We start from the raw sequence: 223,083 nt of genomic DNA, 5'->3' as shown, positions 1-223,083 counted from the left end.
TGGAAATAAAAACAAAAATAAACAAATGGGACCTAATGAAACTTCAAAGCTTTTGCACAGCAAAGGAAACCATAAACAAGATGAAAAGACAACCCTCAGAATGGGAGAAAATATTTGCAAGTGAAGCAACTGACAAATGATTAATCTCCAAAATTTACAAGCAGCTCATGCAGCTCAATAACAAAAAAACAAACAACCTAACCCAAAAATGGGCAGACCTGAATGGACATTTCTCCAAAGAAGATATACAAACTGCCAGCAAACACATGAAAGGATGCTCAACATCATTAATCATTAGAGAAATGCAAATCAAAACTACAATGAGATATCATCTCACATCAGTCAGAATGGCCATCATAAAAAAATGTAGAAACAATAAATGGTGGAGAGGGTGTGAAGAAAAGGGAACACTCTTGCGCTGCTGGTGGGAATGTGAATTGGTACAGCCACTGTGGAGAACAGTATGGAGGTTCCTTAATAAACTACAAATAGAACTACCATATGACCCAGCAATCCCACTACTGGGCATATACCCTGAGAAAACCATAATTAAAAAAAGAGTCATGTACCAATATGTTCATTGCAGCTCTATTTACAATAGCCAGGTGATGGAAACAACCTAAGTGTCCATCATCGGATGAATGGATAAAGAAGATGTGGCACATATATACAATGGAATATTACTCAGCCATAAAAAGAAATGAAATTGAGCTATTTGTAACGATATGGATGGACCTAGAGTCTCTCATACAGAATGAAGTAAGTCAGAAAGAGAAAGACAAGTACCGTATGCTAACACATATATATGGAACTTAAGGAAAAAAAAATGTCATGAAGAGCCTAGGGGTAAGACAGGAATAAAGACACAGACCTACTAGAGAATGGACTTGAGGATATGGGGAGGGGGAAGGGTAAGCTGTGACAAAGCGAGAGAGTGGCATGGACATATATACATATATACATATACACTACCAAACGTAAAATAGATAGCTATTGAGAAGCAGCCGCATAGCACAGGGAGATCAGCTGGGTGCTTTGTGACCACCTAGAGGGGTGGGATAGGGAGGGTGGGAGGGAGGGAGACACAAGAGGGAAGAGATATGGGAACATATGTATATGTATAACTGATGTATAACTGATTCACTTTGTTATAAAGCAGAAACCAACACACCATTGTAAAGCAATTATACTCCAATAAAGATGTAAAAAAAAAAAATGTACACCAGGGCATAAGTTCAGGAAAGACATTATATTGATCGTTCACCATCATATTATGTGTGTTCCCCTACTGAGACTATTTACGAGGCTTCTCAGTTCATCAGAACTGCAGTACTAATCAAAAGAAATAGGGCTTCCCTGGTGCTGCAGTGGTTGGGGGTCTGCCTGCCGATGCAGGGGACGCGGGTTCATGCCCCGGTCCGGGAGGATCCCACATGCCGTGGAGCGGCTGGGTCCATGGGCCATGGCCGCTGAGCCTGCGCATCCAGAGCCTGTGCTCCACAACGGGAGAGGCCTCAACAGTGAGAGGCCCGTGTACCGCAAAAAAAAAAAAAGAAATAGATACATGGGATTAAATCAACTACAAATGTTTCTTGGTGTTTCTGATTTACTTTACTAAATTGGAAGCCTCAGAAAGATAGTACAGTCTCTGGACCAAGCTAACCTGCCAATTATAGTATGAATCATATTCCTAAAGAAGAAGCTTTATCATTGTATTCCCCTTTTCAGATGCCGTAAAAAGCTCTCCGAATACAGTTCACGTCAATTAAAATACCTAATAAAAGCCTTATAGGCCCTCTAGAATTGAATCCCACACATCTTACTTTCTTCTGTATTCTAGCCTATGTTTTGCACTCCAGTCCCAGATATGTTTGCTTATCAACTCTTCAGGCTGTTCCCACCACTGAAAGTTCTCCCCTAACCTCGCCCCCTTATATAACCATGTACCCAGTCATTTCAAAAACATCACTCTTGAATCTTCTTCTCTGTGGTGCACCAAAGACTAATATTCCTGTGCAGGCTGAAATGAGGCTATGGAGTTTGAAGTTGTTTTTATAATCAGAGAGAAAAATAGTAGAGGTAATTAAGCAAGGGAGTAACATAATATGCTTATAAATTTCCTGTCTTTACTGTAGTGGCATGACAAGTAAAAGACATTTTTGAGAAAAGTGATTTAAATTCTGAGCTAAAGTAAATAAATAAGAATTTGGTCTAAGACCATAAGAAAAGATCGTTTAAGCAATCTTACTGGGAATGTAAGGCAAACTCTGTATTTAACTATATTACCAATTTTCTTATTATGGCTGGTTATTTCTTAATATAATATTTACTAACATTCTAGCAGTATTTATCAAAGTAAAGTTTTGACTGAATCACAATGAAAGTATTGAAAGAGGAGTCAGTGGAATAGTATTGGCATGAGAATTTAATCTCAGTAAGTTCCCTGGATGAGTAATATATATCAAGGTTAGGTGTAGGTCTTTGGAAGGTTTATATTCTAAAAAATGTAGTATTTGCCTTTTCTTGTCCCTATTCTACTTGGCAGGTGTCATGCTGGTCCTGATCCAGCCTCTTTTGAGGAAGTATTCTTCAACAAAAAAGACATTACTCCATCGTTAAGGTCAGTACTTGCCTCCTCTTGAGGAATCAGGAAGCAGGACATAAACCTTCTTTTTATTTCCTAGGGAGTACAGCAGATGGTGAAGAAAAAAGAGGAGAGAGGAAAGAGAGAGATGCAGGGAGGGAGAAATTTTGGTCTGTTGACAGAATTTGAGGGTGAGACATTAATTTTGGGTGCAGCACGGACTGAGATGTCTCCCTAAATATCTTCTAGACAAGTGTTTCAGGGAACTCGTGCCAGGTTCTTAGGTGTAATGATAAAAGTCCTGTAAGAGACCTGTAAATTAGGGGCAATTATAGCTCTAACCTTTCACCTGAGCTCCAGACTCCCATATACAGTTGTCTCCTTGACAACTTGACATAGGGTGTTTAATGGTCATTTCTAAACTTAATGTGTCCAAAACGAAACTCTTGATTTCCACTCTCCTCAATGCCCTCCAGCACTTCCCCCTCCCCCTCACTTCCCTTGCTTTAATACATATCAAATTTTACTCTTTTGAGTTGCACTGTCTAAAAAAGCTGTGTGTCTTCCTTGGTTCCATTCTTCCTCTCACATCATACAACCAATTCATCAGCAAATCCTATCATTGATTTCTTGTTTCATACTATTGTGATTGGAAGAGATACTTGGTATAAATTCACTCTGCTTAAATTTGTTAAGACTTGTTTTGTGATCAGTTATATGATCTGTCCTGGAGAATGTTGCATGTATACTTGAGAAGAATGTGCATCTGCTCCTGTTGGATGGAATGTTCTATTTTGTCTGTCAGGACCATTTGGTCTTACATACGGTTCAATTTCACCATTTCATTGTTGATTTTCTGTCTGGATGAGCTATCCATTGTTTAAAGTGGCGTATTAAAGTCCCTTATAATTAGTGTATTGTTGTCTATTTCTCCCTTCAAATATGTTAGTATCTGCTTAATATATTTAAGTATTCCTATGTTGGGTGCATATATGTTTACAATTGTTTTATCTTCTTGATAAATTGACCCTGTTATCATTATGTAATGACCTTCTTTGTCTCTAGTTACTGTTTTTGGCTTAAAGTCTATTTTGTCTGATAAAATTATAGCTTCCCCTGCTTTCTTTTGGTTTTATTTCCATAGAATACCTTATTCTATCCCTTCACTTTTAACCTATGTGTGTCCTTAAAGCTGAAGTGAGTCTCTTGTAGGCAGCATATAGTTTGGTCTTGGTTTTTTTAATCCATCCATCCACTCTATGCCTTCTGATTGGAGAATTCAATCCACTTACATTTAGAGTAATTATTGGTAGGTAGAACTTCTTAATGCCATCTTATTAATTATTTTTTGGCTGTTTTCAAGTTTCCTTATTCCTTTTTTTCCTCTCTTGCTGCCTTTGTGAATTGATGATTGTCAAAGCTTACATAAAACATCTTATATATATAACAGCTTATTTTACACTGATAACAACTTAATTTCAACCACATACAAAAGCTGTACCTTTTTACCTCCTCCTTTTCTGTTTTTGATGTCACAATTAACCACATTTTATATTGTATATTGATTAACAAATTGTGTAGCTATAGTTATTTTTAATCCTCTTGTCTTTAACCTTACACTAGAGTTAACACACCACCATATTACAACATTAGATTATTCTGAATTTGACTATATACTTACCTTTATGAGTGTGTTGCATACTTTCAAATGTTTTATGTTACTAATAAGCAACCTTTCATTTCAGCTTGAAAAACTCCTTTCACCATTTTTTACCTCTTCCTTCTCAGTTGCCAGCTTTCTTCTTCTTTTTTTTTTAATTTTAATAATTGAAGTATAGTTGATTCACAATATTTTATTAGTTTCAGGTGTACAGCATAGTGAGTCAATATTTTTATAGATTATGCTCCATTTAAAGTTATTGTATAATATTGGCTATATTCCCTGTGCTGTATATTATATCCTTGTAGTTTATTTATTTTATACATAGTACTTTGTGCCTGTTAACCCCTCACCCTTCTCTTGTCCCTCCTCCCTACCCTCTCCCTACTGGTATCCACTAGTTTGTTCTCTATATCTGTCAGTCTATTTCTGTTTTGATATATCCATTCATCTGTTTGTATTTTAGATTCCCCACATAAGTGATAACAGTATTTGTCTTTTTCTGTCTGACTTATTTCACTTAGCATTATACCCTCCAGGTCCATCCATGTTGTTGCAAATGGCAAAAATTTATTCCTTTTACAGCTGAGTAATATTCCATTATATATATATATATATATATATAATGGAATGTATATATGTATATACACACACCGTATCTTGGCAATTGTAAATAATGCTTCTATGAACATTGAGGCGCATGTATGTATTTGGGTGAATGTGTAAGGTACTGGCACAAAAACATACACATACATCAATGGATCAGAATAGAGAGGCCAGAAATAAATCTATACACTTATGGTAAAGTAATCTATGACAAAGGAAGCAAGAATATACAATGGGGAAAAGACAGTCTCTTCAACAGTGGTGCTGAGAAAACTGGACTGCTATATGTAAAGAATGAAAATAGAACATTTTCTAACACCATATACAAAAATGAACTAAAAATGGATTCAGGACCTAAATGGAAGACCAGAAAACCATAAAACTCTTAGAAGAAAACATACACAGAACAATCTTTGACATAAATCATAGGAATATTTTTTGGATCTGTTTCCTAAGGCAAAGGAAACAAAAGAAAAAATAAACAAATGGGGCCTAATTAAACTTTAAAACTTTTGTACAGCAAAGGAAACCATCAATAAAACACAAAGACAACCTAATGAATGGGACAAAATATTTGCAAACAATATGACTGATAAGGGGTTAATATTCAAAATATATAAACAGCTCATAAAACACAATACCAAAAAAAAAAACAACCCACTAAACAATCCTATTAAAAATGGGCACAAGGCCCGAACAGATATTTTTCTGAAGAAGATATATAGATGGCCAACAATCACATGGAAAATGCTCAACATCAGTAACCATCTGCAAACCAAAAACACAATGAGATATCACCTCACACCTGTCAGAATGGCTGTCATCAAAAAGACCACAAATAACAACTGTTGGCAAGGATATGGAGAAAAGGGAACCCTAGCACACTGTTGGTTGGAAAGTGAATTGGTGCAGCCAGTTTTGGAAAGAGTGTGGAGGTTCCTTAACAAACTAAAAATACTGCTATATCCAGCAATTGCACTCCTGGGTATATATCTGAAGAAAATAAAAACACTAAAATTCGAAAAGATACAGGCACCCCAATATTCATAACAGCATTATTTACAATATCCAAGATATGGAAGTAATCTAAGTGTCTATCAAGAGATGAATGGATAAAGAAGATGTGACATATATATATATATATATATATATATACATACACACACACACACACACACACACACACACACACACACACACACACTGGAATATTACTCTGCCATAAAAAAGAATGAAATTTTGCCAATTGCAACAATATGGATGGGCCTAGAGGGTATTATGCTTACTGGAATTTGTCAGACAGAAAAAGACAAATGCTGCATGTTATCACTTATGCGTGGGATCTAAATAATAAACAGATGAGTGGATATAACAAAAACAGAAAGACACTGACAGATATAGAGAACAAATTAGTGGATACCAGTGGGGACAGGGTAGCGGTAGGGGCAGAATAGGGATGAGGGGTTAAAAAGCACAAACTACTATGTATAAAATAAATAAGCAACAGGATATACTGTACAGCACAGGGAATATAGTCAATATTTTATAATAGCTTTAAATGGAGTATAATCTATTGAAATATTGAACCACTATGCTCTACATCTGAAACTAATATAATATTGTAAATCAACTATACTTCAATTTTTAACAATTAAAAAATAAATAAGCTTTCTGCCCCCTTTTTCTCTTCTCCCTCTGGAAGTCCAATGATTTGAAAATTGGCCATTTTGATGGTATACTATAGATTACACAGACTTTCATTATTTTATTTTCCCTCTTACTAAACAATTTAAAAAGTCTTATCTTCAACTTCAACGATTCTTTCTTCTGCATGATCAAGTCTGTTCTTCATGCTGTCTATTGCATTTTTTATTTCATTCATTGAATTTTTCAGCTCCAGAATTTCTGTTTTGTTCTCTTTTTATGACTTACATCTCTTTGTTAAATTTCTTATTTTATTGATGTACTGTTTTCGTGATTTTGTTGAATTGTCTTTCTGTGTTTTCTTGTAGCTCATTGAGTTTCCCTCAGACTATTTTGAATTTTTTATTGGGTAAATCATAGATCTATGTGTCTTTGGGTTCAGTTACTGGAAGACTACTGTGATCCTTTTGTGGTTATGTTTTCTTGATTTTTCATGTTCCTTAGAATTTTGTGTTGCTGTCTTTGCATACAAATAGCAGTCACCTCTTCCAGTCTTTACTAACTGCTTTTGGGTGAGAATTACCTTCCATCAGCCCTGCTAGAAATTTTGAGGCTTTCTCAGACCTTCTATGGTTACACCTGCTCCCTCTTGTGGCAGAATTCTTAACCTGTATGCCTTCTCTCAATCCTGCAGTGCACCAGGTGGAGTGCCTGACAGCCTCTCTTTGTTTCTCCAAAGCTGGTGTTACAGCTTAAGTTTGTGGTCTCTTCCTGACCCAAAGATTCAGGCCTGCTTTCTGTGCATGCTCACTAGCCATCCTCTAAAGCTTGTTTTTGCTCACCACCTTTGGGATCACGTACAGTGTGCTGGCTGCAGAGTGGAGAGGGTGTGTGGGAAAAGCACAGGATGTGTTGGGGTTGCCCGTGGTCCAGTCAGGGGTATCCACAAGTGGGGCTTCCTCAGTGTTTTGTGGGCAGGCTTCTTGATGGAGTCTACATTTAGTTAATAGGATCAGTGTCAGTTTAATGCCCTACAAACATTCTATGTGTGACTTTCCCAGATTCTTCCTGTCCCCTAGTCATGGAACTCTTCATTTAGTTTTGTAGATGGGGTGAGGGAGAAATGAGCCTCTTTGGAAGAATCCACACAGCTGGGGAAGCTGGGTTCTCACTCACATGCTCTCCTTTTCCCCCATGGGAGAAACCACGGGCCAAGGAAGAGTTCTCTTAACCCTAAATTGTGCCTCCCTTGGGGGAGGAGTGACTTGGGTAAAATCAAACTGTTCCTCTTACCCACACCAATGCATCCAAACTCAAAACTCGTATTTTTTTCTCCAGTGGCATGTTGGATCTTCTCCTCTGGAAACCTGGACTTCAGCAAAGTCTCTCTCATCCATGGGTGATTGCCTGAGTCAATGTTCCCCTGGGCCTTCCAGACTGGTTGAGAGGGGCTAGAGCTAGTATGTGGGTCACATCAGTGTTCACAGCTGGAACCAAGGTCCCTCTGCCTATATTACCTGATGCATGGGTGGGTGAGATTCCTCCTGCGTGTGCTGGCCCAGGACTGTGGTGCTGGACCCCCAGCTCCCACAAAGTCACTTTTATTCAACAAATTCAAATGAATATTTGTTGGTGGTGGTGGTGGTGGGGAAACAGCATGTTGAACTCTCAGCCAACTGCTCTATAACTTATGCCTGAATGAAGCTTATATAATACACATTTTCTCCATAAAGCCCATCACACCTTTCTTGCACTTAGGAACACTTTTATGCCCCTGAGATCCCCACCCCCCCCACCCCCACCCCCACCCCCCGCCTGCCTACTTTTTAACAGCATTCTTGGGTGGGGAGGGGAAGCAGGCTCTCAGGAGATTTTCCTATCCTGATTGAATCACCTACCCCCAGGGTCATGACTCAGCTTATCCTGACTCAGACACTATCACCAGTACTGAAGTCTGAAATAATAACAACTTCAATTTTTTTACCAATTCCATTCTGCAATCCAACACTCTTCCCATGAAGGGACTGGAGGGTGGAATATTAGGAAACCTCATTAAGAGAGATGGTTACAGAAGAAAATGATTTTAAATGGTACCAATATTTTTTAAGCTCAAATCATACCACTGCCCCTAAACTGAGACAAATTAAATAACCCAAACAAGTGGTCATGGTGCAGGTCAAAGAGAACTGATGCTGTCCCCTTTGTTGTGTGTGTGTGTTGGGGGTGGGGGACAGAAATGACCACAGTGGTCTTATGCTGTCATGATGCTGACATAACTCTACCTTGGCTTTAAATAAAAATAAAAGGAACATTTTTCCTTTTCACCAAGAACTTTATGGAACAACCTATTCACACTTTTGTTCCACTACCTTTTGCCATTTTTCAGGCAACTTCATAATTTCATCTTCCCAAAACTTTTTATCTTTTTGAGAAAAGAACTCTTCCAGGTGCCTTTTACAGTCTTCCAGGTAACTGAAATTTTTTTGCATTAAGAGAATTTTGTAAAGATCTAAATAAATGGAAATCTGAAGGTGCAAAGTCTGGTGAATACGGCAGATGAATCAGAACCTCCCAGCCAAACTGTAATAGTTTTTGCCTGGTCAACAAAGAAACATGTGGTCTTGCGGTATCCTGATGGAAAATTATGTGCTTTCTGTTGACTAATTCCGGATGCTTTTCATCGAGTGCGGCTTTCAGTTGGTCTAATTGGAAGCAATACTTGTTAGAATTAATCGTTTGGTTTTCCTAAAGGAGCTCATCATAGAGGACTCCCTTCCAATCCCACCATATACATAACATCACCTTCTTTGGATGAAGACCAGATTGTGGTGTCGTTGGTGGTGGTTCATTTCACTTGCCCCACAATCTCTTCCATTCCACATTATTGTACAGTATCCACTTTTCATGGCCCATCACAATTTGGTTTTGAAACGGAACATTTTCATTACATTTAAGTAGAGAATCGCATGTGGAAATATGGTCAAGAAGGGTTTTTTTGCTTCTTACGTGGAACCCAAACATCAAAGTGATTCACATAACCAAGCTGGTGCAAATGATTTTCAGCGCTTGATTTGGATATTTTGAGTATGTCAGCTATCTCCCACACGGTATAACGTAGATTTTCTCAGTTAATGTCTTAATTCGATCACTATCAACTTCAACTGGTCTACCCAGTTGAGCATCGTCCAGAGAGAGATCTCCAGCACGAAACTTCACAAACCACTTTTGACATGTTCGATTAGTCACAGCACCTTCTCCATACACTGCACAAGTCTTTTTTTAAATCTCAGTTGCATTTTTACATTTTTTGAAATAATAAAGCAGAATATGCTGAAAATGTTGCTTTTTTTCTTCCATCTTCAATATTAAAATGGCTACACAAAAATTCACCAGTTTTGATGTCTTTTTTTAAATGCATGCTGATATGACAGCTGTCACATACAATCTAACAAAATTATTTTGAATGAAGTTAAAGACAACTAAGTGCTACTAGAGGAAAAAAACGAACGAAGCTTTTGGCCAACCTGATAGTTTTTTAATCCTGTTACTCTTACATTCAAATGTCTCACATGCATTCTTTCTTTTCTCTTCCACTGCTGCTACACCACTCAATGATTTCATGTCATTCTTCTATTACAGCAGCTACCTTACAAGTCTGTTTGCTGACAGTCTATTGATCATCCAATATATCTAACACACTGCTATCAAAGTTAGCTTACTAATAAAATGTGGATTATATCACTCCTTTCTTTAAATAACTTCAGTGTTTATTGCATAGTGAACGAAGTCCACATTTCTTAAAAGCCATGTAAGGTTTCTCCAAATGAGCATATGATCTTAGTCTGAAACTACAATTCATTCACTTATGAATAAGCACCTACTTTTTTTTCAGACATCACTCTGGATACAGTAGATATAGTTATGACAAAGTAGCTTATATTCCAGTGGGAAGGTTGCAACTCTTACAACTCCTTCCATAGCATCTGATTTTGATCTAAGGACAGTCATACAAGCCCCTGCTCCGAGTTTCCTGTTCTTAGTTTTCAATGATTTTCCCCACTTAAGAACAAAATCCAATGCTAAATTCTCTATGCGGTTGATCATTTAACAACACTTTTCTTATGTTTCCTCAGTGATTTATTTACATTATAGTACAAAGTTAATGAGTCTTGCTTTACATAATTGCTTACTTGCTTAAGCAATTGCTTAATGTGTCTTTCTTGCCTTAAACAAAAACTTCTTGAGGGCAGGGCACAGATTTTATTCACCTTTGTAAGCCCATCATGCTTTGCATATAGTAAGGACTCATTAAATTTGTTGGAATCATATTTGTTGAATGATTGTTATTGAAACATAAATGCAAGAAAACATAGAATGTTATTGGGTCATTGTGCCTATTATACAACAAGTTTATCCTAGGTGCTTTTCATAGGTGATTTAATTTAATCCATATAACTTCACACTTTAGGAAACTAAGGCAAAGGGGAATAAAGTAATTTATGTGAAGATCTCAGATAGCGGCCGTACCAAAAGATGTACTCAGATTTTTCTGACTACAAAGCTCAAACTCTTTCTACTTTACTACATACCACTCTGGTTTGTCGCTATCAATAATATGAATATATTTTTAATTTAGTGGGCCAGACTCACCTTGGTCACAGATGGGCTTCAGTTGTAAAAGCTGAGATTTCATGAAAGTTCATGCCCCATTTGTTTGGTGATTTCATAAAGAAGAAAAAGTTTTGTAAATTTGAGTGTTATTTTTTGATCAAGTTACTCTCTAAAAATGCATATTGCCGAACTGAAAGAGCAGAAATTTAGTCATAGTTTTGACAAAACACACTGGTAAAATCCGAATATCCCAAACATATACTTTTCTGAGTGTATTACATATTAAGAAAGGAAAAAAAGTTGTTGGTTTTGTTCTCCCCTCCAGGTTTTCCTTAATGTTTTCAGTTTGTATTCTATTCCCTATCCAAGAGATAAGCTACAACTCCACTCTGGTACAAGTTCATTTTTGTTGACTCTGAGCAGGTTACTTAACCACAGTCAACTATTTTAGTCACCTCATCTGTAAGGGAATACCCAAAAAGGTGAATATCAAACTTCAGATAATAAATTTATGAACCAAGGGATTAGGATTATGCTCAACTGGAAAACTTTGCACTGTACTAGAATGATTTGAACAATTATCATATTTGTAATTTATTAACTATAAAATAACTTCCTCACTTTGGAAGTACTATTCTGCCCTTTGATACTTAATGTGGTATCATTAGGTTCAGGACATATAATACTGTATAATAATGAAATATTAGACTGTGTGGATTACTAGTTATCATTCAAAATAATCATAATTTTATGATGGTTAAATAAATTCTCATTTGCACTTACTTGATGTAAAATACAATATAAAGACAAAATGACCTGTTCATATTTTCCAACGATTATCAATTTCAGTTTACCTGTCCTGGTGATTGTAAAGGAAAAACAAGTGTTTTTGACATACATTGTTTTTGAGGGTGTTTACTTTTTAAAAGGACTTGGAAATCTAGTTGATAGTATATGTAAAAACTACAAAATAAATAGGAATAACAATTTACTAATTTTCCCCCCTTTCTCACTCCTTTCTGAAAAGGTGACTCTAGGAAGAATACAGGGCTGAGACCCTTTGTTCCTAAGGCTCAGTTTTCTCATCTGCAAAATGTGGATAATAAAACCTAATCTTAATGAGACTGAGATTACACTTGTTTCACACATTAATGGTATATAACAGTGCTCTGTCACTTACAATTTGAGTGAACTTGGACTAGTTACTTCACTTCTTTGAACTTTTTTCTCATTTGTAAATTGTGGCTAATATAATCTGTCTTGCTCATGCAGGTTTGTTGTGGGATCAGATAAACAACGGCATGTGAAAGTGTTTTTATAAAGTACTAGAAAATGTAAGGATAATTCTTTCCAAAGCAACTACCACTGGTCCAATTTTTCCTGCTACATAGTGCTGTATATTCTTAGATACAATATTATACAGAAGGGAACTCAAAGTCTTTTCTCCGTTATCACTTCCTTTTTTCTGCATCTGCTTTCCTAGGGAAACAAGATTTAGTTCTACCTTTGTGCTTGTCCAGGTTAGAAAAGGCATTAGTGGCAAAGGATAGCAGTTGCCCCATTCTAGCTCCAGTTATTCAAGAATAACTGTACAGTTAATGACATTTCTGCCCTTTCTAGGTGTAAATAAACAATTCTTGAAATATAGTCTTTTAGATGCTATATAAACAATGGATTCCTAAAGAGAACTCTTCTCTAATAATGAAAAAGCAACTTGTATATAATTACAACTAGATGATTGTGAATGTTTACTAATTGAAAATGATTCATGAAACTATACTCTTGAAGTATAGTCTTCCTAGAATCAGAGCAGCAGTGTAAGTTAATATAAAAAAAACAGAAATAGGGACTTCCCTGGTGGCGCAGTGGTTGAGAGTCCGGCTGCTGATGCAGGGGACGTGGGTTCGTGCCCCGGTCCGGGAGGATCCTGCGTGCCGCGGAGCGGCTGGGCCCATGGGCCATGGCCGCTGGGCCTGCGCGTCTGGAGCCTGTCCTCCGCAACGGGAGAGGCCGCAGCAGTGAGAGGCTAGTGTATCGCAAAAAAAACCCCCACAAAAAACCAGAAATAATAATATACAGAATAAAAACCAAAATATTTCCAATTGTTGATGATCTTTTCCTAACAATTAATTTAATTTCTTAAACAATGAATGATAAAGTTAAATTGAGAGAGAAATTTGTAAAGCTGAATTTTTTATTAACTTTCTAGGATGTAGTTATAATGTATCTTAACTCTGTAATCCCTGTCAACTGTCTCTTCTGCAAATTAATCATTTACAAAACAGATGGCTACCCTCTTGTTAGAGACCTAGAATTCAAAATTATGTTAAGGATAGGGACAAATTATGCATATAACCACTCTTTTATTATTAAAGCTGGTCTCTAAAAAGGAATACATTTCAAAACTTACCCCAATGAGGGCAGTATGAGTCTCCCAGGATTCTAGAAAGATTCCATCCAGAATAAAGTATATCAAAAAGATTTTTTTTTATTTCATATATGGCTTAATGCTATTTATTGAACTTCCTATGTATGTAGGACAAAATATCACATCCACAACACAAAACTAAATGTCATTGGAAGGATGTGACATTGTTGGAACATTGTTGCATGCTGACACAATACCTCACAGCTAGTTCAAATCCTTCCTTCTCTACAATTTTTATATTACTTGGATTTAATGGAAACCCAGAAAACAATAATGAATTTCCCCAAGAAATAAACTCATTATGCATCCATCTTTTCAAGTCAAGGTAACTTTAAATGGAGAGAAAGCAATTTACCATAACGTTTACATAACATTATGGACAAAAAGTCAGACTTTAGAGCCCAACTACCTAGGTTCAAATCCTGCTTCAAAGAGGTAATAGCTGTGTAATCTAGGGTAAATTGCTTAACTTCTCTGTGCCTCAGTTTGTTCATAAGTGAAATAATGAGAGTAAAACTCCATATCTCATAGGGTTCTTGAGGATCAAATGAGTTGCTACCTGCATGGTAGTACTTGGAATACAGTATACATGACATAAACCTTTGTTAAATTAATTTAACAGAAATAGTAATAAGAAACAGCAGGAAGAACTTATTGAGAAACTTCTACAGTTACCAATCTGTTTTTGTCAGTAATGAAAGCTATTTCAAAAAAAATTCTGAGAGATTTCCTCTGCTTACTTTCAAGTCATCAACTATCCATTAAATACCTACTGTGCCTGGTGTCCTGGGGACACAAAATAAATTTAGTAGTCTCTGCCCCTAGGGAAGTTACAGTTTTTCTACACTAAATTTAGAATAAATGCTCACGACGCAAAATTCAAAGAAACATGCAACAAAAAATACTGGAGTGCCGCAAAAAATTAACCTGGTAAGTAAAACTATTCACAAATTCAAGATGTATGTTAAGAAAAACGCAGTTACCAATTAGGAATGCATTTATTTTGACATCTACACAGAGAGCTGCTAAATACAATGATTCACATCAACAGACATTCTGTAGAAATAGTAATACTTTCCTTTCTCTCTGGGGTATTTGACAAAACCTGAGAGCGATCCCGCAAAACCAGAGAACGAAAGCTGCACTGGGAACATCAAAGGTCTTGTGACTGGTGCCTAAGAACCAGGAGGACAACGTGGTGGGCTCGGTGAACACCTGGGTCTGTGTGGCAAAGACAGGCTCGGAACCACGATCAGGATTAGGGACGAACTTGTTCCCTCGGCTGATACTGACCAGTCCGCAAAGCCCAGTGGCGCGAACCAGGGGGCTCCCCTCGCGTGCGACCTCCAGGGCGTGGGGGAGGCCAGGCTGAGAGACGACAGGTTATTCAAAGCTAACGGTCCCCACACCGCCTCCCAGATCTTGAGGATGGGCATCCGAGACCAAGTCCGGGCCACCACGTCCCGGCTCGGTGGGCCGCTGAGGTGCCAGCCCAGGTTACCCGAGCCCGCTGCCCCCGGCTCGGCCCCCCTCAGCCCGCCGCCCTTGTAGCCGGCCGACACGTCACTTCCGGCGCGCGCGCCCGCTGGTGAAGAGGGACAGGGTCGGGGCCCCGGCGCGCTGCTGCCGGGGGGCGCGCAGGGGGGGCGGGGCGGGGGAAGGGGGAGTGTCTGCCAGCCACAGCCGCCGCCGCCGCCGCCGCCGCCACCGTTGCTGCCGTTGATATCGCTGTTGCCGCCGGGGCTGAAGAGTTTGCTGAAGCCTTGGCCTCAGAACCGGCCCAGTCTTCCCGCCCGCACTCCGGCCGCCAGCGCCGAGAGCACTGACCGCGCTGACGGGTGCAGAAGCTGGAGTTGCCTCAGCCTGTGGAGCGGCGGGGACGGCCCCAGCTCCCCTTTCCCTCCCTGACCCCTTCTTTTCATCGTCTCAGTCATGGGGAACACGGCGACCGCCAAGAAAGGCAGCGAGGTGGAGAGCGGTGAGTCAAGGGCTGGGTCTGGGGGCCCGCCGGGCGGGCCGGAACGGGGCACCGAGCGCCCCTCCCGGTCGGAGCCCGGAGGCCGCTGACACGGTCCAGGCCTCGCAGCGGCCGCCGGGAGCCACTCGAGGGGACCCTGGGGACCCGCTCCCTTCCTCTTCCACCCCCTCCCCCCAGCTCCGGCGCGAGGGCTGAGCGCCGAGGGCCGGATGGAGAGGGCGAGGGAGGAGAGCGGTCCCTGCAATTCCGTCTTTCACTAGAGCGCGCGCCGGGTGTGGGGTGGGGGGGTCTCCCATACTTAGATGCTTCCCCAAATATGGTCCGGATAAAGAAGTCTCTTGGACCATCCCAGCCCTCGCTCCCCCCCCCCAAAACGCGGGCCCCCTCTTTGGGAGCCACAGGTAGTGTTGTGAGCAGAGTTGGCTCTTTTCCCTCCATCACTTGGGCCCATCCCAACCTTATCATCAGGTGAGGGGCTGCGGGTCTGGTCCTCCGCAGGTGAGGTTAATCCTAAGTGGGCAACTACGTTTTAGAGATCCTCCGTCTTTTCAGATTAGGAGTGGAAAATATAATAAGAGTAAACAAAAACTTTTACCATTAGAGAAAAAAGCAAGGCAGGTTTGCCTTTTCTTGAGACATGCAAGAATTTGCTACAATGTCTATAAAACTTAAAGGTCACTCTGAATTGAAGTGCTTCCAGAATACGGTGGATTTCTTCTGAGAGCTGAAAGTGCAGGCACTCTACACTTTACACCAAACAGTAAAAAGTCGTGAATTTCTGTATGGCTGTATGGTTTTATTTATTTATTTATCAATCAATCCGTCAGTCAGTCTGGATGGTTTTTGCCTTTGCCAGGTTCAACTCAGATTTGATAATTCAGGATAAACAGAAAACAAATAGTATTCGTTGTGTGACCGGGAGTAAATGACATCTCAGCACTTGAGGGAATGCCTGATGAATTTATTCCAGTTTGTGTAAATAGTATCTTTTAATGCTTCTATGTTTTTACTATGTTTTAGGTTAATTTCATAATTTAGCATGAAGGAAATAGCTTTTTTCGGTATCAGTAAAGCAGAATCGATTGGGAAATATCTAGTCATTCATTTTGTTTAATGTGAATAGTTAGATCAGATTATGTGGTTTGTGTTTCACCAATAAAGTTTTGGTGTTAATTTTCAGGAGCTCCAGAAAAGTTTAATGTCTTTAATATGTGATATGGAGATTTTAAAAAGCCAATATAGAGGTAGAATTTTAGTGTTTTTTTCTTTAATTGCGCAAATGTAGTAACTAACTGTACAAAAAGTATTAATGCGGAAAGTAAAGAATTACTTGTGCCTTTCATTATTTTCCTTTTCAATTTAAAGCTAAAGATAAAACATGTGCTAATTGTATTACAAAGAGTGTGCTTGGTAATGGAATCATATCAGTGATTTTTATTAACAAGTGCTGGCCTGTACAGTGTTTATATTTTTAACAGTAATAGTAGACTCTTTTGTGATTTATATGTTTCCATTATTAAGTTACCAAACTAATTCTCCCCTAGACAGTATTAATTTGAAGCTCGTAGCTATGGGATAATCTTGGAATATTTACAGGAAACAGAAAGGAAACTTTAGATGTTTATCAAAAAATCTTGAAATTATTCCTATGAATAAATTCTTTCTTAAGCTTTAACTGTTAGTGATAGCCTAGTTCTTAAGTATGTTAGCCAGCTTTTTATATAAGTTTATTTATGGAAACTGAAGGTCATTATAGTAGTTTGAATAAATGTTGTGAAGTGATAAAATAGCAAGCTATGTCTCATTGGGACAATCATTGCAAGTGTCACATGTTGATCAGTTTGTAATTTCATTTGGAGCAATGTTATCAGGTGCATGTTGCTGCTGTTCTACTGTGGTGAACAAAGAAATTTTATCAATATATCTTAAAACTTAATGAAAGAACAACTTTTACCATCATATACCTAACTGTTCTGTATAGTTTTTAAAAATTACTTTTGAAAATATATGCCTTTCAAAATTTGAATGTAGTTATTTAAACTTCAGCTGATACATAAAAGCATAAACTTTTAGAAATATAAGTAATTCTAGAGATCAGCCTGTGTAATCATTCCATTTCAAAGCCAAAGTGCCTGACCTCTGAATAAGCTGGAGCTGAGATCATGCTATTCGTGATATCAGAGTAAGGAATAGAATCTGATGCCCTGACTCCATACTGTATCACTAAATAATCAATTAATACGAATATTTTCAAAATATCTACAAAGTGTATTAGTTTCATATGGAGACACTGTAAGTAAAAGCTCAAGAAATTTTACTATCTAGTGTGAGAGAGAAAATGTACATATAAAAGTTAAGTGAAAAGCAAAATAAGACAAGTGCTAACATTATGGAAAATGAACTTAAAACTCTGAAAACTACCAATAGGAAAATGTTTGATTTGAAATGATGATATAAAAATATCAGGCCAGTTAGGATTTGAGGTTTGGCCCATGCCTCATACAGGTGACTCTGGAGCTTAGTTCTAAAAATATTCCAGAAGAATGAAGCTGGGCATAAAAATATTTGAGAATGGTCTTAGTTAGCTTTGACCATCTGGTGCTTATGTTGTACTCTATTGAAATCTATCCCTCTACACTTAGAATAAAACATTTTCTGGGGTAATACTTGAAAGCTGGGGAGATTTCATTTTCATCTCCACAGTTTCTGGAGATCACATTAAGTTGGGTACCTATTATTCTACTGTAGTGAACTAGGAAATTGTATTGATATGTCTTAAAACTTAATGAAAGAGCAACTGTTACTTTTATATACCTGTTCTGTGTATTTTTTAAAAATTACTCTAGTAAAAAATATGTGTCTCAAAATCTGACTGTAGTTATTTAAACTTCAGCTAATATGCAGAAGTATAAATTTTAGAAAAATAAGTGAGCATACAATTCTCTGAGAAATTTTAAACTTGTCATTCAAAATTGTTTTACTTATCCTGTCTCCCACTTTTTACTTTACTCACAGCCCCCAACATAAAAACAGATGCCACCTGTTTTAGCCTAGGAGGGGCTTTTTGTTTGTTTATTTCATTAAAAAAGAAACAAACATTAGATGTCCTCTACCCCCCACCACATGTTGCTTGGGGCTTTATGTTACACTCTTAGCGCCAAGGTGTTGAGACCTATGGGTAAAGTGTTGGTAGAGGTTTGAATGCAGATTCTCCCATGACTGCAAGTGGTAGAGCCACCTGTAAGCCAGTGTTCATATAATGAGTTTTGAATGTTTTCCAGAGTCCCTCTGTCTTAAGAACTTTTGAAGATGAATGGAAGTTAAAGAAAGTCACCAGTAGACTAGTTTCAACCAAAATGCAAGTTTCATAAAAACTAGCATTTTTTTAAAGGCTTACTATGTGCCAGGTTCTCTAGTACTTTGCATGCATAATTTCACTTAATCTTTTCAACTGTATGATATAGTTTAGTTATTTCTCCATTTTATAGATGAGAAAAAGGAGGCTCAGAGAGCTTAAATGACTTGTCTAAGGTTGCACAGCTAGTAAGTCAGGGAGTAACGTTTGAACTTAGGCAGGTTAACCCCAGAACCTGAAATCCTAACCACTGTGCAAACAGCCTCTGTACCCAATGGAAAATCTGATTCTAAGATACACAGAATAGCTTATACTTCATTTTAATCTGTTTATTATTATAGAAAATTTTGGTGGTTTCCAATAGTATCTTTATTTGGATATAGTAGATATCTTAAATGAAAGAGTTAATTTTTCCTTGTACTGTCTTCTAGATTCAATTTCTGTAAATTGAGGATGAAGGATTAAATTACCTTGAAAGTCTTTTCAGATTCAATGTGGTATAATTTCAAATTAAGCCATAGAAAATTAATTTTATATACTTAAAGCATTCATTAATATTTGTGTTTAATCCTTTTTTTCTCATTTGTAAATGTATACTTTCCCTTTCTGTGAAATAGCCAATTGAAAAATTACTTTTGAACTTATATTGCCATTTTAAAAGTACTTGGAAATTTGCATTTTACCATGGTTTACAATAGCACTATCCAATCAAACTTGCTGCTGTGATGGAAATGTTTATATTGTCTCATGTGGTAGCCACTAGCTACATGCAGCTATTGAGCACTTGAAATGTAACCTGGGCAACTGATAAACTGAATTTCTAGCCTACATGTGGCAGTTAGTGTTTGGTATATTGGGCACCACACGTTTAGAGCATAGCTGTCTTTACATGTAATAAAAACGCCAACCCATCTTTCCATCATCTTGGTAATTTGTGGATCCTCACGAGTTTGTACAGATGAACAAAATGCTGTATTTGTCTTTTTTCATAGTAGAAATTAACTTATTTCTTCAGTATTTCCTCTGAATAAGCATTTATACATCTAGTGAGCAGATTATTATAGTTTAGTAATTTGTGTATAATCTGTAAAGTTAGGTACAAAGTTAATTTCCTTATTGGACTCTACTACAATTAGAATTTATTAGTTTTTAATACTGAATCCCAGTGAATACATTTTTATTGAAAATTTTTATAGATTTAAATGTTGATTAGGAACAAGTTCAGTGATCTCATATCTTATGTCTTTAAACTTTTCAATTATCATATTTTTTAAAAGAAAATCAGCAACAGATATTTATTCCATTTTAATAGATTGCCAGAAGAATTTTGGAGTAGTCTTCCTTAGGTTAAAAAATAAAGAAAAAAAAGTGAAAATAAACAGCCACACTATTTGGATGATAAATACATATTATCTCATACAGTTCCATGATTCTCTGATTCATTTTGTGCAGATCGTCTACTGTGTAAAATTACCCTCCTGCTCAGGAACCATTTTTCCCATTCTCCTGGCCAGTGTCCTCTACTTAGGATATAAACAGATTGTTGCTTTTCATTGCCAGCAGCAGGATAATTAGAGGCATGAAAGCCAGTTTAGAGAAGTAAGCCATGGCTAAGTGGCAGAAGCAGCAGATGAAAAGATACTAGGTAAGCCAACATAGCTATTAAGATTCTTTCAGATAGTAAGGAGTTGACCATAAGTCATTTTGATATTCCATTAAATTAATAAAATAATTAGTATAATTTACAAAATTGTCTATATAGCTATGTGATAATAAATGTTAGTACACATATGTGTCCACATTTCCTCAAGGGAATAAATCTTAGGTTTTTAATGGAAAAAAACTATGTTAAATAGGAAAATGTGGAACTTATAGGAGGTAAATATACCTAGGTCAGTACCATATTATTGGGAGTATTTTATCTTAATTTAAAAAATATTCCTCAAGAGTCCCTGTATTGTTCTTTTCTTTGTTCATTTGTTCATTCATTCTACATATTGAGTTCCTAATATGTGACAGACTTTATGCAAGTCTATGGGAATAAAGGTTGAATAGGATACAGTATCTGCTCCAAAGTACCTGTGTTTCAGAAGGGGGAGACAGACATGTCAACAACTTAATGAAAAACAACAAAACAAAACAAAACAAAAAAAAACCTGTTACAAATGCTTTTGTAAAAGTTCACTGGGGGAACCAATAGAAAGTATGGTCATTTCCACAGAGGTGGGGGGAAGTGAAGTTCAAAAAGGACTGCAAAGATGAGGTGAGCCTAGAGTTGAACATTGAAAATCGTAAATGTTCAACAGCAGGATCACAGGAGGAAGTATGTTCTGAGTAGAGAGAGCACACAGAGTGAGCAAAGATACAGAGGGGTGAAACAGCATGACATATTCAGGGACGAAAGTAAGTTGTCCATTATGACTAAATGATAGAGGATGGGGTTCGTGGTAGGGAAGAGGGGAGATTGTACAATGAAAGATGAGACTGAAGAAATGGACAGAGACCATGAAAAGAGTTTGAATTTTATCCCATGGACATTAGGGAGCTACTGTGAAATAAGAGAAAGATATGATAAAATTTGGGTTTTAGAGAGATTACTTTGGTGGTAATGTGAAGATGTCACCATGGAACAAGTGAAGTGTTTGGAGGCAGGAAGGTCAATTAGAAGGCTCCCTCTCTCAAGTGAGGGACTTTGAGGGTCTGAATCAAGGTGGTAGAGGTAGGGATACAGGAAGGATCTGAAATGTGAGAAATTTGGAAACTAAAAATAAGCAGACTGTACTGTACTGATTGCATGTTGGGAATGAGGAAAAGGAGGAATTGGGAATAACTCCCAAGTTTTTAGCTTCTGTGTCTTGGTGGCTGGGTTGTAATGCCAGTAATGGAGTTAGGAAATGGATATAAGGGGAGGAACAGATTTGGGGGGGCATATTGAACTCAGGGTGCCTATGGCATTTCTGAAAAATGATTTCTGATTGGTTGTTTTATGTGTGGATTGTCTATAATTCTCCCAGCTGTGAGGGAAAGAATGACCTTGGATGGTCAAAGGATCTTTTCCAAATTTCATCCTCATTTTGCTCCCCTTTTAAGGCCAGCTGTTTAGAAGCTATAAAACTATATATGACATCTGACATGACTTCTATAAATTAAGAACTGTAGCCACTAAAAGTTTAGCTTCTTTGTTTTGAAAAAAGTAAAAGCCAAAGCACTGATGAGAACAGCGTAACTTTTAAAGAAACAAAATAATTTAAAGTCAGATAAAATGTTACTTTTATAATTAAAGTAAGCATCCTATATGCTGTTGAGTTTTGTAGAGTCATGTGGAATAGTGGAAAAAACATGTAAAATATAGTACCAACATATATTGTACTAAGTAAATATCAATATTCTTCCCTTAGCGTTCTTTAAAATTGATATTAAAAAGTTAAAATGTGACTTAATAGTAGGAATATGAACTTAGAATAAGAAAAATCTAAATTCTCTTTTCTAATTCTTTCCATTAGTTTGCTTTAGACAAGTGTTTTAATACCTCCAAGCTGTACTATAAAATTGAGAAGGATGAATTTGATAAAGAGGATGTGGCCTTTTCCAGCTTTATAATTCAGTTATTCCCATATATTTATTAAAAGAAAGAAGGTATATTTTAAAAGTAGCAAGACAGGAATAAATTATAGAGGAGTCTTACAGAATTATGTGGGTAGAGAAATGGCAAATGATCCTCAGTGTGAGCAAATACAAGGTAATTTATTTAGGGGAAATTTTTGATCTGTACTTAAAGAACGATAGCTTCTGAGTTTTGGCCTAAGAAACAAATTTTGGAATCACTGTATTGATCTTTGAAGATATTTTCATGTTCTGCTGTAGGTAAAGGGACCACTTAAATGTTGGTCATCAAGGGAGTGTATTAGAAACAAAACATAAAACAGTCTACTCTTAGTGTAAAATCCTTAACGTATTATGTGTAGTTATGATGTTTTGTTTATAGCAGAACTGGAGAAAGTTAAGATCAGGGCAGCTAATGGGAGTAAGTGAATTGGTCTATTGTATGAGGATAAACTTAAAACCAAAAAACAAACAAAAAAAAACCCCCAGAACTCTTCATTCTAGAAAGATTAGGGCTACACGATTGAAGTGTATAAACCAAATAGTATAGACAGAGAAAATCTGGCATTATTCACCTAAATTTAAAACACTAGAACTCATGGGCTATTCCTCAAAACTTATAAAAGCTAGTTGTAGAGCAAATAAAAGGAAGTACAGTGAAACCTTCATAAACTTGGATTAGAGAATAAATATATTTAACTGATTATTTATGTTTAAAGGTAAAAACATTTGTGCTTACAAATTCAGCTAGTATTTTTATCAACTTAAAAATTGCTGGATGTGCTTTTATTCTTTTTATAGGTCTTGTAACCCTTTCAGCCCCTTACAGCTTCAAAAAGACTCATCAGTATTAGTAGACCTCTTTCTTGCTAATATTGAGGTTTACTACCATAATGCAAAAAATAAATTATTTCCCCTGATATGGAGGTATAGCTTAAAAGTTGCTTAAATATAGAGGTATAACTTAACTTGCTTAATTAGAGATGGAGGTATAGCTTAAATTTTTATATTTCAATCCATTATAATTCATTTTTTTTAATTTCTGGGGGGGGCGTGTAGGAGATACAGAGTTGTCTTCATGTAGCTCATAGTCTAGTGGAAGCTTTAGACAAGTAAATGCATAATCATGAGAATTTTGTAGGAAGTATATTATAGAGTATTTCCTGCAGTAACAATTTGGTTTTTTACTTTTTGGTTATAATATAAGTTAGATTCAGTAATGTTCTGTATCTGTGTGGAAAATTTTCTGAATCAAATTTGGGACTACTTGGGACTTCCCCGGTGGTCCAGTGGTTAAGACTCTGCACTTCCACTGCAGGGAGCACGGGTTTGATCCCTGGTCAGGGAACTAAGATCCCACATACTGCGTGGCGTGGCCAGAAAAGAAAAAAGGGGACTCCTTTAAAGAGAGAAATGAACTAATTGACAGTTCACAATGAAGGATAATTCAGTAGCACATTTGACATTAGGGCTGCCTTATAAAATCCAATGTAAATGCCATATCTTTAGCTGATTTGCTGTTACAGGTGTAAAGTCCCAGGCTTTATGGCTATGGTTTAAGGTTGTATTCCCTGTTGCCTACTATTCATTTAATGTTAACTTTTCAATGACTTCTGAAATTTTTGTTTTCTAGTAAAACAACTGTTGAATCTAAACCTATGAGTCCTTGGCAAGTCTGTATTCTCCATCTGGACTTTGACTCAGAAAATCAAAGATACTGTCTTAAGATCTCATTATTTTAAGGTTCTACTTAATGGGTATTCAATTTCCACTTATTCAAGTAGAAGACCATATAGCATCAGCAGACCGTTGTGGTATGTGAGCCACAAAATTGAAAGAAAGTGTTTATACAGATATTACTTAGCTTCTTTTCTAAGAGCCAATTCTGCTAATTTAGCTCCTCCAATCCTAGCTCAGCTAGGATCCTGTCCTAGCTCAGCTCCCTAGATGTATAGAAGCCATGAAAGGTTAAACTGGGGAAGAATATGAATCTCTCTTTAGGCTGTAGTCTTGAGGTTACTAAATAAGCTATAATTCAACTGATAGAATGATGCAGAGACAGAATAGTCATTTGTTTGTCATTCATTCAATCCTTAAGTTATTCTCAATCAGTACTTAGTAAGTGCCTACCTTGTACCAGGCATTGTGGTAGTCCATAAATGCAAATATGAGAATAAATGTAAGACTTAGTTCCTATCCTTAAGCTGGGAGACAGATACATTCAGATATTTATGATAAAAATGTACAATGATACACAGGTGCCTGAGATTGATACTAGGGTGAAAATACAACATAGGAGTTTATATGGGAATAAGTATAGAATTTCTGAGATCATCTTGGGAAATAGACTGTAACTGACTTAAATAGAAATTGGTTTTGAGTCCATTTTGGAGATGTTTACATCTGTAACTCTAGCACTTATACTAACATTGATTTCTCAGCTGTTTCTCCTACTACACATTGTGATATGTAAGGGCAGAGACAATATCTACCTTGTTTAGGTAGATATCCCCCAAACACAGTTCCCAGCTCATAGTGGAAGCTAAAACTATGGATAATTAAATGGATAAAAAAACTCAAGCTTCTTTTAGAAATGTTTACCCTCCCCGCTCCCCAGTTAGCAGGTACTTTCTCTGTAATATATTGACTATTTGGGCCTAGTAGTTGATTTATTTGATAAGAGGGTACCTCTTTCCCTCTCTTCTTAGCACATAGTAGTTTATTCGACATTTATATGTCAAAATTATATCACTTTTAATTGGTAGGGAGAGATTGGTCTCAGGCTTCAGCTAGGAAGACATTAGATTAGGAAAAACTGTTATGCTCCCAACCTCTTAAAAAAACCCTCCTCATTTGAGGCCTGAATGTTTGTGTATCCCCCAGATTCATATGTTGAATCCTGACTCCCAAGTTGATGATATTTGAAGGTGGGATCTTTGGGAGGTGGTTATGTCATGAGGGCAGAGCCTCATGAATGGGATTATAAAAAAGGCTGAGAGAGCTCCCTTGCCCCTTCAGCTGTGAGGTTAACAGTGAGAATATGGCTGTCAATGAGGAAGTGGGCTGGTACCAGACACCAAATCTGCCGGCACCAGATCTTGAATTTCCAGCTTTCAGAACTGTGAGAAATAAATTTATTTTATTTATAAGCCACCCAGGCTATGGTATTTTGTTATAGCAGCCCAAACAGACCAAGACAAGACCTATACCATTCAGCTGTATCACCATGTTCCTCGTCTATGTTGCTGTCATTTACCAATCTCTGGCTCACTTACTTTCATTCATCAAAAACTTTGGGTCACAAAGTTTCTCTATATTGTAAGCCCTGTATTCATCCTTGATGGCTTTAACTTCTGCGTGATGACTCATCCATTATCATTGCATCTCAATTCCTTGACCATATTATCCTTATCCCCTTCTCTTCACTTCAGTTCAGATAGCCAGTCTCACCAGCAACCTTGTCATACTCATTAACTGCGCAAGAATCACTATTGTAGGCATGTCATTCTCTGATTACAATGTCCTCTCCTTATTGTTTGCTTTTTAAATATTCCCATTATGATCATTCTTCATTAGAACCTCTCGCTTCATTTTTTCTTAACCAGTTTAGATTACATGGTCCCTGAAATCCTTTGCACTTTTCTCTTTTTATCACATCCTTCCTTACAGAAGTCCAGTTGATAAACTTAACTTGCGCTTTCTTAGTGCTTTCAGCCAGGAGCTAAGCACTGCTGGAGAAAGCCACATGGAAGGGGCACTATAAATTCAACCTCAAATGGGCTGTCAACATGACTTGACAGTTGAACAACATTTCTCTGATTAACTCTGTTTCCCATTCATTACAATTTCTATTTCATTCTCTTCTTTACACTTCTGAAATCCCCATTATGTCTCTCATTCTAAGCAATGATCTTGCCTCGTATTTCGCAAAGAAAATAAAAGGTATCAGACAAGAACCCCTTCAACTTCTTATATCAAACATCCAGATATCCTATATTTTAACTTTATCTTGTTATTCTGTTATAATAGAGGAGTTGTCTATTCCATTTATCTATTGTTAAATCACATCTCTCGTTTAGTGGCTTAAAGCAATGACAACATTTATTTTGCTTAGGAAAGGGCACTTTGGTCAGAGTTCTACAAGGACATCTCATCTCTGTTTGACAACAACTAGCTCAGCTCAAAGGTTGGGGCCTAGAATCGCTTAAAGACTTGCTCATTCACATGTCTCCTTGTTGTGCTGGCTGTAGGTGGTTGGAACCTTAGCTGGGATTTTCAGCTGGAATATCTACAGGTGGCCTTTACACGTGGCTTGGGCTTTCTTATAACATGGTGGTTGAGTTCCAAGGGAGAGGGAGAAGAGCCAGGTGGAAGCTGTATCCCCTTTTATGACCTAGCCTTAGAAGTCAAGCAATGTCACTTCTTCTGCATTCTGTTCGTTAGAAGTGAGTCACTGAGATGAGTCCATATTTGAAGAAGGTGTATTAGATTCCACCCTTTGATGGAAGGAGTTCAAAGAATTTTTGACATATTTTAAAAACCCACCACATCACACATCTTTCTCTGCAAGGCCAACCCCTCTACCATTACTTTGGATCCCATCCTCTCTTGCTTTCCCAGGAACCTTATGCAATTGTGTATTTTTCTTTTTTTATATTCAACCTGTCTTCTCATTTGTTATAACAATGTGCACCCCTTTTTCTTTAACTTTCTGTTTTGCTTTTTGACTACATTTTCTTCCCTTTTTCATCTCTCACCTAAAGTAAACTGGCCTATGACTTACTGTACACGTGGCCATTTCAGTTGCCTTTGGTGGCTAGGCAGGTAATTAAAATCTGTGTTGGATAAAACGTGAAGCCAGGATTAAAAAAAAAAGAGAAAGTGTTCTTTTTTTCCTCTTCTTGCTGTATTATAGTTACTTATAGTCACGATGCAGAGAGTGTAACCTACACTTAATGCAGTTCAGCTTTTAGAATACAACACGTTTGAAAACTTGGTCTGCCTGTAAGTAAATCAGTATATAACAACATAAAAAAGTCTTAAAATGAGAGAGGGGCAAGTGACTAAAAGTGTGTGCAAGGAGGTGATCATAATGCTTGGCCTTGGGATTTATGCTTTTAAGGAGGAAAAAGGATATAAGGATATGAAGTAGAGTGAAAAGAATTGGAGACCTTGATAAGGTCTGAAGATTGTTGGAGCTGAGATATTAAAGTGAGTGAGCTAAAAAGATAGATAGATGGTTGTCAGAGAGAGGATAGAATGAAATGGGTCTAGGGTATAATCTTTCAAGTAAGTGTCTAAGATAGGGTAGTGTGTAATTGTATATATTAAGTGAATATAGATACTAAACTAGAAAGGTTGGAGTATATGCATACTAAATAAACATGTATATTAAATGAACTACAATAGCCTAGTTTTATTTGTAGTGTTAAATATAAGAAATATAGGGCTTCCCTGGTGGCACAGTGGTTGAGAGTCCGCCTGCCGATGCAGGGTACGCGGGTTCGTGCCCCGGTCCGGGAAGATCCCACATTCCGCGGAGCGGCTGGACCCGTGAGCCATGGCCACTGAACCTGCGCGTCCGGAGCCTGTGCTCCGCAATGGGAGAGGCCACAACAGTGAGAGGCCCACGTACCGCAAAAAAAAAAAAAAAAATTTAGAATTTAACAATATAATTTTCAGATAAAAAGGCAATATATTAAATGTATTTTAGTGGCATGAGTTTTCAATTAATAGTGATAGCCAAAGACCAAGTGGGATCATGTTGGTTTATATATTCTGTAGATTAAAATATACTTCAGTTTAAATATGTATCTCTTCTTGAATTTAAAAATATTCATACTTGCATAGTTAAATGGGAATGTATTCTTATTCTCTGTGGAACTATAGCTTTTATTAACAGCTGATTTAAATTTATCTAATTGAGAAAGGAATTGAATTATTCCCCTCCCCCTTTTAAAAAATCAATTACCTGAAAAGCCTTTGAGAATTTAGAAGCTAGCTACTTAGGTGATCAGAGGTTACTTGCCTGGACACTTAATATTATTAACCTGGTGTCTGGATCACACTGAGATCTAGAAAGTAATAAAAGGGTTCTCAAAGAAATAATAATAGATGTTACAGCATATTTATATCAGTTCACACAGGTACTTTCCAAAATCTTTCCTAATCTGCAAAATGGAGATAGTGCTGAGTTGTGAGATTTAGGAATCGTATATGATGTGTTTCTCATGGCACCTAGAAGATGGTCAATAAATAGCAGCTATAGTTTTTAAGGGAAATCCTTAATCACTTTGTGTATAGATTGGGCACATTTTTTAACAAGTTGTCTGAATTGCAAGTTAATGGACAACTAGAAACAGCAAATTAATCTACTGGAGTAATGTTATATTAGAGTATAAGGAGCTGACATATTCATAACCTCAGGATCATCAAGAATAAAAAGATATAAAAATTCAGTGGGAAATTTTAGCGTTATCCACCAAAACTTTAAAAATTGCATAAAGCAGCTTACATCATTTATTTCTCACCATAACCTTATTAGTAAATACTATTATTATCATCACTTTTTTTTTAGTAAGAAAATTAAGGCTTAGAGAAGTTTAACAAGGTCACACAGTTAAATGGCAGAGCCGTGTGCAATGCAAACTTAGTCAATTTGTTCTAGGCCTTCTACTCATAATCACTAGTTATTCTGCTCTCCTAACATGGTAATGATAATTTTCTTTTACAAATTGTACATTTGAAACTGTCCTAGAATCCAAAGAGCCCTTAGAAGATCTGTCTACCTACCATATCACTTTTTAGACTATTACTTAGCTTTTCCTAGGTGCCAGGTACTGTTGTTGGTGCTATATGTATAATAACCCACTTAATCTTCACAACCCTTTGACATAGGAACTATGATTGCTCTTATTTTATACAAGAGGAAATTTAGGCACAAAGAGGCTAAGTAATTTGTCCAAAGCCACATGGTTAGTAAGTAGTCAGGCTGGGATTTGAACCCAGGCAGTGTGACTCTAGAGTCTGTGTTCTTAACCACTATGCCATATTGGCTGCTTTTCTAAAAAATCTGTAAATGTTTTACTTTATTTACTTATATCTTGCATAATAATCTTACCAGTGGTAGAAAACTCAGTACTCTATCAGCCAGGGTTACACCAGACAAACAGAATCAATAGGCTATATATTAAGAGATATATTGCAAAGAATTGACTTATTGATTATGGGGGCTGGCTAGGCAAGTCCAAAATCCATGGGGCAGGCCGTCAGGAAGGGCAGGCTGGAACTCTCAGGCACAGGCTGAAGCTGAAGTCCACAGGCTGACTTCAGGGAAGCTTCAGTTCTGCTCTTCAAGGCCTTTCAGTTGATCGAATCAGACCCACCCAGATTATCTAGGATAATCTTCTTTACTTGAAGTGACCTGATTGTGGACTTTTCATCACATCTACCAAATACCTTCACAGCAACACCTAGATTAGTGTTTGATTGAATAACTGGAGACTATACCCTAGCCAAGTTTACACATAAAACTGATCATCACAGACATTGTTTTTTTTCTTTTTTAACCCTGGGGTGGAGGGTGGGGGGAGCTTTTCATTTTCCTAAGCAAGAAATGGAACTTTCTATTCAACCTTCATTTATTTATTAATCACTCTGGTACCTCCTCAACACCATCCACCCCCCACCGCCATTACCGCAGCCAAAAAAGATTTCAAGTGTTTTGTGATAGAAGGCATATACATAAATCATATTGTCTTTAAAGTAAAATTTTAAAAATAAACAGCACCCTCAAAATAAAGTAGATTAAGATTGAACCAGAAAACTGATGGTGAGGCTCGTTATTATATTTGAGCATAAAATTTAGCACTTTTTACATGGCAAGGGAGTATATAGTATAGAACCTCTTCCGAATTCACTGAAATTCTAACAGAAATTTAGCATTGAATTCTAACAGGAATTTAATCTATATAAATATAAGGAGCATTGGCCTACATAATTCACAAGAGAACTATTGTTTGATAAAAGAGATAACTCTCTTTAGATTACTAGGTGCAAGAAGGAGGGTTTCAGAAAGCTGCCTGCAGTTATTATTATTATTTTGGGGCAATTTTTATTTGTATCTTGACCATTTTATCCTCTTTTGATAAATACAATTTAAAATGCCATAAGATCCTTTACTAAGAAGAGGATTTAAAGTGCTACATCATAGACCTTCAACTAGACTAAAAAGGCTTATAAGAATCTTAAGTGTGTGTCTTACAGACCCTGTCAATTAGACAGTTGGGGTTTCTAGAAATGAGGACTTTGTCCTGTAACACAGCAGTCCCCAACCTTTTTTGGCACCAGGGACCGGTTTCATGGAAGACAGTTTTTCCACAGATGGAGCAGTGGGGGGAGGTTGGGGGGGGGATGGTTCAGGTGGTAACGCGAGTGATGGGGAGCAGGAGATGAAGCTTCGCTCGCTCGCCCGCTGCTCACCTCCTGCTGTGCGTCCACGTTCCTAACAGGCCTTGGATTGGTACTGGTCCTCAGCCTGGGGGTTGGGAACCCCTGCTATAGCAGCCTTACATGAGGCCCAAGGTAGAGAATGGCCTTTCAGAGAGAAATGTGAACATGGCTTTTGTCTATTGGAGTTGATTATAATATGATAACATGAAATCTAGGGTTTTAAAAGGAACTGTATCACTTAGATTGAAAGGGGCAGAGAGAAGTCATAATGAAAAGAAGCCTCTGCGCCCTCAACCTCCTGTGGAAAGGAAGCAGGCTGAGAAGCTACTCAGCTCTAAACATAGGCCATTTGTTATGGAAAATGAAGGATGACTCAGGATGCAGCCAAGAAGCCAGAGAGTAGAGCTAAGAGATATGGAGAACCACTTCCAGGACTAGTCAAGGAACTGGTGACTTGTGCCCAACTGGATTTCAGACTTGCTATTGACTAATGACTGTTACGTACCTCTTGTTTTCTCCCTTTTTGAATGGTAGTGTCCCTTGCAATTTTCCTGTTCCTTGCCTCACCATTGTATTTTGGGTTTGTATTGGGCAGATAGCTTGCATCTTCACAGGTCGTCAAATTAGAGGAATCATACCTGAGGAGCTGCAGACAAGAAACTGGATTTGAGGAGCCTTCTCTCCATCTGCACCTGATTTAGACTAGGTCCTGGACTCTGAGCTGATGTTGTAATGGGACTTTGGGGGGGCCTTGGGAGGGGTTAAGTGTATTTTGAAAATGGAGAAGTGTAAATAATATGTGGCCAGAGGATACTGTGACAGAGTAACGATGGCTGCAAATTTTTAACCACACTTTCCATCCAGAGGCATAGTTGATTTCTTCACTCCCTTTAATCTGGGCTAGACATATGATTGTTTAAGCAATAAATATGGTGGATGTGATGCTGGGTCAATTCCAGGCTTATGCTTTTAAGAGGTCTAATAGCCTGTGCTCTTATAGAAACCAGCTGCTATGTAAGAAGTCTGACTATTTTGAGACCAGCATGCCCAACTAGCCACTTGGAAAGAGAAAGAGAGAAAAGTGACAGTGAGAGAGAGAAAGAGGCTGGGGGGGGGGAGACAGAGACAGAGGGACAGAGGGAGTTAGAGATAGGCCATATGGAGTAGCACCTAGGCACTAGACAAGTGAGTGACACTTTCTTAGCCCTTTCAGTCAGCCCAGCCTTCAACTGAAGCCAGATGAGTGAGTGACTCAGCCAGCAGTGAGAAGTGAGATGCCAGATGTATGACTTCAGCTGGGCTGTTCCAGCTATCCTCCAGCTGTTTGAGTCACCCAGCTCAGACCCCAGACCTTGTGGAACAGAGATAAGCAGTTCCTACTGTACCTTGACCAAATTCTTGAACCACAGAATTGTGAGCAAAATATGCTCACAATTAACACTAAGTTTTGGTGTTTGTTACATAGTGATAGACAACTGAAACACATGCGAAGGAACTGAAATACAGAAAAGTTCTATCACCTGCCCAAGTTCAATCACATTTTAAACTGCCTATGTCCCTGTTCTTTCCAGAGGACCCCCTGGAACCTCTTTTCCATTATTAGCAAACCTGTCCGCACCTACAGGTTTTCCATGTAATGTACATTTTTTCCCTACTACCTCACATTGATAGTTGGACAGTTATGGTTAGCATACCTCCTTGATTTAATTCTAGAGTAATGATAGAATCTGAGATACAGCTGGGTACTATTCCTTAGTTTAAAATATCTCAAGTGGGATCTTCTCCTCTGAGTGTTTCATAAAAGAAATCCCTCACGCAAAAGCATTTAGTTATTAGCAAAGTACAACTGACTGAAAATTTCTTAAAGGAAATTCAGGATCATTTATATAATATACCAAAAGGTAAACAATTTAGTACTCATGAGACATTAAAGTTTTTCTCAAATGTCCTTCTGATTGTACTCTTGATTAGAGGTCTTCTTTCTTGACCATTCACTAGAACAGAATGCTACCCTGGTCACTTCTCCCTTCTGGATATTTTTCTCTGGAACATCTAATTCCTTCCCACCACCTCATTATTCAGAGAAACTTCTTGCTTTCACAGAAAACCCAGGCACTGACACTTGCTTTTTTTTTTTTTTAACCTGGAGTGAGTGTATTCAACCATTTCTTTCAACAAATGAATTTTCCTAATAACAATTACGGGAAATTTTCTACTCACCATTACTTATATATAATAAAAAGAAAAGAAAAATCTCAACCAGAATCCCACCATTCACAGATAACCAGTTAACATTTTTTTCTTCAATATATCCTTTTTAAAAATATATGGGTTAGTTTTAACAAAAATGGGATTATAATAATATTGGGTTGGCCAAAACTTTTGTTTGGTTTGTCCATAAGATGGCTCTAGTAGCGTTTATTTGTCTTTAACTTCATTCAAAACAATTTTGTTAGACTGTATTGTGACAGCTGTCATATCAGTGTGTGTTTATAGAAAAACCATCAAAATTGGTGAATTTTTGTGTAGCCATTTTAATACTGAAGATGGAAGAAAGAAGCAACATTTTCGGCATATTATGCTTTATTTTTCAAGAAAGGTAAAAACGCAACTGAAATGCAAAAAAAGATTTGTGCCGCATATGGAGAAGTTGCTGTGACTAATCAAACGTCTCAAAAGTAGTTTGCGTGCTGGAGATTTATCGCTGGACGATGCTCCACGGTTGGGTAGACCAGTTGAAGTTGATAGTGATCAAATCGAGACATTAATTGAGAACAATCAATGTCATACCACGCGGGAGATAGCCGACATACTCAAAATATCCAAATCAAGCGCTGAAAATCATTTGCACCAGCTTGGTTATGTTAATCGCTTTGATGTTTGGGTTCCACATAAGTTAAGTGAAAAAAACCTTCTTGACCGTATTTCCGCATGCGATTCTCTACTTAAACATAATGGAAGTGTTCTGTTTTAAAAACAAATTGTGATGGGCCATGAAAAGTGGGTACTGTACAATAATGTGGAATGGAAGAGATCGTGGGGCAAGCGAAATGAACCACCACCAACCACACCAAAGGCTGGTCTTCACCCAAAGAAGGTGATGTTATGTATATGATGAGATTGGAAGGGAGTCCCCTATGATGAGCTCCTTCCGGAAAACCAAACAATTAATTCCAACAGGTACTGTTCCCAGTTAGACCAATTGAAAGCAGCACTCGATGAAAAGCGTCTGGAATTAGTTAACAGAGAACGCATAATCTTCCATCTGGATACTGCAAGGCCACATGTTTCTTTGATGACTAGACAAAAACTATTACAGCTTGGCTGGGAAGCTCTGATTCATCCGCTATATTCACCAGACATTGCACCTTCGGATTTCCATTTATTTTGGTCTTTACAAAATTCTCTTAATGGAGAAAATTTCAATTCCCTGCAAGACTGTAAAAGGCACCTGGAACAGTTCTTTGGTCAAAAAGATTAAAAGTTTTGGGAAGATGGAATTATGAAGTTGCCTGAAAAATGGCAGAAGGTAGTGGAACAAAAGGGTGAATACGTTGTTCAATAAAGTTCTTGGTAAAAATGAAGAATGTGTCTCTTATTTTTACTTAAAGCTGAAGGAAGTTTTTGGCCAACTCAATAATAGTATGGTACTTACCACGTGCCAGTCACTATTATAAGTGCTTTAACCTGGTTTATTTTATTTGATCCACCTCACAACCCAGTGTGGTCTGTACTTTTGTTAACACCATTTACAGGTGAAGAAACTGAAGCAGTTAAGTAATTTGCCCAACAGCACATAACTGGGATTCAAATTTAGGTAGGCTTGATTTTAGAGCCTGCAATTTTAACCATTACCCTAATCTGCCATCTAAGTATACATTCTTATACTTTGTTTTGTATTTTTTCATTTTTACAGCACGAATTTTTCCATGCAGTCAGATGTTATTCTGTAGGGAATATTTTTTTAACATTCAGTTTGTTAAGTTTATTGAAATAATAACATGTATAGAACTAATTTTTTTAACTCTCCACTTCAATAGTAACCATTCTTCCTACTTCCAATAGCGTTAATTAGTTTTGCTTGTTTTATAAATGTTGTCATACAGTAGGTACTCTTTTGTGTCTGATTCATCCCTATGGTTGAGTATAGTTAGAAATTGTTCTCTTGGCTGTATTGTATTCCATTGTTTGAGTATATCATAATTTATCCATTCTGTTGTTGGTATATGTTAAGTTTCCATTTGGGGGCTATTATAAATGGTGCTGCTATAAACATTCTGGTACATGTATTCTGGTGAAAATATGTATGAATTTCTATTGAGTATATATCTAGTTGTGGACATTCAGCTTTAATAGATACAGTCGATAGTTTCCTGAAGTTGTACCAATTTGCGTTACTGTCAGCATCATATGAGAGTTCTCATTGTTCCACAATCCCAACAACTTTTGGTTTTTCCTTCCTTGTTTGCTTTAGCAAAATACTAGTGTTCCATTGTATGATTATGTACTGTCTTTAAAAAGGCAGCTCCTGTTGTTGGGCATTTAGGTTGTTTTCATTCTTTTTTTGAAAAGTGTTGAGACTGGTATTCTTGTAGATTTATTTTTTTAGACTTCTGGTACATGTTTTCCATGCACATAATAGTACAAATAACATGAGTGTTTGTTTCACTGAAACATTATAAGAATGAGTTATTGTAAGTTTCACAGCTTTAGTTAATCAGCATGAAATAGCATCTCATATTTTTAATTAATTTTATTTCTAGCAAAAGTTGAACATTATGTTTATTGGCAATTTTTATATTTTTAATAAGTAACCTGTTCTCATCCTGTGCTCATATTTCACCTGAAATATTTGTGAGTGTCTTTATTATCATTATTGACCCTTCTCTGGCTATATGTTATAAACTTTTACTAGTTATCTTTCAATTTTGCAAAAATTTAAGTTTTTATGTAATCAAATGTATATTTTACAGTTTTTGTCTTTGATAGCATGCTTTATAAGATTACTCATATTTTCAACTATTCCATTCCATTCTCTTCTTCCCCTTTGTGTATATATATGAGTATGTGTACATATATGCATATATTTGTACTGTATACATACATATATATATTCCAAGTTTTACCATTTGAAAAATAATATGAAAATATAAACTTTCTCCCTCTATGTCATGTCATCTTCTTTTTCTCAAATCTCTTTTAAAACTAAACTTCTTAATTAATAGGCTAATTTCACAGCTTCTACTTTCTTTCTGTTTATACCTCAAATCCTAAGGTTGATTTCTGTTCCTACCTGCTTTGGTAAGCGTCATCAATAATCCTGTTTGTGACCTTTTTTCTTTAGTTTCTCTCCTCCGTAATGTTTCCCCAAGTGAGTCATCCACTCAGTTACTTCAGATACTGCCACTTCCTATTACTTCTTTGTGACCAACACATATCTCTCTTCAGTTCTCCAGGAATATTTCATTTTTACTGGGTGTGTTACCTGGAAAGTCAAATTGAGGAAATTGTCTTTTCCCTAAGTCTGTATCCCCTATTTAGGTGAAAATGGGGAACTTTCTTAGTCGTGTAAGCCAGAAATCTGGGAGTCTTTCTAGATTCTTTCATTTTCCTTATCCCCTACCTCTCATTGGTGACTGCATCTTATCAGTGATTTGTCCCTTCATTTCTACTTCTACTGCTTCTGTCTTAGTCAGTTCTTTATCATCCCTTTCCAGGATATCTAAAATATGTGCTTAACCAATCTCCTTACCTGTGTTTTTTTAGCTGTCTCCCAAAACTGATCTGGTTGCTCCCTGCTTAAAATCATTTTTTTGTCCTCCATTGAATGCTGTATAGAATCTGTTCTTAGCATGGCATATAAGGCCTGTCATGATTTGGCCCCTGTAACTTATTTGATTTCCTTCCTGTCACTCCTTATAGTGCGTTTTAAGACACAATAAGACACTGTTATTAACCATGATTGCTTTGGCATTTGTTAATGACTTTAACACCCAAAGCTGTAGTACTCAGAAGTATGCCCCAAACACAAAATGAATCTTTCTGTATTGCTAGCTAATGTTTATTAAGATATTACAAATAAATATTTTAATTAGTTTGAGCAAAACAAATCAATCTACTGTGGGAAAAATGTATTGGATTAATTCAAAACTAAATCAAAATAATTTTGTCTGCTGTTTCTTGCTTGAGATTATCTATATTAATATTTCCCATTAGTATGGATTATTGAAGATTTACTGTACCTGATCTCTTCTTCCATTATTGATTTTATATAAACTTCTCAAAGGAATTAACCAAGGATATAAATAGTACCCGTACATAATTACCAAGTTCTTGATAATTAAAAAAAATTGGTAAGTATACCTTTTTTTAAGCTATAATTTCTGAAATTCACCCTGCTACTTTTCTTTTGTAAGGCCTTTACCCATACTCTTTCCTGTCTGGAAATCTTTTTATCTCTTTTCGTTTCACCTAATTAGCCCTTTATCACATCCCTCATATTTCATTTCAATTATGCTTTTAGGAAGGTGTTCTCTGATCTTCCCACATTAGATTAAGGTCTCCTGTTATATATTTTCATAGAATCATGCCATTTTTTTATAGTACAGTCTTTCTCACTGAATTATAATATCTGTTTTTGCTATTAACTGAAGTCTAGCACACAGTACTGTGCTTGGCACATAGTAGGGACTCAGGAAATACTTGGTGAATAGATAAATACAGTTTCTTGATAGGCAAAGAGGATAGATTGGAAATATTTTTTCTGAGAGATGCTTGTTTTAAATATAGCCATAACAACCTTGATATATCTAAAATACTATAAAAAGAAAAAATCTAATCCTATAGAATGATGTGCCAACTGGTGCTTTTAATTTTTATTTTGTATTTATTCCTAGTATAAGATTGGGAAGATAGCCATCAAAATACTTCTGCTAGGTAGCAAAGAAGACTAATTATGTTCCTGGAAATAACTACAACTATATACTTTCAACTTCAGGCCTGGTTTACATGTTATATTAGAAGTAATGTCTTAACAAGAAACTAATATTGCAAGCGGTCTTGTGAACTTGACTCAAAAACAGAAGATCAAATGGAGATTTATTTTGGAGAATTGAGAATATAGTGGTGTATCAATGAATATCCATTGGTGGCATTGCCATGAAGGTGAGTGTCCATTTCACAACAGACAGTGTCTTAAGTGCATTGCTTCTCAACTGTGGCTTACCTCCTTTGGTTCCTCCCTTAACCTGGTTTTCAAGTCTTCCTAACCATTCTATATTATACCCATTTCATGAATTCCTTTTCTTCTTAAAATAACTAATATCCGTTTTGTTGTTGTGGTTTTTTTTTTTTTTAACAACAACCTGACCAGTACATGTCCTAAAGGGGAATCTAATTCACATGTCCTCCCAGGAAAGGCAGCTACAGGTCTTATTTGTATGCATATTTCATAGGGCTCCCAGGGGAACAATGAAAAGTACTCTTAGGATGGATAGTTAAGCTCTTAAGCACAGGAATCAAGGATCATAGAACTGTAATTGATAGTTGGGAGTAATGTTTTTGCATAGAAGAATTCTGAAAGATGGTGCTCCAAAATTTCTTAAAAGATTGACAGTAAATATTTTCAGTGCAGAAAACTGACAGGATTAATATCCAGAAGAAAAAACACTTTAAAAGTCAACAAAAAGACAAAAAATGAGAATGGAGAGAAAAATACAGTAAAGGATGTGAATAGGTAAATTACTGAAGATGAGATTCAGATGATCAGTTGACATATGAAGAGATATTTGATTTCATTAGTAATCAGTGAAATTTAAAATAAGATGTCTTTTTTCATTTACCAGATTAGCAGAGATGGACAAACCACACATGTGTGTATTATGTATTGCAAGCATGTTGAGTGTAAATTGGGATAGCTCCTCCTGAGATGATTTGGCTGTATCTATTAAAACTGAAAATGGGTATAAACGGTAACTCAGGAATTCCTCATTTTGGTATCTTCTGAATAGAAACACACATGTGCAAAAACAAGTATGTATTTTTTTCAAAAACGACAACTATTGTTAAGGGTGTGAAAAAATTGGACCCTCATACACTGCTGGTAGAAATGTAAAATGGTGCAGACACTTTGGAAGCTGTCAGTTTCTCAAAACGTTAAGCACCAAATTACCATAACCAGCAGTTTTTACTCTTAGAAATCTGTCCAATAGACTTAACAACATATGTCTACACCACTTGTACACAAATACTCATAGCAGCATTGTTTATAATAGCCATAAGGTGGAAACAACTGGTGAAACAGAATGTGGTGTATCTGTACAATGGAATATTATTCAGCAATAAAAATTAGCAAAGTATTGATACATGCTACAACATAGATAAACTACAAAAACATTATGCCAAGTGGAAGAAGTGAGACAGGAACGATTGCATATTGTATAATTTCATTTATGTGAAAATGACAAAATCTGTAGAAACAGAAAGTAGAATAGTGGTTGCTCAGGGCACATAGTGGGAATGGAGAATGACTGCAAATGGGCATGAGGTTCCTTTTGGGGTGATGGATACTCTAAAATTAAGTAGTGGAGATGATTGTGCAACTATAACTTCACTTTAAAAATGCCACCGAGGGCAGAGTCAAGATGGCAGACTAAGAGTAGCGGAATTCGTGTCTCTGCACAACTAGGGCCCCTACCAGGCACTGGTGGGGGACCACGGAAACCTAAGGGGATAGAGAAACCCCCAGCGACCGGCTTGCGGAATCTTCGTTTCCAGATCAGAGATCAGGCCCGAGCTTCTGTGGTGGGAGCTCCGAGTCCAAACTACTGGACTAACAGAGAACCTCAGACCCCAGGGAATATTAATCAGAGTGAGGCCTCCTGGAGATCCTAATCTCAGCATCAGGACATGGCTCTCTCCAACTGCCTGCAAACTCTAGTGCTTGACATCTCAGGCCAAACAATGAGTAAGAGGGGAATACAGGCCCACCCGTCAAAAAAAAAAAAAAGAAAGACAAAAAAATACGTTACAGACGAACAAGCAAGGTAAAAACCTACAAGACCAAATAAATGAAGATGAAATAGGCAACCTACCTGAAAAAGAATTCAGAGTAATGATAGTAAAGATGATCCAAAATCTCAGAAACAGAATGGAGAAAATACAACAAACATTTAACAAGGATCTAGAAGAACTGAAGAGCAAACAAATAGTGATGAACACAAAAACTGAAATTAAAAATACTCTAGAAGGAATCAATAGCAGAATAACTGAGACAGAAGAATGGATAAGTGAGCTCGGAGATAAAATGGCAGAAATAACTACCAGGGAGCAGAATAAGGAAAAAAGAATGAAAAGAATTGAGGACAATCTCAGAGACCTCTGGGACAACATTAAACACATTAACATTCGAATTATAGGGGTCCCACAAGAAAAAGAAAGGGTCTGAGAAAATATTTGAAGAGATTATAGTCGAAAACTTCCCTAACATGGGAAAGGAAATAGTCAATCAAGTCCAGGAAGCACAGAGAGTCCCATACAAGGTAAACCCAAAGAGAAACATGCCAAGACACATATTAATCAAACTATCAAAAATTAAATACAAAGAAAAAATACTAAAAGCAGCAAGGGAAAAACAACAAATGACATACAAGGGAATCCCCATAAGGTTAACAGCTGATCTTTCAGCAGAAACTCTGCAAGCCAGAAGGGAGTGGCAGGACATATTTAAAGTGATGAAAGGGAAGAACCTACAACCAAGATTACTCTACCCAGCAAGGATCACATTCAGATTAGACGGAGAAATTAAAAGCTTTACAGACAAGCGAAAGTTAAGAGAATTCAGCACCACCAAAACAGCTCTACAACAAATGCTAAAGGAACTTCTTTAGGCAGGAAACACAGAGAAGGAAAAGACCTATAAAAACAAACCCAAAAGAAATAAGAAAATGGTAATAGGAACATATATATCGAGAATTACCTTAAATGTAAATGGATTCAATGCTCCTACAAAAAGACATAGACTGGCGGAATGGATACAAAAACAAGACCTGTACATATCCTGTCTATAAGAGACCCACTTCAGACCTAGGGACACATACAGACTGAAAGTGAGGGGATGGAAAAAGATATTCCATGCAAATGGAAATCAGAAGAAAGCTGGAGTAGCAATTCTCATATCAGACAAAATAGACTTTAAAATAAAGACTATTACAAGAGACAAAGGACACTACATAATGATCAAGGGATTGATCCAAAAAGAAGATATAACAATTGTAAATATTTATGCACCCAACGTAGGAGTACCTGAATACATAAGACGAATGCTAACAGCCATAAAAGGGGAAAATGACAGTAACACAATAATAGTAGGGGACTTTAACAGCCCACTTTCACCAATGGACAGATCATCCAAAATGAAAATAAAAATGGAAACACAAGCTTTAAATGACACATTAAACAAGATGGACTTAATTGATATTTATTGGACATTCCATCCAAAAACAACAGAATACACTTTCAAGTGCTCATGGAACATTCTCCAGGATAGATCATATCTTGGGTCCCAAATGAAGCCTTGGTAACTAAGAAAATTGAAATCGTATCAAGTATCTTTTCCGACCACAGTGCTATGAGACTAAGTATCAATTATAGGAAAAACATTGTAAAAAATGCAAACACATGGAGGCTAAACAATATCTTACTAAATAATCAAGAGATCACTGAAGAAATCAAAGAGAAAATCAGAAAATACCTAGAAACAAATGACAATGAAAACTCAACGACCCAAAACCTATGGGTTGCAGCAAAAGCAGTTCAAGAGGGAAGTTTATAGCAATACAGTCCTACTTTGAGAAACAAGAAACATCTCAAATAAACAACCTAACCCTACACCTAAAGCAATTAGAGAAAAAAGAACAAAAAACCCCCAAAGTTAGCAAAAGGAAAGAAATCGTAAAGATCAGATCAGAAATAATTGAAAAAGAAATGAAGGAAACAATAGCAAAAATCAATAAAACTAAAATCTGGTTCTTTGAGAAGATAAACAAAATTGATAAACTATTAGCCAGACTCATCAAGAAAAAAAGCGAGAAGATTCAAATCAACAGAATTAGAAATGAAAATGGAGAAGTAACGACTAACACTACAGAAGTACAAAAGATCATGAGAGGTTAATACAAGCAACTCTATGCCAATAAAATGGACAACCTGGAAGAAATGGACAAATTCTTACAAAAGCACAACCTTCCAAGACTGAACCAGGAAGAAATAGAAAATATGAACAGACCAATCACAAGCACTGAAATTGAAACTGTGATTAAAAATCTTCCAACAAACAAAGGCCCAGGACCAGATGGCTTCACAGGCGAATTCTATGAAACATTTAGAGAAGAGCTAACACCTATCCTTCTCAAACTCTTCCAAAATATAGCAGAGGGAGGAACACTTCCAAACTCATTCTACAAGGCCACCATCACCCTGGCTACCAAACAGACAAAAATGTCACAAAGAAATAAAACTACAGGCCTATATCACTGATGAACACAGACGCAAAAATCCTCAACAAAATACTAGCAAACAGAATCCAACAGCACATTAAAAGGATCATACACCACGATCAAGTGGGGTTTATCCCAGGATTGCAAGGATTCTTCAATATACACAAATCAATCAACGTGATACACCATATTAACAAATTGAAGGAGAAAAACCATATGATCATCTCAACAGATGCAGAGAAAGCTTTCGACAAAATTCAACACCCATTTATGATTAAAAACCCTCCGGAAAGTAGGCATAGAGGGAACTTAGCTCAACATAATAAAGGCCATATATGACAAAAACACAGCTATCATTGTCCTCAATGGTGAAAAACTGAAACCATTTCCACTAAGATCAGGAACAAGACAAAGGTTGCGCACTCTCACCACTATTATTCAACATTGTTTTGGAAGTTTTAGCCACAGGAATCAGAGAAGAAAAAGAGATATAAGGAATCCAAATCAGCAAAGAAGAAGTAAAACTCTCACTTTTGCAGATGACCTGATACTATACATAGAGAATCCTAAAGATGCTACCAGAAAACTACTAGAGCTAATCAATGAATTTGGTAAAGTAACAGGATACAAAATTAATGTACAGAAATCTCTTTCATTCCTATACACTAATGATGAAAAATCTGAAAGAGAAATTAAGGAAACACTCCTGTTTACCATTGCAACAAAAAGAATAAATTACCTAGGAATTTATTACCTAAGGAGAGAAAAGACCTGTATACAGAAAGCTATAAGACACTGATGAAAGAAATTAAATATGATACAAACAGATGGAGAGATATAACATGTTCTTGGCTTGGAAGAATCGATATTGTGAAAATGACTATAATACCCAAAGCAATCTACAGATTCAATGCAATTCCTATTAAACTACCAATGGCATCTATGACAGATCTAGAACAAAAAATTTCACAATTTGCATGGAAACACAAAAGAACCTGAATAGCCAAAGCAATCTTGAGAAAGAAAAGCAGAGCAGGAGGAATCAGGCTTCCAGACTTCAGGCTATGCTACAAAGCTACAGTAATCAAGACAGTATGGTACTGGCAGAAAAACAGAAATATAGATCAATGGAACAGGATCGAAATCCCAGAGATAAACCCACGCACATATGGTCACCTTATCTTTGATAAAGGATGCAAAAAATATAATGGAGAAAAGACAGCCTCTTCAATAAGTGGTGCTGGGAAAACTGGACAGCTACATGTAAAAAATGAAATTAGAACACTTCCTAACACCATGCACAAAAATAAACTCAAAATGGATTAAAGACCTAAATGTAAGGCTAGACACTGTAAAACTCTTAGAGGAAAACATAGGCAGAACACTCTATGACATAAATCACAGCAAGATCCTTTTTGACCAACCTCCTAGAGATATGGAAATAAAAACAAAAATAAAGAAATGGGACCGAATGAAACTTAAACGCTTTTGCACAGCAAAGGAAACCGTAAACAAGACGAAAAGACAGCTCTCAGAATGGGAGAAAATATTTGCAAACCAAGCAACTGACAAAGGATTTATCTCCAAAGTATACAAGCAGCTCACGCAGCTCAATATCAAAAAAACAAACAACCCAATCCAAAAATGGGCAGAAGACCTAAACAGACATTTCTGCAAAGAAGATATACAGATTGCCAAGAAACACATGAAAGGATTCTCAACATCCCTAATCATTAGAGAAATGCAAATCAAAACTACAATGAGATATCACCTCACACCAGTCAGAATGGCTATTATAAAAAAATCTACAAACAATGAATGCTGGAGAGGGGTGGAGAAAAGGGAACCCTCTTGCACTGTTGGTGGGAATGTAAATTGATACAGCCTCTATGGAGAACAGTATGGGGGTTCCTTAAAAAACTAAAAATAGAACTACCATATGACCCAGCATTCTCACTCATCATATACCCTGAGAAAACCATAATTCAAAAGAGTCATGTACCACAATATATTCACTGCAGCACTACTTACAGTAACCAAGACATGGAAGCAACGTTAAGTGTCCATCGACAAATGAATGGATAAAGAAGATGTGGCACATATATACAATGGAATATTACTCAGCTGTAAGAAGAAACGAAATTGGGTTATTTGTAGTGAGGGGGATGGACCTAGAGTCTGTCATACAGAGTGAAGTAAGTCTTAAATTGAAAAAAATACCATATGCTAACACATATATACGGAATCAAAAAGAAAAATGGTTCTGATGAACCTAGGCGCAAGACAGGAATAAAGATTCAGACGTAGAGAATGGAGTTGAAGCCATGGGGTGGGGGAAGGGTAATCTGGGACGAAGTGAGAGAGTAGCACTGACATATACACACTACTAAATGTAAAATGGATGGCTAGTGGGAAGCTGCTGCATAGCACAGGGAGATCAGTTCGATGCTTTGTGATGCCCTGGAGTGGTGGGATAGGGAGTGTGGCAGGGAAGTGCAAGAGGGAGGGGATATGGGGACATATGTATGCATATAGCCGATTCACTTTGTTATACAGCAGAAACTAACACATTGTAAAGCAATTATACTCCAATAAAGATGTTAAAAAATGCCACTGAATTGCACACTTAAAAGTGGTTAATTTATGGTAAGTTATATCTTAGTAAAACTGTTAAACATGATTAATAGCTGGGTACTTTATAAACATTGTAACCTAAGATGGTGGTCCAACACTTGCATGAAGGATCGCTGGAGGAAATTAAGACCAGAGGTGTTTTATTAGGAGAATTAAAGAAAATGGAAAACAGAGGGGGTGAGGTTGGAGGAGAGAGAGGAAGAGAGAGAGAGGAGGGGAGAGGGGAGAGGGAGGAAGATCACGATGTTCATTATCACATTCTTTGTAATAATGGAAACTGAAATAGCATAAGGGCCCATCAGTAGAGAAATAGCTAAGTAAAATATGGTACATATGAAATAAGTAACTTGCAAACAGGTATTCAGAGCATGATACCATTCAGGTATATTAAAAATTTAGTATATATGATATCTGTGGAAATATATGTAAAAGTATGAAAAAAAAGAAAATTTAAGGCTACAAGTAAATTTGGAATAGTGGTTGCTTCTAGGGAGCAGAGCAGGGGAATCAGGATGAGGGTAGAAATCAGGAGGGCCTTCAGTATTGTATATAATCTAATTTCTAAATAGATACTACATTCAAAATTATATAATGTTTGAAAGTATAAACAGGGGGCTTCCCTGGTGGTGCAGTGGTTAAGAATCCACCTGCCAATACAGGGGACACGGGTTCCAGCCCTGGTCCAGGAAGATCCCACATGCCGCGGAGCAACTAAGCCCGTGCACCGCAACTACCGAGCCTGTGCTCTATATTCCCTGATCCACAACTGCTGAGCCTGTGTGCCACAACTACTGAAGCCCGTGCGTCTAGAGCCTGTGCTTTGCAACAGGACAAGCCACTGCAATGAGAAGACCGCGCACCGTGCTGAAGAGTGGTGCCCCCTCGCTGCAACTAGGAAAGCCTGCACACAGCAACGAAGACCCAAGGCAGCCAAAAAATAAATAAATAAATTTATTTGAAAAAATGTATAAACAGAAAAATGGACTTGAAGCAGGTATTCCAAAATATAAATAGTGGTATTTCTGGATGGTGGGAGTAAGGATGAGGAAAAAAAAACAAATTTAAGAAACAAATATAAAAAAGTATCCTTTTCTTTGATTACCTAATGTAAAGCTGTAAAAAAAAAAAAAAAAAAAAGAAAGAAAATATAAAAGTGAAAAAAAAGCCTGAAAAGTGGCAGTGATAACCCTGCAAGCCCAAAGCAGACCTGAGGAGCAGCAAGAGCAGAACAACAGCTCACCATCAAGGTCACTGACCTTTGGAATAGAGCATCAGTGACCACAGTAGGAAAACCTAGGATTCTGCCTAGAAACAGAGGGAACTTAGGGATCATGGTATTTTATTGATGGGGGCCATAATAATCCAGATTATAATACTTTAAACATCTTATATTCACATGTGACACACTTGCCATCCTTTTTTGGTTCTTATTCAACAATAATCTTGCTTATAAAATTTGACAGTGTTTTTCAAACCACTTACAATGTTATTCACTTTTTCAGTTGAGGAAGTTGGGAATTCACTTCTTCTTATCTACCTGCTCTTAAAGGGTCCTGTTTCTATCTTCCAAATATCATAGAAGGACATCTAATGGGGAGAACTTTATTTGCATCCCCAACTTTAAGAATAGGAATTCCAGGAAGTATTTTATAGCTTTCTAGCTTCTACTATTATAGTTGGAAAAGATGGAAAAAAGCAAATACGTTTTAAAGTTTTTAGCCTTGCCTGTTATTATAGAATGGAAAGGATGTTGCATGAACCAATTAGCAACATCCAATACAGTCTACTCCTTTGACTGTTCATCACGTACATATACCCTTCTACTGACATTTCCATACATAACGGTAATCACAGTTTGCTACATCTAGATTTAATGCTACTATCCTTCATATAAATGAAAACACACTCAACTTCTACCTGGAAGGAGAGACTCAAAATTCCGTCAGTCCCTGTATCAATCTCTGGATTATACTCGTTTAGTCATAATATCAGTGTAATTTTCTGCTACCCTGTGCTAAATTATAAAGTCCACAACCACTAACATACCTTATATAAAATTACTGAGGAACGGGGAGAAGGATATTGATGTGTTAGATATATACATACATACATATGTGTACACATACCAGAACAAGGTGATATTTATGAGTAGCTGCAATAGTCCTTGTCGTTCTGTCTAGAAGTTGCGATGGGGGTGAGTATGTGTGTGTATGCGTATGTAACATCTCCACAGCTCCTTCATTGTTGTTCCCTCTGTCGGTATATAAACTAGAAGGGGTTCTCTTCCAGGATAGTTGTTCAGAATTGTAGTTCAGACCATCATTCTTGAATTATTGAGACGTTGATAGTGTTTTCTATGTTGGATTGCTGAAGTAACCTATCCTTTTCACCACTCAATGGAAATTATAAGAATATATCACCACAAAATTTCCTGGGTTCCAGTCCTGTTCTTCTCTGCACACATTTTATAGCAAGAACCTATGTTTCACTGATAACCAAGATTAAATACCCAAACAAAAATAATAACTCCTCTATTTTGCCTTTTCTCTTAAAGAAAAATAAAAATTGTAACAAAGCATTATCTTGTAGTTTAATTGCTGCACTTCCTTTTTTCTTTCTTAGTGGTATATAAATGATGATGATTCTTACAATTGGTAGTCTTAGATTCAATGAAATAGAGTAGTGAGGTCTACCACTCTCAGCTCTATTCCAGTGGTTCCCACATCTGTGTCTTCTGTGGTTGAAGAAACACCACCATAAACTGGTGGCTGACAGATTTCTTTCGTATATGAACTGTAAGGTTTCAGGACATTTCTGGTTTTCTTGGCAATAATTAATCTTAATTTTCAAACTAACAATGTTCATTAATCATTTTTTCTTCAGTGTCCTCATTGTACTGGCTATTATGAATTTTAGGTATCTCTATCAATGTTAGAATTCTGTGTCAAATCAGCAAGAAAGAAAAATATTTTATTCTCTTCATTAATTTGATTATGAAACAAAGTACCTATTCATTATTTTTATTTAGATTTTTTTTTCTTTTTAATAATTTAGTGCTTTGTGGGGGTGGTGGTGGTGGGATGAACTGGGAGATTGGGATTGACATATATACACTAATGTATAAAATAGATAAGTAATAAGAACCTGCTGTATAAAAAAATAAAACAAACAAAAATAATTTAGTGCTTTTGTTTGATCCAGAAAAATTTTTGTTGTGATTCATCTTTCTAAATAAGAATAATTTTGTTGATTTCATGGCTCTATTTCATCTTTGTTTTTATATTCCATTATGTTTTTATCTAAGTTTTATCTTATTTTTTTAAATACATAAATTTAAAGATGAAAAACGAGGTATTCTTCAAATATTCAAATCACGAGTCCGTAATTTCTTTTTTATTGAAAAATTCTAAAACTTCTTCCCAACTGCAGCTAGAATGGCATATTCCTATCTCAATTTCCCCTTAGCAAAGTCTCTAAAATGCTTGCAGCCATTCTTTTAGCACCTGACAAAATAGGATGTGTGAAGGAGGGGAAGTTGGAATGAAAAGAACAGTTTTAATGGATTGTAGTTAAAGTATCTTTTGCAAATCTTACAAAAGCATATAGCCTGTGAACACAATGCTAAGAGTCTCTCCCAGGGTGTTAGAATCCCTCTCCCCTACCCCGATTCGTTTTCTGAATTTTAAGCTTCTTTAGCTTCACAGTAAATCTGCAGTGGATCTTGGGTTTTCATTCTCTTTATGAGGGAAGGCGTCTCCTCTTGCTGGCCACTTATGACTCCTTTGCTCATGTTCCTTTTTCTGAGATCCAAAGGACAGAGATGCATTTCCCTTGCCATTGCAAATGGAGCTCTAACAAGTCTTTACTCTGCCATTGGGCCTAGGTGGCTTCATCCACCATTAGGTATCTACATTTGGTACATTTAGTGAGTCCCCCATAGCAGCCCCTAACTATTGTGGACTCTAGAGAATGTCAAATCTCTGAGTGGTTCCCTAGAAGCACCTCATTTGATTTGAGGTGAGGGTGAAACACCTCTTCTCCTAAATGGTGTTGCCTGTCTCACAGCTTGATTCACTACAGTTCTCTCCAGGACTCTTCAGCCTCTACTTCTGATGTAAATTGGCTAATGTTGGCATATCTGGTTTGATGATCTGTTAGTTTGTCTCTGTAGGTAGCCTGGTCCTTAACTGAGGGCAATTAGCACCTATTGTTTTGTGTTCAGTTTGAAGGGACTGGTCACCTGATGGAAAAATAAAGAGAACCATTTTAGTACAGATTGATGTCTTAGGTATCTGCTTAATTGCTTTTATCCCTCTGTTTTCTCCTTGAAATCCTGCTTATGTGTTCTAGGTCCTATGATAGGTACCAGGAATGCAAAAGTAAACAGATCTATTGTAAACAGTCAAATGCAATACAAAGAATAATGTGGTTTACCTTCCATATATTAAACCATAGTGCTTAAACCCCATTTAAAAAACCCAGTATAAAAACTGTTTTCTTTAAAGTTATATGAGATTTTGTAAAAGATTTCACTTTGCCACTGTGTAGTAACTACGATTGAACTTATGAAATTAAATATATTACATGATAAAACATTTAGTAGTAATTCTTCATTAAAGAATTCAGATGTGATATTGGAATAATATGGGGGACTTTGGAGGACTACATTTTTCATAGCGTTGTGGAAATAGGGAAGATTTATCAAAAGGGAGAATGGGGATTCGTTTCTACTATGGTAATCTATGTGGGAAATTTATAGTTTGATTTGTATACATGAAATAATGCTCTTGCCTATCTCTAGTACATAAAATTCTTACTTGTACAAGGATCTAAAATTGTGATTTTTGTGTACTGCTAAAACCTAAGGTAATGATAACAAAAAGATTTTTCTGGATTTGTATGTGAAGCCTAAGTGGCCTCATTCTGCCACCTTCTGGCTGACTCCATATCTTATAGTGCTATGAATTGTGTCATCTAACTGTTCCTGCTATTGTTGGCACCAGATCATTTATTTTGGGGCCTGGGAGATTACAACTGGAGTCAAGTTAAGCTATAATGTAGTTCTAGTGCCTTAGGCTCACGATTATTTCTTAATTCTAAATGTGTCAGGGTTTATTGGAATAGCTTACCCCATGATGATGTGTCAGGTTGTTTCCTCTAACAGTATGTACTTACAACTACTACTGCTTTTCCACTGATGTTAAAACTATATCAAGTTTGTTAGCTATTTATCATAGTCACAATAAGAAAATTATATGGAGAATGATAGAGAAATCAAAGTTTTTGAAATCGCTGCTAAGTTCTTATAGAGAAAGTAATGTTGGGTTCAGTAATCACTTATCAAAGCTCTAAAATAAAAGCAGAAACCATGTGACTGCTAATGAAATCTTAGTATTTTATACCCTTGGTTTTATGACTCTGCAGTCTATTTTCATTTATTCAAAAAAGATTTTGGTAAAGCCTTAAAACTTTTGAAAATGTAATTCATTTTTAAAAAGTATGATATACTTCTTGGAAGGTAGGGCGAAAGAATTAATATGGAATATTGCAATTTTGTCACCTTTTATAACATACTTTACCTCTCTGTACCTCTGGAAAATTCGATAATAATACTCATCTTAAACGTGGGTTGTTGTGAGGAATAAATGTTATTTCATATAAAATGCTTAGAGCAATACCTAAGAAGTTAGCATTATCATCAGTCTTACAAAATTCAGAATATATTACATATTTTTATATAATTTATAAGTAAGTAGATTCCAAAATATCCTAGACAATGTTTTATATTTTCTTACAGTTTTATATCCAGTATTTTAAAAAATAGAAAAATTGAAGATAGTGGAAATATTCTTCTAAAGTAGTGTAGAAGTATGTGTGATATACCGGCGCCGAATAAAGGCCCTCTGGTTCCGTGTGAGACTCATCTTTGACTTGAGAAACCTAAAATTATCTCAAAAAAGAGCTATGGTGCTCTAAAAATTTAATCAGTTCTAAAACATTTATTGAATGTTTACTATGTGATTACCATTGTGTTAGATTCTAGAGGTAGAAAATTATGGGAGAAGCTCAAAGAAGAGTTAGAAGTATAAGCATATAGTTATTGTACAGTGTGGTCAGTACAATAATGTGGGTATTAATATATTTTAAGAGCTAGAATAGAGGAAATAATATTAGACTTTAAGTAACAAGTAGGAATTTGCCAGGAGAAAGTCATCTTACATAAATGGAACTTTTATGTTGATTTTTTTGGACTACTGGTTTATCTGTGCATTCTAACATTTCATATTAGTACTGCTATACTGCCTTTCATATCCAGAATGCTTTGTCACACATTCCCTGAAGAATGAGATTTTCAAGCATTGTATTTTAGTAGGGAAGACCAGGTTTCCATCATGGTAATTCTAGGTAAAGGTAAACTGTATTTTTCTGGGTGGATATTTGCAGTGCTGCTCTCTGAGCCTATAGCTCACTACATTCACCTCCCTATTCTGTGGAGCCAGATCTACCCTGGTGGCAGTCAGATACCTGGGGCCTGGAGCTTGCCCTTGTCTACACTGATGAGGACTCTAATTTGAGTGAAAAGAGTGACTCCATTTGTATAGTGGTAGTGGGAGTTGAGGCGATAATTTTCATCTTCTTTATTTCTGTTCCAGGTATTTAGAAAGTCCTTACATGGACATTTAGATACTGGGCTGCCTGGATATAATCTTGGCTAATGAGTCAGTAGTGAGTCAATGGGAAGGTTCTAATCACCATAAAGAACTAAAGGGCTAGAGGGAGAGAGTGCCTGCATCAACCATGATTAGAAGTTTTATATTTTCATACTTCATATATTTTAGTACTCTGGAAATAGAATCCCACTTTTCCCACCCCTGTCACCTAATTACATTTAAGTTTGGTATTAGTTTACTATTGCTGCTATAACAAATAACCATAAGTTTAGCAGTTAAAAATAATACCCATTTATTATCTCACAATTCTGTAAGTCAGCATTCTTACAGGCTCTTATCTGCAGTTTCTAGGGAAGAATCTACTTCCAAGCTCATTCATATTTTGGCAGAATAGTTTCTTTTGACTATAGGATTGAGTCCTCTGTTTCCTTGCCATCTGTCATTTTGGGGCTGCCCTTATCTCCTAGAGGCCTCTCTCTAGTCCTTGCATATGGACCCTGATATTTCAGAGCCAGCAGTGGTGCAATGAATCATTTTCATGCTTGCAACCTGACAGTTTTTTTGCCTTGGCTCTCTTCTGCTTCAAGCTGGAGAAAGTTCTCTGCTTTTAAGAGCTAATGTGATTAGATTGGGCCCACCTAGATAACCCACCAGAATCTATTTTCAGGTCATTAATTAGTAACCTTAATTATATCTGTAAAATTCCTTTAGCCATGTATTGTAACATATTTACAGGTTCCAAGGAATAGATGGAACAAATTGGGGGAGGGAAGGAGGATTCTGCCTATCACAAATCTTAGCTTTCAAGTATGGTTTTTGAACCAAAGTGGGAGATTGTGTATGCCAAGGCATAAAGTTAGGAAAGGGCATTTTGTTCTCAAGAAATGGCAGTTAATTTAGTAGTATTATTGTCGAGATATAAATTGGTGAAATGGAGACCTGTTGAAAATTGTCAAAGGTCCTTGATTACTATGCTAGGGGTTTGGATTCTGTGGGCCATGGGAAATCACTTGAGTTTGTTTTTCTTGGGAATGACCTGGAATCGCGTTTTAGTAGTATGACAAATATGATGAGAGTCAGAATGAAAATGTCGGGAGTTTGGAGAGAAGAGGAAGTACAGAGAGACTGACCTTTGGAATGCATATCAGACTCTCAGTCACCATTGAGAGGAGGATTTATTTAATAGTTAAATGAAGCCATTCTTTCTTTCCCTGGAAAACCAGAAATGTAAAACAGTTGATAACAGATATGCCTATAATTAAATTAAAATGTAGAACACAGTAATGTGTTCTAGACTCATATCCAGATCTTTTTGGAATCTCCAATTTGATGTCTAATAAATGTCTAAGAAAATCTTTCATTATTAGAACATCCTTCCAACCTCTTCCTTCTTCACCCTTCTTCCTCTTAGTAATTGGTATCACTATTTACCCAGATGCTTAAGCCAAAAACATAGGTAATTTTTTTTTTTTTGCGGTCCGCGGGCTTCTCACTGCTGTGGCCTCTCCCGTTGTGGAGCACAGGCTCTGGACGCGCAGGCTCAGAGGCCATGGCTCACGGGCCCAGCCGCTCCGCAGCATGTGCGGTCTTCCCGGACCGGGGCAGGAACCCGTGTCCCCTGCATCGGCAAGTGGACTCTCAACCACTGCGCCACCAGGGAAGCCTGGTAATGTTTTTTGATAACTTCCTTTTATTCATTCTCTAGATTCAAACTACCAGCAAATCTCCCTATTTCTCCAAAATATATATAAAATTTGTCCATTTCTCTCTCTCCCACCACTATCTCAGTTCAAGTGGCTATCATATCTTGCCTGGACTGTTAACAGTAGTCTCAATGGTTTTCTCTGCTTCTACTCTTACCCTAAACTTAGACCATTTCCCAATCCATTCTCTGCCCAGTAGTTATACTGTTTCTGCCTCTTTTTTCTTTCAGAGTCTTTAATTCATTGTTCCTTCTGCCTGGTGTACTCTTCACCCATCTTCCCTCAACTTGCTCCTTTTATTAATACTTCAGGTCATACAACTCAAAAAAACGTCATGTTCCTCAGACATTTTTGACCTCTATACAAAGTAGACCTCTCCCTGCAATTAATTTCTATCATGTCTTCTCTTATATTCTTTATGTTTCTTAACGTGAAAAGGAGAGTAAATGGGAGGAATAGAGCATGTCATATTTATTCTTACCTTTAAGCCTTTATTCATATAGTTTTATCTTCTTGAATTAGCCTTATTACTTTTTCTGGCCTATCTAAATTCTACCTGTCCTCCAAGACTCTTTTCAAATTTCACATATTCCATTCCATTTTCCTCAATACCTAGTATACACTGAACTCACCTTCCTACTCTTTATGGTGCTTTAAAGTTTCCTTAGTCCTTTAAATTCCCTTAAGCTGAACATACTAGTAGTCAGGGATGTTAGGGTTCTAAAATGGTCAAACTTTATATTTGCTGTGGTGTCTTCCATATAGGTCAAATGGCTGGAGTTCCTTGGTATGTGAGAAGTATTTCACAAATGCGTTTGAGTTAGTGTATCAGTAGGGTTACTTTGTTAAAAATTCTTCGAGAACAGTCGTTTGCCATAAATATTTAATTATTCCTAGTATATTACTGAACTAGTTTACTGTGTCTGACTATGATATAAATGAAAATTTTCTGGTTTTTTTCTTTTGCTTTTTTCTTATATTTGATAGCTGTACACAGCAAATTTAGTTCTTATTCCCCGTTGGACTCTGACTTTTGAAAAGTTATTTTAACAACACATTGAATTGTCTGTATTGACTCTTTTCCTATCTGGAGATTTATTAGTTTGTTTTAAAAGTACTTTCAGTGAAAACATTTCATGTTTTGAATAAAATTTAACATTTCCTAGTTTTAATACCATAAAATTATATTAAAGATACATATATGTTCAATGGGAGTTTTTTATTTAAAGAAAACCGATTTGCAAAATTTTTCATTATGCAAACAAAAGTCTTTGCCCAGGACTGTCATTAAAATTATTTTCATAAAATAGATACCTTACCATCTAAAAAGCATAATTTTAAAAAGAATGTCTTGTATACAAGATATATTAGGCAGTACGGGACACAATAAACTGACACCTTTCATATTTTAAGAGCAATATTGCCTTGATGTCACTGGAATGTCCAGTCACATCTACAGTGTTCTGTCCAAACTGCATAAATTGACTGTTATGGCACACCCACTGCTTTCTCATAGAGACACTGCAATATTATAACACAATAGTTTCAAAAAATCTTATTTGTATATTTTGGTGTTTGAATGCTTCCAGTGTTTAGACATTAAAAAATGATGCTGAAATATACCTTGACCTTCCTTAATCTAAGTAAATAATAGCAGTGTGTTATTAATCAAATGTGTTAATGTAATACCACTCTGTATTTTTATAATATTTACAATCTACAAAGCCATTTCACTTACATCATCTTATTTGAGTCACACATAAAACTAGTGATATAGTCAGGGAAAGTATTAATAATCTTGTTTTGCAGAAGAGAAAACCAAGGATTATTGAGATAACTGACTAGTTTAAAAGTGTCATAAACCCATCTATCAGCAAGTATAACAGATCGTGGTTTCTTTAAAATACTCGGCATGAAGGAAGACAGTTAATTCATAGAAATAACTAACTTGAATTGCAGTCTCCACAATTCTTCCCATCTACAGTATTCTCTTCAAATCTTCTATTCAAAACTGTTTTAAGAAAAGTATCTATCAGCAGTTTTGTTTAATATTATCAATATACCTATCATTATTCAGTAGTTAAGTGGATAATCAGCTAAGATAATAGAACTCTTACCATCTTTTTTCCTATATCTTTTGATCCTGGGTATTTAATCAAACAACTTTTGTCATTACTTTTTCTTTCTTTTTCTTGTTCAGATGGTCCCCGACTTACGATGATTTGACTTACAATTTTTCAACTTTACGATGGTGCAAAAGCAATATGCATTCAATAGAAACTGTACTTCAAGTTTTGAATTTCCATTTTTTTCCAGCCTAGCAGTATGCAGGTACAGTATTCTGTTGTAATGCTGGGCAGCGGCAGCAAGCCGCAGCTCACAGTTGGCCACACCATCATGAGGGAAAACAACTGATACACTTATATCCATTCTGTGCCTATACAACCATTCTGTTTTTCACTTTCAATATGTATTCAAGAAATTACATGAAATGTTCAATACTTTATTATACAGTAGGCTTTTTGTTAGATGATTTTGCCCAACTGTAGACTAATATAAATGTTCTGAGCACGTTTAAGGTAGGCTCTGATGTTTGGTAGGTTAAGTGTATTAAATGCATTTTCAACTTACAATATTTTCAACTTACAATGGGTTTATTGGAGTGTAACCCCATAGTTAGTTGAGGAAGATCTGTTATTTTAAAATTTAAGTCATTTTGTATCTCCTCAGTAAGCCTTGAATCAAATCAAATATATGGCTTGATGAAATCATGGTTCAAATAAATAATAACTTACGTAACTCCTAAAAATACTTCCAACTGGGAAACTTAAGAAGTTCATATTTAAAAAAATAATAATGTAAAATTCTTTTCACCATAAGCATAAACTAATAAGGGCTAACACAGTTCTGGCCTATAGATATCTCAGGAACTGTGCTTGCATAAAATTTTGGATGTTCCTGTTGCCCAGTTCTGTCTAATAGAACTTTCTGTGATGATGGAAATGTTCTATATCTACACTATTTAAAAGGTAACCACTAGCCACATGTGGCTATTGAGCACTTGATATATAACTAGTGTGATTGAAAAATGGAGTTCAATTTTGTTGAATTTTAATGAATTTTAATTTAAACAGCCGTGTGTTGCTAGTGACTACCATATTGGACAGTGTATTCCAGACTCAAATATCTGAATAAAGCAGTTTAAAATCTTGAAAAAGAAATTACAGAATGTTTCTCTTTCAATGTAGAACGTTTTGAGCAATTATATATTCTTACATTAATATTTCGAGACTCAAATAAGCTTCAACTTCTCTTTTGATGTGGATTAGTAAAATAAATACTATCTTTGTATCTTGTATTAATTTATCTTATTACTTACTATTTAGCAAGATTATAAACTTTTTAAGATTGTTATACATTGAGATTTATGTGTTATATTAGGTGTTATGGATAGCCTAAGAATGAAAAATATGGAGTAGGATCATGTAATTTCGTTTATATATTTGAAAATATATCAGTTTGCCAAGTGTGTAAGTTAATTCCATATTAATGATGGTACCATCTTTGTTATTAGTAGTAATTATTAAATTTTATATAAAAATCATATTTTTCAAAGAAATATGTGCATTTAACTTTTTTGTCACATGAAGTACAGTAACAAAATACTACAGCATTACTGTGGGTTTATTTAGAGGACATGTTTGTTAATTTTACACTGAGATCAAGGTGGAGCATATTGAAAATCTAGCTGTATCCTTTAAATTTTTTGTTTATAAATTGATTATTAAATTGTTAAAATGAAAAGTGGTGAAATTGGTTTCTAGTTCCAATTAAGATGGAATAAGCACACATCACCCTATCTGTCCTACTGATTACACGTAAAATCGTTGAACAGAACACATGATGTAGTTATGGGAAGACTTTGAAAAGTAAATAATAGCAAGCAGACTGGGGATGGAAATCCAAACTAGGAAAAAAGATACAGTAGTGAATTTCCTTGTTTTTCTGTTTCCTCCCACATCTCCCAGTTTAGATTCAAGGCAGTCTGAATCCAAGAACTGAAGTTTCTTCAGGAAGGAACACATGAGGGAAATTCTGTTTGTTTTTTTGTTTTTCCTGGTCCTGTCTCTGAGTAAGACACACTCCTAAAACTGCACTCCTATGGCAGTTGTGGGAGCAACAGTGACTGTACAGCTGCCTAAAGCTCTGAGAGAGAATAAGATGACAGAGGGAAGAGTGAATTAGTATAGAAGATCAGAAGAAATTTTCTAAGTAAAAAACAGAAAACAATAATTTTAAAAGAACAGAGCTTTAGGGACCTGTGGAACAATATAAAAACTTCTAATATACACATCATTTGTTGACTGAAAAAAACTCACAACCTGAAAGTTGAGAATTAAGTTTTATTTGGCACACAAAATAGGACTTAAGCCTGGGTCACAGCCTCTCAGACCTCTTTGAAGAGGTGAAGGAGGAGCCAGGATATATAGGAATTTTTGCAACAAAGACCAGGCAGTAGGAACTTCAAAAGTTCACTGTTAATTAAAGAAAACTAGACATCTCAAGTTAATGAATTTAGCATTTTTCTATATATGGGGATATGCAAAAGTCAGGGCTCATTGAAATCATTCCTTTGATATGTACCTCAGCTACCTGGGGCTAGTATCCTGTGCTGTCTCATCCTGAGTCTTCTCAGGGTGCACCACTGGGAGGTGGCTGCAGTGGCTGATGGCTTGATGGGAGGCATCCTGAGCTCCCTCAGGGTTCACTGTCAGGGCAGCTGTAATGTGATGGCTCGATGACTGCAACATCCTTTGTTTAGTGATATGGCAGGCAACATTTTTTCATTGACACATTAAAATTTTAGTAGGAGAGGAAAGAGATTAATGCAGAAGAAAATGAAGACATATGGCTGAAAACCTCCCAAGTTTGGCGAAGCACATACATTTACAAATTCGAGAAGCTCAGTAAGCACCAAGAAAACCACACCCAAATACGTCGTAATTAAATTACTAAAACCAAAGATAATTCTTCACCAGAAGTCCTGTTCTAAAGAAAGAGTAAAGGAAGTTATTCAGGAAGAAGAGAAATGATACCAGAGAGAAACTTGGAACTTCATGAAAGGAAGAAGAGCAACAGAAATGGTAAATATCTGTATAGATATAACAGTTTTTCTCTCGGGTTCATTAAAATATGATGGTTGAAATAAAAAATTGTAATATCTTTTCGGGTTTCCAATGTATGTTGATGTATATACATGACAACTACAATATAAAGGAAGAGTTTAAAGGGAACCAAATGTCTATAAGCTTTATAAATTTCACTTGAAGTAAAATTTTAATTCTAAGTAGACTATGAAAAGTGAAGTATGTATTGTAATCTGTAGAAGAACACCAAAAAACCCCACAGCTATTCAAATATGAAATATTCAAGTAATCCAAAAGAATGCAGGAATAAGGAAACAGGAATAAAAGAGGAAGGTAAGAGACTTCTAGTTTCAGCTCTGACATATAACAAAGCTAGAAGTCATCACTCCTGTTTCTTTTTTTAAAATTTTTTTAAGAGCTTTAATTAATTTATTTATTTGGCTGTGCCATGCAGAATGCAGGATCTTAGTTCCCTGACTAGGGATTGAACCCGTGCCCCACTGCAGTGGAAGCACAGAGTCTTAACCACTGGACTACCAGAGAAGTCCCATCACTCTTGTTCTTATAGGAGCAACCACCAACCTGAAATCTGGAGTGAGGCAAATCTAGAGTTGCAGCAGAGATCAGCTTACCAAGAGAGCAGGAGCCACTGGAGCCATAAATTGTTAGGACCATTTAAATGATAATTTTGATAAGTTGCTGGAGGCTGAGTATGGACTTGCATGAGGGTGTGAAACTCATGGGAGCAACAGTCTTAGGGAGGCCCTCATACTCCCATGGGTTTTACCTCCAAGAACACCATCAGGTTCTCAAGATGAAGATCCTGGAAAAGGTCCCCTTGTGGCTTTTGAAGGAGGGAAGGGTAATCATTGTGAAATATGCCCAGAGCATATCTGGGGGAAAAGATATTACCAGAGCCATATCCCAGTTTGAGGTGGACATCCCTCCTACTCCAGCCCCCTCAGCCTTCCTAATTCATCTTAAGGGGGCTATACTGCTGGAGAAACACCTATGAAGTTCACATCCCAGAGAAATAAGCCAAGTAAGTTATTGAGATTTAATCCTAAAATTGTAGAATGCTTTTCCTCCCCCACACTTTACCCTCATACCAACACCAAAAAAGATAAAAACAAAATATGCAGATGTATAACAGGGCTCCAGTATAAGAACAATGGGTTACAACTGAATAGCTACAAGGCATGGACTGTCTCTGAGTAGTACTGAGGGAAGCCCAGAGTCAAAACAAGGATACTAAGGGAATTTGAAGCTTCTGACACCTATAGCAAACATTAAACACAGTTCACCTCCTTGGACAAATTAACAGATCCACCCAGTAAATGCTTGTTTACCTCTGTTCTTATTACCCAATGCTGTGGGTATTTACCCATGGTAAAGTTTACCTATGGTAAACTTTCAACAAAAAATTAGAAGACATGCCTAAATGCAAGAAAAAATAGTCTGAAGAGGCAAAGCAAGCATCAGAACCAGACTCAAATATTGTAGATGTTGGAATTATCAGATAGGGAATTTAAAATGACTATGATTAATATGTTGAGTCTAATAGAAAAAGTAGGCGATATGCAAGAACACGTGAGTAATGTGAGCAGAGAGAAGAAACTCTAAGAAAGAAACAAAGGGAAATGCTAAAAGTAAAAAAACACTGTAATAGAAATAAATGTTTTGATGGGCTCATCAACAGATTGGACACAATGGAGGAAAGTATCAGTGAGGTTGAAGATAGATCAATAGGGACTGGCTAAACTGAAATGCAATGAGAAAAAAGAATGGAAAAAAGTAACCCAGAACAGAACATCTAAGAATTATGGGACAATTTTGAAAAGTGTAACATATGCATAATTGGAATACCAGAAGGAGAAGGAAAAGGAGCAAAAGAAGTATTTGAAGTAATAATGGCAGAGAAAGTATTATAAAATTAATGACAGACATCAAAATACAGGCGTGGGAAGCTTAGTTTAAAAGTACCAAGCAAAATAAATAACTGCACCTGGGCACATGATATTTATACTGCAGCAAACCAAAGACTAAGAAAATCTTGAAAGAAGTCAAAGGGGGGATGGAAGAAAACCTTACTTGAAGAAGAACAGAATAAGAATTATGGCAGACTTCTCATCACCATGCAGGCAAGAAGAAAGTGGAGTAAAATATTTAAGAGTTGAAAGAAAAAACCCACTAACCTATAATTAATTCTGTATCCAGGAAATTATCCTTCAAAAGTAAAGGACAAAGACTTTCTCAGACAAACAAAAATGGAGGCTAGGGACTTCCTTGGTGGCACAATGGTTAAGAATCTGCCTGCCAATGCAGGGGACACAGGTTTGAGCCCTGGTCTGGGAAGATCCCACATGTCGCAGAGCAACTAAGCCTGTGCACCACAGCTGCTGATCCTGTGCTCTAAAGGCTGTGAGTCACAACTACTGAGCCCACACACCACAACTACTGAAGCCCGCATGCCTAGAGCCTGTGTTCTGCAACAAGAGAAGCCACCACAATGAGAAGCCTGCACACCACAATGAAGAGTAGCCCCTGCTCACTGCAACTAGAGAAATCCTGCTCATAGCAATGAAGACCCAACACAGTGAAAAATAAATAAAATTTAAAAAAATATATAAACAAAAACGAATGTTATTCATTGCCAGCAGATCTGTCCTGCAAAAATCATAAAAGAAGTTCTTCAGTGAGAACGAAAATTACATAGGTTAGAAATTTAGATGTACATAAAGAAAGGAAAAGCATCAGATAAGAAAAAATGAAGGTAAAATAAAATCTTTTTATTCATCATTGATCTAAAAGATCACTGTTTAATAATAGTAACAATATACAGGGTGATTATATAATATGGGTAAGTGAGATGAATGACAGCAGTGTCATAAGGGATAGGAGAAAGGATTTAGAAATCTATTATAAGGTAGCTACACTACAAGGGAAGCATTGTAGTGTTATTTAAAGATGGACTTAATTCAGTTAAAAAATGTATATTGCAGACACTAGGACAACCACTAAAAAACTCTAAAAAGAAGTATAATATCTTAAGAGAGGAGATGAAATAGAATCATATAAAATGTCAATTAAAATCAGAAGAGGCAGAAAAATAGGGGAAAAAAGAAAATAAGTGCTGCAACAAGTACGAAACAGTTACAAACAATAGTGGATATTAATCTAACTATGTTAATAGTCACTTTAAGTATGAATCTTATAAATACATCAATTAAAAGAGATTGTCAGAGTGGATTAAAAAACAAGATCCTTATATACAAAAAAAGACCCAGCTATGGGTTGTCTGTTAGAAGCTCACTTTAAATATAAAGAACCAGGTAAAAAGGAAATGAATGGAGAAAGATATACCATGCTATCATTAACCAAAAGGAAGCTGGAGTACCTATATTCATATTCAAAGAGATTTTAGAACAGTGAAAATTATGAGGGATGCAAAGGGATATAATGTAATGATTTGGTGGTCAGTTCTCCAAGATTTAACAATTCTTTTTTTTTTTTTTTTTTTTTTTGTGGTATGTGGGCCTCTCACTGTTGTGGCCTCTCCCATTGCGGAGCACAGGCTCTGGACGTGCAGGCTCAGCGGCCATGGCTCATAGGCCTAGCCGCTCCACAGCATGTGGCATCTTCCCAGACTGGGGCACAAACCCGCGTCCCCTGCATCGGCAGGCGGACTCTCAACCACTGCGCCACCAGGGAAGCCCTAAGATTTAACAATTCTAAACATTAGCTTTTAACAACAGAGTGTCGAAACACATGAGGCAAAAGCTGATAGAATTGGAAGGAGATATAGACAAATCCACTACAACAGTTGGAGACTTCAACATCCCTGTTTTGATAATTGATAGATCAAGCAGGCAGAAAATCAGTAAGTATGTAGAAGACCTGAACAACAGTATCAATCAGTCAACTTGATCTAATTAACAGACTATGCCATTTAACAACAGAATCTACATTCTTCTCCAGCTTGCCTGGAACATTCACCAAGATAGAGCACATTCTGGGCCATATACCACACCTTAACAAATTTAAAACATAGTATTCATACAAAGTATATTTGCAGACCACAATGGAATTAAATTAGAAATTGAAAACAGGGACTTCCCTGGTGGTGCAGTGGTCAAGAATCCGCCTGCCAATGCAGGGGACATGGGTTTGAGCCCTGGTCTGGGAGGATCCCACATGCCACAGAGCAACTAGGCCCGTGTGCCACAACTACTGAGCCTGCACTCTAGGGCCCACAAGCCACAACTACTGAGCCTGCATGGCACAACTACTGAAGCCCGTGTGCCTAGAGCCTGTGCTCCACAACAAGAGAGGCCACCACAATGAGAAGCCCATGCACCGCAGTGAAGAGTAGCACCCGCTCACCACAACTAGAGAAAGCCCACGCGCAGCAACGAAGACCCAACGCAGCCAAAAGAAGAGGTCTCAAGAAATTTTAAAATATTTTGAACCAATTTTTTATTATCAAAATACAGCTTCTCAAGATTTAGGGGATTTAGGAAAAGCAGTGCTTAGAGGGAAATTTATAACCTTAAATGCATGTACTGGAAAAGAAGAAATATCTACATTCACTAAAGATACTGATGGCAAATAAGCATATGAAAAGATGCTTAACATTATTAGTCACTAAGGAATATTAAAACGACAATGAGATACCACTATACATCTTTTAGAATGATTAAACACACACACACAAAACTGACTGACAATTGCTTACAAGGATACAGAGCGATAGGAACTCTTTATTGCTGGTAGTAATGAAAAATGGTACAGCCATTTTAGCAATTTCTTGCAAAGCTAAGCATAGTCTTACCATACAATCCAGCAGTCACACTCCTAGGAATTTATTATACTGATTTAAAAACTATGTCCACACAAAAACCTGCACGTGAAAGATTATAGCAGCTTTACTCATGATTGCCAAAAACTAGAAGCAACCAAAACATCCTTCAGTAGGTGAATGGTTAAGATGTGGTACATCCATACAATGGAAAATTATTCAGTGATTATTAAAAAATGGACTGTGAAGCCACAAAAAGATATGCATGAATTTAAATGCATAATGTTAAGTGATAGCAGTCTGAAAAGGCTGCATGGAATATGATTTGAGTTAAATGACATTCTGGAAAAGGCAAAACTCTGGCAATGGTAAAAAGGTCAGTGGGTGCCAAGGATCAGGGAAGCACAGGGGATTTACTAACGTGGTAGACCTATTCTGTGTGATACATAATTGTGGATACATGACAGTAGGTATTTGTCTAAACCCATATCACTTAAAGTACAAAGAGTAAACTTTAGTGTATGCAAAATTAAAAAAAAATCATTTAGAAGTTTGGGGAATCCAAGAATGAATGCAGAGTGTGACAAAACAATCTAACTGTATTACAAATGTATGAAACAGCTTCACTGAAGATGGCACAATAGGTGCTAACCTAAGTAAATTTGGAAATAAATGAAGACTCTAATAGTAGAGGCAAAAGAAACTACATAGTAGTGTACTCTAGTTGATAAAGTTATTTCCCACGAGAATAAAGTTTTTAACTGTATCAAGTTCACAATGCTGGTATTGCCATCCTTGTATACCAAAATTAAACAAGTAAGTAAATAGATGGTGGATGGTGGAAGCTAGGTTTCTCACTGTTGGAGTGTGAGTTTTCAGATAATAAAGGGGAGGAAGCTAAAATGAATTGTACAGTAATGAATTAGAGTTGGCAATACCAGAAAGAACTTATGTTTACCTTACTATAGACATAGGTGGTTACATGTAGAAATACTTATAGATTTGGGTACACATACATGTTAGTATTCACATATATTTCTCTGTTCTGATAGCTGAGGGCCTAGAAGCAACACCCCAGTAGCAGCAAGCATACCTAGTTCCAAAGTATTGGTTTCTAATACCATTCTCCAGTAAAAGGAACTAGGGCTCCTTGCAGAAATGGCTGATTCTGGGACTGGGGCAGGAAGTATAGAAAATGAGCATGGGCCATTTTATAGCGGTAGAAAGTAAGTGCTCAAACACACATGCATGCACGTGCGCATGCATGCACACACAGTTATATGTCAGAGGGACATAGAGACAACTGAAAGAGTTTCCAGTGACCAAAGCTTGAATAATTTGAGCAAAAAAAATAATGTAGTATTGGATTAGAGCTCAAAGTATAAAGTAAATATCCATGAGTCCGTATTGCTGTTAATGATGAATAAATAAATAAATGGGGGAAAAGAGACACATTGCCCAGGCACAGGAATTCCACTCTTTCTTCAAGGAGGTAGAGTAAAACTCCCTATTCTTTAAGTGTGCACTGGGTATAGTGACTTTATTCCAAAGAGTACAGTGTGGAAAGGGAGGAAAATGTGTAATTATACAGTGAAGACACCTGACAAACACTACCTCAACCAGGTGATGAAGGTCAGCATCCACAGTGATAAGCCATGTTGATAGTGTGTAACTTTGATACAATATGATATAAATGGCACTTGACTTCTGTTGTCGTCTTCTCAATAACCCATAACCCCAGCTAATCATGAAAAGAACACCACAGAAATACCAACAGAGGGATACTCTACAACATACCTGAGCAGTACTCCTCAAAATTGTCAAGGTCATCAAAACAAGGAAAGTTTGAGGAAACCATCACAGCCAAGAAGAGGCTAAGGAGACATGAATACTAAATGTAATGTGGTATCCTGAATGAGATCCTGGAATAGAAAAAGGACATTAGGTAAAAACTAAGGAAATCTGAATAAACTTTGGACTTTAGTTAACAATAAGGTAACAATGTTGGTTTATTAATTGTAGAAATATACCACATTAATATACGATGTTAATAATGATGGAAACTGGATGTTGGGTATATGACACCTCTCTATACTACTATCTTTGCAATTTTCTGTAAATCTAAAACTTTTCAAAAGTTCATTTTGGGCTTCCCTGGTGGCACAGTGGTTGAGAGTCCGCCTGCTGATGCAGGGACACGGGTTCGTGCCCCGGTCCAGGAAGATCCCACATGCCACGGAGTGGCTGGGCCCGTGAGCCATGGCCGCTGAGCCTGCGCGTCCGGAGCCTGTGCTCCGCAACGGGAGAGGCCACGACAGTGAGAGGTCCGCGTACCGCAAAAAAAAAAAAAAAAAAGTTCATTTTAACAAAAAGTTCCATTTTATATAAAAGTCTTGAAAAATGTAAATTATAAAAAATATCCATTGCCTGGGGGTTTGGAATGTCAGGAGGGAGAGATCATGAAGAGTTCTGAGAAAAGTTTTGGAGGTGATGGATATATTCATTTTCTTGATTGTGGTGATACTTTCACCATTGTATTTATACAGCAAAACATCAAATTCTACACTTCGAATATTTGCAGTTTATTGTATGTCATTTATATTTATTAAAGCTTTTTCTTTTTAAGAATAGGGACAAACAGAAAATAACAGAACAATAGACCTAAATCCAATTATACCAACTATTACATTAAATGTAAATGGTCAAGACCCAGCTATGTGCTGCGTAGAAGAAGTCTACTTTAAATATACTGATAATTGGGGGTGGGGGGAGAGATATGCTATCCAAACACTATCAAATGAAAGCTTGTGGTGCCAAGATTATCCAGGATTAAAGATGGACATTTATAATGCTAAAAATGTCAATTCAATAAAAAGAACAATCCTAAATGTAAATTAATCTAATAACAGAGCTTCAATATATGTGAAACAAAAACTAATATAGCTGAAAAGAGAGAAGTATCAAAATCTACAAAGTTGAAGACTTCTATAATCATCTCTCAGTAATCTATAGACCAATTAAACAAAATCCAGAAGGATATAGAAGACCTGAACAATACCATCAGCCCAATTGACTTAACTGACATTTGTAGTGTATTCTACTTAATAACAATAGAAGACACTCTTCAAATGTACATGGAACATTCACCATCAGAGACCATATCTAGGGTCATAAGAGAAACCTTAACAGTTAAAAAAAAATTAAAAATCATGCAGAATATGTTCTCTGACCATAATAGGACTAACTAGAAATCAATAACAGAAAGATATGAAGAAAATTCTCATATATTTGTTAATTTAAACAGCACACTTCTAAATAATCCAAAGATAAAGATAAAGTCTTAAGGGAAACTAGAAAATATTTTTGTACTGAATGAAAATGAAAATGCAGGAGATTGATTGAAGATGGCGGGAGATTGGATCAAAATGGCAGAGTAGAGAGACGTGCTCTCACTCTTTTGAAAACACCGGAATCACAACTAAATGCTGAACAATCATCAACAAGAAGACACTGGAATTCACCAAAAAAGATACCCCACATGCAAAGACAAAGGAGAAGCCTCAATGAGACAGTAGGAGGGGCGCTATCACAATAAAATCAAATCCCATAACTGCTGGGTGGGTGACTCACAAACTGGAAAACACTAATACCACAGAAGTCCACCCACTGGAGTGAAGGTTCTGAGCCACACTTCAGGCTTCCCAACCTGGGGGTCTGACAATGGGAGGAGGAATTCCTAGAGAATCAGACTTTGAAGGCTAGTGGGATTTGATTGCAGGACTTCGGCAGGACGGGGGACAACAGAGACTCCACTCTTGGAGGGCACACACAAAGTAGTGTGCACATCGGGACCCAGGGGAAGCAGCAGGACCACGTAGGAGACTGAACCAGGCCTACCTGCTAGTGTTAGAGGGTCTCCTGCAGAGGCGGGGGCAGCTGTGGTTCAACAAGGGACAAGGACACTGGCAGCAGAAGTTCTGCAAAGTACTCCTTGGTATGAGCCCTCCCAGAATCCGCCATTAGCCCAACTAAACAGCCCTGGGTAGGCTCCAGTGTTGGGTCGCCTCAGGCCAAACAACCAACAGGGAGGGAACCCAGCCCCACCCATCAGCAGACAAGCGGATTAAAGTTTTACTGAGCTCTGCCCATCAGAGCAACAGCCAGCTCTACCCTCCACCAGTCCCTCCCATCAGGAAACTTGCACAAGCCTCTTAGATAGCCTCATCCACCAGAGGGCAGACAGCAGAAGCAAGAAGAACTACAATCCTGCAGCGTGAGGAACTGCACACACATTTACAGAAAGATAGACAAGATGAAAAGGCAGAGGGCAATGTACCCGATGAAGGAACAAGATAAAACCCCAGAAAAACAACTGAATGAAATGGAGATAGGCAATCTTCCAAAAAAAGAATTCAGAATAATGATAGTGAAGATGATCCAGCACCTCGGAAAAAGAATGGAGGCAAAGATGGAGAAGATGCAAGAAATGTTTAACAAAGATCTAGAAGAATTAAAGAACAAACAAACAGAGATGAACAATACAATAACTGATATGAAATATACACTAGAAGGAATCAATAGAATAACTGAGGCAGAAGAACGGATAAGTGACCTGGAAGACAGAATGGTGGAATTCACTGCTGCGGAACAGAATAAAGAAAAAAGAATAAAAAGAAATGAAGACAGCCTAGGAGACCTCTGGGACAACATTAAACGCAACAACATTTGCATTATAGGGGTCCCAGAAGGAGAAGAGAGAGAAAGGACCCAAGAAAATATTTGAAGAGATTATAGTCAAAAACTTCCCTAACATGGGAAAGGAAATAGCTACCCAAGTCCAGGAAGTGCAGAGAGTCCCAGGGAGGATAAAACCAAGGAGAAACATGCCGAAATACATAATAATCAAAATTAAAGACAAAGAAAAATTATTGAAAGCAGCAAGGGAAAATCATCAAATAACATACAAGGGAATCCCCATAATGTTAACAGCTGATCTTTCAGCAGAAACTCTACAAGCCAGAAAGGAGTGGCATGATATACTTAATGTGGTGAAAGGGAAGAAACTACAACCAAGATTACTCTACCCGGCAAGGATCTCATTCAGATTCGATGGAGAAATCAAACGATTTACAGACAAGCAAAAGCTAAGAGAATTCAGCACTACCAAACCAGCTCTACAACAAATGTTAAAGGAACTTCTCTAAGTGAGAAACACAAGAGAAGAAAAGGACCTACAAAAACAAACCCAAAGCAATTAAGAAAATGGTCATAGGAACATACATATCTATAATTACCATAAACATGAGTGGATTAAATGCTCCAACCAAAAGACACAAGCTCGCGGAATGGATACAAAAACAAGACCCATGTATATGCTGTCTACAAGAGCCCCACTTCAGACCTAGGGACACATACAGACTGAAAGTGAGGGAATAGAAAAAGATATTCCATGCAAATGGAAATCAAAAGAAAGCTGGAGTAGCGATACTCATATCCGATAAAATAGACTTTAAAGAAAAGAATGTTACAAGAGACAAGGACACTAGATAATGATCAAGGGATCAATCCTAGAAGAAGATATAACAATTATAAATATGTATGCACCCAACATAGGAGCACCTCAATACATAAGGCAACTGCTAACAGCTATAAGAGAGGAAATAGCAGTAACACAATAATAGTGGGGGACTTTAACACCTCACTTAAACCAAAGGACAGATCAACCAAAAAAATTAATAAGGAAACACCAGCTTTAAATGACACAATAGACCAGATAGATTTAATTGATATTTATAGGATATTCCATCCAAAAAGAGAGGATTACTTTCTTCTCAAGTGTGCATGGAACATTCTCCAAGATAGATCACATCTTGGGTCACAAATCAAGCCTTGGTAATTTTAAGAAAATTGAAATCATATCAAGCATCTTTTCTGACCACAACGCTATGAGATTAGAAATCAATTACAGGGAAAAAACCGTAAAAAACACAAACACATGGAGGCTAAACAATACGTTACTAAATAACCAAGAGATCACTGAAGAAATCAAAGAAGAAATCAAAAAATACCTAGAGAACAATGACAATGAAAACACGACGACTCAAAACCTATGGGATGCAGCAAAAAACAGTTCTAAGAGGGAAGTTTATAGCTATACAAGCCTACCTCAAGAAACAATCTCAAATAAACAATCTAACGTTACACCTTAAGGAACTAGAGAAAGAAGAACAAACAAAACCCAAAGTCAGTACAAGGAAAGAAATCATAAAGATCAGAGCAGAAATAAATGAAATAGAAACAAAGAGAACAATAGCAAAGATCAATAAAACTAAAAGCTGGTTCTTTGAGAAGATAAACAAAATTGGTAAACCATTAGCCAGACTCATTAAGAAAAAGAGGGAGAGGACTCAAATCAATAAAATTGGAAATGAAAAAGGAGACGTTACAACAGATGTGGCAGAAATACAAAGCATCCTAAGGGACTACTACAAGCAACTCTATGCCAATAAAATGGACAACCTGGAAGAAATGGACAAATTCTTAAGAAGGTATAACCTTCCAAGACTGAACCAGGAAGAAACAGAAAATATGACCAGCCGAATCACAAGTAATGAAATTGAAACTGTGATTAAAAATCTTCCAGCAAATAAAAGTACAGGACTAGATGGCTTCACAGGTGAATTCTATCAAACATTTCGAGAAGAGCTAACTCCCATCCTTCTCAAACTCTTCAGAAAATTTCAGAGGAAGGAAAACTTCCAAACTAATTCTACGAGGCCACCATCACCCTGATACCAAAACCAGACAAAGATACTACAAAAAAGAAAATTACCAATATCACTGATGAATATAGATGCAAAAATCCTCAACAAAATACTAGCAAACAGAATCCAACAACACATTAAAAGGATCATACACCATGGTCAAGTGGGATTTATCCCAGATATGCAAGGATTCTTCAATATATGCAAATCAATCAATTTGATACACCATATTAACAAATTGAAGAAGAAAAATCATACGATCATCTCAATAGATGCAGAAAAAGCTTTTGACAAAATTCAACACCCATTTACGATAAAAACTCTCCAGAAAGTGGGCATAGAGGGAACCTACTTCAACATAAAAGGCCATATATGACAAACCTACAGCAAACATCATTCTCAAGTGAAAAACTGAAAGCATTTCTTCTAAGATCAGGAACAGAGCAGGATGTTCACTCTCACCCCTGTTATTCAACATAGTTTTGGAAGTCATAGACACAGCAATCAGAGGGTTTTGGAAGTCGTAGACACAGCAATCAGAGGAGAAAAATAAAAGGAATGCAAATTGGAAAATAAGAAGTAAAACTGTCACTGATTGCAGATGACATGATATTATACATAGAGAATCCTAAAGATGCCACCAGAAAACTACTAGAGCTAATCAATGAATTTGGTAAAGTTGCAGGATACAAAATTAATGCACAGAAATCTCTTGCATTCCTATACACTAATGATGAAAAATCTGAAAGTGAACTTAAGGAAACACTCCCATTTACCATTGCAACAAAAAGAATAAAATACCTAGGAATAAACCTACCTAGGGAGACAAAAGACTTGTATGCAGAAAACTTCGGATACTGATGAAAAAAATGAAAGATGATACCAACAGATGGAGAGATATACCATGTTCTTGGATTAGAAGAATCAATATTTTGAAAATGACTATACTACCCAAAGCAATCTACAGATTCAATGCAATCCCTATCAAGTTAACAATGGCATTTTTTATAGAACTAGAACAAAAAATTTTAAAATTTGTATGGAGACACAAAAGACCCCGAATAGCCAAAGCAGTCTTGAGGGAAAAAAACGGAGCTGGAGGAATCAAATTCCCTGTCTTCAGACTACAGTACAAAGCTACAGTAATCAAGACAATATGGTATTGGTACAAAAACAGAAATAGATCAATGGAACAGGATAGAAAGCCTAGAGATAAAACCATGCACCTATGGTCAACTAATCTATGACAAAGGAGGCAAGTATATACAATGGAGAAAAGACAGTCTCTTGTAAGTGGTGCTGGGAAAATTGGACAGCTCCATATAAAAGAATGAAATTAGAACACTCCCTAGCACCATACACAAAAATAAACTCAAAATAGATTGGAGACCTAAATTTAAGACTGGGCACTATAAAACTCTTGGAGGAAAACATAGGAAGAGCACTCTTTGACATAAATCACAGCAAGATATGTTTTGATCCACCTCCTAGAGTAATGGAAATAAAACCAAAAATAAACAAATGAGACCTAGTGAAACTTAAAAGCTTTTGCACAGCAAAGGAAACCATAAACAAGACGAAAATACAACCCTCAGAATGGGAGAAAGTATTTGCAAATGAATCATCGGACAAAGGATCAATCTCCAAAATATATAAACAGCTCATGCAGTTCAATATTAAAAAAAAACAACAACCCAGGCTTCACTGGTGGCGCAGTGGCTGAGAGTCCGCCTGCCGAAGCAGGGGGCACGGGTTCGTGCCCCGGTCTGGGAAGATCCTACATGCCGCGGAGTGGCTAGGCCCATGAGCCGTGGCCGCTGAGCCTGCGTGTCTGGAGACTGTGCTCTGCAAAGGGAGAGGCCACAACAGTGAGAGGCCCGCGTACCGCAAAAAAACAAACAACAAAAAACAACAACAAGAAAACCAAACAACCCAATCCAACAATGGGCAGAAGACCTAAATATATATTTTTCCAAAGAAGACATACCAATGACCAAGAAGCACATGAAAAGCTGCTCAACATCACTAATTATTAGAGAAATTCAAAGCAAAACTACAGTGAGGTATCGCCTCACACCAGGTAGATTGGGCATCATCAGAAAATCTACAAGCAACAAATGCTGGAGAGGGTGTGGAGAAAAGGGAACCCTCTTGCACTGTTGTTGGGAATGTAAATTGATACAGCCACTATGGAGAAAGTATGGAGGTTCCTTAACTAAAAATAGAATTACCATATGACCTAGGAATCCCACTACTGGGCATACACACAGAGAAAACCATAATTCAAGAAGACAGATGCACCACAATGTTCGTTGCAACACCGTTTACAATAGCCAGGTCTTGGTAACAACCTAAATGCCCATTGACTGATGAATGGATAAAGAAGATGTGGTATATATATACAATGGAATATTACTCAGCCATAAAAGGAGTGAAATTGGATCATTTGTAGAGACGTGGATGCATCTAGAGACTGTCATACAGATTGAACTAAGTCAGAAAGGGAAAAACAAATATCGTATATTAACGCATATATGTGGAATCTAGAAAACAGTACAGATGAACCAGTTTGCAGGGCAGAAATTGAGACACAGAAATAGAGGAAAAACGTATGGACACCAAGGGGGGAAAGGGGTAGGGGGTGGGGGTTGTGGTGTGATGAGGTTGGAGATTGGGATTGACATTTTATACACTGATGTGTATAAAATGGATGACTAATAAGAAAATAAAGATTTAAAAAAATTCAGTGCTTCAGAATTTTTTAGATGTACTATATCATTGTTCAGAGGGAAATAATCTGAATTTCCACATTATGAAACTAGAAAAAGCAAAATAAAGCCAAAGAAAGTAGAGGGAAGGGGAAAAGATAAGAACAGGATTATGGAACTGAAAATGGCAAAAATGATAGAGAAAATCAATGAAAACAAAAGGTGGTTCTTTCAAAAAGATAAAAAATTAGAATCCTTTCACCAGACTGACCAAAAAAGAGAAGGCAAATTACCAATATCAGGAATGAAGGAGGGGATATAACTACAGATGCCACAGACATTTAAAGGCTAATAAGGGGATTTTAGAAACAACTTTATGCACGTGAATTTGACAACTTAGTTGAAATAGATCATTTCTTGAAAGACAAAAACTACCAATATTCATTGAAGATGATATAGATAACTGAATAGTATATCTATTGAAGAAATTGAATTAGTATTTGTGGCCTTCCAAAAACGAACCACTGGTCCAAATAGTTTTCCTGACAAATACTATCAAAAATTTCAGGAAGAGGTGATACCAGTTCCCTACAGTCTCTTCCAGAAAATAAAAGACAGAATACTTCCCAGCTTATTTTATGCAGCCATTTTTAACCTGATATCAAAATCGTGCAAAGACAGTACATAAAAATAAGTTCACAACAGTATATCTTGTAAACTTATATAAATCTTCAATAAAATATTCGTAAAGTGAATCCAGCCACATATAAAAAGATTAGTACACCAAGAGCAAGAGGTGTTTATCCTGGGAATTCAAGGCTGGTTTAATGTTTGAGAATTAATTGGTAAGTGTAATACACCATATTAGCAGACTAAAGAAGTAAAACCATATGATCATATCAACAGATACTGAAAAAGTATTCGATCAAATTCAACATCCGTGTAATATATAAAAACACTGAACTAACTAGGAATACAAGGAAACTTCTTTATCTCAATAAGGGGCATCTACAAAAAATTTCTACAGCTGACAATGATGAGAAAGTGAACCATTTCTTCCTAAGATTGGGAATAAGGCAAGGATCTTCACTTTCACCACTTGTTTAATGTACTACTGGAAGTCCTAGCCAAACTATCTGTTTGAAGATGACATGATTTTCTGCATAGAAAATCCCAAGAAATCTACAAAAAGAAAAAGATTCCTAAATATAATAAGTGAGTTTAGCAAGGTTGCAGTATACAAGGTTAGCATATAAAAATAAGTCATATTTCTATATACTGGCAATGAACAATTGTAAATATCTTTTAAAGCACCATTTACAATAGCTCCAATTTAAAAATAATAAATGCTTAAGTATAAGTCTAACAAAATATGTATAACATCTGTATGCTGAAAACTAAAACACTGATGAAAGAAATCAAAGATGATTGAAAATGAATCAAAAAATGAAATATATAATATGATCATGGATTGAAAGACTCAGTATAGTTATGATTTCTCTCAGTAAATCCTAGCAAGATTAGTTTTGTAGAAATAGACTTTTAAAATTTATATGGAAAAGCTAAGAAACTTATAATAGCCAAAACAATTTAGAAAAAAATAGTTGAAAGATTTATACAGTCAGATTTAAGACTTACTAAAAAGCCACAGTAACCAACACAGTACGCTATTGATGAAAAAGAATTGACACATAGGTAGATCAGTTTTCAACATTGAAAATTTTCAATTTTCAACATTTCAAAATTCCAAAATTTTCAACATTGAAAATCCAGAGTAGACCCACATAGATATGGTTAACTGATTTTTGACAATGGAATACTATTGAATAGTACAATGGAATGCTATTCAATAAAAAATTAGTAAGCTCTTAAAACACACAACATGGATGAAGCTCAGTTATGCTGTGCTAAATGAAAGAGGCCAGTCTTAAGTAGGTGAATCCATTTATAAAATGTATGGATCCATTTTGGGAAAGGCAAAACTATTACTGTAAATGCTTTATTTGAATAGCAGGGATCATGGTCATATCATTTGCCCTCCACATGGAACAAATACATTATTTACATATAAAATATGCTTCCATGTTTTTCTTTAACCTTCAAACTCTAAAGTACATAGTTCTACTTGGCCCCAAGATGATTGTAAACATAAATGTGGACAATGAAATTGCATGGCTATAAGGTGACCATCTGAATGAAAACATTCTCATAGCAGAATCTCAGACTCTGGACAGTGTGTCCAAGAACCATTCCCACCTCCTACCATCATTTTATCCCTACGTCCCCACCGTTGTTTGAAAAAGTCTTTACTTTTGGTAATCATTATTGTCAGTACAAAGGAGCCTTGATTTAGGAGACAGAAGACATAGGTTATTTTGCACAAGTCACTTAATATTTATGTTTGTTTTCTCATCTTAAAATAAGGATAATAATACCTGTCCTGCTTACTTCATTTGTAAAGATCTGATGAATCAATGGAAACCATTTTATGTGTTGTAAAATGCTTTGTAAATGTAAGGTATCATTACTATTATTAAACATAAGAAATAAACCAATATTTTGTGATACCTTATGGCAATCAAAGGAGTTTCAACTCTGAAAATGATTATAATTTCTAAAAATGCAGAATGAAAAATAAGGACTTGATAACTTCAAAGTTGATTACTCTCTAGTTTTATTACCATACACTATTTAAACTACTAATAGGATATAAGATATGTTATTACAGGAAATTTTTGGGTATATGGCTAGATATCAGTACAAATTCAAGTTCTGAAAATACCATCAGGAAGGATAGCAAGCAATAACAATTTGAATTATGAAAGAATTCAGTTTTAGTTAAAGCTGTAGTTGTTTCTTTCTAGCAGTAGATGCCAGTAGAGTTCTTTTTAATAAAAATCAAATTGCCTGAGTACTTTGATAGCAACAGTTTCCTGGTCACAATACCATATATAGAAATATTGCTCTAAGGACTAAAGAGTCTACTTTCTTTAAGGACTTTGTAACAGATAAACAGTTTTATTGAAGAAAAATGAATAAGTTTTAAATGTAGTATTTTCTGGCTCTTCATCTAGTGAAGATTACTTTCTTCTTCTTGATATAGTAATTTTGTTATAAAGCTTATACATTGCTTTAAATAAATTAATCTTCGTTTCTAATTAGAAATCTGGAATATCTGTATGAAACTTAAGCAACATTGGATATAAGTCTGGCTAGACGTGTTAAAAACGAATATCGTGGGGCTGAAATGTTAGAATTAGCTTGCACTTTTGGCAAGAGAATGCCATGAGTGTAGTATTTTGGGGAGGTTAATATGTCAGAGATGAGTGATTGAAAGGAGTGACTGGAAGCAGAGAAAACAAGTTATTTTAGAAATCCACATTTTCACTAATAAAAATGAAACTCAAAGAATGAATAAATTTAGTAACTGACTGAACGTAGAGAAAAAGAAGTTAAGTGACATTACTTTTATTGCTGTTGTCTTTATATATGAACAACTAGGTCGTCGTTGGATAATTTACAAATAAGATCCTATCATAAATATAATTATTTTCAAGTGTTTGATTCTACTTAGACCTTTAATTTATTAAAACTGAATACTTCAACATATATTTATTGAGTATGTAACTAGCACATGCATTGCATTTATGAATTCAAGTAATTCACAATTTGAGACATAAATTTATAAATAGCAAATTTTAACAAAATTATAAGATCATTGGAAACAGTGGAGAGAGCAGTTTATTTTTCTAGGAAGTATGTGGGAAACTTCAGTGAAAATGTGACATTTTTGGTGAGCCTTGAGGATGAATAGAATTTATCCCAAGAGAGCAAGTCAAAGAATTCAGGAATTTTATGCACTTATGCCCATTCAGAGACAGTTCATCCTCTGTAGATGTTTATTGAAGACTGCAGACACCTGTTCAGGGTCTGTTTTGTATTAAGTCGGATGTTAATAAAGAAATTATTATTATATACACACATATTTATCAGAAAGCTACAATTTAAGACGTTTGGTGTTGTAGATACTGTTACCTGTTTGTTTAGATTGATCTAATTTTATTATACAAAATAAAATGTACACAAATGAGCTGTTATTTGGCAAAATTCATTAGTCAATGTTTCCTCTGTGTGTGTGTGTTGTGTCCTAATTTGATTACATTATTATTCCTATTTATTCTATTTGTCATTATTGTCTCTATTTATTCTGTTTGTTAAACAGTAGGCACAAAATCTTGATTAAGACTTTTTTTAGATAGATTTTAAAAAATATCCTTCCTTCCTTTTTTCCCTCCTTCCTTCTTCCCTCCCTCCCTCCCTTCCTTTTTTTCTTCCTTCTTTCTTTCCTTTATTTAAAGCTTCCAAAGAGAAAACCACACAAATTTCTCATCCTTTAATAAGTATCAGAAGGCAAGTACTCAGAATCATTGTTAAATGTCACAGGTTACTTTTTTCATGCAAATGGACAGTTTACTTTTAACCAAAGGAGCTGTTTCTAAGTGAGACCCCTAAATCAGGGATCAGGTAAGCAGTAGTCCACAGTGTTAAGTTTAAAAATTAACATGTCTCAGTCAACTAGAAGGATTCTTTTTCCTCTCAATTGAAATTTCTTGCTATGGCTGATTTTATATAATTTTAAATCTTATATAATTTTTTCAAATTTTAGAATGTTTGAAAATGTACTGCTGATACGCACTTGTCAGCAGGTTATGTTTGGTAAGCAATACTGACACACTAAATATAGTTTTATATTAGACTTTAGTCAGTGAGTTGGCAACATTGAGTTTTTTTAAGTGCTAGTTCAGATTTTTTTCGTTAAAATTTATGTGTTAAAATTTGTTTTGCAGGTGTTTTGTGATATCCCATACCAGCTTTCAGTGAAAAGTTAACTATTTATAAGGATTCATAAAATCTATACTAATCTGTATTAGCTTATTTCCTGGATAACACAACCTTTTCAACATATCATATTTGGAGAGTGGTTTGGCCTTCAGTTTGTATAGGGTTGTACTACACGTTTAACTACTTTTCCTTTTTAAAAAATTTTTTTCAGCCTACTATCCATATGTAAAGCTTTATATTTAATGTTCTCATTAACGTGTATATTAATATTAAAACACTCTTAAACATAGCCTTTTAGGATGATATTGCAAGTCTTTAAAATCTTCATCTCTAGTTGAGATGAACAGTTTTGCTAAGAAAGGCTCAGTAATGTGCTGTTTTATATTAACAGGAAACAGAACAGCAGTAGTGGTTTGAATACACTGCAAACAGGAAGTTTGATACATGCATAGCTCTTGGCTTCTGTGTAAGAAGTTGTTGAGCTCCTTCTGGAAATATTTTCAGTTACTTTAAATTAAGTGTAAATACACATGAATGGCAGCTTATAGAGAACTACCCTGTAATCAGTATACAGGTACAACTGCTCTTCAGAAATTGGAAGGTTTTGCTAGCCGATTATTTCATAGACACTCCAAAGGTACTGCACATGATCAGAAAACAACTCTGGAAAATGACAGCCTTCATTTCTCTGAACATACTGCCTTATGGGACAGATCAAGTAAGTTTTTTTTTTTTTTTATGATACACTGTAACTAGAAACTAAAATGCTAATTGGAATTTTAGAATCAAGCACAGAACTGTGTGTGTGGGGGGGTGTCTTTTTATGATTTGCCCAAGGATATTTTGCAAGGTAAAGTTGAAAAAAAATTACAAAAACTTGATTATAAGTTGAGCTGGATCACATAGCTCATCGTTTTGTTTTAAATGCGATTAGTTAAGTTGAATATAAGTGGGAAAATTTTCTACAAAATTCTTACATCATTTCTAGTGTATGTTTTTTTTAATTAAAAAAAATTTTTTTGTTCTTAAGTGAAAGGCCTACATTTAAGAAAAATAATCATTTTATTTTAAAAAATATCTTGGATTTATAAGCCTTAATATTCAAAAGGGGCAAAAGGACTCTTGAATTTATAATTAAATTTTTGTTATGTTTGCCATATTTTATTTTTAAATGCATGTGTGAAAGTTACTTGAATTTAACAAGCAGGATTTATAATATGAAAGCATAGTATGATTATTCTATGTGAAATCTTATATTTATAACATTATAAATATCAGAATCTTTCATATGGGGGGGGAAAACTTGTTTATGCATGCATCACATTCTTTCCAGGCATGGTAAAATGTTTGGACTTAACTGCTTTGCTGAAATGATGATACGTAATGATTTTTTGTGACATGCACTTTTTAAAGGCTACATTTCACATATAAACAATACCAGTGCCCTCATTCCACATCTCACCTTGGACCCTCCCCAAGGTATTTTTGTTATTCTGATTAAAGGAACAATATAATTACTCTTGGTACTTTTTAGTGTGTTTGATCACCAAATAGCACTGTTTTGCCTCTTTCTGTTTACATACTCCATAGCAGTTAAGGAAGAAAACTCAGCTAAAAGAAAAGCAACAAAAAACCAAGAATGGCTTACAAAATTGACTATTTTGTTTAGATAGTACCTTCATAGTTCCGCAGAAGTTTATTTGAATTTTTTTTTTTTGCATTAGAATTTTTTACCTTCCTCAAGCTATTTTAGGGAGAAAGTAAAGAACATATATTTGTACAATTTTTTTTTTTACTTTATAGGTTTTGATTATTTATAATTAATCCTTACTATATAGCAAGTTGATGCATGAGGAATCTCAAATATCTTCAAGGTAATGAACTGTTGAGTATTGAAATAATAGTATATTATTAAAATTTACCATGCAACAAAAGTTTTTTATTCATTTTACTTGCCCTATTCTGTTAAATTGCAGTCTCCTAAGCCCTTTTGGAAATCATTTTTATGCATTTCAAGGACTTTTAATTAAACATTCAGTGAGGAATGAGGACAGTAGTGAATTAGTACACTAATCCCTGTTTCTACAAATAGTGGATGTTTAGTGAATGTATCTCAAATGGATGAATATCATGGGCTTTTAATATTTAAAAGTTATGTTTGAATTATACTCTCACCAGTTTTAAATGTGTGGGGCTTGTAACATTTTCTGAGACACATTTTAAAATCTAGCAATTGAAGATAATATCATGAGCTGTGATTTCTTTTGGAAAAAACAGACTGATAAAATGCTGTTAACATTTTTCTTTATGGTGATGCCACAAAATAAAATAAATAGAATCATAGTGCACAGTGAAATTAGGTGCAAACCTTGTAGCCGTTCAAATGATAGGTATGATATAAGAAATGCTTAAAGAGTAACTGAATGTTAATGAATCAAGCATTCTTTCACTTTCTCTTTCATATCCTCAAATATAGAAATAGACACAATAATTTTTTATATGTAGTGATGAGAATGGTAAGCATGGTGTTCTAGTTTCTTATTATGGAATGTGTTGATATAGAGGAGAAAATATGGATACAACAGAAACAGAGGAATCCTTTTGTATCAAAATTCCAAGGTTTATTTTCATGATGAAAACACAGATTTTTATTCATTTATAGTGTGAGTTATGGAAAGAGTTTTGACAGTATGAAGTTTTCATACAAACCACATTCTTCAAAGCTACTTAAAGCAGTTTACTTGCATGACTTGTTTGACAAGGAAAAGGAATGTAATATCTCCTGATGATAAGCTCTCTGAGTATGCTTGTTCCAAAAGTGTGATTTAAGAAATCAGCTAAGCACAGAAACTACATGTAATTTTATAAAAAGTAGGTTTGTGAACTACTGAGTAAAGATTAATTACCAATCTAGGCATGTATGAAATGTAAGAATTTTAATCCAAGTTTCTTTATTCTCCAGTGACATTAAATATAGGAAGAAATACAAAATAAAGGCCACACAGTGCTTTCCAGGTGCCTTAAATGTTTTATCTTTTACTACTAAATTAAGTAATAGGAATTCCTGTTTGATAACATAAATATTTAACAGCTGATTCCATGCACATATAAGTACTTGAAGCTCACAACAAAAACATGAAGGAATTCTTTTTATTCTGACTCAGAATGAATGGGAGTATTGACATTCATTGAGTTCTCTTTCTAGCCAATTTATTTTGGTTCGCTTTTAAATCTTTCTTTGATCATAAATGGTGTGTTGAGTTATATAGTGCTGAACTTAATGGAAGTTTTGCATATTTTAAATCTTGGACTTTATAAATTCAATGTCTAATTACAATATTTTAAGGACTGAATAGACAAATACCATCAAATGCTTTACCTATTCTCCTTTCCCATGAATTGACAGGCTATTTCTGTGGCAGATACAAATCCATATTAGTGAAGCTTAGATTGAAATACTATATTGAACAAATGAACAATTTTGAATATGGATTTTTTTAGGTAGAATCAGAGCTGAAGTGGTTGTAATAAACCACTTTATCTAGTTAGTTTTACCTTTCCAAAACTCGTACAGTCTTTAAGGCAGTACACTCCCATGCTTATTTCTTAGTCCACTAAATCTGTATCATTGTAAATTCTAAGCTAAAAGACCGCCTACATTATCTTTTCTTTTCTTTTTTTTTTTTTTCGGTACGCGGGCCTCTCACTGTTGTGCCCTCTCCTGTTGCGGAGCACAGGCTCCGGACGTGCAGGCTCAGCGGCCATGGCTCACGGGCCCAGCTGCTCTGCGGCATGTGGTATCTTCCCGGACCGGGGCATGAACTCGTGTCCCCTGCATCGGCAGGCGGACTCTCAACCACTGCACCACCAGGGAAGCCCTTATCTTTTCTTAAAAAAATTTTATTGGAGTATAGTTGATTTACAATGTTGTGTTAGTTTCAAGTGTACAGCAAAGTGAATCAGTTATACATATATCCACTCTAAGAATCAATATCGTGAAAATGACTATACTACCCAAAACAATCTGCAGGTTCAATGCAATCCTTATCAAATTACCAATGGCATTTTTCACAGAATTAGAACAAAAAACTTTACAATTTGAATGGAAACACAAAAGACCACGAATAGCCAAAGCAATCTTAAGAAAGAAAAACAGAGCTGGAGGAATCAGCCTCCCTGACGTCAGACTATACTACAAAGTTACGGTCATCAAAACAGTATGGTACTGGCACAAAAACAGAAATATAGATCAGTGGAATAAGATAGAAAGTGCAGAGATAAACCCACACACCTATGGTCACCTAACCTATGACAAAGGAGTCAAGAGTGTACAATGGAGAGCCTAAAGAATTTTAACTGGCATAATACAGGAAAAGTTAACTTGCTTATTCTACTACAGGGAAATGTATTTAGCTACTATACATCTTCTGTTGGAGCTGGACACTTAGTTAGAATTAGCACTTCAGGACCTTATTTTTAATTGAAGGGTAGTTGATTTACAATATTTTTGTGTTAATTTCAGCTGTACAGCATAGTGATTCAATATTTTTGCAGATTCTATTCCATTATAAGCTTATTTCAAGATAATGGATATAATTCCCTGTGCTATACTTTAAATCCTTGTGGCTTATCTACTTTATATATAGTAGTCTGTATTGGGTTGGCCAAAAAGTTTGTTCGGGTTTTTCCATAAGCTCTTACAAAAAAACCAGAATGAACTTTTTGGCCAACCCAATATATGTTAATCCCATATTCCTAATTTTTCCTCCACCCCTTCCCTCTCCCCTTTGGTAACCACCAGTTTGTTTTCTGTGTCTGTGAGTCTGTTTCTGTTTCCGTCTGAGTCAGACTTGTCTTTCTCTAAGCATAATATTCTTTAGGTCCGTCCATGTTGCTTCAAATTGCAGTATTTTATTCTTTTTTATGGCTGAGTATTATTGTGTGTGTGTGTGTGTATATATATATATATATATATATATACACCACATCTTCTTAACCCAGTTGTCTGTTGATGGACATTTGGGTTGCTTCCATGTCTTGGTTATTGTAAATAGTGCTTCTATGAATGTTGAGGTGCATGTATCTTTTCGAATTATTGTTTTCACTTTTCCTGGATATATACCCAGGAGTGGAATTGCTGGATCATATGGTAGTTCAATTTTTAGTTTTTAGAGGAACTGCCATACTGTTCTCCATAGTGGCTGCACCAAATTACATTCCCATCAACAGTTTATGAGACTTTCCTTTTCTCCACATCCTCTCCAACATTTGTTATTTGTAGATTTTTTGATGATAGCCATTTTGTCTGGTATGAGTTGATATCTCATTGTGGTTTTGATTTGCATTTCTCTTAATAATTAGTGATGAGAGCTAACACTTTTGGTCACTATGTGAACATGGCAATGAATAGTCAAGACAATGGAATCCCTTTATAACAACAGTGGTTATTTATGATGTTTCTTCTACCTGGAATTTCCTGTTCCTACTACTGCCAATGGTGAGATTTGCTCATACTTTAAGACTCTGCTCACATATTATCTTTGTAACAAAATCACCAAAGCATTCTTCTGTTCCTCTGTTCTTTATCCTTTTTAGAATTCATGATCTCTTCCTGTGTTCTCATATCATACTCACTTCTATTACGTTTTATTTTATAGTATTAAAATTGTATTACATTAGTCCTCAAGTTACCTCTCTCCCCTATTTGACTTTGAACTCCTTGAAGGCATAGAATTTGTCAATTTATTTTGGTATTGCCAGCATAGTTCTCAATACATGTTGAGTTGTTTGTTAGATTAACATTAAATATCACTACAGTCTTACACTAACAAGCTTTCTCTCAATTTGTTCTATTATGATCTTTGCAATTTATTTTAAAGGCCTGTGGCCATTAACCAAAAACAGTGAAATGCTGATCTGACCCTGGTAAATAAATATCACATTTCAGAGGCCCTGAACTTTTCAGTGTTACCTGTACATTTTTATCATGATTGTTTATAAGAATTTGAGTAATCAGCAGCCTTTATAGTAAAACTAAGAAACCGGGATATTAAATGATTTGAAATTAGAAAATGTTTCCATGGAGTGTTTAACAGTGCCAAGTACTATATCAAGTGTAATAATGAGAAGCTTGTACTTGCTTGTGTTTTACAAGAATAGCCATACTACATAGTTAGAGAAGGAAGATTGAGTATATACTCTTGATAGTGTCTTGCTCAAGTGTGGTCCCAGTCTAGTAGCATTAGCATCATCTGGGAGCCTGTTAAAAAGGAAGACTTTCAGGCCCCATCTAGACCTACTGAGTCAGAATCTGCATTTTAACAAGATTACCCAGCTGATTCATATGCACATTAAAGTTTGAGAAGCCCTTTTTCCCTAATAACATTTTAATCTGATTACCAAATACTGTGTCTTCATTGGAGAAAATTTGTAAACCATAGAAAAGAACAAACAAAAAAGTAAAAATCACACATAGTCCCACCAAAAGATAATCACTATTAGCCTTGCTCTACATATAGTCTATTTTGTGCATAGATACACAAATTTCCACTGGCCCTTAACTTTGGATCTCTCCGTAGTGTTTCATAACATTTTTCCTTATTGTAAAGATTTGTTCTACAATATCTTTTAAGATGGCTGTTTTGTATTGTCTTAAGGATGCAACACAATTTAAACAGTCACTAGCCATCTAGATTGTTTTTAATTTTTCGCTATCATATAAAAAAACCACTGTGATAAACATTCTTGTAGCTAAATCTCTGTGCATATCATTATTTTTATATTTTATAGGACAAATGTAGAGAACTGTTATAACCATTTTAAGCTTTTGTATTAAATAAATTGCATCCCAGGTATACACATAATATATTCTCTTGGAGTTAAATTTGTTTCGATATTCAGAGAAGACATGTTTAAATTCCCTCGTATAGTTTTCTGGCACAAAAAGCATGCTTTACTTTCTTATTATTAGTGTTTATCAAAAATTTTCCACTTTTCAAAATTGGTCAATTATTAGAAGCAAATGGTCTGAGAGACTTGTTTTAGTTGTTGAATAGAGCATTATCTTTGGTAATCAACATACTATAATCTGCTTGGGTTGGAGATTCAGTCATATTATAAAGTTTATCCTCTAAATCTGATTCTGCAATATAGTGGTGACTCATACCACTTCACTCCCACGTTTCCTGGGTGGAGTATTGTCATATACACTATCACATGAAACATTTATTTACTATCTGTCAGGCATTGTTCTAAGCACATTGCATATATTAGTTTATGTAATCCTTTAAAACCCCAGTAAGATGGATACTATTATTATTCACATCTTTCAGATAAAGAGACTAAAACACATTGAGGTAAAGTAATTTCCTCAAGGTAACATAACAAATAGATAAAATTTGAACCCAGGCAGTCTGGCTCCAAAGCCAACACTCTTTTTTATTTTTTTTTGCGGTACGCGGGCCTCTCACTGTTGTGGCCTCTCCCATTGCGGAGCACAGGCTCGGGACGCGCAGGCTCAGCGGCCATGGCTCACGGGCCCAGCCACTCTGCAGCATGTGGGATCTTCCCGGACCGGGGCACGAACCCGCGTCCCCTGCATCGGCAGGTGGACTCTCAACCACTGCGCCATCAGGGAAGCCCCCAAAGCCAACACTCTTAATCACCATTCTGTGAAATCTTTCTATATGTTTGTAAGAAAAACTGGGCTTTGGGTCCTATAGCAATGATTTCTGTCTGAGGTTTTCTGTTAGTTGCAGAGACTTAGTGCATATTATGAGGACCCAGAAGACTAACAGGCTGGTCAGAGAACTTTGAAAATAAAATGTCGTCCAAAAAGAGGTAGTAATTTGAAACTGGAAGGATGATGCATTTTCTGAGGGAGTGAATATTACTTGCAAGTCCCAAAACAATGGCTGATTTTAACTCTGGGGTCTGGTTATGGTTGTATAACAAGTGTAGCCCACTAGGGATACATATTAGGTCTTGTCTTTGAAATATTCGAATTAATCACTGTACTCATCTGCTCAAATTAGCAGGACTTCTAAATGGCAGTTTTCTTGGGATATTCTTCCAGTCCCCTTCAAGTATTGCTAAACTTCTGGGAGTTTACTCATTCCAGAGAAGCTAATCTTCTTTCCAAAGGTTGGATGAAGAAAGAGATGGGTATTTTGATTAGTATAGTGGCTAGTAATCTCATTTTCAGCTGCTATTGATTTTGCCAGTGCTACATAGTTTCACGGTTTAAACTGGTCCCAAAGAATTTGATGTATCCTTGCTCTTGATGCGATGCCACTGATACTTGTGGAGACTGGATTCTTAATGGAAGGATGTCTCCTTGTGGAGACACTGATTCTATTTTTCTTTTTTTTTAAATTTTGAGACACTGATTCTTTTTTTTTCATATTTTATTTAAATTTTATTATTTATTATTTTACAAAAATCATTAAGAAATCCTTGTGCCCCTTCATTTAAAAAATTTTCTTTTATTTTTTTTAACATCTTTATTGGAGTATAATTGCTTTACAATGGTGTGTTAGTTTCTCCTTTATAACAAAGTCAATCATCTATACTTATACATATATGTATAAATATGCATTAATTTTTATTGGAGTATAGTTGATGAGACACTGATTCTTAATTGAGACACTGATTCTTAATGGGAGGATGATCCACCCTTTCCAGTGTTATACTCATTCAAAGCTTATGTCACAGATTTAGTTTCCTTAATTTATACTTACTTAGTCATCCTGGCTTCATGCCAGGTTGAATGTGAGAAGGTGCTTTTGACTCATCCCCACACTGTACCAAAATTGGCCTTCCTTTCTTGAACATCTTTCCAGGGATAGCAAACTGGTTGCCTGTGACCCAGATGTAAATCACAGATATGTTTTATTTAGTTCTCATGATAATTTAAAATAATTGAGTGTGATACCATTATTTTATATGTAAATAAAAATATTGATTTTAAAACAAGATCTTTCATATTAATATCTGGACTTTCATATTCTATTTTTAATAATTTTATTTTTTTTAATTTTTATTTTTTTGGTTTTGTTGGGTCTTCATTGCTGTGCGCAGGCTTTCTCTAGTTGTGGCGAGCGGGGGCTACTCTTCATTGTGGTGCATGGGCTTCTCTTGTGGAGCACGGGCTCTAGGCGTGCAGGCTTCAGTAGTTGCAGTATGCAGGCTTCAGTAGTTGTGGTACACAGGCTTAGCTGCTCCATGGCATCTGTGATCTTCCCGGACCAGGGATTGAACCCATGTTTCCTGCATTGGCAGGCGGATTCTTAACCACTGCACCACCAGGGAAGTCCCTGGACTTTCATATTCTTGAACCATTTGAAAAACTGATTTCAGTGGCCTCTTATTCCCATATGAGAACAAATGGGAATTTGCACTGAATAACTGTTCTCTTTAGCCAGGATTTATACTATCTCATTTGCTCTAGCCTTCACTGTTTCACTACTTCTGTTGTTTTACCTGCCTATCCTCGGTAGGCACTTGAATTTGACCTACAGAGCCCCTAATGTGAGCCTAAATCACCAGATTCTCCTTTATTCTTCGATAAAGGTTATTTAGTGTGCCTTCTTACTCATGGGCCACAGATACTATCACTAAAATTGATAAGAAATTCTCGTAATTCTGAACCTTAGAAAGAATGGGGTCTAGGTTTTGATCCCTCCTTTTCAAATTCCTGTTTTATTTTTAATGCAGATCTACTTACCTCCTTCCCGTTTGTTAGCTCTCTTTATCATAGGGTATTGAGAGGAACAACCTTTACCAAGCTCCAAAGGGTTTTGTTAGATCATTCCCCCAAGGTAATAGATGCCTACCAGCCTTAGATTTACATAATTAAGTTGTCGGCTGAAGTGATTCTTCCCACAGCAAAGAAGATCTGCCTCAGATTGACTCTACTTATGTAGAGAAGCACTTGACAACTTTTTTAAAAAGAGAAATATAATTTACATGCCATAAGACTCACTCATTATAAGTGTACAATTCAGTGTTTATTAATAAACATATAGAGTTGTGCAGCCATCACTACAATTCAGTTTTAGAACATTTTTCATCACCCCCAACAGTTCTTTTGTTCTCTTTTGCAATCAGTCCCCACCTCAGACAAACACGGATCTGTTTTCTATGCCTACAGATTTCCTTTTCTGGATATTTTATAAAAATGGAATCATATATATATATAATCTATTGTTGCTGGCTTCTTGAACTTACAATAACGTTTTTGAGGTTCATCCATGTTATAGAACATATCAATAGTTGGCTCTATTTTATTGCTGAATTGTACTGTATTGTGTGGATGTAACATTTTTGTTTATCCATTCAGCAACTGATGAACATTAGGATTGTTTCCAGTTTTTGGTTTATTTGGATAATGTTGCTCTATCCGCATGCAAGACTGGGTGGACATATGCTTTCATTTCTCTTGAGTTGATGTCTAGGTGTAGAATAACTGGGTCATATGGTAAGTTTATGTTTATCTTTTTAAGAAATTTTCAAATTGTTTTCCTAAGTAGCTTAATATTTTATATTCCCATCAACAATGTAGGAGGGTTACAGTTTCTTCACATTCTTGTTAATACTTGGTATCATCAGTCTTTTTGATTTTAGCCATTCTGGTGTGTGTGAATTGGTATTTAATTGTGGCTTCAGTTTGCATTTCCCTAATGATTCATGATGTTGAGCATATTTTCATGTTCTTATAAACCATTCATGTATCTACTTTGGAAAAATGTATTTTCAAATCTGTTGCCCACTTTCTAAATTGAGGGGTTTTTTTCTTATTATTGTCAAGTCTTTAAAGTTCTTTATATATTCTGAACACAAGTTTACCAAATAAATAATTTGCAAATATTTTCTCCCCATTGGTGGCTTGTATTATCTTCTTAAATGATATCCTTGAAGAGCAAAAGTTTGTAATTTTAATGAAGTCCAGTTTATCATTTTTTCCCTTGATGGATTGTACTTTTGGTGCCAAATCTTAAGAAATCTTTATCTAACCCAAGGTAATGGAGATTTTTATTTTATGCTTTCATCTAAAAATTAATTTTTTGTGTTGTTTTGTGTGAGCTATGGAGTGGAGTTCTTTTTTTTAACTCATAGAAATATCCAATTTTTACTGCGCTGTTTGTTGAAAAGACTTTTCTTTCTCCATTAATCATCTTGGCACCTTTTGTCAAAAATCAATTGACCATAATTGTAGGGGTTCACTTCTGAATTCTCAATTTTGTCCCAGTGATCAATGTGTGTCTATTCTATGCCAATACCACATTGTCTTGGTTATTGTAACTTTAAAAAAAGTTTTGAAATCAAGTAGTGTAGGTCCTCGAACTTTGTTCTTTCCAAAATTGTTTTGGCTATTCTGGGTCCTTTACATTTCCATATAAATTTTAATCAGCCTGTCAGTTTCTAAAGAAAAGCCCACTGGGATTTTCATAGAGATTTCATTGAATCTATAGATTAATTTGTGGAGACTCTTCTATTAACAATATTGAGTCTTGAAGTCCATGAAAATGAAATAGCTTTCCATTTATTTTGATGTTCTTTAATTTCTCCGCAATGTTTTCTGTTTTTTTTTTTTGCTTTTTTTTTTTTTTTTTTTTTTGTCTAAATTTTTTTTAATTTTTTTTTTTTGTTTTTTTTTTTTTTTTTTTTAGTGAGTAAATCTTGTTAAAATGGATTCCTAAGTTTTTTTTGTTTTCTGTTAATACCATTGTGAATGGAGCTGTCCTTTTAATTTCATTTTTGGATTGCTTGTTCCTAGTATATTAAAATGTTATTGGTTTATATATATATTATATCCTATGATGTTGATAAACTTACTTATTAGTTCTTGTAGTTTCTTTATAGATTCCTTAGAATTTTATACATATAGAATCCTGTCATCTGCAAAAAAAGACAGTTTTATTTCTTTCTTATCAATTTATATGCCTTTAATATCTTTTTAAATATCTTTTTTCTTACCTCATTGCACTGGCTAGAACCTTTCATAAAAAGTTGCAAAGAAGTGGTGAGTATAGATATCCTTGCCTTATTTCCATTCTTAGGAAAAGCATTTCATCTTTCACCATTATATATAATGTAAGCTATAGGGTCCCCCTCTCCACCTCACCCCCAAACTCACCCTTTATCAGCTTGAGGAAGTTCCCTTCCAGTCCCAGTTTGTTGAGAGGTTTTATCACAGGTACTGGATTTTGTAGAATGCTTCTGCTACATATATTGAGATGTTTATGTCGTTTTGTCTTTTATTCTATTAATATGGTGTATTCCATTAATTAATTTTCAATGTTGAACCAACCTTGCCTTCCTGGGATAAATCCTACATGGTCCTGGTGTATAATCCTTTTAATATACTGCTGAATTAGGTTTGCTAATATTTTGATAAAGATTTTTGTGTTGGAATGGATATTGATCTGTAATTTTCTTTTGATCTTTGTCAGTTTTGTCATCAGGCCTCATAGAATAAGTTGGGAAGTATTATATCCTACTTTATATTCTAGAAAAGTTTGTGTCAGATTGGTATTATATCTTCTAATGTTTCATAGAATTCCCCAGTGAAGCCATGTGGACCTGAGCTTCTCTTTGTGGGAAAAATTTTAATTACTGGCTTAATATTTTTGTTTGTTTGTAAGTCTTCTCAGATTTGTTATTTCTTCTTGAGTTAGTTTTGGTAATTTGTGTCTTTCTATGAACTTCTCCATTTCATCTAAGTTATATCATTTACGTAAAGTTGTTCATAGTATTCTCTTTTAATCCTTTTAATTTCTCTAGCATCAGTGGTTATGCCATCTTTTCATTCCTGATTTTGGTAATTAGTGTCTTCTCTGTTTTATTTTGTCTTAATTTTGGTCAGTCTAGCTAAAGGTTTATCAGTAAGACTTTTGGTCTCTTCATTTTCTCTATTGTTTTTATGTTCCATTTCATTGAATTCTGCTGTGACCTTTTTGGCTTTGGTTTAATTTGCTCTTCTTTCTAAGTTTCTTAAGGTGGAAACTTAAATTATTGATTTGAGACCTTTCTTTTTTTCTAATACATGTGTTTAAAGTTTTGAATTTCCCTCTAAGCTATGCTTTATCTATATCCCATAAATGTTGATTTCTTGTGGGGCTTTTTCCATTCAGTTCAAAATATTTTCTAATTCCCTTTGGGATTTCTTTGTGATTTAAATCCAGATATTAGGATTTCCAAAATTTCTCTCTGTTGTCGATTCCTACTTTAATTCTCCTATGATAAGAGTTCATTTTTTGAATGAATTTTCTATCCTTTCAAATTAATTTGAGATTTGTTATATTGCTTAGCATATGATTAGTATGGAGAATTTCCATGTGTACTTGAAAAGAATGTGTATTCTGCTGATGTTAGATGCTGTGTTTTATAAATGTCATTTTAATGATATTATATTCAAGTTTTCTGTAATCTATTGATTTTCTTTTTTCCATGAATTATTGAGAAGAATATTGAAATTTTCAACTATAATTTCTGAATTATTTAGTTCTTTCTTTAAAAAAATTTTTTTTAATTTATTTATTTTTGGCTGTGTTGGGTCTTCATTGCTGCGTGTGGGCTTTCTCTAGTTGTGGCGAGTGGGGACTACTCTTCATTGCAGTGTGTGGGCTTCTCATTGCAGTGGCTTCTCTTGTTGCAGAGTACGGGCTCTAGGTGCTATAGGGCTTTGGTAGTTGTGGCACGCGGGCTTCGTTACTCCACGGCATGTGGGATCTTCCCAGACCAGGTATCGAACCATGTCCCCTGCATTGGCAGGCGGATTCTTAACCACTGTGCCACCAGGGAAGTCCCTAATTCTTCCTTCAATTCTGTCATTTTTGTTTTAGCATTTTGGAGACTATTTTGTTCATTGCATATACATTTCTAATTGTTAAACCTCCCAGAAGTATTGACCCTTTTATCATTATGAAATTTCCTTTTTTTGACTTTAGTAATATTTCTTGTCTTAAAGTCTATTTTGTCTGATATTGATATAGGTATTCCACCTGTATTATGGTTACTGTTACATGGTATAACTTTTTCTCTCCTTTCCCTTCAACCTATTTTTATCTTAAAATCTAAAGTGTGGCCCTGTAGATAGCATATAGTTGGACCTTTTTAAATCCAGTCTGATAATTTCTGCCTTGTGATCTGTTTATTCACATTTAATGTAATTATTGATATGGTTGGCTTTACATCTTCGATTGTGCTGTTTGTTTTCTATATATCTTAAGAGTTTTTGTATTGTTGTTCCTCTCTTCCTTCTTTTGTGTTAAACATATATTTGTAGGATGCCATTTTAATTCCTCTTTGATTTTTAAACTACATTTTAAAAAGACATTTTCTTAATAGTTGATTTAAGGGTTAAAATATGCATTTTATCTTATCACAATCTACTTTTCTAGTAAAATATAGTGACTTTGATGCAATATAGTTCCATTTCTTCTCTAATTTTGTGTTATCATTTTCACATATTACCTTTATGTTTTTATAAACCTAGAAATGCAGTGTTACAATGATTGCTTCATACAATTTTAAGGTCTTTAAAGAAATTTTAAAAAGAAAGATAAATGTGTTTATATAGTCTTTTACTTATATATTTATCATCTATACTCTTTATTTCTTCCTGTCAATTTGAGTATTGTCCAGTGTCTTTTCATCTGGAACAACTTCCTTAAGTATTTCTGCTTGAAGCACATATCCTCTGTTGTTGTTTATCTGAGAATGTTTTTATTTTACCTTTGTTTTTAGAGGATAGTGTTCCTGGATAGAGAATTGTGAAAAGGTTTGTTTCTTTTAGCACTTTGAATACATTATTCCACTGCCTTCCGGCCTCTCTTATTTTCGTGAAGAAGTCATCATTAATCATATTGCTTTTCCCCTGTACATGATTAGTCATTTTCTCTTGCTTCTCTCAATATTTTTTCTTTGTCTTTTAACAACTTGAATATGAGGTGTCTAGGTATGAATCTCTTTGTACTTATCATACTTGGCATTGGTTGAACTTAGATTGCAGGTTAACATTTTTCATCAGATTGGACATTTTCAACCATTATTTCTTCAAATATTTTTTCTTTGCCCTTTGTCTTTCTCCTCTCCTTCTAGGGTTCCTATTACATGTATGTTGATACCCTTGATATCCTACAGGCTTCTGAGGGTCTGTTCGTTTTTTTCCTATCTTTTGTTCTCTGTATTCTTCAGACTGGATGATTTCTATTGATCTATCTTCAAGTTCACTGACTGAGTCTTTTGCCCTCCTCAAATCTGCTATTGGGTTTATGTAGTGAGTTTTAAAGTTTGGGTTATTGTACTTTCCAAGTCTATAATTTTTATATCTTGAATAGTTTCTCTTTCTATCATTATATTGAAATTCTCTTTGTTGTATCATTGCCATCATATTTTCCTTGAATTCTTTAAATACAATTTCCTTATATTCTTTTGATATATTTCCAATAGTCTTGTCTGCTAAATCCTATATTTGGGACCATTCAGAGACATTTTCTATCGTTTTTCCTCATTATGGATTATATAATGTTTTTGTCAGAAATTTGACTTTTTAAAATAATATTTTGTAGCAGCTCTGCATTCTGATTATTTTTTCTTTCCTCAGGATTGTTTTTATTTATATTGTTTTGTTTTAATAACTTCCATGGCTTTAATCTATGGGCTGTATCCACCATGTTGTCTGGCTACTGATTTCTCTGTTAGGGATTACCCTGTGCCTGCATAGCTTAGTTACTATTCAGTGATTAATCAGAGTTTGTGCTCAAACATTCTGAGCCAGTCTGTGCTGATGGAGCTGTTTGTGGGTTGGAAAGCATATTCAATGTTCAGGCAGTTTTCAAGCCTGTACCAGCTTTAACTTTCCTTTGGGTCCTACGGAATAGCTTCCTTGTCAAGCTGGGATATGTGGAGAGCTTATTTAGGCCCTCTCTGCCTCTCTCATTTACATTTTCTATACTAAATTTTTTACTAGACCATCAGTCTACTGCTCACCCCTACTACGGCCACAACTTCAGGTTAGCAAAGCTGGATACTTTCCCTGTTCATTTGCTACAGTTTGCTTTCTTTTTTTTTAATAGACGGTATCACTTGTATGGGGTTTTTTGGCTTCCTCTCCAAATCATGTCAGCCCTCTCTGGCAGTAAAGCTCCTGGTTGTCATGGAGCCCCACCCTGACAGAAGTACTGCACTGACTGAGCTGTGGGGGAACAGGAGCAGCACCAAGCAAGAATACCACAGACTCCCACTGTTCTCATGCAAAGTGTAGCAATTTTTCATGAATAAATGCTTCTCAGTTTGTTGTTTGTGATTACTAGATGTCCAGAACCATGAAGTCATTGTTTTTGATAATTTTGTCCAACTTCATAATTGTTTCTTGGAGAGAAGATTTGCTGACTTATTCTTTCATCACCAGAAGTCCTGTGTCACCTGGCAACTTTTAAAATGGCATGTTCACTTGGTGACATTCCACTTAACAAGGAACCATTCTATAGATCCCTTGTACCATTTTGGTACAAATTTTGGGTCTCTGGGAATCAGAACAGTTGTTCACCATACCATCTACCTTGCTATACAGTCTGTCATCTTAATCCTGTTTAATGTAAGGGATTTTACACTTCAACAATAATTGTCAGTAACTTTTTTGTGTACTCCCCTCTTTTGAAAATCACATAAGTGGCATCTGACACTGTTTGTGATACTGAATATAATGGAAGTTTATAAATAAGTTGTTTTACAATTCTCCTTTATAAATGAAGATATATAGTATTATATTTTGTCTCCTCCATAATAACAGAATGTTTAAATGGTTAACATTTGTGCTGCAGTATAGCTTTCTGGCTCATGAAAAATGAAAGCTATCAGCGATCTGGGCAATAAGATTCATCGCCAATAGTCACTAGCAACAGCACACAGCATTTTAATATCAGTGAGGTCCACGGCTAGCAGTAAGAGCTGGTGTAATTGAAAGACGTTTAGGTGCAATCATTCTGCTGTTTGTTCCTTGCCAGGTTCAACATGGGATTGTGTGAGTATTTGAAGAAAACAGCAATTTTTAAAATATCTTGGAAAGATGTAAAAATGGTAGATAAGTGCTTAAATTTAAGAAACGTGGTAATTTTTAAATCATGTGGCTCTAAAATAAAAAGGCATTTTATTTGTCTTGGTTGATTAAAGCTTTAGAAAAGCTACTCCTTGGTTACAAGTGAACCGATAATTCTGCTCTAATGTTGCCGTGGTAACAACTCATGCTGATATAATTGAGAACATCTTATACATCCTGGTTCGAACATTTTCTCCCTGCCATTTTGAGTTGTTCTAGTGGTATATGAAGAAGCCTAGGATAACTAGCTTGAAAGAAATTAAATCTAGTTATACACATCTTTGGCATTAATCTGATGTTTACTAGTGATATCTCGCACTGAGCAGTTATGCTTTGCTTCTAGGGGCTTCTCTTTTTAAAACAAAAGAAAGCTCTTTTCATTTTCTGTGTGCTGCATGCTCTAATGTATGTGTTTACACCATCGGTTCTTATACCTCTAGAGATTAGCATAACTCCCTTTGCTGTTGGATTGTTGTTTTGAGCAGTATGTTTTGGAAAGGTTGATTTTCATCATGAGTGGTAAGTATGCTCTCTGAGACTCTGTAGGTTTGTATTTTAAAAAAAATATTTAACTATAAAAGCAAAAAAATGTTTTTTAGAGGGGCAGTTGTAAAGCCAGAACTACAGTGGATTACATTTTCTCTTGATGCTTTTGCTTTTAGAGATTATAGTAATTTGCTTTTTAAATCCATTAACAACTGTGAATAATTAATATCACTATTAATAGTCAATACCAGTAATCAGTTTCTAATCTATTTTATGGTGTGATTTATTGTATTCATTATATTCATTAATACATTGTTATTAATTGTGTTATAAATTAGTGAGTAAAAGACCCACTGTGGTAAAGGAGGAATTTTTTTAGTATCTGATCCTGAAGATAATTAAACTTTCCTTTTATTGGCTTTGTCTTTCTAATATTAATTTTTGTTAGCTTCTTTTTGGTTATATAAAAAATACTCAATTTTGCATAAGATGTTGCCAAAATTTTATTGATTTATTTGTTGCTTTTAACTATAATTCATTGAGAAATAGGAATTTAATGATGAAATAAATATATGCATTTTGGTTTTGGAGCCTTTGTTAAAATTTTTAGGAATAATTTTTTGGGAAATAATTTGTTAGAACAAGTACTTTTGTGATAGTTTCCTTTTTGTTTTTGTAAATATGATTTTTTCTAAACATTTCTAAAAATGTTTTTTGAGAAAATATACTACAGTATATACTGCAGTTTATCATAGGGTAAAAGCTGTTCACTTTAAGCCAAACCTGCAGCTAAAAATAGATATCCTGTTGTTAGAGGCAGAAATATTTGCTTAGAGCATAATTCATTAGCATCTTTTTGCTTAACTAAAAAAGAGGATGTTTATTAAGTTAACCTTTGAATCAGATACATGTTTAGGAAAAGTGTTATGGTTTTTCTCTTAAAGCAGTCTATAGTTTATACTTAAAAGATTTGGAATTGGAATTCAGAACCTGAGAGAGTTGGATTTTTGTGGTATAGTGGTAGAATTCCAGATAGATGAACATTTTCTTCCATAATTGGAGACCATCTTATTATTGCCAATAAACATTTTTTATCCTGCTGCTGTATAATATAAACCTCTTCAACACTGTTAGGTATTTATTTATAGAATGATATTAGACGTTAAAAGAACAATTTTGCATTTAATATATTAAGAATGATTTGTTATTGTTATTATCCTGTTATTCTTCTGTTAGATAGATCTTTCTGTTCGAGTGTTTTAAATTTGGGCTAATATTACAAAAGCAACATGTTAACATTTCTTAGGATTTCTTGGATATCAAAACTGAATATACCTGTTTATCACACTTAAAATACTGGATTTCTTTGAATACAGGCAGTGTGTTTTTTCTCCTTGAAAGTGTTCTAGAGGTTTTACAATTGGATATGTTGGTTTTAGCTGAAGAAAATTGTTACTGCTTCTCTATTGCTTTTTCTTTCAAGAAAGCTATGGATTATTCAGATAGTATTTGATATACTTGATCATATTGGTCTGCCCTTATAGCCTTTTTTAACCATAGGAATTATAGTAATGACAACTAAACATTCTGACTTTTTCAGGATTGTCCAATTTCAACTAATATTACTCATAAGTGGTTAAATGCCTCAGCCATTTCAAAATGTGGAAAATTTCAAATGAAGTGTGGTTTTATTTGTAAAAATGAGCAAATGCCAGACCTTTTTATCTAAGTCTTTAGCTATACATGTGATATTTATGTGTATGTGGTACTTTCCTAGTTAAAAAGCTATTTCTTTTCTCCTTCCTTGCCTATTAAATATCAGCTTTTGGGGGGAATAGTTTTCTCTGGAATCTATCTTTAGCCCTCTTTTAATGCTGCATTCTCTCTGAATGATCTCATCCAGTCCCACATCTTCAGTTGTTACCTGAATGTTCAGTGCAAAAGTGAATTTTCTCTTTCCATCCCAAATCTGCTCCTTTTTCATTCATCCTGATTTTTGTTAATGATCCCACTCGCCATGCAGGAACTTAAAACAGAAGCCTTGTAATCACTGAACTTGTTTCTTACTCCCCAGACATGCACTCAGCCATAAATTTCTATTGATTCTACATTAGAAATGTCTCAAAATCACTCAATTTTCTCCATTATCACTGACACTGAGAATGCTTTTGGATCAGGAATTCTGTATCTTTTCAATCCTTTTGCAGTAACAGCTTCACTGGTCTCAACTTCCAGTTTTATATCCCTCCAGACCATTTTCCATGCTGCCATTTTAAAACTGCAGATACGCCCATTTCTTAACCCAACGTGAAAACTTTCAGTTACTCCTTAGTGCCTCTCAAATAAAGGCTAAACTCCTTAGTGGGGCATATGAGAGCAGTGCCCTGCCTTTCTGGCTTTATTTGCTGCACCACTCATAAAATTCTGATCTAGTCATATTACACTACATATTGTTCCTTGCTCCCTTTCCATATTTATATCTTTTATTATAAAAATTCTGAAAACCAGCTATGCTTTTCAGTGCCTCCATTATTGACTCTGTAGAGTCAGATGATTCCTCTATACTCCCAAAGCAAACTTATAAACTATAACAATTATTTGTATTATACTGAAATGATATATTTGCATATCAGTTTCCAATCACCATCCTTTGAACTCCTTAAGTCAAGGATAGTGCAGTGTTCATCTCTGTGTTTCCAGTGGTTACCCTAGTGCCCCAAACACAGTAGTGAACTCATAAATTCTTGTGAAATAAATGAATGATTAAAACTTATCCATTTTTTATATAGTACAACACTTTTATTACATTATTGATGAAGAATATCAGTCATGTATTTTGATTTTTTTGGTTCATATGCTTATTGGAACATAACTAGCATCATTATATCAAAATCTCAAATGAAAACTCTGATTGGCCTTGTGGTAGTTGAGGGCAAATCTCTGAAAAAGATTTGCTATGCTTTGAATTACAGGAAAGTTACAGACTTGAGCAAAAGCATTTGAGTAATTCCCCTTTTTAGATCAATATTTTCTAAATTGAAAATTTAAGAACACAAAACTGGAAAAACAGTATATCAGTGGAATTAAGGAAGGGTACTTGCCTAGAAATGTATGTATCAGATTGAAGATCAGATGCCAAAGTTTAACAGTTTTATTTTGAGTAGTTTGCCTTCATGGAAAAGAAATAAAAATAATTTCACCCGTACTAACTTGGATGGATGAAGCTTTTAAGAAAGACTGTGGGAGAGATGAGTGGAAAACCCAACACTGCTGATTTCTTTCATTCTAAAACAATTAATAGTGGGACAACCAGAAATTTGTTAGTCTAATCAAGCTGAGAAAGTGGCTTTTCTTCTTCCAGATATAACAGGGCTCTTCCCTGATGTGACGGGCATCACAACTAGTAAGGAACCCTATAGTCCTGGCTCCATTCCCATTTTGGATTATTTAAATGATAATATAAATATGTATATATATATCAACTAAAAGATGTGAGAAGTTGATTCTAACATACCCAAATAGGAGGTGGAAGGATCCACCTTATTTGGGGGGAGCATTTGTAAAGTTTTGAAAGGCTTCTCATTGTTCATGAATGAATAAACAAGAAAAGTACCAATGTGGAGCCTATAAAAGAGATCATGCTCAAGGATAAGTTCACAGCCTTCAAGAGGAAGAGAATGAACTTATGTTTAGAAAATATTTATGAGGGAGGGTTTAAAATAGGAAATTATAGATAGCGTCTATGTGGAATTCTTAAAAATTTCAAGTGAACATGGACTCTATAAAATAAGACGTTAAAGATAAAAAGATGAAACAAGAGACTAGGATGAGAGGGGAGCTGGGCGAGAGGCAGGAATAGAAAAGAAGCAATAATGATATAAGAGAATGTTCTAAGAAAATGAACCTGGCATTTGTAGAGTATAAAGCTGCATTAGAAGCAGTAAAGAGCAAAATAATCACTGCAGGAAGGTAAATTGAACATGTAAAGAGCTAACTTGATAAAAGCTACCAGAATGTAGGGAAAATGGACAGGATAAAAATTATGAGGTGAAAAGTATGTTAGATAAAAGTAGGAACTCTACAAATTGAATGAATAACATTCCTTCAGAACAGATAATGACTAATAGAACAGAAACAATCATAAAAAATTATGATTCAGGAAAACTTAGAAGAAAATCCTAAAAGTATACACTGAAAGAGCTCATTGTGTATTGACAAAAATTAACAAAAATACCAGCACCTAAATATATCCTGATGGAAGTTTGAATTACGAGGATAAAAAATGAATTCCACAAACATCCAGGTCTCCTTCCATCTTACAACTTAACACACATTTTTTCTTATACAGAAAAAAAATCCATAAATTGGAGACTGGATAATTTGAAAACCCTTCTAGACCAAAAATTAATGAAGATACAACAGCACATAGAAATACTGAATAAAATATAACAAGCATCCCTTTAAATGAATACTTGAATTTACAAGAATATAATAGAAATCCCCAGTGTGCAGAAAGTCAAATAGTAAGTGAAAAACCAGAGCTGTAAGGGGAAGCATACTTTGACTACCCTGAGGAAATTTTCATACCTTGGTGACAAAATGGCTTTTATTTTAAATGGCCTCACAGAGACAGAAAAGTTCTTTGATCCATACAACTTGGGATTTCTTAGACTTGTGTATAAAGCCAGGATCCTCAAAGGATCATAACCTCAGTGAAAGCATAGACTAAAAAATAAAACGTCTCCACTGACACGGGGAAAATAAGGAAGCTCACATTTCTTGGCTTGGGTTCCTGGGGAGCGGGGAGGGCTGTGTGTGCATGTGTATGGGATGCTTTTCCTGAGAGTTTGTAATCAACTGCTTCTTCTTCAGTAGCTTTCACGTTATAATCTGTATTAATTGTGTGGTTTAATAATTTAAAATAAAATACCTTAGAGTAACAGTTCCAGGCTGGTAACATCTATCGGATGCCAGGCAGAAGCTAATACAAAACATATCCTCATATCAAACCCTGCAGTTTTCTCACAGATAAAGCCCCACTGAACTTTGAGTTCAGAGTCCAAAGCCAAAATAGATACATAACACACACACACAATCTACAACAAAAGATATTTAGCAGGTAAAACAGCATTAGACCCTACCAAGAATGTCAGAGTAGAATTGTCACATACAGACTACCATTTAAATTAATAATCACATAAAAAAGAAATATAAGAGAAAAAGATTGTATGCACTTCCCACAGAGCCTCAAAATATATAAAACAAAATTGACCCGTTTAGAAGGAAAAATTATAACTATGTAAGATTTATAGATATATATAAAGAATTCTCACCCAGTAATTGGAGAATACACAGAAATATATAGAACACTTACAAAATTGATTTTTTGACTACACATATTTGATATACTTTAAAGAATTGATACATAGGCTGTGGTCTCTGACCACAAAGCAATTAAGTTTAATCAATAATAAAAGACTAATTAAATAAGTAAACACAAATGTTATATTTGGAAATTAAAAAAACCCAAATAACACACAGGTCAAGAAATAACTCATAAATTTAAAATTCAATTATGTATCAGAACTTGTGGGGTGCAGCTAAAGGATTTAGAGCCAAAATCTTAAATGTGTATGTTAGGAAAAGAGAAAGACATTTGTGATGTAAGGATGCAAGTAAACAAGTTAGAGAAAGCACAGTGTGGTTAATCAAAAGAAGGAAAAAAACTAATAGAGACACGAGCAAAAGTCAGTGGAATAGAAGATATTCATCAGAGCCAATGCGTAGTTCATGGAGAAGACTTTTAAGAGAACTGATTAGAACTGTACCTATTTAAGATTTAATCATAGTTAAAATGTTTATTCAAAACTTAGCATGGGCTTTCCTGGTGGTGCAGTGGTTGAGAGTCTGCTTGCCAATGCAGGGGTCACGGGTTCGTGCCCCGCGCCGGGAAGATCCCACATGCCGCGGAGCGGCTGGGCCAGTGAGCCATGGCCGCTGAGCCTGCGCGTCTGGAGCCTGCGCGTCTGGAGCCTGTGCTCTGCAGCGGGAGAGGCCCGCGTACCGCAAAAAAAAAAAAAAAACTTAGCAAAATTAGGACTGGACAGTTTTATAGTCAAGTTCAAAAAATAAAAGTTTTAATCTTGTACAAAATTTTTCAAAGAATTAAAAAGGAGATATTCTTAATTTCTTAAATATATGTATTCTAGTAATAGTTTTACAAGTAAAGTATGGGAAAGAAAAGCAGTTAGAAACATATTCTTTGAAGTTAGGAACAGGAGTAGGATGCTCATTGTCTCTATCTGTACAGTATAACACTGTGAGTCATAACCTACACGGTAGGACAAGAAAAAGTTGGAGTAAAAAATATTATCATTATTCACAGATATGTGATTATCTACATAGAAAATTCAAGAGAATCTACTAGTGTTATTTTAGAATTAATGAGAGTCTGCCAGTCTGCCATATAATATCAGTATATAAACATCAACTATGTGCTACACATCAGCAACAAACAAATGGTAATTTTTAAAAAAGTCTCCCTTTTACAATAGCAACCAAAGCTCTAAAGAACCTAGGAATAAATCTAATAAAAGAATAAGACCTTTAAGAGAAAAAAGTTATAAAATTCTACTGAGGTATTTAATATTTAACAAGCAGATATCATTTTATACCCATTAGATTATCAAAAATTAGAAAGTAAAAATTAAACAGTAACATATTTTGTTGAGGACATGGATCACCAAGGATAGAGTGGTAGTATAAACTAGCACAACCATTTATTGAGCCACTTATACTATTTAGTTAAGTTGAAAACGTGCATACCCTATCATCTAGGGATCCACTCCTATCTCTGTACTTTCCGCAACAAGACAGAACATTTGAATTCAGGACCAAATGGAAAATCTTTAGCATATGATTCTGCTAGATAAAATATCCTCTGAGAAAAAGCCTCAGTGAACAATTAAGGAAGTAAAGTACATTTCAAAGAGCATTTCAAAAATTGCCTGGGTCATTAGTTTTATGACTATAAATTTACTTTAAGTTTTATCACAAAATCCTTTAGGGAACATCTTCAGTCAAACATGGCTTGGATGGCCTAGAAAATCCACAGCATCCCTAGACAGAGAGCAAGTTTGGAGAGAAAGCATGTACATGTGATTTGTAGTGAACGAGTACACTAAGTGAATTCATAGTGTATCCATCTGTCCATATAGATACTAGTCAAATAAGTTAATGTGTTTCTTTCTATAATTTGATCATTTAAATATATATGTCTCACCAAAAGTTTAAAATTTTTTTAACAGTGTAGTGAAAGAGTGGGTCAATTATAATGTTCACTTGTAACCAAGACTTGATAAAGAATTAACTAACAAAAAATTGTAAGAAGAGGACAGAAGAGTAAATGTAAGCAGTATTGCAATAAGAATAGCCTTTATTGCCTATTACATTTTCAGCCACTCTTTCATGTGTGATTTTGTGCAAGACTAATTAATATCTTAGAAAAGTAGGCCCATTTGTGCCGTTATGTGGTCCCATCCACTGAACTACACAAATAACAGTTATAGTAATTAAAGTTGTTTTTTATACCCACTGTCATTTTAAGGTTACAGTGAATTTGCTTTGAACGAACATGTTTGAATATGGTGAAGCAAAGTGTCTCTTCAGCAAAGTGAACACAATTGCTCTTCAGATTAAAGGGATAGAAATATGATATTTCATTAATACATTTCCAGAGTAGGGTTTTGACTGGTTAAAAAGATACATGTATCCAAAGAATTAATTGTAATCATTGTATAAAACACTTTTGAATATGTGTTTTTCATTCTATTCCTGTGTGTGAATATTTAATGAACATGTATGGGTTGGTAACTTCTTGTGTGTATGTTATTTTATGTGTTATTTAATCTGTTTAATTTATTCTTTTTGATCAAGCACGCAAATCATCAGAAGCATCTGGTAGGAAACCACTTTTTACAGAATAATTTGTTTGCTTTGTTGCTATAAGTTGCATTTTATGAGGCATTCTGTAGCAACTAGAATATTTTATATTTACTGAAAATATTTGTACTACAGCATGTATGTGTGTGGGGAGGTATACTTAGAAATAACAAATATAGAGTTCTAAAGAGGTGAGTGTTTGAAGTAGGGGTGCCAGAAGACAGTATTACAGTCTACTAGATTTACACTTCCTAGAGGTTTTGGAAGAGACTGTATTGTTATTTGTTGATAGAACTTGGTATTTTCATAACTGATTTACCTCCGTTCCCATCCTGTTTTGTGCTTTCTGACATACACTAAATAACCTAAATAGAATAATGCTTTTATTTACGTAAAGAAAGAAGATGAAAATAATTTAATTACAAAAAGATTAGGGGGACCATGAATTATAATCTCAGTAAAAAAAATTTTTAACTTATTACAAAAAAAGATACTATTAAGAAACAACTGCTTATAGTACCTAATACTTGCTCTTTCCCTTATAGAAAATTTTAGAGGAACAGCTCCTTCTCTTATTCCCTAAATGGATAGCCATCAAGATTTAAAATATTCAGACCTGTAACCCCCACTGTTCTTCCTCCTTACTCTATCTGGCTCCCCTCTTTCTTTAGCCAAGTGATCTTGCCTCCTATTTCCCAGAAGAAATGGAGTACAGCAATTGTGAATAACTCAGTTTACTCCTGGGCCTTTCCACATACTGAAAAGCGTCGCTGTGGCGAGCAGCTACCTCCCTGATTGGGCACTTTCTTGCCCATACACTTCACCTCCCACTGCTGCTGTACACTTTTACCCTATGCCGCAGCTATTTAGGTCTGTTGACATTTCCTGAGTAAACCATGCTCTTTCCTTTATACATTTGATTCAAGATCATCCCAGCCTATCTTTGTCCTCCACTTCATCTGCCAGAGGAACTGTTTATCCTTCAAGATTCAGCACAAATGCTGCATCATCTTTTATGCCTTGCCTTACTACCCAAGAATTTCCTCTTTTGAGCTTGAATAGCACCTGGAGATTTCTTAGTTGTAATCCTTGTCACATTCTATTACAGTGGTTCATCTATTTCCCCTTTAGCTTCTCATCTCCTATATAGTGGAGATATGTTCATTCTTTGTTGTGTTCCCAGAGTCTAGCTCAGTTTCTGGTACCATTGAACAGTGCTCAATAAATGTTGAGAAGATTGTTAAACCAGCACCAATGAAGTAAAAATACCTGGAAGACACTATTGTCTCTCAGAAGGGACTTAATGAAGTATTACAATTCAGAGTGTCTTTCCTACAGTAGAGTTTTGAAAAAGAATAGAAGTCCAGAGATGGCATTGCAGTAGTTATAGGATGTGTATTTCAGTATATGCTACTTAATACTATTAGCGCTATTGCTATGAGGAGTTAAATTTTTTGTTAGCTGTTTTAAGGAAAATTAGAATGGTATTGATTTTGGCGCTGAACAGTAATTATTGATTTTATTTCCTAACCATTTAATTTAAAAATATTCTATTTGAATATGTTCAGTCAAATAATCATTTCTACATTGTTTTAGTCTGTACATAATATTCTGTAAAAATGTGTATAAGTGATTTCATGCTAATATGCTGTTTTTATGAGTGTCATTTAATCATTGTTTAATTTATTTTTCGGATACAAGCTTGCTCCTCTTCAGAAGTATCTGGTAGGCAATTACTTTTAATAAAACAAATGTTACCTTTTAAAACTTTTTATTTGGTTGTTTGCAAGTTGTTATGCTCCTCCTAAAGTTATATTTTTATAAAATATTCTGAGTTAATAAAATATTTTAGTTGATGGGAGAAATGGTTTAGTTTTATGTTGAGTTTTATCCACAGAAATTATTTATATTGCAGTTTCTTGTGTGATATTTTAGAAACAACAAATATAGCACTGCGAAATAGTGAGAGCTGTACAGGGTAACATAAGACAAATTAATACACACCACTTAAATTAGATAACCCAGGTTAATGAAAGGTTTTTGAAAGGAAAATATAGTTGTAAATCTTGAGTAAAACAGCTAATATTTTAATTGGGTATTTACCCTAGGAAGTTTATATTCTATTTTGTTCTGTTTTCTATTTGTTTCCCTTCTATTTTCTGACATCCATTAAAAGAAGTTAAATAAAATTGTGCTTTTATTGTAAAAGAGGTGTCAAAGAGAGAGGTGACATTTATCACATTACAAAGAAAACTGGAGAATTCAATATCTGGAGTAGTTATAATCTGTACAGTAATAGATTTATAAACCCTTCTTATAAGACATGAATGATAACCTCCTTTAAGCTTTGCATAATGGCATACTGTAATGAACAACATGCCCTTTTTATAATCAGTAGCAATCTAGAATCTAGCAGCAACACAGAACCAAAAATTGCCTAGTAAATAAATTTACTAACTATAATTAGTGAAACATTTCAGAATTATCTGAATAACATGAAATAAAGATATGCCATACTTGAATTTTTAATAAATTTTCCTAATGTTTAAAATGAACTCTCTAATTTTTAACAATGTCGTGTGTATAAATATATTCAAAGATATTTTGAGGGTGGTAAGATTTAAGTTTTTTTTTAATGTACTTGTAGATATGCATAAAAATTATCACTTTGTTTCTTCTTTCTTCATCTCATGAATGTGGGTAAATATCTCTACAAACCAACCCTGGGTGAACATATAGATTCCTTTGGTATTTCTTAAACTGAAGAGAAAATAAATTTATATGGAAAATAAATGTAATTGAAGTATATACTTCTGGGAAGAAATTGAGGTAATTTTTGGTGTGTCCTCATTTTTTTAGTACCTAGTTTGCTCCATTATTGACCAGTACAGAACAAAATATATTTGCAGAAAAATCCTTTGTTGAGATGTTTTTTCCTAAGGAGTGTTACTAATCACTGTGTTTTCAGATAGGTACTGATGATTACTAAGAAGCATTACAACCAGTATTATAACTCATATGTGTTGAGCTCCAAAACCTGTGGCTGTTGCAGGATATCACAGGGGTTTAAATTGAGTGTAAATGTAGATATGGCTTATATATGAACACAACAAGAAAACAATTGAGAACTTCAAGGATATGCTTTATAGGGAACTCCAGATTAAATGTGCTGCAGTGTTTGAATTTGGCTTTCTCCCACCACTCGTTTTATTAATTAGTTGCCAACACCTTATGTCAGTGGATATAAACTTTAAAAATAACTAGAGAAAAGCATTTAGAAAGTTAAATTCACCACTGTGTAAAAATAATAAAATCCAAAGCAAATACATATGGTTCTAGATTGCCTATTTTTTTAAGAGTTATTCATAATCTAGCATGTTATAAAATATTTTATTTTTTGTGTTTATATTTATAAGGTATATATTTTGGTTAACCAATATTTTTACAAAGAGTTAACTGTGTTCATCTTTGCATCTAAGTAGTACACATATAAACCAGACATTTCATGTGTGTATGTATACTTATGTGACAAAAAGTGTTGCAGGAAGAGTTTTCTTTGTGGAATTATTTAATGACATTATAATTAATGCTTATCCTTACTCTAAAAAGGAATCTATTTGTTGAAATAATTTGCAAAATTTAACATCTTTAATTCATACCATTTCTGATAATTTTCATATAAGACCTTTATGAGAACTGTTATTTACTTTCTACAGTGTTACTTGACAGTAAGCTCAGAATACTGATGAGTACAGAGAGTATTTCAAAGATTTTCCTGAATATCCTATTAGTGCATGAAATTCAGTAGTACTTAAAATTTTTCCTTTAGTTTATTCACCAAGCAGGAAAAAAGGAAATTTTCCTTCAACTTACCATCTTTGGCAAATACTGCCAGTCCTTCCTTTGACCAGTTAGTTTTTTCTTAACTCAAGATCCAATTAGCAAGAAGTGACAGGAGAAGCTGAAACAGGATGTTAGGGATTTTTTCCTTTTCCTGATTTTCTTCCATGTCTCCAAATTATCTATACTCATGCAGGCATCTGGAGAGTTTATACTGCAACTTGATGTGCAAGTTCTATAGATAGAAAATAACTAAAAATATTTTTCAAAAGAAATCAGAGGTATATTTTGGGAATCACAAGTTGTTTCTTAAAAGCCACAGTTGCATTTAGCAATAAATTATGTTTTTAATTTATTTTATAGCTGTCGTTTCCAAGTCAATGGCATGTGCAGATGTCTGTTTCATGCAAAAAAAAAAAAAAAGATCTTACTTATAAAACCACTCTTCTTCAGTTGTAACTAGTATATTAACTTTTTAGAAGTAGGATGACTTGAACCTTCCTAAACTCAAAGAAAATGTAATAATTTTCCACCCCCAAATCCACCCCCAGGAAGAATTAGATCATATTTGCCTAAGTAGTTGCAATTATTTGATTCATTGTTTTGGTGAATGAGATTTTCATATAATGGAAAGATTCTAATTTTAAAAATTATTTTTCTTAAATTTTCTAAAATAGGTATTTTGAGAGTATTTTGCAAAATACAAGTGACAGTTTATATAAAGTAGTAAAATAATATCTTCAGAAATGCACACTAGTGTTACATAAAAACTAATGTCTGCTGTTGGTGCCTGTGAAGACCATTTTGAAATCTCAAAGCACTTAAAATGCCAACAGCTTTCTTGTTTAACAGTATTTTGCCAAAGGTACTTCAGTGGGGGTAAAGGAGGAAATTACAATATATCTTACATGCCTCAGTTTAATACTACTGCATCATTAGAAGATCTTATTAAAGTATTTGTGAACCCCTCATTGAACTTTTGTCTTTTTATCATTATCATCATTCTTATTATTACTTCTGAAATAAATGCCACTGTGCCATTTGTTTAGCCTTTTACTATTTCAACACTATTTAAATCCTACTTTCATCTTTATTTATAGATTCAGATATGAGAGGAAGAAAGGGAACTCCCCCCCCCAAAAAAAAAGAAAGACTAAAATAATTACTTCTTGTGTAGTTAGGTTTTGCTCTCTCAAACCTAACTATGGGAAAAATAATACATTTTGTTAATGCCATTTTATCTCTCTGGAATTTTTTTTACTATTTGTTTCTAAAACCCTGAAGTTATTTTGTAAACAGAAATCATTGTTAGTAGCTTTGTGGGAAGACAATGAAAAAGAGGAATCCTTTTAAATAATTCATCATTTATCAAATCTAAAACTTCAAACCACAGCTCTATAAAATAATGTGGCTATTATTGATCACTATATAAACATCTGGTTTTGAATTGCTTTACTTTAGTTTATATTATAAGTTAGGCATTCAGGCATTTCGTTTGCTCCAAATTTAGAATGAGAGCTTTAAGCTGTTCGGGTTTTTTGGTTGTGGTTTGTTCTGTTTTATTTTTAAGTCTTTGTGGCTGTTCTTTGTGTTAGTCTGTAGTTTCTCCCTTTCTTTTTACCTTTAGTAGAGAGGATACAAATCTAATAATATAAATACTTATACCTGAAAACAGCCCTTTATCAAAGTCAGTTAGTTTTGAAACTCCACAAATCAACAAATTCACATTCTCCAGATTTTTTACTTCTTATATTTACTCTGTTAATATCTGCTGGCTTATTTATTTACAATAAGTATTTTGTCCTATATTGATTTCTAACTTTTTTCATTACTTTCAGGTATGTTTTCAGGAACAGTATTTTTATTATTAAATTTGAAATTATCAAAGTGACCTCCATAGAGAACAGTATTAAATATTCGTAGAAATTGGAGAAACTGTTTGCTTCTTCTTTAGAGAAACTAAATAGCTCTCTAGTATATCATGGTTGTGAATACATGTTTCATGGCAACCATAGTTGACTTAAGTCTGTGTTTTTTAAGCAAGTATATTTATGTGTAATGTATTTATGTATGTAGTATAAATATTCTTAGAAGTCAAAATTTGGTTTTTTGTTTTTTTTTTTTTAATATATTTTCAGTGAAAGAGTTTCTAGCCAAAGCCAAAGAAGACTTTTTAAAAAAATGGGAAAATCCTGCTCCGGTAAGGAACATTTAAAATTTTCTGTGATTTAAAAATCTTGCTTTAAGTAAAATCATGATTCTCACCTAAATAATTTACTACTTCAGAAAGTTTAATTTTCAAATAGCATTAATAAATATAAGCTGAACGTGAGAATTTTGCCATAATATTATGTTTTGATTTATTAATAATTTTATGTATACCTAAATTGGAGAAGGAACTAATTTCTGATATAATACCTGATTATACATTTTGATACTAATTCCAAGTTGCTACAAACTCTTGATATTTTCTAATATTTAGTAATTTTGATTTATGCCTTCGATAGCATATTTATTATTTTTATTAATTATGACAATTAGGGACCATATTGTGCAGTTTCAAATTCTTAATCACAAATACTTGGCTACTGACAACATACCAAGTACACTAGGATCCTTTCATAAATGTTTTGATGAGTTAAGTTCTATATAATTTAAGTACTTTAGATCTTAACTAAGATCTAAAAATTATATGTAAAAAGAGCCATCTACACTTGCCAAAAACTCTTTTTCAATTTATTTTTATAAATAATTAATGACCTTTAATAGTAGGTGAAATTTTGAAAACTTTTCCTAGCATAAAAATCCTTTTGAAGTATTTTTTCACTAAAAAATATTTAATTCTAAATAAAATGTTACGTTTTATGAAGATGCCATCATTACCAAGATTTAGAGCATGAGCTATATAATTTATGAGGAAGACAGCATATTCGTATGAAAAGCAGTGACTAGCAGAAAGACATGTTTTGTTGTCTATTAATGATGTTTATTTTCATTATTTAGTTGGGAACTTTATTAAACATTTCAATCCATTGTTGTTGATAAAACCAAAAATTAAATATTAATCCATAAAATTAAATAATTAATTCAGTCAGAATTATAAGGACTTTTTCTTTCTGTATCCATACAGAATCTCATGGCAATTTAAAATTATTAGAAATAAGAATGAAAACAAGTTTTATAAATAAAAACTTAGAGTTACTTGCTTTCTCCTTAATGATTCAGTAAGAAGCTATGATGTGTCTCCAAAGGCAAGGTTGATTTGCAAAAGATTAAGTCCAACTACAGTGAATTCCAGTAGCAATCCAAATTCCTCACTTATAAAAGAACCATATTGCATCACATTTTTCTAAAGCTTAATGCTGTACAGAATGGCCCTTGGAAATATTTTTTCCAGGATTTTCATGAAGATGTTTATAATGAAAACCTATTAAACAAATGGGTTAGCAATTACTATTTGGTGCCACTTAGCACATAGTTTGTTCCTAGTAATTTTCATTTTGTTGTGGCAGCAACAAATTCAATAGATTGATGCCTCCAATTCTTTGCTTCTACGCTATAGTCAAAGCCAAAGATGTTTGCTTGTAACAAAGCATCTTTCAAGGAGAAAGAGAGTGATTATTCTTCTGGGACTCTGACTTTTGGTTATCTTTGTGGGAGTGAGGAACTCTTTTTACCTTATTGTTACTTTTTTAGGTAATACTGGGTTGTTGTCACATCAGAGAGAGAGAACCATTAGTATCTCTTATGCTGTTATTATCTAGTTCATATACGGATAGAAATGAAGTAAGACAGTGTTTCTTCAGAGGTAACTCTAGTGAAAGGACTCTGATCCTCAGCTTATCTATTCATTATAATTATTTGTAAGTGCACTAAGACGTGTGGCTTCCATGATTGCATACTTCTGGTCAGTTTGTAATTATTAAAATATGGAGCTAATTTATTAGAAGTCCAATACTATGAATTCATATTAGAATATGACCTTTCATATTTCAACTGACGATCTTACTTCCTCACATTACTATTATGCTTTGTTTTGTGATGTAAGTCTCTTCTCAAATATTAGATCCTTTCTTATTCAAAGGGAAAAATAGAACCAGTAATCTGCAATTTCAGTAGTCTCTTTGTATTGTTTTTAAATGGATAGTTATAAATTACCTATTCTGATAGCATATCATTAAATCTATTATAGTTTTCATAGTCTTCTTATGAAAATTTCTAATTTTAAAGTTTATTTTTTCATGTATATGTAGAATAATGCTGGGCTGGAAGATTTTGAAAGGAAAAAAACCCTTGGAACAGGTTCATTTGGAAGAGTCATGTTGGTGAAACATAAAGCCACTGAACAGTATTATGCAATGAAGATCTTAGATAAGCAGAAGGTTAGTGTATGCATTGGTTTGGGGTTTTTTTTTTTTGGAATTTAAAAAAATTTTTAAATTTTAAATTGAAATATAGTTGATTTACAATATTGTGTTAGCTTGAGGTATACAGCAAAGTGATTCAGTTATATACATATATATTCTTTATTAGATTCTTTTCCATTATAGGTTATTACAAGATATTGAGTATAGTTCTTTGTGCTATACAGGTTCTGGTTGGTTACCTATTGTATATATAGTGGTGTGTATATTTTAATCCCAAACTCCCCATTTATCCCTCCTCCCCCACCTTTCCTTTTGGTAACCATAAGTTTGCTTTCTATGTTTGTGAGTCTATTTCTGTTTTGTAAATAAATTCATTTGTATCATTTGTTTAGATTCCACATATAAGTGATATCATAGGATATTTGTCTTTGTCTTGCCTACTTCACTTAGTATGGTAATCTCTAGGCAGAATTCTCTTTAACATAAATTGCAGCAATATTTTTTGGCCCCATCTCCTAGAGTAATGGAAATAAAACCAAAAATAAACAAATGGGATCTAATTAAACTTAAAAGCTTTTGCATAGCAAAGGAAACCATAAACAAAATGAAAAGACAACCTACTACAGAGTGGTAGAAAATATTTGAAAATGATACAACTGACAAGGGATTAATTTCCAAAATATACAAACAGCTTATTACAGCTCAATATCAAGAAAGCAAACAGCCTAATCAAAAAATGGGTAGAAGATGTAAATAGACATTCCTCCAAAGAAGACATACCAGTGGCCAACAGGCACGTGAAAAGATGCTCAATATTGCTAATTATTAGAGCAATGCAAATCAAAACTACAATGAGTATCACCTCACACTGGTCAGAATGACCATGATCAAAAAGTCTACAAGTAATAAATGCTGGAGAGGGTGTAGAGAAAAAGGAACCCTCCTACATTGCTGGTAAGAATGTAAATTTGTACAGCCAATATGGAGAACAGTATGGAGGTTCCTTAAAAGACCAAAAATAGAGCTACCACAGGATCCTGCAATCCCCCTCCTGGGCATATATCTGGAGAAAACCATAATTCGAAAAGGTACATGCACCCTAATGATTATAACAGCACAATTTACAGTAGCCAAGACATGGAAGCAACCTAAATGTCCATCAACAGATAAGTGGATAAAGAAGATGTGTGTATATATACACAATGGAATATTACTCAGCCATAAAAAAGTGAAATAATGCCTTTTGCAGCAACATGGATGGACCTAGGGATTATTATGCTAAGTAAAGCAGTCAGACAGAGAAAGACAGATATCACATAATATTGCTTATATGTGAAATCTAAAAAGATGATACTGGTGTATTCATTGTTATTTACCTGAAGAGTAAATTTTATCTGCTAGATTATTAAACACATGCAATAGAATAACTTACCATTGACACCTTCAGATAATTTTATTGTTGTGTTTAATTTGCATTCCTCTTTATTGTGACTATATGACACATACAATTAATAGTTTGAGTGTAGGGGGGTACATTATTATTTCAATAATTATTTATACATAATAGGTATATATATGTTTGCTAACAAAATATTGAATTCTATATGTAAAGAACAGGCATCTCTATTACATTCTGCCTTGTGGAAAAATGCAGGGACCAAATACTTGATCCTTAGATAGAGGTAACAGAAATTTAGTGATTTATTTTATGACTTATTTTAATTGACAGTTGAAGCCCTGTTGTTTAACATGATTGAGCTGTTTAATTTAAAATGTAAGTTAAAGCAGGGAATAATTTGAAAACCTGCATACTGTAACAAATATCAAATCATTATATTATACACCTCAAACTAATAATGTTACATGTCAGTTATAGCTAAAAGAAATTAATTAATTAAAAAATGAATTTTAAGTATTTATCATATATTAGTGTTATCTAATGAATCAAGGTATCTGAATTATTCATGCTTTAAATATTAAGCTTCTGTTTTCCTAGTAATGACTATTGAGGGAAAGTAAAAGAAAAATGGCGAATCTTGATTTGTTATCTTACAGATATTATGTACTCAAGAATGACATTTTGGCTTGCTGGGATACAGATAGGAAAATGTGGAGGAAACAGTACTGAACGAGTAATCAGGGTTACAGATGGTGGGTAAACTGGTGCTATCCAATAGAAATATAATGTGAGGCACATATGTCATTTTGAGTTTTTTAGTAGCTACATTTTTTAAAAAGTAAAAAGAAATAGTTAAAATTATTCTTAATTAATAGATCTTTATTTAGCCCAAGGTATCTAAAATACTATCACTGCCACATGTAATTAATATAAAAATTACTGAGATGTTTCGTATTCTTTTTTTCATACCAAGTTGTCAAAATCTGATGTTTATTTTACACTTACAGTATATCTCCATTCAAATTAGCCACATTTTGAGTGTTAAATAACCACATGTGGCTAGTGGCTACCATATTGGACAACACAGCATTAGACTGGTCTGAGGTTTCAGTCCAACCTCTATTTTTTTTTTTTTTTTTTCGGTACGTGGGGCTCTCACTGTTGTGGCCTCTCCCGTTGCGGAGCACAGGCTCCAGACGAGCAGGCTCAGCGGCCATGGCCCACGGGCCCAGCCGCTCCGCGGCATGTGGGATCTTCCCGAACTGGGGCACGAACCTGTGTCCTCTGCATCGGCAGGCGGACTCTAAACCACTGCGCCACCAGGGAAGCCCAACCTCTATTTTAAAACAAAAACCAAAACTAACCCCTAATATGAAAAGTAGTAATGGATTAAGTCTCTCTAAAATTAAATACACCCATACACACATTTGTGCATCTTTGTCTACTGCCCTCTTTCACTTTATCTTTTCTAACCATGCTTCTTGAAAAAATAGTTTAATCACTAACCGCTAACTCACTTCCTTTTAATTCTTCAACCCACAACAATTTAGCTGCCTCCTTGTTTATCTCCTGCTTCTTGCTACTCTACTGAAATGGCACTACCATGGATCACCAATCCAGTGACTTAATCACCAAGTCCAGTGGACTCTTTTTGCTCATCTTATGTGACTTTTTTAAGAGCCTATGACTGTAGTGATACTCCCTTGAAACTGTCTTGTCCCTGGACTTCTGGAACCCCATGCTCCTAATTATAGTATTTCCTCTCTGGGCTCTTCTTTTTCATGTTCCTTTTCCTGTTTTGTTCTATTTTTCCCTTCTGTCTGCTCTTTAAAGATTGCTAATCTCAATCGCTGGACTATCCACTCTTCCTGTGTTCTTGTTCTGTACCCTCTTCCCGTGTACTCTAATCCAAGCTTCAACTCATCATTGAACTCTACACTTCTGATTTGTACAATCTGAGCATGGAGCTCTTAGAGATCAAGTAGTCCTTACCCTAATTATCTAGATGAGGTAATTGGATCTTAGGGAGGGTAAGTGACCAGCATACTTGTATTGCTAGCACAACAACAAAATGTCTCCAATTTGCTTGCTTGCCTGTTTGTTTGAAGCATAATAGACTTACAATATTATATTAGTTACAGGTGTACAACATAATGATTTGATATTTCTATACATTACAAAATGATCACCATGACAGTCTAGTTACTATCTGTCACTATACAAAGTTATCATAATATTATTGACTATATTTCCTATACTGTATTTTAACCTGTGATTCATTTATTTTGTAACTCTTAATTTATCCTGTAAACTCTTAAAGTTCATATCTCTTAATCTCCCTTACCTATATCATTCATCACCCCACACCTCCTCCCCTCTGAGTTCTCTGTATCTATGAGTCTGTTTCTGTTTTGTTATGTTTGTTCACTTGTTTTTTTAGATTCTACATATAAGAGAAATCATATGGTGTTTTTCTTTGTCTGTCTGACTTATTTTACTCAGCATAATACCCTCATACCTCTAAGTACATCTATGTTGTCACAAATGGCACGATTTCCTTCTTTTTTTATTGCTGAGTATATTCCATTTTATATTCCATCTTCTTATCAATCCATCTGTTAATGGACACTTAGGTTGCTTCCGTATCTTGGCTATAGTAAATAACACTGCACTGAACATAGGGGTGCATATATCTTTTTGAATTAGTGTTTTTATGTTCTTTGGAAAAATACCCAGAAGTGGAATTGCTGGATTATATGGTAGTTCTACTTTTAATTATTTGAGGAACCTCCATACTGTTTTTCATAGTGACTGTACCAGTTTACATTCCTACCAACAGTGCATGAGGGTTCCATTTTCTCCACATCCTTGCCAACACTTGTTATTTGTGTCTTTTTTATAATAGCCATTCTAACAGGTGTAGGGTTATATCTCATTGTAGTTTTGATTTGCATTTCCCTGATAATAAGTGATGTTGAGTATTTTTTCATGTACCTGTTGACCATCTGTGTGTCATCTTTAGAAAAATGTCTACTCAGGTCCTCTGCCCATTTTTCAATAGGGTTGTTTTTTGATGTTGAGTCTTACGAGTTTTTTTTTTTTAATATCTTGGATATTAACCCTTTATCAGACATTGTTTGCAGTTATTTTCTCCCATTCAGTTGGATGCCTTTTTGTTTTGTTCATAGCTTCCTTCACTGTGCAGAAGTATTTTAGTTTAAGGTAGTCCCATTTGTTTACTTTTGTTTTTGTTTCCCTTGCTTGAGGAGACATATCCAAAAAAACATTGTTAAGACAGGTGTCAAAGAGCATACTGCCTATGTTTTCTTCTAAGAATTTTATAGTTTCAGATCTTACATTTAAGTCTTTAATCCATTTTGAGTTTTTGTTTGTATATGGTGTGAGAAAATAACCCAGTTTGATTCTTTTGCATATAGCTGTTCAATTTTTCCAGCACCGTTTATCAAAGAGACTATCTTTTCTCCATTGTATATTCTTGCCTTGTTTGTTGTAGATTAATTGACCATATAAGCATGGGTTTATTTCTGGGCTTTCTATTCTGTTTCATTGGTCTATGTGTCTGTTTTTATACTAGTTTCATACTGTTTTGATTATTGTAGCTTTGTAGTATACTTTGAAATCAGCAGGCATGATACCTGCAGCTTTGTTCTTCTTTCTCAAGATTGGTTTGGCTATTCAGGGTCTTGTTTACATATAAATTCTAGAATTATTTGTTCTAGTTCTGTGAAAAATGCCGTTGGTATTTTGATAGAGATTGCATTGAATCTGCAGATTGCCTTGAGTAGTATGGCCATTTTAATAATCTTAAGTCTTCCAATCCATGAGCTCAGTGTATCTTTCCATTTGTTTGTGTCATTTTTAATTTATTTCATCAATGTGTTTTAGTTTTCTGAGTACAGGTTTTTACCTCCTTGGTTAGATTTATTTCTAAGTGTTTTATTGTTTTTGATGCAGTTGTAAGTGGGATTGTTTTAATTTCTCTCTCTGATAGTTTGTTGTTAGTGTATTAAAACACAAAAGATTTCTATACATTAATTTTGTCTCCTGAAACCTTACTGAATTCATTTATTATAATAGGCTTTTTTGTGGCATCTAAAAAATGCAGGGGGGAAGTAAGAATGCAGAGCCATTAGAATGCATTCAAACTTAAGAGATTATCAACTTAAATAACCGCATATATGTATAGGTTGTTATATATAAACCTCCTGGTATCCACAAACCAAAAATCTATAATAGATACACACACAAAAAAAGAGAAAGGAATCCAAACATAACAGTAAAGATAGACATCAGATCACAAGGGAAGAGAGCAAAAGAAGAAGAAAGAAACAAAAAAAACTACCAAAAAAACCCACCTGAAAACAGTTACCAAAATGACAATAAGTACATATCTACCAATAATTACTTTAAATGTAAATGGACTAAATGCTGTAGTCAAAAGATAGAGTGGCTGAATGAATAAAAAACAAGACCCATATATATGTTGCCTACAAGAGACTCACTTCACATCTAAAGACACACACAGACTGAAAGTGAGGGGATGGAAAAAGGTATTCCATGCAAATGAAAATGAAAAGAAAGCTGTGGTAGCAATATTTATATCAGACAAAATAGACTTTAAAACAAAGACCATAATGAGACATGAAGGACATTACATAATGATAACTGGGTCAATGCCAGAAGAAGTAATAATAATTATAAATATATATGCACCCACCATAGGAGCAGCTAAATACATATAGCAAATATTAACAAACATAAAGGGAGAAATTGATAGTAACATATTAATAGTAGGGGACTTTAATATTCCACTTACATCAATGGACAGATCGAGATAGAAAATCAATAAAGAAACACTGCCCTTAAGTGACACATTATACTAGATGGGTTTAATAGCTATATATAGAAAATTACATCCCAAAGCATCAGAATACACATTCTTTTTCAAGCACACATGGAAATTCTCCAGGGTAGATCAATGCTAGGCTACAAAACAAGTCTTAATAAATTTAAGAATATTGAAATCATATCAAGCATCTTTTCCAACTACAATTATATGAGACTAGAAATCAACGACAAAAAAAAAGTACAAGAAACACAAACACATGGAAGCTAAACATAGTGCTACTGAGCAACCATTGGGTCACTGAAGAAATTAAAGTGGAAATCAGAAAATACCTGGAGACAAATGAAAATGAAATGCAATGATCCAAAATCTGTGGGACACAGTAGAAGCATCTCTAAGAGGGAAGTTTATAGTGATACAAGCCTCCCTCAGGAAACAAGAAAAATCTCAACTAAACAGCCTAATCTTACACCTAAAAGAACTAGAAAAAGAAGAACAAAACAAAACCCAAAATTAGTAGAAGAAAAGAAACCATAAAGATCAGAGCAGAAATAAATGAAAGAGAGACTGAAAAAAACAATAGAAAAGATAAATGAAACTAAGAGCTGGTTCTTTAAAAGATAAGAACCTTTAACCAGACTCATCAAATAAAAAGGAGAAAGGGTCCAAATAAATAAAATCAGAAATGAAAAAGAAGAAGTTACAACTGACACCACAGAAATACAAAGGATCATAAGAGATTACTATGAACAATTACATGCCAACTAATTGGACAAACTAGAAGAAATGGATAAATTACTAGAAGAGTACACTCTCTCAAGACTGAATCAGGAAGAAATAGAAAATATGAACAGACCAACTACCAGTAATGAAATTGAATCAGTAATTAAAAAAAAAAAAAACCTCCCAACAACAAAAGTTCAGGACCAAATGACTTCATGGGTGAATTCTACCAAACATTTGAAGAAGAGTTTACATCTGTCCTTCTCAAAGTATTCCAAAAAATTTCAGAGAAAGGAATGCTTGTGACCTTATTGAATGAGGCCAGCATCACCCTGATACCAAAACCGAAAAAAGACACCATAAAAAAAGAAAACTATAGGCCAATATCACTGATAAACACAGACGCAAAAATCCTCAACAAAATATTAGAAAACCAAATTCAATATATTAAAAAGATCATACACCACGATCAAGTGGGATTTATCCCTGGGTGCAAGGATGGTTCAGAATCCACAAGTCAATCAATGTGATACACCACATTAACAGATTGAAGAACAAAAATCATATGATCATCTCAATAGATGTAGAAAAAGTTTTTGACAAAAAAGCTTTTGACATGAACATCCACTTATGACAAAAACTTTCAACAAAGTAGGTATAGAGGGAACAATACCTCAACATAATAAAGGCCAAAAATGACAAGCCTACAGCTAACACTTATACTCCCTGGTAAACTGAAAGCATTTCCTCTAAGATCAGGAATGAGATAAAGATACCCACTCTGTCCACTATTATGCAACATAGTATTGGAAGTCCTAGCCACAGCAAACGGACAAGAAAAAGAAAAAGAATCCAAATTGGAAAGGAAAAAGTACAACTGTCACTGTTGGCAGATGACACGATACTATATCAAATTTATATGTTTTTTATTAAACCTATTATTAAAATGTTATTATCTGTATAGTCCCTCATATTTTTTGTTAAGATGTTAACAGAATGTACTCTAGTCATAAAATATTAAAAGGATTACAAAAGATACCATTTTTATGCTTTAAAGTATTTAGGGATGTTTCAAATTTCTTTTTTGGTAAGATAGTGAGAAGTAAGATAAGTTACTGAGAAGATTAACTCATTGATTAAATATTGGTGAAAGAGCATTTTCCAGAAGAATAGCTGCCATTTGAAGTCATTTCTACTGCGGCAATGTTCTGGATCTATTCATAATTAGGACAAAGTGTTTATGTTCTGAATTTTTTTCAAGTTTATTTACTGTAATTTGCTAAAGATAAGTAATAAAATAACACTCCATAATAACCTTTTTGCCATAAATCTTTCAATTAACTCTTTTTGGCTTCTATCTTATAGTGTATGGAGCATGGGGAAGAAAATCAGTGCAGAAATCAAGGAAATCTCATTTCTTTATTCCTTACTATATGTCTAGCATTGCTAGGTACTTTATATTATTGTATCAGTGAATCTTCCCAACAACTTTGTGTGACATTAATTTCCCTTTTAAGCCCATAACCTATTTAAGTAATTTTTCCAAAGTCAAACAGCTAGTAAGATGAAATAGGAATTTGCACAAGCTTTGCCTGATTTCTATGCCTCCACTCCTTGTTTAATTTTTCCTTTGAAATGTATTTGTTATCCCTAAGATTCTTTCTACCACCACATAGTTTGGTCTCTCACTAACGTTAACTGGGCTTTCACAATAGCATCTTAATTAATTTTCACAACCCCACACTTTTCCCCCTGTACTAATTCACCCTCCTCGTTGCCAGTGAAGTTTTCTTACCATATCGTATCATTTCACTTAGTCAGAAAGCTTCCTGATGTTTATTAAATGAAGCCAGAGCTCTGCAGCCTACTTTCAAGCACTTTATAATTTTCTTCCAGATTCCACTATAGGCTTATTTGACACTTTTCCTACATGTCCTCTATTCTCTACTTCTCTGATTGAAACTTGACTCACAGGAGTATTTGGTGTTCTGCTGGGTGGTGCAGGGTAATATGCGATGATACATGGCCTATCTTCTATATTAATATCTTCTCAAGTATTTGGCAAAAAAATAGTCAGCTGATAAGTAATTATTTAGAAGTGCTTTTAAATATATGTATTTAAATTAACATAAATATTAAGAAGTAAATATAAATTTTATTTGAATTTTGAAAATAAAACATGGACTATATTCCCAGGGGTACTCGTTAATTTTCTCTGCCATTCTGGCATACTTCATTACCAAATTTTGAGAAGCACTGTCCTAAGCTATTACCAAATGGAATTAGCAATCAGACTTACCTTTTTTTTTCTTTCCAGTTTTAATGATATATAATTGACATATAGCCTGTATTAGTAATGATTTGATTTATATAATAACATCATGAAATGATCACCATAATAAGTTTAGTGAATATCCATCTTCTGATAGAAGCAAAATAAAAGAAAAAGAAAAACATTTTTTTCCTTGTGATGAGAGCTCTTAGGATTTACTCTCAGCAGCTTTCATATGTAACATACAGCAGTGTTAATTATATTTATCATGTTGTACATTACATCTCTAGTACTATTTATCTAAGTATAGAAGACTTATCTTTCTATATTTTCCCCCTTCAGGTAATGGTTCTGGATATTAACCCTGACTGTACTACTCCTCTATGCTTTTCTAACCTTTGATATCTATCCATCTTTAAGACCCAGCTGAGCTCTCACCTTTTTTAATAGATTATAATAACAATTGACATTTATTGAGCTTTTACTTTGTGTAAAGCACTGTGTTAATCACTTGACATGTATTGTGCTACACAGTCACTTTCAAAGTAGGTATTATAATTATCATCAGCATTTTATAGATAAGGAATCTTGGACTCAGAAAGATTATGTACTAGGCCTAATGTAAACATTTTCTCCTCTGAACAGTTATAACATCATAACTCTCATTTGGCAGTTATTCATAAATTGCTGTTCTCATATTTATGCATCATACTTTCAAGTAAATTTTATGGAGCATGAAGGGAGATACTCACTTGTCCTTATCTCTGTTGCACTTGTTGTGCCTTACATGTAGTAGATATGCATATTTAAAAGTAAATTAAAATTTAATTAGTTAATTTTAAAAATTAATTTAAAAATTAACCAACATTATTTGCTTTGCCAGCTCATATGTCTTAGATTCATTTTAATTGTTATGTCCCCCAACATACACATACATTTGGCTTAAGGCTATAATGCAGAAAGCCTCTCTGTTACAGTTTTCATTACTTATTTCACAAGGTAACACATTGTCTATGCCTAACTAAAAACCCAGTGTATATTGTAATACATAAAAGTAAACACTGGTATATCCAAACAATGGAATGTTATTCAATGCTAAAAAAAAAAGAAAGATGAGCTATCAAGCCATGAAAAGACATGGAGGAAACTAAACGCATAAACTAAGTGAAAGAAGCCAATCTGAAAAGGCTAAATAAATACTATATGATTCCACCTATGGAACATTCTGGAAAAAGCAGAACAATGGAGGAGACAGTAAAAATACTAGTGGTTGCCTGGTTTTGATGGGAAGGGAGGGTTGAATAAGTGGGACACAGAGGATTTTTAGGGCAGTGAAACTACTCTGTATATTATAATGGTGGGTTCATGTCATTACACATTTGTCCAAACCCATAGAATGTACAAGACCAAGAGTGAACCCTAATGAAATTAATGGGTGATAATGATGGGTCACTGTAGGTTCATTAATTGTAACAAATGTGCACTCTGGTGAAGAATGTCGATAATGGAGGAGACTATGCATGTGTGGAGGCAGGGGGTATATGGGAAATCTCTGTACTTTGTGTTCAGTTCTGCTGTGAACCTGAAACTGCTTAAAAAAAAACAGTCTATTAATAAAAAGTAAACACAAAGCAACAATAATTCTCCAGCTAATGTTATATAATTTATTGTGATAAGTATGAACTAATTGGTTCTGTAACCAGTTAGAATGTGGACAATAGTGATTCATTCACTTCATGTTTTCAGGTAAAAAAAAAGCAGCTGAGGTCCGATGAGTTGAAATAACATCTCCAGTGTCACACACTGGTTGAATAGAAGGTCTAGAGAACACAGGTCTTCTGACTCTTAGTCAATTATTCTTTACTCAGCATTATTTTTATACTATAATTTTATATCCTAATAATGGATGGTATCTTTGATAACCTTTCTTATTCATGTTCAACTTCTCGAGTTCTGTGACTACCCCACACTGACAATAAGCCTCTGTCAAGAAAAAATGCCACTTCCTAATGATTTACACATATATGAAACCCTGTTTTTCTTAAATTCAGAATAGAATCACATGTGGAATAGAATCACAGTCTTCATGAAGTCAAGATAAGTTTCTTTCCCTACTATGTACCTGATTGATTAGACAATCCAGTGGAAGCTTGATTAATCCTATATGACCTTATTTGTTATAAAGACATAGTCATTTTTGTCAATATTTTGTGGCTTTGCAAATGTTCTTGTATTTATTCAGGTATTATGAAATTAACAGATTGTTCATTTTTACCTCCTGTTTTTTAGTTATTGACTTTTCCTCAATCTTTAATTTTCTTGCTTATCGTCTCAAGATTTAAAATCAGTACCTACTTATTACAGTAATTTGTGCCAGCTCTTTTAGTGGACTATAAGTCATTAGGACCTAAGTATTTTCACATATTAATTTTTAAGTAATTTTTATGAGTCCCTTTTTTCTTAGCTCTTGCTTCTTTACTGAAAATTATAGTTAACCTTCCGAAGACCAAGTTTTAAACCTCTGTTAGGTTTTTCATTTGAGTCTGATAAGCCTAGTTGGTAGTTATTATTATTATCCTTATCTAAGCTAGCAGTTTTGTTTATCCAAGTTCATCATGATATGGAAAACTTTTTTTTCCTTTAAAATTATAACAACTTTTAAAGTTTGTTCAAATACATAAATATATCTTTTTTTTTGTCAATTACAGGTTGTTAAACTGAAGCAAATAGAGCATACTTTGAATGAGAAAAGAATATTACAGGCAGTGAATTTTCCTTTTCTTGTTCGACTGGAGTATTCTTTTAAGGTAAATTTTACTTCTATCTAAATGAGATATTTTCAACTTCATAGTTTTTAAATTACAAAGTTATAATAGGATTCTAATCTATATGATAAACCTGGAGAAAATGAATAAACAAAAAAGTAATATATTTAGATTTTATGTAATTAAGTCCTATTGTGCTTAAAAACGTAGGTGACATTTGAAAAGGTTTTGATTCTTATTGAGGAAATTGTTAAAGTTAATGTGTAATTAACTTGGTTAATGTGTAATTTTTCATGAAATGGTATTATAAAATCAAGTATTTTAATTTATCAGAATTCATAGTGACATCTTATTAAGCAAATCTTACACTCATACTAATGAATACACCCACATACCTTCTTCTCTTGAACCTTTGCTGCTGCAATCTCACTGTCGTCTTTTACTTAGTAATTTGTGCTCTAGCCTTTTCATTTATTTGAAGCAGAACAATCTTTGGCCCTCTGCTCAAGCACCTCATAAAGTTGCACAAGGTTTATTCTTTAAGTTGGCAGCTTTTCAGCTTTTTGGAATGATACTTGGCATCTCTCTACCAATTGATTAATATGGAACATTTTAGCCTTTTTCCTTTTTCCTCCTTTATTCTTTAAATCAAATGAAGATCTGTGTATTTAGGATGATGTTAAAAATCGTTAATCTCTCTGACCTAATTTAGTACATAAAATGTAAATATTCTTACTAACTTTTTCAAATTGTTTTTTAACTTTTGCTTACACTATAGCATTACGTCATTGCCACAGTGTTTAAGTGTTCAAGAGTTAAGTGTTCCCTGCAAGAGCAGGAACAGCAAAAATCCCAGACTAATCTGTAGCAAGAGTACCAGGGGGGAAAAGATAAGTGCCCCAGTGTAGAAAAGTTAGGGCCTTTTCCATTTATTCTCTATTTCCCAATGTTAGTAATGTATCAGATTTTTTAATTTGTCTTTTTCTAATTGAACATGGTGTTATCTTAAAATATTTCTGTGCAAAATAATGTTTCAGAATTTTGATTTAGTTATCCTTTTTATTTTTTCATAGGATAATTCTAATTTATACATGGTTATGGAATATGTCCCTGGTGGTGAAATGTTTTCACATCTAAGAAGAATTGGAAGGTTCAGGTAACTAACACTTTACACTCCTCAAATCTTTATATGCTGTGTGTTTGTTTTAAACCAAACTTTTAAGTTATTGTCAATGTTAAAAATTTATTTCATTTAATTTAGTAATATTTTAGCTATATGAAGAGTTACATGGAAACATTAATAAGAGGCCACATCATACTGAGTTTTAAAAATTAAATAAAAGCACCATGATAGCAGTATAAATATTCTAGCATTGGTAGCTATCATGAGGGTCCATTATTTGAAGACTATCCAGATATTGCAAAAATTTATTGAATTTAGACCAGTGTTTACTGAATAAATATTAATAATACATCTCTGGGGAAGAGGTTTGTGTAAGGATGAAGATAAGAAAGAAGTATATAGAAAAGATAATCATTGATATCATAGTGATAAAATTATGAAAGTTTGTTTTGCACAGATTTATTCTCCTTAACGTTGTTGCCATGTTGAGTTTTAAACATATATAAGTAATTTAAAAGGAGTTTGTACCTTGTCATTAGGTTATTACTAATAAGGTCACACAGTTATTAAAAGAGTTTATACATTTTGTTAACTTTACCTGTGTGTAATAGTTTGTAAGCTACTACTGTTCATTTAAAATCACTATTAGAATGAAGCTGAAACCAAGAGCAGGTCCAGCTTTGTTCAGTATACTGTATATTGACATTAATTAAAACATCAGTTATGAATTCAAACAAGACTGTAGATGGTAATTCAATTCATGAAAACATGATGGTAGACTTGGATTACCATGAGATCATATTCAGTAATGGGCCAGAATGAGAGTTGTTTTAGTTACCTGAGGCCTAAACCAAAATTCATTTATTGACCTAATATGTACAGAACACCTAATATATGTCAGGCCCTGTGCTGATACAGAGTAACTTCTCTTTAATGATTTTTTTTTAACTTCCTGTTGTCCTCTCCTACACTCCTTGTCCAGGCAGGTCCAGAATTCTCATATTGCCCTATGATAATTTAGAGTTTTACACTGAATTACCACACCTTAACCTGTCTTCAAAAAATATTTTATCCATTTTCTGTGATTATTTCTTTTCTTTGCAACTCCCCACACTCTTATTTCTTTAATACTTAACTTGATACTAAGAGGAAAGCAAGTTGATTGACATAATTCACACACAGACATTGTCCTTTCTAACCTTTCACACATACTATTTATATACTTGAAAGGTTGCTAACTCCCACCTTAGAAACTTTGAGGCAACAGGAAGACTGAGTTATTGTTGAGCATGGTTCTAATCAGAATCAATGGAGTCATTACGATTCTCTACTTAAATAGTAACTGTCTAGACTTAAAGCTGCTACAACATTAAATGTTCCTTATAGAATATTTTGCTCTGACCTTTCAACAGTTTGATTAAAGATCTATGTAATGTTTGTGTACCTCCAATCAAACACCAGTGTCTAGATAAACATAAAATGCTGAGTACATCTTATGTTTATGATGATAAGATGATAAATGCATCTTATATTAACGGGTGTATGAAGAAAATGAGAGGGAACTTCCCAGGTCAAACGTTTCCAAAATTAGGGATAAATATTTCAATGACCTGGATGATTCTTTTAATCTCCCTTTACAGTATTCTCATTCCTTGTCATAGGACATATGGTATACCTTGTAACAGTGTCATGATAGGGCTGGAACTGGAAGGATATTATAAAATATTGCCACAAAAGTGTTTTTCTTCACATATTCATTCATTTAACAAATATTTTCTGAGCACTTGGTGTGTATCAGGCTAGGACCTTGGAAATATAGTGAGTGACAAGCAAAAGGAGTAGCATATACAATCACTTTTTAGAATTCCTATTTTTGGTGTTACCAGATCAAACTCATGCCAACCATCTTGAGGGAAATTCTATTCATAGTTAAGGTTGTTCATTGAGGACACAAATCTGAAAGTCATTGCAATATATCAGAAAGATTAGAAGAATTCAGTGTATACACTACAAGATGAAATAGAAACTCAAACTAGAAAACAGTACATCCTTTTGGAGTAATACCCAGAATGTGGCATCAAAATTACCATAATCTATCAGTTAATCTAATCTGTGTATCCAGAACCATGTGTATTTACCTAAATATACAGATTATACCTATGTTCAGGTATCTGTATAAATATGCATAGTAGAAGATTTGGAAATTTAGATACCAGGATTGAATCTGGTTTCCGAATGGGATTATTGGTACCTTTATTCTTCATTAATATTTTATGGCTTTTTTTCTATAATGAGCATGTGTCACTTTTGTAATAGTAACAGCCTGGGTAAAATGGCATAAATCTGCAGATTAATGCAAAAATTCTTTAAGTACTTGAAATTTATGAGAAAGGTAGATGAGATGAAGCCTATCATTAATAGCAATTGCCCTGACAGATAATCTAACTGGTGCTTTTCAGTCATTCTCAATGTCTTCTAACATGGCCAATAATAATTTAAATTACAATGACAATCTGAGAGTTAAGTTTTCTTCAACATATGCTGCCCACTAAGTATATCAAAGCATTATTTGAAGATGATTTATAGATTTAGTAAATATTTGGAAACTAACATGTTTCTTTACATATGTTTAAAAGAAAAAAAATTTTTTTGCTCCCAAAATGCCTCTACCTCATGTTATTTTTTTTTTGTATAATCTACTAATTACTATATGTTAACCCATTTTACTGAAATCAATGTTTTGTTTCTTTGTAGTGAACCCCATGCACGGTTCTATGCAGCTCAGATAGTGCTAACATTCGAGTACCTCCATTCACTAGACCTCATCTACAGAGATCTAAAACCTGAAAATCTCTTAATTGACCATCAAGGTTATATCCAGGTATGACTTGAACACATTATATATAATGTATTTCAGAAATACTAGGTAAGAAGTTATATGTATTTAACCACAACTACCAATATTGGATTCTTTTTTTTTCTTTGAAGGAGACAATTCTTCCTAACAGTTTAAATTGAGCTCACAGTTCTGTTGCTATTACAGAACCAAAAGTTCCATCAAAGATGGAACCTGTTTCTATCTCCCTTAGTCTATAGTTGTAAACTGATTTCAGGCTCCTGCGTAAAGAAATAATAGCTAAATTTGTGAGTACTCACTTAGTGCCAGGCATTATTCTAAGTGTTTTTACATGTATCACCTCTTTTAATTCTGATAACACTATGAAATGTAAATACTATTGTTATCCTCATTTTAAGATTAATGAAACTAAGGAACAGCAAGGTCAAACACGTAGAGTCATAATTGAACCCCGTCAGCCTGTGCCAAGAGTCCATGCTTTTTAACACTACAGTGCAGCTACGAAAGGGGGCCCAGCTACCAATAATGGACTGGTGGTAGTGTTTTCTTTCCATTTGTACTATCAATAGAATGAGAGCATTCCTTTTTACGCAGTTATTAAGATTCTCCCAGTGATGCTTTTGCACTTCTGAGGATGTAATTAAGGGCAGAGGACAATGCTGAACTTAAGGAACACTCCTAGCACTGCTTCATTTTTATTAAAACTATTTTTTTTTTTGGTTCATTTGTTTCTTTGTCTGTGTCAGGGAAAGGTTCTCCAGCATGGGTTGCTTTAACCTTTATTCACTAAACAGTGCCTTCTTGGATTAGTGTCAATTACATTGACTTAATTTTTTTCATGGTGTTAATTTCAACTCTGATTTTTAACTTTCAACTTAGGTACAGTAGTACATTTATTATGAAATAATAAATGTTTACAAGTTTTTTTGTCTTTTATAGGTCACAGACTTTGGGTTTGCTAAAAGAGTTAAAGGCAGAACTTGGACATTATGTGGCACTCCAGAATATTTGGCTCCAGAAATAATTCTCAGCAAGGTATATTTATAATGTAGTTATGTAAGAAGTAGAAATATAAGGCATGCATCACTGTGGACTTTTATAAAAAAAAAAGTTTATTGATCTAATTTTACATGTTTAATCTAAATATGAATTTAAATCTATTTGTTCATAATTACTAAAAAGTAATTATTTAGAGTCTACCAGTAATCCCAGTAATCTCTCTGAATCTGAGAGAATTAGTATGAATAAATCTGACCTCTAGACCCATGTTTTGAAGCCAAAAGCATAGCCTATTCATAATTATTCCCAATACAGGAGGGCGAGGAGGCCCTTGGCTCTGGGTTACACCAAGAGGCAAACTAAAGACGACATGTACTAGTTGAAATTCTTCCTTTGTTTCAACTTTACCACTTAAATGAAAAAAAATGTATGTGAATTATTTTTTTAAATTTTAGTTTAAAAATAGGAATATTATAGCAATTGAATAGTTATAGTCTTATTGAATACAGTTCTGCTTTTCTAAACAGTGCAAAATGTGGTGAGAGAAATTTTTAATCATATCACAAAGGATGATTTAACTTTTGTTTTCCTTTCTACTGCCATCCCTTGGTGGAGAAAGCCAGAAAGGAGCGACTGATAATAACTGGGCACAGGAGCCAGGAAAGAGAAAGGGATAACACAGATGCTTTGATATTTACACATTGAATAACTACCCCCTGAATCATTGAAATTTGGCTAACCTACAGAAGTATTAGAATAAAATAATTCTTTCAGCGTTCCTCTCATTATCTTTCATAATTTATATCATTTATAACTTTTACTCTTTTATAATCTAAATATCATTAACATATTTCTTCTTTAAGTACATTTAACAAATAATGATAACATAGTAGGGACCAAAACTTTAAAAACTGTATGTGTGTATATATATATATGTGGTAAAAGAAATAGCTATTCATTGTATGAAATTTGGAAAATGTAGAAAAATATAAAGAAAGAATCAAAAAACCTATAATCTCACCATCCAGAGGTAGCCTTTTTAAAAAAACATTTTAATATATTTTTCTACGCATGTTATAGTGAATGTACAGTTTTGTATTCAGCTTTTTCACTTGAATGATAATAAGCATGCAAATATAATTCTAATGGCTTATTTGAAAATGTACCATATTGTATTTTGCCATTCTTCTATTGTTGAGTATTTAGGTTATTTCATTTTTTTAGATTATAGATCACTGTGATAAACATCTTTGTACATAAAGCTTTTTCTATATTTTAAATTATTTTTTTAGGATAGATTCCTAGAAGTGGAATTACAGGGTCAGAGAGTATGAACATTTTTAAGGCTTTCAATACATGTTGCCAAAGCACTGTCCAAAAAGATTGTAGCAATTTTGCACTTCTCAGCAGTGTTTGAGAGTACCTGTTTCACCACACTTTCTCCAGCATTGGGTATTCTTGTTTTAAAAACCATTACTAATTTGATAGACAGTAAATGATATCTAATTATTTTAAGTCTTATGTCTGATTATTAGATTGTTTTAATGCTTAATAGCCATTTGGTATTTCTTTGTGTGTATGAATTATTAGTTCATGTCCTTTGCCCATTTTTCTATTATAATTTAGTTTTTCTTACTGATTTGTTTTAGAAAGCATCTGGAATACTTATTATGAACATTAGTACACAATCCAAAACATAGAAATCAGTTTGGTAAAAGGATCTGTTTCAACGTTACATGCTTTCATTATAGCAAAAAAACATGGTAATTACATTATTAATGAATTGAATTTAAAGAATTAAAGCAAAGTTGATGCCATTTCTATTAGCAAAACAAAGTGCTATTACTATTTTACTAGTCTCTCTCATTTTAAAAACATACAGAAGCAGGAAATAAAAAATCTCTATATTATTATATTTTAGCCAGTAATTTGAAAATTAAATAGTTTATAAGCTAAAATTTTGAAAAAAGGTTGGACTAGGGGGAGTGGCGAAGGTAATTAAAGGCTGTATCTGATGGCAGACCAAAAGATCTGGCAAGAACTCAGCTCATTTCTCTCCATGATCAAGTTGTTTTGTTTTTTTTCATAATCTTTTGTGCCAGTTGACACTGATTATGGCTGATAACAAACTTTATATAAACATGTTAATATTTTATTCTTATTTTCTTACCAATACTTCTAAATCTTAATTTTAGTAGGCTTAACATGAAAAAAAAAAAAGAAACCTTAGAATTGTACATTTGGTTTGCAACACACTCTTTATACACATCATTTCCTTTCATTTGATGTAGTCCCCACAAAATCCCATCAATTAGTTATCTTTCTTGTATACCTTTTAGAGATGAGAAACAAAACACTAGATGAATAAAGTATACTTAAATATTTACATTTATTATGTTACACATTAAACTTTTAGCTTTCATAAGATCCTGTGAAGTGGATGGGATTATCCCGAGTATATTCACCCTCTTAACCCCAACAATATAGAATATTTTGAAGTCAACTCCACTGTTTATTATGAAGTACAATATCTACTCTTTCATTTTAAAACTTTTGACCTTTCTGAGTATTCTCTAGAAAACCTAATTCATAATATTATGGAACTAGATTGGGCTTTAAGGGGTAATTTGGTCCAATTCCCTTCCTACTGTTGAGCAACAACTAAATTATCCCAATTAAACAGGGCATTTTTTATTGTCTTTAATATTCTTAATGATTTTAGGAAGAAGATTTAATAATATTTCCTAATATCCAATTTCAGTATCTGGAAATTTTCCCCTTTGTTTAATTCAAATCTGACCTGATACATTTTGTTTATTTTTTATTTTATCCTGAATTACTGCTCAGCAACTGCTTTTTAAAATTTTTCATATGCTTGAAGATCACTTTGAAATAATTTATGACTTCATTCTCCTCTGAGTGAATTAAGTAATAATTGACATTTGGTGTTGGTTTATCTTAGGGCTACAATAAGGCAGTGGATTGGTGGGCATTAGGAGTGTTAATCTATGAAATGGCAGCTGGCTACCCCCCATTCTTTGCAGACCAACCAATTCAGATTTATGAAAAGATTGTTTCCGGAAAGGTAAGTAATACAATTTATTATTCCTTTATTATTCATTATTTCTATAAATGAATTTTAAGCTTTGTAGATTGAAACCATTTGATGTCATCAGAATATTACCCTAAATTGGGAAAAAGACAGAAATATCCATAGTTGCTGCCCTTATATTTAGCAGCTTAAATGAGCAGCACTCATTTAAGATAGCGTAAATACCGAATCATTGAAGTCTTTTAAGTAAAAAAGGGCAATTTTACAAACATATTAGCAAAATAATAAAGCAGTTTCCATTACTAGCATTTTTATCACTTGTAAAACACAGGATCATAGCCCTAATTCTTCCATATTCCTTCAAACAAATAAAAATTGTTAGTTATTTCATGTGGGTATCTGCTTGGAGAGAAGTTTTAGGGGCTGTTTTTATATGCCGTTGCTTTTTTAGGAGAGACTTGTTTGAATTATGTCAAACATTACAAAATTGGAAGTAGACATAGAATAGATAAGCCTTTTTAAGATGGGAATTCATAGAAATGATGTAAACAGTTTTTCATGTTAATGTGATTATAATTGCCACTGATCTTTAGCAAATATGAAAATAACATTAATTCTTCTTGAATATGAGTAGATGTACTATAAGTCAGAGTATTTTATATTTTGTAATTACTCCATAAACCTTTCTTCTTTTGCATTTATAATCCCTAATTTTGTTTCCAAGAGTATTTTGTTTAAAGTCAATCATTCACTCTTGCTGTAACTCATGCATTAGATCCTTTTTAAAAATACTGCAGTCAGTTTTAATAGAGATGAGCCTGAATCAGTAGGCTTTCAAAAATTCCCAGAAGGCCTTCTATGCATTTATGACAGAGTTCATGGGAAGGGATAGTTTCCTTATTTTTCCTTTTCCTACATGTGGTATGCTCTATTAGTTTGTTTTGTTTATTTGTTTGTTTTTGATCATATAACATCAGTCTTGACATGACATTCCCTGAGATGTGATATAGTTGACTTTTTTGTATTTTGTGAAAGGCAGAGATAAGCCTAATCAACCTAAAGAATCTGGAAGGAGATAGAAGAAAAATCTGTTTCTTTATATCTCAGCCAGATTCGTGTTCTATATTTCATATGAAAGCTGACCCTTAGCATTCATGAACTTAAAATTTATAATGTCAGCTATTCAGAAGGTACCCTCAATGTCCATAATATAATAATTTATCTTTGTTACTAAGACCCAAATTTAAATAGCTGGATGGAACAAGACACCAATAGAATGAGTCTCTCCAGCCACCTAGAACCCACATCTCAACACAGTGTTGTTGCATATGCAGTCTACAGGGATCACAAGATTTTCAGTTATATTTTTACTGTATTTTATGGGAGGAAGTTTTATATTATGTCAGGTTCACAAACTAGGGGACTAACTAAAGAATGCATACTTCAACTATGTCAAGGTAAAAAATAAATACCTCTTACAGCTAACTAAGCTAGGTTTTTGAAAGATTCACACTAAAGTAATATAGAAAGGCAGACAAAGTATTGATATTTAGGTAATTAAGTATTACTGCTGTCCCTGCTACATTTGTAGATCTCTAAGCTTCAGGTTTCTTATCTTGGTAATTGTTTTCACCCAGCAGAATATTAAAGTCAAAGTAAGAGAACTTTTGAGATGAACAAAACAAAAAATCAAGAAAAATTAATAGACAAGGCAGTGATTTATTTTTTAAGAATTTGAGAAGTGATTATGTAAAATCTCAAGAGAAAATAAGGCCAAAGGTCATATGAAGAATAATGAGAGGACTAAAATACTTTTAAATAACTGAATGGGAGAAGCATATTTTACTAGTACAAAGACTAAGAATGCAGAAATTATAGTAATAGTTCCAAATAATTTAATTACAGTTAATTACAGAGTTCCTGAATCTTTACTATATTGCTTTTATTTATACTTAATTTCATAGGAGGAATCAAATTTTCTGACAAGGATGCTGTCATAACTAAATTTTATTTACTTAGAAAAATTGTTTTAGCTAAAACAAATGTATCTTCATCTGTATGAATTGGCCTCTGTTTGCCAATCATTGTACATTGTGTAATTTTTTTTGGCTACTTATGAATATGTTTTTATTTCATATCAAACTTTAACATTTAGAATCCAATGGTAGCACACGGTTTAAATTTAAATCTGCATAAATTCTAAAATTGTAACAGTTTAAATCCTGGTCACCTTAGAAGAGAAGAGTAGCAACATAAAATTTTATCATATCACAATATCTGATTTTTTTCCTTTATTTATTAGAAATACTATAGGGTGTTTGGTGTACTATTGTTTTTAACTAAAGGTGCCAGATTATCTCTCCCCATATTGGATGTAAAGTTTTCATTCCTTGTTCTCTTTATGAATTTAAAGTAGAACTCGTGAAAACAAAATAATTGTTATTAAGTGATCTCTAGGATCTGTATTATTTGAATGTAAAATCATATTCACATTTCCCAATAAAACCATCTGTTTCAGCACTCAAATCCAAACTAGAAGTTATCTCTATCCACATTACAGAGTATTATTATCTCTCTAGTTAGTAGCTAAAAGTCAAATTGGAGACAAACTTGTTTTCAAATTTTTTAATTGTTCAAGTCATTGAAAATCCACTTTTGGTCTTACATATCCTGTATTTGTATTTAAATTTTTAATGGTTTTAATGATATCAAATAACATTTAAAAATATACTTTGCATTCAGAATTTTTTTCTTTTTTTAAAAAGCATGGTATTTTATGCAACAATATTTTATGTTGATTATATTTTCGGAAACCATGTTATAAAGATTATAGGTATCATTGACTTATCAAAGTTAAATGAAATGTGTTTAATGAAGTGATTAATTCACTAAAGTACATATATTTGAACATTAGATTTTTACGTTCTTTCTCTATTTACAATATTTTAATTCAAACTGGTATTTATAAATGTACAGAAAGATGATCAACCAGCTTGTTAGATCCTCTCCTACACATATTTTGCCTTTAAAAAAAACAGAGGAGGTGGTATTTATTTATTTATTTTTATTGGGGTATAGTTGTTTTACAATGTTGTGTTAGTTTCTACTGTACAGCGAAGTGCATTTCCCTGTGCTATACAGCAAGTTCTTATTATTTATCTATTTTATACATATTAGTGTATATATGTCAATCTCAATCTCCCAATTCATCCCACCACCCATGCCCCCTGCTTCCCCCACTTGGTGTCCATACGTTTGTTCTCTACATCTGTGTCTCTTTTTCTGCCTAGCAAACTGGTTCATCTGTACCATTTTTCTAGATTCCACATATATGCGTTAATATACGATATTTGCTTTTCTCTTTCAGACTTAACTTCACTCTGTATGACACTCTCTAGGTCCATCCATGCCTCTATAAATAACCCAATTTTGTTCCTTTTTATGGCTAAGTAATATTCCATTGTATATATGTATCACATCTTCTTTATATATTTGTCTGTTGATGGACATTTAGCTGGTTTCCATGACCTGGCTATTGTAAATAATGCTGCAATGAATATTGGGGTGCCTGTGTTTTTTTGAATTGTGGTTTTCTCTGGGTATGTGCCCAGTCGTGGGATTGTTGGATCATATGGTAATTCTATTTTTAGTTTTTTCAGGAACCTCCATACTGTTCTCCATAGTGGCTGTATCAGTTTACATTCCCACAAACAGTGCAAGAGGGTTCCCTTTTCTCCACACCCTCTCCGCATTTATTGTTTGTAGACTTTCTGATGATGCCCATTCTAATTGGTGTGAGGTGATACCTCACTGTAGTTTTGATTTGCATTTCTCTAATAATTAGTGATGTTGAGCAGCTTTTCCTGTGCCTCTTGGCCATCTGTATGTCTTTGGAGAAGTGTCTATTTAGGTCTCCCACCCATTTTTTGATTGGGTTGTTTGTTTTTTTGATATTGATCTGCATGAACTGTTTATATATTTTGGAGATTAATCCTTTGCCCATTGATTCATTTGCAAATGTTTTCTCCCATTCTGGGGGTTGTCTTTTTGTCTTATTTATGGTTTTCTTTGCTGTGCAAAAGCTTTTGTTTCATTAGATCCCATTTGTTTATTTTTGTTTTTATTTCCATTACTCTAGGAGGTGGGTCAAAAAAGATCTTGCTGTGATTTATGTCAAAGAGTGTTCTTCCTATGCTTTCCTCTAAGAGTTTTATAGTGTCTGGTCTTACATTGAGGTCTTTAATCCATTTTGAGTTTATTTTTGCGTATGGTGTTAGAGACTGTTCTAATTTCATTCTTTTACATGTAGCTGTACAGTTTTCCCAGCACCACTTATTGAAGAGACTTGTCTTTTCTCCATTGTGTATTCTTGCCTCCTTTGTCATAGATTAGTTGACCATAGGTGCGTGGGTTTATCTCTGGGCTTTCTATCCTGTTCCATTGATCTATATTTCTGTTTTTGTGCCAATACCATATAGTCTTGATTACTGTAGCTTTTTCTGCATCTATTGAGATGATTATATGATTTTTATCCTTCAATCTGTTAATATGGTGTGTCACATTGATTGATTTGTGTATATTAAAGAATCCTTGCATCCCTGGGATAAATGCCACTTGATCATGGTGTATGATCCTTTTAATGTGTTGTTGGATTCTGTTTGCTAGTATTTTGTTGAAGATTTTTGCATCTATATTCATCAGTGATATTGGTCTGTAATTTCCTTTTTTTGTAGTATCTTTGTATGGTTTTGGTATCAGGGTGATGATGGCCTCGTAGAATGAGTTTGGGAGTGTTCCTTACACTGCAATTCTTTGGAAGATTTTGAGAAGGATGGGTGTTAGCTCTTCTCGAAATGTTTGATAGAATTCACCTGTGAAACCATCTGGTCCTGGACTTTTGTTTATTGGAAGATTTTTAATCACAGTTTCAATTTCATTACTTGTGATTGGTCTGTTCATAATTTCTCTTTCTTCTTGGTTCAGTCTCTCAAGGTTGTGCTTTTCTAAGAATTTGTCCATTTCTTCCAGGTTGTCCATTTTATTGGCATATCGTTGCTTGTAGTAGTCTCTTAGGATGCTTTGTATTTCTGCACTGTCCGTTGTAACTTCTCCTTTTTCATTTCTAATTTTATTGATTTGCGTCCTCTCCCTCTTTTTCTTGATGAGCCTGGATAAAGGTTTATCAGTTTTGTTTATCTTCTCAAGGAACCAGCTTTTAGTTTCATTGATCTTTGCTATTGTTTTCTTCATTTCTATTTGATTTATTTCTGATCTTATTTTTATGATTTCTTTCCTTCTACTAACTTTGGGTTTTGTTTGTTCTCCTTTCTCTAGTTCCTTTAGGTGTAAGGTTAGATTGTTTATTTGAGATTTTTCTGGTTTCTTGAGGTAGGATTGTATTGCTATAGCCTTCCCTCTTCAAGCTGCTTTTGCTGCATCCCATAGGTTTTGTGTCATTGTGTTTTCATTGTCATTTGTCTCTAGGTATTTTTTGATTTCCTCTTTGATTTCTTCAGTGATCTCTTGGTTATTTATTTAGTAAAGTATTTTTTAGCCTCTGTGTGTTTGTGTTTTTTACATTTTTTGTTTTTCCTATAATTTATTTCTAATCTCATGGCATTGTGGTTGGAAAAGATGCTTGATATGATTTCAGTTTTCATAAATTTACCAATGCTTGATTTGTGACCCAAGATGTGATCTATTCTGGAGAATGTTCCATGTGCACTTGAGAAGAAAGTGTAATCTTCTGTTTTCGGGTGGAATATCCTATAAATATCAATTAAACCTATCTGGTCTATTGTGTCATTTAAAGCCTGTGTTGCCTTTTTTATTTTCATTTTGGATGATTTGTCCATTGGTGAAAGTGGGCTGTTAAAGTCCCCTAGTATGATTCTGTTACTGTTGATTTCCCCTTTTATGGCTGTTAGCATTTGCCTTATGTATTGAGGTGCTCCTATGTTGGGTGCATAAATATTTACAATTGTTATATCTTCTTCTTGGACTGATCCCGTGATTATTATGTTGTCTCCTTCTTTGTCTCTTGTAACAGTCTTTATTTTAAAGTCTATTTTGTCTTATATGAGAATTGCTACTCCAGCTTTCTTTTGATTTCTATTTGCATGGAATATCTTTTTCCGTCCCCTCACTTTCAGTCTGTATGTGTCCCTAGGTCTGAAGTGGGTCTCTTGTAGACAGCATATATACAGGTCTTGTTTTTGTATCCATTCAGCCAGTCTGTCTTTTGGTTGGAGTGTGTAATCTATTCACATTTAAGGTAATTATCGATATGTATGTTCCTATTACCATTTTCTTAATTGTTTTGGGTTTGTTTTTGTAGGTCCTTTTCTTCTCTTGTGTTTCCCACTTAGAGAAGATTCTTTAGCATTTGTTGTAGAGCTGGTTTGGTGGTGAATTCTCTTAGCTATTGCTTGTCTGTAAAGCTTTTGATTTCTCTGTCGAATCTGAATGAGATTCTTGCTGGGTAGACTATTCTTGGTTGTAGGTTGTTCCCTTTCATCACTTTAAATATATCATACCACTACCTTCTGGCTTGCAGGATTTCTGCTGATAAATCAGCTGTTAAATGTATGGAGTTACCTTGCATGCTATTTGTCATTTTTTCCTTGTTTATTTTAATATTTTTCTTTGTCTTTAATTTTTTTCAGTTTGATTACTATGTGTCTCGGCTTGTTTCTCCTTGGGTTTATCCTGCCTGGGACTCTCTGTTCTTCCTGGACTTGGGTGGCTATTTCCTTTCCCATGTTAGGGCAGTTTTCTACTATAATCTCGTTAGGTAAGCTTTCTACTATAATCTCTTCAAATATTTTCTTGGGTCCTTTCTCTCTTTTCCTTCTGGGACCCCTATAATGTGAATGTTGGTGCATTTAATGTTGTCCCAGACTCTCTTAGGCTGTCTTCATTTCTTTTCATTCTTTTTTCTTTATTCTGCTCTGTGGCAGTGATTTCCACCATTGTGTCTTCCAGGTCACTTATCCATTCTTCTGCGTCAGTTATTCTGCTGTTGATTCCTTCTAGTGTATTTTTCATTTCAGTTATTGTATTGTTCATCTCTGTTTGTTTGTTCTTTAATTCTTCTAGTTCTTCGTTAAACATTTCTTGCATCTTCTTGATCCTTGCCTCCATTCTTTTTCCAAGGGCCTCAATCATCTTCACTATCATTATTCTGAATTTTCTGGAAAGTTGCCTATCTCCACTTCATTTAGTTGTTTTTCTCAGGTTTTAACTTGTTCCTTCATCTAGGACATAGTCCTCTGCCTTTTCATTTTGTCTATCTTTCTGTGTTTGTGGTTTCATTCTGCAGGCTGCAGGATTGTAGTTCTTCTTGCTTTTGCTCTCTGCCCTCTGGTGGTTGAGGCTATCTAAGAGGCTTGTGCAACCTTCCTGATGGGAGGGACTGGTAGTGGGTAGAGCTGGGCATCCCTCTGGTGGGCAGAGCTCAGTAAAACTTTAATCTGCTTGTCTGCTGATGGATGGGGCTGGGTTCCCTCCCTGTTGGCTGTTTGGCCTGAGGCGACCCAGCACTGCTGCCTACAGGCTCTTTGGTGGGGCTAATGGCGGACTCCAGGAGGGCTGACTCCAATGAGTACTTCCCAGAACTTCTGCTGCCAGTGTCCTTGTCCCTGCAGTGAGCCACAGCCACTCCACCCCGCCCCCCACAGGAGATCCTCCAACACTAGCAGGTAGGTCTGATTCAGTCTCCTATGGGGTCACTCCTCCTTCCCCCTGGGTCCTGATGCACACACTATTTTGTGTCTGCCCTCCAAGAATGGAGTCTCTGTTTCCCCCAGTCCTGTCGAAGTCCTGCAATCAAACCCCATTGGCCTTCAAGTCTGATTCTTTGAGGATTCCTTCTCCCATTGCCAGACCCCCAGGTTGGGAAGTCAGAACCTGGGGCTCAGAACCTTCACTCCAGTGTGTGGACTTCTGTGGTATAATTGTTTTCCAGTTGAGAGTCGCCAACCCAGCAGTTTTGGGATTTGATTTTATTGTGATTGCGCCCCTCCTTCCATCTCATTGCAGCTCTCCTTTGTCTTGGATGTGGGGTATCTTTCTTGGTGAGTTCCAGTGTCTTTCTGTCAATGATTGTTCAGTAGTTAGTTGTGATTCCAGTGCTCTTGCAAGAGGGAGTTGGAGGTGGTATTTAAATGTCAAATTATTCATGCAATATTAAGATTCAGGTTTAGAAATGCATAGTTAACAGAAAAGTCTTATAATTCCCACATTAACTGTGCCTCATCCTAGCAATACATATGCTGAGTTTCTGTATATAGTCTTTAAATTTAATACTTCAGTGCCATATACTCTATACAAGAATCAGTTATGGTTTCCACAGCAACTCTATCTGGCTGCATTACCCTTGTTAATACAAAAGTTAACGTTGTATTCAAAAATGACATTTGCAAATAAGGTGGCAGGCAAGTAACAGCTGTGTGGAAACCTTAGAGTTTTTTGGGTTTTTTTGCAGTACGCAGACCTCTCACTGTTGCGGCCTTTCCCGTTGCAGAGCACAAGCTCCGGACGCACAGGCTCAGCGGCCATGGCTTACGGGCCCAGCCGCTCCGCGGCATGTGGGATTTTCCCAGACCGGGTTACAAACCCACGTCCACTGCATTGGCAGGCGGACTCTCAACCACTGCGCCACCAGGGAAGTCCTAAAGTTAGTTTTTGACTTATGTAATTAAAAAAAATTCTTAGCTCCATTATGTATGAAGTAAATATTATTCCATTTTTAATGAGCACCAAAAATGTACAAGGAGACACTATACAAAATATAAAGTTGTAAACATATGTATACACAGAACGATCCAAGAGTGAGTTAATTTTTTTTTTTTTTTTTTTTCGGTATGCGGGCTTCTCACTGTTGTGGCCCCTCCCGTTGCGGAGTACAGGCTCCGGACGCGCAGGCCCAGTGGCCACGGCTCATGGGCCCAGCCGCTCCATGGCATGTGTGATCCTCCCGGACCAGGGCACGAACCCACGTCCCCTGCATCGGCAGGCGGACTCTCAACCACTGTGCCACCAGGGAAGCCCTCAAGAGTTAGTTAACTTTTTCCTGAAGAGCAATCCACATTCACATGAAGTGTAGTTGATTAGCACCCAGATGGCTATTCCCTTCTATGTCCAAGGTCCCCAAGACCATTCCCAGGTTAGGTGATTCACTAGGACGACTCACAAAATTCAGCATATAGTAATACTCAAGGAATGAATACCTTTCATTGTAACAAGTACCTTACAAAAAAGTTTATAAACTAAAATCAGCAAAGGCAAAAGTCACATGGGGTAATGTCCAGAGGAAGCCAGCACAAGCTTTCAAGAGTCCTCTCCCAAAGGAGTCAAAAAGGACGCTTCATTCCTCCAGCAACAAATTTGGCAACATGGATGAAATGTTATCTATCAGGGAAGCACAGTAAAGACTCAGTGCCCAAGGGTTTTATTGGGATTACATATACACCCTCTACCTAACACATAGCAAAATCCCAGACTCCCAGAACAAAAACAGATGTTCAGCATAAACCATATTATCTGTACCAACAGTCTAGGTACAGTGAGCCACTCATGTCATTTAAGGAAGTTTCTTTTCAATGTCTGGCACTTTGAATCACCATTCCAATTCCCAGATACTTGCCATTTGCCAAACTCGCAGGCAGGCCTTCCTAAAGGGTAGCAGTCTCAGGCCTGCTATATTTTCTCTTTTTTGTGTATTCCTAAGTAATATACACATATACAGATATACCACTACACTTTTTCTAAGGCACCATTGTTAATGCTTTTGGAGAAATTAAAATGCCATTTTCAATTTGGCATGGCTACAGTTAAAGAGACTTAACAGTATGCAGGAGTTATTTTCATGAAGTACAAAAGCAGTTATACCATTTACGTAAAATCCAGTGCCGTGTTTTAACACCTTGCTGTGGACATTTAAAATTCTTCTTAATCCCTGCTTTGAGACAGTCCTTACCTTAGGGGTCCTATGGGCAAATGATTCCAACTTGTTTTGCAAGGGATGGAATGAGGATGGGGTGGGTAATAACCTTTTGCAACCATCTGAATTCATTATGTCTATGCACTGTTTCTGCATAGGTAAGAACAGATCAGAGAGCCCACAATCATGGTACTAATATTTATAAGTATTTTGTTAATGTCCTAGATGTTTCTTTTTATATATAGGATCCAGGTTGATTAAACTTTCCCTGGGTCCTATGAGGCAGTGTGGAACTTAGCACCATATCTATTAGGAACCCTAACGTATGAAAAGTTGTTACGTGTTTTGAAAAATTAACTAATGTATATGCTCAGTTTTTCTAGATAATTTTTTTACTGGGATGGTAGATTTCTTGAACTGTACTAATTTAGAGAGAGGATTTCTCAAAATTTATTCCAGTATGCATGTGGACAGAAGTTAACAGATTATTTACTGTATGCAAACTCTTTTGAGTCATTTAAGCCCAGTAAATTTTACCCTGATGCATAAAAGATAATGTTACTGGTTGAACAATCTTTTCCTCTATAAATTGCAGAAGAATAGTGGTAAAATTTTTATCTTCTTCAATCAGAGATCAACTTTGTAATTTCTATGATTAAGCTGAGTGTAGACAAACTTGATTTTGGTCTTATTTTATTTCTAAAGTTAAAAAAGAGTCAGTGAAGTTAAATCATCCAGTATGGATACTATAATAACATGCACTGATTTGCTTTCTGGATGTAACTTCTTACATTTTTAGAAAGTAATAGTTACTCCTAAAACTAAAATGTACAAGACTTTATAATCAGTGCTGAAAGCAGAACAATACTCCGTTTGCTTAATTCAGAGTAAATTTCACAGTTGTTTTAACATATTATGTAATATAATTTGACAAAGTTGTTTAAGGTATCAGCTATATTCACAATTCTGTCCTTATAAAACGGTTATGGCTGTCCATTTTCTCCCTGCCTCTATCAAATTTAAGAACCTTAGGAAAAGAAGAGAGTGTTTGTTGTACAAATTTAACAGGTGGAGCATGAGACAAGAAGAAAAGAGGAACCTCTTACACTCTCCAATGACTTTTCTAGCACAAGTGCCCTTGGGTAGTCTGGAAACATAATGATAGATATTGCTGACTTCCAGGTTCCTTCTTTGATTCAGAAATTCAACTTCAGTTCATTAAAATATTATCCTAATGAAAAGACTTAAAAATGAAACATGTATTGAATTAGTGCCTGCAAGATGCAAGGCAGTTCCACAGGGAGTTCCCTGGCAGTCCAGTGGTTAGGACTTGGTGCTTTCACTGCCGTGGGCCTGGGTTCAATCCCTGGTTGGGGAACTAAGATTAAGATCTCATAAGCTGCATGGCACAGCCAAAAAAAAAAAAAGGCCGTTTCATAAAAGTTAACTAATTTCTTTTCATACCTGCCAGATGAAATATACTCTTATCATTTTATAGATGAGGTAAGTGAGACTCAGAAAGGTAAAAGAGTTAGCCCTAAAGCATAGAGAATGTATGTAACTGGAGTTGGGATTGGAACCCAGATATTCTTTCTACTAAAGAAATAGCTTAGTAGAATTTTTAAGATGACAAGAATGTTCCATTTTACTTAATTTAACTCCCTTATCCTATGTGTAGGTAAATCAAGGCTCAGAATTGCCCAAAGATAAAAGCTAGTTTGTGGCAAAAAGAGAAACAGAATCTAGTTCAGTGGTTCATTCATTACTCCTTCACTTGGCTTCAGTGACTCTTCATAATCTTAGTTTTATTCCTGAATTACTCATCTTTCCTTCTAAATCTCTTTGGCTTGATCCTCTTCTTTTCCTGCATTTCTTCTATTGGTGGTCTCATTCTTGTTATGACTTTTAATGCTAGCTGACAGCTCCCAAATTCATTTTTTCTGTCCATACATGACTCATTGAGTTGCAGACTTTTGTATCCAACTTCCTACCTGAAATCTCCACTCAGCGGTCTAATAAATATCTCAAATTCAACCTAAAACTGACAGATTTTTCTTTTCCATAGCTAATCTGTTCTTCCCACCATCTTTCCCATCTCAGTTGATGGCAACATTATCCTTTCAGCTACTTTCAGTTACTCAAGACAAAACACCCTGGAGTCCTCACTCCGTATTTGATGCACAGGAAAACCATTTTGGCTCTATCTTTAAAATATATGCAGAATTCAGCTACTTCTTACCACCTTCACTGATACTGCTCTCTAACATTAAGTCAGATCCTGTTACTCCTTTCAGAACTTTGCAGTGATTCCCCATTTTCTTCAGAGTAAAAAAATAAAGACCTTACAAAGCAAGGTTTTGTCAGGATAACAACATTTTTAAAGGGTCACTCTTGTTGCTAAGTTTCTTTCTCACTAGAATATAAACACTGTGGAGGCAGGAATCTTTGTCTCTCTTTGGTTTACTACTCTATCCCAGGCACATCAGTGCCTAGCACATAGATGGTATTGAATCAGTGTTTGTTGAATTTAAGTTCATGCATTCATTAAATATTTATTAAGCTCATGGTATATGACAGACCAGTGCTGGATACAGCAAATCAGCTGTGGTCTCTGCCTTCATGAAGCTTTCATGAAATAGATGCCCATTCTCAGAGATACTGATTCTGTTGGTCTTTTGTGTATTCCAAACATCTGTATTTTTTAAATTATTACAGATGATTTTGATACACATGATGTGTTAAAAGCTTGTTGTGTGTGTCTGTACCTCACTGTAGAAATAGATTTATTCTCAAGAATATATCATTAGGAAACTCAGAAGTAACTTGGTCTCTAAGGGTTGAAAAACATTCCTAAACACGAAATATTGGGGGAAAGAAGACCCAATAAACACTCTAGGGAGTACATATTGCACAAACACCTCTTTCATGTTAAATAATGCCAGTTTCCAATAACCTTGTCACTCACCTCTACTGGTTGAATGGGGTTAGCCTGTCTCTTTTCCATATCTAGCTCTTTACAGCTATTTTCACATTATTTGCCCTATCATATATTTTGTGCTATCATGGACTGCAGAAACATGTAGAAGTCAAAAGAATTAAGTTATTTTCCCAACAACGAAATTAACTGAGTTGGTAGTCTCACTGAAGCTAGGGTTCCTTATCTTTCTTTAAAAAAAAAAAAAGAAGGTTCCTCATCTTTAAAATGAAGGTTTAGACTAAATTAAGCTCCCTCTAGCTGCAATATTCTAGAATTCTGATTTTACTTTTGACATCTACAGCAGTTATAATTGATAACAGTGATAGAAACAATACAGTATCAAAATTTGATAGTTTTGAATCATCCCATTATAGAAGTCTTTGGTGTTTCCAGGTTAACATACTATAAATAAAGGTCTTGCATTTAAAACATAATTTCATTTATTTTCTAGTTTTTGCTAATTTCAGTTGATGCATCAACATAGCTCTTTAGAAAGTTCAGTCAACAAAGAACTCCATTTCTGATTACATTTCAGAACAATCATGGAAAAAATACTTTCACAATGATTCTCATTATTTCCCCTCCAGTAGACTTTAAGGGTATGACAGATTCCCATCTGGGAGTGTGACAGATTCCCATCTGGGAGTGTGGACTACCTATCATAATCTCTGGGGGGAAGAAGAGGGTGTGATGTGGAGGTGAGGAGGACATGTCTAGAATTTGAAAAGATTCCCAAATGGTTCTGATATCTACCATCACAACCCTCTACCACCATTCCCCATTTGAGAATCACTGTTCTGGGGATTAACCAAATAAATGTTCTCATTAACTAATTCAAGACCATCACTGTATCTGCATTCCACATAAAAAACTACTTTATTCAGGTGTATATATTCTTTATTCATTGCATTGCATATTACCTGAATTCAGAAGATAGTTTATATGTAGTACATCACTGTCTGCCATTCCGAACATCATGAAGTGGAGAATAACTGACACATTATATTGAACAGTTCATGCAAACTCTATTTTAAATGAAGATAAGTATACTTCAAATAAGTTATTTCTTTGGAATCTAAACAAAATTAGAATATAACCATTGTATAAATAATCGTGGTATTTTTCAAGTGGACAGTGTGTCTCTGAATACCCTATATTCTCTAGTTTTTACTCCAAGTAGGATAAATGAGGAAATGTGCAGCAAGTATTTTTAAGATGAAATTTTCATTCTTATATAAGGTTCCTGACAACAACCTGAAGCTAGAGTATATACCCTGGAGTTGGAGAGCCTGGTTTGCAATTACAGCCCTACCACTTATTATCTCTGCAATCCTGGGCCAATTACTTAATCTCTGTAGGTTTTAACTGCATCACTTGTAAAGTGGGGATAATAATCGTATTTACCTCAGTGTTATGTTCTGGATTTTATGAGCCAGTGAATATAAACTGTTTGGCATAGTGCCTAACTTCTAATAAGCCATTGTATCAAAAGCAAAAACTAGAGAGGATGGTAGTTCACATCTTTTTTTTTTTTTTAGAACATAAAACCTCTAATAATCTGTAATAATATAGGCTTTGCAAAAATGAAGTTTTTTTAGTTGCTAATATGAGTTGACCCCAAACCTTCAACCTTCAAATAGTCTTTGTTTGCTTGACACAATACTACTTTTCCTCTGGTATGATGGTGACTTAGTTTATTACTTACACTAAAATTGTTTTTTGATCTGTCACTAGCAGAAAAAATAAAACTTCTGCATAAATAGTAAATAGTGTTACAAATAGTGCTTCTCAAGCTTTCATGTACAGATGAATTACTTGGAGATAGAAGCTCAGATTTTCAGGCCCAATACCATTAACATCTGAGATAAGCCCCAGTTATCTGCATTATCATCCTCTACTTCCCAGCTGATTTAGATGAAAGTGGTCCCTAGGACCACACTTTGAGAAATATTTATTCACAGAATAGCATGAGAGTGGCAATCAGAAGACTGTGGTTATGAATCTAGCATTGCCATAGATTTCTAGCTTTGCATCCTAATGATCTAACTTCTGCTTTGAGAACATGAGAATGTATATCAAGTATGTTGAACTTTTTCAAAGTCAGAATATAAATTAAGAAGTTCTATATGTTTGAAGACAATGTAATAAAGAGCAAAATTCATGAGGCTGGGAACTGTGAGACAAGATTTCTCGTCCCAGCTCTGCTACTTTATAGTGTAATGATTGGGTAAGGTGTATAATGTCTCTGAAATCTTAGTTTCTCCATCTTTAGAACAGAGTTAATACCATATTCACCAAGTATGTCATATCCAACTAGGATGTAAGTACCAAGAAATCAGACTTTGTTTTTGCTCACTGTTGTATATTCAGCACCTAGAACAGTGCCTGGTACATAGTAGGTACTCAATAGGTAATTGTGGAATGGATGAAGTATATTATTTGAAGCGATCTAATAAATCCTGGGAATAGAAACACAAAAATAGCATAGCACCTTCCCTCCAGAAGCTCACAGTCTGGGCGAAACAGACATGCACAAATACTTCAGCGTAGTTAAATGAATGAGTGCACTGTGAAGATCACCTGAGGTAATGTAATGATGCACATTGCAAGTTATAAGGTGATGGTGGCGCTTGTAGAGAACAAAAGAAAGAATGCAAGTTCCGAAATGGATCTGTTAACCCTTTAAAGCATTTCTTCAGAGATTTATGGTCAGTTTGAAGTTAAGGCCATGATAATCCAGAGAATAATGTTTGTATTTAGTGAAGGTGGGAACATGAAATGGGACCTATAAGTGCACGATAGGAAAATGAGATTAAAATGAAAGTGCATGTGCTCACACACGTGTAGATATATGCACATACATAACTGTGTGTGTGATGGGGAAGAGGGCAGTGGAAATGATCGAACACAAGTTGAAAAGGATAATGGAGAGGTGGTAGTAATGAAGGAAGAGTAAGGAGACATAGATGCAGCTGTTTCTTCTAATATCATCCTGTAGTAGTACTCATTTTAATTTAATTTTTCAGTACCCATATTAATAATAGGGTGAAAACTGGGAGTTAGGTTGGAGTAGAGAGAGGAGAAGAATGTGTTTAAACAAAACAAAAAGTAGACCTAGGTCTCCAATGACTGGTACTTTATTTTATTGATTACTTGATATATAACATCTTCAGTTATTTGGGGGTTTTTTGTTTGTTTTTAAGCCTGGGGGCCAGTCAACTAATTGCAAAGTCTTCACAGTTTAGAAAGTGGAAAATGCTTTTAAACCAACCTAAATCATTTTTTGCACTATAGCATAATAGCAGAATTATTTTTAAAAGTCACTCATAAGTAAAAGAAAAGTAGTTTCCTATGCTATGAAAGGCAGTGTGGATTTTTATAATCATTTTTAGACTTCCTTTTTGATCATCTCTTTCAAAAATGTACATACTGATATCTTTCATATGGTGTTTTTTCTATTTAAGTTGCAAGTTTAAATTTGTATGTTGCTAAGACACAAGATTTATCATGTGGGATCCAAGGGGTCTCTCTTGAAGATGGGTAAACCTTCTGACATTGCTGGAAAAGTTCTGTAGTTATGCACATTTTTCTGGAGAGGGGCCCATGTTCTTAAAGAGAGTGCATGACCAAAACAAGGCCCTAAGAGAACAGTTTTAATTCATTGACTCAGTTCTCTTTTTTAAAGACTACTATGGAGACTGAAGTGTGTAGTTAAAAGTATCTGAAGGTCATCACTACATTTTTTTTTTTTTTGCGGTACGTGGGCCTCTCACTGTTGTGGCCTCTCCCGTTGCGGAGCACAGGCTCCGGACGCACAGGCTCAGCGGCCATGGCTCACGGGCCCAGCTGCTCCGCAGCATGTGGGATCTTCCTGGATCGGGGCATGAACCCGTGTCCCCTGCAACGGCAGGCGGACTCTCAACCACTGCGCCACCATGGAAGCCCCTATATTTTTGTTTATATAATGATCTATCACCTCAAAAAATTTTTTGGAATGTGTGTTTTACCACATGGTCTGTTTTGCAGGTTCGATTCCCTTCTCACTTCAGTTCAGATCTCAAGGACCTTCTAAGGAACCTGCTGCAGGTGGACCTGACGAAGCGGTTTGGAAATCTAAAGAATGGTGTGAGTGATATAAAAACTCACAAGTGGTTTGCCACAACTGATTGGATTGCTATTTACCAGAGGAAGGTGAGCCTTTTCTTTCTTTAATTTAAAAGCTTTTTAAAAGTTGCTGTTTAAATTATATGTAGTAGAGGTATCTTTAACTTAACACATGGTTTTATTTTTTTTTTTTTACCTTTTGAATTAATCTTATGCAGGACTTAAAGAACCTTTATAGCCCACAACTTAAAAATGAGTTTTCTCCTTGATAGAAGGGAAAGTGTATATTCTATTTTGACCACCAATTGAAATGTTTTCCTGGTTAAATTTTTCCTACCCATGCCTCTTTTCATAATGCCATGGCAATTATATATTAGACAATGTCGTAATGGTTTGCACTTCAAAACTGATGTGAAGCCACATTAGTAGGATGATATGTAAACAAATATATTCTCGTACCCAGAATTGGCATACAGCCAGATATAATAAGGTTTAAGTGCTGGATTCATCAGATATTTTTCAGTCATTATTACTTTACCTTTGTAATAAACTGAGACATTTAAGAAAAGATTTTGCGGTGCTGAATTACTTTTATCTCTCCTTTTGCTTCTTAAATGCCCAGTTAAAGTTTGTATGAATAAAGTGTCTTCATCTTGAATATGTTAATTTTTTCTTTTTTTTTCATAAAACAAAAACTTCTCATGTTTCAGAAATTTGCCATATTTAATAATTCCATGCAGCCACATGAGTGAATTTCCTTAGGAAAAAAATGTAAATGCTCAAATTATTAATAGCACAATTTTTCTAATTTATATTTTTTATAAAAGATTTTTTTTAAAACATTAAAAGAATTTTAGAATGCAACAAATAGAAAATACAGCAAGACCAAAACAATGTGAGTGCAGTACAGCCTTTGCATCTCAAAGGGGTTCAAAAACTCTCTAACCATTAAATTCATGAAACATGGCCGTTAGCATCATTATCTCAGCTGGTTGTGTTATGTAGTCAAGAACAAGGTCCAAAGCAATTTAAAATAGATTTTAGATCTAATAAATAAATATTTTATATTTTCATGTTTTTTTCTAAATTTCCTAGCACCAATGCAGCACTTTCAAATTAATGAAAGCAACTCTGTAACCTCTCATTTTGATCTTTGAAGTAATCCTATGGGATAAGTGGTACCATTTTCCCCATCTTACTGATAAGAAAATCAGCTCAGAAATGCTAACTGCTTTAAACATAATCATACAGCTGCTAAATAATGCCTATGTTTGATTCCAAGTTCTTCAGATTCCCAATTCCAAGATCACATTACCCCCTTTAAAGACCTTTTAACATGGTTATTAAAATAAAGCCCCAAACCACTCAACAGTACATTGTTTCATAAGATATTCATAGATTTTACATATTACGTGCTTAACTTTCATGCTTTGAGCAATTTTGGAGTAGGAAGACTCTGCCTCAGAAGGCAGAAGAGAGCGAGCATGAACTCTGGGGTTAGGTAGACATTGATCTGAATCCCAGATCAGACAACCATTAGGAGTGAGATCTCAAGCAACTTACTTAACCACTTTAAAGCATCAGATTTCTCATCCTTAAAATTTGTATTAAGGTAGAGGATGCAAAAGGAAGAGTAGTTTGGAGAGAAAGATTAAATAGATTGGTCCAGGCTCTATTTTTCTTTCTGGTTGAGGTATGTTTCATATAGTTATCATCAGGTAATCTGTTAAGTAAATAGATTTGAAATCATCATAATCCCATCATCCAGACAGCACCTCTATTAACAGTTGGCATATTTATTCCTTTTCTCTGTGCTTTTCCTCACCACAGTCCATTCCCATGACTTCAGTGACCACCTTCAGTAGTAGATCTGCTTCTTCCGACCCTGCATTTTCCCCTTAGCTTCAGGCCATTACATCACAATTACTACCTACTACAAGATTCTATTTGGGTGACTTATTTAAGCTACATTTTCTTTTAGTGCTTTTTGATCTAACTTATTTTTGTTATTGTTGTTTAATAATTAACCAATTATCCTCTTAGCATTTGTTGAATAATAATTATCTGACTCCTTATTTGAAACTCTACCTTTCCTAATACTAAATTATTATATACTTCAGTCTGTTTCTGAACTTCATTTTTTATGAGCTCTTTTTGTCTCTTCTTGTACTGTATACCACACCACCACACCATTTTATGTAGCTTTATAATGTTTTTTATTTCAATTTTCAAAATACTTATATATTTAATATGTGGAATTCTTATAAATATTTATGAAAAATACATAATTCAATTTTTTCCAGTTTTATTGTAGTAAAGTACACATAATGTAAAATTTAATATCTTAACCATATGTAAGTGTACAGTTCAGTGGCATTAAGTACATTAATATCGTTGTGCCACCATCACCACCGTCCATCTCCAGAACTTTTTCTTCTTGCAAAACTGAAACTCTGTACCCATTAAACAATAACTCCTCTGTTTTATTGGTCTTTCCAAATATTTATGTTGTACTGGGGGATCTTAATTGGGATTACAGTATATTAATTAGAAGAGAACCAAAATCTTTAGGGTTCTTTTTAATGAGCATGTTATATTTCTGCAGTTATTCAGATATTTTCTGTCATTTGATAAAGTTTTAGAAACCCCTTCCCTCATACAGGTCCAATTTCTCTCTCAAAGTTATTCCTTAAATTTATATTTTGGTTGCTACTGTGAATGTGTTTCTCGTCCATTGTAAGAGCACAAGGGAGAAAACATTTCTATGTTTGTTAAAATTGGCTACCTTACTAAATAAATTCTGTTATTGATTTCCTTGGATTTTATTGACAGATAATCACAGTGGGTGGAGGTGTCATTTGCCTCTTCTTTTTCAATATTTGTATCTTTTATTTCCATTTTGTTTTATTATATATGCTAGAATGTCTAGAATAATATTTTAAAACAGTGGGCCTGTTGAGCTGTCTTATCTTGTTCCTCTTTTGAATGGGAATGCCTTTTATGCTTTACCACCAAATATGAAATTAGCTATTTGTCTTGGATAAGTATTCCTGATCAGCTTAAGGAAATATCCTTGATTGCTAGTTTACTGTATTTTATCTTCTTTGACATATTAGTATAAGGAGTTACATCAGTGAGATATCCTAACATTCCTGAAGTGAACATCATTTAATCCTAGGGTATTATTATTTTAATATCTGCCTAAAATCAATTTGCTAAAGTTTTATTTAGGATTTTTACTTCCATAGTCATAAGTTTTATTGATCTATAGTTTTTGTTTTTCTGGAGTTAAGATTATATGGATTCATAAAATGAGTCTGGAAATTTTCCATGTTTCTTATTCTTTGGGAAATTTAAGGAACAAAGGAATTATATTTATACCTTGGAAATTTTAAGAAATTAATTCTCCTGTGGATATTGGCCTCTTCAAATTTTTGCCTCTTATAAAGTCAATTATAGAAATTTATATTTTCCTATAAAATCATTTATATACCTTTGTAATTAGCACTATTTATATTATCTTTATTATATTATTGTTAATGCTATATTTAGATGAATTGATTAGACTTTGTTGAAGTTTGTACTTTTTATTAGTATCTTAAAGATTTATGATGTATAATGAATATTTTCAATTTTATTTTAGCCAACATTTACTAATCTTTACATATCATGTATTTTAAACAATTATTCTTAAAATGGGTAGAACTACTGCTCAGTGCTTTCCAAAGGGCTGGATTTATCTCAGGTAGTAAACAGCTTATCTGCCAAGAAGTAGCACACTATAACAAACAGGTTATTTTATTGGGCAAATTGATCAATAGCAAATCTTGATGATTAACAAAAATGGACTTGGGGCTCTCTGGATAATTTACAAACAGAAATAATTCAGTACTTTAACATAGCCATTTGTTTTACTATCATCTCAATTCTAAGTATGTAGAGAAGCACAAAAATGATAGTAAATTTGAATAGTTTTCATAGTCCTTTTTTATTCTCTGACCAAGTGCTCATGAACAACGAAATAGACAAAGGCATCTGGCAGACAGACAAAAAATGGGAGAAAATGGCCTGGACAGCTCAAACTGTACAATCATTTTCCAGAGATTGTCTCAGTAGGTGTGATCCTAAACTGCTGCCTTGCTAGTAGACATGAGGTGACTGCTTAGCCCATTCTTCTGTGCGGTGCAGAACTGCAGGCCCCAATGCAGGGCACATAGGCAACCATCTGGCAAACAATAAGATATTAGACTTCCCATTCCTACTTATTTTTTACCTTATTCTTTTTAGATGTCTTGTTTGTGTGTATCTTATAATAGTTCAGCCATGTGTGTAAATAATTTATAAATAAATAACTATAAATTTATTGGTGATATATACTCAAAAATGTTTTACTAAAGGGCATATAAATCAAAAAACTTTGGAAACCACTGGTATAAATATTAGAAACAGCTCTGGACTGGAAGTGGAGACCTAATGAATTTGAAACCTGCTTTAGCCACTTACTAGTCACATGAATCTGGTCAACTTTCTGTCTCATAATCTGTAAAATGGGAATAAGGCTACCTTCCCTGCCTCCCTCACAGTGTTATGTTGAGGAAGAAATGAAACAGCCTGCATATAATTGTTAGTAAACATTATAGATGCTGTGTAAATTGTGGTGTTATTGTTCCAATTTTTCAAATCTTTTCCTCAAACATATTCAATACACTGCATTATCTTTATACAGACCATATTTTAAGTAATGGAAAGGCATTTTATTTTTAGGATCCAAAGCGAAAACTGTTCAGAATTTAACAATTTTGTAATTCGAAAAGAGATTTTTTTTTCAAATTTCTCAGAAATTTTTGATAGCCAGATATTTTAAACAAAATAGTGTTGGGAATTTTTAAAAAATGATTAAAAATAAATCTGAATTATCTGTAACCTCAGGAGGAAGGAATTAAGGAAAAGGGGATAGAAAATGGACTTTAGAAGTAAGGAACTGATACAGGAAAAACTGGAGTTCTATAGCCTTAAGTGCCAGCATTTTGATGGCAGCAGTTAATTATCCTAGAAATCTCAAGTATTGTTGTTGGCCTGTACCATTCCTTGAATGAAAATATTGAGATAAATAGCAAACCTATAGTTTGCTTCTTCTTTTAATGTTGTGATCATTTAGGGACTTAAAGACATTTAAAGATTGCCACTGTGTAGTAAATAGGCGGAATTTATTTTCCTTAGAGTTTGTTTGGAAATTCTCTGGCATTTGTTCTTCCTCTTTTTCCATATCACCAAGCAGTTAACACTTCTGACACTATCTATCTGGAGATACCAATTGCCAGTCCAGTTTTTGCTTCTAATGGGCTATAGGTCAAGATTCCCACAAACACCTGGGGGTTGATTAATTTGCTAGAGTGGCTCACAGAACTGAGACACTACTTACTGGGTGACCAGCTTATTATAAAGGGGTATAACTCAGGAATAGCCAGATGGAAGAGAGGCACAGGGCAAGGTGTGTGGGAAGGGGCTCAGAGCTTCCTGCTCTCTCCAAGCCACTCTCCCCAAATCCCCACTTGTTCACCAACCCAGAAGCTCTTCGAAACCCAAACCCCTTCCTTTTGGGGTTTTATGGAGGCCTCATTACATAGGCATGATCGATTCATTCATTGTCCATTGGTAACTGAACTCAGTCTCCAGTCCCTCTCCCCTCCCAGAAGGTCAGGGAGCGGGATTGAAAGTTCCAACCTTCTAATCACAGGGCTGGGTCCCCTGGGAACCAGCCTCCATCCTTAGGTTACTTAGGGGCTTTCCCAAAGACACCTCATTAACATAACAAAAGACACCTTTGCCACTCTCAACTCAGGAAATCCAAGGGTTTTAGGAGCTTTGTGCCAGTAACTGGCACAAAGACCAAATATATATTTCTTATTATAAATCACAATATCACTCTTGTTTCTCTCTCTGTCTCAATTATAGGTTGAAGCTCCATTCATACCAAAGTTCAGAGGCTCTGGAGATACCAGCAATTTTGATGACTATGAAGAAGAAGATATCCGTGTCTCTATAACAGAAAAATGTGGAAAAGAATTTTGTGAATTTTAGAGATGAGCAACAAGATGACATCAGAACTCACACTCAGTCTTTGCACTCTGTTAAGAGATAAGGTAGAGCTGAGACCGTTCTTGTCGAAGCAGTTACCTAGTTCCTTCATTCCAGCGACTGAGTGAGGTCTTTATTGCCGTCATCCGTCTGTGCACTCTACATCCAACTATGTAACAAGGCACCGCTAAGCAAGCATTGTCTGTGCCATAACACAGAACTAGACACTTTCCTGCTTCTCTTTGGTTCGTCTTTCTCCTCTTCTCCTAAATCCATTTCTCCCCGTTTCATTTTCATTAATTTTTCTGCAAATAGTGCTTCATTTTATTTTGTTGGTGTTGCAGATGGGCAGTGTTACGGCTATGTGACATTGGAAGGGAAGGATAAATGTTGCTTTTAGTAGTTCTTACCAATATTTTTGTTAGTCAGTTGCTTAAGGATATACTTTCTAATAATTATTTTTACTTTGAGTAGCTCATATTAGGTTTTGCCAAAACGCTGGACAATTTTTGAAGATAGAATGTCTTTACACCAAGGATATTTATACAAATAAAACAATAACTTTCCTAGAACTAATACAGAGTAGCTAGACCCAGCAATTTGGATTCCTACAGATCAGAAGCTCTATTTCACTTCACCGCCTTTTCTGTCATCCTCCCCTTGAGTAAATAAGTGACCAGCCTGTGCAGTATGACAAGCGTGTCTCCTTTGCAGGAAAAGCTAATGATATGGATCATCATCTCCCAGGTTCTCTCACTTGATACCAGCATTTATGTAGGTATCAGAGAAGAGTTCTAAGATTTCTAAACTTTAACTTTCCATAAGGGTTTTAGCCAGTATTTTAAAAGAACATGACTAATGAAAGTGACACATTTTTAAGTTTCTCAAATAGTCCCCATTGTAAACTTTTGAAAGGAAGAGAAATGAAGTAAAAAGAACATTAAGTGAACAAATACTTAGCTAAGTCAAACAAGTGGCTTGATTCTTGTAAACAGTATAGAGGCACTTTTGTTTAAATATAGAGGTTTTTTTGTTTATTTTGCTTTGCTTTGCTTTGTTTTGTCACAGTAAGAACAAAAGTTATTGTCAGGTGATTATGCTGGTGTACTATATTTGTCAGCCTGAGTTAGAGGCCCTGTTGCAACTTTGGCTTTCATCCTATGCCTCAGCAATGAGGAAAGGGGACAAAATTTATAAAACTACCACAACTGTGTTTTAGTTTTGAGGTGTGGTATTTTTAGATATGTTGTAATTTCTTGCCTCTTCTTTCAGTAAATGGAATTATGATCATGCAGATACAATTTTAGTATTTGAGTTTAGTTTTTTTTAATATACTTTTTTGCCAATTGACTTATCATTGCTGTCATGTGGAAATTTCAAGCACTTTTGCACATTTTGTTCACTGTTTGTTGAGACTCCACGGCTTAACTCAGTTTTTTAAATATGTTTTTTCTTTGCTTTTAAATTTCCTGTCTGGTTTTATCTCTATGTGTCAGTGACCTATCTTAAAACAACACACCAAAATAGTTGAAAATAAACTGTGTTCATTTTTTATGATCAATTTATATGCATATAAGATGAGTTGTGTTTAATCAAACTGGTCTTAATGTATATAAGCACTCTATTTGCTTCATTATCGGTGCAGGTAGGTCACTGATTCTACTTCTTTTCATCTGTACCACACCCTTGTAAACACTTTGAAGACACTGAAAAAATCTGTCTGAGATATTTTCCTTATCAGTCTGTACATCTTTTGGTTGTCAAGTGTTTCTGCATGGTCATGTCACTTAAAAGCTGATACTGATTTGTTGGTCACCTATATTTAAAATGTGCAAGAAAAATATGAAATACTTTGCTGTAGCAAGTTTTATGTAACAAAAATATATCATGTTAATAAATCTAAAAAATTTTAATTACTTTTTTTGTATTTCATTTAGACCCAAGAACATGCTCATCATGTATTCTATATGTATGCTATAAATGCTATGGTACCTTTGTTGTATATTATTGTAAAATTATTACAAAATAATTTTAGTAAATCATGGGGGTGACATTTTGATTATTACATTTTTAGTTTTCAGTAATTAAAAAGATTTCTATGAATTCTAAAAAAAAAAATTATGAAATTACTACTGCCCGGAACAATTTGCTATAGAATCTACCTAGGTCGATTACCCTAGGCATACATTGGTTTTGAGGGATATTTAGCCGTTCCATTTTAACTCTCCATTTAAAGGACACCAGCAAGCTTTCAAATATATCAAGGGAGTCTATTTCTGACCACTCAAGTACACTGAATTAGAATATCTTAGAACTATATAAAACTCCCAGTTTCAGCCACGATTGAGCCAAAAATAAGATAAAAGTTTGATTAATAAATAAGTGGAATGAATCAGTATTTAATATCAGATTACGTTATTTGAAACAGAAGAAATAATGAGACGGCATTGTTGAGGAAGGAGCCCTAGACTGAAAGTCAAGGCATCTGTCAAGCCTGGTCTGTCACTATCAGCAATGACCTTGGCCTCAGTTCTCTTATCTATGAAATGGAAGAGTTCCATTAGGCAGTTTCTAAGGTCCCTTCTAACTTTCACATGTTGTGACAAGACTCTTTGACGTTTTGAAGGGATAACATGCTTAGAAGCAAGTCTCAGTAAGGCTATATTTTAGGGCATCTTTCTTCTCCTTACTCTACAGTGTTCTTACAATTCTTTGAATATCATGAGACCCTCGTGTCTGTTCTGATTCCTTCCTCCTTCACTGATGCTAAATATCCAATTGATATCAAACTGTCAGCCTACCAAAAAGATATTGTGGCTTGTGGGCACTGCTGTCTTGTTCTGATATGTTCTTGTAGTGACTGCCCATTGGCCTGAAAATACTCATTGTAAGCCTAAAAAAATCATATTTCTTTCCCACTGTTTTTTCTGCTTGTTGAAGAATCAAATGAAATAATGTACGTGAAAGCACCTTGTAAACTGTAACCTATCAATGTAAAATGTTAAGGTGTGTTGTTATTTCATTAATTACTTCTTTGTTTAGAATGGAATTTCCTATGCACTACTGTAGCTAGGAAATGCTGAAAACAACTGTGTTTTTTAATTAATCAATAACTGCAAAATTAAAGTATCTTGAAAGGATAAAACAATTTATTGAGTCTTGGATTCTATTTAGTGCCCTTATTTCCTGATTTATTTTCTGCATACACCACAGATGCTTATGGATTCCTAGTTTTTATGTATTTGGGTGAGAACAGAGCAAGAGAAGGTCAAATGTCCACTAGTCTATTCCAACTGTGTATTTACTGAAAAACTATTAGATTTATTCCATAGTATCTAAAAGTGTTTCTGCTTTTTCCTGATGCTATTAGTCTAAATTATTCTTAAAATAATGTTGAAAATATTCATATTTAAAAGACTGACACTACAAGAGCCCTCATACTATTGTAATAACGAACTATGAATTTATACTTTTTTCTTTAGAGGTGCTTTTGCGCTTCACCATTACCTCTTCCGGTTTTAGCCAGGTTGATTAATGTGTGTTTCTATAGTTGTCCTTTACCTCAAGAAATACATTTTTAGGTAATTATTTTAATAGCTTACCATTTTTATTGCTTTGTTACTACAAACATTTATAAATATTGATGCATTTTATAACATGATACTACTTTTTTGATTGCTTCATTTTATCATTGTTAGGGCTTAATATAAATTCTGGTTTCCTCACTTCCTTGTGTAACTAATTATAAAAATCTGGGCATATCTTCACTCCAGAACTATCATCATTTGAAATTCACTTAACTTTTCTCTTACACACAAATATTGGCTGTGAAGTTAAATACTTGTGATTTTAGCTTTCCTGAACATTTTCTATATGCCTTATTTAATAGACTTCATGCCCTCTGATAAGGGCTGAATTTTGCCCCACCAAAATTCCTGTGTTGAAGTCCTAATCCCCAGTACCTCAGAATATGATTGTATTTGAAGGTAGGGCCTTTAAAGAGATAATTAAGGTAAAATTAGGTCATATGTTGGGCCCTGATCCAATAAGACTGGTGTCTTTGTAAGAGGAGATTAGGACAGAGAGAACACGCAAACTTAGGGGAGACCATGTGAGAACATAAGAGAAAGATGACCATCTATAAGCCAAGGAGAAAGGCCTCAAAAGAAGACAACCCTGCTGACACCCTGATCTTGGACTTCTAGCCTCCAGGAAGGTGAGATAATAAACTTCTGTTGTTTAAACCACCCAGTCTGTGGTATTTTGTAATGGCAGTCCTAACAAACTAGTACACCCACTGAGTGTACTCCCGTGGTGAACGGCTTGAATTCATCATCTCCCTTCAAATGCTTTATACTTGGCTAACACTTACCATAAGCCAAAAAGAAAAAAAAAAAAAGTGTACTCACAGACCTCACTGCACCTGCTGCTTGTTTCTATTCTTTCCTGGAACATTAGCAGGAAACAGGAAACAGTAGCTAATGAGAGTGGGGGAAAGCACGGGTAACTGAAACCACGACTAACACCTGGTCAGACTTACCCTTGGCATCAAGCTATCCTTTTGATAATACAACATAAAATTGAACACACAAGAGTGGTTGAGTTTAGAGTCTTTGCTCATCTTTTAATGGTGATGTTAATGAAATGGCCAAAAGGAAAGTGGGAATGGGGATAAAGGTCTAGTGAGGGAACCCCAGTTGGTTCATTGTCATTATTGAGGGGGTAGTAATGCTCACAGCAAATGATCACCTTAATATGTCAGTTTTCTATGGCTACTGTTACAAATTACCACAAAATCAGTGGTTTAATACAACACAAATTATCTTACAGCTCTGGAAGTCTGACATCTGAAGTGAGTCTCACTGCGTTAAAAATCAAAGCATCATGGTATATCTCTCCATCTGTTTGTATCATCTTTAATTCCTTTCATCAGTGTCTTATAGTTTTCTGCATACAGGTCTTTTATCTCCTTAGGTAGGTTTATTCCTAGGTATTTTATTCTCTTTGTTACAGTGGTAAATGGGAGTGTTTCCTTAATTTCTCTTTCAGATTTTTCATCATTAGTGTATAGGAATGCAAGAGATTTCTGTGCATTAATTTTGTATCCTGCTACTGTACCAAATTCATTGATAGCTCTAGTAGTTTTCTGGTAGCATCTTTAGGATTCTCTATGTATAATATAATGTCATCTGCAAACAGTGACAGATTTACTTCTTTTTTTCTGATTTGGATTCCTTTTATTTCTTTTTCTTCTCTGATTGCTGTGGCTAAAACTTCCAAAACTATATTGAATAAGAGTGGTGAGAGTGGGCAACCTTGTCTTGTTCCTGATCTTAGTGGAAATGGTTTCAGTTTTTCACCATTGAGAACAATGCTGGCTGTGGGTCTGTCATATATGGCCTTTATTATGTTGAGGTAAGTTCCCTCTATGCCTACTTTCTAGAGGGTTTTTATCATAAATGGGTGTTGAATTTTGTCAAAAGCTTTTTCTGCATCTACTGAGATGATCATATGGTTTTTCTCCTTCAATTTGTTAATATGGTGGATCACATTGATTGATTTGCATATACTGAAGAATCCTTGTATTCCTGGAATAAACACCACTTGATCATGGTGTATGATCCTTTCAGTATCCTGTTGGATTCTGTGTGCTAGCATTTTGTTGAGGATCTTTGCATCTACGTTCATCAGTGATATTGGCCTGTAGTCTTCTTTCTTTCTGACATCTTTGTCTGGTTTTGGTATCAGGGTGATGGTGGCCTCATAGAATGAGTTTGGGAGTGTTCCCATTGCTATATTTTGGAAGAGATTGAGAAAGATAGGTGTTAGCTCTTCTCTAAATGTTTGACAGAATTTGCCTGTGAAGCCATCTGGTCCTGGGCTTTTGTTGGTTGGAAGATTTTTAATCACAGTCTCAATTTCAGTGCTTGTGATTGGTCTGTTTATATTTTCTGTTTCTTCCTGGTTCAGTCTTGGAAGGTTGTGCTTTTCTAAGAATTTGTCCATTTCTTCCAGGTTGTCCATTTTATTGGCATAGAGTTGCTTGTAGTAATCTCTCATGATCCTTTGTATTTCTGCAGTGTCAGTTGTTACTTCTCCTTTTTCATTTCTAATTCTACTGATTTGAGTCTTCTCCCTTTTTTTCTTGATGAGTCTGGCTAATGGTTTATCAAGTTTGTTTATCTTCTCAAAGAAGCAGCTTTTACTTTTATTGATCCTTGCTATTGTTTTCTTCATTACTTTTTCATTTACTTCTGATCTGATCTTTATGATTTCTTTCCTTCTGCTAACTTCGGGGGTTTTTTGTTCTTCTTTCTCTAAGTGCTTTAGGTGTATGGTTAGGTTGTTTATTCGAGATGTTTCTTGTCTCTTGAGGTAGGATTGTGTTGCTACAGACTTCCCTCAGCTCTGCTTTTGCTGCTTCCCATAGGTTTTGGGTCATTGTGTTTTCACTGTATTTGTTTCTAGGTTCTTGGATTGGAAGAATCAACATTGTGAACATGACTATACTACCCAGAGCAATCTACAGGTTCAATGCAATCCCTATCAAACTGTTAATGGCATTTTTCACAGAACTAGAACAAAAAATTTCACAATTTGTATGGAAACACAAAAGACCCTGAATAGCCAAAGCAATTTTGAGAAAGAAAAACAGAGCTGGAGGAATCAGGCTTCCAGACTTCAGACTATACTACAAAGCTACAGTAATCAAGACAGTATGGTACTAGAACAAAAACAGAAATATAGATCAATGGAACAGGATAGAAAGCTCAGACATAAACCCACGCACATATGGTCACCTTATCTTTGATAAAGGAGGAAAGAGTATATAATGGAGAAAAGACAGCCTCTTCAATAAGTGGTACTAGGAAAACTGGACAGCTACATGTAAAAGAATGAAATTAGAACACTCCCTAACACCATACACAAAAATAAACTCAAAATGGATTAAAGACCTAAATGTAAGGCCAGACACTATCAAACTCTTAGAGGAAAACATAGGCAGAACACCCTATGACATAAATCACAGCAAGATCCTTTTTGACCCACCTCCTAGAGAAATGGAAATAAAAACAAAAATAAACAAATGGGACCTAATGCAACTTAAAAGCTTTTGCACAGCAAAGCAAACCATAAACAAGACAAAAAGACAGCCCTCAGAATGGGAGAAAATATTTGCAAATGAAGCAACTGACAAAGGATTAATCTCCAAAATTTACAAGCAGCTCATGCAGCTCAATATCAAGAAAAAAACAACCCAATCCAAAAATGGGCAGAAGATCTAAATAGATATTTCTCCAAAGAAGATATACAGATTGTCAACAAACACATGAAAGAATGCTCAACATCATTAATCATTAGAGAAATGCAAATCAAAAGTACAATGAGGTATCACCTCACACCAGTCAGAATGGCCATCATCAAAAAATCTACAAACAATACATGCTGGAGAGGGTGTGGAGAAAAGGGAACACTCTTGCACTGTTGGTGGGAATGTAAATTGATACAGCTTCTATGGAGAACAGTATGGAGGTTCCTTAAAAAACTACAAATAGAACTACCATATGACCCAGCAATCCCACTACTGGGCATATACCCTGAGAAAACCATAATTCAAAAAGAGTCATGTACCAAAATGTTCATTGCAGCTCTATTTACAATAGCCAGTACATGGAAGCAACCTAAGTGTCCATCATCAGATGAATGGATAAAGAAGATGTGGCACATATATTCAATGCAATATTACTCAGCCATAAAAAGAAACGAAATTGAGTTATTTGTAGTGAGGTGGATGGACCTACAGTCTGTCATACAGAGTGAAGTAAGTTAGAAAGAGAAAGACAAATACCGTATGCTAACACATATATATGGAATCTAAAAAAATTAAAATAGTACTGAAGAACCTAGGGGCAGGACAGGAATAAAGACGCAGATGTTGAGAATGGACTTGAGGACACAGGGAGGGGGGAGGGTAAGCTGGGACGAAGTGAGAGAGTGGCATGGACTTATATATACTACCAAATGTATAATAGATAGCTAGTGGGAAGCAGCCATATAGCACAGAGCAATCAGCTCGGTGCTTTGTGACCACCTAGAGGGGTGGGATAGGGAAGGTGGGAGGGAGAGGCAAGAGGGAGGAGATATGGGGATATATGTGTATGTATAGCTGATTCACTTTGTTATAAAGCAGAAACTGACACACCATTGTAAAGCAATTATACTCCAATAAAGATGTTTAAAAAAAAAAATCAAAGCATCAGCAGGCCTGCATTCCTTTCTAGATCTCTAGGGGAGAATGTTTCCTTGCCTTTTCCAGCTTCTAGAGGTTGCTCACTTTCCTGGACTTGTGACTTTATTCCTCCATCTTCAAAGTCAGCAAAATTGGGCTGAGTCCTTATACTGCATCTCTCTGATATCCTCTTCTGCCTCCCTCCTTCACTTTTAAAGACCATTGTGATTATATTGAGCCCTGGGTTATATAACCTAGGTAATCGAGGCTACTCTCCTCATTTTAAGATCAGCTGATAAGCAACCTTAATTTCCCTTTGCCATATAACCTAACACATTCACAGGTTTTGAGGATTTAGGCATGGGCAACTTTGGGGCACAGGGAGTGTGGGGGAGACATTATTTTGCCTACCAGACTTAATGTAATTTTAGGTGGAAAATATGATTATCTGAGAGATGGGGGTAGAAACAATCTTCACAATTCAAATAGAACAAAGGCTTAACCTGAGATTTTCCTGAAGCATAGAGCTTAGCATGCAGTGAATATTCAAGTGCATTGTCCTAGAACCTAATTGAGTAGCAATATCAGTTCTGCACACCTTAAAAGATACTCAACATCACTATTCATCAGCAAATTGAAAATTAAAACCACAAGTAGGTATCACTACACACCAACAGAATGACTAAAAACACTGAGAATACCAAGTGTTGGTGAGGATGTAGAGCAATGGAAACTGTCTGCATTGCTAGTGGGAATAGAAAATGGCACAACCACTTTGGAAAACAGTTTGGCAGTTTACTATAAAGTTAATCATTTTCTTACCACACAACTAGTCTTTCTACATCTATGTATTTACCCAAGAAAATGAAAACATATGTCCACACAAAGACGTGAATGTTCACTGCAACTTTATAACAGTCCTGAACAAATGGATCAACAGATGGTGGTGCATCCATGCAATGGAAGACTACTCGCCAATAAAGAGGAGCAAGCTACTGATATCAGCAACAACATGAATGCATCCAAAAAGCATTTTGGTTGTATACATTTGTCAAAACTCATTGAACTATATACTTTAAAATGAGTACATTATACCTTAGTAAAGATGATTTTTAAGAATTATGAAAAGAAAATAAATTTTAGAATAGATATGATTATAATAGAAGGTTAGTGATCTGGAAGATATAGTCTAGGAAATCCCTCAGTTAATATTCAAAGATAAAGACAGAAAAACATGAGAGAAAACTTAAGAAATATGGGAAATTAGCTTCAAGAGTGAAGAAAATTGTTTAAAAGTTCTAAAAGGAAGAGATAGAAAAATGAGAAAGTAATGTCCTCGAAGTTCTGAATGATTGTTTTACTTAGAATTATATATCGATACCACAGCAAACTATTGCTTGATTGTAAAGCGGAGACTCTAGTTCCCAGGTACCCTAGCCCTCTGGCACCTAGATAGACCTGGCCAGTGGGAAGTGATGGGAAAAGACTGGAGGATGGCCAAAAGATATAATCAGAGTGTTTCTCTTCCTATCTCTCCCTGCGATCGGTACCATTTTCTGAGTCTTCATTGTTCCATCTCTTGATGACTGTCATGGTTCCATGTTCCAGTGGGCAGCCCAAGCTTCTGAGTTCTGTGAGTCCTGACTCCTTTTTTTCTTCTAGTCCAGGGCTGATAGAGCTCCCTGTTGTTGCTCATCTTTGGTTAACTTCACCATCCTAATATTTGTCTTTATTTTTGGTTTTTTATAAACTTTTTAGTAATAATATGACTGGTACTTTTTTGTTGTTATATGAAGTACAACTGTTTGACTCTCTATTCTTCCATCACATGTGTAACCAATTTCTTCTATTAAATCTCCTCTGTTGAAATACCTAGAATGGATCCTCTTCTCCTGACTGATGTTCCCATTATCACCACTTTTGTTATACATTGTACTGAAGGATCCTAGCCATCACATAAGAGAAAAAAGAATAAAGGTGATCCTAGCCATCACTGTAAGAGAAGAAACAACATTGGCAAAATAAAGATCATCCCAAATAAAATAAATTGTGAAAATTTTCTACCAACAGATACTCCCCAAGGAAGGAAATTCTAAAACTATATTTTAAGAAGAAGGAAAATGGTCCCAGAAAGAAGAAATAGCTTCTGGGAAGTTTAAAGGAAAGAAAAATAGGAGGAAAAAAATAAACATCATTAGGAATAGGAAATGAGATGGACACAGAAGAGCTTTTAAAATTAGAATTTTCATCAGGCTGGAACTTAAAAGACACACAAACCCGCCATTTCTCCTCCCATCCTCTCTCCCCAAACACATATAAATGATAGAATATATTTTCAAATATCTTTAATGACAGACTTCACTCAAAACAAGATAAACATCTCCACAGACTAGAAAGGATGAAAATACACAGTGGTAAGTGGGGGCTGAAGCCACAGACTTACTAATCTACAGAAAAGATTTTTATTACAATGAGATTACAGCAAATACAAAAGAAAAAGATGTTAAAGACAATTCAGAGGTTGTAATGGATACTGAGAACAAAGATAATCCACTATTGACATCCCTGAATTAAGAAACTATGGATGAAATAGAAAAAAGTAATCAAATATACAGACTTTTCACTAAAATGAAGAAAAAAACGAATTTATATGTTTAAAGAACACATTATTTTTCAGGAAAAATTGACACACAGCTTTCAACACCAAACCATATTCTAGTGAAGGTTTTGAACTTCAAGGATTAAAATTTCATGCATAAAATTAAGTCACCCCTAAGGTGATGGCAGAATCTGGCTGGCCTCAGATGTCTCCACAATATTATTTGGTTCCAAAAGACAATTGAGCAATGGTATAAAGTTCCAAGGGAAAGACAATGTAAGCCAAGAGTATTATACCCAGCCAAGTTGCATTTAATTTAAAGGCACAAGTCTCTGAATAATCAAAAGAAAGAAAACCTATGGCCTCTTCACATCCAACTGGATCTATGAAAATAAAGAACTCAGTAATGAGGAAGCAGAGATAACAAAACCCATGGTGAACACTGAATCTGTCTAAATGTCATACTAACCGCAAACGATGGCAATTGCAATTACAGAACCAAATGTAAATGTTTTAGACCTTGGCAAAATTAGAATAAGATAACTAAAAAAATTGGAAGGTAGGAAAAGGAAGTAAGATGTCATTTCTTTATCTGTTATGGTAGGAAGTCAACTAGTAGAATCTAAAATTAGTACATGAGGTTAAATAAGATAATGACTCTAACTTCTCAATGATTTTTTTATAATTTTGTAATTATTTTGTGGGGAAGGAACATTTATCAGCAGTTTTCATTTTCACTTCAACTTCTTTTTCTTGTGTTGAATCCAATTACATTTATTTTCATTACAGTTTCTTCTACTAAATTGGATTTTATAATATAAGTAAAATTAAATTGGAGACTTTCTATTAAAATGTAGGATATAATTTTTATCAAATGAGTGCTATCTAGTTAGTACCTCTCTGTGTTTCTCATCTTCTCTTTCTGTTTTGCATAGAAGAAAGCCTAGCATGGTACTGATGGAATGGGATTTGGGGTGATTTTATAACTTCTCCTTTGTACTTCACTGAATTGCTTGCATTCTTTATAATGATAGAGTAATTAATCAAAAATAAATATGCTCCATAACAGAACATTAATATCTTTATCCATTTAAAAAATCATCAAATATTATGAGACTTACTCTTAGCAATTAAGCCATTTTCATCAGCGTCCAGTTTTAAGAAATCCTGATTCCTTCCTTTCAAGATTAAAAATGATAATACTTTTTGAGCAAGCCACCTGATGTCACTGAAATGGCTCACTAACAGTAGCATTGCCCTGAAGAAATGTTTTCATCTCATTCTTCATTTCCCAAGCTCATGAGCACCCTTCCTTTTAACAGCCAACACCATTGTCATGTGGAGAAAAGGCTCTTGTCTTGGCGCCCACTTCTTCACACAGTATGCTAAAAACTCACACTCAGTAACCACAACCAAATTGTTATTAAATTTTTCACTATTTTCTGTAATACTAAGTCAAAGTCAGGAAGCACATAGCTGAGTTAAGTGCAGACTGTTCTCTATGAATACATATTATGGTTACTGGCATCCAGAAAAAAGCTTCTTTCATTCAAGTAGCAATGTCCTTTTTGTCACTTACTGATCTGAAGATAACCTCATTCCTATCTATACTGTGGCTCAGAAAATAATCACTAACCAAACAAAAGTTTTCTTCTCTGTGATAAACAAATAAAAGAAGGTGCTGAGCCCTTCTCCTTCACATATAATTCAACACTTAAAACCCAATGTAATAGAATCTACTCATCAGTGGTCTTACCACCATTTTTTTTCTCTCATTTTGCTTTCCCACCATACACACTTGTCATTTATTTGGGGCTGGTTTTGCACAATTCTTAATTTAGTATGCTTAGTATGGTTTTTGCTATAAGGAGGAAGACTTTGAATCTTGATTTCGTGCTTTTGGAATTGATATTAGTCAAGGCTTTGTCAGACAACACAATGCAAAGTAGCTTTAGCAAAAAAAGAGAAGCAGTGAACTCACATAACCCAGAAGTCCAAGGGTGGACTTTTGTCACAATAAGGTCTAAAAGATCAAACTATATCATCAGAACTCTGCCTCTCATTCCACCTCTTAACCCTACTTTCCTCAGAAGTGACTTCAGCCTCAGTAGGTGCTCTCCATGGGGCAGAAAATAAAATGAGCAGCCACTCTAGGCTTGCACTTTCCAAAGAGTGCATTGTCCTCAATGAAGAAGATGGTCTCTCGTGCACTATGTCCCTGAAAGGGACTCTGATGGTCCAGGCCGGGTCAGAACCTACTTCTGTGCCCAGGTAAAGGGATATGCATGATGACATTCTCACCAGAATTACATGGACTGGGGGAGGTGTAGTTCTCTAAAGAAAGATGTGTGGGTCAGAAAGGGAAAAAAGCTGATGTTCACTAAGATCTCTTCTACATCTTCACCAACAAAAACCAAAAATTTTGTATGGAAAAGAATTATTTTGTGTGTTGTGGAAAAACTTTATAGGTTTACCAGAATGACAGGTGTAAAAACTTCACTGGTACCATACCACTTATTAAGAAATTATCCTAATAAACAACATCATGGGCTATGGGCAAATGACTGACCAATCTTACAAAATTCTATTTTCAAAGATATCTGGTTCTTCCCTCTTCCCATTTTTATTTTTCTTTTGCTTGTGGGAAATCATCAAACTCAAAGATTTATTTGTTCTGATACATGGATTCACAATTAATATTCTCACTGGAACCTACTTCACTATTTAAGATATTAAAATTATTATGAGGTAAAGTATTGTTTTGTGATTTTCATTGCTACTTTTATCCTTCAATAAACTCTTTGGAGACATTAATACCTTTCTAGAAAAAAACATGAAATTTAACAATAACACGTAAAGTGTTACTCAAAACAAACTACACCCTATTAACTGAATGTCATTTTAGAGAAAATGACCAAACAGCACTTGTGGGGCATGACGGCTGTTCTAAACATGGTCACAAATTCTTCGACATTCTTCCCATTGGGAGGTGAGGCCTATGTCCCTTCCCAGTTAAGATGCTTTCAGATGGTACCAGCCCCCTCCGTGGAGTCACTCCCAGCTGTGTAATTTTCCCAGCTGAGTCCCCAGATATCTTTGTGGCGAGACAAGTCATTTCTGCTCCTACTTGTTTGAATTTGTGATCCATGAAACATCTGAACTTAATAAACTGGTTGTTTTAAGAGGCTAAATTTTGGGGTAATTTGTTATTCACCAAGAAATAACTGGAGCAGGCATACCTTCATAAAGTGTTAAGAACGTAATGGCTAAAACCACCGTAAGACTATCACATGCACATCAGCTGGGCAAAAACTAGAAAGCTTAAAATATAATTGTGGTAAAGATGTGGAGTAATCAAAACTCTCATACACTGCCATTGGAAATGTGAACTTGTCAACCATTTCGGAAAGCAAACCAGGCAAAATCTAGTAAAATTGCTCATGCATGTGGTCTGTGAACATCAGCTTCACTCATACAATACAGCCTAGAGAAACTCATTTGTCCAGTAGGAGATATGTATAAAAAATATTCATTGAAAAATTACTTGTAATAATAGCAAAAATTTGGAAGTGATCTAAGTATCCATCAAAATGAGAATGAATAAATAAATAGAGGTAAATTCACATGGTTGAGTTCTATACAGGAGATAAAATGAATGAATTAGAGCTACAAATATCAACATGGTTGAACCTCAGAAGTATAAAATTACTAACAATTTCAAAAGAAAATAAAGGAAACACCAAAGTACTAGAAATAAAGAGGGAGCTCAAAGCCTGGTGTGAGCAGGAGCTGATGTCAGGGTGGCTCATGGGAATACTGGACTAGCTTGAGGCCTTAGGGACTGGCTGATGTAGTTTTATTGCCCACTAGGCTCAGGAGAGAAGATGTGGTCTTAGGCACATACAAGGAGAGTAGCAGGTACTTCTGCATTAAATATAGAACTTAAAGACTGAACATCTATGAAATGGGTACTAGAATTAATCCAACCTCTATCCCTGGCCAATGGGAGGAACAAAGGTTATCATTTTGCGGGACATGTAGAAAAAAAAATACCTTGAGCTATCAATCTCCAAGTCTGAAACTCACACAAATGTGAGGTCACAATGTATTGGTGTGGGATATCAAGCAGAGAAATTAACAGAGAAACTTGTTCAGGATTAGTTAAACTCCTTTGTCAAACACAAATGCAAAACCATATGACAGTGAAACTTCCACAACCCAACATTCTCCCTGGGAAAAATCTAAAAATGTTGTAAAAAAAATCAGAAACCACATAAGGAAGTCAACTGCCATGAGGAGGAGTGGCAAATACAACAAAACGGGAAAGTAGTGCTCTAACAGTTGGAGGCACTAAAACAAAAAATAATCTGCTCTCAAGAATTAATTTTAAGATCATAAGATTGAGAGAAGAATCAAATGGAAAGTCTAGAAACAAAATATATAGCCATTGGAGATCGGCCAAGATGGCAGAGTAGACCCTGAGCTCAGCTCCTCTCACAGGCACATCAAAATCACAACTATCTTCAGAAAAAACATTGATTAAAAAAAGACTGGAACCAACCCAAACAGATCTTCTACAACTAAAGATATAAAGAAGGAACCACAGTGTGATGGGTACAAGAGGTGGACTCATGATATAGTCAAGTTCCATACCCTGGGGTGAGTGATCCACAAACCAGAGGATAATTACAATTGCAGAGGTTTTCCCAGAGGAGAGAGAAGTCTGAGCCCAATTTAATCTCCACAGCCCAGGGGTCCTGCACTGGGAAGATGAGCTCCCAGAACATTTGGCTTTGAAGGCCAGCAGGACTTACTTTTGGGAGTCCCAGAGGACTGGGGGAAATAGAGTCCTATAATTTCATAGGAGTCTGGGTCAGACCTATCTCCTGACCTTGGAGAGTCTCCCAGAGAGGCAGGAGGCAACTGCAGCTTACCCTGGGGACAAAGACACTGGCAGCAGCCAGTTTGGGGAGCTCCTTCCACCAGGTGGACACTGGTGTTGGCAAGTGCCATTGGGGAATCCTCCATCTAGCCTAATAGCCCCAGGATCCAGCCCCACTCTGGCTCAAAAACCTCTAGGTGCCAGTGCTGGGATGCCTCAGGCCAAGCAACTAACTGGGCAGGGACACAGCCCCACGCATCAGCAGACAGGCTGCCTTAAGACCCCCTGAGCCCACAGCTGCCTCTGGACATGGCCCTGACCACCATAGAGCCCAGGACCAGCTCCACTCACCAGTGGGCATGCACTAGCCCCAGAATCCCCTGGGTTCTAGCCATGCCCTCCAGGGAGTCTTCTCTAGCCTCTGGATCAGCCTCACCCACTGGGGGCAAACACCAGATGCAAGAAAACCACAATCCCGGGACTTCCCTGGTGGCACAGTGGTTAAGAATCCACCTGCTGATGCAGGGAACATGGGTTTGATCCCTGGTACAGGAAGATCCCACATGACGCAGAGCAACTAAGCCCGTGTGTCACAACTACTGAGCCTGTGCTCTAGAGCCCACGAGCCACAACTACTGAGCCAGCATGCCACAACTACTGAAGCCTGCATGCCTAGAGCCTGTGCTCCACAACAAGAGAAGACACTGCAATGAGAAGCCCACGCACTGCAGCGAAGAGTAGCCCCTGCTTACCACTTCTAGAGAAAGCCTGCATGCAGCAACAAAGACACAACAAAAGAAGGAAGGAAGGAAGGAAGGAAGGAAGGAAGGAAGGAAAGAAGGAAGAAAACCACAATCACACAGCCTGTGGACCCAGCCTCCACACTAGCAGGCCAAATGCTGCCATGGGACCAACTGGGTCCCAGCCTTGCCGACTACCAGGACAACATAAGCAACAGGACACCCCAGACCCCATACCCAACTGTGTCAGGAACCAACCCCTGCCACCAGTGATCCAAAACCAGCGCTGGGACTCCTGGGACTTGCAACCAGACTCCAGGGCCTGGCTCTGCCCACCAGTAGGCTGGCACCAGTGGGCGGGAAACAGCCCAGGAGTCTTCTGGACCCTGACTCTGAACACCAGTGAGCCAGCACTAGCCCTGGGGCCCCCTAGGCTTTCACAGTCAGCTGCCTCATGACCTAGTCCCCCCAACCAGTGGCCAGCAGCCTCCACACAAGGCAGAACCTGGCAAATAACTGGACTGGGAGCCAACAAAGCCTACCAGGCTGCCCACATAGTCAGCCTGTCACAACAGAAGGACCTACGCAGCCCTCATAGAGGGAACCCGTAGAACATATAGCTTGGTGACAAGAGGGGAGTGCACTGCTGGGATGCAGAGGATGTCTCCTACAAAAGGCCACTTCTCCAAGGTTGAGAAATGTAACCAACCTACCAGATACATAAAAATAAAAACAGCAACTTAGGCAAAAATGAGACAACAGAGGAATATGTTCCAGACAAAGGAACAAGATAAAACCCCAGAGGAAGAACTAAGTGAAGTGGAGATAGGCAATCTACCCAGGAAAGAGTTCAGGGTAGTGATGGTAAAGATCATCAAAGAACTTGGGAGAATAATAGATGAACAGAAGTTAGAAGTTTTAAACAAAGAGTTAGAAAATATAAAAAACTGAACAGAGATGAAGAATATAATAACTGAAATGAAAAATACACAAGAAGGGATCAGCAATAGATTAAATGAAACAAAGAAATGAATCATGAGCTGGAAGACAGAGCAGTGGAAATCACTGATGCTGAACAGAAAAAAGAATGAAAAGAAATGAGGACAGTTTAAGTGACCTCTGGAACAACATCAAGCATACTAATATTTACATTATAGGGGTCTCAGAAGGAGAAGAGAGACAGAAAGGGGCTGAGAACATATTTAAAGACATAATAGCTGAAAACTTCCCTAACAGGGGAAAGGAAACAGACATCCAAGTCCAGGAAGCACAGAGAGTCCCATACAGGATTTACCCAAAGAGGAACACATCAAGACACATTGTAATTAAAATGGAAATATTAAAGGGACTTCCCTGGTGGCACAGTGGATAAGACTTCACACCCCCAGTGCAGGGGGCCTGGGTTTGATCCCTGGTCAGGGAACTAGATCCCACATGCATACTGCAACTAAGAGTTCGCATGCCACAACTAAGGATCCCACCTGCAGCAACTAAGGAGCCTGTGAGCCAAAACTAAGGACCCCGACTGCCACAACTAAGACCTGGCACAGCCAAATAAATAAATGGAACTATTAAAGATAAAGAAAACAACAAATAACATACAAGGGAACTCCCATAAGATTATCAGCTGACTTTTCAGCAGAAACTCTGCAGGCCAAAATGGAGGAGCATGATATATTTTAAAGTGAAGACTGGAAAAACTAAACTAAGAATGCACTACACAGCAAGGGTCTCATTCAGATTTGATAGAGAGATCAAAAGATTTCCAGACAAGTAAAAGCTAAAAGAGTTCAACACCACCAAACCAGCTTTGAAAGAAATGTTAAAGGAACTTCTCTAAGTGAAAAGGAAAAGGCCACAACTAGAAACACAAAAACTATGAAATAAAAAAACTCCTTGGTAAAGGCAAACATACAGTAAAAGTAGGAAATCATCCATGCACGAAGCTAGTAGGAATGTTAAAAAACCAAAGTAGTAAAATCATCTATATCAACAATAAGCAGTTAAGGGGTACACAAAACAATCAGATGTAAAATATGATATCAAAAACAATAATTGTTACTGAATATTTTGTAATAATGTATAAGGAAAAAATCTGAAAAAAATATATATATCTCACTTATTTTGCTGTACACCTGAAACTAACACAACATTGTAAATCAACTATAATTCAATTAAAGAAAAAGACAGTAATTGTGAGGGGAGGAGAGTACAAATGCAAGGTTGTTAAATTCATTTGAAATTAAGAGATCAGCAACTCAAAACAGCCATGTATATATACATAGATTGCTCATGTTAATCACAAACCAAAAATCTGTAATAGATACACACACAAAAAGAAAAAGGAATCCAAACATAACACTAAATATAGTCATCAAATCACAAAAGAAGAGAACGAAAGAAGAAAAAAGGAGCAAAAAAAACCCACAAAAACAAGCTCAAAACAATTTAAAAAATGGCAAAAAGACTATACCACTATCCAAAAATTACTTTAAATGTAAATGGACTAAATGCTCCAATCAAAGACATAGAGTGACTGAATAGGAACAAAAACAAAACTCGTATATATGCTGCCTACAAGAGACTCAGTTCAGATCTAAAGACACATGCAGACTGAAAGTGAGGGAATGGAAAAAGATATTTCATGCAAATGGAAATGACAAGAAAGAGGGGGTAGCAATACTCATATCAGACAAAATAGACTTTTGTAAAAGGCTATTAAGAAAACAAAGGAGAGCATTAAAGTGATCATTACAAGAAGAGGATATTATACTCATTAACATATATGCACCCAATATAAGAGCATCTAAATGTATAAAACAAATACTAAAAGATATAAAGGGAGCAATTGACAATAATATAATAATAGTAGGAGAATTTAACACCCCGCTGACATCAATAGACAGCTCACCCAGTCAAAAAATCAATAAGGCAACTTCAATCCTAAATGACAACAGACCAGTTGGACTTAATTGATATCTACAGGACACTACAACTAAAACTAACAAAAAACAAAACCAGAATACACGTTCTTTTCAAGAGCACATGGGACATTCTCTGGGATAGACCATATAGTAGGTCTCAAAACAAACCTCAAAAAATTTAAGAGGGTAGAAATTATTTCAAGTATATTTTCTGACCAAATTTAAGAGGGTATGAAACAAGGAATCAACCACAGAAAGAAAAATGGGAAAACAACCAATGCATGAAGGCTAAACAACATGCTACTAAAATAATCAGCAGGTGAACAATGAAATCAAAGAAGAAATCAGAAAATACCAAGACAAATGAAAATGAGGACACAACCTTACAAAATCTGTGGGATGTAGCAAAAGCAGGTCTAAGAGGGAAGTTCATAGTGATACAGGCCTTTCTCAAGAAACAAGAAAAATCTCAAATAAACAACTTAACCTACACCTAAAAGAATTAGAAAAACAAGAAGAAACAAAACCCAAAGTCAGCAGAAGGAAGGAAATAATAAAGATCAGAGAGAAAATAAATGAAATAGAGATCAAAGAAACAATAGAAAAGATCAATAAAACCAAGAGCTGTTTTTTTTTTAAATAAACAAAGTAGAGAAACCTCTAGCTAAACTCACCAAGAAGAAATGAGAGGACCCAAATAAACAAAATAAGAAATGAAAGAGGAGAAATAACAACTGATACCATAAAAATACAAAAAAATCACAAGAAAATACTATGAACAGCTATATGCCAACAAATTGGACAACCTAGAAGAAATGGACAAGTTTCTAGAAACATAGAGCATGCCAAAACTGAGTGAAGAAGAAACATAATTTGAACAGACTGATCACTAGAAGTGAAATAGAATCTGTAATAAGAACAAGAAAAAACAAAACAAAACAAAAACTACCTGCAAACTAAAGTTCAGGATCAACGGCTTTACTTCAGGATTCTACCAAATATACAAAGAAGAACTTATACCTATCCTCAAACTATTCCAAAAAATTGAAGAGGAGAGAACTCTCCCAAATTCATTCTATGAGGCCACCAGCACCCTGATACCAAAACCAGACAAAGACACCACAAAAAAAAGAAAATTACAGGCAACAACTTTGATGAATATAGATGTAAAATTCTTCGACAATATATTAGCAAACCAAATCCAACGATACATAAAAAGGATCATACACCATGATCAAGTTGGGTTCATTCCAGTATTGCAAGAATGGTTCAATATATGCAAATCGATCAATGTGATACACCACATTAACAAAAGGAAAGACAAAACCCACATGATCACCTTAATAGATGCAGAAAAAGCATTTGAGAAAATTTAACATACATTTATGATAAAAACTCTCACCGAAATGGGTACAGAGGGAACATACCTCAATATAATAAAAGACTTTTTTGACAAACCCCAGCCAATATAGTACTCAATGGTGAAAAGCTGAAAGCCTTCTTGCTAAATTCAGGAACAAGACAAGGATGCTCACTCTCACCACTTCTATTCAACATAGTATTGGAAGTCCTAGCCACAGCAATCAGACAAGAAAAAGAAATAAAGGTATCCAAATTGGAAGGGAAAAAGTAAAACTGTTACTATTTGCAGATGTCATGATATTCTATACAGAGAACTCTAAAGTCTCCACATGAATACTATTAGAACTAATAAATGAATTAGTAGCAGGATGTAAGATTAATATACAGAAATCTGTTGCATTACTTTACACTGATGATGAAATGTCAGAAAGAGAAACTAAAAAGGAAATCCCATTTAAAATCATATCAAAAAAATTAAATACCTAGGAATAAACTTAACCAAGGAAGTGAAAGACCTAAATACTGAAAACTATTAAACACTGATAGAGGAAACTGAAGATGATTCAAAGAAATGAAAAGTTATCCCAGGCTCTTGAATTGGAAGAATTAATATTGTTAAAATGGCCATAATACCCAAAGAAATCTATAGATTTAATGCAATACCTAGCAAAATACCCATGATATTTTTCACAGAACTAGAAAAAATAATGTTAAAATTTATGTGGAACCACAAAAAACAGAATTGCCAAAGAAATCCCGAGGAAAAAGAGCAAAGCTGGAGGTATAACCCTGTCAGGCTTCAGACTATACTACAAAGCTACAGTAATCAAAACAATATGGTATTGGCACAAAAACAGACATATAGATCAATGAAACAGATTAGAGAATCCAGAAATAAACCCATGCACCTACAGTCAATTAATCTACGATGAAGGAGGCAAGAATGTACAATGGAGAAAAGACAGTCTCTTCAACAAGTGGTGTACACTCCTTCATACCACATAGAAAAATAAAATCAAGATGGTTTAAAGACCTCAACATAAGACATGATACCATAAAACTCCTAGAAGAGAACATAGGCAAAACATTCTCTTGTGTAAATCGTGGCAATATTTTCTTAGATCCGTTTTCCAAGGCAAAAGAAATAAAAGCAAAAATAACCAAATGGGACCTAATGAAACTTAAAAGCTTTTGCACAGCAGAGGAAACCATCAACAAAACAAGACAACATACAGAATGGAAGAAAATATTTGCAAATGATGCAATTAATAAGAGGTTAATATCCAAAATATACAAACAGCTTATACAACTCAATTTCGAAAAAACAAACAATCCAATCAAAAATTCGGCAGAATGCCTTTTTCCAAAGAAGGCATACAGATGGGCAACAGGCACATGAAAAGATGCTCAATATCACTACTTACTAGAGAAATGCAAATCAGAACCACAATGAAGTATCACCTCAAACCAGTCAGAATGGCTATCGTCAAAAAGTCTACAAATAATAAATGCTGGAGAGAGTGTGGAGAAAAGGGAACCCTTGTATACTGTTGCTGGGAGTGTAAATTGGTGCAGCCACTATGGGAAAGATTATGGACATCCCTTTAAAAAACTAAATGTAAAGCTGCCATATAATCCAGCAATCCTACTCCTGGGTATATATCCAGAAAAAAAGGAAAACTCTAATTCAAAAAGATACATGCATCCCAATGTTCACAGAAGCACTATTTACAACAGCCAAGATATGGAAGCAACCTATGTGTCCATCAACAGATGAATGGACAAAGAAGACGTGCTATGTATACACAATGGAATACTACTCAGCCATAAAGAATGAAAATTTGCCATTTGTAACAACATGGATAGACTTGGAGGGTACTATGCTAAATGAAATCAGTCAGAGAAAGACAAATACTGTATGATATCGCTTATCTGTGGAATCTAAAAATTAAAACAAAGTAGTGAATATAACAAAAAAGAAACAGACTCACAGTTATAGAGAACAAACTAGTAGTTACCAGTGGGGAGAGGGAAGGGGAAAGGGTAGGGTATTAAGAGGTACAAACTATTATGTATAAAATAAATAAGCCTCAAGGATATATTTTACAACACATGGAATATTTTATAATAACGATAAATGGAGTATAACTTTTAAAAATTGTGAACCACTATGTTGGACACCTCTAATTTATATAATATTGTACATCAACTATACCTCAATAAAGGAAAAGTATCATTAAAATATATGGATATAGCCATTGAGGAGAGGAACAGAAGATCATGGCATAGTAATCTATACACTGCTGAAGAAAGAATTTGAAAACTGGAAAGGGAAACTGAATGAATAACTCAGAATATGGCACAGAGAGTTAAAAATGTGTAAAAGTTTAAAAGAATTGTAGGATAAAATGAGAAGATCCAAAATACATCAAAAGGAGAGTAGCAGATATTCAATTTTCATAGCAACAATGACTGAGAATTTTCTATAATGGAAGAAACATGAGGTTCTAGATTGATAAGTACATCAAGAAAGGTGAATAAAAGCAAATCCACACTATACAGCAGAGAAAACTGTAGAGCATCAAAGAATAGGAGAAAATCTTCAGAGGAAACAGAAAGAAGAAAATTACCTACAAGGATGGCAATTAGACAGACTTCTTTTTTTTTTTTTTTTAATTAGCAAGTATACATGCTGGAAGATCACAGAGTAATATCTTCAAGAGCTGAGAATAAGTATCTGTCAACCTAGACTCCTATTTCTAGCTAAGCTGTCCTTCAAGAGAAAGAGGGCAGGGAAGACATTTTCAAAGTCAGAATTAACCACTCAGGCCCTCCCTAACAGAAATATTTTTTAAATGTACTTTGGTAAGAAAGAAAGTAAGCCCAGGAGAAGGAGTGGACACAAGAAGCAATAACGAGAAAAGAAATTAGCAAATACCTTAATAAGCATAAATAGACAAAAGGAAAATTTGTGAAACGAATATGAATGAGATTAGTTCATAGATCTTCCCTTTGAAGCCACAAGCCATTTCTAACTACACTTTGAAAAACACTCAAATAGGTTTTTCTCCAATAATTCAAAGGAGGTTCAACCTTAGTAGATCAATTATTCTATTATAATTTACTACATTAGCATCCACTCTTAATTTTAAAATTAAAAAATATCTTAGTAAATTATGAACAGAAGGAAGCTTTAGTAACGTGACAGTGGTAACTACAAGAAACCTATCACAAAACATTTAGTTCACAGTGAAATAGTAGAAGCACTCACATTTAAGTGAAGAATAAGACACCATTATTATTCAAACTTTTCTTGAGACCTTAACACAATAATATCAGAAAAATAAACAGAGGTTTAAATATTGGCACTAAAGGGGCAAAACATGTCTAAATTTAAAATCTAAGACAATGAATTGAAAAATGACTGAACTTAATAAGAGAAAAGAGTAAGATGGCTAAACACAGAATCAACGTACAAAAATCAAGTTTTCCCATATGACTCCAATTAAAAAATTGGAAATGTAATTTTTAAAGCCTCACTCACAATATCAACAAAAACTATATCATACTAAAGAATAAATGTAACAAAAAGAAGTAAGTTCTCATTAAAGAAAACTGTGAATCTTTGTAGAAGTACATAGTATATAATTTGAATAATATAGAGAACGATTATGTTTCTGGATGGAAAGAGTGACAAAAACTCCCTCTTTGACCAAACTGTAGACAGGCTCCTCTGAGGCCTCTTTTTCACCCAGCCTCATCCTTGGGACCTGTCTTCAGCCTGCTTAGCCCAGTTTTAGAAGAATCTTGCAAAGTCAGTTTGGTGAGAATCCCCCCATATTTGATATCTTATCACTATTGCCTTCCTTCAGCAAGAATCCTGTTAAGTTGGTTTACAAGAACCCCCCTCCTCTTTATGTCTCTTCTTAATAATTTTTCATCCACTGACATCCCTCACTCTGCTCATTGGCTAGAAATCTCCACTTGTCTTTGTTGTATTCAGAGTTGAACCTGATCTCTCTCCCGCATCGTGATAGTCTTGACACCTATTGCAATAGTCCTGAATAAAGTCTTCATCACCATTTTAACAAGTGTCAAAATAATTTATTCTTTAACAAGAGTCAATATTGTAAAGTCTCTTCAAGTTAATCTATAAATTCAATGCTATCCAATCAAAATCCTAGAGAATTTTTATGGAGTTTATCAACCTTATTCTCAAGATTTCACATACATATATAAAATTCTATGAGATGATTCAGTAAGATAACAAGGAGAGGTAAGTTGTCCTGGGTATCTTAAGACTTTGTAAAGCTTTTGTAATTAAAACAACAAAGTACTGCTGAGGGGTCAGACAAATAGATCAATACAAAACACTAGTTCAGAATTAGTCCCAAGAATATAAAAGTTTATAATCTAATGCAGATTGTATTTAAAACAGTGGGGGAAAAGATAGAATAAATATCTAAAAGGTGTTGATTTGTTTGAAAATTTTAACAAATTATAACAAACACAGAATTAAATTCCAGATGGATTAAAAATAAAATGTAAACAATAGAAGTACACATTTATTAGAAAAAATCAGAATAACATTTGTATAACTTGGAATATGTAAGTCTTCCTAAACAAAACCCAAAACCCTGAAGCCATGAAGGAAAAGACTGAACACTGTAAATTTAAACCATAAATTTAAAATATATGAAATAGGGCTTCCCTGGTGGTGCAGTGGTTGAGAGTCCACCTGCTGATGCAGGGGACATGGGTTTGTGCCCCAGTCCGGGAAGATCCCACATGCCGCGGAGCGGCTGGGCCCGTGAGCCATGGCCACTGAGCCTGCGCGTCCGGAGCCTGTGCTGCACAACGGGAGAGGCCACAACAGTGAGAGGCCCGTGTACCACAAAAAATAAAAAATAAATAAATAAAATATATGAAACAAAAAGCTCCAAAAATTTTTAATAAACATTATTCTGGAAGAAAATTTTGCAATATGTATTACAAAGGATTAATCTTCACTATATATAAATAGAGCTCTAGTAGAAGATAATCCAACTAAAATTTTGAAAAAAGAAAATGAATAATTCACAGAAAAAATATAAATGACAATTTTTTTTAGAAAGCCAAATCATACTCAGAATCAGAATCAAAGTAATAGAAATGAATACAAGACAACGAAGCAATGCAAAAGACTGAGAGAGGTCATTTTTCACATGTAAGAACTCAGAGAGGTTATCTTCCATGTATTGTTTCATGAGAAGCTGCTTGGGGACTGGAGTGAAAAACAACAAATATGAAGATGTAGAATATATGAAACGGTGGGCTCATACCAAGAGTTCAAGGACAAGAAACCCAAAGTGAAGACAGAACAATGGACCTAGAGAACAACTGCTCCCAACTAGAACAAGAATTGGGTGAGTTCCAAAAAAACAGGTTTAAAAAAAAAGAAGACTCAACTTTACCTCAATTCAAAGAAAAAAAAAAAAAAGAGAAGAAGAATTAGGTGATATTAATAATGCATAGGATGGAAGAGAAAAGCAGGTAGGTATTAAGGATTTGGTAAAGAGAAAATACACTTCTTTTAAGAAAGACAGAAAAATAAAGGCTCTACTAAAAACAATAAAAAACCTAAATAAGAAAATTGTAGTCTAAAAATGAAGCACATTAATGTGTGGTGTGGATTTTGAGCAACTGATGGAGCATGAGAAGTAGAATCCATTTTTTCTCAACACCAGGAACATTTCATTTTTGTGTGGTAGGCAGAATGACTCCTCAACAATGTCCATGCCCTAATCCTTGGAACCTGTGCACATGTTACCTTACATAGCAAAAGGGACTTTGCAATGTGATTAAGATTATGGAATCTGAGATGGGCAGATTATCCTGGATTATCCAGGTAGGCCCAATCAGATCATATGAGTCCTTAATAACAGACAACTTTTATGGGCTGTGGTCAGAAAGAAATGTGATGAGGGAAGAAGGACCAGAGAAATGCAGTGTTACCTGCTTTGAAAACGGACGAAGGCGCCACGAGCCAGGGAATGTAGGTGACCTTTAGTAGCTGGAAAAGGCAGGGAGACAAATTTTCTCCCCTAGAGCCTCCAGAAGAAACCAGCCTTGCTGATACCTTGATTTTAACCCAGTGAGACTCCTGGAGGACTTCTGACTCCCCAAACTATAGGTGTGTGTTGTTTTAATAAGCTATTAAGCAACTGTGTTGTGTCGTGCTCAGCTTAGAGAAATTTGTTACAACAGCAGCTCTGCTCCTGGAGGTGCTGGCATCATGGTATTGACATGTGGCCCTGCAGGGGAAAGTATTTCATGCTCAAAGGAACAACTTTATTTTTGATTCTCAACCATTTCGAATCAACCTACATATAATGTAAAATAAGACTTGAGGGCTTCCCTGGTGGTGCAGTGGTTGAGAGTCCGCCTACCAATGCAGGGGACACGGGTTCGTGCCCCGGTCCAGGAAGATCCCACATGCCGCGGAGTGGCTGGGCCCGTGAACCATGGCCGCTGAGCCTGCGCGTCCAGGACCTGTGCTCCGCAACGGGAGAGGACACAACAGTGAGAGGCCCGCGTACCACAAAAAAAAAAAGAAAAAAAAAGACTCGAGTATAGTTACAGAAGATAAACGTTAATTATCCAAATGACAGAAATTAGAAGGCGAAACGTGTAATGGATAGAAAAGTGCCCTTATCTTACATGATGGGAATTTGGGGACATCCCTGAAAGTTCATGGGACAAGAAAGGGAGATTTAAGTATATAATTTGAAGTTACACAAAGGTACCAGTAGAAGAGCTAAAGACAGTGTTGTTAACTATCAAAAATTAAGATGAAAAGGGAGAAAACACAATGGAGTGGCATAAGGGAATATCTAAAGTTGAAAAACCAGCAAGTAGCAATATAAATGTTATTGAGTCACAAAATTTATTTCACACTCCACTTAGGGTTGCCCCTTTATTTTATCCCTTCTTAATCTGATCTCCCGCCACCCCACCCCGCTTCTAGCCCCTACTCTCTGGCTAAGGCAGGAAACAGTTTTCATGTTATTCAATTTAAAACATAATCCAGTCTGATAAATCATGCAGTTCCTTCCGGAAATTCAGTCTGCCTGATTCTCTATCTGAGATACTGTAGCTGCAGGGAGGGAGCAGGAGGGCTTACCTTTGTGTCTTCATTGCATTGGAGGAAGACAGTCCTGCCTCGTGCTGGACCTGGTGACCGGCCAGCATCTGTAGGTCTTTGGCATTGTGTGCCCTGCGTTTTTCAGTTCAGTTCATTCGTGAATCTCCTCCACATGCCAGGCACAATGCTAGACTTGAGTCTACATCATCTGCTCATTCCTGGAAGACACCCCAGTCTGCTCCGGCCCCATCAAGGTCCCCCTCCTCTCAGCTCACAGCCTGTTTTGTCCACAGGAGATACTCAGCTGCCCCCCTGCAGCGATTCTCAGGCACATTAGAATCACATGGATGTACTGTCATCTATTGTAAGATGGCAACTGATATTTAGTTATTAGTAATTAAACTACCAAAGATCCTTTTTGATTCAAGTAATCTCTTTGACAACATCCTCTCAATTACTTGCAGTCTAACACACTTTAAGTGGGCAAAAGAGGAGACGTGACAGCTGTGACCCCACAAACACCCAGGGGAGTGTGTCACATATGAGGTCATCACCGTCATGGGTGTCACGGTAGAAATGTCCAGAGTTGCCGACATGCTTACTTGTTACAGCTCCTATGCTATCACAGTACTCTTGCATTACTCCTTACTTTCTTCATCTTGCCAGACAGCCTGTAAGTCCTGGCAGGTCAGGGCCAAGTCTTGTGTCTCTTTGGATCAATCTGGTAGCCCCTTCACTGAATGTATGTTGACTGATTGCCTGAATGTTGGCCTGAGAACACTCTGGGCACATTAGCCCAATAAGACTATAAACTGGATGAGCTAACATAAGCTGTCAATTTTGGTACACAAGCACAAAAATTAGATTTTACAACTATTTTCCTATATCTGCTGCATCGTAAGTGGAACAAGCATGGGCTTTAAAATAACACCTACCTGGAATAATATCTCAGCCCTACCATTTCCTGGTTGTGTAGAATCGAGCAAGTTACTTGGCCTCACTGGTCCTGTCTCCTCACTTATAAAATGGAGATTTAAGAATGCAAATAAAATTAAAATATTAAAAAAGGAGAGCCTCTAAAGCATCTAATGCATTTCCTGGTTCACATTAGGTGTACAGTTGGATGTTCATTCTTTTCCCCCTTGTCCCTTTCCCTCAAGGAGCAGTGGGAGCTGATATACCAGGGACGCAGGAGAAGAGAAAAACCTCGGACATCAAAAAGGTGATTGCTGTCTGGTAACTAACTGAAGAGCAATGTGGGTCCGGGAACTGGATTTTCTTTTTTGCCCCTGGCATCTGCCCTACTACACTTGGGCCAATTGTAAGTGACTGTGAGATTGAGACCAGCCTCGAGGCTGATCTTAGCCCAGCTCTTCCAGTCGGTCTACAAGCTTTGCTGGCCAGGCTCCCCGAGAAGACAAGTGCTGCTTTGTGCCTGTTCCTCCCATTTTTAGAAAGATGACTAATCTGCTCTCTGTCTGAGAGAGAAACTTCTTGTAAATTGTCATCCTTCCCCAGATCTATGACTGTGTTGCAGGAGCCTGCAAGGTTCACAGGGTCCTGGCACTTCCTGAGGTGGCATCACCATGGGATTAAACTCCTGACCTGGAGTGGCTTTCTCCTGTGCATCTAGACAGAAGAGAGTCTTCACACCTGGAAGGAACACCTAGGGAATACTGGGGAAATGAGAAAAGCTAAAATCCACTCTAGCTAACCCTCCTTTTCCCTGAAAAATCCTCTTTAAATGAAACATTAGCCAAAGGTTGTTGTTTTGTCTGGGTCACGGGGAAAATCACGTTATTCTAGAAAGGAAAGGAAGTGGCGTTTCTTGGCAGCCAATTTTGAATTCTGCATTTTAAATCATTCAAAGAGCTTCTGCAGCTGGTGGAAGATAGAAACTTATTTGAAGGGAGGAATGAGAAACTCATCAAAGAATTACAACTCCTTGGGGTAATTTTGATTATAAATAGGATAGATGCTATCTGTCTAGCATGGTTCCTTAATTCATTTATTTGTTCATTCAGAAATATTATTAGGCGTGTCTGTTGTGAGGCCCTGTGTTAAGTACTCATGACACAAAAATTATAAGACACAAAGATGGGAGACATATATGTGAACAAATACTTAAAATCACGTGAGACAGGTTCAATAAAAAATGCATAAGTAAAGCAGTGAAACCTGGGAGGAAGCACTGTGGAAAGGGAGAAGGAGTCAGGGAATGTCTCACAGATAAGATCTGAGCTTTGCTTTAAGGATGAGTAGGTCTCCTGGGATATCAGTGGGGAAGGGCATTCCAGGCAAAGGGAAGAGCAGGTGTTAAGCCACATCATGTACACAGGGCACTGCAATTACTGTTCTGTAATACTGGCATCCCAGACGGCAATGGGAAAGTGATGGGACTTCCCTGGTGGCGCTGTGGTTAAGAATCCACCTGCCAATGCAGGGGACATGGGTCTGATCCCTGGTCCAGGAGGATCCCACATGCCACAGAGCAACTAAGCCCGTGCGCCACAACTACTGAGCCTGCGTGCCACAACTACTTGAGCCTGTGTACCACAACTACTGAATCCCAAGCACCTAGAGCCCGTGCTCCGCAACAAGAGAAGCCACCGCAATGAGAAGCCCATGCACCGCAACGAAGAGCAGCCCCCACTTGCCACAACTAGAGAAAGCCCGCATGCAGCAATGAAGACCCAATGCAGCCAATAAAATAAATAAATTTATTTTAAAAGTGAGGTTGAAGAGGTAATGCAGGCTGCCATCATGAGAGGCATGGAAGGCCATATTGAGAACTTTGGACCTTATCCTGTGGGTTCCTGAAAACGACTGAAGGATGTTAAGTAGAAGAGAAAGATGATGTGCCCTATGATGCATTTTAGAGCTTAGGCTGGAATCAGGTAAGGATGAAGAATAGATCCTAAGGGATGAGTATAAAGAGTGTTACAATAATCCAGTAAAAGGGGCAATCAAAGTCCCCCATAAAATGCAAAGAAGGGGATGAATAATGGCACTTGGTGACCATTAGATCAGAAAGTAAAGGACCCCCATGTTTCAGGCTTGAGAAGCAGATTTGTGCAGGGAGATCACAAGTGGGTGTGGCCACGGGGAATGTAATCAGAGATGTTCTCAGCTCATCAGAGAGGTCTAGATGGACTCATAGGTTTGGGAGTCATCCAGCATAGCTTGGGGGTGGTTGAATCCTTAGGTATAATGTGATTGTTTCAGGGGTAATGTGCAGGGCAGAAGTTACAGATGGAGAGCTCAAGGCCAAGTATACCAGTAGATGTTTTTGGTTTGGCTTGTGTAATACTTTTAAATAGATAAATTTATTGGCAACATTTAAACACTGGGAGATATAACAAAGAAAGGAAATCTAAAATTCTGGCTTTTAAAAAATCAGAAGATCCGGCAACACTGGGACCACATTCTCACATAGCAAAAAATGGCCATAGTAGATCAGCTGCTGCCCATTTAAAAGGGGCATCCAGTTCACCACTGTCTCTCTGTCCTGATTCACTTACTTATATGGCCTGTTGGGCCCCAAGAAAGCCTGAGTTTGCAAAGGGAGGGCTAGACAACAACAACAACAAAGGGCCCCGCAGCAGCAGAATGATGCCTTCCCCCAAAGACATCCACATCCAAATCCCCGGAAGGTTGCACACTAGCAGACCTTAAAATAGGGAGAGTATTACTGACTACTCAAGTGGGCCCAATATAATCACAAAAATCTTTAAAAGTGGAAGCAGGAGACAGAAGAGGTCAGAGTGATGCAGTGTGAGAAGGACCCAGCCTCATGCCGCTGGCTGTGAAGATGCAGGAAGGGAAGAGCCCCTAAAAGTGGAAGAGGAAGAAAGGAGGAGGGTCAGAGAAGGAGATGTGACTACAGACACATGGTCAGAGCAATGAAATGTGAGAAAGATTCCACCAGCCATTACTGGCTTTGAAGACAGAGAAGGGCCATGAGCCGCTAGAAGCTGGAAAAGGCAAGGAAATGGATCCTTCCCTAGAGTCTCCAGAAAGAAACGCAGCCCTGCTGAGACCCACATTGGACTTCTAACCTACAGAACAGTAAAATAATAAATTTGTGTTATTTCAAGACACTAAGTTTGAGGTTTCGACAGCCATAGAAAACTAAGAAGTGGCTGATAGAAAAGAAGTAGCAGGCAAAGAGTCTGAGAAAAAGGGATAGTAGAGAACCAGAGGGGGTGCAGTTAGAGAATCAAGAAATGACCCATTTTCAAGAAGGAGATACCATCAAATGACACCGAGATGTCAAGTCCAGTTTTGAAGGCAAAGGAGAAAATACACCCATGATGTCCAAACTCAGGGGCACATCTGAATCACTCAGGGGCATTGTTAGAAATCCTAGTTCCTAGGGTCCACCCCAGGCCACTGGTCTAGACTCTGATGTGAGGCCAAGTTTAGTCATCACGGAATGAGATGAGCTGGTGTTTTACCAGATTAAATGAGTATTTCATTGTTGTTGACTTAACTCTTACTCTTAAGGCTCCATGTGGCCTTTAACAGAAGGAAACCTGTTTGAAATTTAATGGTACATTTTATTAAAGCTATTTATCTACATGATTTTTGTCCCTATGTGGTTAATAAACTCCATGCAGGTGGTAGATGCTTGCCAAATGTTTGCTGAATGGATAAATGAAAGAGATGGAGCCACTGGAGGACTCTGTTGTCTTCCAAAGCTAGCAGGATGAACAGAGAGCATTTACCTCTAAAGCTTCTATAAATTATTCATTTGTGCACGTTCACTTGTGATATGGATGAAGTCATAATTTTCGACTTAGATGCCTAGAATCCTCCACTATTGTTAGGTCATCAGAACAAGCCAGGATTAACCTTCAGAGGGGTTCCTGGATCAATGTGACAAGGCACTTTCTTTCATAGTCCCTTTCCTGAAATGGCCTTTGGTAATAGTACAATAACCCAAATACAAAGAAATTTATCCCTAACCTAATCCTAGAGGTGGCACAAATATTCCCAGTTCAACACCTGAAGGGCTGACCTAGAAGACTGGCCTCTGAAAATGATTGGGCCGAGAGTGCCAGCCATGGGGGATGGCTGAGCCACAATGACCAGCCTCCACTTGGTGTAAGTCCAAAGGTCAAAATGTGACATCAGTGTAGGCCCCTGACGCCCTGGATAACAGAGACCTGACCTACTTTGACATATGGGGCAATATACAAAGACCAAGGAGAAAGAGCGTGTGCTGCAGCAGTTCCAATGCAGGAACAGAATTCCAGATGCTCTGCTAAAGGAAGGCTAGACTTCAAGCATAACTTTCAGGCAAAGGGAAGAGCTGTGAGCTGAGATTCAGTGGGTGGGGTCTGGGATTCTGAGGGACATCCTGCCTCCTAGGAAGAAGGGGGATCAGTTGGCTGTGCAGACAGTAATGAGTTGCTGGTGGAGAGTCTGACTACGTGCTTTCATGTCACTGATGAGTGTGACATCGTTGAAACAGTTGGGACAGAAGCCAGGTTGCAGTGAGCTAAGAATATGTTTTTGAAAAGCTCAGATGAGATGGAAAAGTAGGTCAGGGTGCTAGAAAGAAATGCCATAAGGAAGGAAGATTTTTGTTCTGTTGTTATGTGCTTGGCTCTATTTATAGGATTAAGGGGACTTGAACATATACAATGTCTGAGGAAAGGAGAGGCTTAAAACACAGGAAGGAAAATGATAAAGGAACAAAGATGGATGTGAGGTAAAGAGATGGGACCATCAACACTAGTTACAGGTAGTGTTAGTTAATAGATATTTATTGAGCACTTACTCTGTGCCAGGCACTGTCGTAAGTGCTGGAATGAACAACACAGACACAGATATAGTCCTTTCCTAGTGACATTAGGATTTAGAAGAGAGGGTGTTTTCTTTCAGGCCTCTTTAGTTGGAAGTGCCAGTAACCCAACCTGCTTAAGAGAAAAAGAGAACTGACTAATTCATTTAACTGAAAAATATCCGGGCATGGCTGCCTCCAAAGACTCAACAAAATGTTGTCGGGCATCTCTCTCCCTCCCAGTCCCACTTTTCTCAAGCAGTCTGGACCCATGTAGTAGCAAATATGGTGCCCTCATCTCCATTATTACATGGCTCATGAGGTCAATGGTTTCAGTAAAATAAACTACATCTCAATGGCTCTGCCAAGAGTCTCTGGACTGACTCTGAGGGGCTCAGGTTTCAGTTATGTGCTCATTCTGACCTATTTCTGTGGCCAGAAAGTTGGTGTGTTTTGATTGGCCCCAAACTGGTCACATGTCCTCTCTGGAGCAGGAGTTGGGGTAGGGTCAACGCCAACTCAACCACATGGATTAAGAAAGGAAAAGGATCATTCCAAAAAGGCAATTGGGCTTCTTAGACAGAAGAAGGGACATGGTTGAGGCAAAAAGAACAAGAGTTCACTACAGAAGGAGTGCCCTTGAACAGAAGAACAGGCCTCCCATCTCTTCAGGCTGGAGGGGAAGAGGGAAGGATTGCTGCCAGGTGGACAACTTTGAAGATGCGGGGTGAGAATGGGAAGGTCGGTACCTAGCACACTGGTTTTCCTGGAAAAGTGAAGGCCAGTCCATGTTCAGAGAGGGTGGGGGTAGAGGTAAGTTAGGAGACTTGTGGGCAAGGGTTAAGGTTTGGAAGAGCAGCTGAGGGAAACAGGAGAAGGAGCTGGCCCGTAACAAAAGGATCGCTAATGGTTAGCAGATTTTGAAAACCATGAATTTGTCATGGCCCTAATCTGCACAGTTACACGATTTTCTCCACGGGCTCAGCCCTGAATAATGATAGCCATGGTCATCTGTGAAGAAATGCACAGCGAAGAGCCCAATCTTCCTACCCATTCTGGGACAATTTGGCCATCAGGCAGACACCCAGGAGCTGTACTCATACCAGGGCTCCTAAGCCCCCCGGGAGAAGTGGTGAAGATGGACAGAGAATGGGCCTGTAGGACACTGACTCTTGGTGCTACAACCTTCCCACACCTCAGGAAACCAGCCACCAAGGATAGGAAACTCACTAGGTGGCCTAAGAATACCCAGTACTTAGACCCTGGCTCCTTGGAGATGAAGAATGTGCAGGCTGCTCCTCTGGCTGGTACCTGGCAAACACTTCCCAGCCCCACCCTTGGTACTCTTCTCCACCTCTAAGCTGTTGAAGAATTAACTTTTTAAGCTCCCTCCGAATACCAGGCACTTTTAGTTTGATATCCCATTTAGCCCTCTCATCATACTGATAAGATGGATATTATCACTCTAATTTTACAGAAGAGTATATTGAAGCTCAAGATGCTGATAAACTTGCCCAAGGTGACACAGCTGGCAGCTCTCTCCTAGCACAGCCGGGAGAGGGTCTGGGGTGTGGAAGGCCATGTCTGTCTCAGTCATGTGCCTTCCTGTTTTCCATCACTGGGTATCCAAGAACACTGCTCCCTCCACTGGGACCCAAAGATTCCTAGAGGTCCTCGAATGTATTCTCAGGATCTGTGAGAATGTTTTCTGTCTTTAAAGACCCTGTACTTTGCTTGAGTTTCAGAGACTTTGGCCTGAAGAACTGTGCTCGCTTGTGGGGAGGTACTTCTGAGTCCTGAGCGGGTTGGGCAGGAGCTTGAGGGGCAAGTACTAAGCGTGTCCTGGTGTGGGTCGCAAAACACCAGGGCCACCCTGGCTGACCACAGCAGTATCTTTGCCAGGGATGTGTTAGAGAGGATGGTTGTGGCTTCCCAGCAAGTCAGGTGGAGGCATGCAGGCTGCCAAATGGAAAATGTCAAGGACAATAATGCTTACAGCAGAAAAAAACTTGACTGACCTTCAGGGGGCAAGGTGCTAAGTTTTAACACTCAAGGAGGCCCAGACTGTACTTCAGGGCAAGTGTCACCCACTCCCACTCTTGTTCCCAGGACTATGGGGACTTGGAAAAAGGACAGTTCGAAGGTTAGCCCTGCATAGAACATTACATCTAAAAAGCACTTCCACTTAAAAAAAAAAATCTTTTACTCCTTCCAAAAGCCCCTCCAAGGAGGTGCTATTAAGCCCATCTTATAGGGGAAGAAACAGAAGTCAGTACGGCAGGTCACACAGCAAGATAGTAGTGGGGCAGAAATCAGTCCCAGGGCCTTCCAGTCCAGGTCGGTTCCACTGAGCCCCCTTGAAGCACCTTTCCCGCCAGTGCCAGAAGAGATCAGTATGGAGGTCAGTTGCTGTCTCGAGTTATCTAGTTAATATAGTTTCATATCAATGTGCCATTTTCTCTTCCTGTAAACAGTCAGTGAATCAACAGATGTTTGACAAGGGAATATTCTTTGGTGGAAAGTTGTAAAATGGGACAAAGGTCTTTAATACTTCACATTCAGTTGATGAGAAGTTTTCTCTGACTACCCACCAAGTAAGGCCCTCCCTTAAATAAAGTCAAATATGCCATTTGCTTTCATTGCCATGGTGAGCACAGGTAAGGCATATGGATTTTGGCTTTGGTAATAAAAAAGAAGAAATGGGACTCTGGAAAGCACTATGTGTTAAACAGTGAATGCCCTTCATTTGGTCCTTCTCACTATGCTTTGTTTTCTGGACTACGCCCCTCAGAACCATCCATACCTGTCTAAAGCAGAGGCAGTGAACTGGCAGTACTCGGGCCAGAGCCACCTGGCTGATGGGATTTGACCTCCACGTTTTTTTCACAGTATTTTAAAAAATGTTTATCTGGTAACTACTATTTAACATTTGGTGAAGACCATTAAAAAAAAATCAGATTTCTGACCCAACTCAAAAACCAGCAAGCTGATTAGAAAATGGACAAAAGACTTGAACAGACATTTCTCTAAAGATATACAAATGGTCAATAAGCACATGAAAAGATGAACAATATAACTAATCATGAGGGAAATGAAAATCAAAACCACAGTGAGATACCACTTTATACCCATTAGGATGGCTATTACCATTAAGAAAGAAAAAAAGAAGGAAGGAAGGAAGGGAGAGAGGGAGGTAGGGAGGGAGGAAGGAAGGAAGATAACAAGTATTTGTAGGATGTGGAGAAATTGAACCCTTGTGCATTGCTGGGGGGAATGTAAAATGGGATAGCCATTGAGGAAAATAGCATAGCAATTCCTCAAAAAAAAATTAAAATAAAATTACCATACAATCCAGCAATTCCAATTCTGAGTATATACCGAAGATAACTGAAAACAAAGACTTGAACAGATATTTGTACACTCATGTTCATAGAGCTTTATTTACAATAGTTAAAAGGCAGAAGCAACCCAAATGTCCAATGAGGGATGAATGGTTTAACAAAACATGGTATATTTATGCTATGATAGTATTCAGCCTTTAAAAGGAAGGAAATTCTGACACATGCTACAACATGGAAGAAACCTGAAGACATTATACTAATAGAAATAAGCCATTCACAAAATGACAAATATGTTAAGACTCCACCCATATGAGTTATCTATAGCAGTGAATTCACAGAGGTAGAAAGTAGAATGAATTTGCAACACTCTAGCAACTATTTACATAGCATTTACAGAGGCGTTGATGGTATCGTGGTTAGTGTAACTGCCTTCCATAGCATTTATATTGTATTTACAACTACTTACATTGCATTTGCATTGTATTAGGTATTATAAGTAATTTAGAGTTGCTTTAAAGTATACAAGAGGATTGTGGAGGCTATATGCAAATACTATGCCATTTCATATAAGGGATTTGAGTATCCTCAGATTTTGGAATCTGCAGGGGGTCTTAGAACCAATCCCTCACAGATACCAGGGACCACTGTATATATATAGGTCTCATCTCAGGCAGGACCCCATCATATTTTCTAAGCAGGGAAGACTCTTCTGCATGTGAGTGTTTTTCCTGGGCCTGGTTGGTCAGGTGGAAGACCACTTATAGCACACAGTATATCTCAGCTGGGACCCAGGTAGCTTGGAGATTCACAAATCCCTCCAGCCAGGGCAAAAACCCAGGAACACTGTTTTCAGTTCCACACGTAAGAATCTTGGAAATCACCACTCAGTGCTAACAAGTAAAAAGCTGAACAGACTGAAAAACAAGCATTGCTTCTTGGATTCATAAGAGAGGGAGAACACAGGGCAAACCACTGCCCCTAATATTGGAGAGACAGACAAGCAAATGCAGGGAGTCACAGCTTACCTGAGCAGAGATTCTTGAGCAGAAACTACTGTGGGAACCAGTGCCAGGGTAGGAAAACCTGAACTGTAATTAATCAATTAAAGAAGGCTCAATGTGGACAATTCTAAGAGTTAAAAACTACAGGGGACCCAGTCTTAGGGAGTGCCCCAAATTTTGTGAGTTTTACCTCCAAGAACTTGACCAGTTTCTCACAGCAAATATCTAAGAAAAATCCCCTCAGGCTTCCAGCAGGGGAGGGGGAAAAGGAGCCATTTTGAAATAGGTCAGAGCATCAAAACACAGCTGTTCTTAATAAGGCCTGCCCCCAGGGGAAACTAGTTAACCAGAGGTAATCTGCTGAGGTATTATCAGAGTCTAACTGGCCTGGAAGGGAAATACCCAACTCCATCCCATCCTGTCCCACCTAAGCGGGGAGAAAAATACTTGTTAAGTTCAAAGTCCAGAGGCAAGAGACTGAGTCCTAAAAATAGGACTATAGAACTGTCCATCTCTTCCCACACATCACTGCCACATTACTAAAGGCCTATATACAGAAGTTTCTTTTACGAGGTACATCATGTCCAGTTATCAAGAAAAAATTACAAGGTATACTACATAGAAAAAAAAAACAACTCACTTTTCTTAAGAGACAGATCACACATCAGAACCAGACATGTGTCCCAGAAGCTGAATAATGTCTTAGGGCTCCCCGAAATACTGAGCTGCTTTATTTACCTAACAAATATCAAAAGAAATTAGGATGCAACCTGTTTTCCTGCTAACATTGCTGGTGTTGGAATTATCACACCAAGAATTTAAAACAACTATGATTAATATGCTAAGGGATCTAGTGGATAAAGTAGACAGAATGAAAGAACAAATGGGCAATGTAAACAGAGATGGAAATCCTTAGAAAAAAAACAAAAAGAAAAGCTTGAGGTCAAAACCAGTAAAACAAATGGAGAATGCCTGTGATGGGCTTGTTAGTAGATTGGATACAGCTGAATAAAGAATCTCTGTGCTTGAGGATACAGCAATAGAAACTTCCAAAAGTTAAAAAGAACAAATAAAAAAAAACAGAAGTGAATATCCGAGAACTGTGGGACAACTACAGAAGGTGTAACATGTGTGCAATAGGAATACCAGAAGAAGAAACTAAGAAAGAAACAGAAGAACTAATTGAAACAATAATGACTAAGAATTTCCCAAGTTAATGTCAGACACCAAACCACATATCCAGGAAACCCAGAGAACACCAAGCAGGATAAATGAAAACAAAAACAAAAACTAAAATAAAAACAAAAAAAACCTCTCCACCTAGGCATATCATTTTCAAACAACACAAAATCAAAGAACAATTCCTGAAAGAAGCTGGGGGTGGGGGAGGGGTGGGGGGAAACACTTACTTACAGAGAAACAAAGATAAGAATTATATTCAACTTCTCAGAAATCATGCAAGAAAGAAGAGTGGGATGAAATATTGAAGATGTTGAAAGAAAAAACCTACCACATTAGAATGCTGTACCCTGCAAAATTGTCCTTCAAAACTGAAGCGGGAATAAAGATTTTCTCAGGCAAACAAAAATTGAAGGAATATTTTGCTAGTAGACCTGCCTTGCAAGAAATGTTAAAAAAAAGTTCTTTAGAGAGAAGAAAAATGATATGGGTCAGGAACTCGGGTCTACCAAAAGAAAGGAAGTGCATCAAAGAAGGAATAGTGAAGGTAAAATTTGTTTTTGTTTTTCTTTATCTTTATTCTTTTGACAAATATTTGTTCAAAATAACAAAAGCAACAATGTATGTGATTAAGTATGCTTATCTATATATCTTTAATATGTGTGTGTGTATACATATGCTTATGTATGTTTATATATAAGTAAAATGAATGACAGAAATGACACAAGAAAAGGGAGGGAGAAATCAGGATTATTTTGTTATTATAAGGTACTTGCACAACCCAGGAATTAATATAGACCCAGACTTTACACCATTTGTGAGAATTAACTAAAAATGCATCATAGACCTAAATGTAAAATGCAAAACTATAAAACTCCTATAAGATATCACAGAAGGAAATCTAGATGACCTTGGGTAAAGTGATGACTTTTAGATACAAATCAAAAGCATCATCCATGAAAGAAATAATTAATAAGCTGGACTTCATTCAAATTAAAAACTTTGTTCTGCAGAAGACAATGTCAAGAGGGGGCGGAGTCAACATGGCATACTAGGAGGACATGGAATTTGTGTCTCCTCACAACTAGGGTACCTACCAGGCACCAGTGGGGGGCCATGGACACCTAAGGGGACAGGAGGAACCCCCAGCAACTGGCTTGCGGAATCTTGGTTCCCAGGCTAGAGGTCAGGCCTGAGCTCCTGTGGTGGGAGCTCTGAGTCCAAACTGCTGGACTAGCAGAGAACCTCAGACCCCAGGAAATATCAATTGGAGTGAGGCCTCCTGGAGGTCCTCATCTCAGCACCAAGACCCATCTCTATCCAACTGCCTGCAACTCCAGTGATGGACGTCTCAGGCCAAATAACCAGTAAGATAGGAAAACAGCACCACCCAGCAAAAAAAAAAAAAAAAAAAAGAAACGACAAAAAAAATTGTTACAGACAAAGGAGCAAGGTAAAAACCTACCAAGACCAAACAAATGAAGATGAAATAAGCAACCTAACTTAAAGAGAATTCAGAATAATGATACCAAAGATGATCCAAAATCTCGGGAACAGAATGGAGAAAACATGAGAAACTTTAAAAAGGATCTAAAAGAACTAAAGAGCAAACAAACATTGATGAATAACACAATTACTGAAATTTAAAAAAATTCTAGAAGGAATCAATAACACAATAACTGAGGCAGAAGAATGGATCCGTGAGCTGGAGGATAAAATGGTGGAAATAACTGCCAGAGAGCAGAATAAAGAACAAAGAATGAAAAGAATTGAGGACAGTCTAAGAGACCTCTGGGACAACATTAAATGCACCAACATTCGAATTATAGGGGTCCCAGAAAAAGAAGAGAAAGAGAAAGGGTCTGAAAAAATATTTGAAGAGATTATAGTCAAAAACTTCCCTAATATAGGAAAGGAAATAGTCAATCAAGACCAGGAAGCACAGAGAGTACCACACAGGATACACCCAAAGAGAAACATGCCGAGACACATATTAGTCAAACTACCAAAAATTAAATACAAAGAAAAAATATTAAAAGCAGCAAAGGAAGAGCAGCACTTAATATACAAGGGAATCCCCATAAGGTTAACAGCTGATCTTTCAGCAGAAACTCTGCAAGCCAGAATGGAGTGGCAGGACATATTTAAAGTGATGAAAGGGAAAAACTTACAACCAACACTACTCTACCCAGCAAGGATCTCATTCAGATTTGATGGAGAAATCAAAACCTTTACAAACAAGCAAAAGTTAGGAGAATTCAGCACCACCAAAATAGCTCTACAACAAATGCTAAAGGAACTTCTTTAGGCAGGAAACACAAGAAAAGGAAAAGACCTATAAAAACAAACCCAAAAGAAACAAGAAAATGGTAATAGGAACATACATATCGACAATTACCTTAAATGTAAATGGATTAAATGCTCCTACAAAAAGACATAGACTGGTGGAATGGATACAAAAACAAGACCTGTACATATGCTGTCCATAAGAGACTCACTTCAGACCTAGGGACACATACAGACTGAAAGTGAGGGGATGGAAAAAGATACTCCATGCAAATAGAAATCAAAATAAAGCTGGAGTAGCAATTCTCATATCAGACGAAATAGACTTTAAAATAAAGACTATTACAAGAGACGAAGAAGGACACTACATAATGATCAAGGGATCAATCCAAGAAGAAGATTTAACAATTGTAAATATTTATGCACCCAACATAGGAGCACCTCAATACATAAGGCAAATGCTAACAGCCATAAAAGGGGAAAACAACAGTAACACAATAATAGTAGGGGACATTAAGAGCCCACTTTCACCAATGGACAGATCATCCAAAATGAAAATAAAAAAGGAAACACAAGCTTTAAATGACACATTAAATAAGATGGACTTAATATTTATAGGACAGTCCATCCAAAAACAACAGAATACATTTTCTTCTCAAGTGCTCATGGAACATTCTCCAGGATAGATCATATCTTGGGTCACAAATCAAGCCTTGGTAAATTTAAGAAAATGGAAGTTATATCAAATATCTTTTCTGACCACAGTGCTATGAGACTAGATATCAATTACAAGAAAAAAAAATACAAACACATGGAGTCTAAGCAATACGCTACTAAATAACCAAAAGATCACTGAAGAAATCAAAGAGGAAATCCCAAAATACCTAGAAACAAATGACAATGAAATCATGATGACCCAAATCCTGTGGGATGCAGCAAAAGCAGTTTGAAGAAGGATGTTTATAGCAATATAATCCTACCTCAAGAAACAAGAAATATCTCAAATAAACAACCTAAACTTACACTTAAAGCAATTAGAGAAAGAAGAACAAAAACACACCAAAGTTAGCAGAAGGAAAGAAATCATAAAGATCAGATCAGAAATAAATGAAAAACAAATGAAAGAAATAATAGCAAAGATCAATAAAACTAAAAGCTGGTTCTTTGAGAAGATAAACAAAATTAATAAACCATTAGCCAGACTCATAAAGAAAAAAAGAGAGAAGACTCAAATCAACAGAATTAGAAATGAAAAAGAAGTAACAACTGACACTGCAGACATATAAAGGATCATGAGAGATTACTACAAGCAACTATATGCCACTAAAATGGACAACCTGAAAGAAATGGACAAATTCTTAGAAAAGCACAACCTTCCAAGACTGAACCAGGAAGAAATGCAAAATATAAACAGACCAATCACAAGTACTAAAATTGAAACTGTGATTAAAAATCTTCCAACAAACAAACGCCCAGGACCAGATGGCTTCACAGGCGAATTCTATCAAACATTTAGAGAAGAGCTAACACCTATCCTTCTCAAACTCTTCCAAAATATAGCAGAGGGAGGAACACTTCCAAACTCATTCTACGAGGCCACCATCACCCTGATACCAAAACCAGACAAAGATGTCACAAAAAAGAAAACTACAGGCCAATATCACTGATGAACATAGATGTAAAAATCCTCAATAAAATACTAGCAAACAGAATCCAACAGCACATTAAAAGGATCATACACCATGATCAAGTGGGGTTTATCCCAGGAATTCAAGAATTCTTCAACATATGCAAATCAATCAATGTGATCCACCATATTAACAAATTGAAGGATTAAAACCATATGATCATCTGAATAGATGCAGAAAAAGCTTTTGACAAAATTCAACACAGATTTATGATAAAAACTCTCCAGAAAGTGGGCCTAGAGGGAACCAACATCAACATAATAAAGGCCATATATGAAAAACTCACAGCCAACATCGCTCTCAGTGGTGAAAAAGTGAAATCATTTCCTCTAAGATCAGGAACAAGACAAGGTTGCCCACTCTCACCACTACTATTCAACATTGTTTTGGAAGTTTTAGCCATGGCCATCAGAGAAGAAAAAGAAATAAAAGGAATCCAAATCAGAAAAGAAGAAGTAAAACTGTCAGTGTTTGCAGAAGACATGATACTGTACATAGAGAATCCTAAAGATGCTACCAGAAAACTAGTAGAGCTAACCAATAAATTTGGTAGAGTAGGAGTATACAAAATTAATGCACAGAAATCTCTTGCATTCCTATATACTAATGATGAAAAATCTGAAAGAGAAATTAAGTAAACACTCCCACTATCACTGCAACAAAAAAGAATAAAATACCTAGGAATAAACCTACCTAAGGAGACAAAAGACCTGTATGCAGAAAACTATAAGACACTGAAGAAAGAAATTAAAGATGATACAAACAGATGGAGAGATATACTGTTCTTGGATTGGAAGAATCAACATTGTGAAAATGACTATACTACCCAAAGCAATCTACTGATTCAATGCAATCCCTATCAAACCACCATTGGCATTTTTCACAGAACTAGAACAAAAAATTTCACAATTTGTATGGAAACACAAAAGACCCCGAATAGCCAAAGCAATCTTGAGGAAGAAAAACGGAGCTGGAGGAAACAGGCTCCCTGACTTCAGACTATACTACAAAGTTACAGTAATCAAGGCAGTATGGTACTGGAACAAAAACAGAAATATAGATCAATGGAACAGGATAGAAAGCTCAGATATAAACCCACGCACCTATGGTCACCTTATCTTTGATAAAGGAGGCAAGAGTATATAATGGAGAAAAGACAGCCTCATCAATAAGTGGTACTAGGAAAACTGGACAGCTACATGTAAAAGAATGAAATAGAACACTCCCTAAAACCATACACAAAAATAAACTCAATATGGATTAAAGACCTAATAAGGCCAGACACTATCAAACTCTTAGAGGAAAACATAGGCAGAACACCCTTTGACATAAATCACAGCAAGATCCTTTTTGACCCACCTCCTAGAGAAATGGAAATAAATAAACAAATGGGACCTAATGAAACTTAAAAGCTTTTGCACAGCAAAGGAAACCATAAAAAATACAAAAAGACAGCCCTCAGAATGGGAGAAAATATTTGCAAACGAAGCAACTGAGAAAGGATTAATCTTCAAAATATACAAGCAGCTCATGCAGCTCAATATCAAAAAAACAAACAACCCAATCCAAAAATGGGCAGAAGACCTAAATAGATATTTCTCCAAAGAAGATATACAGATTGCCAACAAACACATGAAAGGATGCTCAACATCACTAATCATTAGAGATATGCAAATCAAACCCACAATGAGGTATCACCTCACAGCAGTCAGAATGGCCATCATCAAAAAATCTACAAACAATAAATGCTTGAGAGGGTGTGGAGAAAAAGGAACCCTCTTTCACTGTTGATGTGAATGTAAATTGGTATAGCCACTATGGAGAACAGTATGGAGGTTCCTTGAAAAACTAAAAATAGAACTACCATAAGGCCCAGCAAATCCACTACTCAGCATATACTCTGAGAAAACCATAATTCAGAAAAATTCATGCACCACAATGTTCACTGCAGCTCTATTTACAATAGCCAGTACATGGAAGCAACCTAAGTGTCCATCAACAGTTGAATGGATAAAGATGTGGCACATATATACAATGGAATATTACTCAGTCATAAAAAGAAACGAAACTGAGTTATTTGTAGTGAGGTAGATGGACCTAGAGTCTGTCATACAGAGTGAAGTAAGTCAGAACAAGAAAAACAAATACTGTATGTGAACACATATATATGGAATCTAAAAAAAAAAAAAAGGTTCTGATGAACCTAGGGGCAGGACAGGAATAAAGACATAGACCAAGAGAATGGACTTGAGTACATGGGGAGGTGGAATGGTAAGCTGGGACGAGGTGAAAGCGTAGCATTGACATATGTACACTATCAAATGTAAAACAGATAGCTAGTGGGAAGCAGCTACATAGCACAGGGAGATCAGCTCGGTGCTTTGCGACCACCTAGAGGGATGGGATAAAGAGGGTGGGAGGGAGATGCAAGAGAGAGGGGATATGGGGATATACGTATGCTTATAACTGATTCACTTTGTTATACAGCAGAAAATAACTCAACACTGTAAAGCAATTATATTCCAATAAAGATGTTTAAAAAAACAGACAATGTCAAGAGAATGAGAAGACAACCCAGAGACTGGGAGAATGTCTTGCAAAAGACACATCTGATAAAGGATGTTATCCAAAATATACAAAGAACTCTTAAAACCCAACAATAAGGAAATGAACAAACCAATAAAAAATGGGCCAAAGACCTAATGAGACTCACCAAATAAGATATACAGATGGAAATAAACATATGAAGTCTTTGTCACGTCTACTGCAAGAATGAAGACCATTCTCAGCAATCAGGCTGTCCACATTCTAGAAAATATTGACATTACTCTGAAAGAACACACCGTTATTATGAAGGGCCCCTGAGGAATCCTGAAGAAGGATTTCAGTCACATCAAAGTAGAACTCAGTTTCCTTGGAAAGAAAAGAAGAGGCTCCAGGCTGACAAATGTTGGGGAAGTAGAAAGGGACTGGTACCTCTAGCACTATCTGTAGTCACGTACAGTGCATGACCAAGAGTGTCACCCTGGGCTTCCATCACAAGATGAGGCTGTGTATGCTCACTTCCCCATCAATGCTATTATTCAGAAGAATGTGTCTCTTGTTGAAATCCAAAATTTCTTGGGTGAAAAATAGATCCACAAAGTTTGGATGAGGCCAGGAGTCGCTTGCTCCGTATCTCAAGCCCAGAAAGATGCGTTAATTCTTGAAGGAAACAGCAGTGGACTTAAATCAAATTTAGCTGCTTTTTTTCAGCAAGCCACAACAGTTAAAAACAAGGATATCAGAAAATTTCTGGGTAGTATCTACGTCTCTGAAAAAGGAACAGTTCAGCAGGCTGCTGAAAAAGTTTTAAGATGTCCAGCTACCGAAACAAGATGCTGAATGATTCCCAAGACATATTTGTGATACTTTAAAGATACAGTAAAAGCCCTGTATTGAAAAGAAAAGATATTCCACATCACATGTCATCAGGGAAATGCAAATTAAAACCACAGTGAGAGGGCTTCCTTGGTGGCGCAGTGGTTGAGAGTCCGCCTGCCGATGCAGGGGACACGGGTTCATGCCCCGGTCCGGGAGGATCCCACATGCCGCAGAGCGGCTGGGCCCGTGAGCCATGGCCGCTGAGCCTGCGTATCCGGAGCCTGTGCTCCACAACGGGAGAGGCCACAACAGTGAGAGGCTCGCGTACGGCAAAAAACAAAACAAACAAAAAAAAACCACAGTGAGATTCCACTACACACCCAGTAAAATGGCCAAAATCCACAACACTGGCAAATGCTGGGAGGATGTTGAGCAACAGGAACTCTCATACATTGTTGGTGGGAATGTAAAACGTACAGCCACTTTGGAACACACTTTGGCAGTTTCTTACACAACTAAACATACTCTTACCACAGGATCCAGCAATTGTGCTCCTTGGTATTTACCCAAAGAAACTGAAAACTTATGTCCACACAAAAACCTTCATATGGATGTTTACGGCAGCTTTTCTCATAATTGCCCAAACTTGGAAACAACCAAGATGTTGTTTCAGTAGGTGAATGGATAAATAAACTGAAGTACATCCAGACAATGGAATATTATTCAACACTGAAAAGAAATGAGCTATCAAGCCATGAAAAGACACAGAGGAAACTTAAACGCACATCACTAACTAAAAGACGCCAATCTGAGAAGGATACATACTATATGATTCCAACTATATGACATTCTGGAATAGAAAAACTATGGATATGGTACTTGCCAGGGGTTAGTGAAAAGAGAGGGATTAATAGGTGGATCACAGACGATCTTTAGGGGAGTGAAAACACTGTATGATACATGCCATTATACATTTGTCTGAACCTGTACACCGTACAACACCAATGGAAACTATGGACTTTAAGCGATTATGATGTGTCAGTGCAGATTTACCAGTTTCAACAAATGTAGCCCTCTGGTGGGAGATGTTGATGATGCAGGGAGGCTATGCGTGTGTGGGGGAAGGAAGGTATATGGAAAATCTCTTTACCTCCCTCTCAATTTTGCTATGAACTCAAAACTACTCTTAAAAAATAAAGTCTTTAAAGAAACCCAGGAGCTGGCTGAGGTCTCCCTGATACACTGAGGTGGGCCTCACAGGGGCGGGGCCAGCAGCCCAATGCAGCAGCGCCCCCCGGGGCCATATTGTGGGAGTGACCCTGGACTGAGTAGGAGAGGTACCAAGATGGTGTTTGAAACAAGCACCAGATCAAAGAATAGATCTGAGAAAACAGAGGATGTGCAAGAAGGAAGAAGAAGGAAGCCCATCAGTTGGAACAGAATCACCAAATTGGAAGAACTAACAAGATGACAAATTGGGGGGGAAAGATAAGAGTTAAATTAGAGTCAGAGTGAGGTGCCGGGGCTTCTATGGCTGGTTCCATTTGTACCTCAGAAGCACAGAGCCCCAGCCTGAGTACTCCTGTCACATATGGGTATGGGGTACTTCCTCTCCCTAGAGACAGCTACATGTGTCCCTGAGAAGGGGGAGAATACCAAACACATCGGATGCCACCAGAAATACATTTATGGAATTTCAGTTCTCTGGAAACCTCTCAGACAATGTCCATTTCAGTAATATCATAAAATGACTTCTTCAACAGGCACAGTTTATAAGAGTAGAATTAGAAAGACAATTATATAAACTCTTGACAGTTGTGCAAACAGAATATTGTTTCTAAGGGTTTACACAGTCAGCATTTGCTAATGTCCTGATCTTATGTCCAGTAGGCACTGGATGGTCAGGTTTCTGTGATCATGGCAGATGGAAGAGTTTCAAACTAAAGGCGGAATTTGACCATGGACTGACTTCCTCCTGGCCCTGAACCGATTTCCCATGACTGACTTAATATAATTTGTGGTAATAATGTGTTAACATGTCATATAAATCTTCATATATTCAGCCCTGACTTTATTATTGTGGACCTCCTGGGGTGTGGATTCATTTCCTGTTAGGCAGCCTTTACATAGTTTTTGCTTTCCTTAGCCCATTTGTGCGAAGCTGTGCCTTTTTACTATGTTCGTACAAAGAAGTATATGGATAGGCACCTAAGCGCCATATTAATTGTTAACCCAGACCAGAGAAGTAACATAATTTTATTTCTTTTATTTAATATACATTTCATTGTACAGAAAAATAAAAGTTAGAAGGAAAAAGCATTATGTGTTAAATTAGTTAGAAAGAAAACTCAGTTAAGTTTTAAGTTTTAATTAAATTAATTTTACTTAAGTGCTAATATTTTGAAACACAAAACTAGAACCAGAAATTCTGTTAAGGCGTATGGGCTATACACAATGGGGAGAGTTGTGTCCCAGAAGTTGAATAATGACCTAGGGCTCCGCCAAATACTGAGCTGCTTTATTTACCTAACTAACAAATATCAAAAGAAAATAGGATGGAACCTGTTTTCCTGCTAATATTGATGATAGCTAGATAAATACAGAAAGGTCTGACGTACAGTCAGGTATCAATAAAGGCAAGGGCATGAGTCTTAATTGAACAGCTATTGTGTGCTAGGATTTCACCAGGTTCTGGGGGTACTGGGGTGAGGAAGGGGTCAGGTTAGGGAGACGGGAAAAGCAGTTCTCTTATGTCCAAAGTTGTCTGGGCATTTCCACGGCTGAGTTCTCTGAACTCATCACTCACTTCCCCACTTCCCTAGTTTCAATAAGCATGTTGCTTGGAAACTCACATAAAATGTGAAGTGGGAGCATTGCAAAGCAACCTGTCATAAGCCACCATGCCCTGTTTTATTACCTTTATGGTATTTCAAGGTGAAAGCCTATATTCAGCCTTGTCTTTTGCTTTCTCGGGGAAATTCCAGACAGCTGCAGAGAAGCTATGAAGCTTCTCGTGCCAGTTGGTGGGACCTTGTGCTCTCACACTCTGATCTGCAGGAAGCAGGTCCAGAGGTCGGCTCTTCTCTACGACAGAGATTAGTCTAGGAGCCATTTACTAAACTGGGCATGACCGCCAGTCCCTTTATCTCCTCCTAAATTCCACAGTACAACCTTAGATATGGAACCTTTTTTTCTTTCTTTCTTTTTTTTTTTAATTTGAGTTTTACATAAAGAAATAGCTTGGAAGCTATTTCCAGACCAATTTATCTGCTGTTATGGGAACCCTCTTTAAGGAAAAGACATAATCTGTCTAACATCCTTCATACACCCACTCCCCTTTCTCTTTTCTAATGAAAAATGTGCTGTGGTGAAACTCCCTCTGCATCAATCTTAGGCTCCAAAGGCCATCTGGCTAACACAGGACACTGTACTTTCCTGTGGCAAGAAAATGAACATTTTTTTTTAAGTGAATGAAAGTAATTCCTCACATTTTTTTCAGATCTAGCAAAAAACTGGAAGAGAATCCTAGGAAAGAGCTAGCAAACATTGCCAATAGGCCAAAGTCTCTTCATATTTAACAGGAAGAGGGTGTTTGACCTTTTCTCCACACCACTGCATATGTGAATTTCTGACCTTGCCCCTGCATTTCTTACTTGCTGTCTCTTGTACGGCAGGTGGTAAATCATCACTCCACCGAACCCCAGCCCTGCTGGAAAGTGTCTCTGACTCTAGAAAGCACACTGTAGGTGACTGTTCAATTAAAGGCACAGGGTCTGCAGTCAAATGATCTCCATTTGGGACCTGTGTCCATCACGTACTCATTATATAACTTCGAGTGATGTTATATACACTAGCGAAGCCTGATTTCTCGTCTGAAAAATGGGATAATAGTAGTACTTACTTCAGTTTCCTCATCTATTAAAAGGAAATAATAACATTATGTTTCTCCCTGGGTTAGTGTGAAGATGAAATAAAGAACACAAGGTGCATAGCACGGAGTGTGGTATATAGCAGGCATTCAAAAAACGGTAGTTACAAGGATAATGACAATAAGAGGATGGCATTGAGAAAATGACCTGCAGTTTAGGTTAGGACATACCAACACAGAGTGAGAAGAGCTCTCCTCTAGCCAGAATGCAGTTTCTCTTGAAAAATGCCTAAAAGGCCTTGCTGTAGTTAGTCTAAAATAAGTTTATTCCGCTCTAACTACCCATCAGTTGTCTTTATACCTGTATGTCCCACAGGCAGCTCAGATTCAATGTATTTAAATTTAGGCATCTTAACTCTTTTTGACTCTCATGTCAACCATGTCCTTCTTTCTGTAGTATTTTAATGTTACCTATGCATCCTGCAAACCAGCAGCCTGAGAGTCACCCTGAGACCTTCCCCAACCCTCTGCCTCCCTAATCTTTCACCTCCTGAATATGCCCTGAATCCATCATTCTCAGACCTTCCATATCATCACTGCCTTATTCGAAGCCTCATCCCCTCTCTCCTGCACTACTGCAATAACCTCTTAGCCACTCCTACTCTCTAATCTCTTTGCTCTCTGCTCCACCCTCATACATCCTTACCACACACATGATCATTCTAAAAAGCAATTTGATTGGTGTCACTTCTCCGACTAAGCCCCTGCAATAACTCCCTACCAATAAAAGGATTATCTCCAAACTCCTGGCCAAGTGTACAGGTCCTCCATGCACTAACCCTCCCTTCCCACGCCGACCTCATCCCTGCCAATCTTTCATGATTGTCGAACATTCCAACAATGAGAAACTCTTATAATCTCAAGAATATTGTAGGGTCCGGACTCCAAGATGGTCCCCAATGATCCCCACCTCCTGGTGTTCATGACCTTGTGTAGCCTTCTCCCACTTTGTACCAGAGTTGTTCTGGGTCACCAACAGAATGGCAGAATGATAATAACCTAATCACTCCTGAGATTAGGTTATAATGACAAAGGCTTCTACCTTGGACTGTCTTTCTCTTGGATTACTTGCCCTATGGAAAGCCAGCTGCCATGTCATGTGAGTAATGCTATAGAGAGGCCATAGTGAGGAACTGAAACCTCCTGCTGACAGTCACGTGAGTGAGCTTGGAGACTGCTTCTCCAGCCCCTTCAGATGACCGCAGTCCCAGCCAACACTTGAGAGCAACCTCATGACACACCGTAAGGCAGGACCATCCAATTAAGACTCTCCCAGATTCATGGCTCTCAGAAACTATGTGAGATCTCAGATACTTACTATTGTAAGCTGCTAAGTTTCAGAGTAATTTTTTATTCAGCAATAGATAATATAAAAATCATCTTCATTTAAACCTCCTTTCTCTTGTACATTCCTTTATACATGATATATACCATCCATCCATTGCCACCATGCAAGCCTCAGCTAAAAAGTCACTCACTCTATAAAGCTGTCCCGCTCCTCTTCCACACCCTGTCTGCACTGTCATTTGTGTTTACACAGCATCTGGTACTTAGCTCCACTGTGACCCTTGTCACATTGTCCTCAGTGGTGGACTGAATAATGGTCCCCCCATGATGTCAACGTCCTAATCGCCAGCACCTATAAATGTTACCTTATATGGCAAGAGGGACTTTGCACATGTGATTAAGTTAAGGATCTTGAGATGGGGAGTTTTCCTGGACTATCTGGATTTCCTGGGTTACCAGGAGATCATCATAGAGGCCCATATAAGAGGGACCCAAGAGGGGTCAGAGTGAGGGGAAAAGGTGATGTGACCATGGAAGCAGACACTGATGTGCTTTGAAGATGGCGGAAGGGGCCACAAGCCAGGAAGACAGTCAGCCACTAAAACCTAAAAAAGGCAAGAAGACAGATACTTCTCTAGAGCTTCCAGAAGGATGTGGCCTCCTGGCACCTGAGTTTAGCCAAATAAGATCCATTTTGGATTTCTGATCTTCAGAAGAGTAAGAGAACAAATGTGTATTGTTTTAAGCCTCTAAATTTGTGGTCATTTGTTACAGCAGCTATAGAAAACTAACACATCCTGTATTTCTTTATTTATCCTGCCCTGCGCCCCCCTGCCCCATACACAGTAGACTGTTAACTCCTTGAACATCCTGTCACATTTAACTGTCCCCAGGACCTAAAATAATGCCTGGCACATATCACCAAATATGTGTTGGTTAGTCAAATAAATGAACTAGTCTAAACTCTTCAGGTTACAACTTGAATATTTCACTATACGGTCACCCCTCAGTATCTGCGGGGGATTGGTTGCAGGACCCTCACATATACCAAAATCCTCAGATGCTCAAGTCCCTTATATAAAATGGTGCAGTATAGTTGCCCTCTGAATCCACAGGTTCCTCATCTGCAGATACAGAGGACCAACTATAAAATCAAAGGTATTGACTTCCTTCAAGCAATTTTTTTTTCCTGGTAAAATGTCACTGGTTTTCATAGATCCAGATAGAAATACAATTCCTGTCTAGAAAAAAAATCTCAAAAATCTCTTATCCTTGGAGCAAAAGAATGTCAGAGGTCATCTCCTGGGTGTAATGACTGAGATAGAATATATTTCTGGAGTAGATCCTTTTCTTCTTAAGTGAGAGTCCCAAAAAAGGCATGAAATTGTGGGCAGAGTCCAATGGAGTAACACAAACGTACGTAAAGGGCTGAGATCTGGGTGGTGGCATCTGCATTTCTGGTCAGTAGCATTTGATATACAGAGAGTGCCTCTACTCTGCCCTTAACTCTCTGTGAGACCCTGAAAAAGCCACTTATTCTCAGTTTCTTCACCTGTATAATTAAGTGGTTATTTAAAATTCATTCAGTATTTCATTTAACAAATATTTGTTGAGCACCTACTATGTTTCAAGCATAGTTCCTAGGATCACAGCTTTAAACGATTCCTCGCCCTCATGGATTCTACAGAAGAAAATAAATTAGGGAAGGGGCTCAGTGAATACAGGAATGGAGGTGGATGAGGAATTTAATTTCAGCAGGGTGGTCAGAGAAAGCTTCATTGGAAAGGTGAAGTTTGAATAAAGTCCAGAGAAAGTTAAAGAACAAATCATCCAAATAATTGGAGGGAAAGCTTTCTAGGAGTAAAAACAGCAAGTACAAAGGCCCTGAGGCGGGAGGGTGCATGGTATGTTTCTATGTTCGAAGACTAGCAAGGAAGCCAGTGTGGCTGGATTGCAGTGAGCAAGAACTGGAGTGAGCAGGAGACAAGATGTGGAAAGGTTTTAGGGAGGGACCAGATAATGTAGACTAGTGCTGTCTGATATAAATTATAAATATAATTCAAGCCAGAAATGTGAGCTACATATGTCATTTTAAGTCTTCTCTTAGCCACATGGAAAAAGTAAAAAGAAACTTGTGAAATTACTTTTAATAATATATTTTATATATCAAATATATTCAAAATATTATAATTTCAATATATAATGCATGCACCCCAATGTTCATAGCAGCATTATTGCAACAGCAAAGATATGGAAGCAAGCTATCAACAGACGAATGGATAAAGAAGATGTGTGACATACATAGAATGTGACAACGGAATATTACTCAGCCACATAAAAGAATGAAATTCTGCCATTTGCAACAACTTGTTGCCATTTGCAACAATATGGATGGACCTACAGGGTATTATGCTTAGTGAAATAAGTCAGAAAGAGAAAGACAAATACTCTGTGTTATCACTCATATGTGGAATCTAAAAAAAGAAACAAACAAATGAATATAACAAAATAGAAACAGATTCACAGATATAGAGAACCAACTGGTGGTTACCAGTGGGGAGACGGAAGTGGGGAGGGGCAAGACAGGGGTAGGGATTAAATAGTACAAACTACTATGTATAAAATAAATAAGCTATAAGGATACATTGTACAGCAGAGGGAATATAGCCAATATTTTATAATAACTTTAAATGGAGTATAATCTATAAAAATATTGAATCACTAAGTTGTATACCTGAAACTAATATAATATTGTAAATCAACTATACTTCAATTTAAAAAAAAAATGAGACTGTTGGGAAAACATTATGCATGTTTTCATGGGTTTTAATCACTTGGTCAAAGCACTGAACTTTTCTGAGCCCATGTGTCTTTCCCTGTAACATGGAGACACCATTTCAGAAAGAGGACCCCCAATGCAGAGGCCCAAAGGTGAGAGCGAGCCCGGTCTGCTCCGGGATGACCAGTGTAGTTGAAGAGGAGAAGAAAGGAGGAAAGTAGTAGGAGATGTGGTCAGAAAGTAATGGGAGGTGAGTGGTAAGGAACCACGTGGCTCTTTCTCCAACTTCAGGAAATATAGGGAATAATAAGTAAACTCACCAACCAAGCCTAGGTCGCTATGTTGTGGTTAAAAACTCAGCTCCAGACTCTTCTAGGCCAAAACGATCTATTTCTGTGGGGTTCTTTTTTTTCCCCCTTTTCATTTCCATAAATACAGGTCATCTAATACATATGGAAGGTGTAGACAATTTGAGCAACAGTGTTCTTTTGATTTGCTCCAGAAAGAGAAAGCAGTTCAGAGGCAGAACTGCTATGTAGGTGATGAAGTTTAAGCTTTTGGGTTGTTCACGTGCATAGGTCTCTCCCAAGGCTCTGTCTTCAATTTTGTGTTCGTGCTTTGATCTTCCTTTCCTTAAAGAAGGATTCTCCAAATTGTATAATCTTCGGGACCAACAAAACCTAGATCTCCCCCTACTTAGGAAGAACATTCCATCGTAGACCTCTCTTAGGAATAAAAATAACTGACTTTAGTAAAAGTTGGGGAGGGACTTGGACACACTTGTCTGTTAAGCATACCTGGGGAGGGCTGGTGATTTATGCTACAGGAAAGGAGTCGACACCCACCCAGCTGCCACCCTTTGGAAAGGTAAAGTTAAACAACGAAAATTATGCAGGAAGAGTTATATGTTTGTCCTTCCCAAATCTGTTTGATTGTAAAATCAGGTGTGTTGCTTTAAAATGTATAGATTCCTGGGCCTTTCCCCAGATCTACTGATTCAGTCTCAGTGGTAGGGCCCAGGAACGTTTAAGAAAACCCCACCTGTGGGCACCAGTGTGTTAGGGTTTCTGAAGCATAAGTTTGAAATAATGATGCATAACTCTGAGAATTTCTGGAAGGAAGAGCAGCCTCAGTCCCAGAAATGGGGTGGGGGAGTTCCTGAGCTGCTCGTTGTTGAGAGAGACACTTGATCAATGATTTACAGTCTGGGTAGCTCTTTCCCTACCCTCAAAAGTGCATCCAATTAAATGAAAGCTCAGCATCGGCTCCCTAAGACCAGGCCCAGGTAAAAGAAGATGGACTCCAAGATGCTGCCTTCAGGTGGCCTCCAAGGATGTGGTCATGTTCGTCGCCCAGGAGGAGTACCGCCCTCTGCATCTGCAGGGACCTGCATCAGAGCAGTGGGAATCACTGCTTCCTGGACTTCCATCTTCCACACCTGGCATGAGTCTGGGGGCCACAGGGAGAGGCTGAGGAGAGCAAGCCCAAGGGCATCCATGTACAGGACAGAGCTGCAGTTTAGAAAGGCAAAGTAATGGGCTCAGGGTTACCCAACCAGTAGATGGTAGATCTGGGATGATGTAAGACTGAAAGTGTCAGGGAGAAATAGACAGACTTAGTTACATACAGCTAAGAGAGTTTGCATCATAGGGAATTAAATGTGCAGAGTCTAACCAGTTGATGAAAATACAAAAAGAGCTGAAAGCAGTCATCTATGCTTCAGTCTCACAGTTTGTTGGGGAGGAAGGTGGTGAGGGTGGCGGATAGGGAAGCAGAAACCTACCCGGGGCTTCTCTGTAGATGTACAGAATGGAGAGGGGGGCCCACTGGCTAGCTCACAGAGGGAGCCTGTGCAGGTGCTGAAAACTTGAGCATTACCACTTCCAGTCACATGGGGAAGACATTAAAGGAGTGAGGGTGGAGAGGAGCCTTGGAGAGGGAGTTAAGAGGGGGTCAGCAAGTCAGAGCAAGTTAAGAAGGCTAATCCAGAGGCAGAACCTCACTCCCCACTAACGGAGGTGGGGCAGACCCCAAGAGAGTGGCTTTAAAAAAAAACTGTTACCTTATTCAAAGGACTCAGCAGAAAGGAGGCCCCATGACCTTGTATATTATTAGAGAGGTAACATAAAAAAGATATATATTTCCTCTGATTCACAAGACACCAGCTTCCAGGAATTAATAAAAGAAAGTGTAAATCTCTCAGTACTAACTCGCAAATTTTGCAAACCTGGCATGTAGCAAGGAATCAGAGATGGGTCAATACTTTTAAGACAAATGTACCAGAAAGAGCATGAGGTGAAATGGACTGAGTCAGAGGCAGTATCAGCTTCTATTTTCAGAAAACAGCAGCCTTGGACACGAACCAAAAGGCAGGCAGTATGCAGGCACCGGCCCTGAGACCAAGCCCACAGCAATCTCTGGTCACAGCTGTGCACAGAGATAGCAAATCACTCTGTCCCATCTGAGGAACTAAGATAAAGACCGCATGACAATATAGTTCTTCCACAAAGCAAACTTGTGCCAGTGGGCACTCTGCCTCTGGGTTAAGACTCTTTCTGCCCTCCCCATTGATCTGCAGCCTCTAGTGCTAAGTTCTTTCCCAGCCAGAGAACGCTTGCTTGCCACACTGGACGTGCTCAGCGTTCGGGAACTCTCCTATCTTAGCAGCTAGGTAGAGGCAGAGGCAGAACCCAAGCAAGAGCCTTCACACTCTGATTTCAAATTTGGCTTTGTTTGTCTTTCTTGTAAACCTGGATCTGTGGAAACCCAGGCCAACCATCCATCCATATTCATCTAACCGGGAAGGTGTCAGCACTAATGCCAGGTACTGGGGAGAAAGAGTCAAAGACATTGGGGGACCAGATGTGAGGGTGGTACTGCCATTGTAATGGTCTGACCATGAACTTGCTACCTCACTCTCTAAGCCTCAGTGTCCTCAACCTTAAAATGCAGCTGAAGATGGAGCTGGATGGGGAATTAGAAATAATATGTAAATTGCCTACAACTGCTCCGTAAGTGGCATTTATTACTATTATTACAGACTGTTAAAGGAGGAGACATCTGAGTACACTGAAGTTAACAATGTAGTGCTATTTTGCACCACGATATATTTATATGATATTTCAGAGAGCAGAGGGGAGGTTTCTAAATCAATATTGGGCAAAGCTGTAAAGTGAAGTTTCAGAATTTTGATGGATGGGTAGGAGTTAGCTAGGTAAAGAGGTAGGCAGAGTGTTTCTGGGCAGGGAAAGCAGCATGTACTAAGACACGGAGGCGTGAAATGCCATTATGCACAGTTTTGGAAGAAGGTCCGTGGAAGTAAAGGAAGGATTAAGGGGGTGGCTGTGACCCGAAGAGGACGGTCAGGGGCCAAAGCACAAAGGGCCGTGTGCTAAGCTAAGAGGGTTGAACTAAGAAGCTAAGAGAGTCTTGATGCTGGGGAGAGACATGGAAGAGTTTTTAGTAGAGAAGTATGATCGTATTTGTGGAAGGGGTAAATTGGACAGAAGTCAAACTAGTGGCAAATGCTTAAGTGCCAGCTGACAATGTAAAATCCAGGGCTCATTTAGAGACACCTATTTCAGAGCTACCATGTCATAAGAACTGGCATTTTAATTTAGTGCCTCAGTGTAAATCTTATCGACAGTACATTGGGGGAACAACTGAGCTACAGTATCGAGTGATGGATAAGAGTATAGGCTCTGGACGCAAACTGTGTTTGAAACAAGTCTCTGCCACTTCCTAGCTGTGAGATCTTGAGCAAGGCATTTGTGGATCTCGTTTTGCCCATCTGTAAAACAGGAATAATAATAGTTCCTGCCTCAAACAGCAGCTGTGAGGATTGTATGTGGTTAGAACAGTGCTGGACAGAGCAAGCACTCATTAGTGTTGACCAGTAGTTAGGGGTGGAGGTGGTGCGAGTCAGGCTCTTTGGCCTCCAAGTCACTCTCCATGAGACAGTCACCTTCACTGACTTCTTGGCTCTGACCCTATGGACACAGATTAGCTGTCAGTTAAGCCACATGCATGACAGTAACTCCCAGTTACTCATTTTATGTAAAAATAGCATTTTTAATACTCATTCGAGCATCAAGTAAATTGTAATGCTTCAAACAGCTCAGTTAATTATTTCAAGCACCACAGGACAAATCTACATTGTCATACTTAGGGTTTGTTTTTTTTTCTTTCTACTCCCATCTATTTCTTAATATATGAAATATTCAGTGCTTACAAAATAATATATGTAATATGTATGTTACAAAGCATCATGACAAACCCAGTGAAATCACTATTCTGGAGCACTGCACTGAGAATCCCTATGTGCCTGCTATGGTCCCCCAAATTAGTATGTCCTAACCCCCAAAGTAATGCTATTTCGGAGGTAGGACCTTTGGGAGATGATTAGGTCATGAGGGTGGAACCCTCTTGAAAGGGATTAGGGTACTTATAAGGAGGTTTCAGAGAGGGCCTGTCCCTCTGCCATGTGAGGACATAATGAAAAGAACCAGGAATGAGCCCTTACCAGACACCAACTCTGCCAGCATATTGATCCTGGACTTCCAGTCTCCAGAACTGTGAGAAATAAATGTACATGTTTATAAGCTACCCAATTTATGGTATTTTGTTATAGCAGCCTGAACGACTAAGCTAGTCTTGTATTAGTTTCCTATTGCTGTTGTAACAAATTACCTCAAATTTAGATGTTCAGTGGCTTAGAACAACAGAAATTTATTACCTTAATGATCTGGATGTCATAAAACTGAAATGGGTCTCACTGGGATAAAATCGAGGTGACGGCAGAGGTGCATTCCTTTCTGGAAGCTCTGGACTTTTCTAGCCTCTAGAGACTGCCCACATTCCTTGGCTTGTAGACCCTTCAATCCTCAAAGCCAAGAGTGGCTGGTCAAGTCTTTCTTAGGTGTCATCTCTCTAGTTTTGACTCTCCTGCCTCCATCTCCCACTGTTAAGGTTCCTTGTGATTATTGGGCCCACCTGGATAATCTAGGATAATCCCCTTATTTTAAGATTAACTGATTTGGCAAACTTAATTGTATCTGCAAACTTAATTCTCCTTTGCCATGTAACCTAACATATTCACAGGTTCTTGGGATTAGGATGTGGAAAGATATCCTGGGGTAGAGGGTGTTATTCTGTCTACCACAGTATAAACCTAGGTGTGGAATTGCTGAGTAACAGAGTATATGGATCTTCAACTTTACATGATAATGTCAAATTATCTTCCAAAATAATCACACTAAGTTACACTCCAGAAAAATAAGAGTTCTGATTGTTCCACACCTCACAACACATCTCCTCAAACTATTAACATTTTGCCAATCTGTTGGGTGTAAAACTGCTTCTCAGGGTTTGAATTTCTATTTTCCTAATATTGAGATTGAATATCAATATTTTTTTTGGCCATATGGGTTTCCTCTTCTGTGAAATGCCTGTTTATCCATTTGGTTGTGAGCTTTTTTTCTTGAAATTTGTAGATTCTTTCTTCTTCTGGATATTAGTATTTTGCCAGTTAAATGTGCTACAAGTATTTGTGGTACGTTCTGATGTACCAAAGTTTCTAATTTTATTGTGCTCAAATTTCTTCAATATTTTTCTTTATAAATTACATTTTTGTGTCTTTTTTAAGAAAATTCTTTCTTGTCCTGTTGGCATAAAGTCTCCTATATTTTCGGTCAAAAATTTTAAGGTTTTTCCTTTCATCTTGATGTCTTTAATCTGCCTGAAGTAGATGCTTTTTGATATGATGTAAGGCAAAGATCCAAGTGTATTATATTTTCCGCCCACGTGGGTAACCAATTGTCGCAATGCCAATTACACTTATCTGCAATGCCATTTCCATATTAAACACACTCATTTACTTTTACATTTATCCATGCATTTAAATGATGATATATTTTATCACTCATGTTAAGTGCTTCAGAGTAAGAGAAGTCCTCTATATATTTTAACTTAATATTTTTATTATTTCTAATTGCTTATGCCTTAGGATATAACAAACTTACATTACCACTGGATCCTTCCTGCCCCTAGATGTCTGGTTCTGGTTCAGTTATCACTATGGGCCCCGCTCTCACTATACAACATCCATTATTGTAGGTAAACCAATATCATCCTATGTCTGCTGTTCAGGTCTTTCTCCTGTTGCTGAGTCTGTCTCCAGTTAGCCCTAGATTCAGGGATCTATGACTATTTCTCTCAGAGACCTACCTCCTCCTTTTCATATCTCTAGGCAACTGCTGTGTTTTGGAGAAAGTCCAAAAGTTTGACCTTTGGTTAAGGAGATGAGATTGTACAAACTTTTGTTGCTTAATACCATCTGCCTGGGAATAAACATCTCTGGATGGGAAGAAATAAAGAGAGGAAGGAAGGAAGACAATTTTTGGAAAATCTGTATATATGTCCTTCCCACTATAGAGAATGTGAGGGCAGGTATCCTGTATTCCAATGATGCGTTTCCATGATTGTGGGTAGTTTCAACAGACAGCAGAACTGCTATCTACTCATTGTTATAAATCCTGGCTTATCAACTATACTAAAATTAACCTGCATTTTCTAACTGATTTATGGTTTGTTATCATGTGTCAGTCCAATTCTTGCAGTCAGAGACAGGTATCACCTCTTATGTAAACTTTCTAGACTAAATAATATCAGCAATGTTCATTCATTTCATGCGGCAAAACAGATCTCACACTGTTAAAAACAAAAACAAAAATCCTGGACTTGTTCTCAAGTATACTCTTGGCACTTCCTACCTTTGTGATGGCCGGCAATACAGTTGTGAATCTTAGGTATGGCAATGTTCACAAGGAGTGTTTAGCTTACTAGTATTTACAGGTTTTTCCTGTAAAGTATATGGATCCATCCTCAGTATCAGCACATAAAAACTACATTAGTCCCTTATCTAACCTTCTACTGTCCAACTGTTGTGCTGCACCCCGCAGGCCTGCAAGTCCTGTACTTGCCCAGCCTCAAGACCAAAGAAAGAGCCTGGAGTCAGAGACATCAGTGGTTTTATGGATAGGGGATCATACATGTCTAAAGTGGCAGGGGGAGGGAAGTTACCAGTTACAGGGGGAACTGACGTCAGGCTGGCTCACTGGTTACCAGGGAAACCAGCAGAGAAACACACCCCTCACCACTCCTTTGATAGACTATCAAAGTGGAGATAGTTCTGATCTAAAGATTAGAACAGTTGCCAGCTGGGGCCGGGAGAAAGTACACAGGCATTTACTGATTAGGCCCTATGATTGAGAGGGAAGGTCAGTCTTGGCAGGAGGGTGTAGGTGAAGCAGGAACCGGTTGAGCAGGGGATGTACAGAGAGCAAGAGAACAGCCATCTCGGGTGGCCTGACCATACAACATCACATATCAAATCTTGATTGAGAGAACAAATATTTATAAAACATTGTTGAATGAACTTATCTATGAAACAGAAACAGATTCACAGATATAAAGAACAGATTTGTGGTTGCCAAGGGTGGGAGTGTGGAGAGGGATGGATTGGGAGCTGGGATTAGCAGATGCAAACTATTACATACAGGATGGATAAACAACAAGGTCCTACTCTATAGCACAGGGAACTATATTCAATATCCTATAATAAACCATAATGGAAAGGAATATGAAAAAGAGTGTATATATATATAACCGAATCACTTTGCTGTACAGCAGAAATTGACACAACATTGTAAGTCAACTATACTTCAATAAAATAAATTAAATAAATTTAAAAAATTGTTGAAAGAAATGCAGCTTATCTGTATTAGTTTCTTAAGGCTGACATAATAAAGTACCACAAACTTTATTAAAACAAGAGAAATGTATTCTCTCATATATCAAGTGTTGGCAGAGTCAAGTACCCTCTGGTGGAGGTTCCTTTCTTGCCTCTTCCAGCTTCTTGTAATCTCAGATGTTCCTTGGCTTGAGGCAGCACAACTCCCACCTTCACCCCCCCTCTTCCCTCTGTATGTCTCTGTGTCTTCACAGAGCCTCTCCCTCTCTATGTCTTACTTCTTACAAGGACACCAGTCTTATAGGACTAGGGCCCTCCTCCTACTCCAGGAGGACCTCATCTTAACTAATCACACCTGCAATTACTTTATTTCCAAATATGTCATGTTCTAAGGTGTTGGAGGTTAGGACTTCAACATACCTTTTGCAGGGACACAATTCAGCCCGATAACAGTATTTATTCCTCCAAAGAAAACATTTTACCTTCCAAAGAGGCTTGAATCACACTGTCTTAGAACCACAGGAATTTGCTTTCTCTGGACTATTTTGGATGCCAGGTTTTCACTTTTCATTAAGCAATGCTATAAGAAATAGCTTAAAAGAGTGCCACAATTGTATTTACTAATCAAATGCATTAAGAACCCTGCCCCATTTGATTTTTTTTTTTCAGAACTCAGTGTTATAAAAATTTTCCCTTTGACTAACTTGCAGGTTTTCTTTTAGAGTCAGTGGGAATCATATACCTAATTATGTGGAATCTTTTCTTGCTTTGGTTACCAGGAAGCTTGAAACTTCAGCCATAACTTAATATTAATAACTTTGAGGATGCTGCAGCTACATATGTATATTTTTATTTCTCCTCTGGTGTTGATATTTTATTTTCATTTGGATGTTAAATAATTTTTTTAAATTGCTTCTTGTATTGATATTATTACCAGTCACTTGAATACTTTGTTAAAAAATGTACGTAATAGGTAGAAAAAAAAAAGAAGTAAATCTCCCTTTCTCTCCCTCTGCCTCTCTCTTTCTTTCTTTCTCTCTCCTTGTCATTCACTGCAAATTTTCCTATTGTTCCAGCTGATCCGTCACTGAATGACTGATTGAAGATTATGAGCCATCTATAACTGGAACATTCTATATTCCAGTTTACATTTTAAGTGGATGATTCAAACAGTACACAGGTAAACAGGGAGAGGGAGGCAAGAAAATGACTCACTTTATTCTTGAGCAATAAATTTGATCTCACTGACTTCCTTCAAAGATTAAAAAAAAAATCCCAAATAAAAATAGCACAGGACCCATGCAACAGTAAAAGGTAAAAGAAATTTTAAAAAGCAGAGGAAATAAACAAGGAAAAGAAAATAAATCACTGAAAAATCACACTAAATGCACCAAGGAGTAGAACTTAAACTGAAGAAAACTGAACATGGAGGGCAAGCTATTGAAAAAAAATCACATAGAATTTAGCAGAACATGAATATAGGTGAATAGAATACAGGTGATCACAGAGAAGATGAAAGATATGAACAACAGACAATGGAGAACTGACATATGAATGACTGTTGTCTTTGAAGATGTGAATGAGTAAATGGAACTGTAAAAGTTTACATAATAGAAGAATTTTCTGAAATAAAGCAGATCTTAAAATTACACTTTGAAAGGGCTCATCATATGCCAAGAAAATTTAATAAAAGCTTTTTTCTAGAACTTCAAGGATTGAAAAAAAAAATTCTACAGTCATCTAGGCAGAGGGAGAAAGGTCATCTTCAAAGACAAAGAAATTAGACATATTCCAAGCAATGTTAGATGCTAGAAGAAAATGGAACAGTGGTTAATGAATATTGAAGTGAAAAAAAGTTCTATACCTGGTCTAACCACCTTCTATGTGTAATGGTAAGAGAAAGAAATTCTCAAATATACGAGAACTCAAGAAACATAACATTTATGCACTTCTGAAAAATTTATCAGGAAAAAAGTTCAAGACAATGAATAGATGAGTAACAATAATGAATTCATGAATGAGAAAGTCATGGGGTACAAAAGGTTTGGTGATGAGCTTTGACTCTATTTATACATAAAGTATATTTAAATAACCCAGTATTCTATGTCATAAAAATGAAATATAATTGTTATAATGCCTAAAAGAAAAATTACATAATGTAAAGAATAATATTTCGATGATAGTAGACTAAAACAAGAATCATATTTGCTCTCCAAACTAATAGAAAATGGGGAGAGAAGAAGACAGTCTAAATAGATTAGCTTCATTGTCTTTCATCATTTCATTTCTAAGGTAAATTGAGAAATACAAATGTAAGCATACTATTTAATACAGTTTACAACTTCCAAATTGCCAGTGTGGTAGGTGACCTTCTAAAGGGGCTCCCAGTGGTCCCCACTTCCTGGTATCCATGCCCTTATGTGTAGGCTGAACATAATGACATGCCTGTAACAAAGAAAATGTGGCAAAATGATGAATTCATTCAGAAGTGCTTCTGAAATTAGGCTATTAAAGACTGTGACTTCTGTCTTGCTTACAATCTTTCTCTGACTCTTCTCGCATGCTTCTTTCATAAAGCCAGCTACCGTGTTGTGAATTGCCCTATGGAGAAGTCCAAGGGGCAGGAAACTGAGGCTCTCAGGAGCCCATGAGAAACTAAATCCTGACAACAACCACAGGGGGTGAGCTTGAAAGCAGATTCAGCCCAAGTCAAGCCTTCAGCTGAGAATGAAGCCCAGTTCAACATCTGTGAAAACTGGAGCAGTGAAAACCCTGAAGCAGGGGACTCAGCTAAAGCCATGCCAAGATTCTTGACCCACAGAAAGTATGAGCTAAAAAATATGTGTTGTCTAAAGATGCTAAGTTTTGGGGTAGTTTGTTACACAGCAATAGATAACTAATACACAGAGGAAGATAAAAATAAAACCAAAACAAAACAAAAACAAAGAAAACACAGTTCATAAAGCAAAGAGAAAACAAAGGAACAATAAAGATTCAAAATGGAACCAAACATAACAGATAAGATTAAACATGCCTAACTAAAATAATTTCAAGTAGAATAAAATAAACTATTCCAAAAAATGATTAAATGGGACAAAGAGAGTCACTTTAAAATGGCAAAGGATACAGCTCACAATAGTTACTGCTAGTATGATCTTCATGTACCAAATACTATAACCTTAAATACATAAAGCAAAACTTCAAGAAATAAGAGAAAAAATAAAACGTCAGGTGATTTCAGTGAATTTTTTTTTTTTCTTTTTTCTTTTTTTTTTTTTTGCGGTAAGTGGGCCTCTCACTGTTGTGGCCTCTCCCGTTGTGGAGCACAGGCTCCGGACACACAGGCGCAGTGGCCATGGCTCACGGGCCCAGCCGCTCCATGGCTCACGGGCCTAGCTGCTCCATGGCATGTGGGATCTTCCCGGACCGGGGTACGAACCCGTGTCCCCTGCATTTGCAGGCGGACTCTTAACCACTGCGCCACCAGGGAAGCCCAATTTCAGTGAATTTTTTTAAACTGTTGAAAAATCAAGAAAAAAAGTACGTACGGATATTGAGAATGTGAATAACATGATCAAAAAGATTGATGGTAATATATGCTACATAACAGATGCTCAGTAAATACTTAATTTATATTTCATATAAGTATTTATTGAGCATCTGTTACATAGCACATATTACAATCAATAGCAGGAAAGAAAAAATACAAATATTTTAGATACCCATGTAACATTTACAAAGCGAAATCATATGCACAGAAGAAAAAATGTAGACAATATATACCAAACATTTAATAGGAATTATTCTAGGAATGGATTTATTGGGAATTTTCACTTTATATTATTAATTTCTGATTGTTTTAATTTTTACCACATAGTTTGCTTTCATAATAAATAAATAAAATTTTAAAATGTTCCTTCTCCTCTTTAGAATACTCCTGAATAATTCCATTGTCTTTCTTTCCTTTCTTATGTCTCACCTCCCTTCCAAGGATGAACGTCTCATAGTTCCATCTTCTCTGGAATGTCAGTCCATCAATTATCCCCTCTGCTCTGAACTTCCATGTTTCTGCCTCTAATGGCTTCTTCACTTCATCCTACAAACAGTTGTCTCCTATCCCCAAGCCTAGAGCATCCCTTCACATTAAGAGCCCAGATTCCTCCTGGCCATCTTTGCCAAAATTCTCTACTGCATCCTCCATTTCTGCAATTACAAATCCACCTCTTCTAGACATTCAATTTCTACTGAATCAATATTGTTTATGAGGCTTTGTGCTTAGAGTAATTACCAACTTGCCCTCAAATCCTCAACTCCATCAAAAGGGTTAACTCCATCAAAAAGATCAAGGGCAGAGGGGGAGGAGACTATGAATATAATAAGTCAGTGTCTCTCCTGGCAGGACCCAGGAATGAGCACTGCACCAGGGTTGAGTCCTCCCCTCCACAGGCCTTCAACATTCCACCAAAATGGATCAAGAATCCACCTGATTCTCAGACCTTTTTGCCTCCATCCACAGAGTCAGGGAGCCCAACACTCATTCCTACTCCCTATACTCACAGCCTTCCCACCATTTTATATTTTGACTCCTCTGGGACTGATTACAATATCCCCTTTATCCCTGTCTATGTCAATCACCACAATAAGTCCCAGACTCCCAGGTCCCACCTGAAGTCTCATTACCACAAGGCTCCGAACATCCCCTAACCTGTCTCCATCTTCCAGCTTCCCCAATCCCTGAAACTCTCCCACAGTGCCCTCTGGAATTCATGAGTCCTCTCCCACATCACTTTTCATCACTACCCCTCTGGTTCAACCCACTATTATTTCTTGCCTCTATTACTGCAATAGCTTCTGGCCTATTTGGTTTCCACCATTGCTATCTGTGATCTATCCCAGAGAGATCAGCCAGAATAATCCTTCAAAAATATGCCTGAATGTTATTGCTCTGCTCAAAACTCTCCAGTAGCTTCCCATTTAATTCATCATGAAAGGCAAAGGTGTTGTAATGTCCTCCAAGCCCTACATCCCCTGTTCCAACCCAGCGGTCACCCTCAGTCATCCTGCTTCTCACCCCCAACTCTCTCTAAACCAGCCACACTGGCATCCTTGCTGTTCCTTGAAAACTCCAAGCACATACTCACCTTGTGGCCTATGCCTAACTCTTCTCTCTCCCTAGAATGTTCTTCCCTCAGAAATCCACAAGGCCACTCTTTTACCAGCTCCCGTTCTTTTCCTTGAATGTCACCTTTTCAATAAAATTTACTATATTTAGCACTCTCCTGCATTTCCAATCTCTTTTATCTGCTTTATTTTTTCATAACATTTGCCACTTTCTAATATATAGAATTTACTTGTTTAGTTTATATTTATTGCCTGCCTCTCCCACACTCACATTAGAATGCAAGCTCCCTAAGTGCAGTAAACTTTTTCTGTTTTATTTATTGATGTATCTCAAGTATCTAGAATGGTGCCTAGTACGTAGTAGGCACTCAAAAGATATTTGTTGACTGAATAAATGGTCCACAGCCTTGTCAAACCTAATGCCCCTTTGAACAACAAATATGAGTTAATAAACTCTTTACCTTTATGAAGGGAAAGTCATAAGGTACCTACACATGTAATTTTTAAACAGTTCAAAGCAATGCCTTTACTGTAATATAAAGGAAAAAGTAAACATATGATTCAACATGGAACTGCTCAGTTACCCCTAAACTAAAAGATGCAATGAAGTAGTCAGACTCTTGCATCCAATCTGTAGAGTCACCATGAAATGGGCAGCACAAAATGGACTGTATTGGTGACTCAAATTCCAGGAATGGCATTGCCATTTCACTGTGTGAAAAAGTTTATGTTTATATATAAAATAGATTCTAGGCTTAGGTAAATATAAACAGGTTTTTCATCCACGTGAATGAGCAGTGGGACAGTCAAGTCACACAGGATGTGGGATAATTCTTTGCTGGGCAGGACTGCCCTGGGCATTGCAAGATGTCTAGTGTCTTTCGCCCTACCAACTACATTCCGGTAGTTCCCCATCCGAAATCACTGGGACAAGCAAAATCACTCTGGTAAAATCCCTGGGTTTTAAAATCCTATGGTTCTAATATAATGAACCAAGTACATAAAAAGTGCTTTGTAAACTGCAGCGTGCTCTACAAACGTAAGGTGCAATTATTCACTCTCCCTTTGCATGCCCAGGGCTTCAACTGAGTAAGCCACAGAATAGGTGTTCCAAGCAGAGAATGCCACGTGTGCGT

General features: G+C 36.1%; 1 protein-coding gene and 1 pseudogene across 8 annotated transcripts; both read left to right on the top strand.

The window, feature by feature from the left end:
* The first annotated feature begins 15,209 nt into the window (after positions 1 to 15,209).
* PRKACB (protein kinase cAMP-activated catalytic subunit beta) lies at positions 15,210 to 157,724 on the top strand. 8 transcript variants are annotated; one of them, XM_029227699.1, is made up of 12 exons: positions 94,929 to 95,302; positions 103,205 to 103,228; positions 104,912 to 104,935; positions 105,950 to 105,958; positions 109,189 to 109,250; positions 111,304 to 111,432; positions 123,387 to 123,485; positions 124,517 to 124,599; positions 127,321 to 127,447; positions 128,363 to 128,458; positions 131,385 to 131,507; positions 133,135 to 134,138. In XM_029227699.1, exons 1-12 carry the CDS (start codon positions 95,296 to 95,298, stop codon positions 133,210 to 133,212), a joined length of 861 nt encoding a protein of 286 aa, XP_029083532.1. In that variant the 5' UTR covers positions 94,929 to 95,295; the 3' UTR covers positions 133,213 to 134,138. The 8 variants fall into 8 exon arrangements, with proteins under 8 accessions (XP_029083529.1, XP_029083534.1, XP_029083528.1 ...); XM_029227696.1 differs by lacking the exons at positions 94,929 to 95,302; positions 103,205 to 103,228; positions 104,912 to 104,935; positions 105,950 to 105,958; positions 133,135 to 134,138 and adding exons at positions 15,210 to 15,511; positions 148,421 to 148,585; positions 154,454 to 157,724; XM_029227695.1 differs by lacking the exons at positions 94,929 to 95,302; positions 103,205 to 103,228; positions 104,912 to 104,935; positions 105,950 to 105,958; positions 133,135 to 134,138 and adding exons at positions 58,241 to 58,567; positions 148,421 to 148,585; positions 154,454 to 157,724.
* A 42,767-nt stretch (positions 157,725 to 200,491) lies between these two features.
* On the top strand, positions 200,492 to 201,103 carry LOC114897949 (annotated as a pseudogene).
* Positions 201,104 to 223,083: the final 21,980 nt, after the last annotated feature.

Source organism: Monodon monoceros, unplaced genomic scaffold (genome assembly GCF_005190385.1).
Source record: "Monodon monoceros isolate NGI ecotype Baffin Bay Population unplaced genomic scaffold, NGI_Narwhal_1 Super_Scaffold_18, whole genome shotgun sequence".
NCBI lineage: Eukaryota > Metazoa > Chordata > Mammalia > Artiodactyla > Monodontidae > Monodon > Monodon monoceros.
This window is presented reverse-complemented; position numbering and strand designations above follow the sequence as displayed.

Bases quoted from the DNA above. Each gene is read 5' to 3' on its own strand.
- PRKACB (XM_029227694.1), top strand. From the start codon at position 78,217: ATGGCAGCTTATAGAGAACTACCCTGTAATCAGTATACAGGTACAACT. The intron at 78,401-109,188 runs GTAAGTTTTTTT...ATATATTTTCAG, and splicing joins TGCCTTATGGGACAGATCAA to TGAAAGAGTTTCTAGCCAAA. The intron at 124,600-127,320 runs GTAACTAACACT...GTTTCTTTGTAG, and splicing joins AGAAGAATTGGAAGGTTCAG to TGAACCCCATGCACGGTTCT.